The sequence below is a fragment of the Oreochromis aureus genome, linkage group 3 (genome assembly GCF_013358895.1).
Source record: "Oreochromis aureus strain Israel breed Guangdong linkage group 3, ZZ_aureus, whole genome shotgun sequence".
Taxonomy (NCBI): Eukaryota; Metazoa; Chordata; class Actinopteri; order Cichliformes; family Cichlidae; genus Oreochromis; species Oreochromis aureus.
Window position 1 is genome coordinate 115,083,005 of NC_052944.1, and position 288,358 is coordinate 115,371,362.

The 288,358-nt window shown below is 41.2% G+C and overlaps 3 long non-coding RNA genes and 3 pseudogenes across 5 annotated transcripts; 2 read left to right on the forward strand and 4 right to left on the reverse strand.

The window, feature by feature from the left end:
- LOC120435084 overlaps positions 1 to 522 on the forward strand; it is a 17,145-nt pseudogene extending 16,623 nt beyond the window's left edge.
- A 53,090-nt stretch (positions 523 to 53,612) lies between these two features.
- Positions 53,613 to 177,379, reverse strand: LOC120435089 (annotated as a pseudogene).
- Positions 85,976 to 90,653, forward strand: LOC120437918. Of its 3 annotated transcripts, XR_005611498.1 has the most exons (8): positions 85,976 to 86,033; positions 87,900 to 88,077; positions 88,176 to 88,649; positions 88,767 to 88,891; positions 89,147 to 89,282; positions 89,441 to 89,541; positions 89,733 to 89,833; positions 89,976 to 90,653. It is a non-coding gene; the product is annotated as an uncharacterized LOC120437918 (long non-coding RNA). The 3 variants fall into 3 exon arrangements; XR_005611497.1 differs by lacking the exon at positions 85,976 to 86,033 and having other exon boundaries at positions 87,546 to 88,077; positions 89,438 to 89,541; XR_005611496.1 differs by lacking the exon at positions 85,976 to 86,033 and having other exon boundaries at positions 87,547 to 88,077.
- A 77,727-nt stretch (positions 177,380 to 255,106) lies between the features above and the next one.
- LOC116328234 lies at positions 255,107 to 266,014 on the reverse strand. Its single transcript, XR_005611509.1, has 3 exons — positions 265,965 to 266,014; positions 264,113 to 264,286; positions 255,107 to 255,163 (listed from the first exon to the last, which is right to left on the reverse strand). It is a non-coding gene; the product is annotated as an uncharacterized LOC116328234 (long non-coding RNA).
- A 9,005-nt stretch (positions 266,015 to 275,019) lies between these two features.
- LOC120437929 lies at positions 275,020 to 277,422 on the reverse strand. The gene is made up of 3 exons (XR_005611511.1): positions 277,385 to 277,422; positions 275,406 to 275,654; positions 275,020 to 275,054 (listed from the first exon to the last, which is right to left on the reverse strand). It is a non-coding gene; the product is annotated as an uncharacterized LOC120437929 (long non-coding RNA).
- Positions 277,423 to 283,376: 5,954 nt separating this feature from the next.
- LOC120435092 lies at positions 283,377 to 285,110 on the reverse strand (annotated as a pseudogene).
- Positions 285,111 to 288,358: the final 3,248 nt, after the last annotated feature.

The window sequence follows — 288,358 nt, forward strand, 5'->3', positions numbered from 1 at the left end:
CCCACCCCTGGTCTAACCGGTTTTCCCCACTCGGCGACACACCCAGCGGGGGTCAAACTCTGGTAACTGGTGACTCTCTTCTCAGACGTGAAGCTAGAGACACCGGCAACCATAGTCAATTGTCTTCCAGGGGCCAGAGCAGGCGACATTGAAGGAAATTTAAAACTGCTGGCTAAAGGTAAACGTAAATACAGTAAGATCATAATTCACGTCGGCAGTAATGACACCCGGTTACGGCAATCGGAGGTCACTAAAATCAATATTGAATCGGTGTGTAACTTTGCCAAAACAATGTCGGACTCTGTAGTTTTCTCTGGTTCACTCCCCAATCAGACCAGGAGTGACATGTTTAGCCGCATGTTCTCCTTAAATTGCTGGCTGTCTGAGTGGTGTCCCAGAAACGATGTGGGCTTCATAGATAATTGGCAAACCTTCTGGAAGAAACCTGGTCTTGTTAGGAGAGACGGCATCCATCCCACTTTGGATGGAGCAACTCTCATTTCTAGAAATATGGACACATTTATTAAACCCCCCAAAATATGACTATCCAGAGTTGGGACCAGGAAGCAGAGTTGCAGTCTTACACGCCTCTCTGCAGCTTCTCTCCTCCTGCTACCCCCCCCAAAACCCATCTCCATAGAGACTGTGTCAGCTCCCAAACAGACAAAAAACAAACTAAAAACCAGCAATAAACAACTTAAACATAAAAAATCACAAAGAAAGAACAATAGAGTATCCACATCTGAACCAAAGAGTAAAACACTGTGATATAATACATCAAATATATTATATATATATATATATATATATATATATATATATATATATATATATATATATATATATATATATATATGACAGGGGATTTCTAAAAATCACCCCGCAGTTCTTCAGCTGAGACACCTGAGTTAGAAAACACAAACACTGCAGTTGTCTTTTACTCGCGAGGGCAGTCATAGAGCGCTCGTACTCAAGACTTGCACTGTATCACTGTCTGCGTTCTTTATTTATACAAGCTTGTGTGTGTGTGTGTGTGTGTGTGTGTGTGTGTGTGTGTGTGTGTATACAAAGATAACAGAGTTATTCTAAGAACTCAGAGCTGAGGTTCCCCTTTTCTAAATCTGCATGTTCTTACAGAAAAGAGGAAGCTGTTAGTTGTTTATCACACAAGAGTTCATGTCAAAAGTCACGTAGACATTTGCTTAGTGATCAATAAAAGAGCACATTTCATGTAGCTGATCACACTATAAACAATTTTCCTTTGACACAGTGAAATGTGGATTATTAAATATTAGGTCTCTCTCCTCCAAGTCTCTGTTAGTACATGACTTAATAATTGATCAACAAATCGATTTACTCTGCCTTACAGAAACCTGGTTGCAGCCGGATGATTATGTTAGTTTAAATGAATCAACACCCCCGAGTCATTCTAACTACCAGAAATCCCGAAGCACAGGCCGAGGGGGCGGTGTGGCAGCAATTTTTCACACCAGCCTATTAATTAACGAAAGACCAAGACAGACTTTTAATTAATTTGATAGCTTGATGCTTAACCTTGTCCACCCCAGCTGTAAAACTCAGAAACCAGTCTTACTTGTTATCATATATCGTCCACCTGGGCCTTACACAGAGTTTCTGTCTGATTTCTCAAACTTTTTATCAGATTTAGTGCTCAGCTCAGATAAAAAATTATTGTGGGTGATTTTAACATCCATGTAGATGCTAAAAATGACAGCCTCAACATGGCATTAAATCTGTTATTAGACTCAATTGGCTTCTCTCAAAATGTAAAAGAACCCACCCACCACTTTAAGCACACTCTAGATCTTGTTTTAACGTATGGCATAGAAACTGAACATTTAACAGTGTTTCCTGAAAACCCTCTGCTGTCTGATCATTTCCTGATAACATTTACATTGACAATAATTGATTACACAGCAGTGGAGAGTAGACTTTATCACAGTAGATGTCTTTCTGAAAGAGCTGTAACTAAGTTTAAGAATATAATCCACCCACTGTTATCATCTTCAATGCCCTGTACCAACATAGAGCAGAGCAGCTACCTGAACGCTACTCCAACAGAGGTCGATTATCTTGTTAATAATTTTACATCCTCACTTCGTATGACTCTGGATACTGTAGCTCCTGTGAAAACTAAGGTCTCAAATCAGAAGTACCTGACTCCGTGGTATATTTCTCAAACACGTAGCCTAAAGCAGATAACTCGTAAGCTGGAGAGGAAATGGCGTGTCACAAATTTAGAGGATCATCATTTAGCCTGGAGAAATAGTTTGCTGCTTTATAAGAAAGCCCTCCGCAAAGCCAGAACATCTTACTATTCGTCACTGATTAAAGAAAACAAGAACAACCCCAGGTTTCTCTTCAGCACTGTAGCCACACTGTTCCAAAAAATAGTAATGTCAAAGTATATTACTGTAATTTTTTACAGTTTTGTACTGTCTTCCTAGGATATCATTCAATTTGCAGAAGCAGACTGTGATCTTACATGTCAAAGGTAAAACAACATAACATCACTGTAAATATAGTAAAACACAATTTACTTGTTTTTTAAATATATTTTTTTGTACATATGCATATTTAGATCGTAAAAATACATCCTGTTAAGGGATTTTGTGATTTTATGATGTTTTTCCTTTATTGATACATCTTCCTTTTTAATGTTTCATTTACTCAGTTCTCCTTATATTGCTCCATTTACTCATTTACTCATATGCTCCTGTTAAGAAAGGCTTGGAAAGCACATAGTGTTCACATATCTTTATGTTTTGTCTTTGCTTCTTCTCACACACATACACATGAGCCCCGCAGTATTCGCTGACTCCTGTGAAAGTCTCTTGCAGACACCCTTGGAAACAGGACCCAACTGGCTTCTGTTTTCCTCGAGATAGACAATACACTCACACACACACACACACACACTGTGTCCCATACATGCCCAGATTGTCTGTTACAGCCTGATAAAACAGGGAATGCTACGATGTATAAATAAAGCTGACTACAAAGCCTCGGGTGAGTATCACTCGATCACTCACCCGTGCGCACGTAGTTCTCTGAACAAAACTCTGACTGTTTCTGTATTCTTTCAATGTTTAAAAATGTCTTGCCACTGACATTTAATTGGTCCTTCGAGCCGGATAGTTTATTGATATTATTGTATCATCTAACTATTCACAGACGGAGCCACCAGATCCTGACGTCGTGAGTACCTGCACTGCAACCACCGCGTTTCTAGCGAAGCGAGGAAAAGCCCAGAGTCGTACATTCGCCTACTGGCCAGTGTCTTATACAGGTCCACGACGCCAGGTTCTCGGTGACGCCGGGAAAAAGAACACAGCGCAACATTGAAGGTGAATATAAGGCAGCCAGAAACACTTTGCGTTGAATAATCGATTTTAGTTTGACACTGCTCAAAGTAAGGGAAAGGACAGACGTGTCCTATGTAATATGCTCGCTCCGTGTAAGACGAAACAACCTGCCCTGTGGGGCCCGTTTCGCAACATAAGCAAGGGTTGGTAGCCAGTATATCTCACGCTCGCCTGCGCGAAGACGGATTAACACGCCCTGGGAGGCTTAATCCGCAGCAAAACAAAAGGTTGGTAGCAACGCTCGCCTGTGTAAGACGGAGAGGCTTAATCCGCAGCATAAAAACAAAAGGTTGGTAGCCACGCTCGCCTGTGTAAGACGGATTACCATGCCCTGAGAGGCTCAATCCGCAACAAAAAAAAGGTTGGTAGCCAGAGAAGCGAGAGTGTCAAATAAAATAGGATTTTCTCTAAGCGCGCTAACTGTTTGCTGAATGTTTGTTGAGGAGTAAGTGCTTCATTGAATAGGAGCTCTAGGCTTCTGCACTACTCCTACTGTTTTCCTGTGAGTACTGGATGGTGAGAAAGAGAAAAGGTTGCGCGTCAACGCGTAAAATTAAGTCCGCCCTGAATTTAGTTCAGGGTAGAAGGCTGACTTAATAACCTCCTCTGACTCTAGTACCAGAACGTCTCACAGTGTGTGCTGGCAGTATTAATAAATAAAAGCAAAACAAGGTGTAATGTTTTAAAGCATGGAAAGAGGAATGAAGTGGAATAAACAAAAGGTTAAATTAAATTAGAGCTTAGTTAATGTATTCAAATTGATAATAGAAGGATAGCAACTGGTAAACTGGTATTAATAATGAAATATAGTTGGCAGGACGACCGTGCCTAGAATGGATAGAATGCATGAAACCAGATAACTCACACAAACACATATTAAATGAAATAGAGAGACGCACAAGATATATTAAGGTTGTGTCATTGTTCAGCCAAGGAAAGTGTGTGAAAATGTAAATGTCTCCAACTTGGGAAAAGGTGAAACTGCAGATCACCACCCTTGGTGGATACAAATAAAATATAAATAAATATTGTAATATACTATTGCTGTTATATAATGAGATAATAGCGTTAATAATGAAATAATATTAATATGAAGAGGCACCTCTGTAAGTTATGATGTGAGGTGGATAATTGCTAAAAGTAGTCTGCATCAAGCTTAAGGTTTGCTCAAACTCAGTATAATGATATATGAGATGAAGAAAATACCAAATCTAATCAAGTGCATAGAGACGCTTGACCTGCTTGAAAACCTGTCATCCTAGATGAGACATTGTTGAGATATAGAGCACACCTATACTAACAACTAAAACCCTGTATACAACAGCTAAGGCCACACAATTGTGAAGCTGATTTAAATATATGGTCACTGCTAAGCTGATGAGCAGGTTACACATTTTTTTAGAGCAGGGGCTGCATAAGAACACATCAGAGGGAGGGAAACAGAGTTATTAAAGCTCAAACATGAAGCTGTCTGTGAGCTCAGTTTTTTCCTCATGCTTCTGATTTGTCTTTGGCAGCAGCTTTTTTGCATCCTGACTCATGTGTATAAAACGTTGATACCATCAGCAACTTATTTGTTTTGTTTTGTTGGGTTGAAAAATGAATAAATCAGTTTCAGTTGTATCAGTTTGATGATGATAAGTCCAGAGCCAGCTGAGAGCTGGGGTGTCTGTTTTTTGTTTGAAATGTAATTTTGTGTTTCTCAGCAAGGAACAACTACAATTTCATTTTCCGTTTTTGAGAAAGGAGAATTTAAAATAATAGTAATAATAATAATAATAAAACAAAGAGTGATGTTTTGTTTAAGTGATGAGGACGGCTAATACTGCTAGTGCGTGATCTGCGAGCAATAAATGAAATCATCTTATTTATCTTTAAATAAACTCCAATCATGGAGACCTGAAGTCACATGCTTAGGGCACACCCTCAGGTGAAGGCAGAAAGCTACACAAACAAAAGAAGAGAAGCCATACAAAATGCGCCACAGCCACAAAACTAAGCATTCACATTTTTTCTGACTCTTTGTGAGCCTGAGTTATGACCTTGGCTCCCTGTTTTTCTGTCTCCACCAAAGGTGGGGGTGACGCTCCCGTGGCATGTGCTCTGTTCTTTTTACTATCACAAAGGAAAAAGGGAGGCCCCTACTCTCTGACCACAGTACTCTTTTCATAACTCAGCGTTATGAAATGTCATGAAACAGTGTAACTCACTCACAGTAAATCAGCAGTATAGGATAATACAAACCTATCTAATAGATCTGGTGATTTTCACATTCTTTCAATTGGGAGGTGTGATGCAAACTGAAACTAAATACTCTTTAAACAAGAAGTATGATGTGGCCTACAGCAGTATCATGATTCGCTCATTTTGTTTACAGGTATAATGTGATATAATCTCACAACTACTACAAGCACATTTGCCTTTCTTAGCACAAGCGAGTGAAGGGCAACTGTTAGAGAAATGCCTTGTTTGAGAAAAAGTTAAAATTAACCTGCCGACAAACGCAATGAAAAAACAGCTTACACTCATGAACACGTGAAGATTTTCCAGCAAGGTTAAAGCAGCAAAAAAAAATTAATATACACCTGTTGTTAAACGATGAAGTTTATCTATTACTAACAAATATACCCTCTGGGTTGCAGGACAACAATTTAACTTCTTCAAAAAGAAAATAAAGAGACTGGTATGACCAACCAGTGATTAAACAACAATGGTTAAAAGTCAAATTGTGAGATGTTTTCTGCTGATTGAACGACACATGTGATTACTGACGGAAGGAAAATTCCTTTTTGTGCTTTTAAACATGATCTTAAGAATTTAAATATCTACCTGTGTTGTCCTGTCAACTTGGTGAGTTATCAGTTGATTACATCGTGAGAGAAAAGAAAGGGGAAAAAAAAGGGGATGGCTGACACAGGGCCTGCCCGGTGTTTCTCCCCTCTCTTGGTATCACAGCCAGCACAACATAATTTTCCTGTTCATACACTTCTACTTGCTTTTGTTTCGTTTTGTTTTGTTTTGTTTTTTTCTCTTTATGTTTAATTACAGGCTGCTTTGCCGGCCCTGAAAGCCGAGGCTGACCTGGACTCCTGCTCTCCCCTCTACCACCTTCGACGTGACCCTGACCAAATGCTGCAACAGCTGGACTTATAACAACAATTTCCTGAAAATGTCAACAGGGCTGCAGGAAAGCGATCTTATGCAGCGGAGACGGAGAGCGTTAAAACCAAGGCCCGTTTCACTACACGGGGGAAAATTCCCAGACAGCTTCAGCTGACAGAGCTGTGACGAGACGCCTGCCAAGCCGAATGACAAGTAAGGCCGAGCAAAAGAATGCTGACCTTAACAATTCTGCATTAACACGGTGCAGGACAGTGATGGACCAACACGGCAGCAAAAAGGGCGTGCCAGAGACAGGAGGAGCAACTGAGGTCGAATGGACAAAACACAGAAGAAGATGCAGTTTTCACCTGCGGTGAGCATGGACACTGGAGAAAAGGACTGTCCCAATTGGGGCCAGAACCAGGACAAACTGAACTTTGAACAGCAGCAATGGTGGCAAGCGGACTGAAAAGGAGGAGGGCAGGACCCCAGGGCACGCTTCAGGCCGTGGTTTACCCAAGACACCAGAACAGGAAAGTGATGAGCACAAACACACACAAACACACACATCTACATACACTGATGAAAAGAAACACACATTGAAATGCTGATTCACTGAGAAGTGATCCACATACACGTGCACACGCTTGTGCAATGAAGACTGATGCACACACACACGCTTATGCAATGAAGAATGCTTTGCTCGCAAATGCTTATGCTGATATGCAAAATGCTGCACACAAACATCCCAATACATAATTTTTATGAGAAGCAATTGACTGCTTAAAATGTGTTTTATGTCACCCAGAGGATATTTATGTAGATTTGAGGAACAAGGTCTAAAATTGTCCGGTTATGAAAACAATGTCTGTGCGTGAGGTCTGTTTATGGCTCAAGGTCTTGATTGAATTGTCTATTGTGCTACACACTTCGTAAATGAAGTAATATCAAAAGTCTCTGAAGCACTGGGCTTCAGTATAAAACATCACTTCTCATATCTCATAGACAAATCCATAAGAGAAACAAAACTAGCAGAATGGATGACAAAACTGTTAGAAAACAAAGAAATAGTTTTGAACAATCAACTGCCAGATGTTTCTCTTCCAGTCTCTTCCAGGTTGAAACCAGGAGATTGGATCCTGATAAAAGTGCTCCAGAGGAAAAAGTGGCATTCCCCGAGGTGGGAAGGACCCTACCAACAGCCTGCAAAATTGCTGAACGACCTTCCTGGATTCATCAGAGCCACTGTAAAAAAGTGCGTGACAGCCCATAAACACTGAGACGCCAGCACCCCTGCCTGTTAGTGATCTGGGAGGTGAGAGAGGGCTGTTTGGGTAAATCCCGCCTTGTTCTTCTCGCCCCTAGTCTACTCACTCACAGGACCAGGTGTGTTCGGTCATCATGAAGACCCTACTCGTTCTGGTGGCCAGTGTCACAATTCTGTCGGGACTGCTGTCGCTGATTTCAGAAGAAGAAGGACAAGATTGACACATGACACAATACATCCAGACGACATGACACAAGATCGCAACCACCCATGGATGAACAATGCCTGGTACCGTTATGTGTGCAACTCCACAAGAGACAGAAACTATTACATCTGTTCGCACATGCCTCTTAATGCAAAACACCTGATAATGTGCATTCCACCAACTTGTCTGACACACTGAACACGCTACGTCAGCTCAGACGAGTACAGCAGCAAGATTACACACACAACACCGAGGACTGGCTCACATGGCTGCTTAGCGGGTCGTGGAAGTCATTACTTACAAAAGGACTAACATTCGTTGGAATGCTCCTTATGTTACTTTGCTTATTTTCCACATGTGTACTGCCTTGTATTCGGAGTATGATAAGCAAAATGTTTACTGTAAGATTGCAAGCTTATGTTGCATTATCTCAAAATGAACAAGCTCAAGAAGAGGTACAAGTTGAAGAAGATGATTTTTAAGCACTAAACTGTGTAAACCCACTAAAGTTGATCATGTACGTTTTCACAAAATGATACTCTAGTTGAAAATGCTTCTGCAAGTGACTAGTAGTTGAAGTACATAAATATATATGAACAACAGCAGGGAATGTTAAGGGATTTTGTGATTTTATGATGTTTTTCCTTTATTGATACATCTTCCTTTTTAATGTTTCATTTACTCAGTTCTCCTTATATTGCTCCATTTACTCATTTACTCATATGCTCCTGTTAAGAAAGGCTTGGAAAGCACATAGTGTTCACATATCTTTATGTTTTGTCTTTGCTTCTTCTCACACACATACACATGAGCCCCGCAGTATTCGCTGACTCCTGTGAAAGTCTCTTGCAGACACCCTTGGAAACAGGACCCAACTGGCTTCTGTTTTCCTCGAGATAGACAATACACTCACACACACACACACACACACTGTGTCCCATACATGCCCAGATTGTCTGTTACAGCCTGATAAAACAGGGAATGCTACGATGTATAAATAAAGCTGACTACAAAGCCTCGGGGTGAGTATCACTCGATCACTCACCCGTGCGCACGTAGTTCTCTGAACAAAACTCTGACTGTTTCTGTATTCTTTCAATGTTTAAAAATGTCTTGCCACTGACACATCCAGAAACAGCTAGTTCTCTCCCATCATGCCTTGGGACATGTGCTGCTGTTTAGATGTTCTTGTTTTATTGTTTATGGTTAGTTACTTTTAACTGTTATCTTGAATGTTGTGTTTATGCCGTGGTGCAGAGTCACTGACAGTTGTTGTTTTGTAGCGGGATGTCACTCATGTACCATGAGTGACTTCTGTTCTGCTGTTGTTGAAGGTTGAGGCACATGGAAACACAGGAAAGTGTTTAAATAAAAAACTCCTCCTACCAGCTTGGGGTTGAATAACAAGCTCAATATCTTTGAGCTGATTAGTTAAGATTCTTTTGCATGCCACAATCTAAATCAGTTCATGGCCACGCTGTGCTAATTATATATTTTTTTTAATAAATGTAGAGGTAGGAATTGCAATTAATATAAATCTCAAAGTATTCACAACATTCCTGAACAGAAATAGGCCTCTGCACCTGGGGTGAGGGTGTGGCCATGAAAACAATGTGATATGCCATTGGGTGTTGGGACACATAATAACATGACGCTAAGCATCGGCCAATGAATGTGAACTAACAACAACAAGGTCGCGGGTATGGCTGCGACCGTAAGAAAGAATCGTGCATTTTACAGTTTTGTTCTGTTCTTCTAGAATATCATTAAAGTTACGTAAGTAGACTTTGACTTCACATTTCAAATGTAAATTAACGTCAAATCACTGTAATGTAATGAAACATAATTGTCATGATTATTAAATGTATCTGTCTGTACATATGCATATTTAGATTGTTAAAATACATTCACAACTGTATCATGATTCCACAAATATCTGTCCGTTATTTGAAAGACTGAACTGTTGGATTCAAATGCAAAGCTACGGTAAAGTATATAACATGATCCCTATAAGCTTGTGTTACATCACATAAGTATTATTATCATTGCTAGCTAGGGCGATCGTGGCTCATGAGTTAGCAGTTCGCCTTGCGATCAGAAGGTTGGCGGTTCGAGCCCTGGCTCGAACACTCTCGGTCGTTGTGTTTGTGGTCAAGACACTTCACCTACCGCCTACTGGCGATGGCCAGAGGGGCCGATGGTGTGATACGGCAGCCTATCCTCTGTCAGTCTGTCCCAGAGCATGCAATCCATTATTAGTTAAACCAACAGTTAACTGTATATTTCTGGACATTTACGTATTATGATTCATATTGCCACATTCATTGACCTTGTTTATAGGTAATTTCATTGTTTGATCACGTTACAATGTTCCTAATTTGATGTCTGAAAGCACTTGGAAAAGGCAGAATCCCATGTAACATTACCGCAACAAACTCTATTTCTACTGAAAATGACCGTATTTTTACGGGACAGTTATTTTCTGTTATTTTACGGTCGTATTTTGGCGCCCCAGCTGCCAGAATATTACTGTTTTTTGGGGATGTTTTCTGTTTCTATTTATAGATGATTTCACTGTTTAATGACATTAACATGTTCCTAATTTAATGTTTAGCGGCACTTGAAACAGGCGAGATCCCATGTCAAATTAGCGCAACTAATTGTATTTTCATTACTGGAAATAACCGTATTTTTATGCGGGAGTTATTTTCTGTAATTATACGGTCGTATTTTGGTGCCCCAGCTGCCGGAATATCGCCGTTTTGTCAAGACACTTTTTCTAACAGTGCAGGCTAACAAAATGTCAGAGCTCTTTTGAGCCAACAATCCCTTTAACGTTAACTAGTAATGACTTCATGAACTTCTTCACAAATAAAATTCTTACCATTAGAGAAAAAATTACCAATAATCATCCCACAGATGTAATATCATCTACAGCTACTCTTAGTACCATTGATGTTAAGTTAGACTCTTTTTCTCCAATTGATCTTTCTGAGTTAACTTCAGTAATTACTTCCTCCAAAGAATCAACGTGTATTTTAGACCCCATTCCTACAAAACTGCTCAAAGAAGTCCTGCCATTAATTCTTCGATCTTAAATATGATCAACCTATCTCTAATAATCGGCTATGTACCACAGGCCTTCAAGCTGGCTGTAGTTAAACCTTTACTTAAAAAGCCATCCCTAGACCCAGCTGTCTTAGCTAATTATAGGCCAATCTCCAACCTTCCTTTCATATCAAACATCCTTGAAAGAGTAGTTGTCAAACAGCTAACAGATCATCTGCAGAGGAATGACTTATTTGAAGAGTTTCAGTCAGGTTTCAGAGCTCATCACAGCACAGAAACAGCTTTAGTGAAGGTTACAAATGATCTTCTTATGGCCTCTGACAGTGGACTCATCTCTGTGCTTGTCCTGCTAGACCTCAGTGCAGCGTTCGATACTGTTGACCATAATATCCTATTAGGGCGATTAGAACATGCTGTAGGTATTACAGGTACTGCACTGCAGTGGTTTGTATCATATCTATCTAATAGACTCCAATCTGTACATGTAAATGGAGAGTCCTCTTAACACTAAGGTTAGTTATGGTGTTCCACAGGGTTCGGTGCTAGGACCAATTCTGTTTACAGTATACATGCTTCCCCTAGGCAGCATCATTAGAAGACATAGCTTAAATTTTCACTGCTATCCAGATGACATGCAGCTCTATCTATCCATGAAGCCAGGTAACACACACCAATGAGTTAAACTGCAGGAATGTCTTAAAGACATAAAGACGCGGATGGCCGCTAACTTTCTGCTTCTTAATTCAGATAAAACTGAGGTTATTGTACTCGGCCCTGAAAATCTTAGAAATATGGTATCTAACCAGATTCTTACTCTGGATGGCATTACCTTGGCCTCCAGTAATGCTGTGAGGAACCTTGGAGTCATTTTTGACCAGGACATGTCCTTCAAGGCACATATTAAACAAATATGTAAGACTGCTTTCTTCCACTTGCGCAACATCTCTAAAATTAGAAATATCCTGTCTCAGAGTGACGCTGAAAAACTAATTCATGCATTTATTACTTCCAGGCATGACTACTGTAATTCATTATTATCAGGATGTCCTATATACTCCCTGAAAAGCCTTCAGCTAATCCAAAATGATGCAGCAAGAGTACTGACAGGGACTAGAAAGAGAGAGCAGATTTCTCCTGTTTTGGCTTCCCTTCATTGGCTTCCTGTTAAATCCAGAATTGAATTCAAAATCCTGCTCCTCACATACAAGGTCTTAAATAATCAGGCCCCATCTTATCTTAATGACCTTGTAGTATCATATCACCCTATTAGAGCACTTCGCTCTCACACTGCAGGCTTACTTGTTGTTCCTAGAGTATTTAAAAGTAGAATGGGAGGCAGAGCCTTCAGTTTTCAGGCCCCTCTTCTGTGGAACCAGCTTCCAGTTTGGATTCGGGAGACAGACACTATCTCTACTTTCAAGATTAGGCTTAAAAGTTTCCTTTTTGCTAACGCGTATAGTTAGGGCTGGACCAGGTGACCCTGAATCCTCCCTTAGTTATGCTGCAATAGACGTAGGCTGCCGGGGATTCCCATGATGTATTGAGTTTTTCCTTTCCAGTCAACTTTCTCACTCACTATGTGTTAATAGACCTCTCTGCATTGAATCATATCTGTTATTAACCTCTGTCTCTCTTCCACAGCATGTCTTTCATCCTATTTTCCTTCTCTCACCCCAACCGGTCACAGCAGATGGCCGCCCCTCCCTGAGCCTGGTTCTGCCCGAGGTTTCTTCCTGTTAAAAGGGAGTTTTTCCTTCCCACTGTCGCCAAAGTGCTTGCTCATAGGGGGTCATATGATTGTTGGGTTTTTCTCTTTACCTATGAATCGCCTTGAGGCGACTTTTGTTGTGATTTGGTGCTATATAAATAAAATTGAATTGAATTGAATTGAATTGAATTGAATTGAAATGAAATAATATCAGGCCGGGGACAAAGATTTTCTTGTAAAACAAACGGGGCCCTAGCAAAAAAATAAATAAAAAAATCCACTGGTTTAGACAAGGACGTTTGCAGACTGCTGTATTTGTTAATTCATTTTGTCAACTTTTACAGACTGAGCTGCTGTAACCTCCTAGTGAGAAGCTGTGAAGGTCTGTCTTCAGCTGTCACCAGATCTTCGAATCTGAGACAGCTGGATCTCAGTAACAATGACCTGCAGGATACAGGAATTAAGCGTTTATCTGTCGGACTGAAGAATCCACACTGTACACTGGAAAGTCTCAGGTCAGTTCAGTTCAGTTCAGTTCATATAGTTCCAATAACAACAGAAATAGTGATGTTCTGTGTTGTAAAGTAAAGGCCTGACAATGATAAAGAGAAAACCGCAACAGTCTGATGGCCCTCTATGACCAAGCACTTTGTCATAGTGGTAAGGAAAATCTCCCTTTTACTATTATGTCTTTAAAATAAGATGCGGTCCAATTATTCAACACCGTGTACATGAGAAGAAGATTGTTTATGTAAATTTTATTCTGTATTTAAGAGGAAGCCAACAAAAGGAGGCCAGTATACGAGAATAATGCTGTCTCTTTCTAGTCCTTGTCAGTATACTTGTTGCAACATTTTGTTTTTCAGCATTCAACTGAAGGTTTTTGAGAGAGTTATTAGCCTTATTTATTATTATTATTATTATTATTATTATTAGTTATAACCTTGTAATAATGAATTGCAATCGTCATGCCAAGAAGTAATAAATACATGAACTAGGTTTTCAGTATCACTCTGAGACAGGATATATCTAATTGTAAAGATATTGTGCAAAGGCAAGAACGCTGTCCTACATATTTTAATATGCACATTGAAGGACATGCTGGTAACAAACAAACAAACAACAACTTAAAGATTCCTCACAATGTTCCTGGAGACCAAGATGCAAAGCATCTGGTTATCCAAGCATGTTTCTAAATTTCGTAGTCTTCTGTACAATAACCTCAGGTTTATTTAAATATAGAAAATTAGAGGTCATTCAGGACTGCAGTTTAACTAATTGCTATGTGTCATTTGGCTTCATAGCAGTGTATAATTTGCACAGCAATTAAAATGTGTGCCAAGCTTTTCAATAATACTGCCCAAGCATGTACAGTGTGAATAGAACTGGTTCCAGTATAGAACACTGTGTAACTCCATAAGTAATTTTAGTGTGGTAGGAAGACTTACCATTTAACGAACGCGATAGGGTCATTTGGATATATATGATTCAAACATTTACAGCAAGTGCCTTTGATACCTACTTAATATTCTCTGTAATAAAATATTAAGGTCAGTACTACTGAATGCTGCACTGAGATCTAGCAGGACAAGTAAAGAGATGAGTCCATTGTCAGAGGTTATAAGATCATTTGTAACCTTCAATAATCCTGGTCTAACAACCTTGGAAAGAAGACAAGTAGACTTACATTTCTTGAAAACATTTCACCTCTCATCCAAGATGTTTCTTCAGTTCTTAAAGTAAATGGTGGCGCGTCCCAGGTATTTAAACCCTGGTAGGGATGTCCCTTAAGAGGGTTGTTGACCCACTATTGATGATTTGAAGCATCACATGAGCCAAGGTGTGAACAAAGACGTATGAGTAATTATCACCAGAGGTTGTGGGAAAAAACCATTGTGAAATCTGGCTCTATCACGTGACTGTGAACACCACGGGCCTACACAGCATTCGACCACAGTTAAATTGTCTTTATTTTATAGATTTTGCACACACACAATGCTTCCTCCTTAGCAACTCGACCACCAAGCTTCATGTTCGGCACCTTATGTTTCTTATGCAGCTGTCCCCTCACTCACACACAGACACATACAGTGGCTTGCAAAAGTATTCGGCCCCCTTGAAGTTTTCCACATTTTGTCACATTACAGCCACAAACATGAATGAGTTTTATTGGAATTTCACGTGAAAGACCAATACAAAGTGGTGTACACGTGAGAAGTGGAACAAAAATCATACATGATTCCAAACATTTTTTACAAATAAATAACTGCAAAGTGGGGTGTGCACTCACAACAATAGCTGAGCGTAAACGGAGTCATGTGTGGACGTATTTTACCTTTACAAACAGCCAAGACGTGGTTTGCGATACATGTGGCAAGACAGTGAGGTGTTGTGGCAACACTACTAACCTCGTCAAACACCTCAGAGTAAATCATATCACAGAATATGACGAGCTTATATTGAGGCGAACTGAAGAGGAGGAGAGGGACAGGTGCTGCTAGGGTGAGACAGACGTCTCTCATGGAGTCCTTTAGTGCTGCAAGCAGGCAAGGTGTTCAAATAGCAGACAACTTCAAGTGTTTTTTTTATTTCTATATGATTATTCTGCATCATTAAGCAATAAGAACAAGTAGTCTGATGTCCCGTAATCATTATGAAGCTCTATCTTTACATTATTATTACAATTACATAATACAATTATATATTCTATTATGAAATACAATGAAACATGAAGTTTTTGTACAGAGTATCGGTATCAGATCAGTATCGTCGATACCACCCTGAATTTTACTTGGTATCAGATCGGAAAGGGTATCAGTGGTATCGCACATCACTAGTCTGTGTCTCTGAGTTAATTTGTTTTTCTCCTACAGCTCCGGACCGCAAAAAATGCGCGTGCTCTTTGTGAGCTCGTTCCCGGCTCGTAACCAGCGCGTTCTGCCATCAAGGGCGATCATTGGTTAATGGTGATCATGTGACTGATGCAAGCCAGATCCTTTTATTTAGCAAAACTGTGATTAATAGTTAAATATTATTGTTGAGGGGCACAGACAGGACTCCGCACGCACACACACACATTTAAAAAAAAGACAATTAAAATTTTTTTTAAAAATTGCCTCAACAAAAGGGCACTTTGGGCACCCATCAGAAAAGGGGCGGGTGCTCAAGCCCCCCCCGTACGTGCCTGCTAAACATACACACCAACTATATTGTGAAGTGTTCGCAGATTGATTGTTGTTTTGTGTGTCCACAGCCTGTCAGGCTGTCTGATGAAAGAGGGAGGTTGTACTTATCTGACCTCAGCTCTAAGCTCCACCCCCTCCCATCTGAGAGTGCTGGACCTGAGCTACAATCATCCAGGAGATACAGGCAAGAAGCTGCTAAACGATCTACGCTGGAGCTTGGACACTCTCAGGTATGGAGAGAGTGTCCAATAGAGAAGGAAAAACTGGAAACAAGATATTTAATTCCAGCTTAGCACAAAGACTGGAATTAGGGGGAAACTGTTAGAATAGAATAGAATAGAATTCAACTTTATTGTCATTGCACATGCACAGGTACAGGGCAACGAAATGCAGTTTGCATCCATCCAGAAGTGCTTTAGCCGTGATATAGATATATTACAATATATATTAGCAATGATATAGATGTGTAAGTATATTACAGAATGGGTCTATTATGGTATGTTATAATGTACACGGTATGAAGTATGTTATGAATATTCTATAACTATAAGTATGTACAGGCTGTAGTGAGTACAAGCTATGTACAGGCTATGAACAGGATATAAATATGAAATAAAAAAACTATACAGAAATATGAGATATACAGTTATACAGAAATGTGAACTATGCAAGTTATAAACAGTTGTAGGATTAAAAATTATTGTATGTACAGAATGATTATTTACACAGAACTATACAGTAGTGCAGTTAAGACAAGTGAGATATGTGGATAATTCCTACAGAGGCTATATAAAGTGCTAGTGGTTGTGAGTGGTGGTTCAGTCCATGTAATTATTGTGTGTTTGAGGGTACGGTTGTCCATTGTGTGTGTGTGTAGGTGGTTGTGGGTGTGTGTATGTTCAGTCCATGAGTTTAACGTGGGTCAGATGTCAGGAGGCAGAGTTCAGGAGTCTGACAGCTGTGGGAAGAAGCTGTTCCGGTACCTGGTGGTCTTAGTCCGGAGGCTCCTGTAGCGCCTCCCAGAGGGCAGGAGGGTGAAGAGTCCATGTAATGGGTGACTGGGGTCTCTGATGATTTTCCCAGCCCTTTTCAGACACCGCTTCCTGTAGATGTCCTTTATGGCAGGAAGTGGTGCTCCGGCGATGCGCTGGGCAGTTTTCACGACCCTCTGCAACGCCTTCCGGTCCGAGGCAGAGCAGTTCCGCACCAGACTGTTATACAGTTGGTCAGGATGCTCTCGATGGTGCAGCGGTAGAAGTTCACCAGGATGTCTGAGGACAGGTGGTTCTTCCTCAGAGTCCTCAAGAAAAAAAGGCGCTGGTGAGCCTTCTTGACCAGCTTGGAGCAGTTGGTCGTCCAGATGAGATCCTCGGAGATGTGGAGTCCCAGGAACTTGAAGCTGCTCACACGCTCCACAGCCGTCCCTTTAATGTAGATGGGTGGATGTGGGTCAGCATTCCTCCTGTAGTCCACGATGAGCTCCTTGGTCTTCTCAGTGTTAAGCAGCAGGTTGTTTGTAGGCTTGCTTGAAAAAAAAAAAGAGAAAAAAAACAGGTTAAAGTAAGACTCCAAAGTGAGGAAAAACAGAGTCCATAAAACAGAAATCCATAACAGGCACAGGAAGCATGTAAAATATTATTAATAAATAATAATGATCAAAATACTAAGGAGAGGTGTTTGTTTCCTTTATTTACTCCTTTAGCAGTGGAGAGGATAAGGATGTTGTCTGCAGACTCCTCACGTTCCACTAAATTCTTCTGGTTCTCCCCCTTTGGTTCCCTTTTTGGTTCTTCATGGGGTTACCTCCTGTAGTGTCTGTGCATTACATGTGAAAAATCACAGTCAATAATGGTACAAGAAAAAGATGGACCCGTACATACAGTTGGTAAATTATTTTTGGACATGTCACCAACTTTCTAAATAAATTTATTGTGAAAAGTACTATTGACATGAAATTCTCACCAAATGTCAGGAACAACCAATCTAATCCACACATGCAAAGAGTAAATTAACTTATGTATAATAATACAAAATGACAGGGGAAAAGGATGGAACACGCTTTCTGAAATATATTTAATACTTTGTAGAAAAGCCTTTGTTACTGTATGGAGAAAGTAGTTGCATGCATTGCTCAGGTGTGATTTTAGCTCCTTCTACCAAAAAAACCTTTCAAACCTGAAGGTTCTGTGGGCCTCTTTTATGAACTCTGACTTATGACCAGTGTTGGGAAAGTTACCTTGAAAAAGTAAGTAATTATAGTTACTAGTTACTTCTTCAAAATGCAACTGTGTCACAGATTAGTAGGCAGAGGACTCACTCGCAGGACTCTGAAGTTTAGAGAGAAGGTGAGGGTTTATTCACACACCAAGTGAGAATATATACATATATACAGTGGAACAGATAACACGGGGCTCCAGAGAGTAGAGCGGGGTCCGAAGGGAAGGTCCAAGACGGGGGTACACACACGCTCCTTTTCAACTTGATCCGTAACTCACTCCAAATGTCCACTCGAAAAAGCTCACACTCACTCACACACATCCACAGAAATCCAGACGGCAGGGAAGACGGGCAGGGAGTCTAGAAGGCCTGTACACAGAGAAAAACAATGTCAGGAGGAAACTCTAGGAGATCACAAGGAACACTTTCATAGGCTAGGCTACACTGACGCTAGGTAGTGTGAAGATCCAGCGAGGAAGCAGCCTCTCTTGCCATCTTAAGTAGTCTGCCAGGATCAGTGTGAATGAGTCACAGGTGCGTGTTCAGGGCGGGTTCAGAGGTGGGAAATCAAGGTCCAGTTCCGCCCTGGTGGGAGAGGCTAAGACAAAAACTACACACAACACGACCTCTCCAGATCTTGAGAACCATGACAAACTGAGTTAGTAACTGAGTTACAAGATTCTCAAAGTAATTAATTACTTGAAAAGTAACTATTGTGTTACTTAAAAAAAAAATTTAACCCTCTGGGGTCCGGGGGATAATTGGCCATTTCTAACTACTTTTGATTTTACTGCATTATTTCACCTTTAAAAACGAACTTTGCCTTGTTTTGTATCATTCTTTTCAGCACCACTTCATGTGTCTGAATTTACATTTATGTTTTCATTTTGACATACTGTACTAACACGATTGATTGATTGCTCAAAGGTAGAGAGTGCTTTCTAGCGCTGTCCTTAAACAGTAAACGTGGCGAAATTATTGAGGAAAAATCGGCGCGTATTTATTGTTTATCATGACTCTAGTTTTACGTGGCCTATCAACACAATTTAAAAACTGGTATATATCACCTTGTTGCTTTGTTATCTTAAAGTGGTCATGATTTGCTTACCATGACTACTTTATTCTTCCTCAGTCAAACAGCAGCATTCATGCAATTGTTTTGCCCCCAAGCTCCAGGTGTTGTGCCAAAAAGTGATCATCGGGCAGAAAGTGATTGCCGTCTGCGGGAGCACGCGCAGCTGCTTAAAGCTGTAGCGCCCAGATTACTTACATAGACAGCAAATTCTGCGCAACTGATATAAGATCCATTAAGCTGAAGACAGCTTCAATCGTCTTTTTCTTGAAAAATAGTAACCACACCGCATTTTCTTGTTAGTAACGGTAACGGTGTTGTAACGATAGAAATACACACATGCGAACACAGATGGCTTCTTTCACTCCTCTTTCAAACCATCTGTCTTCTCTGTCCAAAATGTGAACATTGGTGTCCTCAAAGTCAATTGTTACTGTACATAAAGATGGCCTAGGGTATAAGAATATAGCCAACACCCTGAAACTGAGCTGCAGCATGGTGGCCAAGGCCATACAGCAGTTTAACAAGACAGGCTCCACTAAGAACAAACTTCGCCATGGTCGATCAAAGAAGTTGAGTGCACATGGTCAACGTCATATCCAGAGGTTTTCTTTTGAAAATAGATGTATGAGTGTTGCCAGCATTGCTGTAGGGGTTGAAGGCATGGAGGGTCAGCCTGTCAGTGCTCAGACCATACACCGCACACTGCATTAAATGGCTGTCTTCCAAGAAGGAATCCTCTTCTAAAGACAATGCACAACACAAGACATGGATTGCCTGTGGTCTGATGAGATCAAGACACACTTATTTGTTTTAGATGGTGTCAAGGACATGTGGCGGAAACCAGGTGAGGAGTACAAAGATAAGTGTGTCTTGCCTGCAGTCAAGCATGGTGGTGGGATGTCATTGTTTGAGGCTCCATGAGTGCTGCGCCATGAGTACCCGGGAGCCATAGCTGGACTGGCCATCGGGCATACCGGGCATTTGCCCGGTGGGCCGCTGGCGATTTTTTGTTTTTATGGGCCGATGGATTTGTTTTTTGTTTTTTTTGTTAGGAAGGGTATATATAAGGAAAGGTGTTGGATTGGCCAATTGATCATGATCGACTCTGGGCTGGACCAATTACAGCCGAGGAGGCCGGATGCACCCTCCCCCTTGTTTAGCAATCTTATAGATGAACTAAAGAAAATGGAGAACAAAAACAGGAAAGGAGGTGTTTATGAAAATATCACTAAATCTGTCATTTATTAATTTTAATATTAATTAATGATCATGTCTCACCTCTAGTGTTCTTGGTCTTAATTTAAGGTTTTTCCTATAGTGATTGACAGATCACGTGACTTTCGCGCATTGCATGCTGGGAACTCGAGGCAAAACAATCCAAGTACCGCATCAAATGCAACCATTTGCAGCACCGCAAAACGTTCATTCTCCGGTTCCAATACCTTCTTGGTTTTTCTTTGCCGCACAAAAAAGGAATGTACAAAACTACACTGTAAAATATAACTTGTTGTTTCAACTTAAAAATATGAGGTAAAGGGCTGCCTTAAAATTTTAAGTTAAGTCAAGAAATAGAGTTTGTTCTTATAACACAACCAATTGTTATCTTAATGAAAAATCACATGTTGTCTAAACTTTCGTCTTAGTTTAGTTGACTGAGATTTGTTAGTCAGTTCAACTCCTTTAATTGTCATTTTTACTTGGGAAAACCCTTTCAGCTAAATTAAAATAATCTATTGTTTAAACTCTTGTCCTAGTTCAGTTGACTTGGGTTTTTAGTTAATTCAAATACTTTAGTAGTTCTTTTAACTTAGGAATCTATTTTAGCTTAACTAACATAATCTGTTAGCTAAGTTGATTTAAGTTTATTAATTAACTGATCTCCTTAAGGTAGCTGAGTGAACTTGTAAATCAGTTTCATTTTAATTATCAGAGTTGATTGACTGGATGTAAAGAAAAATGTGTATTGAACATCTTAAGTTTTTTTTTTTTTTAGCTTTCTAACATCCATTTCAGCAAAACTACCCGTTAGGTTTATCTTAGATCTCAGGTTTAAATATCTACATTCCTTTAAATTAATTTTCTGTTGTTTACAGAAAAAAATAAAACCCACAGATTCCATTAAAGTCTATCTGATCATTTCATACAGAAAGTTTGTTTTAAGAACATGACAAGACAATTACTCATGAGCACCCAACATTCACCATTTATTGTGCCATCTTAGTCATCTGAGAAACAGAAAAATCAGTGACGTAGCTCATCAGGCTCACAATCCATCAAAACTCAAAGGCTGCTCCCTGTGAAACAATAAATTTGAACTTGGTCTTGAGCCCAGTTTGGGTGAAGATTAAATTCTGACCAATACTCTAGGAGCAGTAGTGATTCTTGTGAAGTAACAACATAAAGTCTGCATTAATGTAATGTATCAACGGGACACTTGCTATTTTAGAAAAGTTATTCTTTACATTTGCAAAATTTTTAAACTTCATTGTGCTCAGTCACACCTGTTAGCATAAAACTTGAAATATTAAAATAGTACAAAACTTTTGATAAGTGACAGTAAAGATCAGTTTATAACAACTAAGACATCAAACTCTTGTATGTGTCTTCGTTTACAATTGCAACAAATTCCACAGAACCAATATCTCTGAAAATGAGCGCATGCTTCTGAAACATTTGATAAGATGGATATTTCAGAAACATCAGTTTGAGTCTGCTCAATTGCAAAACAAAGGAAAAACTACTGACTTGCATGAGATAAGCATCTGCAAAGTCCACCATTATATTGTTGTTCACATAAGCTTCTTAAACCATGAACAAATTGTCTAATCTGGAATGTAAAGTGTAGTCATTTAGTGACATACAAAAGTGAGAATGAGAACTTGCAAGAATAAAAAAAACAAACAGTAAAATAAAACTGTCCTTAACACTAAGGCAATTGTATGCTGTGAGCATACAATTACAGTTCTGCATGGCTTTCTGCAAGAGTCTGTTTCTTAGACCATGCACTAGTGAGATGCACTGCCTTCCACCAATGTCCATTAGGATGTTCTGAATGACTTCAAAGATGTCCTTAAGTTCCTTTGGATAGTCTATGTTGAGGGCAAAAAGAAGGCCCATCAGCATGGAAATGGCACTTGAGACATTCCTCAGATTAGACAGGATTACTGCCGCCTCAAGGACAACCAACACATCGATGATGTCTTCTTCTTTCACCATCGCAATGCCAACTTTCATCCTCTTAGAAAACGTGTCTTCAATACCTGTCGGCTATAAAAGGGTTCAAAGACAAAAAAAAAAAAAATTACACAATTACAATTACACAATATCCCTTGTGCTTAATAATTCATGTCTTTCCAAAGAAGAGCCATACTGATGCTTTGGATGATGGTGATTGGCTTTGGGTAACACTTATTAGTTGTTAAAGTTTTTTCAGAATGAGATATGCACCCCATGTTACAAATCCATTTCTTGCTTTAAACAAAGACCATGTTCATAAATAACTGAGCATGTCTTCAATTGCAGAATTCAAACAAAATTTTCAATTTAAATGGTAAATGGCTCTGTATTTGTATAGCGCTTTACTAGTCCCCTAAGGACTCCAAAGCGCTTTACACATTCAGTCATTCACACATGGGTGGATGACTGAATCGTGACTCAAGAGTTGACAGTTCGCCTTATAATCGGAAGGTTGCCGGTTCGAGCCCCGGCTCCGACAGTTTCAGTCGTTGTGTCCTTGGGCAAGACACTTCACCTGTTGCCTACTGGTGGTGGTCAGAGGGCCCAGTGGTGCCAGTGTCCGCAGCCTCGCCTCCGTCAGTGCGCCCCAGGGCGGCTGTGGCTACAATGTAGCTTGCCATCACCAGTGTGTGAATTTAAATCTACTTATGCTAAATATTGGCTGTGCTCTAAACCAAATCTGGCTGAGAATACATGAAATGTGCAAACTGCAGCTACACTACAGGATCAGATTATGGCTCCATAGACAATGCTTCTTTAATCAGTTTATTGATTAAAGTTTATTTTCCCCTCTATTAACAGCATGAAAAAGAGCATATAGACATGGCTGAACAGGTTGCATAATTGGCACTGAATATCAACATCCACCTTTACCCAGCTGCCCAATGACTCTGGGCCAGTAACCTTTAATTGCTTACCCAGTCTACACAGTCTCTTTTCCAGGGTCCAGGACATTTCACCAAAGTATTGCCCCCACAGCTGTAGCCGCCACTGCAGCCCCTTAAATATCCTAATATCTCTGCCATTACAATATACAATGTCAGAAATCAAACGTAAAGCTGAAGTGAACAGTACAGCAGCGAAATGTCAAAGACCCTGGTGAAGAAATGAATAAACACAAGACACTAATAATATCAATCCTAGCTTGCCAGTTAGTTTCTCTGAAACCCAGACCAACTCCAGTGTCAAAGATCTTGTAATAATACATTTGGTGAGAGAAAAAGTACACATGTTATCATGTGGCATCTATTGTTTCATAGATGCCACATGTTTCATTTAAAATTCACTGTGGTGCTGTCATTATTAAATTTACTAAAACAAACAATGCTAACCTTCACAGTCTTGAAAGTGTGTGAGGGATCTTCCTTTAGAAAATGAGGTCCTCTGTCCTCTTCCTTTGTGTAGGGCTCTGGTCAAAGAAGTCAAAAGAAAACAAAACACTTTTAAACAGTGTTTATGAAGCATGTAGACAGCTCCAAATTCACAGCTTTTTGATGCATAATTCCATCAATATATGATTATCATTGGAGATTTTGAATCAGGCTTATCAGGACATTCAAGTAGAATATGATATCCAACCTACCACCAATATACACAGATTCTGTAAAAGTTACCACACTAAATGTCCGGTTGTGAAATATGATGACAGACTTTACTTATCAGCTTTCTTTCAATGAGTTCATCAGTTGAACTGGATAACCTAAAACTTAAACAAAGGATTAGATTTCGCAGTTGAACACTTACATCATCACCAAGCATCTTATGAGCCTAGTTAGCCCTCCTATGCCGCTCTTGATTTTGAACAGCTCCACGAACCTCTCCATAATGGTCAAGCACAGCAAAAGGAACCCTTTCAGGTCAACAGATGTAAGACAGACAAATTCTGCTTCAACCTGAGCAATAGAAGAAGAGGGGTGGAGAGTACAGGCAGAATAAAAAAAGATTCTTTGAGACCCAAATTTAAGCAAACAGTCATCTGAGGCCCATTAGAGAAAACACAAACACACAAAAGCAAACAAACAAAAAGATGCACTTTACCTGCCGTTCAGCGAACAAGGAAGTTCAGAGAACAATAAGCTCTGTCTTGAAATCTTTTAAAGTAGAATGATTGTGAAAATGACTTATGTGATGTAAAACTTTAGTAAACGTGCGATTAAAAGAACACTGAGTAAAAGGACAAGTAACAATTTCCTTATTCCTCAGATGTTTACCTTGATGAGCAATACTGGTTTAGTCCAACTGCCTCATTAAAGTTACACAATAGGCTTTTTACATTAAAGCCAGCAAGTCCATTACATACTCCCTTTTAGATCTGAAATACTGTGCACATTCTGTGTATATGTAGTGGACAGCAATTTACCCAAAAGAGCGCAAAGTTTGCAAGTCCACCTCATTTAAATGACAAAGACAGATGTGATCATCTAGACCTGTGAAAATAAATTAATGACAAACTTGCAGTTATGGATGTTATTACAACCACAAGAACCTAAACAGTCTGCTCCATTGCTTTTGTTAATGAATCATTTGTTGGTAACACGTCTGAATATTTAGTTTATGCCACCTGCATGTGATCATCAATAGTGCCATATTACTTCTTAAGAAGTACCCTGACACTACAATCTTTATATCATTTGTTCTACAGAGCTATTAAGTTACAATATAATCTGTGGTGTTTCCAGTATGACAAAATGCACAAATTGTAACTTACCATTTGACTCCACTGACAAAAATAAATCCCCAGCATCAAGTTTGGCATCACAGACCTAAAATAAGTAAAATAAAAATATATGTTATAATTATATTGTTTTCGCCATTTATTCATGTTTGCTAATTTTCTGACATATAAACAATGTTAGTTTTGTTACAATACAGAGAATGCAGTTTAATTAAAAGGTAGATTATGCAAAAAAAAAAAAAAAAAAAAACTTCTGCAGTATACCATGCCAAAAATCAGTGTCTCTGATGCCAATTATTTTATCACTACAGCTCTTTTAGTATGGAAACTCACACAATCTAGTCATACTGATCACAAGAGTTAAAAAATAAGTCAAAATAGTGAGCTGTTGTTAAGCATAAAGCATTTCAGGGTAACAAATAACTGCACAATAGAATTAAAGCAAAAAGTAAACACACTGGAGGACTATCTGATAAAAACTAATATAATGCTGGTTTGTAGACCATATTTTGTCTCAGTCCTCAGTGCACTCTTGCAGCTTAGCATGCAGCAGTTAATAACAACTTAAGTGATTACATAGGGGTAAACAGATGACAACAAGCATCGGAGTCCTGCCAAAAGTTCTTTTGAACCCAGTCAGTTATTGGAAATATTGCCAAAATGAACTTCCACCAAAATACAACAGCCTGTGAACTTGAAAGAAATTTACAAGTACAGAGACAATATGAAATAAGCTTTATTAATTAGCTGAGTTAGCTTGCTAATATCGCAACAGTGGTTGAGTGCACAACCTTAAAGCTAGCGGCACAATACTTGTGATTTGGTCAGTGCCACATTAAACCCATAAAAAAGGCCATGTGTCAGTTTATTAGCTCAAGTTTGGTCATGACATACAAGCTGGACCTTGTCCGCTAAAGCTACATTAGCTAAAGCAAACATTTCGGTAAAAGAGAAAAACACACGTCATGCCATAGATTCAAAACATGTTCCAACTTTTGTAGCTCTCTTTCCTTATAGTTATAACCAATGTTACTCACCTTGAAAGCATATTCCAAAGAAGACGATTAGAAAACGTCCAAGTAAAGTGAGCATGTCGTTAACCGCCAATTCCCCATGATGCACCTCGGTAGCAGTCACGTGAGGCAGTTTTGAATCCTGCTGTGCTCAACTTACCCACATTGTCAAGTTCACATAAGTTGCTGATTTAGCTGGACATGAGTTTTCAAGTTAGCTTTTTTTTGGTGTAATTGGGACGTTTTAACTTATAATTCTATGTTATAACAACAACTTCAGTCATCTATCGTCAAACTGATATAGAATAATATGTTGAAATAACAAACATCTAGAATTACATTTTACAGTGTAAGGAGAACAATGCCGGTCCGTACAAAGACAGACTAGACGAAAAGGCAAAGAAAAGATACGAGGAAAAAATCAAAGGAGTGAAAGGGTCAGACCCTTAGGAGCACACAGAGTGGACAAAAGACGTCAGCATGCTGCCCAACTTTCACCACACTCAGATTTATAATTATACGGTTCTTGGAGTGAGTGCATACACTCATGAAGTTTTTAGTAACTTCAGGTCACTGCAACAAGCCCAGGTACAGTTTACCGATGGATGGGTACAGGACCTTGAAATGCACCGTGTAGAACGAAAGACTGTTGTACAAACAAAGGTAAGTTTACCGGTCTCACAAATCGTCATCATAAATACTGTTACGGGTTCGAAATTGAGGATGAGAGTAAAACAATGATAGTCCAGAAAAGGCCGTTCAAACAATTGATTTTAATGAATGCACGCAGCGTGGAGAGGTGCAAACTGCAAAGCAGTTGTACATCTCTACCCAAAATACACTCTAGATTGCTTTTATAACATCAGGGTATTGTAACGCCCCTTCTTGCGTTTACAAGCACATAATTTGCATGTACAGAACATTCATGTATTTTAAGAATTAAATGCAAACACAGAGGTTCCTCCTTGTGGCATACTCTTCCGAATATAGTGATGACCTAAGGCCTTTGAGGTCACCATGGACTGGACATCCTTCCGTCACCTGTAACTAAGCAAACTCAAATACCACAAGAAGCTGAATACATTCAGGCCTTTGCTCAGCTACTATTTTACTGTAACCATATACTCAGCATATGAGTTATGATACATATATATTTAACTCAATCATTTTAAAGTAGTTATAACTGCACCTGTAATAAACATGTTAATATTTGATTAGGATAACCCCTATAATATAAATTATAACATAATGCCAGCAACTTCAATAAATGCTTGGATGAAATGATAATTAATGCAATGACAAAGATGATGGTTATATAAAATAATCCCTGTAATTCCACAATTCCCCCTTTTGACGTCTTCCAAAGACGTCACTACACTATTCCCAGGTCCACTACCTTCGCTCTGACCCTCTCTAGCCGCCCCCTGACTCAGCAAATCCGACAACAACCTCATGTCCTCTAGGTGGTCCAGCAATAAAACACCAGCTCCCACTTGAAAACACTTCATGCTTAAGTGGTCTCTGCTCCTTTTCTGGGTCCTTCTCTAGTGGAAATCTTCTCCTGTAAGGGATAGAAAACAAACAACCTTTCTCTGCTACACCTTACTAACTTACTGTGTTCATCTCAGGTTCATCTCAGGTTCACCTCCTAGGTTTGGCCTTTTACACTTTTACTAAAAAAATTTTAACCGAGCCCAAAGAGATTTTTATTTTACTCCTGTGCTTGACAGGTTAAGCGAAGTTGTTTTTTGTTTTGTTTTGAAATTTTCCCTTCTGTGTGTGTGTGTGTACATAAGTAAGAATATAATAATCAACATAAGATCCCTGGTTTGCAAATGATTTTCTGCCCCCGCTGCAGGGCAACATCATGTGGTGGTGAGTCTATGTTGGCTAGTTTAATGCAAATATGTAACAGTTGCTTCATTACATTGCCCACTCAGAGTTGCGCAGTTTCAAAGTATGTGGAGAATTCAATACACATTTCTTGGCTAATTATTTTCCCAATAAAAGTGAAATCATACATTGCATTTGATTTCACTTATATATTATCCTGTTCTGGGCTCTATCCATTATATTAACTTTATTTAATCTCCATACTCTTTATGTGTGTGAGCAACGCTTTTAGTCTTATTAAACACAACCCAAGTAAAATACACACCATCCCCCTGTCAGCCTGACTCTCCGCTAAAAAGCACACTTCAAAGTTTTCTATCTGGATTTACGCCTCTTTTGGCCTCAAGCATATACATAACATGCAAAGGTTACTGTTAATGCCCGTTAGACAAGTTTCCATTATCTACAACATTTTGTTTCACCCGGTTCACCCTCACACATTTCCTGTTCACTTATTGCATATTTATCTTTAACACCTTTTACCTCAGTAGTTGCTAAGCAGAAACAAAGCAACCTGTGGTCCACCTTTACCCTGTAAAATAAACTCATATCATGTTTGTGTCTGTAAGCATGTTTTGCATTCATTCATTACACTCCACGCCATTCCTACAAGTTAGGAGCTGTAAAGTTGAAAGCTGCATCAAGTCCAGGCCTTTGGCCTGGCCTATATTTAAATCATGTGTGTTTGTAAGCGTGCATGCAATTCACCTGCTATGTTCTCATCTTCCCTCAACATGTATCACCTGGACACTCTCACCAGTGAAGCTTGAAACCTGTTTGGACGGAACATCAACTCTAAACAAGCACAGTTATGCATTGTGTATAAAATTAACTCAACCTCATGCTAACCTACATAAGTACCTGTCTTAAGAGAGACCTCTGCACAGCTCAGACGCCAGTTGCAAGAGCTCTCTAACATTAGAATCATCAGCTGTGACTTATATAGTGTTATTTCGGTACTTTACTTCACACATTTTTGAACGTTGTTTATATGGGGAGTTCCTCTTTTTGTGTCTATATTTATTAATATGCCTTGTGCACTAAAGCTTCCTGTTTTTCAGTCTGGCTGAGCACTTGTTTGTGAGTATAAACTGGCCTCTACAAGCCTTCATTAGCAGATACACATTACAAATACTTCATATATACAGAGAAAACCCAATAATCCACATTTCACTATTTTGTTCTTTGGTTCAGATTTAGATTCTGTATTGTTCTTTATTTGTTATTATTTATATTCAGATTGTTTTTGCTAGTCTTGGTTTGTTGTTGTCTGTTTGGGAGCTGACATAGTCTCTATAAATGAACTTCTTTTGGTGGAGTAGCATCAGGAGAGAAGCTCCAGAGAGGCATCTTCCATGTTAAACACTAAAATATAACAAAAGAGATCTTCTCAACGTGTTGTATATTTTTAATATTTCCTTATTATTTTGTCATAAAATAAATCAACCAAATAACTTAAGCTGTGTGACAGCACCTTGCGTTTACGCCAGGCTGTGAACTGCCCTGAAGCTACACCCCTTTCACCCCATTTACTTTCTCAATCTTAGTTTAAACTATTCCTGACCTTCTCCTTCTCTCGTCTGATCGTCTCAAGCACGTCCTGTACCAAATTTACTTCCTCTTTTCAAGTCCCACATTTAATTACAAGCTCCAACACATTTGCCCTATATGGCTGTTCCGGACGTGTTTCCTGTCAACTTAACAGAGTTATTCTCAGAACTCAGAAAGGTCACGTAGACATTTGCTTAGTAACCCTAAAAGAGCACCTTTCATGTAGCTAATCGCATATATTAACACCCCTTTTGTGACACATCTCATGTGTTACAAACTCAAAATCCTTCACTCGAGCTTAGGAAATTAAAAGAAAAAGTTAGTCCTATCATATTAGGCATACATGCTCCGGCCCTTCAAACCTGTATTTAAGGAATGAAATCAAATTAATCATCATGTCAAATCCTTTCTTGGCTCCATCCACAGCCTGCATCCTTGAAACGTCCTAGAAACAAAAACCTGTGTGTTAACCAGAACTTCACATTTCATACTCAGTTTTTCCTCACTTATGATCCAACCTGTATTATAAAAAAAGAAAACTTAAAACAGAAAAGTTATCAGTCATGTGTCTAACCTTAGTCCAGTCTTTTGTCAGTGTCCAGTCGGTCCAACCTATGGTCTGCCTCGTCCGTCCAGTCACCATCCATTTACACACATTCACTCACATGCATTAACATCAGGTCTTGCTGACAGTGGAGACTATCTCGCAAATATTCAGTCTTCACTCTCAGCAACATCAACTCATTTATTTGTTTTACTTTGTTTTTAAGAAAATAGTTCTTTCTGCTTTTGGACTGGATTGGCTCATGGCAATCCTTTTTAGACAGAGAGTTAGCCTTCTCCTCTGCCTATTGTAATCTGGAGAAGGTCACCGAGAATTTTCAGCGCTGTTATCCACTCTTTTGCAGGCCTGCTTAGAACAAAATGAGAAAAAGAGAGCTGATTATTAGCTCATCAAAACACAAAACAAAATCACCTGACAGGTTTTTTCTAAGTGCACTGTTATAGAAACTATGGGCCCTTTTAGACATGTCCATGTTTATCAAAACTCCCTCTATTAAAAATAAAACAACAACCTCAAAAATCTTCAACAATCTGAAATTTCACCCGTTCGACACACTGAAAACCTCGCCAAAAGCTGCACCGTTTTGTACACAACAATATCCCCTTTAGGCACTTTACCATACTCAGATTCAGCCTAAGATCTTACAACAATGTGTCAACACTAATTTATAAACCTCCTAATCAAATTTGCACCTCTGAACAATCTACCCCTCCTTTAAGGCCTCAATCACACACACACAGCACAGTATTTCCTATTTCTCTTTCCTGTTTCTACAGATTAATCAAACACTTGTTTTTTCATATTTACAGTCTACAAACCCTCTTTAGTTTTACTAAGTCTTGGTCTAAAAACAATACACCCTCTTCTCACACACTTTTCAGTATACTAATTTTTGCATTTGTCAGTTTTTTGTTGTTTTTTTTTTTTTTTTTACTTCATTCACACAATCCTTTCATAATCATCTCACACACACTGCCTTTTCTCTCAGACTTCCACTTTTTCACTCATTGTCCTATTGTACCTACCCAGACTTATTATTACTTATATTACTTTGTACAACTCACACAGAATCATTAAAATCCAGTACAACATTCATACACTTATAATCACCCCATACACGCTTTCCTAACAGTCTTACAGGGAGTTTTAGAGGGAGTTTTATCAAGCGCGCAGATCTCTATCAAACATGCTTGTTTACAATCAGGAAGGGGAAGTAGACAACCCTCAGTAACTGCATCTGTCCTCTTAAAAGAGAAAGAGTTTTATATAATCTTGGTATTCTTATTTTATTCTATTGTATACATCACTCTGTTCTATTTTATTTTATGGCATTCCAGTGTTTTCTGATTTCTACTGCATAACTTTGCGCTTTTGCTTTAACCTTTGGACTTATAACTCTAACATAGGTCCACACAGGGCACCAAGCACAGAGAAAATTCAACCTCAGTGCTTCAAAATTCTCCTCAAAATTCAGAAACTGTTTCTGTCCTTTATCCATATCAACATAATTGTGAGTCCCCATTTACAACTTGTTCTTCACTTGTGTCACAACACCTCTAGTAATATCATCAGAATTACTTCAACATGGTAAACAATGATTTTTCTCTTACAATCAACTTACCATTAAAACTCAAGATCGCCGCTGACTCGATTCTCTGAAATCCTGAGTCAGTTAAACACCCTACTCATCTCACGGTGTTTTTTCTCAGACTCCCTTGTCTGAGCTCACTATTTTACCCTGGCATCTCCACCAAAATGTTATGATATCTTCATAGACCCAAAAGTAAGCATCATATTTCCCTAGTCAAAAGTCAAACCGTTACTCACAGTAATTTTTAATCTCACAGCCTTTATGTTTTAAAACTAAAAGAGGAAGGAACAACGCCCAATTTAAACTGCGCATGTTGTCACTCAACAACACACACACAGAAAATGTAACTGTATATATTATCTCAAACTGAAACAAAACCCATCTAAAAATCCTAAAACATCTTACTTGACACCCCAAAACACACATCGCTACAGACATCTTTATTAATTAAATTATCTCAAATTCAATTTCAGTTCTCAGAACCCAGGTAACGGTCTTAAGTATCAACAGTTTATGTATCCTATCTCAAAACCCTCAAAAGTCATACAGTCATGGGAAGAAATAAAACTTTACTTACATATTGTAATAAACAAGACCAGCGTCTTAAGTACATGCATCAGCAATGTCTAGCAGTCCCTATTAACTTCCTCATACTCTATTGGCCTCTCAGCTGCCTTATTTGCATTCTCACACACACACACAATCTAAAAATAATACCAGCCTGACTCTCAGACTCAGACAAGTCTCTTAATCTATTTACACAGACGTCCTATGATTACAACTGCACAGATTTTAGGCCTCTCATTTCAAAACCTACACAATTTAGACAATTTTTAAGTTAACCCTCCAAGGGACAAACTCCCTGAGTTTTTTGTCATCAATTTAACCAGTCTCGGCCCCGGGCCGTGGTCAAATATCTAAGACCCTACACAATTTAAAAGCGTCAACCAACTCAACCCCTGCCGAAAAGCTCTGTTTTGGGGACATTTCACATCCCAGGCTTCCCCGAAGTTTTAAGTTAAAAGTTACACGCCCGAAACCCGGTTTCTACTGACCAAAAAAGTGCAAACCACCGTCCCGGACGGTAAACTGACCCAGTCAGTGGCCTATTTTGGAGGTTCCCAAGTTCTCCACGAAATGCCAAGTCGGACTATCCCTATCCAAGGAAGATCCCGAGCGTCCTCAGGAAATTTGGAGCGTCACCTCCGAGAAATGCACTTCTTAGAACTGTCCACAGTTCCGTTCTATACAATTTAATTACTTTTGAAGACACCAAAAAATCATAAACCCACCATATCGGTGTCCAAGCCCGGCTTTATATTCAATTGAGACTTTAATGTCACAAACTTCACCAATTACCTATTATTCTAAATTCTCTTTATTCTTATTCCTTTGGGACTTTAACCCGGTACCTTTAGTGAGACTCTAACTCACTTTTACTCTTTTTCTTATCATTACTTCAACTTCAACTTCTCATGAGATTTTCACCAAAACCAAAACAGACCTTTACCAGTAATTTTCAGTGAGTAGACTTTCAATTTTGTCAGAACCAATTCAGCACTGTTTGGAAATAATTCAACAGGTAGTGCCTTACCTTTGAATAAGCCGGCTTATGTCCACTCACTTCGACCACTGACTCGTGTCTGCCTGTTTGAGCACCTTGGACCCTCTCGGTCTCAACCTCAAACTCTCTCTACTCAACCTCGGCCAATGCACCAAATGTTACGGGTTCGAAATTGAGGATGAGAGTAAAACAATGATAGTCCAGAAAAGGCCGTTCAAACAATTGATTTTAATGAATGCACGCAGCGTGGAGAGGTGCAAACTGCAAAGCAGTTGTACATCTCTACCCAAAATACACTCTAGATTGCTTTTATAACATCAGGGTATTGTAACGCCCCTTCTTGCGTTTACAAGCACATAATTTGCATGTACAGAACATTCATGTATTTTAAGAATTAAATGCAAACACAGAGGTTCCTTCTTGTGGCATACTCTTCCGAATATAGTGATGACCTAAGGCCTTTGAGGTCACCATGGACTGGACATCCTTCCGTCACCTGTAACTAAGCAAACTCAAATACCACAAGAAGCTGAATACATTCAGGCCTTTGCTCAGCTACTATTTTACTGTAACCATATACTCAGCATATGAGTTATGATACATATATATTTAACTCAATCATTTTAAAGTAGTTATAACTGCACCTGTAATAAACATGTTAATATTTGATTAGGATAACCCCTATAATATCAATTATAACATAATGCCAGCAACTTCAATAAATGCTTGGATGAAATGATAATTAATGCAATGACAAAGATGATGGTTATATAAAATAATCCCTGTAATTCCACAATTCACATTCATAAACCGTTTATTAATATAACCTTTGAGCTCAACGGTAATTAACTAGTAGTGGAAATAATTTCTGGTACCATTACAGAAATGTAGCAGTGACAATAATATTGTATGTTGTAATCGTACTGGGCAATTAGTGATACAAAACAACTGTTTTGTCCTGTGAATAAAAGTATATGTTTTTGTCAATGTACCGTGGTAATAACAGAAGCGAAACGCAGTATTCTGTCAGGACAATTCACTCGTGAAATTCAATTTATGCACAATAAATAAAGGAGCATAGCGCGACAATTTCTGTTCAGCGCCAGACTTGCTTGTAACCTATATCACCAATTATGTTAAGAAAAATGACATATTAACTACTACAAAACACTGACCTTTGTGGGAATGCTTGGAGCAGACTAACATGTGAGCTGGAGTGTTCTGAGACGTTATATTTGGTATATCCAGACTATCCGTCGGCTCTTACTTCGGAAACATGGCTTAAAAAATTTTCTCTTCAACGATGTAATCCGATAAAAAAAAACGCTCTCTTTACCCGTCTGCTTCCCGTGGCTGTCATACGACCGGCTATTGCAGATAATAATACAACAGCTTCTTGCCATTTTTTGTGTTTCTTTTTATCGCTGTGTAACTGAGTTCAATTGAAAGCCTGTGTGCGCTAGTACCTCTTGCCTCAAGTTCCCAGAATCCTTTGCGGTTTTACCCCTGAATGACGTCACATTTTCAATCTCTATCCTGGTGGGCCGGTCTCCAGTCAAAATGCCCGGGCCGATTTTTTGTCCCAGTCCAGCCCTGCTGGGAGCTATAGTTAATTAAAGGTACTTAAATGGCCAACCATGTCTCCAGACTTAAATCCTATTGAGTATCTGTAGGGCATCCTCCAATGGAAGGTGGAGTAGCACAAGGTCTTTAACATCCACCTGCTCCATGATGTCATCATGGAGGAGTGGAAGAGGATTGCAGTGGAAGCACCCTGTGAAACTGTAGTGAATTCCATGCCCAACAGAGTTAAGGCAGTGTTATAAAATAATGGTTGACACACAAATTATTGACACCTTGGGCACAATTTGGATATTTTCAATTAGGGATGTACTCACTTTTGTTGCCCGCGGTTTAGACATTAATGGCTGTGTGTTTACTTATTTTGAGGTGTCAGCAAATTTACGCTGTTATACACTCTGTACACTGATTGCTTTACATTGAATCAAATTGTCACATCTTCAGTGCTGTCCCATGAAAGTATCTCACAAAAGTGAGTACACCCCTCACATTTTTCTATAAAAAATTATTATATCTTATATAGATACAGTGGGGCAAAAAGTATTTAGTCAGCCAGCAATTGTGGAAGTTCTCCCACTTAAAAAGATGAGAGAAGGCTGTAATTTTCATCATAGTTATACCTCAACTATGAGAGACAAAATGAGAAAAGAAAATCCAGAAAATCACCTTGTCTGATTTGTAAAGAATTTATTTGCAAATTATGTTGGAAAAAAAAGTATTTGGTCAACAACAAAATTTCATCTCAATACTTTGTTATATACCCTTGGTTGGCAATGACAGAGGTCCAACGTTTTCTGTAAGTCTTTAATGTTTTCACCCACTGTTGCTGGTATTTTGGCCCATTCCTCCATGCAGATCTCCTCTAGAGCAGTGATGTTTTGGGGCTGTCGCTGGGCAACACAGACTTTCAACTCCCTCCAAAGATTTTCTATGGGGCTGAGATCTGGAGACTGTTTCCCATATATGGTTGGTTGTGTTAATATGCTCGGCATGTGCGAGCAGACGTAACAGTCTTTCTCTGTGGTTCTGTTAAACACATATCTGTATCAGAAATTTTTCATTCAAGGATGGATGTAGTCTTGTGTCATATCCATTAGGTGGAGGTTGTCGTGCGTCCATCTTCTCTGTCTGCCTCGTGGCTCAGCTGTTGTTGGCATCAGCTGTTGTTCTGTATGGTGAGCTTCGTAGTCAAGGTAACCGAGAGGGTCCCCCTTCCCATGTTTGCACACAGGTGCGTCACACCCTGTCACTTGGCTGCCCTAGAGTTGATCAGCGGTTAGAGGTTGAAGTGCGAGCAATTCCCTACGGGCGCCCAATCGCACTTCCCCCTCACCACTGGAGCAACCGAGTGTGGGTGAGATTTCCCTAATGTGCTTCCTCCAGCGTGTCGGGGCTTCCCAGGACCTCAACCTTTCTGCAGTGGCTCTGATGTATCCAGGAGGGTCTCTCTGCAATTTTACAGGCTGTGATCACTGCTGCCGTATTGTAGATGTTAGTGTCGGTAATCGTGGTTGTAGGTATCGTCCGTAGTGCTGCATTAACATCATCTAGCAGACCTTCTGAGGGTACTTCACGTAATCTTGGTAACCGCCACGGGGATCCAGGTTTCAAGCTTGGCCATGATCCTATTTTTCAGGTCAGTTCCTCTCGCACTCAACGATCCTTCTCCTATCGCACTTGGGGCTATGTACCCAATCTCGGGTGGGGTGATGATATCTCCCCTGACCTGGCGCCCTGACTCCTCCTTGCCGTAGCATTTATGTTGTACCTCGTCAATCTCTAGCTGTGAGAGCAGTCCTTCTTTCGAATGTTGGAACACTGAGCTACTAGTTGTTTCGCCGTCATTGTGGATAATGGGTATCGAAGAATCCATAGGTCCCTCATCCTATTCATGTAGCCCCTTCCGCCAGGGTTACTTGCATAGTAGCATTCCAACAATGCCCTGTTTTCGTCTCTTGCCCACCGATGCCCTCTTGTTCCAGTAGCCCACTTGTCATCAGGGTGCCCTGGTTCCTCAACACCTGACGCTGGCACCTGGACAGGGATAACAAATATATATATATATATATATATATATATATATATATATGTATATATATATGTATTTATATAAAATTATATATAATTATAATACATAACAAGAAGAGCGAAGAAACAGTTCCTGGATATTCCTCATTTTTTTTTATTTAATTGACCTTATTTTAACATTCAACAACTCTGCTAACAGACAAAGCACTTTTGTGAGGTAGCTTGAACAATCAAGTAATAAATAACATAAATTCTTCACTTATGGACTTTAGTGCAACACTAAATATAAAAAAAGTCTAATATAAAAACAAATAGCACGTCAACTTAAAATATCCGGCGGGCATGTAAACAATTAAAAAAAATAAAAGTGCTACAGTGTTTGCAAAGCCAGTAATGTGCTCTTAGGAACTCCACTCCTAACACTTGCAATCCTAAGTTTACATATCTCACAGTTTGCTATGGCAGTGTTTTTGTCATCAACTTTATGATACCTCCAGACCGCAGACATACTCACGCTTTCCGCTTCAAGCTGCTTCTGTCTTGTAATTTGCTGGCAGGCGTCTCTGCAACTAAGTGATGTTATGCGCATAACTATAGATGTGTTAAAAAAAAATCTGTGTATCTGTGTATATATATATGTATATGTATATGTATATATATATATGGGGTGCAAAGATACAGAAAATTCACGGTTCGGTTCGGTTCGATACTTTGGTGTCACGGTTCGATATTTTTTCGATACAAAAAAATGTTCATGCCTTTTTAATTTGTCATTTATTAAAATTATAAATATATATTTTAACTCAAAAGTACAGTTTTTAAATTTAATGTTGCTGAAACAACAAAATAATAAAAATAAATAAATCTATCAAATCGAGAAATCACTCATCTTTGGAAAAGAGAGTTTATTACAGAGAAATGACTCTTTCCAAAATAAAAGATATACTATACTATACGCTTCTTAGTTTTGTCCTTGTGATCAAGTGTGATCTTCCTGTGTTAGATCAGGCGAATCGCAATATTTTGAATGCCAAGATTACAACTGAAGAAATCACTAAATCTATTGGTTTATTAAAAAATAACAAGAGTCCAGGCCCAGATGGGTTAGGGAATGAGTTCTATAAACACTTCAAGATTAAACTTGGTCCATATCTATCTAAACTGTACAACCATGCATATAAAATGGGCACCCTACCACCAACATTGAATGAAGCAATTATTACAGTACTCCCAAAAAAAGGTAAAGTCTTGGAGGAAGTGGGATCATACAGACCTATTTCTTTACTAAACTCAGATCAAAAAATCCTGGCTAAAATACTAGCGAGTAGACTTAATACAGTAATAGATAAACTGGTACACCCAGATCAAACAGGTTTCATACCAAATAGGAGTTCTTTTAATAATCTCAGACGTTTATTTAATATAATCTATTCCCCAAGGTGCAACAGGACCTACTTGTACTTAGCTTAGATGCCGAAAAGGCATTTGATCATGTGGAGTGGTCCTATCTCTTTGCAGTTTTAGAGAAATTTCAACTGGGACAAGATTTCATTTCTTGGATAAAACTACTCTACAAGAACCCCACAGCCAGAATTCTTAGAAATCAAACATTATCAACCCAGTTTAAGCTCAGCAGAGGGACAAGACAGGGATGTGTTCTTAGTCCATTATTATTTGCGCTGGCTCTTGAACCCCTGGCACAGACAATTCGAACTCATACTGATATACATGGTTATGACACAGCATACACTTCTAATACTATATCGCTTTATGCTGACGACATTTTACTATACATAACAAAACCCCTAACTTCCTTCCAGCAATCCTCTCCGTTATTGACAAATTTAGTACCTTCGCTGGCTACAAGATCAATTGGGGAAAAAGTGAAATATTGCCCATCAAATTAGAAAACAAAGAATGGCTTACATCCCTCCCATTTAAAATAACTTATGAAAAAATTACATATTTGGGCATCACAATAACAAAAGATACAGTTCCTAATGAAAGAAATTTTTCTCCCTCTACTGGAGAAACTTAAAATAACATCCAGGATTGGAGGACACTCCCTATCTCATTGATAGGGAGAGTGAACTCAATAAGAATGGTATTTCTCCCGCAGTATTTGTATTTGGTCCAAAATATTCCAATTTTCTTGCCCAAATCTTTTTTCAAAAAGTTGGACGCCATCATTATGCCGTTTATATGGAACTATAAAACACATAGAATAAAAAAAGACCACCTATGTAAACACGGATCCCTTGGAGGACTTACACTACCCAATTTCATGCATTACTACTGGGCGTCAAATTTAAGAATAATTTCCCTTCTACTGGAAGATACAGCGCTACTCCCTCATGGCCTGCAAATGGAGCGGGAGGATTGCCTTCCTTATTGTGTTGGTGGAATATTACTCTCTCCTACTCCTTTGACAAATGCACATTATAATTCGAACCCAGTGATTCATATCACCTTACAAATCTGGAGACAAATAATTAAGCACTTTAAACTGAAAACACTATCAATGTGTACACCTGTTACAGCTAACCCTCTTTCCTTCCATCATGTGCAGACGGAGCCTTCAACGTGTGGCAGGAATTGGGAATTTGTAAACTAAAGACTTATACTTAAACGACACCTTCATGTCATTTCAACAATTAAAAGATAGATTTGGATTACCGCATAGCCACTTTTTTAGATATCTTCAATTACGAAACTATATCCGTACATATCTGCCGCAGTTTGAAAACATGCCGTCTGACTTTCTGGATAGATGCCTTAGTGATAGAAGGGGGTCTGAACAGAGAATTTCATTACTTTATAACTCAATACAGGAGATGAGTATACCCTCAACTTTCTCAATTAAAGAGGAGTGGGAAAAGGAATTTGGGATCCCCCTATCAGAAGATTTTTGGCAGGAGGTCTTACGCAACATAAACACGCCTTTTATTAATTCCCGTCACTGTTTAATTCAGTACAAAATTATACACAGATTACACTACTCAAGGGAAAGACTTCACAAAATGTACCCAGACTGCTCCCCCCTCTGTGAAAAATGCATGATATATTATGGAAATCTGTTACATAGTTTTGCACTTTGTCCAAGGCTTCAGGGTTTTTGGTGTGACATTTTTACCTACTTGTCTAATATTTTTAAGAGTAAGATTGAGCCAAATCCGATAGTAATTATCTTTGGGATCTCCAAAGAAACACAAAATTTACAACACTCTCAAAAAAGGTTTATGTCATATGCATTGATTATTGCAAAGAAACTGATCCTGCAGCTTTGGAAAGGCAACGAGATTCCTGTATTAAAGATGTGGCTTACAGAACTTACAAATACTCTTCATCTTGAAAAAATAAGATATATTATGAATGACAATGTAAAAGATTTTGAATTAATCTGGCACCCTTTACTTGCATACCTTGGGAAAATATAAACTTTTCTTTTCTGGCAGTCGGGGGATCGGGACCCATAATGGGCGGTTGTGGGTGTTTTTTTTTGTTTTTTGTTTTTTTTGTTTGTTTTGTTTTGTTTTGTTTTTTGTTGTTGTTGTTGTTGTTTAATTACCCGTTTTGTTAGTTTAGAGAAAAAAGGGGCATAAGTTTTGTTAATTTGTAACAACCATGATATTTGCTCCTAATAAAAGATATTTGAAACTTAGTTTTGTCCTTGCTAGGAATCGATGACGGCGGATTCCTCTTCACTCACATCTTTCTCCGACAGTTGCCAGTGCGAGCTGGCCTCATCAATGGTGACTGGGATTGCAGCACGGCGGCACCACAGAAAAGGGCTGCGTTTTTACCATCAGTGTCACAGTGCTGTGCCGCCTTTGCAGTTTTAAGGCCCAGGGAAATGAGCCCGCCAGTGCTGTACAGTCGCCGCGACCACTGGCGATAAGGAAAGACTGCTCTTCATAGAGTACTCACGCTCGGAGAGACGTTTTCTGGTTGACTCCAGCTCCCAGAAGAGCCTCGGGAACTATCGTGTCATCTTTACATACCTCGACAATGGTATATTATTTAACCCTCTGGGGTCACAGATGCGCCGGCGCGTCAAAATCACATGACCAATTTAAGACGACACAGCAACGAGATGCAGCGACCCAGAGTCTCCATTTCAACTTGGGTCGAAAGTTGAAAACCTATATACAAACAAACTATATACCAGTTTTTAAATTGTGCTGATAGGCCACGTAAAACCAGAGTTATGATTAAAAATACGAGCGATGTTTTTTCTTTACAAAAGAGTGGTGTTTACAACAGGAAGAACGTTAAAGGCTGCATTTTCTATGGACAGCGCTAGCAAACACTCTCCGCTTGCAAGTGAAAAAAGAAAAAGAAAAAACACCCCTTCCCTATTGGTGTTAGACTTTACCATGTCAGCCAATCAAAAAAATGATATGGCAACATGTGACATTTGGTTGTTTAGGAAGAGGGGGCAGTTTTAGGAGTGACGCCTGCGAGAGAAAGCGGGCGAGCGAAAGAAAGAGAGAGAGCAAGTTTTCATATGTGAGACATTAGTGACGTTTAGTGTGTTTGGAGGCTGTAGTTAGTGTGTTGTGTAGTTATTGTTTTGTAATGTGTGTTAGTTATACTGCTGAATGTCACAGTTGCTCCAAAAAAGCCACCACAGGCAGATTGCCATCTAAACGCTGTTTCTACCTGGAAAACTGGACTGATCCACCTCCAGTTGTCAGACCTGCAGGGTTTAGGCCTGTGGTGTTCTCCTCTGTCTTATACTGAACACATACTACATTTTTTGGACTGGCACAAATAATTTGTGTGCCTTCTTATTTGATGCAGCACACCTGATTGTTCTGTAAATAGATTTAAATGGTTATATAAAAAACGCCTGAGGCCTTGGCTGCATTTTTAGGTAAATAGTACCATATAACATTGCTGTTTTCAAATTTTTTGCATAATTTTTAGAAATGTACAATTTGTATTTGCATTTCAAGTTATGAAAATGATTCGTTAAACATGTTTGTGGTTTTTACAGTAAAAAATATAACTTTCTACTCGGAGTTTAAAAATTTTCTCTGAATTTAGATCAATTCTGCTAATACAGTATGTCAAAATGAAAAAATAACTCCTATTTCATTTATTTGAGGTGGTGCTGAAAAAATGATACCAAACAAGGCAAAATAAACTGTTTTTAAAGGTGAAATATAGAGGTAAAATCAAGAGTAGTCAAAAATCGGCAAATTATACCCTGGACCCCAAAGGGTTAATCTTTTAAAAAAATGGAGATTTCCCACATACCACCAGAGAGAGCCCAAGTACGACTAGTGGTACGCGTACCACAGTCTGAGAAAGACTGTTGTAATCAATCCAGGCAGTGCGGGTTGGTCAGCTTATTCCTGCGGTCTCGGGCAACTGCTCGGTCTGCCAGTAGCTAGTGTTTCGCTCCTCTGGTATTCCTTTCTGTGCACTCCTTTCTGTGCCCCACTCATGTATTGACCCATATGCTTGTTATGCTTAGCTGCTATGATGCCTGACAGGAGCTTCCATGTGGTACTGAGACAGGTTATTGGCCAGTAGTTGGATGGGAAGGGTGAATTAGGACCTTCTGGCCTTCGGTTAACCATTCTGAGTGTCTCTCATTGATAAGCAGCTGGTTCATCTGTGCTGCCAGATGTTCGTGGAGTGCAGTCTTCTTCAGCCAGTATTTGTGCACCATGTCAGGGCCTGGTGCTGTCCAGCTCTTCATACTGGTGAGCCGTCTCCATGTCTGCCACTTTGATGGTTACTGGACCCTGTTCAGTGAGGTTGCTGTGCCGAGCAACACGAACCGGCTCTCTGAAAAGAGCCGAACTACCCTGATCATGTTCTATTGAAGTGATTCAAGCAGGGTGCATTTATTAGAATTCAAATTTACACTTTATACAGTTTGTATTCCAATATAACTTTCTTATTCCGAGTACATTTCAGAGCCTGTAATTTTACATCTTCAGTTTTACTTGAGTAAAGAAGTTGAATCAGTACTTCAACTTTTATTATCTGTACTTAAAGACATAATGTCCGTACTTTTGAAACCTCTGTTTATTTGTTCCTGTGCAAATTGGTTGGAGTTTAGCATTTAGCTTGGATAATTCTAATTTTCTCTAAGTGAATGTTGAATGAATAGTGAATGTTATTTCTGACAAAAAGGGGACGCTCTTTCTCATAGCTGTCGGGGAAAGGATGCGGGAAAAGGAGGACCCAAAATGCAGGACTCTGCGATGCAAACAGTGCGTTTATTTACAGTGTGGTTAACAGTTGATGCACATTTTATCCCCATTGCTCCCCAAGACTCCCGTGTGTGTGTTTCCCACTCAGATGTCCGCGTTCGTGCTCCCCGCTGTCGTGTTTCTGCACACCCTGTGCGTGCTGTCCTTCCTCTCAACGTTCCTCCTGCAGGAAAACAATAGAAGCAGCCGTTAAACACTGACTCCTGCGGGCACACACAATCTGCACTTCCTAAACTAACACACACACTGACTTGGGAGTCTAACTCAATGATCCCACACCGGTGCGAGCTCCAACCCTCTCCTAAATAGCTCCGCCAGCGAGCCCTGATCAGCAGCAGGTGTGTGGCAGGGGCTTTGGGTTTGGCCAGTCCCCTAGCAGGGCCACACCTACCAGGCCTGAAGGCGCCTGTAAACAGGTGTTCGCAGAAACACTTGCATCCATACACACACACACCCACACACACTCATATCTGCAAACAGGGAGAAGAGGAACAGCACTACCAAAAATACGTATATTAAAAGATAAGTCCATAACTGCTCAGGGACCCTGAGTCACTCAGATCCAGGACCATGACAATAGCTCTGTAAAAGTTTCCAGGCAGCAGCAGAAATTCCCATGTTTGTCTTCTAATATGAGGTGCTATTAAATCATGTGTGCTTCCCCTCAAATACTAATTGTTCTTTTTAGTATTAATACATTGATCACAAATCCTTTATCAGTGTTTAAACGTATGTGTTTGAGAGCCATGTAATGTCCATGTGTGCACTCTGAAAGAGACTGTGCTGGTCTGACCCCCTCCTCCTTTCAGGGTGGAGCCTGCTGGAGTCCGATGGTTGAGACCAGGTCTGAGGAAGTGTAAGTGTGTTTTTAATGGGATTCATGATAACAAAGCAGCACACATTCAACCATCTTCATCGTTCACATCTCTGATGTCAGGAGTCATCATCAAAGTGTCAATCAATGAACAGATGATGGATCAATAACTGCAGCTGGATTGTGTTTGTTCTCTCCATCAGATTCCTGTCAACTCACAATCGACACAAACACAGTGAACACAAAGCTCCAACTGTCTGACAACAACAGGAAGGTGACACACGTTGTGGAGGTTCAGTCATATCCTGATCATCCAGACAGATTTGATGTTTATCCTCAGCTGCTGTGTAGAAATGGTCTGACTGGTCGCTGTTACTGGGAGGTCGAGTGGAGTGGCAACGTTTACATATCAGTGAGCTACAGAAGAATCAGAAGGAAAGGAGACAGTGAAGACTGTGTGTTTGGATGGAATGATCAGTCCTGGAGTCTCTACTGCTCTGATGATGGTCCTCGTTCTGTCTGGCACAATAACATACAAACATCCATCTCCTCCTCCTCCTCCTCCTCCTCCTCTGTCTCTAACAGAGCAGCAGTGTATGTGGACTGTCCTGCTGGCACTCTGTCCTTCTACAGAGTCTCCTCTGACACTCTGATCCACCTCCACACCTTCAACACCACATTCACTCCAACTCTTTATCCTGGGTTTAGATTCTGGTCTCCTGGTTCCTCAGTGTCCCTGTGCTGAGTGTAAAGAGTGTCTCCTGTTAGAGAAACACTCTGACTGTTGAACAGTTCAGTCTGTACATGTCTGTCTCTTTCACTCACAAACACGTTTTCACATTCATGGATTCAATCAGTTGATGTTTGAAACTCTTCTAAATGATTCCTTGTAAACTTCTTTCTCTTCAGTCCTTTAAAGATGGAAGTATTAATCCCCGATTCTTTTGTCCCCATGGTAGAACAGAGAAAACCGACTTATAGTGTGTTAATATATTTATATTTCTTTTTATTCAATCATCTTCGGGAAGAGAGAGACCCCTGCACAGCTCAAACGCCAGTTGCAAGAGCTCTAACATTAGAATCATAAACTGTGTCTCATATAGGTTTTATTTTGGTAATTTACACGTCTCACAGTCTCAAACATTGCTTATATGGAAAGTTCCTCTTTTCTGTGTCTTATCTATTAATATGGCTGTGCACTAAAACTTCCTGTTTTTCAGTCTGGCTGAGCACTTAGTTTGTGAGTCAAAGGTGGCCTTGCTCTACAAGCCTTCATTATTGAAGTACATAAAACAATATATTAGGAAAATAAGGATACTAAGGATATTGATTTCCTGACAGCAGCCAAACATTTGTGGACATGGATAAACTCTCTGATCCAAAAAGCAGGAAGTGACACAGCTAGAAAATGAAAGTGTGTAACAGCTGAAGTCAAATGTAATGCAGAGTTGAATCTGCACTTGGATCCATGTGTGAAAGGTCCACATGTAGGGATCACATGAGTCCTGATGTTTGTCAGTGCAGCTTGATAACTCCATCTACTGTGGGCTACATATACTGGGCTGGTAGCTCCATAGTGTTGGAAAGAAACTATTAAATGTGCAAATTTAAAATCAGAGGCTCTTCTAACACAGGAGCCATGTTGAGTTTAGATCACAGCGACCACCGGCAGTCTGAAATGGAATGAAGCCCATTGACAGCCAGCAGGTCTAAACAGGAACGCAGCCATTTGTATGCGTGGCAATGATGTGGCTGCAGCTGACACAGGATTGGTTCAAACTAAACATCATTTCACAGAGTTCACAAATAAACTCACGTTTTTATCTTTGAAGATCATCATAAAGTAGAATTGATGGTCCAGCAGACAACAGCAGGAGGTTTGAGCCCTTCTGATGCAGCAGAAACAGGATTTGGAGGAAGATGTTAATAGATTAGAAAGAATTGTACACTGTGAATCAATGCAAGTCTTTCTAGATAGACAGATCTTTAATAATCCCTCAGGTAGGTTCCTCTGGGACAGTCACAGATGGAGACACCAATTCTGACGTCCTTTGAAAGTTTTCATCACTCGTCATGTACACAGATGTTAATTCTACATATTCCTGGTACTGAACTCTAAATCAATATGAAGAAAATGCTCCTACTAATCTGCATATATGTTGATATCAAATCCTTTTCCAGCACATGGATAAATCTCTATAAATCTTTCAGTCTGATCAGAATGGGCACAGTGTTGTTATTGCAGCACTCCCTGATGTTTGAAAAGCTAAATGTCCATTTTAAAGTGCTCGTGTGTAGGATTGTGTTTCCTTCCTTTGTGCAGTTCTTACAGTAAACATGTTTGAATGTTTCCTGTTCCCCTGATGCTTCTTCCTGTTGGATAAAGTTGCTTTGAATAACATGTTCTTATAGGTTTCAATGAACTTCAAACTGTGATCCACTTACAAAACTGTCTCATTTTATTGGAACGATCCACATTTGCATCCATTCACGGTACATTTGACATCTGAACACGTTTGTACACATGATGAAAGGACAGATGGTGTTTGTGTGTCCTTCTTAAACTTAGTGTGAATGTTTCATCATGTAGAACTACTTAGTACAAAGTCTTTGGGAACATTTGGAGAACACGTTTAGGAAAGTAACATCCTGGTAGAACATTTTCTTAAAGCAAAGCAGAGCTGCAACATGACTGTGAGGATTCACAATAATAAAGTCACAATACTTTATTATTATGAAGACTAAAGTGCACCTTAATGCTGCCAATGAATACACATGTTCTTTGTGAAAGCATGAGCACAGCTGACATGCACCACACTGACCCCACTCGCCCCATTTCTTCATCCACTTCTTGCTCTTGTGCTTGAAATGAGACGCAGACGCAGCAAAAGTCAGAGGCTCTAAAATCCACAAAAAGGGGGCTTGTTAGATCAGGATATTGATGTGATCCATAGAAAACATGGATAATACACCACTTTATTTGAAGACATCTGTAGCACTGCCTCAGTTCTGGATGTTTCCACAGACTCCTCTGTGCACCTAAAGAAAAGGTCAAAGGTCAGCATATGTATATTTGTGGAGGCCGAACAAAAGCATGACACATTTGTCTGTTTCTATAAACTGGTGTCAAACACAAATATGAAGAGTTTCATTGACAGACTCCAAAATGCCCCTGCAGTGAATCAGAGGGAAATCCTACAGTGTGGCAGAGAATCTTAATGGCTCCAACATCAACACATCCACAATGTTGGATCCAGTTCTACCTCACAGAGTTACTAAGACACACCCTCTGCCAGCATTACAACAGCTCCACCTGCTTCACCTGCCTCCTCAGCCTCTGTACACCTGAAGAGAAAAGAAAGGCTCCAAAAGCTCAAATCTACAAAGGATTCATGAAGTTTCATCCAACAAGAACATGTTTGCCTTCCACAGTGTGCTGTTAGACACCACTGTACCTCTGCCATTTCAAAAGAGCAGCTTGGGAACATTTTGGCTCCAAACACTTTGTGTTTAAGTTCCTAATCTTTGTTTTCTTTGTGAACAACATCTGGAGCTTTTTGACTCATAGAAACATCATTTTGTTCTTTAGATGACAGCAGATTGGGACTGAATAATCAATCACTATCAAACCAATAAAGATGCTGATTTTACAGGAACTTTGTTGGAGAAGCTGAAAGACATGAAACTGGTGGAGATCCCAAACCAGTTGATAGTGCTGATTATTCCAAATAAAGCTGTTTTCCATTTGAGATGAGATGACTTTCTGTCCTGATATATAATAAAGATGTTGGTTGTTTTTGAGCCCCTGTATTAAAAGTAGATCCAGTTTAAAGTCAGCTTGAGTTTGATGTCTTTATGTCAAAGCTGCTCATGATGTTGAGCTGCTGATGGAATAAAAACAGGTAAAAATCTGCCTCAATATAAAAGCATGTAGTCCAGACTTAAATGTAGCCTATTGTTAGCTGAGGTCCACACACAGTGTTTGACAGTGTAAACTGTGTGAAAGGGGCTGCTGGTGGAGCTCACTAGGATGAGCAGGTGACCATGTGCCACGAGGTGGAGAGCAGCTGGCCTGGCTTTGATTCTGACCACGCCCCTTTCTCTCTCCCTCTGCTTTGCTGTCACTTATCTTCACTGCTCTGTCCAATAAAGCTGAAAAAGGCCCCAAATCAAAGAAATCTGCTGCAGCCTCTGAAATGTCTTCTGTTTCCTTCCCGACGGCTTTTTCACCGTCAGCCCATCAGACAGTCCAGCAGCATTTATGATGATGTCATGATGTTGAAGAGACTGCTATGGTGGCCTCCCATGACCCCCAGCCTCATCTACACTGAGATGCAGACATTTGAAAAGCAGACAACTGAATAATAGTCCAACACAACAGTCTGTGTACAGACACACACTGAGCTTTCATAGAGTCAAAGGAGTCAATCAAACACAGCTAGTTGAGTCATTTCTTGTGTGAGTCTAAAGTGAATCTAGTATTTGAAAGTCCACTTCCTGTATTTGTTGTTGTTGAAGACTTCTTCAGCTTCTTCTCAAGGACATCAGCTGCTTGTTTGGCAGCAGAGGCAGTTAAGAAGCTTCCTGAAAAACACTGAACAGTGAGTTCACTGTGGCATATGACAAATTCAGCTTTCTATGTGCAAATGTGTCTGTGTCAACCTTTCAAATGCTGTTGAATCCAAAACATCAGCGGCTCCTTGGCTGCTCACTTCATGCACTTCTGTCTTTGTGACAGTCCAATGACATCACAGCTGTTTCCACCCCCAGTGTCTCAGGACTGGACACCTTTAAACATGTGGAGGATCAAACAGCCGTCCAGCTAAACATACATGAAACTATCAAAGCTGACAATCATTCCAATAACATCTAATGGTACATATATATAGACACAGGACTACAAGGAAATGGCTCTCAGCATCTGGCTGTGGGAACAAATGATCCCTGTTTGTCTTCAAATTGTGTGCATTTTTTAGACGTGTGTCACATGTAGAAACACAAAATCCCACAATGACACAAAGATGTGTTTGACACAACTGTGCAGCTGTAAGTTGTTTCTAATGATTCATTGAAGCTCTTCTAACATTCTGGAGACAATCAGTCCATGAATCTGTTCAACACCACAACAATTTGACTTCAATGTGAACGTTTGCCATTAAATAACCTTCTTCATCCAGCTGACAGCATCCTTCATTCTATGATATGAACAGTTCCTCCTGTTGATGACAAACCTCTGACATGATCTGCTTGAGGAGCTTTTTCATGTGAAGCTCTCTGAGCTCAGGGCTAAGTTGCTGTGTTTCATCTTTAAGAGCTGCTGCCTCCTCGCGTTCTTCTTCTCCTAATGACACCATTTCTGCTTCAGATCTTTCACTGGGCCTAAAACAGATGAAGAGTAGATCTACTGCTGTTCACTGTTTGTGTCAATATGGAGAAATATGAAAGACAAACACAGCACATACAGAGAAATGTAGACAGAATGTGCAGCCAGTGCAGTAAATGGTCTAAATATCAGCTCTTTAGAAAATGATCCTGATGAACATGAAACTAACATCCAATGAGAAACACAGCTTCCTTGTTTCATGTCCAATAACAATAAATGAAGAGCTAATAAAGAGCTATTCTATTGTAAAATGCTGAGATGATTATTAGACAGAACCCAGCGGCTCACCAAAAGCCTGCATTGAAAATCTATATGAAAGTAATCTATGCTCATATATGGCAAAATCCTTTAAGTGTCACTGTGTTTTTCATCTGTGCTCTTGTTGGTTGGACAAGTTTGTAAATGACAAAGAGCTCAGTGGACTTTGCATCTGTAGTGGATTTTTGTATGACATGTATACCTATAAATCTAACATGATGGATTTTTGTACTTATATATCGATCTGAATAACTTTCATGTGGAGTTTTAGGCATGCAGTGGTTCTCACACACACACACACACACACACACACACACACACACACACCCACAAGTCATGCAGCACACTCATGAGGCATATCTTCACTGTCCTGTACACACACACACACTATAAACCTACACTGGAGTGTTTTATTTTTATGTTATGCATTTAACTCATATATTTGATGTAGTTAGGCCAAGTATTATTCACATTAATATCATAAGATTATCATAAAAACTATGCTATTTGCTGTACTAATGTGTGACCTTTGACCATGTTATGACCTATTGTCAGAGGGTAAAGCAAAGGGTTAACCTAGGGGTGTCACTTTGGACCGGGCGCTCAGCCAGCGCCAGGTGTGAACTCTGGCCGGCATTTGACCCTGCACCTGCTGCTCCTGGGTGCGTGGGAAAGTTACTCAGCAGCAGGAGGTGGGACTACTGGTACCTTTAAAAGGGGGCCGGGGACAGCCCTCTGGGCTTTTTTCTGCTGTCTGTCCGTGGGGTCGGTCCCTACCTGCATGCGCTTACTGCGAACACCCTAGGGGAGCTTTGCTTTTCCTTCTGTTTTGCTGAGCTACACTGTTCAATAAAACAGCTGGCATAGAACTTTGCTCCTCTCCTGTAATTTTTGTGTTTTTGACTTTAATTGAAATTGGGAAGCTGAGATCCACCTATTGCTAATTCGAAGAATTACTCTCCATTGTAGCAACTACACATCCATCAAATCCTGTTAGATGTTTGTTTTTCCTTCACAGCTTTGTGATGAAGGCTAAAGAACAGAGATATGAACTATTGCCAATATGAATCCTGATGCATGACGTGGGCACAGACCCACCAAAGCAACACTCAGCTCACCTCATTCCAGGCGCTTGTCTGCTGGAGACCATGAGCCTTGTTAGTCACACATTAGCACCGTGGTAGGAAACAGCCTCCATCATTTCATTAGATCTGAATTTGGACTGTTTCCCTCTGGATGAGAACCAAGTCTGTCAAATCTATTGATCCAACACAAACTATCAAACACATTGGCTCACAGTCAGATTGGCTTTGTATGGATGGTGTAACAGGGGCTGGGAAAGGATGCTGAAAGCTGAATATAATACAGAACAATAACAGGACATATAATCATGTAGAAACATGATCTTCAACAGGCACACTTCTATTATTCATGATCACAAAGAACTTGTGCAGCCCTGATATCAGCCCTAATATATGAGTGTGTTTGCCCAAAGATTGAAACAGCATCAACATGACAGCTGTAAGAAATCTTCTCTCAGCCTTGTTTGGCAGAAGATCCCTGCAACAAAGATTGTAGCTGAAAGATGACGTGTGTAAAGTTTGTCTTTGGGAGGGTTGAGGCTGTTTTAGACCTTTGATAGTTTCCAATCCAGTTCTGAAAGACAGAAATAAAAACAACATCATTAAGATCAGATCATGGAGCTGTGTCCTGCCTTGTTTCTAGCTTCACATTACAAGACTTTACTACAATAAAGGTGCTAACATGTATCTGTAGGAACAACATCATTGAATCTATAACAACTGGAGCCAAACCAGTGGCTCTGCTGGGATCACTGGTGAGCCAACACTTCCTTGTTGGATGCAGATTTCAGGGCTTCCTGTTGCTCCTCCGTTATAACTGTTCTCTCTTCTCAACACATGATGACACAAAGGAATCAGCAGTGAGGAAGATGATGCTGAAGCACACATTTCACACATATAACAGAGCAGTCCAGTTACACACACCTCTGCTTGACATTAGGCCTCAAACAAAGACACAAAACACTAACTTGACTCTAAATAGAAGAAACTGGCAGCTTTTTTTTCTGTTCTGTGCTTATTTATATTTGACACACATGCTTCTCTTTGTGCAAACACACATCGCACTATAAGGGTAACCTAGCACACAATGATTGGACAGCACAGTGATGATGCTGGGAGATCCTATCTGAAGCAACACAGAAACACTGAGAACTTTAAACATTGATTATATTGAGATAAGCAGCCGACCCAGTCTAGATAAAGGCGAGCAGCTGGGACCGCTGCTGCACCAAAAACAGGTTTCAGTGTTTCCATGTGTGTGTGTGTGATGTCTTTACTTATACTGGTCAATAGACTTTAGTCAACACATGATTGAAAGGTGTTACACATGAAATAAAACCAGTGTTTCATCTTTATTCCTCTGAAGCAGCTGCATTATAACCAATCTGCTCCTTTGTGGCGTTTAAAACAGCTTAAATAACTGTTGTTATATTTGTTTCTGCTCCTCTTGGACAGACGACTCTTGAAAAGACATTTTGAATTTCAATGTGACTTTAACTGGATAAATATGGGATATATAAACGTCCCCTCTGCAACAAACTGATTCCAGCTTCGACCTCATGATAGGAATGTTTTTGTGGCTCAAGATGACCTGATATCTTTCATGATGGAGACATTTGACACATGTTTCACATATTATAGACCAACAAGTTATTCATAGCAGTTTAAATACGGGGAGTCACTTTTGGGCCCAGCAGATAAAACAGAGCCAATATTTCCTTCTTTATTTAAGTGACGTGTGTCACAGATGTGACCTAGTAAAGTGTAACTGAACATTAGTAACGTTATTCTCATCGCGTGCTTTGAAGTTACCGTCAGCTAAAGTAATATACTAGCAAAAAACTATTTCCAGGCTTCCATCATACAGATGAAGCTCGTGGCAAAAGAGTAACGTTCAGAAGCCTTTTCATTATGAAATCTGTTTCTGTTCATGAGGAAATCATATTCAAACTGATTAAATAGACATTTTTCAGTAGTTAGCTGCTGTGCGCCCGTCTCAGTGTGAAGTGAACTGGAGTCTGTCTGTACTGGATCTGGATTCATCGTCGTCCCTCCAACAGTGATCCGGCTCACCAATTGGTGATAACGACCTACTGAGCCAGATAGCAGGTGCAGGAGGGCCAATCTGAGCCACAGTTATGGGGCTGATAACTGGTAATAAGGCCCATTGACGGACAGATAACATGAAGATTAAATGTCAGCTCCATCCAAAATGAGAGCTTTTTTAAAACCTCAGACTGAGGTCTTATTTTGAAAGCCAGCGTTTGTTGAAGCTGTTTCCTGGAGCAGGACCCTGAACAATTAGAAAAAGCAGATTTAAAAAAACTTCATGTCATCTTCTCACCAGCAGAGGGCCACAAATCAATGAAGAGTTCAAGGAGAAGTTAGTGACATCAGAGCTGCACGTATTGATCTGATCAATTTGGAAGTTCATGTTTCTGTGATTGGATCAGTTTTTAAAAGCAGCTGTTTTTATAGAATGGCAGAAACATGAGAGATGCTGAATGTCTTTAATATTTGATACACTGAGTACTATTGGATGTGCACTTATTCAGCCATGATGGAAACGTCCCATTAAGAAAGATAAATCAAACATTTGGATTCATTTTAATGAGCTCAGACTTGTTGAAAATGCAGAGGAGCTGGTTGTGAACTGAGCTTCAGAGAAACACAACATACTGAGATTCACTGTGAAGCTTTGAGTAGAAAAAGACAGAAAACAACATGTGGACCCTGGAATGGGAGATTCCATCTTTAAAGGACTGAAGAGGAAGAAGTTTACAAGGAATCATTTAGAAGAGTTTCAAACATCAACTGATTGAATCCATGAATGTGAAAACGTGTTTGTGAGTGAAAGAGACAGACATGTACAGACTGAACTATCTGTTCAACAGTCAGAGTGTTTCTCTAACAGGAGACACTCTTTACACCAACTCAGCACAGGAACACTGAGGAACCAGGATTGAACCAAAACCCAGGATAAAGACTTTGAGTGAATGTGGTGTTGAAGGTGTGGAGGTGGATCAGAGTGTCAGAGGAGACTCTGTAGAAGGACAGAGTGCCAGCAGGACAGTCCACATACACTGCTACTCTGTTAGAGACAGAGGAGGAGGAGGAGGAGGAGGAGGAGATGGATGTATAGCTGTTTTTGTGACAGACATAACGAAGATCTTTATCAGAGCTATATAGCCTCCAGGACTGACTATTCTCTCCAAACAAACAGTCTTTACTGTGTCCTTTCCTTCTGATTCTTCTGTAACTCACTGATATATAAACGTCTCCTCTCCACTCGACCTCCCAGTAACAGCGACCAGTCAGACCATTTCTACACAGCAGCTGAGGATGGAAATCAAATCTGTCTGGATGATCAGGATATGACTGAACCTCCTCCACACGTGTCACCATCCTGTTGTTGTCAGACAGTTGGAGGTTTGTGTTCACTGTGTTTGTGTCGATTGTGAGTTGACAGGAATCTGATGGAGAGAACAAACACAATCCAGCTGCAGTTATTGATCCATCATCTGTTCATTGATTGACACTTTGATGATGACTCCTGACATGATGAAGATGGTTGAATGTGTGCTGCTTTGTTTTCATGAATCCCATTAAAAACACACTTACACTTCCTCAGACCTGGTCTCAACCATCGGACTCCAGCAGGCTCCACCCTGAAAGGAGGAGGGGTCAGAGCAGCACAGTCAGCATGCACACATGGACATTACATGGCTCTCATACACATGAACATTCACAGTGTTCATCAAAGTGAAAGCCCGGGGAAATGAATTATCTGTGGTGTCTGTTTTTTTGTTTTTGTTACAGTTTTTGTTACAGTTTATCTCCATGATGTGAAAGGTCTGTAGGGATGTGTTTGTCCCTCATTCTGGACCTTTACAGGTCCTGGATGGAGGAAAGACAGCACAGATGAGCATCGCTAAAGACCTTATTGTCTGGCCCTGTCATGCTTCAAGACTGAGGTCAACCAGACAGTGATTGATGGAAACAGGACAGACTGGATGATGGCCATTTCTCTAGACTGCACAGGGTTATATCTTTGGATTAGTTCTGACACATTCATCAACACCATATCTCGAGTCATTGGACAAAATATCAGAGTAGAACTGACACACAACACAACGACTACACTACACACTAACTACACACTAACTACAGCCTCCAAACACGCTAAACACCACAAATCTCTAACGTACAGTGGCTTGCAAAAGTATTCGGCCCCCTTGAACTTTTCCACATTTTGTCAAATTACAGCCATAAACATGAATTAATTTTATTGGAATTCCATGTGAAAGACCAATACAAAGTGATGTACATGTGAGAAGTGGAACAAAAATCATACATAATGCCAAACCAGATTCATGTTCACACCGAACGCGATAGAGGCGGCCAGAGCGTCAGGTTTACATGTAAAGTCAAGGGAAAGAGCGCGATGACACACGATTGCGCGTCCGGCGAAAATTCGGAAGCATATTTGCGTCGCGAAAACGCCAAAACTCTTGAAACGCGCGTCAGTGTACCGCGTCTGGCGCGTTTGACTCGCGAAAAAAATCATGCGCGTCAGTTTTTGTGTTGCATTTTGTGCATACGCGTGTTTCGCCTCTTCCACTCGAGTTGGAAAAATCTGAACTCCAGCGTCAAATCGCGCCGCGACAACCAATCAGGAGCCTGGTGACGTGGCTGTAACTAGGTCAAAGGGGCAGATCCAGCCAAAGCCCTTCATTATTCAATGGAGGGAAGGCTAATCAACGCCGTAGCAAACAACCCGGAGCTGTACGACACCAGCTGCTTTGTGTACCGAGACAGGAATATAAAGGACCGAGCTTGGAGGAAGAAATGTGAAGAGATCGGGTAAGTTCATTCATTTCTCTTTTTACATTTTTCACTGACCCGGGGAAGCCGCACAAAAGCTAGCAAGACACCGCTATTTTCCCACTGATGTACAAATACCGTTCTGCTTTTATGCATGTTGTCATATAGGAATATGTTTTGTTTATTAATAAACAGCACACAGTGGTCCCGCTCATCCGTCACTGCCTCGCTTTTTTTTTTTTTTTTTTTTTTTTGCACAGTACAGCATTGCATTCTGCAGCCTGATTGACAAATCTCCTCCGTGCTGTGTCTCCTGCGCTTGTCAAATTTATCATGTTTTGTTTTTATAACCATCACATCCAATAGATAAAACAGCACAAAAACACCCATAACTATGACCCTCATTCGGAAATAGACACCTGCACCGCGAGGGAAAAAGGCGCACGAAAGTGGCAGGCAGATGAAGACAAAACACGGCATAATAATACTTTTACGTTTTAAAATCTACAAAGGTTTGTACTTTGAGAATCAACTTGTGAGAACTGTGACTAATGTTCATGTGTGTGGGGAAAAAGTGTATAAAGTGCGTGGCGAGGGGCTAGTTATTCTGATAACCCCTGCTGCAATAAATGAGGGACCACTGTATATACTTTCTCTATGATTATTGTATTCAACCTGTTAACATTTAATATTGTCTCGATAGAACCAACTGATTCTGCAGCAGAGCATCCCCTGTTGCTTCTCCTTGCTCCCCAGTCCCTGAGCTCCTGCTGCTGCACCCACAGGTATGTAATTGTAGCATCAGATGTACAGCAAGCACTGATAGCTTTTTACTCGGTGGGATTCCCTTGTGATCATCTTTACTAAATATCTACAACTAATCTGATTATATCCTGTTGTTGTTTTTTTTCAATGTTGAAATTAAAATCTAGTAGCAGCCTTCTCATTTCTTTGTGTTTTGTGCTGTTTTACAGGCCCAGAGAGGAGGACAGCTCCGAGGCAGATGAGGGACTGGTCCCGGGACGGTCCATCGGTGGTCCATCCTGGTGTCCCTGAAGAGGCCACGCCAGTCTCCAATGGAGCATTTCCTCCTCATCCTTGTTCCTGCTCTGGAGAGCAGCTGGGTCCTTTTTATTCCAGTCTCTCTGTAAATACTTATATTTTATATATTTATGTTTAATGTTTTTCTGTTTGAGAATTTTAATATTATTTCAAATAAATTTTTATAATGACTAATGTCTCAGTTCTACTACACAGCAAATGTTGGCACATGACTTGACACATGTAGAATTTATTTCATATTATACTAATGACAGAATATACTAATACAGTGGGATGCAAAAGTTTGGGCAACCTTGTTAATAGCCATTATTTTCCTGTATAAATCGTTGGTTGTTACAATAAAAAATGTCAGTTAAATATATCATACAGGAGACACACACAGTGATATTTGAGAAGTGAAAAGAAGTTTACTGGATTTACAAAAAGTGTGCAATAATTGTTTAAACAAAATCAAGCTGGTGCATAAATTTGGGCATCACAAAAAAAGAAATAGAATAAATATTTAGTGTATATCAATGTGTGTGTCTCCTATATGATATATGGGTGCCTTTGTCTGGACGTGCTTCCCATCCAGAGCTCCACAGCAGAGAGGGAAGTTCCAGCGCTCCTGGAATCCCTCTGTGATGGACCGCCAGTCTCCAGGTGAAGGCACAGCCATGAAGTCGTCCACTAGACAGTCCCAGATGGCCGTCGCTACCTGGGGGGTGATCTGGCTCACCGTGGACACACCGACTCTGAAACTGAACGCAATGGTCCTGAAGGAGTCCCCGGTGGCAAGGAACCTGGACAGAATTGTTCAAAATTAGTATTATGTGTACTGCAGTTACAAAATACATTATTCAAATTCCAAAGTACTTTTGTGATGTCAGATTTAAATTACAAAACATGAATCTTACATAAAACATTTTGTAATTATAAGGATAATTACATAATATATATTAGATATAATATAAAACAGTCAGTTGTGTTTTGTTTTAACTTTACCATATCATAATTTGATTGGTAGCAACTTTTACCCCTACAGTGAGCCAATCACTCATAATTCCTGGACATGTCAATCAGGTAGGAATGAAGTAAGACATTAATAGAAATAAAGAGTTGTATGTTGACATGTAGCCCTTTCCTTGCTTAAATCATTGTTAATATTTTTGAAAAATTAACCTGTGATAAGACACAGCTTATCAAGATAGAATATGCTAGATAGAACCATATAACTAAAGATGAACCAAACTGTTCACAATTTCATCTAGCTCTCAGATTTAAGAAAGGCTGCTGACCCCTGTTATAGAGTCTGACAGCTGCAAGGATTATATACAAGTGTTCAACCATACCAGAATTAAACCAGGTCTAAATAAAAAAAAAAAGGAGTATCACTACAAAGATTACCAACAGTGGTCCTCATACCACAGTTTGATATCAGCAAACACAGAGAGCATACATTGATAGACACCACAGCCATGCTATCAATGCAAACACTGATAACAGCATAAATCGAATTAAATCGGGACTTGATGAGACCTTTCAAGTATCACTAGAAATATTATAAACAGTCGTCTCCATACCACAGTTTGCTATCAGTAAACACCGACAACATTCACTGATAGCATACCACAGCCATGTTAGCAGTGTATAAACGGATGGTTTAGCATATATTAGCACAGGTATCAATAAAGGACTACCGTATTAAACACTTTTACTAACCTCAGGCAGATGGACAGGCGCTCTGCAGGTGGGATTGAGCGCCTGTAGTTGGTGTCTAGGCGGGCGATTCTGGGACCGACGCGGGACAGCAGGTCCTCAAACTGGGCGAGTGAAAGACGGTGATATCGCTGAAATCGGCCGTCATCCAGGCGCAGCTCCTGGAGCAAGTGGTGAAACTCACCAAACTGCTCACGCCTCTGGAGGACCTGATGGACCCAGGTACGGCGAGGACGTCCTTAACGGGCTGCTCTGCTCTCCACAATAAATAGAGAAGGGAGACTCTCTCTTCAAGCCCTAGCTCGACAGCTGCCATCTAGCAAAGATACCGTCTGGCACAACTTCCGCCCACATTCCTCTCACATTTCCGGTTCACGCGCGTCAAAATATGCAATTTTGCGAGGTGCGAATGTGCACGCGTCAAATTAGGGGCGTTTGGGGCATTTTCGCTCGCGTCTATCGCGTTCGGTGTGAACACACCGTTACTCTGGATGGCATTACCTTGGCCTCCAGTAATGCTGTGAGGAACCTTGGAGTCATTTTTGATCAGGACATGTCCTTCAACGCACATATTGAACGAATATGTAAGACTGCTTTCTTCCATTTGCGCAACATCTCTAAAGTTAGAAATATCCTGTCTCTTAGTGACGCTGAAAAACTAGTTCATGCATTTATTACTTCCAGGCTGGACTACTGTAATTCTTTATTATCAGGAAGTCCTAAAAACTCGCTGAAAAGCCTTCAGCTAATCCAAAATGCTGCAGCAAGAGTCCTGACAGGGACTAGAAAGAGCGAGCATGTTTCTCCTGTTTTGGCTTCCCTTCATTGGCTTGCGGTTAAATCCAGAATTGAATTCAAAATCCTGCTCCTCACATACAAGGTCTTAAATAATCAGGCCCCATCTTATCTTAATGACCATGTAGTACCATATCACCCTATTAGAGCACTTCGCTCTCGCTCTGCAGGCCTACTTGCTGTCCCTAGAGTATTTAAAAGTAGAATGGGAGGGAGAGCCTTTAGTTTTCAAGTCAAGTCAAATCAAGTCATCTTTATTTATATAGCACATTTAAAAGACATCATGTGTCGGCCAAAGTGCTGAACAGGGAATAATATAATGAAAGAATTAAAATAGAAAGAAAACATTTTTTAAAAAATAATTGTAAAACATGTAAAGGTATATAGCATATAATGTAAGTGCAAATATGCACATACATATACAAAACTGTACGCATTCACACACAGGCACACATATGTGAACAAGCATATATACACATACACCACCATCCAGTAAACTAAGATACCAGGTAGACAAATTAAAAAGGATATTAAAGAGATCCGAAAGCCTTGGAAAATAAGTAGGTCTTAAGATTCGATTTAAAGACTTCCAAGGATGAAGAGAATTTTATAAAGGGGGGAAGACTATTCCAGAGTCTCGGGGCGGCAATGGAGAAAGCCCTGTCACCTCTAGATTTGAGCTGTGAGCGTGGAACTGATAAAACCAACTGACTAGAGGAGCGCAGAGATCGAGTGGGTAAGTGCAAGCTAAGAAGATCTGAAATGTACCCTGGAGCCAAACCATGGAGAGCTTTAAAAACAAATAGTAAAACCTTAAAATCGATTCTATGTTTAACCAGTAGCCAATGTAGAGATGCGAGTACTGGAGTAATGTTCTCTCTCTTTCTAGTACCCGTCAGAAGCCTTGCGGCTGCATTTTGAACAAGTTGCAGGCGAGACAGGCTTGAGTGACAAATGCCTAAATAGCGAGAGTTACAATAGTCGAGGCGTGATGATATAAAAGCATGGATCACAGTTTCCAGGTCTTTGGATGACAGGATACTTTTGAGCTTAGAAATGCTCCTGAGTTGGAAAAAACTGCCACGAACGACTGAATTTATTTGTTTGTCCAGCTTGAGAGTGGAATCAAAAATGAAACCAAGATTTTTTACATGGGGATGTACATTAGCTGATAATGGACCCAAATTGTTTCTTATGAGACTAATAGAGCCCTGCTTACCGAAGATTATAATATCGGTTTTGTCATGATTTAGCTTAAGACGGCTCAGAGACATCCAACAATATATGTCGCTAAGACACTCTGAGACTTTCTGCAGTGTACTATCAGCACCTGGTTTTAGAGAGAGGCCCTCTTCTCTCAGGCCCCTCTTCTGTGGAATCAACTTCCAGTTTGGGTTCGGGAGACAGACACTATCTCTACTTTTAAGATTAGGCTTCAAACTTTCCTTTTTGCTAAAGCATATAGTTAGGGCTGGACCAGGTGACCCTGAATCCTCCTTTAGTTATGCTGCAATAGACGTAGGCTGCCGGGGATTCCCATGATGCATTGAGTTTTTCCCTTCCAGTCACCTTTCTCACTCACTATGTGTTAATAGACCTCTCTGCATCGAATCATATCTGTTATTAATCTCTGTCTCTCTTCCACAGCATGTCTTTCATCCTGTTTTCCTTCTTTCACCCCAACCGGTCGCAGCAGATGGCCGCCTCCTGAGCCTGGTTCTGCCGGAGGTTTCTTCCTGTTAAAGGGAGTTTTTCCTTCCCACTGTCGCCAAAGTGCTTGCTCATAGGGGGTCATATGATTGTTGGGTTTTTCTCTGTATCTATTATTGTGCGATCTACTGTACAATATAAAGCACCTTCAGGCGACTTTTAAGATAAGATATGATAAGATAAGATAAGATAAGATAAGATGAAACTTTATTAATCCCTCGGGTGGGTTCCTCTGGGAAATTCGGTTTCCAAAAGCACAGCACCGACAGAAGTTACAGAGCGTGAGCAGAATATTATATATATACACATATAAATACAGAGACATATATAAATAAAATATACGAAGGGGATAAATAGAATAAATAGGAATAAAAAATAAAAATAAAAATACAAGTGAATTGCACATTCCAAGTATTGAAGTCTATTGCACCGTTGACTATTTTTGTTGTGATTTGAGTCATATAAATAAAATTGAATTGAACTGAATTGAAAAAGTAAATTCACCTTTCTCACTCACTATGTGTTATTAGAATCATACTTGTTATTAATCTCTGGCTCTTTTTCACAGTATGTCTTTTGTCCTGTCTTCCTTCTCTCACTGCAACAGGTCACGGCGGATGGCCGACCCTTACTGAGCCTCTGCAGTTTGCATGTGCCTTTATAAATGTCTCTTGTTTTCTGTTTTACTTTGATAGTCTCATGTGCTACGTTAGTGTTTTCAGTTTTGCTTCACCGGCTGTCATTGTGATTGCTCCCAGCTGTGCTCCTGTGTCTTATGCCCTCATTATCCCTCTATTTCAGGCACGTGCGGGGCTGGAGGGGCTTGAGCACCCGCCCCTTTCCTGATGGGTGCCCAAAGTGCCCTTTTGTTGAGGAAACTTTTTAAAAAATTTATTTATTTATTTATTTTAATGTGTGTGTGCGTGCGGAGTCCCGTCTGTGCCAGTGCTGGTTACGATTCGGGAACGAGCTCATAAAGAGCCCATGCATTTTTAGCGGTCCGGAGCTGTAGGAGAAACACAAATTAACTCAGAGACAGACTGATGCGACAAAACCAGTAAGTAGGTGTACAGCGCACACTGTAGTCTATAGCACACGGGAGTATTAGCTTATTACGTACACGTTGGTAAGCTGTCTTGTTGCAACTGACGAACTGAAACAAATGAGCGTGCTGTGTGTGCAACAGCGCGACAAACTTTACCTGTCCTTTTATTAACTGCACAAGTAGTGCTGGTCGTAGCTGCTGGCTAACTGGGTAAGGCTGTCATGGGTCTGTAGCTCTGTCACCGTTTTAGGGAACATATTTAGTTTTAAAGCAAGTTACAGGGCTTTTCCTGCCTTTCTGGGGGGCTTATATTTCACTAAGAATGATCTAATATGCATGTCCACAATTATGGATTATTAAAAACATGCTGTATTTTAAAGAACATACATTAAGAAGCAGATTATATTAGATTAATATTTTAAATAAGACAAAATTTGGATTTTACAGCTGTAAAATTATTGTATCTCTACAGTTTAAAATAATAATAAGCTTTGCCCCTGCACAGAGTGGATAGTGAAACAAATGGAATCATCATAAATACATTATTTCATATTTATTACTTTTTTCCCCTCATTGCTTTATTCTTGTAGCTCTAGTAATAAATAATAAGGGAAGGATTCTGGATCGGCACCATGATGCCCATATTATATACAGTATTCTGAAGAAGGCCTAAATTTTCCCTGTGTGTGTGTGCATGTGTGTGTTTTATTTATATGTTTTTTTAAAAATTATTACTAATGATATAACATTGTCCAGACATCCCTGGTAAGGACATGAGGAGGAAACAGTAGGAGCTGTGTGAGGATACTAAAGGCAGTGGATCCCTCAGCAGCTGGATTACAAAGAGCACAGGTAACATTAACACATGTACCAGTTCTTGGAGAGGTATTCCAGTATAAAAATAATAATAAGCACAACTGGAATGTTTTGCTTCTATAACATTTTTCTGTCATCATTTTATTATAGACTAAGTGCAAGAGTTGTTAGGTGTGGATGGAAAGAAAAAGAGAAGCAGAGTGATTCTCAGGCAGAGCCTAGTTTATTTCTCACAGTTTTTTGTTGCCTTGTGATTCCAAGCGCATTTTGTTATGTTCTTTGCATTTTGTTATTATCTCATGACACTTGTTTAATCAGCTACCATCTCTCCTATGAACTTTTCAATGTCTACAGTCTCAGATCAACACAGCCCTGCCCTCCAGCACTATCAGCAGCAGGAGCAGCAGAAACCCCTCAACAGCAACATTGTACCCATCAGGTAAAACATAGGCTACGTTTGCTTTGCCTTGTCGCCACCTCACAACAGTGATATAGTATGATGTGATCCCATATTAGATTCCTGATGAATGTGTGTTGTTGTTATTCAGCCTGGTTCAGTGTGCCCCTTTTTAACTTTGAGCACCCGCCCCTTTAAACGTCTCTGCACGGCCCTGCTCTATTTGTTTAAGCCCTTTGTCTTGAATGTTTGTTCCTTCATCGTCTGCATATCATCCATATTTATTATGTTCAAGGTTTCACGTGTCGTGTTCCACATCTCAGGTCTTTAGTTACTTTTTACTTGTTTCTAGTTTCCTCTCTGTTTAGGTTTTGTTATTTTCATCTTTGTATTCCTGTTTTTGTTTATGGTTTTGTGCTGCCTCAATAAAGGGCACGTTTTCAGTTAAAGTCCTTGTGAGTGTCTGCATTTTGGTCCTATCTCTCTTCACTCCACACATCTGCCTCAGCAGCCATGACAGTATGATCCAGCTATACTATGGACCCAGCAGACATGGATTAGTATGAGCAGCAGCAGGCAAGGCTCTCACAGCTGGAGGAAGAGCTCAGGTGAAAGTCATGGGGTATCCCTGACTACGAGCACACTTTCCACAGGACTCATTTTGCTCACTGGATAGGGGGGTCCCTAGAAACACCATGTTTCTCCTCCTGCTACTCAGCCAGTACCCAAGCCTCAGCAACTTTAAGTGGGAATACTCAGGGTTTCCTCACACTCATTCTCTCCAGCCTTGGTGTCACTCATGGCTCCCACGCTGCCACCTGTCCCTGTTAAGGCTCAGGCGAGCCGCTCCAGCACTTTCTTGTTTTTGCTGGGGGTTCAGGAGAGGAGATTCAGCACTTACTTGTGTGCGCTAGAGGCTCAGGCAAGCCTGTCTAGCAACCTTCCTTGCCAGCTGGAGCCTCAGGAGAGCCTGTCCAGCAAACCTTCCTTGCCAGCTGGGGGCTGAAGGAGAGCCTGCCCAGCAACCTTCCCCGCCAGCTGGGGGCTCAGGAGAGCCGCTCCAGCACTCCCTCATGTCAGCTGGAGGCTCCGAAGAGTGTGTCCAGCCATCGCCTGCAGCTTCACCATCTGCTGTGTCCAATGGCAGCTCTGGAGAGTCTGTTCAGCACAGCCTGCACATCAACGTCCAGCACAGCCTGCATGTCCACATTCATCTACCCCACCACACCATCACGGCCACTTTCCAGGCCATTAACAGAGGATCTTCCCCATCATGGGTGGCCTCCTAAACTCATTCGCTGGTGCCACTGCCCCCTGAACTGATTCATCACTGCCTGACCTGCTCGGGAGCAAATGTCGCTACTGCTTCCCATGTGCTCAACTCCCGGTACTATGTTTTTCTTCATTTTCAACTCTGTTTTGCCTTTCACCTTTGCTTATGTCTTTGCCATTACAAAAATCTGTAGTGTGTGTGCATTTACAAGATAGAAGCAAACTGAATATAATACTACTGTTAATTAATCTAATCATAAGTATAGCCTTGAAAAACCCTGTAGAAAACCCCCCCAAAACAACCTTTCCCATTCATCATTTCTCAGTTTCTGATTGTCATTTCAGGATTGAATGATTTCCTGATGAGTCATCAAAAATCTCATTTTATTGTAGCTTTGATGAAACAGATTAGCATTATTAGTATCAGCCAATCTAGGGGCAGTGATAGGTCATGAATTCATTATCAATACATGGCTTACTGTTAAATGATTTATATTAAGATTCTCAATCTTTCACACAGAGCATTTCACCTGTTTATGTAGTCCATTTCCACCATCACTCGTCATCTCCCTCAGTTCAAAGTTCCAAACATATTACCTGTCCCACAGACCGGTCTAGGGTCATCCAGCTTTTCAGTCTGTCTCCCATTCTCATTTCTTATTTTGCAAATGACCAATTTTTTCTATCAGACATGATCGCCATACCTGAGAGTGTCCAGTCTCCAGCCTGGATCCTTCAGTCTAGCCGACAGCAGCTTCATTCCTGACCTCCCTGGATGATTGTAGCTCAGGTCCAGCTCTCTCAGATGGGAGGGGTTGGAACTCAGAGCTGAGGCCAGAGAAGTACAGCCTTCCTCTGTGATCATACAGCCTGACAGACTGCAGACACAAAATCTAACTGTGAACACTTAACTATAGATTTTTTTTTCACACACATTCATATTAGTTTAGGTTTATTTTTGTGGTGAAGATTGGCCTCATTTTTACAGTGACAATTACAAACAAGTATGAAAGGGATATATAAATTATAGATCTCAAATACTTATAAAATTATCAAACAAAATTACAATTATTTTTATTAAAATGCAGCCAATGCCTCTGGTGTTCATTTTTACAACTATTTACAAAAGAATCAGGTATCAAAGTGTGATTATACAAGGGTTAACCTCCTAGGCTGTAATTTATTTCAGATTTTAAATGAATACTCACCTGAGAAATTCTACTTTACAACTTGAACATTTGAGTCCTGCAGAGAGAAGCTTCACTCCTGAATCCTCCAGGTCATTGTTACTCAGGTCCAGCTCTCTTAGATTAGAAGACTGAGTGCTGAGAACTGAGGACAGAGCTTCACAGCTTCTCTCTGACAAGTTACAGCCACTTAGTCTGAAAAAATAAAAGACAATCTATAAAATACTCATGTAAAGTTTGTTTATAGCCACCCAGTCTGAAACCACAAAGTTATTGGGGATCATTTACAACTTTGAAAGTAGACAAGAGAATAAAAATGTTCCTGCACTTTTTAAAATTTAAATCTAAAAAAGACAGGACATTCAGCTCTTAGTTAGATAAGTTAGTAATGAGTAAGGGCCGACTACTGAGTTAGGGTTGTTGCTTTAATTTAGTGTATTGTATTGTGAATTTGACAAGTCATCTCCAAAGGTTGATTCTGTTCATCTGGATGTGCCGTTCTCAGTGGGAGAAATGTTTCATCACTCATCCAAGCAACTTCTTCAGTCTCAGCTGACTGCAGGTTTCCCCAGCCTTATAAAGAGTACATTTGTATAATGACTGAAACCAGCCCACTGGCCATTGATCAGTGGTATTTGATCAGTGGTTGTTGATCAATGCTCATGAGAATTTGCATAATCATGATGAAGTAACTAACCTCACAGCCAATTGTTCCTTCAGTGGGCTGGTTTCAGTCATTATGCAAATGTACTGCTGATAAGGTTGGGGAAACCTGCAGTCATCTGAGACTGAAGAAGTCACTTGGATGAGTGATGAAACGTTTCTTCCACTGAAAACACCACGCCCTTGGAGAAGACTCTCCTGAGTTTTTCAGATACACCGGCTACATAGGGAATGACAATGTTGTTGCGTTTGTCTTTCTGATCCTCCCTAGTTGGTGTCTGATGTTCTTTTCTGTGCATCTTTGCTGAGTTGATGAAAGCCCAATTAGGATAAGCGCATGTTTTGAGAGTTTCCTTTACGTGTGTGTTCCTTCTTTTCCTTTCAGGCTTAGAGGGAACATTTTCTGCCCGGTGCTGTAAGGTCCTGATCACTCCAAGTTTGTGTTCCAGAGGGTGGTGGGAGTCAAAGAGGAGGTACTGCTCCATGTGTGTGGGCTTCCGGTAAACTTCAATGTTGAGGTTGCCATTTTAGTCAATGCATACAGCGCAGTCCAGGAAAGGCAAACAGTTATTCATTGTCTTCCATGGTGAACTTGATGTTTTTATCCACAGCGTTGATGTGACCAGTGAAGGATTCCACTTCTTGTGTTTTGATTTTTACCTAGGTGTCGTCTACATATCTGTACCAGTGGCTGGGTACTCTGCCTTTAAACGAGCCAAGAGCCTTTCTTTCCACTTCCTCCATGTAAAGGTTGGCTACAATAGGTGACACCAGGGAGCCCATGGCACATCCATGTTTTTGTCTGTAGAAACCCTCATTGTATTTGAGATATGTGGTGGTAAGGCAGAGGTCTAACAGTGTGCAAAACTGATAGGGGGTAAAGTTGGTTCTGTCTTTCAAGGACTGGCACAGCGGCCAGGGAAGCAGAAGAACATCACATCAAGAAGGCCCTGAGTAAATGTGGTTATCCCAGCTGGACTATTGTCAAAGCTGGGAAGGTGCCAAAAGAAAGCTCCAGCCAATCCAGGACAGAAGGACAACCGCTGTCTAAGCAAAAACCTGTAGTGATCCCGCATGTGTCAGGAGTATCGGAGCAGTTTAGAGCCATTTTTTCTAAACACCGTGTCTCTGTGGCTTTTAAACCCCAAAACACGCTGCGCCAAATATTGGTCCACCCCCGACACAAAACGTAGTGTACGCTGTTAAGTGCCAGGAGGCATGGCAGGATTTATACATCGGGGAAACCAAACAACCTCTGGCGAAGTGGATGGCACAACACAGAAGAGCCACTTCGTCAGGCCAGGACTGTCCAGTCTATTTACAACTACAGGCCAGTGGACACTTTTTCAATGACAAGGATGTACACATCCTGGACAGGGAGGAACGCTGGTTTGAGCGCGGAGTCAAGGAGGCCGTTGACGTGAAAAGGGAAAGACCATCTCTGAATTGAGGAGTGGGTCTAAGGGTACATCTTTCACCATCTTGCAATGCTGTGATTGCAGAAATTCCCCAACTCTGTGAATGGTACTCATAGTCATTGATCAGTTGTCTTTGATCAGTGAGTTTTGGTCAGTGGTTGTTGATCAATGGTCATGAGAATTTGCATAATTAAGATTAAGGAACTGACCTCTCAGCCCATTGTTCCTTCAGTGGGCTGGTTTCAGTCATTATGCAAATGTACTGGTTATAAGACTGGGGAAACCTGCAGTCAGCTGAGACTGAAGAAGTCACTTGGATGAGTGATGAAACGTTTCTCCCACTGAAAATGCTACGTTCAAATGAACAGAATCAACTTTTGTAGATTTACTTACCTGGATGATTGAGAATGCATCAAAACGTCTGTACCTGCTTCGGAGACTCAGGTCGTTTGGAGTGGAGGGCCCACTCCTGAAGACCTTCTATGACTCTGTGGTGGCCTCAGCCATCTTTTATGGTGTGGTCTGCTGGGGGGGCAGCATCTCTGCTGGGGACAGGAAGAGACTGAACAGGCTGATCCGAAGGGCCAGCTCTGTTCTAGGATGCCCTCTGGACCCAGTGGAGGTGGTGAGTGACAGGAGAATGGTGGCTAAGCTGTCATCCCTGTTGGACAACATCTCCCACCCCATGCATGAGACTGTGACAGCACTGAGCAGCTCCTTCAGTGGGAGACTGCGGCACCCACGGTGTGGGACGGAGAGATTTCGCAGGTCTTTCCTCCCACTGCTGTCAGACTCTACAATAAAGACTTTTTTGCAGCTGATCAAACACACAAACCCACACATGTGCAATAAGACTGCTATACGTGCAATTCTTCTTCTGACGAAGTTGTGTTTTTGTATTTTCCTACTCAGTTGTATATAGTATTTGTATTTCTATTTTATTCTATTGTATATATTATTCTATTCTATTTTATTCTATTGTATATAGTATTTTATTTTATTTTATTGTATTTTATTGCATTCCAGTGTTTTCTAATTTTTGCTACATAACTTTGCACTTTTGCTGTAACAAAACAAATTTCCCACCTGTGGGACTAATAAAGGCCATCTTATCTTATCTTATCTTCCAAGGAGCTATCTTTTTGTAATCGTTTTCTGACAGTCTCCACTGCCTCCATGGTTGGTATGCAAGTGAAGAGAGACTACATCAAAAGACACCATGGTTTCATCTGGATCCAGGGTGAGTTTCTGGACCTAGTTGGTGGAGTTCTTGATGTGATGTGGAGTATTCATCACTAGAGGTGCTAGGATGATAGTGTTTCAAAATGTTGTAAGTGGCTGAGTTTATGCTGCTGAAAATGGGTCTGAGTGGGACACCTTCTTTGTGAATCTTAGGAAGTCCGTAAATGCAGGGTATGGCATCCCCTGTGTATAGGTGATGATATGTAGGGCGGTCCATGATTTTGTCCCTTTCAAGGTCTTGAAGACAAGCTATAACTTTCTTCTTGTAGCTGCTCGTGCGGTCTTGCTTTAAGGCTTCGTAGGTATTGTTGATCTTTGAGTGGTAATCCTTTGTGTTTAGAACCACAGTCCACCTTCCTATGTCAGCTGGTAATATGGTGATGTTGTGGTCTTTGGTCAGGGAAGCAACAGTCTTCTTTTCTTGTATGGTGAGGTTAGACGGAGGGACTTTGGCACTGGAGAGGATGGCTGAAACTTTCATTCTGATTTGCCCTGCTTCTGTTTGTGATAATCTATTAATCCATATGGCGGCTTTTCTGGCTGTGATAAGGTCAACTATGGGCAGCTGTTGAGGATAAATGGCAAAATTGAGTCCTTTGGCTCACTCCAGTCCACGATGTGAGTCAGTGGATGTGAGTGGGCCCACTCACAACCTGGGCTATCTGACCTCAGGAAATCATATGATAGGGTGGGGCTAGGTTTCACATTAAGCTCTTGGGGGTGACACTCCCACAGGGCTTAAATGTGGATTTCTCCACCATTTGACCCTAGAACTGAAGAAGCTACTCGGATGAGAGGTGAAATGTCTTCATGCAACTTAAAGAAATCCAGATGCTTTTTCCCTTCCAAGCTCCTTAGACTATGATGACCTGGATGACTGAGAACTTTCACAGACATCATTGAATTGTCCTTATTTTTCTTTTCATTCAAATTTATTTATTGGGAGTTACTGATTTTTACCTGTGGATCCAAAATATTCATAACGGATACATTCACAAATGTTTAAAAAACATTGACACTTTCAGGTGCTATGAAATATTAAACTTATCATATATTTGACTGTAAGAACAGCAGATCATTTCATGTAGTATGTGTGGGGAGAGGGGTTATTTTTTGTTTTGTTTTTAATATACAACAACAAAAAAACAAAGTTTTGATAATTTAAATTTTACACACATGCTTCCTTTTTAATTAAAATTGAACACTCATTAAATCAGCCATTTTTAAAGATTCATTTTAATATGCAAAACTCAAGGAATTACCTCATATTTACTCACAGAGCTTTGTTGGAGGCTTTGATCACTGGCAGCATTCTCAAAAGCGCCTCCTCTGAAGCAGAGTATTTCTTCAGGTCAAACACATCCAGATCTTTTTCTGATGACAGTAAGATGAAGACCAGAGCTGACCACTGAGCAGCAGACAGGTTATCTGTGGAGAGACGTCCTGATCTCATGTACTGTTGGAGCTCCTCCACTAGAGAACGATCATCCAGTTCATTCAGACAGTGAAACAGATTGATGCTTTTCTCTGCAGACAGATTCTCACTGAGCTTATCCTTAATGTAGAGGGCTATTTCTTTTTTGGTCTGTGAGCCATTTCCTTTCTGTGTCAGAAGGCCTTGTAAGAGAGTCTGATTGTCCTGAAGTGAAAGACCCAGGAGGAAGCGGAGGAACAAGTCCAGGTGTCCATTTGGACTCTGTAAGGCCTTGTTCACAGCACTCTGGTAGAAGTGTTTCTCTGTAGAGTCATCTCTTGTTTCAGATTTCTTGGAAGTTGTTTGTTGTTCTTCCACCAGATTGAGTCCAGAGTTGATGAAGGTCAGATGGACATGAAGAGCAGCCAGAAACTCCTGAACACTCAGATGGATGAAGCAGAACACCTTGTCCTGGTACAGTCCTCTCTCCTCTTTAAAGATCTGTGTGAACACTCCTGAGTACACTGAGGCTGCTCTGATATCGATGCCACACTCTGTCAGGTCTGATTCATAGAAGATCAGGTTTCCTTTCTGCAGCTGATCAAAAGCCAGTTTTCCCAGAGACTCAATCATCTTCCTGCTCTCTGGACTCCAGTGTGGATCTGTCTCAGCTCCTCCATCATACTTGACCTTCTTCACTTTGGCCTGAACCACCAGGAAGTGGATGTACATCTCAGTCAGGGTCTTGGGAAGCTTTCCTCCCTCTCTGGTTTTCAGCACATCCTCCAGAACTGTAGCAGTGATCCAGCAGAAGACTGGGATGTGGCACATGATGTGGAGGCTTCGTGAGGTCTTGATGTGGGAGATGATCTTGCTGGCCTGCTTCTCATCTCTGAATCTCTTCCTGAAGTACTCCTCCTTCTGTGGGTCAGTGAACCCTCTGACCTCTGTCACCATGTCAACATAATCATGAGGGATCTGATTGGCTGCTGCAGGTCGTGTGGTTATCCAGAGGCGAGCAGAGGGAAGCAGTTTTCCCCTGATGAGGTTTATCAGCAGCACATCCACTGAGGTGGACTTTCTAGGGTCAGTTAGGATTGTAGTTTTGTGGAAGTCCAGAGGAAGTCGACACTCATCCAGACCATCAAAGATGAACACAACCTGGAAGTCTTCAAAGCTGCAGATTCCTGCTTCTTTGGTTTCAGTAAAGAAGTGATGAACAAGTTCCACCAAGCTGAACTTTTCCTCCTTCAGCACATTCAGCTCTCTGAAAGTGAATCGAAATGTGAACTCAATGTCCTGGTTGGCTATATATTCAGCCCAGTCCAGGGTGTATTTCTGTGTTAAGACTGTTTTCCCAATACCAGCCACTCCCTTTGTCAGCACTGTTCTGATTGGTTGATCTCTTCCAGGTAAGGCTTTAAAGATGTCTTCTTGTCTGATTCTTGTTTCTGGTCTGTCTGGTTTCCTGGATGCTGTTTCAATCTGTCTGACCTCATGTTCATTATTGACCTCTGCAGTCCCTCCCTCTGTGATGTAGAGCTCTGTGTAGATCTGATTCAGAAGGGTTGGGTTTCCTGCTTTAGCGATGCCCTCGAACACACACTGGAACTTCTTCTTCAGTTTAGATTTAAGTTCACATTTAAATACACACTGACTCCAATCGATGTCCCTAATGGTAATTTCTAAAAGAAGCCATAGACAAAAACAATAAAAAACAATCAAGGATTTACCAATGCACATATTTCAAATTTATGTTTGTTGATTATTTGAAGCAATAGTATATTTCCCCTTTAGTCAACACCTCAAATATTTATAGAAATCCTCTTACTGCTCTGCAGACGGTCAGCCAGCTCCATCTCCTTCATTCTCCTCAGGAAGTCCACTGTGATCTTCACAAATGCCTCCCTGCTGCTCCTCTGCTCATCATCCTCCCTCTGACTCTCTAAGCATTCTGGGTAGTCTGGACTCAGAACCTTCTGGATCTTCTTCAGCTCGTTCTTCACAAAAGTGATGATGTTGTCCTCCAGCAGCTGGAACAGAATACTTTATGAATGAGCCAATCAGACTGAAATCATGGAGCCAAACATCAGATCCATGTTGGACACACTGACAATCCACTGGTCTAGAAAGAGCAGCATGGAGATGACTGTGAACAGAATAGATGTAAAAGTAGTTGTTGTACATGTACTGACCATAAATATGGAGTCCAGGTGTGTTTGATGCTGCTGGGCAGACTGACCACTGGGAACCTCTGAGCTCTCCTGGCCCACTCTGTGGAGGAACCATTAAGAATCAGTTCAAGCAGAGAAGAAGAAACCAGTAGGATACAGAAATGCTGTAGTCTTCTCTGCACCAGAGCTCATTTAAAGTGGACTAAGTAAGTTAAGTTTTAAGGAAGTTAACAGTACTTTTTTTTTAACAACCTGATCAACTCAGTTTATTTGGGTTGTCTTAAATTAGAAAAACTAAGTAAGCTGGAAATTTTGCTGCTCATTGTGGAAAGATAAAACAATATGTTCTGAGGATGCCACATCACTACCTTCTTCCTCCCTCACACAGATCAGTCCTCATGTTCATGGTTCTCACATTTTTACTGGAATATGTTGAGAAAACAAGAAAGCTTCAACTCAATAGATCATTGTTGTCAATGTTGTGATTCTTTACGTGAATTTAAATACATATCTCTTTAGGTCTAAACTGACAGTGCCAATAACACACACTCAGACACAGTAGTAAAGGGTGTTTTTAGTACTATATGTGTTAGTCTAATTTGGTTGTATCAGGTCAACATTGACCTTTTGTGTTGTAAGTTATAATGGTTGCACAGCCATTAAGGATCAAATCAGCCTCTAAATAATTTTATGGTTTTTCTCCCTCTGCTTGCTTCTTACTGTCTTTGAGGGTCGGACCAGCACTCTACACATTACATCAAACTCTTACAAGTCTAGAAAAGGAGCTGTTGGACACAAAGACATCAACAGAGTGGTAAGTATTTTGGTTTTTCAATATATTAGTAACTGTCAGTGACATTTATATTAATCAGGCTGAACTTTAATCATATTTTAGATCAATCTGTTTTACTTATTGTTTCATTTGTGCTTTGGTTTGGGGAAGTTGTTTCTTTCCTGATCTTTTGCTCTCTTCTGTTATTAGACTTGAGATATGACTGCTCTATGCAGTTGCTGATGACTCCAGTTAATTCTACAAGACATGCTGTGTAAGTAATTACAAACAACGAGAGTTTGGTCTGCATTTATTCAAAGATCATATCCCATAAACTTAGTTTAGAGGGTCCATACTGTCTCTACTGTATATAGTGAAGTCTGCAAGTTTTTGAACAGGGAAATTTGTTTTGTGCCCAAATTATTCTTCAGATAATCAGAATGTGAAGTTATTAGTTGTGTTTACATAGCCCTTTTTTAAAATGATGCTTTCATGACATTATTGTGTGTCGGGTGATGGTCAGGGTTATCCAGACTGTGGGACACTGAATGTCACCTCTCCGGTGGGGAGAGAGCCTTAGATTGTCTAAATTGGGGTCTGTTCTATAGCAAATGCAGAAAAAATGTTTTAAGAAAGCAAATAAGTTGATTTGCTAAAAAAAACATGATTGTTTGCTTGCAGGACACCAGGAGAGATGAGTCCTCCATCACAGATGGTGTGATCAGTGGTCACCTGCAGGTTCAAGCTCATTGCCTCTCCAACGCACATCCACTGCCACTGTACATAAGGGAAGTTAAAGACTTTCTTCTCTACTTACTTTTGGATAACCTAAATCCATGACAGTCATTCAGGCAGTAATGCCTAAACTGGAAACAAGCCATCCTTAAATGATTACAACATAACAAGCTTCACCGTCTACACTGCAGACCCCTCCCACGACTCCACCCAGTGCTTTCTGCAGAAGTTCTCTGCAATAGTCGGCCTCATCACTGATGGGGACGACAGGGAGTACAGAGAACTGAGCCAAGACTTTGTGGACTGTTGCCAACAGAATTACCTCCAGATCAGCACTAGAAAAACCAAGTTGCTGGTGGTAGACTTCCGCAGGCACAAACGTCCTTCACTGCAACCACTAAGCATCCAAGGTATGGACATTGAGTTTATGGACAGCTACAGGTACAGTGGCTTGCAAAAGTATTCGGCCCCCTTGAACTTTTCCACATTTTGTCACATTACAGCCACAAACATGAATCAATTTTATTGGAATTCCACATGAAAGACCAATACAAAGTGGTGTACACGTGAGAAATGGAACGAAAATCATACATGGCACTCAGTTGCCCATAGACATTGCCTGATGAGTGACTAAATAGAGTGCACCTGTGTGTAATCTAATGTCAGTACAAATACAGCTGCCCTGTGACGGCCTCTGAGGTTGTGTAAGAGAATATTGGGAGCAACAACACCATGAAGTCCAAAGAACACACGAGACAGGTCAGGGATAAAGTTATTGAGAAATTTAAAGCAGGCTTAGGCTACAAAAAGATTTCCCAAGCCTTGAACATCCCACGGAGCACTGTCCAAGCGATCATTCAGAAATGGAAAGAGTATGGCACAACTGTAAACCTACCAAGACAAGGCCGTCCACCTAAACTCACAGGCCGAGCAAGGAGAGCGCTGATCAGAAATGCAACCAAGAGGCCCATGGTGACTCTGGACGAGCTGCAGAGATCTACAGCTCAGGTGGGGGAATCTGTGCATAGGACAACTATTAGTCCTGCACTGCACAAAGTTGGCCTTTATGGAAGAGTGGCAAGAAGAAAGCCATTGTTAAAAGAAAACCATAAACTCACAGGCCAAACAAGGAGAACACACTATTAAAAGTGTAGTTGGTGACAGAAAAACGGGGTATTTTAAAACTTTACACCACCACCATTGCTGCCTCTGATTTGAAATGCATTCTGGGATACCTGGCTGCCCCAAGTCCACACAAGCAATCGATTATCTAGGATCGACCTGTCTTGACTTACTTTGCACGGCAACCAATCAAATGTTAGAGAAGCTGCAGTGGCAGCATTAACGTTAGCGGTGTCGTGGCTAACACCGCTAACTCCGGACACGAGCGTGACACTACCGGGATTCCAGCTGCTGTGAGCGGACAGGACGAGAGACAGTGGTAAGAGGAAAGGAGGGGGACTGACAGTGTTTGTGAATGACAGATGGTGTAACCCTGGGCACATCACTGTGAAAGAACAACTCTGCAGCAGAGACATTGAGCTGTTAGCCGTTAGCATGCGTCCGTACTACCTGCCCCGGGAATTCTCGCATGTTATCGTGATAACAGCGTATGTCCCCCCCTCGGCCAACGTGGATGCAGCCTGTGACTCTCTCCACTCTGTGGTCAGCAGACTGCAAACACAATCTCCGAGTGCCCTTCTCGTAATATCAGGGGACTTTAATCATGCCTCATTGGACTCCACACTGCCCACCTTCACCCAGTATGTGACATGCCCAACCAGAGACAATAAAACACTGGACTTACTGTATGCCAATGCAGAAGAGGCATACAGTTCATCACCTCTCCCTCCCCTGGGCAGATCTGATCACAACCTGGTGCACCTTGTCCCTGTGTATGAGCCCTTAGTGCGCAGGGAGCCACCAGCCACCCGCACAGTACAGAGATGGTTGGAGGAGAGTGAGGAGGCTCTTAAGGATTGTTTTGAGTTGACTGTGTGGGAGGTGATCTGTGATGACCACGGAGAGGACATTGACAGCCTTACTACATGCATTACTGACTACAGGGTGGGCCATTTATATGGATACACCGTAATAACATGGGAATGGTTGGTGATATTAAAGTCCTGTTTGTGGCACATTAGTATATGTGAGCGGGCAAACTCCTCAAGATGGGTGGTGACCATGGTGGCCATTTAGAAGTCGGCCATCTGGGATACAACTTTTGTTTTTTCAATAGGAAGAGGGCCATGTGACACATCAAACTTATTGGTAATGTCACAAGAAAAACAATGGTGTGCTTGGTTTCAACTTAACTTTATTCTTTCATGAGTTATTTACAAGTTTCTCTTTGTTCACAGCCATTGACATGTCGAAGAGGTTAACACGTGAGGAGCGAATCGAAATTGTGTTGATATCTGGTGAACGCAGTAACCGGGTCATTGCAGCAGATTTCAATGCAAGACACCCTACGAGACCACCCATCTCCCATGCTACAGTTAGCAAACTGCTTGCTAAGTTTCGTGAAACTGGTTCAGTGTTGGATTTGCCAAAATGTGGACGCAAGAAAACTGTCACTAATGAAGAAACATCAGTGGCTGTCCTAGCTTCATTCAGCAAGAGCCCACAGCGTAGCACTCGCCGCATGTCACTGGAGAGTGGCATTAGTCGAACATCCCTTCGGTGGATATTAGCTACTCACAAATGGCACCCTTACAAACTCCAGCTACTGCAGCATCTCAATGAGGATGACCCAGATCGGCGCACAGAATTTACAGAATGGGCAAAACAAAAATTGGAACAGGACCCTCAGTTCACGCAGAAGATTTTGTTCAGTGGCAAGCTTTTATGTGAATGGTGAAGTTAACAAACAAAACCACCGCTATTGGTCTGACACTAACCCATATTGGATGGATCCCTCCAAGACTGTTGGAACAAAAAAAGTGATGGTTTGGTGTGGTATATGGGGTACAACGATAGTGGGTCCATTCTTCATCAGTGGAAACCTCAAGGCCACTGGATATTTGAAATTGCTACATGATGATGTGTTTCCCTCTTTATGCACTGAAGCTGGCATTTTCCCTGAGTTTTTCCAGCAAGATGGTGCACCACCACATTATGGGTGCCAGGTCCGAGCATTCCTAGATGAACAGTTTCCTGGAAAGTGGATTGGTCATCGTGGGCCAGTTGAATGGCCCCCAAGGTCTCCCGATCTGACCCCCTTAGACTTTTATCTTTGGGGTCATCTGAAGGCAATTGTCTATGGTGTGAAGATACGAGATGTGCAGCACCTGAAACTACGGGTACTGGATGCGTGTGCAGAGTGGGAGAAGAGGGTCGCATTGACAATCCAACACAATGGGCAGCACATTGAACACATTTTATAAGTGGTCAGAAACTTGTAAATAACTCATGAAAGAATAAAGTTACGTTGAAACCAAGCACACCATTGTTTTTCTTGTGACATTACCAATAAATTTGATGTGTCACATGGCCCTCTTCCTATTGAAAGAACAAAAGTTGTATCCAAGATGGCCGACTTCTAAATGGCCACCATGGTCACCAACCATCTTGAGGAGTTTGCCCCCTCACGTATACTAATGTGCCACAAAAAGGACTTTAATATCACCAACCATTCCCATTTTATTATGGTGTATCCATATAAAAGGCCCACCCTGTATACTGTATTAACTTCTGTGTGGATAACACCGTACCTACCACGACTGTGTGGTGTTTCTCCAACAACAAACCTTGGATTACCCCAGAAATTAAAGCTATCCTCAAGCAGAAGAGGAGGGCCTTCAAATCCAAAGACAAAGAGGAGTTGAAAAGGGTGCAGAGAGAGCTGAGGGGACTGATAAGGAATGGGAAGGACAGCTACAGGCAGAAGATGGAGAACCAGCTTCAGCAAAACAACGTTGGCGAAGTCTGGAGAGGCCTAAGAACCATCTCGGGCCACAAACATCAGAACTCTCTGCCTGGGAGGGACGTGAGGTGGGCAAATGAACTGAATCTTTTCTTCAACAGATTTGATTCAGCCATGAGGCAGTCTTCAACAGTGGCTGCAAACTCACCCACCCCCACTGCTGCTGTTCCACCTCTGACATCTCAGACACTTCACACCTCCTCTACTCACCCTGCTCACTCCTCCCACCCCCAACAACAGCATTCAATACACACTCAACACAAGGCTCCAGCCTGTCTCTCTCAACCACCCAGGTTAGGAGGGAACTGAGGAGGATTAAAGCCAAGAAGGCAGCGGGCCCAGATGGCATCAGCTCACGGGTCATCAGGTCCCGCGCAGACCAACTGTGTGGGGTGATGGAGCACCTCTTCAACCTGAGCCTGAGGCTGGGAGAGTCCCACAGCTCTGGAAAACCTCCTGTGTTGTACCAGTGCCAAAGACTTCACGCCCAAGGATCTCAACAGCTACAGGCCGGTGGCTCTAACAGCCCACCTGATGAAGACCCTGGAGCGGCTGATCCTGGCTCAGCTTCGACACCTGGTGAGCTCATCACTGGACCCACTTCAGTTTGCCTACCAGCCTGGCATTGGAGCAGATGATGCCATCATTCACCTCCTACATCGTTCCCTCGCTCACCTGGAGACCGCTGGGAGCACTGTGAGAATCATGTTCTTTGATTTCTCCAGTGCCTTCAACACTATTCTTCCCACGGTCCTGAAGGACAAGCTGGAGAACTCTGGAGTGGACCATCACCTCACTACCTGGATTTTGGACTACCTCACCACCAACCGACCACAGTATGTGAGGACTCAGGGCTGTGTGTCGGACAGGGTCGTCTGCAGTACGGGGGCCCCACAGGGAACGGTTCTGGCTCCGTTCCTCTTCTTCTGTGCCCCGCTCATGTATTGACCCATGTGCCTGTTCATCTTAGCCGATATGATGCCTGACAGGAGCTTCCATGTAGTGCTGAGGCAGGTTATTGGTCGGTAGTTGGATGGGACCGGTCCTTCTTGGGGTCCTTGGGGATCAGGGACCGTCCGACCTTCGGTTAGCCATTCCGGTGTCTCTCGTTAACTAGCAGCTGGTTCATTTGTGCTGCCAGACGCTCGTGGAGTGCAGTCAGCTTCTTCAGCCAGTAGGCGTGAACCATGTCGGGCCCTGGTGCTGTCCAACTCTTCACTGGAGACCCTTTGTTGGATATCTGCCATTGTGATGGTTACTGGACCCTGTTCAGGGAGGTTGCTATGGTCTGCCCTCAGATCCACTAGCCACTGAGCATTGCCGTTATGGGTTGCGTCCTTCTCCCATATGCTCTTCCAGTATTGTTCTGTCTCCAGCCTTGGTGGTGCTGTTCTCATATTGTTCCCCTGCCACTGAGAGTACACCTTGGCTGGTTCTGTGGAGAATAGCTGGTTTATTATCCTGCCTTCTATCTCTCTGGTGTACCTCCTCAAGCGGCTGGCCAAGGCTGTGAGTCATTGCTTGGCAGTTTCCAAGGTCTCAGGTATGGACAACTTCCTGTACTTCTTAGGCACCTTCTTCATTGTGCCTTTCTGCAACTCCAATAGTTGGCTGACCTCCCTCTGTGCTACCTTGATCTTAGCCTCTAGCCTCCTTCTCCATGGAGGGTACTGCCCCTTGTACTGCTGTTCAACTTGTAGCCAAGCATCTCACTGATCACTGCTGCCGTATTGTAGATCAGCTTGTTAGTGTCGGTAATCGTGGCTGTAGGTATCGTCCGTAGTGCTGTATTAACATCATCTAGCAGACCTTCTGAGGGTACTTCACGTAATCTTGGTAACCGGCACGGGGGTCCAGGTTTCAAGCTTGGCCATGATCCTATCTTTCAGGTCAGTTCCTCTCGCACTCAACGATCCTTCTCCTATCGCACTTGGGGCTTGGTACCCAATCTCGGGTGGGGGTGATGATATCTCCCGCCTGACCTGGCGTCCTGGCTCCCCCTTGCCCTAGCATTTTTGTCGTACCTCACCAATCTCTAGTTGTGAGAGCAGTCCCTTCTGTCGAATGTTGGAACACGCCTCCGGGTGGTATATATATATATATACATGTATATATATATATATATGCCTTATTTGAGTTGTGGACAAAATGCATTCTGAGATATTTGCCTGGGCTTAGCTGCAGTAGCTAGTGAGCTGATTGTATAATTAAAATGCTGTTGCTGCATTTTCACTCCTCGCCTCCGGGTGGTATCTACACTTTGGTCCACACCTTGTTTACAGGCCTGCCGGCCGTGACATGTGACAAGAACCAACCAATCACAGACTTGGATGAAAAATTCTGATTGGCTCTTTTGGTCAATGCAGTAGATAAGAAGGAACTAAATAAAACCCTGGCGATGACTGGTACTAAAAAATTAACTCAATTTAGAGGTCAGAGAAACTAGGCAAGCGCCAGACTAATGTGATTAACCTTTAACACAAATTCAAGAAGGCAGAAACGAACTAAATCCTTAGCTATGAAAATATTCAAAAGAACTAGAAGTGAGGCACAACTCAGAATTCCTGTGTTACAATAAATGCCTCACCAGCAAGAGACTTCAGTTAAGCACAGTTTAAACAATAAACTAAAAAGGCATGTCATGAATCAAATAGTCACTATCAGATAATCAAGAGTGAATCCATGAGAGAGCCTTGGGGCTGTCGTGGATCTGGGTGGGAACCCGACACTGGGTAAAATCCAGAGCAGGAACCCGGGAAACAAGGGGGGTTTGAGATGCATTGAGTTTTTCCTTTCCAGTCACCTTTCTCACTCACTATGTGTTAATAGACCTCTCTTCACTGAATCGTACCTGTTACTAATCTTTGTCTCTCTTCCACAGCATGTCTTTATCCTGTTTTTTTCTTCTCTCACCCCAACTGGTTGCAGCAGATGGCCCCGCCCCTCCCTGAGCCTGGTTCTGCCGGAGGTTTCTTCCTGTTAAAACAGAGTTTTTCCTTCCCACTGTCCCCAAAGTGCTTGCTCATAGACGGTCATCTGATTGCTGGGTTTTTCTCTGTACCTATGAGGTGCCTTGAGGCGACTTTTGTTGTGATTTGGCGCTATATAAATAAAATTGAATTGAATTGAACCAAATATATGAACTTTGTGTCTGTACTCAGACTGCAGCAATGAATAACCCTATAATCAAAGATCATGAGTGCTGATGTTGTACGCTGATGCTTTCTTTTATTCACTTTTCTGTAGCTCACAGTTGTCACCACGTAAAAATTGAGTTTTTCACCCACTTTTGTGACTTAAAATAGAAAGTATGATGGCGAAAAGTCACACAACCCCAGTTTTTCACTGGGGCTGCACACAAGAACTGATAACGAGGCAGCATCTATAATGCTGTCATAGTTAATGTGGAGTCTGTCTATATTCAAATGGTGAAGAGCAAAGAGAAGAAAATGTGTTTCTAGCATCCAAAACGGCAGCAGCTGTTCTTGTCATCACTATTAAAATCTTTACTGTGAAAAAGCTTCATCAATTCACCTGAACAAACTCAGTCTAGAAGAAAAGAACTTCATAACGGTTTCATCTACTTCTATTAAATTACACTAATATTAAAGCTTTTCAGGGAGTTTTAGGACATCCTGATAATAATGAATTACAGTAGTCCAGCCTAGAAGTAATAAATGCATGAACTAGTTTTTCAGCGTCACTCTGAGACAGGATATTTTGAATTTTGGAGATGTTGAGCAAATTGAAGAAAGCTGTCTTACATATTTGTTTAATATGTGCATTGAAGGACATGTCTTGGTCAAAATGACTCCAAGGTTCATCACAGTGTTACTGGAGGCCAAGGTAATGCCATCCAGAGTAAGAATCTGGCTAGATAATGTAATGAAGGGTGGCTCAAGACTTTTCCACAGTACTGCACACATGCATCAGCACAGCTGGACAATGGAAGTACCAAATTTATTTTTTATACAACATCAATTATTACTAACAGCTCACCTCTCTGCAGCAGATGCCTGATGGACTTTAAAATTAATAGGGTCAACTTTAGACTCGTCACTCTGTAAGGACACAGAGCTGGGTGGAGGTCCGGTGGGTTCCTGTGAATAATGATGGAGCAGTGATGTGAGTGCTGAGCTGTGACATGGAGAAGAGTCATGGACAGTTAGAGATGGTCATCTCACCTCTGAGCTTTGGTCTGGCTCTCATGTTCCCCACACAGAGTGGTTTTAGAGGAGGGACTCCTCCTCTCTGTCCTCACACTGATCCATGCTGCTCAATTCAGCTCACACACACTTTCTACCTTCACCTGCAGAGGAAACACAAATCATTCATGTGCACATCAACTGAGAGCTGCAGAGGTCATGTCTGAGGTATTGGACTAACATCCATTTTATTGTGAAACATCAGCAGCAGGAAGTGTGTTTTCTCTGTCAAGAGAAAGAAAGCAAAGAAAGAGAGTGTAAATGTGTGTGTGTGTGTGTGTGTGTGTGTGTGTGTGTGTGTGTGTGTGTGTGAGCTCACAGTCAGTGTTTGTGCTCCTCTTTTCTCTCAGTGGCCTCAGAAATACTCGCTCTGTTTGTACATCACTTACTTTCAAATGATAAAGCTGTTAAAAGCTTTCATTGAAAATATGACTTCAAATGAAGATAAAATGAAATCATGAGGGAATTTTTACCACCTTGTCCAGCTAACACGACAAGGAGAAAGTGTGAGGTGACCTCTGGGTTGAAGTGAGTGCATCGGTGAAAAGGTTAAATATTCAAATAAATCAGCAGAACTTAAAGAGAGCAAAGAAGAAATGCGCTGGAGGAATTTTCAGTGCTTTAAGTTACAGAAACAGGTCAAACCTTTAAAGAATAAACTAACAACTGAGAGAAATGTGTTTTCTTCTCAAATGTTTTAAATGTAAGATGTAAAAAGATGTAAAAATAAAAATTTGAAAGAGAACATAAGGAACAAAGTAATCATACAACTTAAACACATACATGAGGTAAGGGCAGAGTGGGGACACCTGGGGAACAAAATTGAACGGAATACACTTACAAACTAAGGGAAGCAAAGCAATACGTAACATGAGATGGGGGACTAACACAATAAACACCAACACACCAGACATGGTGATGGAGAGTTACCCAGACAAAATGAAAGGCAGGTTGACACAAGGAAATTATTACAGCTGATCACTGAAACTAAGAAAATCTGACAATATAAATACTAGAAGAACTGAAAACCAACCAAAATAAAAAAGAAGGACCAAACACAGAAACATTGTGATCTCATGAAATCTGAGATCTCATAAAATAAAAACTCAAACCATAACCAAAAACAGGAACTAATACATGAAATTCCAAAACATTAAACAAACATGAGTTAAAACCACAAAATTCTGGGTCAAAAACCAGAATCATGCAAGAAACATTAAAATAAAGCAGAAGACCATAAAGAGACCAGAGAAGAAAAGCACAGGGAGAAGGTGTTTTAAGTTACATAAGCAGGTGCACCTTTTACAGACTCTTTCAGAACAAATAAATGATAAACTGCTTCTAACATTTTCATGAAAACATAAATTTAAAAAAAACATAGCTCTGCTCCTGTTCTGATACCAGAATTATACTCACACTAAAAGGTGGAAGAGCGTTTAACAGTCCAGCTGTGAGTTTGCTACTCTGAACTATGAAGATTTGTGGTGGAGACGATCATATGACACTAAGTTCAAGAAAGTGAAGTGAAACTTTAAGCAGGAAAGAAAAACCCAGAGATGTTTATGAAGAAGTTGGTCATAAGCAACAGTGGAAATGGAGTCTGGATTTTAGAAACACTTAGTCTGTCATTTGTAAATGCCACAAGCTTTCGAAAGTTTGCTGTGTTTAGTTTGTGTTTGTCGATGCTGCTGTCATCACAGCCATGATGTGTCAGCTCCATTTCTTTTGGACCCAAATTATGATTTTCTACCACGACGCACGTTTTTCCATTTAAATGAAGGCTCGAGACAGTGAGTGGCAGACCGGAAACGACACAGGAAGTGTCATGTGAACAGTGTGAGATTCTTTCTTACCTTTGAACATTAAACCTGTGGCATTAATTTGTACAACACTGACCTCTCACATCACTAGATATCAGGGCTATATGTGTTCCCTAAAACAGAGGTAACACCTTGACTATTTGGCGACAATTTCTGCTTATATCTCACTGTTTATTCACAGGGAAAGTATTGGGGGGGGGGGCAGTGTTTTTACCACAGTTCTGACCAGCTGATCCGGAAACGAACTTCATTATTTTGATGTTTTTCCAAATTAGTTGGTTTGTTAATGTAAAGATCACAGTTTTCAACAGATTAACATGATTCATCTACTCATTAACAGCTGCAATTGTCACAGCACAAAAAGATGGAACCATGATGTGTTACTGTGAATGTTTCAATTTCAGAGTTATCACAAGCCAACAGTATAAATGTGATCAATCAATCGTGAGAGCAGCTCTTTAAAGGGAGATTTCCAGCTGACATGTGAAGAAATGGTGTTGTGAAACCAGAAGCAGAGCAGAGATAGAGTAGGTGAAGGTGGTCAGAGGTCAGAATCCTTCATGCAATTTCACAGCCGTCTAGAAGTGCTCCCATCCCTGTGGGTTGTTTTTTTCATTTCTTTCTTGGACCTTTTACCTGTTCCAGTTTCAGGCTGAGTCTCATTATGAAACAGAGCTTTAGTTTCACAGATGTGACTCTGAAGACAGCGTTACATGTCCCTGCTTATTTTAAAACTGCTTATTTTAAAACTGCTGTTATACACCCCCTGTTAAAAAAGCCTATGCTGGACCCATCTCTCACTAGCAATTACAGACCAATCTCAAAAATACCGTTAATTGCTAAGATATTAGAGAAGGTTGTGGCTAAGCAGCTTACAGCAGTTTTAGACAAACATAATCTCTTTGACAAATTTCAGTCTGGCTTTCGTAGAGCTCATTCTACTGAAACAGCCCTTCTTAGAGTTTCCAGTGACATCCTGATGCAAAACGATGCGGGAAAGTGTTCTGTACTCCTAATGTTGGACCTCACGTCAGCCTTCAACACGTTCTCACTCCCAACTCGCCAAATGTGTGACGCATGGTCAGGCTCCCTCTGCTTCACTTATCGACGCGCAGGGTACCCCCCTCGCGTCGAGAATTGACGTGCAGGGTCCTCTCATTGAATACTATAGAGCTCCCTAAACGTTGTTTATTGACGACAAGAGATTTCCGCGGAAGAGCCTGTTGTCCGTATATTTATATATTTCCGAAATCACATTGTAGTGACGTGTACTGAACACAATATATTATATAATGTAAACAACTACCTGAGAAACAGCAGATACAGTAGATAAATTAATTATAGGCCATTACTTTTGTATCGTTTATTGCATTTATGGAGGGAGAGGTGTATGCTGGGTAATGGCACAGCTAGCGACCAGTGTTGCCAACTTAGCGACTTTGTCGCTATATTTAGCGAGTTTTCAGACCCCCTAGCGACTTTTTTTTCTATAAAAGTCGCTAAAAGACGTGAAAGCGCGTATCGCTTTTACTCTCAACAAGCAGCGGGTGCTGTAACGCAGTCAGTTCTTCTTTAATCTTTTACTCTTATGCTGTTTTGTGGATCACAAGGTTTAAAACTACTTATAAACACACACAAACACAAAGTAACTCCACCAGAGTGCCTATTTCGGTCACTTTTGCCGGTCCAAGCCCGGATAAAGTAGCAGGGTTGGATTGTGACATTAAAAAACAATAATTGCTAAAAGAAATTTAATTGTAGTTCTAAATAAACTCTAAATGCATTTAGGACGTTTTTACTCACTTTATGTCTCTTCCACGATGTTATTTTCTCTCCAACAACATAGGTTACAATTATATTAGCGTGACCAATTATGCAAATTAGGTGATGACGTCATTTGGCGACTTCTAGCGACTTTTAGGACAGCCAATAGCGATTTTCCTTACTGAGGAGTTGGCAACACTGCTAGCGACACGGTGACTTTATTCACCCGCTTCGGCTGTTATCAGTCCATACAATGGGCGTTATTAGCAGAAATCAGTCCCATAGATGTGGGCCATCCACCTGCTAGATTGTTCAGAAGGTTGTTATCATCCATCCAGATGGAGGATCAGTAACAGGAGCGTGGAAGACTCCAGAATCCACTCTGGCTGGAATCCGGTGGATACAGCAGTGTTACAGGTAAGACCATTTAAACGGACAGCATTTATAAAATGACTATTAAAAGTCAGCGAGTGTCAATAATGTTAATGTGCTTATGTTAGTAATACAGCGAGTGCTAATATAACAGCTTTAAGATGCATTTGTAGATATTATTACGTGTTTTACCGTCTTTATGGTGCTAGCTTAAAGTTACGGTGTAAACGTTAGCTTATATTGGAGTAAAGCTGTTACTGTTTAAACGATGTTAGCACAGAAATATTAGCTTCTGTCATGACTGATGAAGTTACTAGTTAATAAAGTTTCCAGTAAAGTGATTAATCGCAGCCACAGATTGACAGTAAATATCTCGATTAGCTTCAATGCATCTGTAATAAATATGTGCACGTTTCAGTGCTTCGTTTAAACTGTATGATACTTATACTGACCCAGGGTCAGTGTAAAATACAATCCTAGCTGTGTGAACAAAGCCTGGCTCCTTTAATCCTGCATGACAAACCTCAGGATGCAGGTTATTATGACTCTTTCCTGCTGGCACACCTGTCACACCTGAGAGTCAGCTAGAAGCTTACAGTGACGTGGACATCATGCAAAGACTGCCAGACTGTAATACTGTAAATGATCAGTGACTCAGGTTAACACTAAACTTTAAACAGTCCCTCTGTGTCTCTGTGTGTGCTGAACATCTGGAATCAGATTGAGTCAGGCTGCATCAGCTGAATCTGTTATTTGTAAATATCAATATTTTTTATTCAGGTGTGGGGATAATATGTAAGACTCCAGTGAAGCAATGTACCAGATTAATCCCTGGCCAAAGGTATCGTACTTAAATCAGACTACTGATCCAGCCACATCAGCCTTTTGTGAGGTCTGTTTAAAGTAGACTTAAAATGAACTGCAGGTTCCTGAGAGGTGGACTGTGAGCACAGGAACACATGTTCATACATACAGCTGCAGCAAGCTTACATTAATTTTAAATAGATGTGTTACTCTGATGTCTGTGTCTCTCTGTTAGTCCTCTGACAGACTGGTGACCTGTCCAGGTGTGCTCTACCTGTGACTACTGGGACAGGCTCTGGCTCCTGTAATAGAAATTTTCTATTATTCTCATTTAAAGTATTTAAGTGCTTATGCATATGCTTAATTGTGACACTGTTATAGACTATTCAGTGAAAGTTTCTAAAACTAGATGAACTTACTTCAGCATCAGCAGTTTGAGAAAACAACTCCCTTTACAGGTGCTGATAATGCCAAGGGCACAAAACAGCTTAACCATTGATCTGTTAGGTTTCATAGCGAGACGCGTGAAGTGTGGTACGATCAGTTTGTAACTTCCTCCCTCTGTCTTGGAGTGCATAAAGGAGTAGGAGCACCACTTCTGTGGCAGAGCTGACATGACTGAACTGTGATGTTTGATGTGTGTTGGCTCTCGTGCGCGCAGTAATAAATAGCTTGATCACAGCTCTTTCTGTGTTGCAGACTTTATTTACAAAATTCCATGATACCCCCCCCCACCCTCCCACTGTGAACCTGAATTGAATATTCAGAAGAAAATGAATGGATAGACTGACATTTGTTTAAATACTTCTAGAAATCTGAGCTGTTGGTGTGGTAATAATATTAGAGCTGGCAATCTTTCTTACTGAATCTCTACTCTGAGTCATGTTACCTGAGATTAATTCTATGTTTACCTGACAGCCTGGACAAATGTGCTGTGTGAAGGATGTAAATGAAATCAGATCTTAACTGCGTACATTTAAGGAGCCTGGTCATATTTAATTGTAATATGAACCAATGATTTTCTGATTGCTGATTCTAAGAGAGTCTTTGTGGAAATCCTGTTTGGCTTTTTGTCATTTTAATTCTCTTTTCCGTTTGCCAGAACAGTTCTCCACAGTCACTGTCCACAGGGGTCAGTGGGACCAAGCAGCACTCTGCTAATGTGTGGACTCTGACCAGCAACATCCAGCAAGACCCAGGCAGCGTTTTCTATCTCCCAGCTGGAGTTTTTTTGTTTGTCTGTGACTGGAGAGTCAGATTTTTGTTGAGCCTCACACTTGCAGAGGTAAGTCAGTTTGCAGAGATCCCTCCCACCCTGGGTTTTATGTGCTAGATTTCTTATCTGAAACAGTAACATTTCAGTGACTGCTGCTTATACCACAGGTTAATACACTCTACTGATCCCTGATGGGAGAATCATTACCTCTGGCAACAAAGAAGCCTGGTGGATGTTTGTTTACAGTCTGATGATGGGACATCATGCTGTGCATCTTCAAAGTTTGTCTCTTGCTTATTATTCATACACAGTAATGTGAAGTATGCTCATATCTAGTATAACTGGACCAACCTGGTGCTCTTCATTTATGGAGGCTGTTGAGTCTGAATGTTGGATGTTGTGTATCTCGTGTTCTCTGGGCTTTGTTGTCCTCAGTCTTTTTGCAGGATCAGGAAACAAAACCAGGAGACCTGTAAATGTTTCTTCTCCAATTGGATGATGATAAGACTGTGACACGGGATGCCACCTTTAGTCTTGTGATGAAGCAAAGCTCAGGAAGAAGTGTGATTAAATGGTACCCACATGTGTGCTGCTGAGAAGGATGTACAGGGGCACCTGCAGCCAAATCCAAGCCTCCTTAGGTTAGTTGTAGTTGCAGAATGCTATAGGACCGAGACAGCTGAGGCATCAAATGTTTGATTAAAGCGATGAAAAAGAGAAGTTTCTTCCCTGTAATTATCACTTTTTAAAATCTTTAGCAACTTCAAGTCTGTCAGCGTGCTGAGGTCACAGAAACAAGAAAAGAAGCTTCAGACTTCAGAGTGTTGTTTACAGTTTTCTGTCATCATGATCTCCCCTGAAGTTTATCACTATTATACAAGCAGTAAGTCCACAATACTGTAATGATGATTCTGACTTTGGTCACGGTTGCATAATATTTTAATAATATACAATTATTTTTTGTAATTCATATTTTTTCTGTTAATTAAAAATTTACTTTGCGAAATTTGTATTTGAGAATGCAGAATGTGACAATATATTTTTGTTCAATATTTAATTTCTTTCAGTTGCAATTGTTAAATGAAATATATATATATATATATATATTCTGATCTATGCTACTGATCTATGCTCACAGATGGTGATGGTGTGGAGAGACGGTGGTGTTTCCTCAGAAGAACTAGCAGAGTCACAAAGGACACCAGTCCATCTCACCACCTTGACTTACTGGCTGATGCTCGTCTGCACTGCACAGAGGAAATCAACTGACCGAGGTTTGTCCAGTGACGTGTTATGAAATGTATATTTGTTTTATGCTTACAGATTTGTTTTTCTTGACAGAGGCTCTGCAGAGGTTAGACAAAGCAGAGAAAATATGTGCTTTACATTTTACTGTGATTTATTGAGATATTTGTTTCCTGATGTTCAGCAGGAATGGAGAAATGGAATCAAAGGGAGAAGTTTTTGATGTTTTTGTAATGATCTAAGTAAATCTCCAGTTTCTGAGTGAGGGAGAGAGGAGTCATCATCCAGGTAAAGTGACATGGATCAGTGGATACACTTGTCTCCCCTTTAAAGGAGACACTCTTAGAGAGAGACGATCAGAGTCATCCTTAAATGTTAGTGCTTTCAAATGCATAAACATTTTTAAAGGACAAAAACGAACATCCAACTTTGACTGTAACACAAAATAAATCTTTGCATGTGTGTTTTCAAACTCTCAGATGGGCAGGATATCACTGTTGGACTGTCTAACCTGCAGGAGCAGCACTGAATGATCACCAAACATGAGCAGTTCCTGCAACATTCAGCAGCTTTGCTTTTGGTAAGTAGAGTTACCTAACTACAGTAACTTTAAAAACATGATATCCATTTCTAACGGCCTGGTTACTTCCTGTCAGTTATTTTAGAAACCATGTGGTCACCTGACCTAACACTGTTTCTTCTTCTTCCCCTTAATGTTGAAGTGTCAAACGTCAACCAGCTGGAGAGGAAACTACACCAGTGTACTGGGATGTTTCACCAACACGTGCCAGACGCTGTTCCTTCATGGTGACATCACCAGAGACGGCCCCGCCCACCTCAGGATCACCATTGATCATGATGATTATAATCGGAACTAAGACTGTAAAAATCCACGACCAGAATGTTTAGATGCTTTCTAATTATTAATGAATACTGAGAGCCTCTTTCTGTGTTTTGTCTGTTTTGGGTTGTTTTGTTTTACCTCATTTGTTACTAATAAAGTTCACCAAACTCACACAATTTACATTCTGTATGTTTCCATCTTTACCAGCCACACTCTTAACTGCATTTAGAAAATAAACCTTAGAAATCGTTGTTTTTCTCTTTTGTAATTGATGATAATTCAGTGAATATACTGCGCTGCTTCCTTTTATTGCATCACACATTGCTTTAAGTTTTTCAGTGTCCAGTTATTTTTTTACTGCTGTTTGAATTCTCTGTATGTTTGACCCTGTAGACTGTTTGATGGACTGCTTGTCTTCCTGTTTGTAACCGCCGCCTGTTTTTGACTAAAGATTTGGATTTCTGACTTTAACACAGCCTCTGCGTGTCCTCCCTTTGTGTCCTCTTCCTCTGTGAATGTGTTGCATGTGTCACAGATTCATTTATTAACAGCTTTCCCACAGTGAATCGCATCAGCATTCATTCACAGCACATTTCAAAAGGATTCAGATTAATACAGTGATCTTATAGTCAGAATTATCCTGACAGACTGCCACTGTAAATTATCTTTCATCAGGTCAATTTTAAAGCTCAGTATTTCAAAGCAGGAGTTATGAAGAATCATACTGGCATTAGGACTGTAACAATATGTACTAACAAAGTCAAAGTTTTTTAATTATGCTAGAATATTGGAAGACAATCAACTTTTAGTGTTTTCTGCATATTAATTATACTGACACAGAGACGGTGACCCTAACTGTACAGAAGCACTAAACAACTGACAATCTAACAGACATTATTGGCCTGAGCCGTCATGCACAGTGAGTCTGATCCTGTGCTGTGAGAGTCTGACAAGCATGTTTCTGGTCAGTTTGGAAGAAATAATATCACAATGTTGATCTTTTTTTCAATATTCCTTTTACAACATAAACTGTGATCAAACCTACTTGTAATACACAGCATGTAATAATACTGACAGTCCAGGGCATTGTGGTCTGTTGAGCTAGGGTTAGGGTTAACAATTCAGACATATGTAATCAATCTCTTGCTGGATATAACAAACACCTAGGAATTCATATTATAATTTGATTTTCATGAAATATTCATATTCAGTATCAGTCATTTTATATTATAACCATGTATACACCCAGGCTCATGGTGGGCCAGGGCTCTGTCCTGGGATGCTTGAGGGAAAGGTAATGTACACCCTGACCAGGTATCCAGTCTGTCAGAGTTGTTTTCAATATTTGGTTCTAAAATATGAGTGAAAACAAAAATCCAACTAGGATTCTTGCATATGATGGATGAAGTCTGTCTTTGACTGTATTGTCCAGCTGATCCATCAAACCCCTGGCAGGTGAACCTTATTCATGACATAACACAGTAACAATGTAAAAAATTAAACAGCAACAGTCTAAATTTAAAGTGCATTCTAAACTCCTCTTCAATAAATTATATGGATGTGCAGAGAGTCATTCAGGACTGTACAACGTGAACTACAGAACCCAGAGTCTTCATCATTAAATCTCTGGTTGCTTCATTTTTCTATCCTTGTTGCATTCACCATGAGTTGCATTCTCATGGTGAGGCAAAGTGCTTTATGTGTGTGTGCGTGTGTGTCATGAACAGCTATAAAATGCCTTTAATTAAAGAACAAAGCGGGGTTTGAGTTCGAGTTACGGCAGACTGTCGCTACTTCTAAATGGAACGCAGCCTTCCTACGGCGGACAGCTAATAACAGGAATCGGACGCGGTCCACCCTAGTCCACAGCAACCACCATAGCAACCGCCTAGCATGACCTTAAAAACATATTCTTTCTTCATAACTTTCAAAAACGTGAAATGATTTGTAAAGTGTTAAAGTGTTACAGCTGCAGAGAGCTATGGCGGTATCTTTGGAAGCTGTTTACATAGCTAATAATATACGATGTAACCATGGAGACAGTCAGTCACGTGAGCTAGCGGTGCACGTTTACTACAGTGAATAAGGTGATTGTGTGCACAGCGTCCACACGCTGCACAGGGTAAAGACATTACTTCAATATTGTTTTATATTTATATATATTTGCCTTCTGTTGACCATCACCTCAGGTTCACCATTACAGTTTCAGCATACAGATGTCTAAATATGAACACATTAAAAAAAAATCATGTCTCAGAAATAAGCACAGCTGTTCATGTTTGTCATTATAGTTTTATTTGTAAGAAAATTGTGAACTTCACATTGTGTATCAAGTCAAAGAACATTTGACAAGTCTGAGTCATTCCTTTGCCCTATGAGAGCTGGAATAAATATATATCCTGACAGTTACAGTTGAAACAGTAGAGACAGGTAGAAATGGGATCAGATTCATCTTTGCTTAGTCAGATACCTCCTGTGTTCAGTCCATCATATTAAAAAACAAACAATAGCACGATCCGTGTGATTTTGCATCCATTTCCAAATTGTAGTAAAGCAGCCCAGTCTCATACATAGGTAACAGAAATGTCTCTAATGTAGACGTGTACAGTGTAGTGTAAGCATTAAAAGATCATAAAGGAAACACTAACATTTATGTGAAACTAATTGTAATAAAAAATGAGCAGGTGCTTTACAGATTTATAAGAAAGAATCTGAAAACAACACTTTTTTGGTCTAAGTGGTCAAAGTAGAAAACAGAACTGATGTTCAAGAACAAACCGTAGCTGCACTGATATTACACATCTCCATTGTTGTGGTGAACAGACATGTTGCTTTTAAAACCACATGCAGTGTGTGACCATGACTGTCCACTGAGACCATGAACGCCACTTCACTGAAGCATTCTTCTTCTTCTTCTTCTTGCCATCAGAATGGAAGCAGACAGAGCACGAGCTGCTTTGATATACTGAAAGGAAAAAGCAGAACATCTGAGCTGAAACCATTAAGATAGAAACAATCGTTCAATGCAGTCTCTCAGGTAGCTTAGCCTGTTACAGTACAGTTAACACAGTGTCAGGGAACTCCAGTGTGGGAACTAGTGGCTTTAGGTTTATAGTCATTTAAATTTCATCCATTCATTCATTTAATTCAGGAGGAAGAAATGTCAGGTTGGTGCAGGCTGGCATTTGGTCCCATGCTGTCTTTAACTAAATGACTGGGTTCACTTTATGTCTGGGCTGTATGTGAGGTTATATCATGTTATTTGGGCAGGAGTACCTGTCCTCTGTTAGGCTTAGAAAGTTTCTCCAAGGGTTTCTCCATAAGCAGAGCTTCTAAGTCTTATAGCTTCTAGCACATCTGTATCTGTGCAGGCTGACAGGTTTTTGATGGCTCTTTTTACCCCACACTGGTTGTGAGTGTGTAAATAGCCCCACTAGTTCTTTTGGGTTGCAGTTAACTTGGGAGGAAGGGGGGGGGGTGTCTGCCAGGACTAGATGAATAACAATGATCTGAGATACATAAATTTCATAATGCATGCATATATCTCTATCAATTAAACCTGGTCTGAGTGCTGCCACTTTTTACATTCAGTTATTTCTCTTAGAAACGTTGGATCTAAATAATGAATGTGTTAGTTAAAGTGACACTGGTCAGTGTATCAATATCAAATACCTGATATCGAGTGTCAAACAATATCAAAGCTGTAAAAGCTGTTTACAGTCAGAATTTATAAAACTATGATTGTAAATAAATTCAAACAAGTGAGCTTTTCTCTTTGTGCTGAATATCTACACTGTGACTTCTTAGACTGTAAGCTTTACTTCAGCACAGTTGTAGAAGCCGTCACTCCAAATGTCTTTTGATAACAAGAAAAAAATACCTTGTCAGTAGACGGCCTGAAGTTCTTCTCCAAACATCTTCTGCCATCAGCTTTGTCTGCTGGTTTGAAGACAATAGACCACAAAAAGATGATTTAGTCACTTTGTCTGCATCATGCAGCTCAAATGTGTCGTGTAACGATGTTGAATAGCCGTCGTTATCCCTCTGCTGTGTCAGTAGGATTGTACTGTACAGCATCTCATTCATATGTGAGGAATGCTAATGTAACACGATAACAGACGTCTGGTCTTACATCATTAAAATATAAAGGGCAGGAGATATTTAGATATTTTTATATTTATATTTTATAGCTGACAGATATTACTAAATAGATAGAATTTACTAAATGGTTGATGTACATGAAAAATATGTCCATAATCACAAATGACCATCAGAGCCAGTAGAATTAATTCAACTAGACACTCAAAAGACGTCTGTTGCGTGATCAGAATATTGAGGGTGAGAACAAAACAACCATAGTGTAAGCGAGTTGGTCAAACAGTTGATTTTAATGAGCACACGTGCGGGGAGACCATTACTGCACACAATTAGCGTGGATCTCCACCCAAAAATACACTTCAGATTGCTTTTATACCATCAGGGTATTATAACGCCCCCTCTTGCGTTTACAAGCACATAATTTGCATCTTAAGAACATTGTTTGCCTCTTCTACAGATAATGATCTATTCTAAGAGATAAATGCAGACACAGAAGTTCCCCTTTCTGGCATCCTCTTTCCAAATATAGCGATGATCTCAGGCCTTTGAGGTCCCCATGGACTTGTCGTCCCTCTGTCACCTGTTACTAGGCAAACTCAAATGCAACAAGAAGCTGAATACATTCAGGCCTTTGCTCAGCTACTATTTTATTGTAACAATATACTCAGCATATAAGCTTTTAAGATTATAGATTTAACTCAACGATTTAAAGTGGTTCTAACTGCACCTGTAATAAACATGTTAATATTTGATTATTATAACCCCTGTAATACAAATTATAACATAATGCCAACAGCTTCAATAAATGCTTTGATGAAATGATAATTAATGCAATGATAAAGATGATGGTTATGTAAAATAATCCCTGTAATTCCACAATTCCCTCTCTTGACGTCTCTTCCAGAGACGTCACTACACCATTTTCTTGTGTCACTCCTCGAGCCACTCTGTCACCTCTAGATCCATTAATAGCATCATGGGCCCCGAAACCACCATTCCCAGGTCCACTGCCTTCGCTCTGACCCTCTCTAGCCGTCCCCTGACTCAGCAAATTAGACAACAACCTCATGTCATCTAGGTGGTCCAGTAATAAAACCCCAGCTCCCACTTGAAAACACCTTCATGCTTAAGTGGTCTCTGCTCCTCTTCTGGGTCCCTCTCTTGTGGAAATCTTCTCCTGTAAGGGATAGAAAACAAACAGCTTCTCCCTGCTACACCTCACTAATCTACTGTGTTCATCTAAGGTTCCTTTAATTATTCAAAGTTGGTTCACAATATCATGTTCTGGGCTCTATCCTTTATATAAACTTTACTTAATCTCAATACTCGTTATGTGTGTGAGCAACGCTTTTAGTTCTAATAAACACACCCAGGGTAAAATATACACCATCCCCATGTCAGCCTAAATCTCTGCTAGAAAGCACACTTCAAAATTTCTATCAGGATTTATGCCTCTTTTTGCTTCAAGCATATACATAACATGCAAAAGTTACTGTTAATGCCAGTTAGACAAGTTTCCATTATCTACAACATTTTGTTTCACCGTCTCAGTAGTTGCTAGGCAGAAACAAAGCAACATGTGTTCCACCTTTACCCTATAAAATAAATCTATGTCATGTTTGTGTCTGTAAGCATTTTTGCATTCATTCATTACACTCCACGCCATCCCTACAAGTTAAGAGCTATACAGTTAAAAGCTAAAGGAATTTCAGGCCCTTGGCCTCAAATCAATACTGTCATATGTGTTGATGAACTCTATATGTCTGTAAGCGTGCGCAGCCTTCAATGCCATCTTGCACAATAAATTGCTTGGACATAACGCCAACCAAAGCTTTTGACCTTCAGTTATTGACTTGAGCAACATTTCTTTAATAAGCACAAAATGCAATGTGTATGAAATCATTCCTGTGTATGTAATCTTCAATGCTATTCATTTGGGTCAGTAAGACTTAACATCCTCATAAAAAACTCTCCTCTACCCTAGAAATAAATCTGTTTAATATCTGTTTCTAAAGCCTACATTATAACAACTTATCCTAAAAATCAAGAAGAAATCACCCATTTACTCCTAAAATCTTCACTTATTTTCCCCAAAGCATATCTTTTATTCAAAAATGTCCCGCAATTTCCCTTTAAATTTGGTGTACAACTTCTCATTAACACCGCATTTTATCTTCTAAACCGAATTCAGTTCATTTTAATTTAAAAATAACTTTATTTAAAAATAACAATTTCTGCCTCAGTTTTACCATATCTAAATTATCAACAAAACCCCACTAGTTATAAAATCATACTAAAACCCATTTCAAATTAAACAAATTAAACCTTAAATCCCTCTCTTTTTTGACACATCTCATGTGGCAAAAAACTCTAAATGCTTCACCCAAGCTTAACAAATTAAAGGAAAAAGGTTAGTCATATCATCTCTCAGAACAGCTCAGCAATCCTCCTCTCTGCTCCGGCCCTGAAAACCTGTGCTTAAGGAATGAAATCAATTTAATCATTATGTCAAATCTTCTCAAACTCCTTGCTCCATCAAACTCTGGATCCTTGGAATTTCCTGGAAACAAAACCTATACTTTACATTTCACATTCAACACTCCCCCTTTATGATCCAAGCTGTGTTACAACAAAGAAAACTTAAAACAGAACAGTCATCAATCATGTGTTCCTTCAGTTAGTGGTAACATGAGTTATATCAAAAAATGTTTCCCTCTTAGCATTTAGCATTTTATAATGTAATAACATAATCCAACCCCAGTAAATAAAAAAAATTCCCTCCAAGCAAACATCAGCATCCCCAGAATTAAGTCTTCCACTCCTCCTGCTCATGGCAAAAGCAAAACAAAGCAAAACAAAGCATCCCCCTTTCTCTTGCTGGCATGGTAAATTGTTTGTCCACATTTATTCATCCTCTCTTTGGTCCAGTCACACACATTCACATGCATTCACACATCATATTTCCAATATTCGAGACTCCCGCACGAATAATCAGATTCTCCACATCAAGAAAATGAGATCATTCACTTGTTTTGTTTTCTCTTTTTTAGAAAATAGTTCTTTATGCTTTTGTCTGGATTGGCTCGCTGAAATCTGGAAAAGTCACCTCATATTTGTTTGTCCGGAAATTTTGTCAGCGCTGTTAGTTCACTCTCTTCCAGGCCTGCTTCAGAACAAAAATGAGAAAAAAAGAGAGCTGATTATTAGCTCATCAAAGTACAAAACAAAATCACCTGTCAGGTTTTTTCTGAGTGCACTACTACAAAAATTTTGGGCCCCTCTCAGACATGTCCATGTTTATTAAAACTCCCTCTATTAAAATAAAAACAACAACCTCAAAAATCTTAAACAATCTTAAATTTCACCCGTTCAGTGCACTGAAAACCTCGTCAAAGCTGCACCGTTTTACACACAACAATGTCTCAGGCTCAAACTCAGCCTAAGATATAAACCCATTACAACAATGTATCATCACTAAAGTATAAATTTCTTGTCCAAATCTGCACCTCTGAACTGCCTACTTTGCTTCCTTTCCTCAAGGCCTCAATCACACACACAGGAAGCTCCTCTGTCACTGCTCACTCCAGCTAACTTACATACTGAGTGACATCTCAACAAGTTAACTTGGCAAGAGAAATACATGTTTAAACCTTATCACATTATTCAATTACTTTCATTTTCTTTCTATACTAATCACTTGCTTTGATCAATCAGTGCAAGAGCACTCCTAAGTCACTCTTATAAAAACTACTTTAATCACTTCTCTTTTGTTTTTTTTTGTTTTCCATAACTCACTCCCTTGTCATACAGCTACTTTTGAGTTATTCCACAACTCTATTTTATCCAAGTGTGTTTTAAGTGTATTTTCTTCAACATTCACACTATTTTAACACTCATGAAATTAGCAAGCTGATTTAATTACATATGTTTGTGTTCTTAGCCAGGTTTTAATCACTATCTATGCATCAAGCTTCATGAGCTTATTTCTGTAAGGTTAGTGCATTTTCTGTTTGTATGTGTGATTTTTATAAATGTTTCTTCGTGATCTTTGTGATCTTGTAAATGTTTCTTTTCCAGTGTTTCAAACTCCTTTTGACGGGGTGTGTTTTCTCTCTTTGGCTCATCACTGGTCATTGTTAATGACATTTCCCCTCCGCCTGTGCCCAGCGGCATTACCTTTCAAGTCCCATCTCTTCCAGTGACTCCAAGCTCACTTAGGGACACAGGTTCAAGCAATCGTGACTGCGCCTTGCCTTAGGTTGTCCCAGGGTTTCGAGGTGGGATCTTACCCGTCATGGGCTGTCCAGCCTTCCATGCCCGCCTGATACAGGGGCCAACTGGGCAAGGGTGTTATCAGGTCTAGGGGACACACTGGTTCTGGAAATTAAAGGAGTGTAAACTGCTTTCTTTATTTCATGTGTGTATTAAACTTTCCAACAATAATTTCACATGTAACAATTCGTGTACGTACGTTTTCAATTCATTAATGTAATTGTTAGTTCATGTATTTATTTCTCTCGGTCTTTCTCCTTTCTAAAACATGTAATTAATATAATTTTATTACTTTTTCTTAAAACATGCATTCGCTTCATCTTCTTAGAATTTAACTCTGTCTATTTCTCTGGGTGCTCCCCTGACATCATCAGTCACACACACAGCAGCACAGTATTTCCTGTTTCTCTTTCCTGTTTCTACAGATTAATCAAACACTTGTTTTTTCATATTTACAGTCTACAAACCCTCTTTAGTTTTACTAAGTCTTCATCTAAAAACAATACACCCTCTTCTCACACACACACACACACACACACACACACACACACACACACACACACACACACTTTTAAATATACCAAGTTTTTTGCATTTGTCAGCTTTTGTGACATCATTCACACAATACTTTCATAATCGTCTCACACACACACTGCCTTTTTTCTCAAACTTCCACTTTTTCACTCATTCTACTATAAACCTCCCTAGTGTTATTATTTTGTATTTTATTTCGTACAAATCACACAGAATCACTCAGATCCAGTGCTCACAGCATTCAGACGGTTAAAATCCCTCAAAATACGCTTTCCTAAGAGTATTTTACAGGCATGCTTTTCAAACTCAGAAAGAGGAAGTGAAATAAGAACAATTGAAACCTCTAATCATTCTCACAGCACACGCATAACTGAAAAAGATAAAACACCACAGCCTTTATTTCTGAAAACAAGTTGCTACTGAAAGTATTATTTTAGTCTTCGGTATATACAGTGCACTCATATATATATATATATATATATATATATATATATATATATATATCTCAAAATTCAGTCTATTACTATACATCCACTACAGCAACTCAAAACTGTATTTATTTATTCATGTCCTCTAATAAACACAAATGGCGTCTTAAACACACGCATTCAACAATGTTTGCAGCAGTACTTGTGAAACCAACCGTGGTTTAACCCGTTCACAGCTTGCTAATTTGCATTTTATTGTTTTCTAGGACATTCTAGTCTCTAATTCCTCTGTTTACATATTACAGCGTCTGTCACCAGCTCACTAGCTGTATTCAGACCTCCCGTTTGACACACACAAACACACACTCCCCCTAAAAACCCACAAAAACTATCCCTAAAAGCACACACAAAAACCCTTAAGAGACCTTCCTGTATTTATTCATTTATTTATTATTATTTTAAACCCTTAAGATGTTGTGCTGTGTTTCCTCTGTGCCCGTTGCAACCTATATTAACATAAAACCAAAATGTAAAAAGTCTGTCAAATCTAACTACTTATATATTATCGGACTAAAAAAACCACTTACAATCTTCTAAAGTCCTCCTCTGCCCAACAAAAGTCAAATGACTTACACCTATATTTATCACTCAAAGTCAACAACTATACATTAGAAACACCAAATGTAACTGTGTATATTATCTCAAACTGAAACAAAACCCATCTAAAAATCCTAAAACATCTTACTTGAACACACCAAACGAGACATCACTTACAGACATATTTATTAATGAAATTATTCAGTTCAATTTCAGTTTTCAGACCCCAAATAACGGTCCTAAGTATCACAGTTTATGTATTTTATCTCAAAACCCAGCTAAAAAGTCATACAGTCATGGCAAGAAATAAAAACTTTACTTACAGTATTGTAATAAACAAACCCAGCGTCTTAACTGCAGGCATTCAGCAATGTGTAACAGTCTCTATAAACTTCCTAAAACTCTAGGGACTTTGCAGCTGCCTCATTTGCATTTTCACACACACACAGTCTTTTAATTACAATAACAACAATTATCAGGCCTGAGATTGCACAACCTACAGAATTTTGACAAATTTAAATTAACCCTCCAAGGGACAAACTCCAAGTTTTTTATTATCAATTACACAGTATCAGTTCCAAACTGTAGCTGGTCGAATCCCTAAGGTCCCTAACACAATTTAAAAGCGTCCTACGCCCAAGCTCCAAGCTTTACTACCCAAAAAAGCGCAAATACCGTTCTAAACGGTAAAGTGGTCCAACCACTAGTTATTCTGGAGTGCCCCAAGCTCCACAGTGACCAACTGACTATCCCTCGTAGAGGACGAAGGCACGCGTCCGCACCCTCGGCAAGCGTTACCTCTGGACAATGCACTTCTTAGCAGTCCAACTGCCGTTCTACAGAAATTTGTAATACTTTGAAACAACAATCAACACCTCAGAACAAGTGTATGACCGACGCAGGTCCAACCTTATAACCAATTGGGAGTATAAACCACAAAACAACCAATTACCTATTATTCTAAATTCACTTAGCAGTCCAACTGCTTTAAATTCTCTTTACTCAGTACTGTCACTTTCAACATTTCATTATCATTACTTCAACTTCAATTCTCATGAGATTTTCACCAAAATCAAAACAGACATTCACCGGCAATTTTTACTGAATAGACATTTAATTTTATCATCCAATTCAGCACACTTCGGATAAAATCAACAGGCCTGTGCCTACCTCTTTTATAAAGGCGCCTGTCCACTCAGTTCGATTGCCGGATCATGACTGCCCGTCTGACCACCTCGGACCCCGAATTTCTCCACCACACTTCCAAAATCCACTCCTCAATATCACGTCGGGGTCACCATGAACTGTCGCGTGATCAGAATATTGAGGGTGAGAACAAAACAACCATAGTGTAAGCGAGTTGGTCAAACAGTTGATTTTAATGAACACACGTGCGGGGAGACCATTACTGCACACCATTGGCGTGGATCTCCACCCAAAAATACACTTCAGATTGCTTTTATAATATCAGGGTATTATGACGCCCCCTCATGCGTTTACAAGCACATAATTTGCATCTTAAGAACATTGTTTGCCTCCTCTACAGATAATGATCTATTCTAAGAGATAAATGCAGACACAAGAGTTCCTCTTTCTGGCATCTTCTTCCAAATAAGGCGATAGTCCCAGGCCTCTGGGTCCCCATGGGCTGGTCCCCTCCTTCTTGTCACCTGTTGTTGGGTAGACTCTAGTGCTACAGGATTGCTGAATACATTCAGGCCTCTGCTCAGCTACTATTTTATTGTAACAATATACTCAGCATATAAGCTTTTAAGATTATAGATTTAACTCAACGATTTAAAGTGGTTCTAACTGCACCTGTAATAAACATGTTAATATTTGATTATTATAACACCTGTAATACAAATTATAACATAATGCCAGCAACTTCAATAAATGCTTGGATGAAATGATAATTAATGCAATGATAAAGATGATGGTTATGTAAAATAATCCCTGTAATTCCACAGTATTTAATCTTAAAGTATAAACTACTCATTATCTCCCTCCTGTTGCGACATTGCAAAGCCCATGGCGCAAAATAGCAGCAGTCTTATACAAATTCTAAGGCAGTATTGGTTTATCACAGAGATAACAAACACCATCCTACAAGCTCGCTCCTACTGTGAATCACATTTTTTTCCCTGCAGTAGGTGAGGGGCCATATATGTCTGGCAGTGCATCCCGCATAATAGCCAACGTCCGCTGGCGTTGCACTGCTAAAACGTTAACACCATGTTCTCCTAAAGTTGCCTCTTTCGCGATCTTATCTGCAAAAGCATTCCCTAATGCAACTGGATCTTTCCCCTCACATGTGTGCTACACATTTACAAACGGCAATCCTACTGGGTAAAAACTCTGCCTCCAGCAGATTTTGCAAAAGTTTGGCGTGTTCTACAGGTTTCCCTGTAGAGGCTGTCACACCTCGTCTCACCCACTGCACCACAAAGAAATGTAATGTAGCAAATGCATGCTAGCTATCAGTGTATATTGTCACATCTTATTTCTCTGCAGCTTTACACGCTTCCGTTAAAGCTAGCATCTCTGCTGCTCAAGCAAATATGAAACATGCTAGTTGTCCTGCACAGATAACTTTCTCACTATCTACTACAGTAAAACCTGTTTTAGTCTGTCCCTCTACTGTTGTAAAACTCAAACCATCAACAACCAAACCTTTCCCTCACCAAGTGGCCCATCTATTAAGTCATCCCTCGGCTTGCACTCCTCTACGTGGTCTCTACACTCATGAGAAGTGCCCTCTTCTTTCGTTGGCAAAAGGGTTTGACAGATTCAGAATTGTGCACCACTTTTTGGTTATATGTGGTTGTGAGAGTAACAGTAACATTAAAGACAAGTGTCTTGTAGGTGACGGAAATGTAATTTTAGTCTGCAGTAGTAGACATCTACCTCGTGTGGAACTAACAATGTCAAAAGGTGAAATAAACTATTTCCTGAAACATTGTACAACTTAAGCTGCTGCACATACTGATCTCACGCATGGAGGTAAAGCACAAGCAACTAGAGCTAATCTTTTAGGATAGTAAGTTACTGGCTTCACTTGTGAAAAAGTGCTGTTAGTTATTTCACAGTCACCTGGCATTTGTGCTGTTCACAGAACCACAAGTCCATCGCTGGACCTCCTCTGTGCTGTCACTTTTTGGAGCTTGGCACGCTCCCTCAGGTTCTCATGATTCAATGTTGCTGAAGATTTTAAAGGCAGAGCACGTCGTACACCTTAGTTGTCTTCCTCAACGTCAACGTCGAAACTCTTTTATCTCATTTAAGATTTCGCAGTGCAGAGTCTCCTCATGACGATCTCCTGGAAGCTCAGTAGCACAGTTCTCTGTGCTGAAGGTGATCTCCGATCTTTCTGAAGCCTCTCTCCAGGCCTCAGCTTCCATCTTATGGACGATCCCCTCAGTCACTCCTTCTCGTCATGGCACCTCACGACATCTGCAAATTAAAATAACACTCCTCTCCCCACATGGCTTCCGCCATGTGTCAACTCCCCAATGAGACATGTACAAGAATGTTGCACAGTCTCCCTAAAACAATCTCCAGGGTTTGTCCCTTGGAGCAGCTTCACTCCAACCTGTAACCCTGTGTAAAAACATCAGTCAGCAATTAAATGTTTAGCTTGTTTAACTCCCAGCTCCACCTGGAGCCTGTATCCTGGAAGACAAAGTCTTTAAATCAAACTTCACATTTTCAACCAACTATAGATCAGATAGATAGATAGATAAGAGTAATAAAGTATTCAGCATAAAAGACTAATATAATGTGCAAGTTTTCTCCAATCATTAAATCACTATTATTCTCATAATTTGTCCCAAATCATGAACCATCCCAATTAATTCCACAATTTAATCGGTGACTTTCCTTAAGCAATGTCACTCCACTCATTTTATCACTGTGAGCTCAATAGTGGCCAGCTAATGAGCCCCATATTCAACTATTCTGTAACCACTGCACATCTGTTCAACTGTCACTTGTCTGTCTGTGCTGAATCCTTTACAAGCACTCTTAAAGAAAAACAAACATTAGCCAAACACACGTTCATCCTGGTGGTCAGGTGCCGGCCATCCAGATTCCAGAGATCAAGAAGGTCATAAAGTTAACACTCTGCTGTAAAAAGAAGTAACACTGGTTTCAAACACAGTGTCACACTGTATTCACTTCTCCCTTGTAACATTCATATTTTCTCCACAACACAGTGTAATTTAATCACCAACACACAGCCTGTAACCACAGTTTTCTTCACACAAAATCTCAGTAATCCTGTGATAGAAAAACATCATTAAGTTGTGTCCTGCTATAAATCACATGATCAAATCACATGATTAACCATCTGCTGTGAAAAGAAAGGTAAATGTTAGCGCTGCGCATTTGTATACACTCTTTCTCACATTAATCTATGTGAGCAACACAAAGTAGTTAATAACAAACCCATGGTAAATTGACAGGCACAGAGAATTTTAAATTAAAAAGGTTAAATTTTCAGAGTTCACATAGTCATGTGACCCAAGTTTCCTCCTGTGGTCTCCTTCTGCTCCTGCAATAGAGACACACACAGAGATACAGCCACACCTTTGTCAGGTGGGGGTTAACTTCACACAATGGTGTTAAGTCAGTCAGTCTTGTCAGCTTTTGTCAGTCAGTCAATTTTTCCACTCATTTTTTTTTTTATTTGCTGACAGCAGAACCTCTCGTGACACAATAAGTTTCTACTGCCAGCAATGACGTCATTTCAAAAAAAAAGAAAAAAAAGAATTTAGACTGGATTACGTCGCTGAATCCTTTTTGGCAGGGACTTGTTTTCTGATTGTCCCAAATAAGTGGCTTTCTCCCAAGCCCATTTTAATTTTTGGAGAAACTCACTTTTGCAACAGTTTTCTCGACGACGAGTCGTATAGCGCTTCTGTTCTAATCGTGCATATCTGCTCAAACAGAGATCATCAACCAAAACTTTCAGTGCACCATGAAAGTAACAAAATAAAAATAAAGGAAAGCAAATAAAGGAAAGAAAGGGAAAGAAAAGGCCTTGTTTAAGTCATGACACGTTTTTCATGCCAGGGGGATAAATCGTACCAACCCAATTGGCAGGCTCAACTTAGTAACAAAAGACAAATCAACAGCCAGTTTAATCTCAAACATTCATCCAATCAGATTCTCATCACTGCTTAAAACAACACACACATCTCTCTCTCTCTCTCTCTCTCTCTCTCATAAACAGAAAGTAGCATTACAGTTGTTTCAGGCTGAGAAACACCTTCAAACACTCTTCGTGCTATCATTCATCCACACAACTATGTTATTTCTTTGTCCACTGGGCAGGTGACCTGCAGAATCACGTCTGCCCCAGCTGGATACCTTTTCACACACACCGTGACGTCAGACACACTCACAGTCACTTCTGCTTAGAGCACAATTTCACTTCATTCGTCAACGATCCACACACCACGTGCTGCCCAATAAAACTTTGCAGTGTATTTCATCCTCTTTCAAGGCAGACTTAAACACGATATGTTTTTTTTTTTTTTTTCTGTTGTGTCAGGGATGGATATGTGATTGCAACGTTTATGTTCACTTTCTTTCCTTTCTGTCTCCTCTCCTGCCTAGTCTGTTTTGGACTCAACGCTGCTCCTAATGACTCTCCATACTCAGCCTTTAGTCTCTCCTCCACCTCTGCCTCTGCTCACTCACGCTCTTCTCTGGCTCTTCTTTCTGCTAACATTCTTGCTCTTTCTAATGCTTTTCTACGGTGTTGTTCCACAACTTAGCGACTGCTAACTGCAATTCCTTCCTCTGCTTAGCTGTCCCTGTTTTACCTGCTGCACTTACAGTTATTCTTTCTACAAGCACTTTACACTGAACTTGAGGTGGCGTGAGGTGGAGAAAGGCCTGCATGGTCGGGGGAAGCGACTCCAATAGCCATGGCAGGCCGGAAAAGAGCCGTTGTAGCCGGCTTGCCACTGCGCGGCGAAGCTCTTCCGGGGGGTGTTCCAGCCACAGACCGAGAAGATTCTCCACATTATAAACGATGTCATCCTTAAGCTCCTCAGACGGATTGCAAGCCGCTGGGTCCATGCTGGCTGGTTCGTTCTGTCACGGGGTGCCGAGGCAGGCCGTGTGTAAATATAAATGGACCCAAGATGCAGACTGCTTAAGTGGTGAGTGAGCTTTATTAACCCAAGAGTGACACAAACGGAGATAAGGTGGACAAAAAACCAAAACCTAAGAGTAAACTAACCTGGGAAAAGCTAAGCAAAAACAAACCTGAAACATGAAACGACGATGCAGAGAGAACACACGAGAACATGGAGGGTAACAACGCAGACGAACCAGCAACTAACAGAGGCAGACACGAGGTTAAAATACACAGAAGGATAACGAGGGAATGAGACACAAAAGGAGGGCACAGCTGGAAGTAATCAGACCTGACGAGACAGGGGAAAAGTAAACTGAACACACTGAAAACAGACACGGACCTTCAAAGTAAAACAGGAAACACATACACGTAATGACATAACACACCAACTTAACACGGACTGGGTGACACAGGACATAGGAACATGAACCATGAAACAGAAGAGTACAAACACCCAAGATAACCAAAACCACAGAATAATAATAAACTAAAACATAAACACGGAGTCACGGACTCCGGATCATGACAACAACAATCAGCCACACTCACGCAGACCATGTCTGGCCCGCACACACACACATAGGCCTATCGCTTGCGTCTACACGCACAGCCAGCGCTCTCTGTTGAAAACTCTCAAACGCCCCATATGGCGGAGAATTCAACCGTCAGACACTCTCCAAACACCCCAAATGGCGGAAATTCCGAACACTCCTCACGACGGAGTCACCGAACCTAGGTTGTCTCCACGCCCCACACGGCGGAGAAGCCTGCGTCTCTCTCACGCGGCTAGCGCGCTCCCGTACCTGCGATCAACGCAGGGTCACGTAGCCGCTCTCTAAGGCCTTCTGTACTTACTGTTCGTGTTGTTTCCGTTCATGGGAAGAGTCTCTGTATCCCGTCAATCGCCATCCATCCCGAGGGGAGTTCAGACGCAAACTTTCCGGCCTGGTGACAAGCATCAAGGCACCGGGGCTTTCCGTCAATCATCCCAGACGTTGCGGTGGCGTCCTCTCCCTCTCCTCGCGGTGGATGCGATGTGTTAGGTTCCGGCTCCGAAGGACCAAATAAATGTTGGGTCTGTTCCCACAAACCCCGCTAATTCTAGAGACTTATTCATCATGAATGAAAACAAGACAGTCAGCGATCGATCGATTACTTGCGCAAGGGAGGCCTCCTCTGTGTCCAGCACGAAAATGACCCCAAATCCGGCCTCCTCTCGCTGCCTTTTATTGAGAGACAGTTCACACAAAACACAGCAAAGCAACACCCACATGGTTCTAAGGCATTGTATGTATATGTGTGTGAACCTTTATATGTAAGTAGGAATGTGTGTGTGTGTGTGTGTGTGTGTGAGACCTCCTGCTGACCACAGGGTCGTAAAAGCAGGAAGCTTACAACACAAGAAACAGATCTTTCAGATAGGATGTATCTACAATAAAACCTCCCCCAACACAGAGTGGTTAGAGGTGCTCAGGATCAAAGGAATGGCTTTGATAATACTGCTTGAACTAAGACTGTACAAATTTAAGAAACACAATGGCAACATTCAACAATTAGACCTAACACATGAGCAGCTCAAATCTGGCAGGTTTCCATCTTCTGTTTTTATCCTGATGTCCATGAACATGAACTCTGTCCCTGTCAAATAAATCCAGATAAAAACAGCCGGTTACATTAAATCTGATCCCGTGTTGTTCTTCTTTTGTCGTGTTTGTGATGGAGCAGCTGCTCCTGATGTGTGTGAAGATGAAACCTGGGCTCCTGCAGCTTTCTTTGCTACAGAAAGTTACATTTAAGATGTTTAATGTCACATACAATGAAGTTTAGGACTCATTTAAACCAGCATGAACTAACAGTTGTATAAGGAAAGGGAAATAAATGAGATGTGAACACCAAGAAATAAGTGAAATGATGATGAAGAATGCAGAACTATAATTTAACCAAAACTAGATCCCCCAGAAACATCCTCAGAAATCCAAACCTTGTCTCTAAGACCCAGAAGTAACACAGTCCACACTAGACTGTGGATCCACCACAGCCCTGCAGGACTGTTTGGACAATATGGTCTGGAGTGTATTCGCAGAAGGAACAGACTTGGAGGGCCACACATCTGCTGTACTCTCATACATCTGCACTGAGAGTGTAACAACAACAAAGACAAAGTGTTCCCAAAGCAGAAGCCATGGCTCAACAGTGAGGTGCAGCTCTACTGAGAGCAGTGCCTTCAGATCAGGAGACCAACAAACCTACAAAGAGGCGTCTAATCTAAAGGCATCAAAGAATCCAAACGCAGATTCAAACAGCGCATCGAGGAACACTTTAACACAAACCACTCCAGAAACATGTGGCAGGGATCAAGACACTCACTGGCTACAAGGACAATCACACACAAACAAACTCCCGCACATCACCTCACCTGACACCATGAAGCAGTTCTTCGCCCGCTTTGACCAACAAAACAGTGACACCAACACCTATCCTGCATTACAGAGAGGGACGATGCCCCCATCCAGCTGGTGCAGCATCAGGTCAGAGCCACACTGACAGAGTCTATGAGAGGAAAGCAGCTGGTGCTGACGGTGCAGCCGGTGGAGTGCTTAAAGCATGTGCAGACCAACTAGCAGAGGTTTTCACCACCATCTTCAACCTCTCACTGCTACAGTCTGTAGAAGGCAAACAGGTGGACAGAGGACGCCATCATTACAGCTCTTCACACAACCCTCACACATCTGGACAGTAGGAAACACGTACGTGAGAATGCTGTTTGTGGACTTTACCTTCAACACAGTTCAAGCCCACAAACTGGTTCATAAACTCAGCAACTTAGGACCCAGCAGCTCACTGTGCAACTGGATACTGGACTTCCTGAGCAACACACCCCAGAACGTCAGGATGGGAGCCACACCTCCTCCACCCTCACTCTGAACGTGTGTCCTCAGTCCCTCTTATACTCACTTTTCACCCATGACTGTTCTCCAGTCCACACCAGTAACACCATTATAAATGTGCTGATGACACCACCATCATAGGACTGATGGACAACAACGATGATTCAGCTACAGAGAGGAGGTTCAGCATCTGAAGCAATGGTGTGACGACAACAACCTGCATCTGAACACAGCCAAGACCAAGGACATGATAATCGACTTCAGCAGAACAAAGCCATCTGAGCACTCCACCCTCTACATTGATGGAGGAGGTAGAAAGGGTGGAGAGCTTCAAGTTCCTCGGAGTCCACATCTCGGCCGACCTTACCTGGTCCACAAACATCTCCCACCAGGTAGGGAAAGCACAACAAAGGCTGTACTTCCTCAGGAAGCAATGTCAAGCCCCAAAGCCTGCTAATTAATTTCTACCGCTCCACCATCGAGAGCCTTCTGACCTCCTGCTGCACCCTCTGCTTCAACTGCTGCACTGTGGAGGACAAGAGGAAACTGCAGCGTGTGGTGAGGGCAGCAGAGGGCAGCAGAGCGGCACTTCTCTAACCCCCCTCAGAGACATCTATACTGGCAGCCTTCAGCAGGAAGCATCATCATCAAGGACCCCTCCACCCTGGACACTCACTTTCCCACCTTCCCTCTGGTAAACTCTACAGGTCCAACAAAGACAAACAGACTCAGTAGAAGTTTCTACCTCCACCCTGATTGAAGGTTAACTGTGCTGTTAACACTCATGGACACTTGCACTAGATTTATTTCTAACCAGTATTCATTACAGTAGAATTCCTGCCTCTATTTATAGAACTGTATTCTTTTACAGCAGCAACCAGCATTCCTACCGCTTACTCAATGTGCAATCCCACCAATCACAGAGCACCTTATACTGACCTGATCCTCCTCTTTACACTGTACCTGCAGATATATCTATAGATTTGTTTCTGTATAGAACTTGTGCAGATCCTTTTGTTTCCTTCATTTATTGTGCATTACACACATTCCCTGTGTAGGTACCTCTGAAACTTGTTTTTATCTTTATTTATTATGTGTGCCTATGCCAAGAGGCACACATATTACTATTCCTCGGATTTATTATTCTTATTATTGTGTGGATGCCCTAAAGGGCTTCCACACAATTGTTTTCCTGTTTCTCTTTATTCTTTATTATGTGTGCCTATGGAAAGAGGCACACATATTACTATTCGTCGGATTTATTATTATTATTATTATTATTATTATTCTCCAGTTTCCGCCTGAAATTTTGCAGCGAATCTCGCCCCGCAGTTTTGAGACAAGCTTCATATATGTTACCTCATTTTGTGCGGCCGGATCTGGAATGGTGTGCTATGACTTTTGGTCTTTGTGAATTTTATAGTTTTTAAATATTAATATTTTAGTGAAAATTTTCCCGCCTCCTCTGCCGAACAGCTTTGACATTAGGGTTACATATGTTAGATCATTTTGTGCGGCTGGAGCTGGACTATTATGTCATGACTTTTGGTGTTCATGACTTTTATAGTTTTTTAAATATTAATATTTTAGTGCAAATTTAGGCCAATTCATCTTTTGGCGCCAAATAAACAGACTTCATTTGTGGTGTGTTGGCTCTCTCTAGTGGTATGCCGGGAGTGGTACAGCCTGTGTACCCTTATTTGGATTACCGTAATGATGACAATTTCAACGGTGCGACAGCGTCGCTGCTTTCAGGAGCCATTGGAATTTTAAGGTGCGCAAATCATTCAAAAGTTACGGTAATGCTTGGTGGAAAACTCAATATCCCACAATTCATAGCACGCCTCTACAGAGTGAACAATGGCGGCCACCACTTCGTTTTATATGTCTTTTATTCGTGTTTCTAGGTCACAAAATAAGCTTTTAAGATATTTTCAGGCGAGAATGTAGGTGTGTAAACTTCAAATATCTGCTTGTTTTATCAAGACATCCCATATTTAGCGACAGTGCTCTGACTACGTCGGTCCTGCCTGACAGCTAGCCGGCTACCTAGCTAGCTGCCGCACTTGGCTGCAAATGGATAGCGAGGGACTCTCTCTCTCCTTTCACCTCCCGGTCTCTCGCAAATGCTCGCATAGAATCGGAGTTACAGCTGGATGTGGAAAAAATAACTGAGTTGTTTGGTGGTGGAGCTACAACAGAGGGCAGCTACCCACCGTGTGTGACAGAAAGGACATGCCGCCAACGAGACATATGAGGCCGGGCAGGCGATTGCTAACGGTGGTCAATCATGGATCAGGGAAAGCGAAGGCAGGAGCGTGAGGTGAACTGAATTTCAGGTAAGAAGTTATGAACTGCACTCTATTTGGGTCAGATATAAACAGAGTTTAGGTGTAGTTTATTTAGCAGCAGTTCTCTTATGTGTTGCTGATAGCTGGCTAGCTAGCTAGCGCCGCTAGCATAGTTAGCTCGCGCCGCTAGCAACCCTTCGTGAAAAAGCACCCAGTCTTGGCTTATATTGAAGCGGGTGAAACTCGTGTCAGCACCGGTCGCTCTCTATTTGGGTCAGATATAAACCGAGTTTAGGTGTAGTTTATTTAGCAGCAGTTCTCTTATGTGTTGCTGATAGTCGGCTAGCTAGCTAGCGCCGCTAGCATAGTTAGCTCGCGCCGCTAGCAACCCTTCGTGAAAAAGCACCCAGGCTTGGCTTATATTGAGGCGGGTGAAACTCGTGTCAGCACCGGTCGCTCTCTATTTGGGTCAGATATAAACCGAGTTTAGGTGTAATTTATTTTCGTTGACCTTTTACAATCGTAATGCCACGGGTGTTTATATACAGCTGTGTGCGCACTAAGTTACTGACGTTGGACTTTATTTTATTCATTAGGGTTAGTTCATAGAGTTGCCGTGTCGCATAAACGGAATCGTCCCACATTCAGAGAAAACATTATGATTTATTCTGTCGTTACGAAGCCTCCCTGTCATTCTCTCGCGTGTTGAAACGTCAATCATGAAACTGATCAATGATCGGCTGTTCGCTCTTATTTATCGCGCTAAACAACAGCAGCACGTTTAAGCTTGATCAGCTGTTGTTAGAATTCTTTTGATTTTAATTTCTAGTATCAGCTGATGTTTGCTGGAGCATGAAGATGAAATCAGGAGATGTCCTTACTGAATCATCAGAGCTGAACTGGTGATGGAGAAACAGGTTTACACTTTAGGTGACATGAATGAGTTGAAGGAAGTTATGAGTTGTTTCTGAGAGACAAAGACCAAGCTCCTTTTTGTGTAGCTGACAGCTGGTAACTGTGCAGGGGCGGATCTAGCAAAGCTTTTGGGGGAGCTAGGGCATTAACAGAGAAAGGTGGACACAAAGATATACTTTTCTTTCTTACTCTCATATAAAATATTTAGCTTTTATTAAATAGTTATCTGAATCTCACAACCAAAGTTTGTATAATAATACACAAGATTGGCTGTAGACCATTGTTCATAATTCAGAGCACTGTGTGTAAAAAAAACAAAAACAAAAAGTGAATGCATGTGTGAAAAGTGGTCTATAATGTAATGCTTCAAAGCGTGTTCATGCAAACATTGTCGGGTCTGCCGTGGTACAATGGGACTTCTGCTCATGAACCTGTGTGCACAGCGTCTGCAAATCGGCGCTGTCTGAAGTAACTTCATCTTTACACAAAACTGTAAGCTGTCATCTGTGAAGCGTGAGCGGTGTTTGTTTTACCATAGTTCATGGTGGAGAATGGCTGCTCTTCTGAGTTTTGCTCTCTGTAGCCGTATGAATGGCAAACTACAGTGATTAGCAGCGGCATAGGCACACATAAAATTTCTTCTGAAATTTTCGCTTTCTAGTTGTGTGGATGCTTTATGCATCCACACTATTGAGTTCCTGTTTCTCTTTATTCTTTATACTTTATTATTCTAGTTGCCACTTTTTGTACGTTTTTGGCACTTAACTACTTTAACAATTTTCAGCCGATTTTCACCGTTCAAATTTTAAACTATTCTGCTATTTCTGCTAATGATGGCTATGACTTTTTTGGTATTTTATGCTATTATACTTTTTAAAATATTAAGCTTTTTTCCTTTAATTTGTCCCATTGAAATGAATGGGAAACTTCCACAATTCTGCTAAAACTTGCTTGTTTTTGAAACTTAACTACATTCTCATACTTTCGCCTAGAACAACCATTCAAACTTTAAAATGTTCACAAATTATTGGGCTATTCATTAATGATTCAGCTTTTTCATATCTGTTACCGTTTTCATCTTATCCCTCTTTAAGTTTTGAGTTTCATTTTGTGATTTTTCAGAAAATACATGCGTTGTTATGGTTGCTATGCACTTGGCTTCCAGTGTGCCACTGTAGGTTTCGCAGTCTTCTCTTCATGTCCGAACAACTTCTTGCTACTTGCTCAATTTTCACTCAACTTCCACAAATTATACATCAAAACGTAGGTATTTTTGCTGGCTTTCAGAAAATGTCACCATCATTGTTGTGAGATTTATAGAATTTTGGCAAATCTCCTCAGACCAACATTAAAGTCGGAAAACTCTCCATAGAAAGTCAATGGAGAGTTTGTTCAAAATCATCGCTTGATTTCTGTAATGACAGGCATATTCGAATCGTCATATCTCCTTAACGAAGTGAAGTTAAAACATGAGGCTTGTCCCCGTATATCTTCAGACACTCCTGACGCTCACAATTCAAGAATTTTTTTCTCACCTATTACCGTTCTGAAATGAGTTAGACTTGTTTGAGGGTAGGAAATTCGTCCTTCGCTCAGATTTCTTCAGATTTCAAACTCTGGAAATGAACCACTTTTTTCTCTCGTCATATCTTATTTTTGGATTTCCACAGAGACCTGAAAATTTCCATGACTGTTCACCAAAGCCTGCTGTCTCTTACGGTGAAAGAATGATATCGATACTCCAAATAGATTTAGAGTTAGAAAGCGTTGTTTGAGGGCAAGTCAAGGCAGTTTTCGCTTGCCTCTACTCAGTTATGGTGCATTAGAAGTCAAATATCGTCAATAATTCATATTTTAATGATAAATTGTCAACATTTTAAGATTCCCCCATCTCTTCTGAACAAAACGGTGTAAGAATGACTGTTCTAGCCCCTACGGTTAGGAAATTATGGCCATTTGTTTGAGAGGAATCCTCACTATGAGAAATAGACTGCAAAAATCCTGCCTCTCTGTGTTCTGAGTGTGTGTAAAAACGGCTGCACCTGTTTTGGCGGGAAAAAGTACACAGCCTCTCTGATTGGTGGATTCAAATTTAGCAGCTCCCAGGCTGCTTGAATGACCTAGCAAGTTGCTCCTCTCTCCCTGTGTGTGTGTGTGTGTGTGTGTGTGTGTGTGTGTGTGAGACAGAGAGAGAGAAAGAGAGGGCGAGATAGAGTTTTTATGGGAGCATCTTATTGTATGATTTAAATTCAATATATTTAGACTGGTTGACTGAATTTGATCCTGTGTGTGTCTCTCTGTGCATGTGTGTTTCCATATGTTTCCATATTTGTGATTGTGTGACTGTTACACTTTTTTTGCTGAGTTTTTTTTCATTTAACAAGTACATTTGAAGGACCCTTAGCATGTTCAGCATTTTTTCAGCTGTCCATTTTGCTTTTCCAGTTTTTCTGTTTAAGTTATTACTATTGTGCTGAATCATACTATTTCTGCTATTTTATAAGATTTGTGCTAAATATAGTATTTCTACCCAGTATAGTATTTCTGATTAATTATAGTTTTTCTACCAAATCATATTACAGTATTTTTGCTTTTTATACCATTTTTATAGCATTTTTATATTGCTTAATATAGTATTTCTGCTTTTTATAGGATTTGTGCTTAATACAGTATTTCTGCTAAATGTAGTATTTATGCTTAATCACACTATTACTATATATTTCTGCCAGCTTCCCAGCCAGCCAATCATATCTGAGGTCTGCCGTTTCTTCTGTCGTCATATCTCAGCGACGGATGTACAAAGAGCAATGAAAATCGCAGTCAAAGTACACCAAAGTCCGCTGATTCACCCAGTACAAGAATTATGCTTCTAGTCCACCTAGTTTTTGAGTTACACGACGTTTTGTAACTCCAAAAAACGGCGCTCTTTGCCTCTCACCGCGATCTAATTCTGACTGCTCATCACCCTGTTTCCCAAGAGCCCACTGTCTTTCCCAGTGGCGCAGCTGGTAATGACACAGGTCTGCAACCCAAAGGACGTGGGTTCAACTCCACCTTGGACAACATGTTTTTTGCCCTACAAATTAATATACTATCACAGACCACTAATTCATATTCATCATTTATTACAATTCTGAAAACTTTTACCAGCTTTTCTAATATGGACCTCAGATTCTTCTTAACACTCCATGGCACAAATACTCTTCCCTTTAGGCTCTGTGAATGTGTGTGTGTATCAATATTTCTCCCATTTTAAAGTATTACTCCTCCATAATTGATTTCTGTTAAATCAAAGTACTTTTACTACATCTTAGTACTTCTGCTCAATCATAGTATTTCTGCTAAATCATAGTATTTTTGCCAAATCATGGTTTTTGTGCCAAATCATCAGAATGGTGTTTATTGGCCAAGTATATGTGCAGACAAATACAAGGAATTTGGTTCCGTAGATGGTGGCTCTCGAGCACAGCAATGTAAATCTCACACACACACACACACGCACTCCACACACACACGTATCTATATATACATTACACATGCATACACATACATACACAAAGCTGTGTAAACCAACTATAAATAACTAATCTAAACGTATATACATAAAATACAGAAATGAAATGAGGTGGAATGAATACTACAGAATGTACATAAGGTGCAGTTGCAGTCTGGCAGTGGGAGCAGTGTGACAGTTCAACTGTTTACAAGGGAGATGGCGAGGGAAAGAAACTGTTCCTGTGTCGGGTGGTCCTGGTCTGCAGGCTTCTGTACCGTCTGCCAGAGGGCAGCAGATCAAAAAGTCTGTGTCCAGGGTGTGAGGGGTCTGTGATGATTTTCCCTGCCCGTTTCCTGGTTCTTGAGAGGTACAGATCCTGGATGGAGGGCAGGGGCGCCGATGATCCTTTCTGCTGCCCGTACAGTCCGCTGCAGTCTGCACCTGTCCTGTTTAGTGGCTGCACCATACCAGACTGTGATGGAGGAGCACAGGACAGACTCAATGACTGCAGTGTAGAGCTGGATCAGCAGCTCCTGTGGAAGACTGTACTTCCCCAGTTGTCTCAGGAAGTACATCCTCTGCTGGGTCTTTTTGAGGATGGAGTTGATGTTGGTCTCCCACTTCAGGTCCTGGGAGATGGTGGTACCCAGCAACTTGAAGATCTCCACAGTCGACACAGGGCTGTCTGATATGATGATGGGGGCAGAGTTGAGGGATGTCTCCTGAAGTCCACTGTCATCTCTACAGTTTTAAGAGTGTTCAGCTCCAGATTGTGCTGACTGCACCAGAGTACCAGCCGCTCAACTCATCATAACATTTGTGTTATGTTATAGTATTACTACTAAGTGGAGAAATTTCTAAAATGTTACAGTATATGTGCTGATTACAGTATTTCTGCCAAATATAGTATTTCTGATTAATTATAGTTTTTCTACCAAATCATATTACAGTATTTTTGCTTTTTATAGGATTTTTATAGGATATTTATATTGCTTAATATAGTATTTTTGCTTTTTATACGATTTGTGCTTAATACAGTATTTCTGCTAAATGTAGTATTTATGCTTAATCATACTATTTCTATATATTTTTGCCAGGTCCTCTGTGAGGACTGAGACATTCAAATGTACATATCAGGGCCTGCATGGCTTCCCAGCCAGCCAATCATATCTGAAGTCTGCCGTTTCTTCTCTCGTCATATCTCAGCGACGGATGTACAAAGAGCAATGAAAATCGCAGTCAAAGTACACCAAAGTCCGCTGATTCACCCAGTACAAGAATTATGCTTCTAGTCCACCTAGTTTTTGAGTTACATGACGTTTTATAACTCCAAAAACGGCGCTCTTTGCCTCTCACCGCGATCTAATTCTGACTGCTCATCACCCTGTTCCCCAAGGGCTCACTGTCTTTCCCAGTGGCGCAGCTGGTAATGACACAGCTCTACAACACAAAGGTCGCAGGTTCAACTCCACCTCGGACAACACGTTTTTTGCCCTACAAATTAATACACTATCACAGACCACTAATTCATATTCATCATTTATTACAATTCTCAAAACTTTTACCAGCTTTTCTAATATGGACCTCACATTCTTCTTAACACTCCATGGCACAAATACTCTTCCCTTTAGGCTCTGTGAATGTGTGTGTGTATCAATATTTCTCCCATTTTAAAGTATTACTCCTCCATAATTGATTTCTCTTAAATCAAAGTACTTTTACTACATCTTAGTACTTCTGCTCAATCATAGTATTTCTGCTAAATCATAGTATTTTTGCCAAATCATGGTTTTTGTGCCAAATCATCAGAATCGTGTTTATTGGCCAAGTATATGTGCAGACAAATACAAGGAATTTGGTTCCGGTAGATGGTGGCTCTCGAGCACAGCAATGTAAATCTCACACACACACACACACACACACACACACACACACCCACACACACACGTATCTATATATACATTACACATGCATACACATACATACACAAAGCTGTGTAAACCAACTATAAATAACTAATCTAAACGTATATACATAAAATACAGAAATGAAATGAGGTGGAATGAATACTACAGAATGTACATAAGGTGCAGTTGCAGTCTGGCAGTGGGAGCAGTGTGACAGTTCAACTGTTTAGAAGGGAGATGGTGAGGGAAAGAAACTGTTCCTGTGTCGGGTGGTCCTGGTCTGCAGGCTTCTGTACCGTCTGCCAGAGGGCAGCAGATCAAAAGTCTGTGTCCAGGGTGTGAGGGGTCTGTGATGATTTTCCTGCCCGTTTCCTGAGAGGTACAGATCCTGGATGGAGGGCAGGGGGCGCCGATGATCCTTTCTGCTGCCCGTACAGTCCGCTGCAGTCTGCACCTGTCCTGTTTAGTGGCTGCACCATACCAGACTGTGATGGAGGAGCACAGGACAGACTCAATGACTGCAGTGTAGAGCTGGATCAGCAGCTCCTGTGGAAGACTGTACTTCCCAGTTGTCTCAGGAAGTACATCCTCTGCTGGGTCTTTTTGAGGATGGAGTTGATGTTGGTCTCCCACTTCAGGTCCTGGGAGATGGTGGTACCCAGCAACTTCAAGATCTCCACAGTCGACACAGGGCTGTCTGATATGATGAGGGGGCAGAGTTGAGGGATGTCTCCTGAAGTCCACTGTCATCGCTACAGTTTTAAGAGTGTTCAGCTCCAGATTGTGCTGACTGCACCAGAGTACCAGCCGCTCAACTCATCATAACATTTGTGTTATGTTATAGTATTACTACTAAGTGGAGAAATTTCTAAAATGTTACAGTATATGTGCTGATTACAGTTTCTGTATAATAGAATTTTGGCAAATCTCCTCACACCAACACAAAGTCTGAAAACTGCATAGAAAGTCAATGGAGAGCTTGTTCAAAATCTCCACTGGATTTCTCTAATGAGAGGCATTTTCAAATCGTCATATCTCAACGCAGCAAATTTAAGACATGAGGCTTGTGCCAATATATCTTCAGACACTCCTGATGCTCACAATTCAAGAATTTCTTTCTCACCTATTACCATTTGGCCATGAATTGGGTTTGTTTGAGGGTAGGAAATTCATCTCTCGCTCAGATTTCTTCAGATTTCAAACTCTGGAAATGAACCACTTTTTCTCTCGTCATATCTTTTGATGGATTTCCACAGAGACCTGAAAATTTCCATGACTGTTCACCAAATCCTGCTGTCTCTTACGGTGAAAGAATGATATCGATACTCCAAATAGATTTAGAGTTAGAAAGCATTGTTTGAGGGCAAGTCAAGGCAGTTTTCGCTTTGCCTCTACTCAGTTATGGTGCATTAGAAGTCAAATATCTTCAATAATTCAGATTTTAATGATAAATTGTCAACACTTTAAGATCCCCCCATCTCTTCTGAACAAAACGGTGTAAGAATGACTGTTCTAGCCCCTACGGTTAGGAAATTATAGCCATTTGTTTGAGGGGAATCCTCACTATGAAAAATAGACAGCACAAATCCTGTCTCTGTGCTGCGTGTGTGTAAAAACAGGTGCACCTGTTTTGGCGGGAAAAAGTATACAGCCTCTCTGATTGGTGGATTCAAATTCAGCAGCTCCCAGGCTATTTGGCTGCTGCTGCTGCTAGTGTGTGTGTTTGTGTGTGTGTGTGTGTGTGACAGAGAGAGAGAGAAAGAGAGGGCGAGAGAGCGTTTTATGGGAGCATCTTATTGTATGATTTAAATTCAATATATTTAGACTGGTTGACTGAATTTGATGCTGTGTCTCTGTGTGCTTGTGTGTTTCCATATGTGTCCATATTTTTGATTGTGTGACTGTTATACTTTTTTTTGCTGATTTTTTTTTTCATTCAACAATTACATTTGAGGGAGCCTTAGAATGTTCAGCATTTTTTCAGCTGTTCATTTTGCTTTTCCAATTTTTCTATTTCAGTTATTACTATTGTGCTAAGTCATAGCATTTCTGCTGTGTGTGTGTGTGTATGACAGAGAGAGAGAGAGAGAGAGAGAGAGAGAGCCTTTTTATGGGTGTATCTTATTGTGTGCCTACTGGTGGTGGTCAGAGGCCCGGTGGCGCCAGTGTCCAGCAGCCTCGCCTCTGTCAGTGCGCCCCAGGGTGGCTGTGGCTACAACGTAGCTTGCCATCACCAGTGTGTGAATGGGTGAATGACTGGATATGTAAAGCGCTTTGGGGTCCTTAGGGACCATAAAAGCGCTTATATAAATCAGAGCCATTTACCATGTCCATATTTGTAATTGTGCAAGTTATTACTATTATGCTAAATTATAGTATTTCTGCTACTTTTTGGTATTTGTGCTAAATACAGTATTTCTGCTAAATCTTAGTATTATTGCTTAATCATATTATTTGAGCAAAATCATAGTATTTGAGCATATTCTTTCTGTTTGTGTCATAGCATAGTATATTTGCTGAATTACAGCATTTCTGCTATGTTGTAGTATTTGTCCTAAATCACAGTATTTGTGCAATGTTTAGGTATTTTTGTTTAAATAAAGCATCTATGTAATCTTGTACCATGGTTGCTAAAATCCTGTATTTCTGAAAAGTTATCTTGTTTCTGCTAAGTTACAATATTTATTCTAATTTCTGCTGCTAAGTTCTGCTATGTTATTGTATTTCTGCCAAGTATTATGTTTTCTTTACGTTATTGCAGTTCTGCTATGTAATTACATTTTGCTAAGTTCTTATGCTTCTGCAAAGTTATTACAATTTTTGCAAAGGTTTTACAATTTCTGCAACTTTTCAGCTTTTTCAGCTAGTTTCAGCTGACAGCTTCAGCTTTACAGCATCCACACTGCATTTTCGCAGGAAATGCAAATTTTTCTAGTTATTCTTGGGGTTTCCGTACACTTTTGCCGCTTAACTACTGCCTCAGTTTTCAGCCGATTTTCTCAGTTCAAACTTTAAAAATTCTGCTCTTTCTGCTAATGTGTGCTATGACTTTTGGTGCTCATAACTTCTATACTTTTTGAGATATTGAATTTTTTTGCAATATTTTTGCCCATTTTTGCACATTATCAGTGGGGTCACTAGTTTTCCTTGCCGGTTGAGCCGTGTTTTAGCTCAGTGAGATGAGCAGCCGTTCTCAGACTGGGAGGCCGGGTTCAAATCCCGCTTATGGCAACATTTCTTTCAGTTAACAGTTAAACCTTTTAACTCTTTTCAACACAAATTTCAGCTTTTCCACCCTTTTCAGCAAAATTTTCAGTTTTTTCACCACTTTTCAGCACAAATCCCAGCTTTTTCAGCTGTTTTCAGCAAAAAACTCTTTTCAGCAGAATTCTGAAAAGAGTTCTGCAGAACTCTTTTCAGCAGAAATTCTGCTGATTGAACTCTTTTCAGCAGAAATTTCAGAATTTTAACCTCTTTTCAGCCCAAATTCTGCTTATTCACCTCTTCTGCAAAATTTTCAGCCTTTTCACCTCTTATCAGCATAAATCTCAGCAGTTTTCAGAAAAAAACTCTTTTGAGTAGAAATTCTGCTGATTCATCTCTTTTCAGCGCAACTTGTTGCTTCTTTACCTCTTTTCTGCAGAAATTCTGCTGATTCACCTCTTTTCTGCAAAATTTTCAGCCTTTTCTCCTTTTATCAGCACAATTCTCAGCAGCTTCTGCTCATTTCAGCAGAGTTGTCCGTCTCTCCACCTCTTCTTGGTCAGAGTGAGTTTAGCTCAGTGAGATGAGCAGCTGCCTTCAGACCAGAAGGGCCAGGTTCAAATCCCGGTCATGGCAAAACCTGTTTTCAGTTTTCTCTTTTGTTCTTTTGTTCTACCTCTTTTCCGCAGAAATTCTGCTGATTTATCTCTCTTCTGCAAAATTTTCAGGCTTTTCACCTCTTCTCAGCACAAAAAATGAGCAGCTTCTGCTCATTTTAGCAGAATTGTCGGTCTCTCCTCCTCTTTTTTGAGAGAATGAGTTTAGCTCAGTGAGATGAGTAACTACCTTGAGTCCAGGAGGGCAGGTTCGAATCCTGCTCAGGGTAACATTTTTTTTTCACCACCATACAACTTTTTGCAACTTTTCATCTTTTTCAGCTTTTCAGCAGACAGCTTCAGCATTAAGGCATCCACACAGCATTTTCGCAAGAAATGCAAATTTTTCTAGTTCTTATTATTATTATTTTCCTTTTTCCGCCTGAAATTTTGCAGTGTATCTCGACCCGCAGTTTTGAGACAAGCTTCATATATGTTACCTCATTTTGTGCGGCTGGATCTGGAATGGTGTGCTATGACTTTTGGTGTTTATGAATATTATATTTTTTTAAATATTACTATTTTAGTGAAAATTTTCCCGCGCTCCTCTGCCAAACAGTTTTGACATTAGGGTTACATATGTTAGATCATTTTGTGCGGCTGGAGCTGGACTATTATGTCATGACTTTTGGTGTTTATGACTTTTATAGTTTTTTAAATATTACTATTTTAGTGCAAATTTAGGCCAATTCATCTTTTGGCGCCAAATAAACAGACTTCATTTGTGGTGTGTTGGCGCCATCTTTTGGTCCCATTGAAACAAATTTCAAACTTCATTTGTGGTGTGTTGGCTCTCTCTAGTGGTATGCCGGGAGTGGTACAGCCTGTCTACCCTTATTTGGATACCGTAATGATGACAATATCAATGGCGCGACAGCCTCGCTGCTTTCAGGAACCATTGAGGTTTTAAGGTTGCGCGAACCATTGAATAGTTACGGTAAACACAATGGCTTCTATGCTTGGTGGAAAACTCCATATCCCACAATTCATAGCACACCTCTGCCGAGTTAAACAATGGCGGCCACCACTTCGTTTTATATATGTTTTATTAGTGTTTCTAGGTCACAAAATAAACTTTTAAGATATTTTCAGGCGAGAATGTAGGTGTGTAAACTTCAAATATCTGCTTGTTTTATCAAGACATCCCATATTAGCGACAATGCTCTGACGACCTCGGTCCTGCCTGACAGCTAACCCGGCTACCTAGCTAGCTGCCGCGACTTGGCTGCAAATGGACAGCGAGGGACTCTCTCTCTCCTTTCACCTCCCGGTCTCTCGCAAATGCTCGCACAGAATCGGAGTTACAGCTGGATGTGAAAAAATAACTGAGTTGTTTGGTGGTGCTATAATGCGGAGCTACAACAGTGGGCAGCTATCCACGGTGTATGACAGAAAGGACATGCCGCGACCGCCGATCGACCGGTGTTTGCTAACGCGGAGGTCAATCGTGGATCAGGGAAAGCGAAGGCAGGAGCGTGAGGTGAACTGAATTTCAGGTAAGAAGTTATGACCTGCACTCTATTTGGGTCAGATATAAACCGAGTTTAGGTGTAGTTTATTTAGCAGCAGTTCTCTTATGTGTTGCTGATAGTCGGGCTAGCTAGCTAGCGCCACTAGCATAGTTAGCTAGCACCGCTAGCGACCCTTCGTGAAAAAGCACCCAGGCTTGGCTTATATTGAGGCGGGTGAAACTCGTGTCAGCACCCGGTCGTCGCCGACAGTATGTGTTTTAGCTGGACTTATTTTTCGTTTATATGGGCCGATGATGCTGGAAACCGAAGGCAGGAGCGTGAGGTGAACTGAATTTCAGGTAAGAAGTTATGAACTGCACTCTATTTGGGTCAGATATAAACCGAGTTTAGGTGTAATTTATTTTCATTGACCTTTTACAATCGTACTGCCACGGGAGTTTATATACAGCTGTGTGCGCACTAAGTTACTGACGTTGGACTTTATTTTATTCATTAGGGTTAGTTCATAGAGTTGCCGTGCCATTATAAACGGAATCGTCCCACATTCAGAGAAAACATTATGATTTATTCTGTCGTTACGAAGCCTCCCTGTCATTCTCTCGCGTGTTGAAACGTCAATCATGAAACTGATCAATGATCGGCTGTTCGCTCTTATTTATCGCGCTAAACAACAGCAGCACGTTTAAGCTTGATCAGCTGTTGTTAGAATTCTTTTGATTTTAATTTCTAGTATCAGCTGATGTTTGCTGGAGCATGAAGATGAAATCAGGAGATGTCCTTACTGAATCATCAGAGCTGAACTGGTGATGGAGAAACAGGTTTACACTTTAGGTGACATGAATGAGTTGAAGGAAGTTATGAGTTGTTTCTGAGAGACAAAGACCAAGCTCCTTTTTGTGTAGCTGACAGCTGGTAACTGTGCAGGGGCGGATCTAGCAAAGCTTTTACCGGGGCGGGGCAGCTAGGGCATTAACAGAGAAAGGTGGACACAAAGATATACTTTTCTTTCTTACTCTCATATAAAATATTTAGCTTTTATTAAATAGTTATCTGAATCTCACAACCAAAGTTTGTATAATAATACACAAGATTGGCTGTAGACCATTGTTCATAATTCAGAACACTGTGTAAAAATAACAAAAAACAAAAAGTGAATGCATGTGTGAAAAGTGGTCCATAACGTAATGCTTCAAAGAGTGTTCATGCAAACATTGTCGGGTCTGCCGTGGTACAATGGGACTTCTGCTCATGAACCTGTGTGCACAGCATCTGCAAATCGGGGCTGTGCAAAGTCACTTCATCTTTACCCAAAACTGTAAGCTGTCATCTGTGAGGCGCGAGCGGTGTTTGTTTTTACCATAGTTCACGGTGGAGAATGGCTGCTCTTCTGAGTTTTGCTCTCTGTAGCCGTATGAATGTCAAACTACACTGATTCGCAGCGGCATAGGCACACATAAAATTTCTTCTGAAATTTTCGCTTTCTAGTCTTCTTCTATTATCCTAAGAATCTGAATGTAAACAGATACAAGCTGCCAATGGAGAGATGCCAAACTACTCATTGTTCTGGTAACAGTGACACTAAAGATCTTCTATCTTATCCTGATAGAATTTCTATGAATTTGTGTCAAACTGTGGACTCACGGGACGAGTCTTCAGATGACGTCTCCTGCTCATCGCAAGAACTCGAGCAACTAACCATAAACGTTCATCCTCTCTGTGTCTGACTTTTAGCTTCAAAATCACTTCATTTCATTTTCTTCTTTTCTGCTTAACATAGAAAATTCCATTATGAACATTTGGCTGCATATGAATATACTTCACTTTATGAAGCATCAACCCATGCAGTTCATCTTCAGTTAGATTCACCATCAGCTCATTTTCACATCAACATCCACATAATGTCTTTTTGATTCAAACACACAGGAAAACTTTCTTCCCAGAAACAAATATATTCAGTATAATTGATTTGATTTCCATGTTAATGTTAGATTAGTGGCTCCTCCATCCTTTCCACACAGACTCTCAGTGTGGGGCCTACAGAGTTATTATCAGATTTTCTTATTCGTTGCTTTGGTTAAACTTTTACCTGATTGTATTCTAAACAGTTTCAGTCAGTTAAGCAGGATTAACTATCAGCACAATCACATATGAATTATGACTCTATTGTTAACTCTTAATGTCTTTTATCAGGATGGAGTTCTGGCACATTTCTTATCTTCCAACATTCCTGCAGCCACACACACACTAATCTCTCAAAGCTGAGTCTACACACACAACATCTACACATTTAAATCATGTCAATTATTCTCATTCAACATATTCATTAAACTTCTGATTCAGAATGAAGATGATTTACTAATAGCACTTCATATCATTGTAAACACAACAGCCTAAATGTTAAAACCTTTTTATTTCTCTCAGAGCCAATAAGAGGTGAGGGGGGGACTTCTGTCTCTCTCTGTCCCACCTCTCTCAACAAGGGCTCATTAAATTCATCCCACTTTCATCATTCATTAAAAACACATTTATGCTGACTATGTGATGTAATGCAAGAAAAGTACAGGTGAATGGATGGATGATACAATAATAAAATGTCATATAATAACTGCAGCTGTCAGCAGGCGCAGAGCAGCTGAACTAGAACAGCAGTCGTACATTTATTTACAAACCCCACGTGTACAGGGCAGGATGTGCAATGGTCCAGGGGAAAAGGGACAAAGTCCAACACTCGCTCCGCTCACTCGCCCCTCTCGTATTTGTTTTCAGCACACTCACTCTCACTCCACTCCACGCCACCAGGGAAACAGATTGGGGTCACGGACGAGTCCGAGAACCTGAGCACAAGAGAACTGCAGTGAGCATAAACAGAGTAATCACACGACAAACGGGGTTTATCGGGGCTGTACTGACGAGAGTAAGTCCATGACCCAGCAAAGAAGCCTTCTGAGCCTCAGCTTAAATAGCCCAGGAGTCCAGGTCATCAGGTAGATTCACAGCAGGTGCGTGGGCCAAGGGCGGAGCCCAGCTGAGCTCCGCCCAGGCAGACAGGTGAGAGACAGGAGAGAGAGACATATAACCATAGTATGCTAATAGCAAATTCTTTTGTCAGGTTTAAAGTGAGATCCTGCTTTAAGGGCAGCTTCATCTGCTGGTAATGACAGATGTTTCTAGTATATCAGGCTTGGCCAACATTACAGGGACTTACTTGCAGAGACCCACGAGCTCCAAACTTGGTGCTTTATGATTGGTGCAGATGCTCTAAGCTGCTATTAACCAATAAGAACCACGGGGTCAGGTGTCACTACAAGAACTTATCAGCCACCAACTTGTATATATAGAATAGAATAGAATAGAATAGAATAATCCTTTAATTGTCCCACAAGGGGAAACAGCAGCCAGAAAGACACATATACAAACAAACAAACAGTACACAGGACACAGAACAGAAACATACACAATTTTTTCTTACATATTTACATTAAGGACAATGGTTACTATAAACAGAGTACTGTACAGTTATTAAATTAAATATAAATAACTACAGATAAGAGGCAAACCAGGTTGTAGTGCAAATCGATTGATTAACTTATTGCAGTTACAGTGCTGATGTAAACATCTATGATTGTTGGGAGCAGTTCTGATTGTACAGTCTGACAGCTGCAGGGAGGAAGGACCTGCATGAAACGCTCCTTCATGCATCTAGGATGCAGCAGTCTGTCACTGAAGGAGCTCTGCAGTTCAGCAACATTTACATGCATGGGGTGGGAGACTCTGTCCATCAGAGATGTTATTTTGGCCAGAGTCCTTCTGTCTCCCACCACCTGCACTGGGTCCAGGGTGCATCCCAGAACAGAGCTGGCCTTCCTGATGAGTTTATCCAACCTCTTCCTCTCAGCTGCCGATAAACTGCTGCTCCAACATACCACACTGTAAAAAATGACAGATGCCACCACAGAGTCATAGAAGGTTTTTAAAAGCTCTCCCTGTACTCCAAATGACCTCTGCCACCTCAGCAGGTAGAGTCTGCTCTGACCCTTCCTGTAAAGAGCATCAGTGTTGTGGCTCCAGTCCAGTTTATTATTCAGGTGAACACCCAGGTACCTATAAGAGTCCACTATCTCAATGTCCACTCCCTGGATGTTCACGGTGTCAGTGTGGTGGGTCTGCGTCTCCGAAATCCACCACCAACTCCTTGGTTTTCCGGCGTTGGTCAGCAGGTGGTTCTGCTGACACCAGTCAACAAAGTCCAGAGTCCACTGTCTGTACTCTGAGTCGTCCTCACCTGTGATGAGGCCGACTATGGCAGAGTCATCAGAGAACTTCTGTAGGTGGCAGCGTGGGGAGTTGATGGAGAAGTCTGCAGTGTAGAGGGTGAAGAGGAACGGTGCCAGCACAGTTCCCTGTGGGGCCCCCGTACTGCAGACCAGCGTATCAGAGACACAGCCCTGTGACCTCACATACTGTGGACGTTCTGTGAGGTAGTCCAGTATCCACTGGGACATGTGGTGGTCCACTCCCGATAGCTCCAGCTTGTCTCTCAGAAGTCGTGGCTGGATGGTGTTAAAAGCACTGGAGAAATCAAAGAACATGATCCTCACAGTGCTTCCAGGCTTCTCCAAGCGAGTCAGAGCTCGGTGCAGGAGGTAGATGATGGCGTCCTCCACCCTGATGCCAGGCTGGTAAGCAAACTGCAGCGGATCCAATGAAGACCTCACCAGGGGGCGCAGATGGTTTAGAACCAACCTCTCGAGGGTCTTCATCAGATGCGATGTCAGGGCTACCGGCCTGTAGCTGCTGAGGTCCTTGGGATGGGAGGTCTTTGGTACCGGTACCACACAGGATGTCTTCCACAGCTGTGGTACTTTCCCCAGTGACAGGCTCAGTAAACTTTATTTATTTATTTATTTATTAAGCGTTTTTCACAGATAGACCATCACAAAGCGCTGTACATAAATAAACAATAAAATCAATAGACAATGTACACAATATAAAAGATCACATGTAAATAATGTAAAAATATAAAATATGAAGAGATCAACAAAAGGCTTGTTTAAACAGAAAGGTTTTAACTGTTTTTAAAACAATCCACAGAGTCAAGCAAACGTAACTGTAGTGGTAAATTGTTCCACAGCCTTGGTGCAACAGACTGGAAGGCTCTGTCCCTTTTGTCTTCAGTGGGTACGGGAACAACTAAGAGACTCTGAGTCTGTGAGCGGAGATGACGAGCAGAAGTGTATTTTATAAGAAGCTTGGATAAATAATCTGGGGCCTGGCCATTTAGTGCTCTGTATGTTAAAACAAGAATTTTAAAGCGAATTCTAAACTCAATTGGGAGCCAATGTAAAGAATATAAGATGGGAGTGATGTGAACACGCTTGGTAGAACGAGTTACTAGTCTGGCTGCTGCGTTTTGTATTGCCTGGAGGCGAGAGAGAGATGATTTATCCAAGCTAGTAAACAGGGAATTACAATAAACTAAGCGTGATGACACAAATGCATGAATTAGTTTTTGCAGTTCAGCTGAGGAAACCATATGTCGCAGTAGTTTAGATATGTTTCTTAAATGATAGAAACAGGAACGAGACAAAGATTTTACATGAGAGTCGAGGCCCAGAGAAGAGTCAAATATTACTCCGAGATTTGAATATTTGACTTGACAGATGGACAGAAGGAGGCAAGAACCTGACTGATTCTAGAATGTAGCTCAGGAGGAGCTATGATCATGGTCTCTGTCTTGTTAGTATTTAGGACAAGGTAGTTGCTTGAAAGCCAATCAGAAACCTGGGTTAAGCACTGGACTAGGGTGGACAGCCTATCCAGCTGGTGAGGCTTAAAAGACATATGGAGCTGAATGTCATCAGCATAAAATGATAAGACAGGTCGCTAAAAGATTGAATGATACCAGCTAAAGGAAGTATATAAAAGAAAATAGTAATGGACCTAAAACTGAACCCTGTGGGACACCACAGGTCAGGGCAGCAATGTCAGAGGTGAACCTGTCAGTCCTAACAGAAAAGGTCCTGTCTGATAAGTAGGAAGAAAACCAGTCTAGGGCAGAGCCAGATATACCAGCCCAAACCTTGAGCCTGTTAAGTAGGATTTTGTGATCGATGGTGTCAAAGGCTGCACTAAGATCAAGCAAGATGATCACAGAACAATTCCCTGCGTCAGATGCCATTAACAGATCATTATAGACTCTTAGGAGAGCAGTCTCTGTAGAGTGCTGCTTTTGAAAGCCAGACTGAAAAGGGTCAAGGATGTGTAGTTTACATAATAGAGACCTGAACTGATTTTCAACAATTTTTTCAAGTAATTTACTTAAAAATGGCAATTTTGAGATAGGTCGGTAATTACTAGTAGAGCTAGGATCAAGGTTCTGTTTTTTTAACAGAGGGGTTACCTCAGCATGTTTAAAATAAGATGGAACACAGCCTTGCCTCAGTGAACAATTGATGATGGATAGTAAAGTGGGACCAATGCTGGTGATAGACCCAGAGAGAACAGAGTGAGGTAATATATCTACAGAGCATGATGAGGATTTCATATTACCTAAAACTATAATTAAGTCATTTAGTGTGATTGGAGAAAATGAGGTAAATGATCCAAGACAGCAAGGGGTGTCTTCATAAGGGGAGGTACTTGAGGAAATTTTGGATTTCAAGTCCATTACCTTATTTACAAAGTAATTTAGGAAAGTATTACAATCATCATCAGAAAGCAACAGAGCATGCTGGGTTGGAGGAGAAACAATACTGTTGATGGTATCAAATAGAATTCTTGAATTATTGTTTTTTTTTTTTTGTTTTGTTTTTTTTATCAGGTTGAACAGATATCCTAGGATGCCACACAGTTCATCTGCGCAGCACCTCAGGAGCCTGGAGCTGATGCCATCTGGACCTGCAGCCTTCCGCACCTTGATCTTGCGAAGCTCGTTCCTCACTTGAAGTGCTGAGATAGAAAGAGTGGGTTTTGGGGGAGGGGTGTGTATGTTGGAGTCCACAGAAGCCGGGGGTGGGTGTAATGACTGGGAGCTGGGAGGTGTGAAGCTGAGAGGTGTGAAGTCCTGAGATGAAGGACAGGCAGTCCCTGAAGATGAAGGAGATTGCAGCAGGGGGGACGATGCTGTGGGAGGGGTGGGTGGTTGGTCAAACCTATTAAAATATTTATTTAGGTCATTCACCCACCCCAAGTCTCCTGCAGCCTGAGGGGTTGGTTTTTGTCCTGAGATTGTCTTCAGGCTGTTACAAACCCCTCTGATGTTGTCCTGTTGCAGCTGCTCTTCCATCTCTTCCATCTCACATTCCCCATAATAATAGATGGAATCGCTGGCCGGTACCTCCTAACTTTACTGCAATGGCCGATCCCGGCCCGAGTACCGCGTCTCTTCCTCCTCACCTCGCGGGGGACGTTAGCTTGCTCGGCGGTAGGCAGGGCAGCGGAGGCTCCGAGGGCTAACAGCTGATGCCTGCTGTAAACAATGGAAGGTCGGACCTCCACGCGCTCTCCGGACAAAGATGCCGTAAAAAATGTAATAAAGAACACCATTGTCTGAGCTCCATTGTGAGGGACAGCAGTCCACAATAGAAAAACAAAAACAATAAACACAAAAACAAAAAGAAACATATATTAAAGAGAAGAAAAGGATGGTCAGGTAGGAGCTGCTGATACTGGCTGCCAGCTCGGAGCGGCTCGGAGCGGCGCTGGAAATATAACTTTACTCATACTTGTAAAACTCTTAGAGTAGAATTCAATGGGGCAGAGTGACCTGAGCACAGGCCCACTCTGTGACACTCAGAGCTTTGTGGATATGATCTGCAGGTGCACGTACTGGGAGTACTGGACACAGTGCATGTACAGCCAGCTTGCAGCCACTTTGCCACCACTTTAGGACAATGTTTACAGTAGACTGAGCCACACTGACTTTGAGCAGTCATTGTGCTGCTGCATGGCTGATGGCACCGTCCCTGCAGCTGTCAGGGACAACAAGAACCACTCAGCTACCTCAGCCAAGCCAAGACTGTGCTGATGTTGTGACCTGAGACCAAGACACTAACCCAGGATGGTGATATGATGGTGTGAGAGTGGCTGGATGAGCCCATCCACCTTAAATATGGATCATATAAATGTCTGTAATGCAACACATGTTTTATGCAACATGAACATATTTCCCAGCTTTTTCATGTTGTGTTTCCAAGATTTCAGTTTACTGTAACTTTCATTTGTATTTCCTTCAGTCTGTTAATCTTGGAGCTGTGAGCAGCTTCTTATTACCAGGTGAGAATATGTAACAGTCTGTAGATGTGATGACACTATGGAGCGAGATCTCCTGTCTAGTGTGTACTGCACAGAAAGCTGATGCACAGAAGTCTTTGATAGGTTCTTGTGCTTAAACCTATTCGCTGGAACGTTAAAGGCAATGTAATAACACAGCAAGCAAGACACGAAGTAGGCAAAGTTCTTTGGGTTACTCATGCATGAGGGAGGCCTGCCTGGAGCCAAGTGTCGTTCCACCTACTTGACCTCCATCAGACTCTCAGCCAGGTTCCCCATAGCACTCCTTTTATTGAGGTTACTTGAATATGCATAGGGTCATTAACATATGATGTATACATACACACAAAGGGTACCTTGCCTGTGGTTTTGCAAAGTGTGTGTGTGTGTGTGTGTGTGTGTGTGTGTGTGTGTGTGTGTGTGAATTGCTGACCAAAAAGGGTCAGACAGCAGGAACAACATCCTAGGTCATAAAGAGGGTAACCTCCCACACCCAATCTATGGTTCACCTAGATAACACAGTGAAGCCATACAAAGGGCAGGAAGTTTTACCACATCAAACAGACCTTCACAAGGATGTTGCCTGTGATAAAACACTACAGCCCCCACTCAGAACCTCGAGAATCTGGGGAGGGAGAACAAAAGAATTCCTTTCAACACACAGTTAAAGTACAAATGGTAAGAATAAAATGACAAACATTTAACAATTCACTCTAACATTTCCCTCCTGTTTTGTGATTTTTATGCTCCAAATTATTCCTATGTAGTATATTCTCAGTAATGCACCTCTTGCTTAACATTTTCAGTGCAGGCGTCATTCATACACAGGCCTCTGTCATGTCATACATTTCAGTCATTTCATATTGTTGTAAAAGTACATAATTAACAAATGTATCAGAAATCATTTTAGTTAACAGTGATCTTATACATGGTAAAATGCATCCTATACATAAGCAAACAAATGAATTGTTACTTTAATAGTTAAAATAAGAAAGCAACACTTCAAAAACACTCCAGCTTGGTGGTGCTCCTCCATAAGACATGTAAAGAGCATGTCTCTCTGTAGAGTGGTTTAAGCTCTATAGGGCGTCATAATTGTCTCTTCCAGATGTTCCCATCACTGTTCATAGGACCAGAGTCCAAATGTATGTAGAATAAACAGTCAAACATACCAGGTGGTTTTATTGCTTGTCAACATGGGTCTCATCTTCAAAGCTGCAGACCTCGTCAACACTTTAGTTTTATGGCCTCTCTGCCAACCCCCATCACCTCACTTCAGGCCTCCGTCCTGTGGGGATATTTATGACTCCTCCATTGTCCATCCTCTGCAGGAAAAATCCTCTGTGGAAAGGGTGCTGGATCCAGTTATCTTACTGCTGCTATGATCCCAGCAGTCTTCAGTGTGCCATCGTATGCACAGTACAGTGACACAGCATTAGGTGATGTTCATAGGAAACTGCTATCATCACCACCATAGCTTCTGGTTCCTGTGCTTCTCACAGAATCATGATGCCATCCTTGGACTCCTTCTGCGCTGTCGATTGGAGCTTGGCACGCTCCCCTCATCCTTCAGGTGCCCATCTGTCGTCCACAATCTCTTCTGTTGGCCTCTGAAAAGCCCCTTGGCACAGCTCTCACTCCAACGCAGCTTTGTGGTCCTTGCTGTGGCTCCAAGTCTGATCTCATGATGGGCCCCAAACAGCTCGACCTTTGACCTCAACCACTGCCTGGACTGTCAGCTCTGCCTGGAATGGGTTCTTGCTTCTCACTGGGCCTCTGAAGATTTCTCAGGAGGTTCCTTTCAGCAATACTCTAACTGCTGCACCTGTATTTCCTTGCTAGGAGGAGAAACTCCTAAAGCATGTCAATCATCATCAAACCACATTCTTTAGTTCAGTGAGCTTCATCTATGGACCATCAAAGCCTCATCTGAACATAGATGCACCACTTTACATAAGTTTAATACCCGTAAATGAACTGTTAATCACACAAAAATCATAAAAACATAGTTTAGAAAACATAAAAAAGATAGTTTCATGTAACTCTATAATTCTGGACCCCTCCCCTTGACGCATGGACACTCCCATGAGTCAACTCATCAAAACCAGATTCCTGTCTAAAAGAAAAAGGTTAGCTAGATCATGTCCCAGGCAACATCAGGGCATCTCCTCTGGAGCAGCTCCGTAACCCTGCAATAAAAGACGTTAGTGTGTTTTGCATAATAAGTTTGCTTCACATCTGGCTCCGCCTGGAGCCTGCACACACACCATCATGGCCTGGAAAACAAGATCTGGAAGTAAAATCAACCTTCACACTTATAAACAATTGAATCTTTCGAGTAATAAAGCACTCAGCATCAGCAGGACAAGTATCATGTGCAGGTTTTCTCAAATCAGTAAACTACAGTTATCGGCATAATTCGCCCCAAACATGGATCATCCCATGTACTCAGTTAACATTAATGTAATCGGTGACTTCCCTTAAGCAAGGTCACTCCATGTATTTAACACTAGGAGCTCAGTAGTGGCCAGCTAATGAGCCCCATATTAAACTATTCCATAAACACTGCATCTCTTAGTTGCTTTCTCATGTTACTTGTCCGTCTCTGCTGAATCCTCTACATGCACTCTTAGGAAAACAAACATTAGCAACACACATGGATAATCCTGGTGATCAGGCACAAATTGACAGGTTCCAGAGGTGCTACAAAAAGACCATAAAGTTAGCCATCCATAGCCGTGGAAAGAAGTGACACTAGTTTCAACACCGGGAATGTCTCACATGTTATTCATATCATCAAAGTAACCTTTACATTTCCCCAACAACACAGTGTAACAGCATCACCAACTCATAACCTGTAAACACAGTTTTCTTCACACATAAACCCAGAAATCCTGTTGTAGAAAACATCAACCAGCTATCCTGGTATAAATCACATGATCAAATCACACGAAGAACTGTAATGCTGTAGAAAAGTTAGCGCTGCGCAGGTGTATACACACTTTCTCACAGTTACCTCTGTGAGCAACACAAGGTAGTGAATAACACCCCTGGTAGATGCACAGACAGAGAAAGTGGCATTTAAAAGGTTAAATCGTTATGGCCAAAGCTCACGCAACCTCAAATGTTGCTGTCCTCTTTCTGCTCCTGTAAAAAGAAACACACATAGATTCATCTGCACCTTTGTCAGGTGGGGGTTAACTTCGCACAGTGATGTCAGTCAGTCTGTCAGCTTCTGTCCGCTTTTACCAGTCAGTCAGTTTTATTTTCTCTCACTCATTCATTCATTCATTCATTCATTCTTTCTTTGCTGACAGTGGAAATTATTGTCGCATTTTCACTTCCACTTCTCAGCAAAATGACGTCATTTCAAAAAAGAAAAGAAGAACTTTTAGATCGGATTATCTCGCTGAATCCTTTTTGGGCAGGGACTCATTTTCTAATTGTCCCAGATAAGTGACTTTCTCCTGAGCCCATTTTAATGTGGAGAAACTCACTTGCAACAATTTTCTCGACGACGTGTCGTATAGCGCTTCCGTTCTAATCGTGCAGATCTGCTCAAACAGAGATTATCAATAAAACTTTCAGTGCACTGTGAAAGTATCAAAATAAAAAGGCCTCGTTAAGTCATGACACATGCTCCTCATCTCAGGAGGGTAAATCATACCATTAGCATGGTTTATCATACCATCATACTAATTGGCAGGCTCAACTTCACAACAAAAGAAAAATCATCAGCTAGATTAATTCAAAACCAACCATCAGCCGCACAACACACAACATAAGCCTCATGTCTCATTAGCTATGAATTTTAATCCCCGGGACTGTCCTTTTTTCCCCATCATCATAAACATGTGACATGTTGTCATGGATTTCATAAAAACGTTTGTTCTTATGTATTCAAAGTTTTGTATTTGGATGCAGGATTCACTCGCACATCACAACAGGAAACTCAGTGTTTTAGAGTCTCCACTCTAACAAACTCCAACACATCCCATTCACTTGTGCTAGAATTCAGTCACCTTTCCTTAATTTAAGAACCATCAACCAATTTGCATATCAGCTATTAACCCACTAAGATGACAGGACAACAGAAATGCATGTTCAAAATATTATCACAAAATAGAATTTTCCTCATACAGTAAATTACTTGTGCTGCATCAATCAGGCAGAAAGCATCTCCCAATTTACTATATTAACAACTAAATTTATTGTCTGATCACTGGTTGGTCAAACCAGAACTTTTTTTTCCACAAAAGTTAAACTGTTGTCCTGCAACCTAGAGAGTTAACTGTCAGCATTGGATAAATTCAGCATTTGATAACAAGTGTCTGTTAAATTTACACTATTTTAGCACTGATGAGAGATAACAAGCTGATTTTCATTGCATGTGTGTGTTTGTTATTAGGCAGGTTTAATCAATGTGTCTGGAGCTACATCTCCAGCAGGGCATGTTCTTAAAGCTGCCTTTCCTACACACTTCTCTGCTATTATTTGATCATCATTTTGTAACCAATGTGCTATGAGTCCACTGATCTTTGCATCACTTCTCATCACACGAAGTGACTTGGACAAGATGATAAACAGACTCACATGCTTAAGATGTTGTCTAATCTTCATGGGCTCTCTTGGGTTTGTGTTAGTAGGGTTAATGCATGTTCTGCTTGTGTGTGTGATTTTGTATATGTTTCTTTTCGCAGTGTTTCAGATTCCTTCACAATCTTCCACTTAAGCAGTCAGTTCTCTTTTCCCCAGGTTTACTAACCCAAATTTTGATTTCCACATTAAACAACAGCTTTCCTCTGTGTCCTTACTTACTCTCACTCTGTTGTCCTCTCCCACTTCAACAGTCCAGTAGCCGGCAGTTCTTCTTCAGCTTTGTCCTGTGTTCCACTGTCTCTTCTTGCCATCTTGCTCCGAAAGTGGCAAATGTCAAACTCCAACAGTCTCCTCAGTTCTCCTCAACCGTCCTTTTCACAAGCACAGTGACTTTGCAGCTTGTTGGAAACACAGTGTCATTCATCCAATCAGTCAGGATGATGGGTTTGCTTTTCTTCTCCACTGCTGTTTGTCCACACTGCTGCTGCTTGCTGGGACTCTTTGCTCAGGACTTTGCTGCTGTCTCTTTATCTGCCATGTTATTGCTCTTGGAACTGCATTCCTTGTCTTCAGGAGGAGTGAGAGCTCACTTGTGAGGATGAGGGACACATGGAGCTGTAAATAAGTTAGCCAGAAATTGGCCTGAATGTTTCCAATGATGTTAAACTATAACTTTTGTCCGACCGCTGCATATGGGAAATTGATCCGGGTCTGCTCCTCACCTGCAAGTGACACACTGAGACATTTTGATCATTATTCTCACTGCTTAACCAACACACAGAACTCTCCTTTCTTAAAAGCAGAAAATGAGATTGTAGTTGTTCTTGGCTAATAAACACAAAACCTTTTTCCTATGATTTTTCATCTACAATGTAGATTTTGTCTCTTTCCTACTTTTTTTTTTACAATAGCTGGTGACCTGCAGAATCACCGCTCTCACAATTAGAGACAATACTTTTACACAGCGCACACACACACTGTGACGTCAGGCAGATTCACACTCACTTTTTTCATCTGCATAAATAAAACATATGGCTGATGATATGTGCCATGGTGATCCATAAGTATGATCACAAGTTTATTTAATTATTTTTCAACCCAACAAAACAAATAAACAAGAACATGATGCTGATGCTATGAACACTCTACACACATGAGTCAAGATCCAGGAAAACTGCTGCGCATCTGAAAGACGAAGCTGAACTCACGGATACGCTACATACTCGAGTTATCATAGTTCTGTTTCTCTTTCTTTGATGAGTTCTCAGCCAGCTCCTGATCTGATAATGTGTAGCTTGCTCATCAGCTCAGAAGAGACCGCAACGCAACCTCACACAGTGGTTGCGTGCTTTGCCCACAGTGGCAAAGACTTGGATAGTCGCACACAGTGACTACACGCTTTATCGCACACAGTGATAAAGACTTTCAACGCAACCTCACACAGTGGTTGCGCGCTTCGCCGCACACAGTGGCAAAGACTTACATTTTCATATTCAACTCAGCTTCTCCATCATGTAGTTTTCAGCTGTTTCACACAGGGTTCAGCATACTAGTTGTTTCCATAGGTGTGCTCTATATCTCAACAATGGCTCAAAATAAGACGACAGTCTTTCAAACAGGTCAAGTGCCTCTATGCACGTAATTAGGTAAAATATTTGCCTATTTTACTTCATCTCATATGTCATTGTACTGAATTTGAGCAACCTTAAGCTTAATGCAGATTACTGTTAACAACTGGTTAAAGTAATGGTCTGGAGCACAGGCCATTGTTGATCAGGGCAATCTAAAGAATCATCTAAACATTTTGTGTCAGCAAGGGGTGGGGGAAAGCCATTCACCAGAGCATAGCTTAACTACTGCTGATGTGGGCTGGCCTTCTCCACACGCTCTTCAAGGCTGCTGTTTTCCTGAAAACTTCTAACATTTGAATCTCATCCGCGACCAGTTTACGCTCATGACAATTATGAGAATATAAATGGCTCGCGCTGCCGGGAGTGAATTCTTGCATGAATGTGTCATCTCCCTGTGAGGCAGTCTTACTTGCTCGGGAACCCATGATAACAACAACAACCGTGTCCCAGACCACGCCTGCTCCGCAGTCATTAACACAGACACACTCAACACAACAACAACAACAACAACACAAAATAGGCCTATTGTCCAGCACAGTCTGGACTCCGCGGAACTCGCCCCACTAAGACGGCGAACCAAAAAAAGTTCGAACTGCGCAACTCTGCGACTTAATGCTTTTGTACAACAACTTCACTGAGCGGTTTTGTACATCGCCCCACTAAGACGGCGAATTTTAGCCCCACTAAGCTGCCACGGACAACGCCCCCACTGAGCGGCTAAGGCGTGCAGTTATAGAGATGTACTCCAAACTTACTCGGTGTTGCTTAGCGTGTAATATCAGCCTCGAATCCGCCGATCGTCATTCATCGAGGAGGAAAGACAGACAGCTAATCCACAGGAACTTCCTGGCTGACGCCGGTCTTTCAGCGTGTCTCTCTCTCCCTCGGTGAATGTCGACTCCAGGATCCGGCTCAAGAAGGACCAATTAATGATAGGTTCTTGTGCTTAAACCTATTCGCTGGAACGTTAAAGGCAATGTAATAACACAGCAAGCAAGACACGAAGTAGGCAAAGTTCTTTGGGTTACTCATGCATGAGGGAGGCCTGCCTGGAGCCAAGTGTCGTTCCACCTACTTGACCTCCATCAGACTCTCAGCCAGGTTCCCCATAGCACTCCTTTTATTGAGGTTACTTGAATATGCATAGGGTCATTAACATATGATGTATACATACACACAAAGGGTACCTTGCCTGTGGTTTTGCAAAGTGTGTGTGTGTGTGTGTGTGTGTGTGTGTGTGTGTGTGTGTGTGTGTGTGTGAATTGCTGACCAAAAAGGGTCAGACAGCAGGAACAACATCCTAGGTCATAAAGAGGGTAACCTCCCACACCCAATCTATGGTTCACCTAGATAACACAGTGAAGCCATACAAAGGGCAGGAAGTTTTACCACATCAAACAGACCTTCACAAGGATGTTGCCTGTGATAAAACACTACAGCCCCCCACTCAGAACCTCGAGAATCTGGGGAGGGGAGAACAAAAGAATTCCTTTCAACACACAGTTAAAGTACAAATGGTAAGAATAAAAATGACAAACATTTAACAATTCACTCTAACAGTCTTCATGATCTTCATCGGTTTGTGGTACATCTGCATATGCTGTAAGTGATAAACTTATCATCTGTGAGATTACAGCTTTTAAACAAGGAATAACACAAGTAAAGAAAAGCAGAATAAAACCAGGGAAACTCCAACGCCGATCAACAATCTCTTTAGCATCTGAAGCCATGTTTAAAGAATGTACGTTATCTGGTATATAGGTGCAGCATGTGGTGTTGAATAAGACGCACAATCCTCCTTTTCTCAGCCAGGATCATGTCCAGTGCTACACGATGTTGCATTACAGCAATTCTGAGAGCATCTGTTTCTTGGTTTTGTCCCTCGCTGACCTTTCAGGATGCTTTGAGAAACAAGCCGAATCTATAGTCCAGTGTCTCTCTTCTGAGAGCATGTTTTCCAACTCCTGCCCACAGGAAGAGTGAGTTGAGTACCTTTTGTCCAGTTGTCCAGAGTTTGAATTCTTCAGGTACGTCGGTTCCCCAGATTGAGTCATGTGGTCTGACTGTTGAAGTTGAGCGTTTCTTCCTGGATGATGATGATGATGTTGTTGTTGTTGTGCACTTTACAAAAGTTATTCTGAAGTGTGGTCGGAGATCAGAATTAGTGCACTTGTTCCAGGGTGTCTCCCATAATGCTTGTGTTAATATGCTCGACATGTGCGAGAAGACGTAACAGTCTTTCTCTGTAGTTCTCTTAAACACGTATCTGTATCAGGCTTTTTTCATCTCTTTTCTCGGCTCGTGTATTGTTTTCTTCCGTCTTCCTGGGTGGATAGTGTGATGAGCAGAGCCGTTGCCAGTAGTGAGACGCCAGTTACCACCTGAGAACACGTCATGCTTGAGGTTGGTCACACCCAAATGTATCAGTGAGCCTAAAGTTGGTCAATGGCTAGAGAGAATGAGAGTGCGAGCTGAGCTCAATCAGCACTCCTCCCTCACCACAGGACTCACTGACACCGGGGGAGATTCCCCTTACACTGCATCTCTAGTGGTCTGGGCTTCAAGCTCTACTTTCTTGCAGTGGCTCTGATGTATCCAGGAGGGTCTCTCTGCAATTTTACAGGCTGTGGGTGTTGTCAATAACACTTGGTATTGGCCCTCCAAGTGGGATAAACTCCAATTTTTCCTCTGGAGCACCCGTATTAGGACCCAATCGCCTGGTTTCAACCTGCAAGAGAAAAGTCCTACGGCAGTTTATTGTTCAAAACAATATCCTTATTTTCTAATAGTTTTGCCATCCATTCTGCCAGAGTTGTTTCTCTGACGGATTTTTCTAAAGGTTCACTTTTTGCAGCTGAGATTGCATCTGCTTTTTACACTGGATAAATCTCTGGCCATTTTGAGAATACGTCTATAATCACTAGAGCGTATTTTGAGCCTTGACTTTCACTTAATTCAATAAAGTCCATATGAATGGTGTGAAATGGATGAGGTGGTGTGGGGAAATGTCCTCTTTTTGTCCTCAGATTGCCTTGTGAATTGTGTTTCTGACAGATCATGCATGTCCTCACAAATTCCATCTGCTGAAGTTTCAAAATTTAGAGTATAAAAGTGTGTGTTTATGACCTGGACCATCCCCCACCCCCCCACCCGATGATACATGGGTCACCCATGGGTCACCAATGCTGCTGTTCTGTATAGGGACTTTGGGAGTATTGGTTTTCCCTCACAAGTCATCAGATCATCTTCTAATAGTGCTCCACACTTTAACCATTTCTTCTGTTCTGTGGTTGGCGCTGCTTTCTGTTCATCTTTAAGTACATCAAGTGATATTTGCATGATGGATGTAGACATTAATGTGTCTACAGTTTTTCTTGTACGGCTAACTTAGCTGCTTGATCTGCAAAGTTATTGCCTTTAGTTATTTCTGATTTATCTTTCTGATGTGCAGCACATTTACATAATGCTAACTGTTTTGACAATATTATTACTTCTAATAGTGTCTTCAGAAGATTTCCATGTTGTACTGGGTGTCCAGTAGATGTAATCATTCCTCTGTTCTGCCAAATTTTTCAAAGTGATGTACTGCTGAAAAAACATACTGGCTGTCAGTGTATATGTTTATATCTTGGCCTGCATGCAATTCACGTTTTACTGCTTTGAGTTCTGCACTCTGAGCGGAGTGTGAGGATGTCAGCGGTTTCGCTTCCATGACTCTGTCTGCTGTGGTTACTGCATAGCCTACGCAGTTTCGTCCTAGGCTATTTTTAGACGCTGAGCCGTCTACAAAAACGTTAGTGAAACCGAAAGCTTGTGGTGTACAGTAAATGTCAGCTTGCGGCTTTGTCTCCTCATCTAGTTTTGTCATACAGCAGTGTGGATGACCTTCTTCGGGTGAGGCCAAAAGTGTGCTTGGGTTCAACTGACCACACTTCTCGATTCTAATGTGTGATTGTGACAATAAGATTCCAACATACGACAGTTGTCTCACATGTGTGAGATAGGACAAATTGGCTTGGAGTAAAATTGAAGTCACCGTGTGTGGTACTCTGATGATCAAAGTATGCCCTAAAACAATGTCAGCTGACTTTTTTACTGCCTCTGCTGCGGCTGCACAGGCCTGCACACACGAAGGTAGGCCTGACACAACAGAGTCTAATTTGCAAGCGGGCGTTGTTTTTTCTCCAAATGCCTGTGTTAAAACTGCTTTAATATAACCTGCTCCTCCATTTACATGTAAGTAAAAAGGCTATTTTCAAGTTACTGAATGCTTCGTCTGCTTTGTTTCCCCCTCTGTAGATGCAACACTACATTTTTACTTAAGGCATTTTAGGCAATTTCTATTTTTTCCAAGAATTCATACATCTGACACATCTTACATATTTCAAACTTTTAAGTTGGGATTTAAAAAAACTTTGCATTGCTTACAGCTCATAGCTCACAGCTCTAAAACTAGGCATTAGTAAACCATGTGCCTAATCATTATGTGTCACTGTGATCCCCAAGTATGATCACAAATTTGTTTTTCAAACCAACAAAACAAACAAACAAAAACAAAAAACAAATTGCCGATGGCATGAACGCTTTACACACGAGTCAGGACACCAAAAGAAAAAAGAAAAAGCTGCTGCCAGAAACAAAGCAGAAGTGTGAGGAAAAAACTGAGCTCACAGACAGCTGCATGTGTGAGCTTTAATATGCAGCTTCTGCTCTAAAAAAACAAATAAAAATAAAGAATGTGTAACTTGCTCATTAGCTTGGTAGTGTCCACATATTTAATTCAGCTTCTCAAACCTGTAGCTTTAGCTGTTGTATACAGGGTTTGGCTTATTAGTTGTTAGTATAGGTTTGCTCTATATCTCAACAAAGTCTCATCTAGGATGACAGGTTTTCAATCAGGTCAAGTGCCTCTATGCACCTGATTAGTTTAGATATTTTCCTTATTTTCTTCATCTCATATATCATTGTACTGAGTTTGAGCAAACCTTAAGCTTGAATCAGACTACTTTTAACAATTATCCACCTCACATCATAACTGACTGAGGTGCCTCTGGGCTGTGCTGTGGAACAGGGTGGTGCAGGTGGTGTTATCTACATTTGAACATTAGACAACAGTCATATGAAGACACTTGATGTTGTTAGCTAAAGACCTACAATAAGAGAAAGAGAGCAGCAGCACTAGTGCAGCAACAGCAGCTCATGTTATAAAAACACTGATCAATGATTTGACTGTAACTGCTCCAACTGTCTGTGTCAGTGATGCTGTTGGAGATGAATGTTTCAGTAACACTGAGACTGAAATGGTTTTAACACTGGTTTCCATGTTCAGATAGATTTGACCTGCTGTTAAATGTCACATATTTCTGATATATGTATAATACATAATCATGCTCTGTTACACACATTCATATGTGACTGTTACTGTATCATATTCAGTCCTCGTCTCACACTCAGGTGTTCATCGCAGTCACAGACGTGTCTGTAGTTGTTGTTGTCAGTTACTGTGTGTGTGTGTGTGTGTGTGTGTGTGTGTGTGTGTGTGTGTGCAGAGAAATCAAACATTTGGATTCATTTCAATGAGCTCAGACTTGTTGAAAATGCAGAGGAGATGGTTGTGAACTGAGCTTCAGAGAAACACAACATACTGATGTTCACTGTGAAGCTTTGAGTGGAAAAAGACAGAAAAACAACATGTGGATCCTGGAATAATGGGAGCTTCCATCTTTAAAGGACTGAAGAGGAAGAAGTTTACAAGGAATCATTTAGAACAGTTTGTTACATCCCACTTAAAGTCAAGGTTTTATCTGGGCTGAGGTGTGACGCAAAGTGAAAGGAAAACTATTAACTGCCACGAAGTTAAAATCATTTAAACACTTTATTCCACAATTAACCAATCTAACAAATTAGGCCCAATATAAAACACAGAAGTTCTATGCTTCAGGCTCTCCAGGGCAACAACAACGACAAACAAAACACCCATTTCTAACTAAAAAACAAACAAAAAACTAGGCTTACTCTATCAGAAAACAAAATACATCGCTGAGCTCTCTGTCTAGCCACAAAACATGAGGAAATGGTTGAAGAAAAAAACAGCAGAGAACCCCTAACTGCTTCCACTGTGCTTCACAATCATGTTTGTTCAGGGACACCTTCACTTAAAAAAAGAAAAACCAAAGTCATACAAGGCTATAATGGTTTACACAGTTACCATTATAACTGTGTTATAATCCCCAAGTCACTGCAGTTCACAGCCCAGGGAAGAGGGAAAGAAAAAACAAAGGTGTGGCATTTTAAGGTGGCAGTCTTTATGCAGTCGCTAACGAGCTGCAGCACACCTCAGCTGTGTTTATGAGGCAGACCTGGTTAAAAAAAAAAAAAAAAAAAAAAAAAAATGAGGCAGACCTGGAACACAGGAGGAAGAGACCGAGCTCTCTCACATGGAGAGACTGTAAAACAGTTAAAAACATCAACTGATTGAATCCATGAATCTGAAAACGTGTTTCGGACTGAAAGAGACAGACATGTACAGACTGAACTATCTGTTCAACAGTCAGAGTGTTTCTCTAACAGGAGACACTCTTTACACTCAACTCAGCACAGGGACACTGAGAAGCCAGGAGACCAGATCCTAAACCCAGGATAAAGAGTTTGAGTGAATGTGGTGTTGAAGGTGTGGAGGTGGATCAGAGTGTCAGATGAGACTCTGTAGAAGGACAGAGTGCCAGCAGGACAGTCCACATACACTGCTGCTCTGTTAGAGACAGAGGAGGAGGAGGAGGAGGAGGAGATGGATGTTTTTTTATTGTTGTGCCAGAGAGAACAAGGACCATCATCAGAGCAGATCAGACTCCAGGACTGATCATTCCCACCAAATAAGCAATCATTAAGATTTCCTTTTCTTCTGATTCTTCTGTAACTCACTGATATATGAACCCTTCCTCTCCATTCGACCTCCCAGTAACAGCGACCAGTCAGACCATTTCTACACAGCAGCTGATACCACTTATCAAATCTGTCTGGATGATCAGGATATGACTGAACCTCCTCCACACGTGTCACCTTCCTGTTGTTGTCAGACAGTTTGAGTTTTTTGTTCACTGTGTTTGTGTCGATTGTGAGTTGACAGGAATCTGATGGAGAGAACAAACACAATCCAGCTGCATCAGAGATGTGAATGAGTGATGTAACAGTTTGAAGATGGCTGAATGTGTGCTGATTTGTTTTCATGAATCCCATTAAAAACACACTTACACTTCCTCAGACCTGGTCTCAACCATCGGACTCCAGCAGGCTCCACCCTGAAAGGAGGGGGGGGGGTGTCAGACCAGCACAGTCTCTTTCAGCATGCACACATGGACATTACATGGCTGGTAAGTGTCACCTAAATACCATGACCCCTAAGTCTCTATTCACTTCCCTGCTGTCTTTCAGAAGCTTGAACCTGTGATTTTCTTGAGTTTCAGTCTTGGATTTACAAACTCCCCATTTCTACCATACTGCTACTTAACATACTACTGAATACCGGGCCTTGGTAGTTGCATACTTATAGTATTTACAATTATTGATATACTTTGCACCTCTTAGCTGCTTAAGTCTCATTATTACAGGGTCTTACACTTTGATTTGATTTATTCACTTGCGTTAACTTTGAGAATACAATGCAATCTGCTTGGTAGAGAATTTTCCTAGAACTGAAATGACTGGTCTGTTCACATTACATCGACTTGTTATGCTGCTACTACTGGTGACAGGCCCTGTTTGGAATTGTTCGATTGGTTAGTGTCATGGACCACAAAGATTATGTTTTACTTTTGGAGGCTCCTAGCCCACCTGAGGGTGACTAGCGCTCTTGGTTGCCGCAGACATATTTGTTTAAATGTTCATCTGTTTTTAGTTTTATCTTCTTTCATACGCCTTTATTTTACTTATAACTGGACTTCCAAAGATTACCCACTTGGTGTTGAACTCCTGGTATTAATAATAAGTTACCACACTGCTATATGTATATACAAACTTCATGAAGGCGAAGAAGCACCAAAGGGCCCTTACTTTAATCACCTGGAATATGAAGAGCCTTTACCCACCAATTTAAAAAAGAAGAAAAGTAGTAGTCGACGTATGGAGAGTATTTAACCCATCCACAGGAGATTTATTCAGGCCCCCAAAATGCTCTGTCAAAAACTGATTAATATCCATCATGTCTCTACCCCCCCCCAAAAAAAGTCCAAGTGTAACAGTTGGAGGCTAAACCCAAGCCTTTTGCATGATCCCAACTTTCTTCACTTGTTAAAAGATCAGATCACTTTCTATATAGTGACCTCTACGTGTCATGATGTGCTGTGTGGCAGGTAAGAAGTAGGACCCAATTGCAGGACTTCAACTAAAAGCTGCTTTAATACTAGGAAACACATTTATAAAGAAAACAAAAGATGAAGTATAATAACTAGTTTTTATTTTTTCTATAACTAGTATAAAAACAGCGGACGGATGAAGTGGGGCGGCCGAAGAGTAAACTTTTAAAAGCAAGTACTGAATATGATGTCGCTTATTTATGTGCATGTTTAATAAAGAAGAACGTTAAAACATTACTGTTGGCCACATGTCGGCAAAGTTATGAGTTATGAGCCAAAGGGACTTTAACTTGTGTTTGAACGAGCTGACGGTTCACTCGTTAAGCTGAAAGAAAGATGCTTTAATCACAGGAGTCACACATGTGTCCACTGGACCATCTGGGAACTCTTCTTGTTTAGCACTTGTAATAACACAAACACTAAATCCTCCTTCTCTTGTGCTGTTTTGTAGCAGTGTGTACACCTGAGACTGTCACCTGTCTGTCTGTCCTGCACTCTCTCTCTGTTTCTTTCTCTCTGATTGTGGAATAAAAGTATGAACATGTATTTATAAGTTACACTTGTGTTTGAATCCTGCAGCTTATCACACATTTGATTTCCATGTGTGACGACTGCAAGTGTCCAGAGTGAGGACAGACTGAGGGACCCACTGCTGCACATCATCTGTGAGGCTTTGCACCCCTGATGATCCACCAGGACAAACTCAGCAGTGTGTGAGGAAGAGGAGGAGGAAGAGCCAGCAGCAGCTGACAGATGGAGAGAATAGACAGACTGTTCCCTGTTTGTGAAGGACTGCTAGAAAAGTTTAACATCACTAATTGTCTGTCCTGAATCAGTCTTATTAGGTAATGTTCAAATAATGTTATCATCCCAGTGTTTTCAGTGTGGGAGAAAGTACTCAGGGCCTTCAAGTTACACACTATGAAAGGCAGTAACAAGTTTAATAAAAAAGTTTCGAAAAACCCAATTTGTTAGGAATAACCTAATTTGTAAGGAAAAAATGTCAGACTGCAAAGCTAACAGCTAGAGGTAAAGCCATAGACTCACGCTAGCAGAATTTGAATGTGTTTGTGTGTGTGAAATGGCTAGCGACTGTAACAGTATTACATTTAAGAAAAAAAAAAGAGAGAAACAAAACCAAAAGAAACGGTCCTAATCAATTTTATGTGTAAGAACTTATTTCAATTGTGTTCTTTGAGTTCTTTATAATGTGCAATTCTGGTGAGCTACTGTGAGTTGCTGAATGCAGCTACAGTGTTAACTCTAGAAGCTGTGTTTTTTTGTGAACACTGTCAACCTTTCAGGTTGATAAAATTATAGCTCACATAAGAGGATATGATGCTGCAGTGATTGATTTCATTGTACAATAGAGCTAGTTGAATTAAGATAAAAGTTACATTGATACTTATTGTTCATTCTGAATGTTCTAAGTGTGGCTGTCATGGTCCTGGGTCGGTGACCCAGCGCTTTAAGTTTATTATTATCCTTTTTCTAGTTTATTCTGATTTTGTATGTGTTCTTAGGGTTTGAGTTGTGTGTTTCTTTCATTCCTACCTGTGTCTCTCCTTTGTGTTCTGTTCGTGTCCCCAGTTGGTTGTGTAAAACAGTCTGTGAGTTTCCTGTTTTACTTTGTAGGTTTGTGTCTCGTTATGTCCATCAGTTCCAGCTGTGTCCCCTCCTGTCTGCCATTTCCTGATTACCTGGTGTGTGTATTTTTACTGCGTGTCTGCCTGTGCTCCTCGTCGTGTCGTCTGTGTTCATTCCCTATGTTTCTCTACGTCTCCCTGTTCTGCCGTCCTCATCTGCCATCTCTGAGTTTCTCCCGCTGACCTTATGTTCCAGGTTTGTTTGTTAGTTTCACCCAGTTTAGGTTTATGTTCAGTCCTGCCCTTACTTCTGTTATTTTCATTGTAAATAAACCTCCACTCGCATCTCCATCACCGTCTGCATCTTGGGTCCTCATTTATTCATCACACGACTGTTCCCCCAGTCGTGACAGTGGCTGTTTCACAGTGGTGTAAGTTACTGTATGGACCTGTTTATAGGTCAGGGTTTTTTTGTTGTCTGGTAAAAGGATGACTCGACAGACGAATCCAGTCTGAATCAAGCCTCCATCGAGGAGCAGCAATTCCACAGTTCCAGTTGTCTGTGAAGGTTCTCAGTCATCCAGGTCATCGTAGTCTAAGGAGCTTGGAAAGAAAAGCATCAGGACTTCTTTAGGTTGCTTTAGGTTTCACAATGAGCCCGAAACCCTGGCTGATTGTGACCCACACCCATTTTCACACCTTGGATCATGTGATTAGGTAGAGGATCATCAGGGGATCCTTTGTCCCTCCTTGGGGGGATACTCCCACGGGGTTTAAATCTGGGACTCGCCACCATTTTACCCTAGAACTCAAGAAGTTTCTCGGATGAGAGGTGAAACGTCTTCAAGCAACCTAAAGAAGCCCAGACGCTTTTCTTTCTAAGCTCCTTAGACCACAGTTCCACTTAACTGGATGCTGAGCCAACCAGAAAGTGAATGGGATTTTCTGAGGTTTTATTGAAGCCAGAGCTTCATTCCCCTTTAAAAGCTTCAGATGCTTGCAGGACTACAAACTTTCTTCCTTCACCGAACTGTGGTAGGACAAACGTAAGATAAACAGAACGGGCCCCAACGATCCATCAGTTATCAAACATTATTCATTCATACATTTGACTCAGAGAAAGCTGTATGTGCGCACTTTTATATAGTTTGTTATTTTGGGGGGAAATATTTTGTTTTCAGTACATTTGTTTGCATCTACTGTGTGTCAAATATAACAATTTGTGAACTGTTTAGCCTCATGTGGTCCCAACTTATTGGTGGTAATACCTTGGGCTCCTGCCAATCCTAGATTATCTGACACTGGCCGAGTGGGAATTTGGTCATTCTTGCTAATAAACTGTTAGTAGGGATACAAGTTACAATTTATTTACAATTTCAAAGGAAGACATCTTAAGGGTCATCAGAAACCTCCCAACTGACAAGGCCCCTGGCCTAGATGGGTTTACAATAGAATTTTACATGAACTTTGCTGAGGTGCTCGTCCTTTTACTCCTGGAAATGTTTGATAAGGCCCTGGACTCCACACCTCTCTCATGCTATTTTGCTGGAATTTCCACTCCAGCTTCCTCGTGTAATTGTCCTTAGCCTCTCCGATCTTGTCCTTCAGTAGCACCTGAACCCTTCTCAACTCCTTTGAAAGCCCTCTTCTTATCATTGAGGAGAGCTTTGATGTCCTTAGTCACCCACGGCTTGTTATTTGGGTAACAATGGACAGTCTGAGCTGGAACAATGGAGTCGGTGCAGAAAGTTATGTAGTCCTTTATACATGGACTATATAAGCCCATTAAGGACCTTGGTGTGAGGCTCAAAGAGTGTCTCGCAGTCGGTCACCTCAAAACAGCCCAATAATTCTGCTAAGGCCTCCTCTGACCACCTCCTAATGCTCGTCATGGTCACAGGTTCCCTCCTCAGAATCAGCACATAACAAGGGGTGAGATGAATCAGGTTGTGATCTGACCTTACGAGTGGGGGGAGGGAAGAGGAGCTGTATGCATCCTTGACATTAGCATACAGTAGTTCTAATATCCTTTCCACCCTGGTGGGACAGACCACATATTGTGGGAATGTTGGGAGTTTATAGTCCAAGGTGACATGGTTGAAGTCCGCCAAGTTTGCAATGATGGCACTCGGGTGCTGCATCTGTAACCGGGCTCTGGTAGAGTGGACAGTGTCACCTGCAGCAGTGGGGTTAACAGAGGGAGGAACGTAAACACCCACCAAGATTACATGGGTAAATTCCCTGGGCAAATAATACGACCTGAGTCCAACAGCACGCAGTTCAATGTCCTGGCAGCAAATCCTTTCTTTTAATTTTCTATGGGCAGGGTTACACCATCAGCTGTTAACAAGAACAGCAAGCCCCCCTCCTTTGTGCTTACCGCTTGAGGCACTTTGCCTGTCTGCCCGAATAGTCTTCCACGGATGCGTTGTCTTCAGGAATAACCTGGTGCAACCACGATTTGGTGAAACACATCAAGCTCCCGATATTCCCTCTGACTCCATGCTAGCACTGTTAGCTCATGAATTTTATTTGCTAACATCGGAACTGTCACGGCCAGGCGGATCAGCTGCACGCTGATCAGCACTCTCTATCTGTTTCTCTCTCTCTCTCTTCCTCTCTCTCTCCTCTTCTCTCTCGCCGGGGCGGAACTCACTGTGGGTTCACGCCCTCAGCCCACCCCCTCGGGAGATGAGACACCTGAGTCTCATTAAGACGATCAGCATTTAAGCCAGGAGGTGACTGCTGTTCATCGCTGGATCGTTGTCTACCACACGTTAGTGAAGTCAAGCTACAGCTAGTCAAGTTAAGAGTGTTTTCCTTTGTGCGTCATGTTTAACCCTGTCTCCCTGTCTACAGAGCTACATTTCCCAGAAGCCTCCGGGGCGAATGGAGATGACGTCAGGCGGAGGCGCGTTCAGCGGCAATCAAGTATCGGACAGCATGGAGGAAAGTGAACAGCCCATGCAACTGGGCCGCTCCAGACTGTCGTCTCATGGTTGCAGCTAAGTTAACAATTCGGCTCGAGACTCATTCTCTTGATGCTCTGATTGATTCCGGGGCAGAACAGAATTTTATTGATGCCTCGCTGGCGCTCAAATTAGGTTTTAGCACGGAGCCTCTGTCACATTCACTCTGTGGAATTACAGGGATTATTTTACATAACCATCATCTTATCATTGCATTAATTATCATTTCATCAAAGTGTTTATTGAAGCTGCTGGCATTATGTTATAATTTATATTATAGGGGTTATCATAATCAAATATTAACATGTTTATTACAGGTGCAGTTATAACTACTTTAAAATGATTGAGTTAAATATATATATATCATAACTCATATGCTGAGTATATTGTTACAGTAAAATAGTAGCTGAGCAAAGGCCTGAATGTATTCAGCTTCTTGTGGTATTTGAGTTTGCCTAGTTACAGGTGATAGAAGGATGTCCAGTCCATGGTGACCTCAAAGGCCTGAGATCATCACCATATTCGAAAGAGTATGCCACAAGGAGGAACCTCTGTGTTTGCATTTAATTCTTAAAATACATGAATGTTCTGTACATGCAAATTATGTGCTTGTAAACGCAAGAAGGGGCGTTACAATACCCTGATGTTATAAAAGCAATCTAGAGTGTATTTTGGGTAGAGATGTACAACTGTTTTGCAGTTTGCACCTCTCCACGCTGCGTGCATTAAAATCAATTGTTTGAACGACCTTTTCTGGACTATCATTGTTTTACTCTCATCCTCAATTTCGAACCCGTAACATTTGGTGCATTGGCCGAGGTTGAGGGAGAAAAGTTGGAGAATGAGACTGAGAGGGTCCAAGGTGCTCAAACAGGCAGACACGAGTCAGTGGTCGAAGTGAGTTGACATAAGCCGGCTTATTGAAAGGTAAGGCACTACCTGTTGAATTATTTCCAAACAGTGCTGAATTGGTTCTGACAAAATTGAAAGTCTACTCACTGAAAATTACTGGTAAAGGTCTGTTTTGATTTTGGTGAAAATCTCATGAGAATTGAAGTTGAAGTAATGGTAATGTAAGGTTAAGTGACAGTACTGATTAAAGGAAATGCAGTTGGACTGCGAAGATAAGAGGATTTAGAATAAAGAGAATTTAGAATAATAGGTAATTGGTGAAGTTTGTGACATTAAAGTCTCAATTGAATATAAAGCCGGGCTTGGACACCGATATGGTGGGTTTGTGATTTTTGGGGTGTCTTCAAAATAATTAAATTGTATAGAACGAGACTCTGGGAGTCTAACAAGTGCATTGCTCAGAGGTAACGCTTGCCAAGGTCAAGGACGCTTAGACCTTGTCCTCAGTTGAGGGATAGTCAGTTGGTCACTGTGGAGCTTGGGGCACTCCAGAATAACTAGTGGTTGGACCACTTTACCGTCCGGGACGGTGGTTTGCACTTTTTTGGTTAGTAGAAACCGGGTTTCGGGCGTGTAACTTTTAACTTAAAACTTCGGGGAAGCCTGGGATGTGAAATGTCCCCAAAACAGAGCTTTTCAGCAGGGGTTGAGTTGGTTGACGCTTTTAAATTGTGTAGGGTCTTAGATATTTGACCACGGCGGGCCGAGACTGGTTAAATTGATGACAAAAACTCAGGGAGTTTGTCCCTTGGAGGGTTAACTTAAAATTGTCTAAATTGTGTAGGTTTTGAAATGAGAGGCCTAAAATCTGTGCAGTTGTAATCATAGGACGTCTGTGTAAATATATTAAGAGACTTGTTTGAGTCTGTGAGTTAGGCTGGTATTATTTTTAGATTGTGTGTGTGTGTGAGAATGCAAATAAGGCAGCTGAGAGGTCAATAGAGTATGAGGAAGTTTATAGAGACTGCTAGACATTGCTGAGGGCTGTATTTAAGACGCTGGATTTGTTTATTACAATATTGTAAGTAAAGTTTTATTTCTTGCCATGACTGTATGACTTTTGCGGGGTTTTGAGATAGGATACATAAACTGTTGATACTTAAGACCGTTACCTGGGTTCTGAGAACTGAAGTTGAATTTGAGATAATTTAATTAATAAAGATGTCTGTAAGCGATGTGTGTTTTGGGGTGTCGAAGTAAGATGTTTTAGGATTTTTAGATGGGTTTTGTATCAGTTTGAGATAATATATACAGTTACATTTTCTGTGTGTGTGTTGTTGAGTGACAACATGCGCAGTTTAAATTGGGCGCTGTTCCTTCCTCTTTTTAGTTTTAAAACATAAAGGCTGTGAGATTAAAATTACTGTGTGAGTAACGGTTTGACTTTTGACTAGGGAAATAATATGCTTACTTTTGGGTCTATAAAGATATTTGACTTTAAGTGATGTTATGAGAGGTTGAGTTTATTTTTCTGTTTAAAAACACATAAGTATATGCACTTAGTACACCCACTCAATAAATTATTGTGTGACTGATGCTACAAAACTGACCTAAAGAATGGTGATGTGTGTGGAGAAGTCTTAGTTGTCCTGATGTGTGAAAGAGCGCTATTAAAATGTGTGTGAGTGAAATGAAGGCATATTGCTTTTAGATAAAGATTTAGTAGAATTACTGATTATTTGTAGACTGTGAAATTAAAAGGAAGTCTCTGCAGAAGCTGTAGAAACAGGAAACCGTGTGTGTGTTTGGGACAGGAAATGCATGCCCATAAAAGGGAAGCTCACGGTGACAAGTGTGCACCCAGAGTAGAGAGAGAGATTTAACTCTGGGCAGATGAAGCAAAAGGGAGGTTTTAAGATAAAAATGAATATAGTACTAATTATATGATTTAGTGTGCCAATACAGGTGGACTCTCTCAACTTTGCAACCTTGAGTTCAGCAGCAGAAAAGTAGATTAAAAGAATTGGGAGAAAATAAGCCAGTCTTTGGCTCGAAATTGTGCAGCTTGAGCTCTCACTTTGTCCTTGACCCCGAGAAGACACGCAAAGGACAGTCAATTTCTGATGAAGACCGATAGAACATCGTGGACGTCAAGAAGTAACGGAAGCTAAAAGACAGTGCAGGCGAAAGCAGTAACACTGACAACGACTGATGAGTCCAGCAGCATGATAGAAAGCACGAGATGCAACATGCATGCTGGTGAAGAACAGCGTGATATGTCTGCTTGAAGGCACTGACTGTCATATTTGCCAAGCTTGGAGCAATCTTGGAAGAAAAGACTGAAAAGATGGATGCAGAAGAAAACAGAGCAAATGAAAATAAGACTGAGGGAAGAGGAAATACTGAAAGATCAAAACAGAGAAGAAACAGACTGTGTTTGCTGGAGCTCTGAAGCCCGAACAGGACACTGTGAATGAAAAAGGACCAGTGAGAGATGAAGCTGGACGAGTTTGACTGCGAGAAGATAGGAGATGATTGGATTGAAATTGAACCCTGAACTCGTGATAGTTTAGGGATGTTCACCACATCACAACAAAGAGGTAAACAATACAAAAGGTAAAGATAATCAAAATAACTGACAATTATATTAATGAATAGAAAACACACATATACCAATTGTTACATGTGAGATTATTTTTGAAACGAATCAGAAGTGAGATAGTTTGAATCTAGAGCTCAGTGAAAAGATGCATAAATTAAATATGAATACATGAAAATGCAATGAATACATAAGGATGCAATGAAGAAAACAGCTTACACTGCATTTACATGACCACATAATGCAAGGAAGAACACGCTTACATACATGACATAATTGGTATTTTTGACTAGAAAAAGAGAAATGGGTCGTTTAGGCGTCCGTGATAATAATGAAAATGTTTTAGTTTTGTTATTTTCAGGAGTAAAGCAGAACCGGACCAATTCTCCACAGCAGCAGTCGGAAGAAAGTTAGAGGGTAACATCAATGGATAAGTTAAGGCAAGTTTCTGGTGGAATGGTTCACAGAATGATGTGTCCAGGAACCTGAAAAGCAAGCCCTAGCTCCTGGCTGAAGACCAGGAGGGATTTTATTTAAGGTGGGAAATCAAAAGTTTCGGTTAGTAATTCGGGGAAAAAGAAAACTGACTGTTTAACTGGAGAATTGGAAAGGTGTCTGACAGACTGCGAAGCCATAGATGCAAAATAACACATACCCATACACACACAAACAGAAAATGCATTAACCTTATAAAGACAAGCTCTTGAAGCTTAATGAACAGATATTGATTTAAAACCTGGCTAAGAACATAAGCATATGCAATGAAGATCTGCTTGCTGCTTGTATGAGTGAGAGAATGGTGTGAATGGTTAATACAATTGATGGAAAGATTTAAAATAGATGGAAAAAACAAAAGAAAAGTGTTTATAAGAGTGACTCAGGAGTGGGGGGAGGAGTGTCACATGTCCTGTTTAAAAGCCGCCAACCTCGCCATGAACCTACCAGCCAATAAAACGATCTCAGAACCGCCAGATCTGTCCTCCGTACCATCTGCTTATCATGACCTGGCGCAAGTGTTTTGTAAGGATAAGGCACGCTCCCTTCCCCCTCACCGGCCGTACGACTGTGGGATTGACCTCCTCCCAGGCGCACCACTCCCGACCAGTAGGTTGTACAGCCTGTCCCAACCTGAGCGTGAGAGCATGGAGAGATACATCAATGAATCCCTTGCCGCGGGTCTCATTCGCCCCTTGTCCTCACCTGTTGCCGCCGGTTTCTTTTTTCTCAACAAGAAAGACAAGAGTTTACGGCCCTGTATCGAATATCGTGGCCTCAACGCCATCACAGTTAAAAACAAGTATCCCCTCCCTCTGCTGAGTTCCGCTTTCGAGCTTCTCCAGGGGGCCACTATTTTCTCAACGCCTGCCATCTGGTGAGAATAAGGGAGGGGGACGAGTGGAAAACGGCTTTCAATACTCACCTGGGCCATTTCGAATATCTTGTAATGCCTTTTAGATGACATCCTCATCTTCCCCTGCTCCGTCACTGACCACCAACGCCATGTCAGGCAAGTCCTTCAGCGTCTCCTTGAGAATCGTCTCTTTGTTAAAGGGGAGAAGTGTGAGTTTCATGTCTGAACTGTTTCCTTCCTGGGCCACATCATCGACCAAAGTAACCTCAAAACTGATCCCGCAAAGGTTCAAGCCGTTGTTGACTGGCCGACCCCTTCTAACCATAAACAGCTCCAAAGCTTTCTGGGGTTTGCAAACTTCTATCGTCGCTTTATTCGCGACTACAGTAAACTTGCCCTGCCTCTGACCCGTCTCACTTCTCCCAAGGTTCCCTTCTGCTGGGATGAACTGGCTCAACAAGCATTCGCTCATCTGAAGGATCGTTTTGCCTCGGCATCCATTCTTGTCCAACCCGACCTCAACCTGCAGTTCATTGTGGAGGTGGACGCCTCGGACGCTGGAGTGGGGGCGGTGCTTTCCCAGCAGCAAGGTGGTAAGCTTCACCCCGTGCCTACTTTTCACTCCGTCTCACCTCTGCAGAGAGCAACGATGATGTGGGAGACCGAGAGCTACTAGCCATCAAGCTAGCTCTGGAGGAGTAGCGCCATTGGCTGGAGGGTGCTGCCCAGCCGTTTGTGGTCTGGACCGATCACAAGAACCTGGAGTACATTCGATCGGCAAAACGCCTCAACGCCAGGCAAGCCAGGTGGGCCCTGTTTTTTTACTAGATTCCAGTTCACAATCACTTACAGACCTGGTTCCTGTAACGTCAAGCCAGACGCCCTCTCACGTCAATTCACCGCCTCCGAAGACGCAGCTCGGGACTCTCCCATTCTACCGCCCACCTGTGTAATTGGGGTCCTGACCTGGGAGATCGAGTTGGCTATTAGAGAGGCTCAACGGACAGAACCAGACCCCGGAACAGGACCGGAACATTTCCCATTATAATAGACGGCAGACGCGGTTTGTACCTCCTCCTCTTCTCGAGCCTCTGCTGCCTCACCGTCTCCTTCCTTCTCCTCTTCTGTCCTCCACCTCTGCATCCTCAGTGTGTGTTTACCTCCAGATTTCAGCTGGTACGTCTGTGGGTCTGACCGATAAGCCAGTCGGCATCAGGGCAAATAGCTGTAGCTCTAGCTTTGGAGCCTCTAGCAGCAACAATACGTAAAGACCCTGATTTTCCAGGTATCCAAGTTCATAATAATAATAATAAATTGATGATCTATGCTGATGACTCTCTGGTCCTGATATTGCAACCAGAACACCCTCTACCTGCTCTCTTAAGAATTGTCAACCAGTTAGTAAAGTAAGCTGGTCAAAATCCAAAGCCCTTCTTCTGACAGCCTTCTGCCCCGAAACCATGTTCCAGCCAGGGAACTGAAAAATCTTGCATTGAAACTGAAAAAAAATTGATAGTGAAAAAAAATTAATTGAAACTGTAAATTTTTTGTTTTCGGTTACAATTTTTTTTTCAGTCTACTGCAAGATTTTTCAGTACATTTATTTCAGTTACAATAATTTTTTTTCAGTTTCAATATTTTTTTTGGTTTCATTTCAAGGTGGCATCGTTCTGATCCCATAAACATATCACTGTCTTACCACATGCATCGCAAACTGCATCTTCGCTGTTTGTGGAGGTAAAATACGTCCACACATGACTCCGTTTACGCTCAGCCATTGTTGTGAGCATGCAACACATTTGTACAGCCTATGAAAGGTGTAAGAGGAAGTAGTTCAATTTAGACGATCCGAATGATATAGTTTCTTTGCACTGTGTTTCTGTTAATGATAAACTACAAATTTACCCCAAAGTACTAAAATATCACTATTTTAATATGAGAATCAGTTCTAGAACATAAATTACTGGTATCGGAAAAGTCGATATTTCAATATCGATCCGCACACCACTAAGTTACAGTAACCAGTGGAGTCGGGTGATTTGGAGGTCCCAAACGTACTGTTTTACCATATGCTTTTAGTCTGAGACATATGGTCCACTGGGCTCTGCCACCAGAACAAGCACCGCCACGGTTTAGTCTTGAGAGCACTTTGTGCTCACCCCTTCCTCTGATGCCACTATAACCACCAACCTATCACCAGATATGCAAAACCATCCCATTCTCTCATTCCTGCAGGTAGTCTGGAAGAAGGTGGCTTTGCTACTAAATTTCAACTCTCCCTTCACACTGAGGCCATGGCTTAACCCTAAACTCTGTATTAATAAGTCTCCATTTCTCTGGAGGCTGTGGATCCAGAGAAAAATACTGGTGATCTACATCTGGGGATTCTAAAGCACAGTTTCAGTTGCCACAGAGTCCATTTTGGAAATATTTGCAGCTCCTATGTTTTTTTTGCTCAAAAACTATTTACTATCTCATCTACATCAAGAAAGTCTTGAGGTTGTCTCTAAATATTATTCAATGATTGCTAGAGGCATGGGTAAAGGTTTTCCTATCATTTGATCAGGTTGGAAAAATCACCTTGCTATGGTTTTTACTGATCAGGAATGGACTGTGATTCTGCAGAATAGTAAAAAGATATCTGGGAACTTACAAGATGTCTGGGAACTTACAAGACTAATCTTTTAACCTTTTTGCCAAGATTGTTCATTTTGGGGGCTCATTCCTTAACATCTTCTACCTAACGCTGCTGAGTTTGTGCTGATTGGATTGATGCTGGGGCAAAAGCTCATTATCTCCCAGTGGAGGGCTCCTTCCAGCCCACCTGTTAGTCTATGGCATAATCAGCTAGGGTCTTCTTTGGCTCTTGGCGAAGGCGGTCGCACTTTTCTCCTCTCCTCCTTCCCCTTATCTTCCCTGCTTAGCCTCTTGTGTCCTTGTCCTGTCTCGTGTATATTACTTTCCCTGAACAGTCTCTCACTGTCGTTCTCTAAAACCTAAAAGAGAATTATGGATTTGATCAACTGGTCTCTGAATGCTATTGACACCCTCTTCTCAACGAGAAGTCTGGGCTCGGGAGAGCCCGAGTGCCCTGGAGGGACTTTCCCTGCCGGATACACGATGGACGGGTGGCAGACATGGAGGATCGTGTGCCTGGCGGGACTGTCGATCAAGGACACAGAAGATATCTACCTATTCGGAACCATGACAACAGGGTTCTTGCTGATCGGAGCTGGCTTGGCCCTGGCTTATCGGAGAATTAAGAGAGCGGAACCGGCTGTTCAAACCCCCCGAAGGCTGCCCGCTGGAATTGGAATTGAAACGATGGGACGAGGCACGACTTCTCTGAACGAACGCAGCATGGTCAACAACTTGGAGATGCTTACAGCTGCCGTGAAGACTCAACATAACAGCATTGAGCGCATATTGGGATACATCAAAGAGAGGCCTGCTCAGGATGAGACCCTTGAGCGAAAGTTGGATCACATCGCAGAACGGATCACTGCAGCTGTGGGGTCTCAGAATCAAACAAATGACAACACCACGGAACAGAAGTTTGATACCATCATGGGGAGGCTCGCGGCTATCCAACAGGAGATCGAGAGACCAGTGTCGGAGTGTTAAAAGAACAGCTTTGAAATTCTCCTGAGCTGCTCGCAGAAAAGAAAAATTAACGACATCAACATGCGGACACCATGGCGCCAGCTGCAGGACCAAGGCTGGTGCCGAACAAAACCAATTCCCTGATAACGACTGTGTGTTGACTATTCCCATTCCAAGCAAGGCCACCTGGGTTGGCTGGCAGACTGTTTACTTAGCCTGATAGGGCGAAGGACACTGTCCTAGCTGAACTCTGGACACGCAGACACATACACTTACACTGAAAAGCAAGCACACTTATCCCCCCCCCCTTTCCAAATGCCTTCGATGCTTTTTTTCCTGTGGAGGAAGACGGCGGGTCTGTGTGCCGCGCTGGAATGGTAGCGCTGTGCAGGATGACTGCTGTGTTTTCCTTCGGACTACTCCTCACCCCCTACCCAACCCTGTGGCTTGTCACGTGCTACATATGTTGTACTGTGGACATTTATGTGCTGTCTGTGCAGAGGAGTTTTTTTGTTTCCTGTTGTCATGCTGTCCTCCCATAGGTGCCCAGCATGAGCAGAGGTCTCTTTTTTTCCTCTTGTACCTTTCCCATTGTTGTGTACTTTTTCAGTGTTTTTTTTTCTGTAACGCTGCCAATCTCCGACCTGTACTCCCATGTGTTGTCTATGTTGTGTGTGTAAGTCGGGGGGTCCTATTCCTCTGTGGGGCAACCTGCATATGGCCAATAAAGCATTCATTCATTCATTCATTCATTCATTCAAACTTGCTGAATTAGAACATTGCTCATACAAGCTTGTGAGCAAAGTGGAGAGTTTCCACTTGAAGTGGTAGCCATATCTCTTCAGAATAAAAGGATCAAATTAAAACTGGGACAGACATGGAGATTCTGAAGAGTACTTTCAGACAACACCGAGTTCAACAGAACAAGCCTGACTTTTGACCAAAAATGTTTTTCCTTAAAAATCCAAGACCTTGAATCAATTCCTAACAACAGTTGTACAGGGATCAAATAATCCACAGCAATGGACCAGTCAAATACTCCTGTAGCACCTTCAACAGGATACCTCAATGGATGTGGTTGAATGCCTTGTCCATGTACAAGAAACACCAGAATTTTAGCTCTTAAATTTGCATTGATACAAATGCAAATTTTGTTTTTTAAAAGATAATTTCTGATAAATTATAATTCTGCGTCATGTTTGATTGATTTTCCATTTTAATGATTTAATTCTAGTGTTCTTCAGTGGTATTATATTTATTCATTTTATTTATTTAATTTTGTTTTCCTTTAACTCCATCAATATATGATGTATTTTGGTTTTGCAAAGGACTTTTATATTCTGTCTATCAAAATGGCTACAAATGAATGATATTAACAAACAGAAAAAATCCCTATGGTTATTAATTTTACAATAGTTCTGTATACACACACTATTGTAGAATACAATACACACGTGTGTGTGTGTGTGTGTGTGTGCTGAAAGTGCCTCTGTGCTGTCTTTCACCAGATGTTTCTCCATACCTGAGAGTATCCAGTTTCCACAATGGATCTTTCAGTCCAGACATCAGCATCTTCATTCCTGAGTCTCCTGGATCATTGTACCTTAGATCCAGCTCTCGTAGATGCGAGGGGTTGGAGGTGAGAGCTGAAGCTAGAGAAATAGATCCTTCTTCTGTGATCAGACAGCCTGACAGACTGCAGAAACAGAATAACCCATTTGTGAACAATTCCCTGAAGTTTTTATTTCTTCTTCTCCTGAGAGAAGACACTGAACAATCAGAGTGCAGCAACATAAGCCTCTGACCAGTAATTATAAATGAATGGGGGAGACAACAGTTATTGTGAATAACGGAATTCAGGTATATAACTATTATTCATTATACACACACACATCTGGTAACCACTATGGGAACTTCTGCCCAATAGAGCATCTCTTCCCCAGGTACTACTTGAGTTGGCAGTTGGCAGGCACAGACAGTTGCAACATTGTTTCATTAGCATTGAACTTTTCTCATAGCCTTGATGTTTTATGTGTTTTTTGTTTGTTTGTTTGTTTTTTGAGGCCTTGCTCACAGATCACTGTGTGGCAGCACCATAGCAGGTTTATATAACCCATGTGAGGCTCTTCACTACACATGTGATCACCACACTAGTTAGGGGCAGAGACACCAGAAAACTGGAAGTTAGGATGGATTGGAGTAGGAAGTGTCACAATCAATTGTCAGAATGTATATAGTGAGTATTCATACAATATAAACTGAAAAATGATTGTGAGGAATTCAGTGATGAAGACAATGCCCAAGCGTCATCCTGTAAAAGGAACACAGGACCTATAAAATATGCTATAGCCTGGGCTGATCACATTAAATCCTGCTTTGAACTGTTCTTGACAGATTCTATGGAAAACTTAGTGGTAAACATGATCAACTTGGAGGGAAATAGATTTACAAAGACAACTGGAAGGAGGTAACCCAGAAAGAACCAAAGAATACATGAGTATTGATTTTGAGTGGTGTATAGAGATCCAAAAATGAATCTCAAAGCAATTTATGCGAAGCAGAGTCCAGTCACACAGTTTTTCCGTCATCTTCTCACTTAGAAATTTCACATGTTGTCATGGTTGATTTGCTTTGGGTCAGTGTGAAAAGCTGAAAAGCTGAAAAGAAACAACTGAAATGTGTGGTTGTAGAGATGATCTTAAGGGACATAAGATAATGTGAACAGTGTCAGAAGCAGTTGTAATTTTGTGATAATTTCCTCCCTAAAATAAAACTAAAAACACCCCTGTCACCTTTTACACAACAGGTGTTTTTTATAATAATAATGGATTGGATTTATATAGCGCTTTTCAATGCTATTATTCATTCACGCTCACATTCATACACTGGTGGAGGCAAGCTATGGTTGTAGCCACAGCTGCCCTGGGGCAGGCTGACAGAGGCGAGGCTGCCATGTCGTGCCATCGGCCCCTCTGGCCAACACCAGTAGGGTAAAGTGTCTTGCTCAAGGACACAACGACCAGGACAGAAAGGCCGGGGATCGAACCGGCGACCTTCCGGTTACAGGTGCGCTTCCCAACCCCCTGAGCCACGGCCGCCAATATTAATTATATAAAAAATGTAAAACTGGTTTCAAAACAAATGTATACGGTTACTTTGACCCAAAATAGTTTGTGAGAAACAGTATACAATGTTTCATCTGATTACTGCTTATAGTCAAAATAATCCCAAAATTATGTTTTTTAGAAATCATATTTAAAGTATAGAAGACATGAGCCATTATTCCATAAATAACAAACAGAAGTTTTAAAATTGTAATGTTCACAAAAACTTGATAAAAGAAAATGTAACAACAACTAGAGATAATATATGTATTATTATCATTTTTTATGATGAGTTGTACATTTTTTAATTTAATGTAATTTTTTACACTGGAGAAAACAAACTTGTTTAACATGAAATGACCGCAACATCTAGGCTAAGTGATGCCTAGATCACTTTCAAAAAGAAAGCTTGTAAGCCTAAACTTAAAAGTAGAAATGGTGTCCTAATTCCAAACTGGGAGGATTCTGATAGCTGAAGATTTTGCATCCATTTCTATTTTATGTACAATATTCAAACCACAAGTAAGCCTGCCGTTTGTGAGAAGCAAATGCTCTATTTAAAAACCAGGTGGATGAAGTTCACTTAATTAGCTATAGTTCCTGCTGATATGTTTTTGTTAGTAACTAAAAACAGAATACACTTGATCTGACCTCAGAACTTCAAGTATGCAGTGTGAACTCTTCATTCCAACAGACAGAAGCTTCACTCCTGAATCCTGTAGATCATTGTTACTCAGGTCCAGCTCTCTGAGACTAGAAGACTGGGAGCTGAGGACTGAAGATAGAGCTTCACAGCTTCTCTCTGAGAGGTTACAGCCACTTAGTCTGAAAAATTATGAACACAAAATCAAATAACGGTGGTGCAGAAGTGCTTCCATGATACAATGAGGATTTACTAGATTTTATAGTAATGTTGTTTAAGGATTGGCTGGATTTCTTATTATTTTACATAAAACAACTTCGAACTAGAGCAGTCTGCTATGGATTAAACTGAAATACTAAAACTATAAACAAACTGCACTACATGCAGTGATTTAATTCAGTTATTTAGCTACAACCTTTATATGTTATTTTTTTGTCAGTCAATAAAAACAGAATGTCACTTAAACTGACCTGAGAGTTTTCAGTGCACAATGTAGATTCTTCACCCCAACATACAGAAACTTCACTCCCGAATCCTGTAGGATATTATTACTCAGGTCCAATTCTCTAAGACTAGAGGACTGGGAGCTGAGAACTGAGGACAGAGTGTCACAGCTTCTCTCTGAGAGGTTACAGACACTCAGTCTGAACATTTATGAACAAAGACAAATAAAAGTGGTGTCACAATATATTTATGGTGCAGTGAAAAGCACTGAGAAGCAGCTAGTTAATTATCAAGTAAATTAAACAGAATGATTAAATAGACTCTAATATCTACTGGCTTGTGTTTAACAAATTTTAATACATTTTAAACTGATGCGTTTTAAAGTCACGTAGGCAGAAATAATAAAACAAATTTAAAAAATGGTGTTGACTGCCCCTTTTTAATATATACAATTAACTTTAAAAAAAATGTCTTTAATAACTGATAATATATATCTTAACCTTACCTGAGTCTTTCCAATCCACAATATGGATTTTTAAGTCCTATGGACAATAACTTTACTCCTGAATCCTTCAGGCCATTGTTACTCAGGTCCAGCTCTCTCAGACAAGATGACTGGGAGCTCAGAACTGAGGACATAGATTTGCAGCTTCCTTCTGTGAGGTTACAACCGCTGAGACTAAAAAATTGTAAATTCAATACAATAAACAGTGATTATTAAATTGTATTAAGGGTACACTTTGGAGTCAATGATCACAGATTAATGTTCAAGTTGAAATGGACTTACAGACTTTAAGCTACATAGTACTTTTAAAAATTGTGTTCATAGATGACATAAAACTAAAGCTAAGATATTATTTTTAATGCATGATGCTTTTTTTTAACTGTTGTGAAATTGAGTGCAGGAAGAAAGGTTGGAAATCGCATTTTCCTTGGACAGGGGTCATAAGTAAAGTGGGCTTGCAAACAGTCCGGCAAGCAGAAATAACATAAAACAAGTCAAAACAGCATGCAATGAATTGGTATTTGTTTAAATATCTTAATTAGTAAGAATATATTCACCTTACCTGAGATTATCCAGCGTACAATGTGGATGTTCAAGTCCTATGGACAGCAATTTCACTCCTGAGTCCTTCAGGTCATTGTTACTCAGATCCAGCTCTCTCAGATGAGTGGACCGGGAGCTGAGAACTAATGACAGAACTTCGCAGCTTATATCTGAGAGGTTACAGCCGCTCAGTCTGAAAAATTATGACGACAAAAAAATAATGGTAAGTAGATTGTGCAGATCAGACCATGTTGAGTGTGATGTGGATCAAGCTGAACTAAACAAAGAAAACAAGACAAGGGAATTAAAACTAAATAAAAAGCACAAGCGACAAATCTACCAGTTTAAAACACAGTAACTAGAATGAGAAAACATACTTATACACACAACAACTCAAACAACATAAATAACAAAACAAACTTGACACTGAGGGGCACAAGGGTAAGATCAAGAAAATAAAATGAGACCAAACAGATAAAAAAAATACTAAGTGGAAAACTAATGACAGAAAAAAATAATTGAGACCAAGCTTTAAACTTTACAAAATGTAAAAAAAAAAAAACAAACAAAAAAAAAGATAATATTGCTTGCACTGACCTGAGAGTTTCCAGTGTACATTGTGGACTTTCAATCCCAATAGAAAGAAGCTTTACTCCTGAATCCTGCAGGTTGTTGTTACTGAGGTCAAGCTCTCTCAGACTAGAGGAATTAGAACTCAGAACAGAGGAAAGAGCTTCACAGCTTCTCTCTGAAAGGTTACAGACACGTAGTCTGACAAAAAAAAATAAAGCTGATATCAATATACATTATTTATTCATGGTACAATGTGGAGTTACTAGATCTGTGAACATTTAATATTAGCTTATTTAAAAAAGGTTAAAATGCAGCAGTTTACAGTAACAGTAACACATGTATGATGTTGACCTTTGTTAGCGAAACTTTTTCATTAGCTATTTATGTATATTGTTTATTAAAACAACAACAAAAAAAATATTGATGCTTTTTTTTAATTGAACACAGTGCTTATTGGTTATTTTTGTAATTAAAACATAATGTGAGTTGAACTGACCTGAGCGTTTCCAATTTACAGTGTGGTCTCTCCACTGCAACAGAAAGGAGGTTAACGCCTGTATGCCTCAGGTTGTTGTTACTTAAATCCAGCTCTCTCAGACTAGATGACTGGGAGCTAAGAACTGAGGCCAGTGTTTCACAGCTTCTTTCTGAGAGGCTACAGCTACTCAGTCTTATAAAGAAAAAACAAGCAAGCAAACAAACAAAAACAAATAAGAATACAAAGGCAATTAATACTGATATCAATGTGTATTAGGTATTCTTGGTGAAGTGCAGCACATTCTCACTCCCAAAGCGTAACATTTTACGCTAGGTGACAAATCGTCAACATATTACGTTTTCAGCTACCCACCACGTTCCTAAATGACGACCTCGGAAAAATGAGGAAATATGAGAACCGTCTGGACTCAATCTACACATGTTCGCTCTTTTTCTTCAAATCGCTTAGAAACACGCTATTTAACGTCATTAAAGTCCTGGTTACGGTCAGAAATAAGGTTATGGTTAGGGTTACGGATAAGGTTAGGTTTAGGGCTGGAATACGGGGCTGGAACGTCTATTATCGCGGGAGCGTCATTGCACTGGATTTCAGCCATAACCCGCCGCGTAACATAAGAACGCCCAAGGTCTCCTTTCGCGTTCCTCAGGAACGCCGCGGGACGTGACAAAACGTCGGCATGTTATGCCTCAGGAGTGAGAACGGGCTGTGAAGTGATGTGTGAGGATGCTGGGAAGCATCTCCCTCACTAAGGTGAAGCGCACACCCACAGTGTCTGACAGGAAGTTTTGATTTTGTTATGCTTATGTTTTGAAGTCCATTAACCACTCTCTTCCTCTCCTTTGAGTTCAACTTCCCGAAGGCCTGATTCATGGAGTGCACACATAATTACTGTCTCATGATGTTCACCTCAAAGTTCTCCAATTATAACCTGGTAGTGGGTTAAACCATCAGATGAGAGCTGAGAGTGGGAGTGGGCTGAATCTTCAGTTTGATTTGATTTAGTTAGTTTGTATATTATTTAGCTGGAGTGTGTGTGTAATCAGTGTGAGATGTGTTAGAATAACTGCAGTATTTCACTGTATAGGTTTTTTGTAGCTGGACTGTGTCGGGCAGCAAGTCTTTTAAATTTTATTGGTGGTAGTATGACCGGCATCTATTTAAGGAGGGTTTTTTTGAGAGGCTGGGTGGTTCATTTTTAGATGTGTTGCTGGTTAGCATGTTAAACCTCTGTACGTGGAAAAAAATAATATATTCAGAGCTCTGAAAAACAGCTGAAGGCTGAATGGTTGTTTTTTCAGATCTGGTCCTCTTCACATTAACGTGCGACTCCTACATGAAGCCTATGAAATACAGGCTCCGGGAATTTTTTTTTTTAGGACTGGATTAACATACAAAATGTTGGCATTCAGTGCAATTTAGAGTGAAAAATTCTATGATAAAAGAAGAAATGTAGGATGTTGACTTTCATTCATTAAAATTTTGAATTGTTAAGAAAGTTTAACATGTCTGACCTGAGAGTTTCCAGTTTCCAGTTTGGACTTTCTACTCCAGCAGAAAGAAGCGTCAATCCTGAATCATTGAGGTCATTGTTACTCAGGTCCAGCTGTCTTAGTCGAGAGGACTGAGAGTTGAGAACTGAGGACAAAGCTTTACAGCTTCTTGTTGAAAGGTTATAACCACTCAGTCTGAAAAATTATGAACATGAACATGTATAATCAAAAGAAATGACTTTAAATACTTAGATATGAATTATAATTATTAGGTATGAAAAATAATTAGATATGAAAAAAGACTCTTATGCACGCTTTTTAAAAATGTCACAGTACTCTTCACGATAGTTCTCCAAGCTTCTTGAAGGACATTCCAATTTGTTATTTTGGCTGTTGACTGTCTTTTTTTCCCCATTCTCTGTCAAGATGATCCCACAATGCTTAAATAATGTTATAGTCCAGACTCTGGGAAGAGCAATGCATGACTGCTGTGTGTTTTTCCATTGAACTATAGCTTCACTGCCTTGGCAGTGCGTTTAGGATCATTGTTATGTTGTGAATCATTTTTATCAGAATACTTTATTTATCCCAGAGGAAACTATGTATGAAACAAGGCAGTTGCCAAACAGAATGTATTGCATGATGAATCAAATTCTATTAAGGCATTTCTGTGATCAAAAGTTCATCGATTTTGATCAGATTCTAAAGATCAATATAATGCAGATGACTGGATATGCTGCTCCAAACGATGACAGAGCCTCCACAGTGCTTTATGGGATTTCCAGCCATGTGTGCTTGCCACTGACATAATTTCAGGTGTGATTTCAGTGAACATTGGAACTGCATCCTGTGTCAGTTTTTTTGTTAGACTTCCAGTTCATTAACATAATTTTCAAATACTGTTCATTTACTGTACAATACATTTGCTGTAAATGGTTGTTAGCCCTGCCACTTTTTTTATTGTCAAGTTCACTCAATTTTTGCTGTACACCGTCCTGAGATATGGTAAATTCAACTAATAGCACCTTGGGAATCACCTTGTATGTCCAAAAAAGCACCCAAAGCAGAGAAAATAAAATATTGGTTGTGCTCAATGTTCTCAGTTGTCGTTGATGTTGCTCCTTCTTCTAGATGAACACTGGTTGATCTTGAGTTTGCTATGCATTTAAATATAGGTGTGGCGCTGTCACTTGGTGTTTGCTCTCTCTGCGGTAGAGTATCACTTCCTGTTCCTGCTCAAACACAGTGGTGTTTTTGAGTAGCTTATCTGCTTAGCAATTCAATTAAAAACTCTTAGATACATTCTTTTTTTCATAGTAAAATCTTCATGTGCTTCATCTGAAGCACACTTTCTGTGTACTCACTACCTAAATTATAGCCAAAGTACTCACTCATTGTGTCTTTACTGTTCCGCTAGCTTAGCTTAGCTCGTACCAACTCGCTAGCAGCATGGCCTCTTCACCTGTCTCTCCTGCACTTTCCTGCTGATTGTGTCAGACCTTTAGTTACTCCTCTGCCTCCTTTAGCAGTGATGATACTTGTAACAAATGTATCATATTTGCAGCTCTGGAGGCCAGGATTACTGAATTGTAGACTCGGATTTGCACCCTTCATTCACCCGTAGCTAGCCAGGCCCCTGTAGCTGGTGCAGCCAATGATAGCGTAGGCCCCACTAGCTGTTCCCCGGCAGACCCCAAGCAGCTTGGGAAAGAGGGTGGCTGGGTGATGGTGAGGAGGAAGCATAGTCTTAAAAAGAAGCCCCAGGTACACCACCAACCTGTTCATGTGTCTAACCATTTTTCCCCACTTGGCGACACACCAACCAGGGGTCAAACTCTGGTAGTTGGTGATTCTGTTCTCAGACATGTGAAGCTAGAGACACCAGCAACCATAGTCAATTGTCTTCCAGGGTCCAGAGCAGGCGACATTGACGGAAATTTAAAACTACTGGCTAAAGGTAAACGTAAATTCAGTAAAATCATAATTCACGTCGGCAGTAATGACACCCGGTTACGCCAATCGCAGGTCACTAAAATCAATATTGAATCGGTGTGTAACTTTGCCAAAACAATGTCGGACTCTATAGTTTTCTCTGTTCCCCTCCCAGGGGATAATTCGCAAACCTTCTGGAGGAAACCTGGTCTTGTTAGGAGAAATGGCATCCATCCCACTTTGGATGCAGCAGCTCTCATTTCTAGAAATATGGACAAATTTATTAAAACCGCAAAATGTTTGGACCAGGAAGCACAGTTGCAGTCTTACACGCCTCTCTGCAGCTTCTCCTCCTGTTACCCCCTCAAAACCCCATTTCCACTGAGACTGTGTCAGCTCCCAAACAGACAAAAAACAAACTGAAGTCCAGCAATAAGCAACTTAAACATAAAAAAAATCACAAAGAAAGAACAATACAGTATCCACATCTGAGCCAAAGAGTAAAACAATGAAATGTGGATTATTAAATATTAGATCTCTCTCCTCCACTTCTGTGTTAGTACATGACTTAATAATTGATCAACACATCGATTTACTCTGCCTTACAGAAACCTGGTTGCAGCCTGATGAGTATGTTAGTTTAAATGAATCAACACCCCCGAGTCATTCTAACTATCAGAAATCTTGAAGCACAGGCTGAGGGGGCGGTGTGGCAGCAATCTTTCACACCAGCCTATTAACCCTTTAAGGCCTACCATAGAACCAAGTCCGCCAGAGCTTACTTTATATTTTTACATGCTGTAGTGCCATTTTTGGGAGCATTTCAAGTTGCTATACATCAATAAATCTGTTATAGGCCAAATTTTAATAATATGTATGCATTAAGTCCATAGTAACTACATAAATTGCAAAAAAGTGCAATAAACTACAAAAAATTGAAAATCGTTTTTGTTTTGTTTTTTACATATATTTCTACTTGCAGAAATGTAAGAGGTTTATCCCTCAAAATACAAAAAAGTTGCAAAAAATAGTTTACAGCCACAGGAAATTTATTTTGAGTGTCTTCATAGTTTTATTTTTCAGATACACCAATTTTTATATACTGCAGAAAAAAGAAAAAACAATCCTATAATGCAAATTTGCAAAGAAAACAGCATGTGCATCAAAATAAACTATTTAAAGCAGTGCAATTTGAGTTCTAAGCATCCCAGAAACTATTCAGAAAAAAATAAAGTCAAACATGACTTAAAAACACCAGTATAGGCTTTTAAGGCCTACAAGTAAAAAACTACAGTTTCCGCGAAAATTACGTCACTTCCGGTTTCGGGCAGGTAATGACGGACATGCGATCGTTCGTGCTGACGTCTATTTCAGTGTAGGAAGTGTTGTGAACAGCTGATCGGATCGGCAAAGCGTGTTTCTGGAATATTATGTTTTTGTTCCTGAAAGCGTTTTTTATACTATTTTTGCAAAGCTATATGTGGAAGGAAACCGTGAACTAGGACAAACTGATGGCATAAGATGTAAGTACAACTCCTCCGGTTTCATATGCAAAAAAAATTATTGCGCTAGCTTACGTGGTTCCGGTTCTACAGGGATTTAAAAATAGTTACGCAAAACGGAGCGTGCCCCCTCTGACCGGCTTTAAAGGGTTAATCAACGAAAGACCAAGACAGACTTTTAATTCATTTGAAAGCCTGATGCTTAGCATTGTGCACCCCAGCTGTGAAACTCAGAAACCAGTCTTACTTGTTATCATCTATCGTCTACCTGGGCCTGACACTGAGTTTCTGTCTGATTTCTCGGACTTTTTATCTGATTTAGTGCTTAGCTCAGATAAAATAATTATTGTGGGTGTGTTGCGGGGTCCTCTCCTAAGCTTCTCCCGAATAAATGCAGGCATAGTCAGGAAGCGTTTCAGTGTGGATAGTTCATTCTGCTGGCCTCCCAGGTGCAAAAAAGATTATCCTCTTAAGCCCCAAGGGGGTTTCTGAGTTTCCTGCTCGAAAATGTAGTGCCCAAATTAAATTGATTATTTCTCTGCAATTACAAACTCTGTCCTTATAATCTTGGTATCAAAATAAAGCTAACACTTGGGAAATTTAATCAGAGGTGTAAATATTAAAGCAGATATTACTGTGTCAAAGTTACTGAGACTGGAACACAGAAAAAGTAAGTAGATTTTATTCTCGCCTAATTTTTTTTGTAATTTTTAGCATATAACCCTTTTAAAAATATGCCTCAGTTCACATTTGGTTCCAGAAATCCAGTAACCAACATATAAGCATCATCTGTGCAAAGATTTATGTTTCTAAAGTGAAACAGTGAAAAATTACAGCCCTGTCAATACATGAATATCCAGACGTTGTACAAAAATGTCCAATTTTGGCACACAATTGGACACCATGCCCGTTGATTTTTTTAGGTATTAAAGAGCAGAAAGTAATAATTTTTATTAACAGGCCTAAAAATGCTCTTTAAAAAATATATTTTGGAAGAATTAACCACACATTTACATGGTAATGGCCCTTTACTGCCGTGCGCATAGAGCGCTTAATTGGCCTCTGGCCCTTTAAACTCCGAGGGGCTGTAACTTTGGTTTCTTTTGGTCAATTTGCGTGATTGACACCTCTTTTTAATCGTTTAGCCAATAGATTCAAAGTAACGTTCACGTTCACGTCACTTCAACCAATCAGACATTGTAATGCCAAAACCCACGTGGGCCCAAATTTACTGCATGTGGCGTCTGTCCAGTCACGTGTCTGTAGGTGGGTCTAAAATGCAGGTTGTTGACGGAAAACAGCTCTGATGCAGCTAGGTAGGCATGGTAACTACTGGCAATCACGTGGTTACCGGCTACCGGCGAAAATAATGGAGGAAATCGGGACGGTAAGCCAATTTCTGTCTTAGCGCGTTTGCGCCGCTGTGTGTTTTTGTGGTCTTCTTTTGCGGCTAATTAAGTGAATTTTGGTCTGATCGTGGTGAAACTTGGTGTGTGGAGTCAGTGATAGCTCTGGGAGCTAACCAGCCTATCTTTAACCGGTTACATGAAGTCTGAAGAATTTCTGGTTCGGTTTTGTTTGTTCAGCGGACTTCTGCGCATTTACGTAACTGCTCGTTTAATCGCGGCTTGTTTTCGGTGTGTTTGGTGGTTGTAGAAATGGTTTATATGACATTTTAGCTGAGATTCTGAGGTTTCTGTGGATACCACACATGTCTGGACTTATATTTCTCAACCCGCGTTATAACCGATTAAACGTGATCTCCTCCTTTTTGCCCCCGGTACCGGGGGCGTGGGGCTTAAGAAAATAAAAAAACGAACTTAATTCAAAACAAAAATCTATATACAAAACACAAGTGGCTTAGCACGTCTGCATGGTACCCTCACTGTAACATCTCCCAGAATGCCCAGGTAGGCCCTGATAGCCTCCTTTTATACCCCATTGCCCCATCCCTTTATTATTTCTTTTCCCAACACACTCTTTTTTCCTACAATTATTTCCTACAAGCTGTATTCCTACAAAATATGTAAATATATATATATATATGTATATACTTACACGTGTGTGTGTGTGTGTGTGTGTGTGTGTGTGTGTGTGTGCGCGTATATAAAGACATTCATGGCCACGTCCAGGCAGCCTACCGTGTTTGACAATAACAAGAAAAACACAAACAAAAATACTGCGGTTCACGTGACCTTTCCAAGCGCACGCGAACCCACTATTTATACCCCGGAACACAATACCATCGGCTTGCATAACCACTCGCATAATCGGCGATCACGTACAGTCTACGCGACCGGCTTTATTAAAGGTAAGCAAAAAATAATAATTTTGGCCACCGTCTGTGCTGCTCAAAATATACCTCTCGCCCCTTTTTTGGTTTATCTGCCCATACATTTTACATTTTATACAGCATACATTTTCACTGCTATGCAGATGACACCCAGCTCTATCTGTCCATGAAGCCAGATAACACACACCAATTAGTTAAACTGCAGGAATGTCTTAAAGACATAAAGACGTGGATGGCCGCTAACTCTCTGCTTCTTAATTCAGATAAAACTGAGGTTATTGTTCTCGGCCCTGAAAATCTTAGAAATATGGTATCTAACCAGATTCTTACTCTGGATGGCATTACCTTGGACTCCAGTAACACTGTGACGAATCCTTGGAGTCATTTTTGACCAGGACATGTCCTTCAACGCATATATTAAACAAATATGTAAGACTGCTTTCTTCCATTTGCGCAAGGGGCTACTCGCTTTTCCTTTCTCTTTCGCCCCCACTTGCGCTACTGCTTTCTCTCTCTCTCTCGCTCTCTCCTGTGCTTGCTCCCGCTGCGCGCTTACGTTAACTAGGAGCCCACCTATATATTGATTACAGGGCGGCGTTTACCTGTATAAAGGGAAGCCGGGTTTTCTCGTTGGATTATTTTCCTCCCGAGCTTCTGGTGCGATACAGCGGTAGATGCTGGCTTGTTGGTTAAATTACTGAGGCGATCAGGTCGTGTGATTGCTACAGGTAGGTCTCCCCTTCGATTTCTGATTTCTCCCTAACGTCGGCAATTAGTAGTTATATTTCTGCGGCCCGCTACAGCGCGGCTGTTTTTCTTTCCTTTGCTCCAGCCGTGGTGTGGAGACACGTGAGTGCATCCGCCGTGCAGTACAGCGCCTCCAAGTTCTGGGGTAAGCCGCTTATTTTATAGCTGCTAGTTTTGTAAATTAAAGAAGATTAAGGTTAGTTTTGCCTTTTTCTTATTTGTAGGGTTTGATTGCTGCCGTGCCCTCTCGGGGACCAACCGCCTGCTTTGGTTACGTAGAGAGTCGGGCGCCTGCTCTGCTGCTGTCTTGTTTTGTTGATCTTGTTTGTTTGATTTTGTTTTGCCCTGTTTTGTTTTGTGTTGTTTTGGTTATATTACGGTTAATCTGTCGGCGGCCCGGTTTTTCCTTGTAGCTTGCCTTGCCACGCCCTCTTGGACTATCGTTCGCCCCAGCTTTTTGTGGCTGGCCGGGGCGATTCTCGGCTGTATATTGGGCTGGTTATATAAACTGGTACTGCCTCTCCCCTTTCTCCCAGCTGTGGGAAGTTGTGTGAGACCGAGCAGACCAAGGACAATCGAACCCAGCACCAGCTGTGGGCTGGTTCGCCGAGCGAAAGTATTTCTAATCAGTGCTCTGTGGTGTATATTGGGGTGTGTTGTATCACAGACCTTGGTTTTTCTTTAATTGTTTCTGTCTTTTTTTATTTAGGTTGAGAGCCTGTTTGTGTCCCATGTTTTTCACCTTTTAATGTGTATGTTCTGTATTTTTTATTGTAGTGGACGGAGGATCTATCAGCGGCTGTGGGACCGTAGGTGGTGGGTCGTTTTCCACGCTTCTTTTGTTGTACAGCACCAGGTGAAAAGACTGTAGTAGGTTTCCTTTGTGTGGTTTTGTTTTGGTCCACCGCTGCTGGTAATCCCCGGTTGTGTATATATATTTTTTCTTGTATTTTGGGACGCTGTTTTAGACATTCAGTGTGTTGTTGTTTTTTTATGTTATATAATAAATCAAACTGTTCATATTTGAACCGGCCTCACCGTGCATCCCTGAACCTGTGCGAACGTAATTGTCCTAATTACATTTGATTTTTTTCAGTTTGTATTTCCTGGGGGCTAGCCTTTCCCCCCCAGGTGGCGTTGTCAATTTCTTTCTCAATTCTTGATTACTGATTGGCAGTGCTAACTCGAAATTTTGAGTTATTTTTCTCAAAATTGTGAGTTAAGTAAAAATTTAAAGAAAAAATGTCAACATTTTGAGAAAATAAGTCAAAATTTTGAGAAAATAACTTGAAATCTCAAGTTATGGATCTGTTTTTTTGTTTTGTTTTTTTAGTGTTCGAAACTGGCTTCCATATGTCTCCCATCAGGACTTAGGAAATTGTAGTCCATATGTGGGACAGACTTTTCTGTATACTATCCCAGCCACTTAGTTTTGTGTGTCAGTGTATGCTGAGCCTATGATGTATGATCTAAGTTGGCCAGCTTACATTACACATACTAATGCTATGTGTTGATAGTCTCAGGGCACCTTTGCATAGCCTGGTACTTCTGCCATGTTGGCTGTGATAGACTCCTGATCTGGTGCTCAGGGCCTGTACAGCGTGGGCCATTTATATGGATACACCGTAATAACTTGGGAATGGTTGGTGATATTAAAGTCCTGTTTGTGGCACATTAGTATATGTGAGGGGGCAAACTCCTCAAGATGGGTGGTGACCATGGTGGCTATTTAGAAGTCGGCCATCTTGGATACAACTTTTTTTGTTTTTTTCATAGGAAGAGGGCCATGTGACACATCAACCTTATTGGTAATGTCACAAGAAAAACAATGGTGTGCTTGGTTTCAACGTAACTCATCACATATTCACTTACAGAGCTTTGTTGGAGGCTTTGACCACTGGCAGCAGCCTCAGAAGAGCCTCCTCTGATGCAGAGTATTTCTGCAGGTCAAACACATCCAGATCTTTTTCTGATGACAGTAAGATGAAGACCAGAGCTGACCACTGAGCAGGAGACAGTTTATCTGGGGAGAGACTTCCTGATCTCAGGTACTGTTGAATCTCCTCCACCAGAGAACGATCATTCAGTTCATTCAGAGAGTGGAGGAGATTGATGCTTTTCTCTGCAGATAAAGTCTCATTGAGCTTCTTCTTGATGTACTGGACTGTTTCTTGATCGGTCTGTAAGATACTTCCTGCCTGTGTCAGCAGACCTCGTAGGAGAGTCTGATTGGTCTGCAGTGAAAGACCCAGGAGGAAGCGGAGGAACAAGTCCAGGTGTCCATTTTGGCTCTGTAAGGCTTTGTCCACAGCACTCTGATGGAGATATTTTAAATTCTTTTTCTTTTTTAATGTGGGGGTTCTTGGTTCTTCCATCAGATTGCGTCCAGAGTTGATGAAGGTCAGATGGACATGAAGAGCAGCCAGAAACTCCTGAACACTCAGATGGTTGAAGCAGAACACCTTGTCCTGGTACAGTCCTCTCTCCTCTTTAAAGATCTGTGTGAACACTCCTGAGTACACTGAGGCTGCTCTGATATCGATGCCACACTCTGTCAGGTCTGATTCATAGAAGATCAGGTTTCCTTTCTGCAGCTGATCAAAAGCCAGTTTTCCCAGAGACTCAATCATCTTCCTGCTCTCTGGACTCCAGTGTGGATCTGTCTCAGCTCCTCCATCATACTTGACCTTCTTCACTTTGGCGTGAACCACCAGGAAGTGGATGTACATCTCAGTCAGGGTCTTGGGCAACTGTCCTCCCTCTCTGGTTTTCAGCACATCCTCCAGAACTGTAGCAGTGATCCAGCAGAAGACTGGGATGTGGCACATGATGTGGAGGCTTCGTGATGTCTTGATGTGGGAGATGATCCTATTGGCCTGCTCCTCATGTCTGAATCTCTTCCTGAAGTACTCCTCCTTCTGTGGGTCAGTGAACCCTCTGATCTCTGTCACCATGTCAACACACTCAGGAGGGATCTGACTGGCTGCTGCAGGTCGTGTGGTTATCCAGAGGTGAGCAGAGGGAAGCAGTTTCCCCCTGATGAGGTTTATCAGCAGCACATCCACTGAGGTGGACTTTCTAGGGTCAGTTAGGATTGTAGTTTTGTGGAAGTCCAGAGGAAGTCGACACTCATCCAGACCATCAAAGATGAACACAACCTGGAAGTCTTCAAAGCTGCAGATTCCTGCTTCTTTGGTTTCAGTAAAGAAGTGATGAACAAGTTCCACCAAGCTGAACTTTTCCTCTTTCAGCACATTCAGCTCTCTGAAAGTGAATGGAAATATGAACTGGATGTCCTGGTTGGCTTTGTCTTCAGCCCAGTCCAGGGTGTGTTTCTGTGTTAAGACTGTTTTCCCAATGCCAGCCACTCCCTTTGTCAGCACTGTTCTGATTGGTTCATCTCTTCCAGGTGAGGCTTTAAAGATGTCTTCTTGTCTGATTGTTGTTTCTGGTCTGTCTGGTTTCCTGGATGCTGTTTCAATCTGTCTGACCTCATGTTCATCATTGACCTCTGCAGTCCCTCCCTCTGTGATGTAGAGCTCTGTGTAGATCTGATTCAGAAGGGTTGGGTTTCCTGCTTAACCAATCCCCTCAAATAAACACTGGAACTTTTTTTTCAGAGTAGATTTAATTCTGTATCGACAGACAGTATGTGTAGTTTCTAAATAAAAAAAAAAAAAATAACAATGACAATAAAAATGTATAATAGATATTAAAACAATAATAATGATAATGCAAAGCAGAATATAAGATCATGGTTAGTAGATTCAGTATCCCTTTATTTATTTTCAAAGAAATCCTCTTACTGCTCTGCAGACGGTCAGCCAGCTCCCCCTGCTTCAATCTCCTGAGGAAGTGCAGTGTGATCTTCAGAAATGACTCTTTGATGGTCCTCTGCTCATCATTCTCATCTTTGAATGCCATCTCATCATTGTGCTGTTTTTCAAAACATGTTTGGTCGCCTGCACCAATGACCTTCATGATTTTCTTCAGCTCGTTCTTTACAAAAATGATGATGTTGTCCTCCAGCAACTGGAACAGAGTACTTTATGAATGACCCAATCAGATTGAAATCATGGAACCAAATATTTTGTTTGACACACTGACAATCCAGTGGTTTACAATGAGAAGCATGGCGATAACTCAATAGCAGAGTTGATCAATGGTCATCAGAATTTGCATAATTTTGCATGTCTCTGCTGTCTGTTCTTAAGGCTGTACACTGTCCTACAGTCCTAGTCAAGGCCTGTCTACCCTCTGTTCTTCCCCTCATATCTGCCATTAACCATTCTTCACTCACCTCTGGAACTGTTCCTGCCTTTTTTCAAAGTCACCCAATTTCTGAAAAAAAAAAAAAAAAACAGGCCTAGATCCCAACAACCTTAATATTTTCCTATCTCCAATCTACCATTTCTCTCAAAAATTTTATAAAAAAAATAGTTACTTCACAAGTTCATCTACACCTTACCAACAATAACCTTTACAAACAGTTCCAGTGTGGTTTCCGTCCTTCTCATAGCACTGAAACTGCTCTTATAAAAATAACAAATGGCCTTCTTATGGCAGCTGACTCCAGTCTTCTCTCCATCCTTATTCTCCTTGACCTGAGTGCACCCTTTGACACTATCTCTCACTCCATCCTTCTCATCAGATTAGCTTCTATCGGCCTTTCTCATACCACACTAGCCTGGTTCAAATCATACCTGTCTGACCACACCCAGTTCATTCGATTAAAATCCTTCATCCCTCAGCCTTTTCCTCTGTCTACTGGGGTGCCCCACGTATCTTTCCTTGGGCCCCTGCTTTTCATTATTTACCTCCTCCCACTTGGACACATTTTCCATAAATATAATATTGAGTTCCACTGTTATGTCGATGACACCCAGCTTTACCTGTCCACCAAACCCGACTTTACTCTCCCTCCACCCTCCCTCACCCTCTGCTTAGCCGAACTTAATTCATGGTTTTCCTCCAACTTTCTTAATCTCAACATCAACAAATCTGAACTTCTCCTGGTTGGCTCTAAATCATTGCTATCCAGGACCAACAGTTTTTCTGTTACGATCAATAACTCTTCGGTTTCTACCTCTCCCTATCTGAAAAGTTTGGGCGTCATTCTTGACAGTACATTATCCTTCAAATCTCACATCAATAATATCACTCGCTCAGCTTATTTCCAACTTTGCAACATTAATCGCCTCTGCCCCTTCCTTACTCCACATGCCACTGCTATTTTCATCTATAGTCTCGTTACCTCTCGGATTGATTAATGTAACTCACTCTTCTATGGCCTGCCACAAAAATCTATCAACAAGCTTCAACGTGTCCAGAACTCTGCTGCTCGTATTATTACTAGGACTCCCTCTACTCACCAGTTCACCCCTATCTTGAAGCAGTTTCACTGGCTCCCGGTTCAACTCGGCATGAATTTTAAAATACTCCTCTACACATTTAAGGCTAATTATTCTCTCTCCCCACCATATCTCTCTGACTTGGTACAGATCTCCATCCCATCCTGGTGCCTCAGATCCTCCTCTTCTCTTCTTTCTGTTCCTTCATTTCGTCTTATTACCATGGGGGACAGGGCTTTTAGTTGCTCTGCCCCTCGACTGTGGAATTCCTTACCCCTGACCTCAAAAAGGGGAAAAGAACTGATGTTTCTAAGTCCATCCTCAAAACCCATCTGTTCAAGATAGCCTACTCTGTATAACTACTGCATGCTCTTAACCCTTTAGAGCCGAGCGTAGCGCCCGCGCTACAATTTGCGTATCTATTTTTAAATCCCTGTATCACTGCAACCACGTAAGCTAGCGCAATAATTTTTTTTGCATATGACACCGGAGGAGTTGTACTTACATCTTATGCCATCAGCTTGTCCTAGGTCACGGTTTTCTTCCACATATAGCTTTGCAAAAACTGCATAAAAGGCGCTTGCAGCAACAAAAACATAATATTCCAGAAACACGCTTTGCCGATCCGATCAGCTGTTCATAACACTTCCTACGTTGGAATAGACGTCAGCGCGAACTTTCGCATGTCCGCCATTACCTGCCCGAAACCGGAAGTGACGTCATTTTCGCGGAAATGTAGTTTTTTTTACTGTCAGGGCCTCAGAGCCTATACTGGTGTTTTTAAAAGTTATCTTTGACTTTATGACTTTCTGTGTCGTTTCTGGGATGCTTAGAACTCAAATTGCACTGCTGGAAATAGTTTATTTTGATGCATATGCTGCTTTTTTGCAAATTTGCACTATAATATTTATTTTCGTTTTTCCTGCAGTATATAAAATTGGTGTATTTCAAAAGTAAAACTATGAAGACACTTCAAATAAATTTCCTGTGGTGGGAAACTAGTTTGTGCAACTTTTTTGTATTTACAGTTTTGAGGGATAAGCCTCTTAGATTTCTCTAACTAGAAATATATGTAAAAAAAACAAAAACGATTTTCAATTTTTTTGTAGTTTATTGCACTTTTTTGCAATTTATGTAATTACTATGCACTTAATGCATACATATTATTAAAATTTGGGCTGTAATGGTTGTATTGATGTACATCAACTTGAAATGCTCCCAAAATTGGCACTACAGCATCTAAAAATATAATATAAGCTCTGGCGGACTTGGTTCTATGGTAGGTCTTAAAGGGTTAAATTAATTTTTATTATTGTGTTCCTTTCCTGTTATTATGCTTGTCTTATTTGTTCTGTTAAAGTGTCCTTGATGGTTTGGAAAGGCGCTTCTAAAAAAAAATGTATTATCATTATCATTATTACTATTATTATTATTATTACACCCCAGGGTTTTTTGCTTTGCTTGCTTTCTGCTTGGAAATTATCTGTATGTACTTTCTTGCTGTTCATATGATTCAATGTATTAAACTCTGTTCTAAGAATTACAGGGAGTGCAGAATTATTAGGCAAGTTGTATTTTTGAGGAATAATTTTATTATTGAACAACAACCATGTTCTCAATGAACCCAAAAACTCATTAATATCAAAGCTGAATGTTTTTGGAAGTAGTTTTTAGTTTGTTTTAGTTTGAGCTATTTTAGGGGATATCTGTGTGTGCAGGTGACTATTACTGTACATAATTATTAGGCAACTTAACAAAAACTAATATATACCCATTTCAATTATTTATTTTACCAGTGAAACCAATATAACATCTCCACATTCACAAATATACATTTCTGACATTCAAAAACAAAACAAAAACAAATCAGCGACCAATATAGCCACCTTTCTTTGCAAGGACACTCAAAAGCCTGCCATCCATGGATTCTGTCAGTGTTTTGATCTGTTCACCATCAACATTGCGTGCAGCAGCAACCACAGCCTCCCAGACACTGTTCAGAGAAGTGTACTGTTTTCCCTCCTTGTAAATCTCACATTTGATGATGGACCACAGGTTCTCAATGGGGTTCAGATCAGGTGAACAAGGAGGCCATGTCATTAGTTTTTCTTCTTTTATACCCTTTCTTGCCAGCCACGCTGTGGAGTACTTGGACGCGTGTGATGGAGCATTGTCCTGCATGAAAATCACGTTTTTCTTGAAGGATGCAGACTTCTTCCTGTACCACTGCTTGAAGAAGGTGTCTTCCAGAAACTGGCAGTAGGACTGGGAGTTGAGCTTGACTCCATCCTCAACCCGAAAAGGCCCCACAAGCTCATCTTTGATGATACCAGCCCAAACCCGTACTCCACCTCCACCTTGCTGGCGCCTGAGTCGGACTGGAGCTCTCTGCCCTTTACCAATCCAGCCACGGGCCCATCCATCTGGCCCATCAAGACTCACTCTCATTTCATCAGTCCATAAAACCTTAGAAAAATCAGTCTTGAGATATTTCTTGGCCCAGTCTTGACGTTTCAGCTTGTGTGTCTTGTTCAGTGGTGGTCGTCTTTCAGCCTTTCTTACCTTGGCCATGTCTCTGAGTATTGCACACCTTGTGCTTTTAGGCACTCCAGTGATGTTGCAGCTCTGAAATATGGCCAAACTGGTGGCAAGTGGCATCTTGGCAGCTGCACGCTTGACTTTTCTCAGTTCATGGGCAGTTATTTTGCGCCTTGGTTTTCCACACGCTTCTTGCGACCCTGTTGACTATTTTGAATGAAACGCTTGATTGTTCGATGATCACACTTCAGAAGCTTTGCAATTTTAAGACTGCTGCATCCCTCTGCAAGATATCTCACTATTTTTGACTTTTCTGAGCCTGTCAAGTCCTTCTTTTGACCCATTTTGCCAAAGGAAAGGAAGTTGCCTAATAATTATGCACACCTGATATAGGGTGTTGATGTCATTAGACCACACCCTTCTCATTACAGAGATGCACATCACCTAATATGCTTAATTGGTAGTAGGCTTTCGAGCCTATACAGCTTGGAGTAAGACAACATGCATGAAGAGGATGATGTGGACAAAATACTCATTTGCCTAATAATTCTGCACTCCCTGTATACTCTTTTTCAGAGGATCTTTTTGAGTGCATTGATTTTAATGGGATCTAAAAAGCTGGACCTCCACATCATTGTTGGAATAATGTTATCATGATGGCTTCAAATTTTGTGACCACAAAATTTTTTTATTGAGATATTTTAATAATTTTACAGACAGTGTGGAACTCTCTACACAAAGGCGGCAGTGGAGCTTACCCATCAGTCTCATTCTTTGACTTTTTCTGATCTATATGCCAGGATTCATTCAAGTAAGATATTTACAGGTTATTTATATGTGTAATATAATGTTTATTTAATTGTATTTTGGATTACACTGTTTGGGTGATTGGATAGTCTATATTAGTCTTCACAATCCACAGCAAAAATAATAATGCGAGGGAGAGTATCATATGCTTTTACACATGTGTGTGTATTAAATGAAAGGAGTAATATCAGAAGCATTAACTGATTTTCAGAAAAGTGGAGAGTGACTTTAGTTTTTAGAACTTAAAATAATAACCAGCATTTGAATCTTTTTTTGTTTGTTTGTTTGTTTTTCTTGCCTGTCCCGTTTGGTTCTTTTGCCATCAGAATTATTGTCTAAAGGCGAAGAAAGATGCCCAACGGATTTACTTTACCAAATGGACCATCCCAGCCTTGCCGTAATGGTCTATTTGATTCACCTTTTATTGTTTATTTTATTTTCACTTGCTGAATACGGGACAGACTTGACTGGGGGAAAGAAAGGGGAGAAAGAAAGAGGGAAAGAAAAACAGCTGAGAAGAGGAACGGGGGAAAAGGGCAAAAAACAACAGAATAAGCAGACAAAAAAATACATATATCGATCACCTGTTGAGAAAGAAAAAAGAAAACAAGCAGAAGAAAACGAGAATAATAGAATAAACAACATCATTGCGATGATCTTTGTGAATATAACAGTAAATACTAAATATTAAACATTATTGTGCAGCACGTAAGATCGACAGCGCACAGTGTGCTTTGAGGTAGGAGCTCAAAAGGGTGTAGTTTGTGTGTGTGATCACCCGTGTGTACACCTGTGAGCATGAACGCGCTTGTTTTTAAAAGGTTCCTTCATGTAATGATCTGCTAGAGGGTGTGGGGGGCCACTGCCCCGTCCTCCAGGGCATGACGCAGGTATGGAGGAGATCAAGACTCCAGACATCCAGAGGCCCCCAGAACACAAGAGACCAAGGAAGACCAACAGAGGGGCAGCCGCGCCACTATCCCAGAAGAGCTGAGGAGAGTCCCAGATGAGGGGTCACTCAGCAGCCACGGAGCAGAAGCCAGGGGGGGTTGCAGTGACGTGCCCGTGAGCTCCGCCGGCAGCCAGCTGTGCCTGAGTGACCGAGCCCCAGGCCGGGAGGCCGAGGGCACCCCACCCCCGAAGTGGCCCGAGCGAGCTTGAATCATTTTTGATGCTCTGAGTTTTATGAGTAAAAGTGAAAACTCTGCAGCAAAGGATATAAACTGCAGTGTAAACACTTCATTCCCTCAATCCCATTTAAACTGTCTCTTAAAAACAAGCCTTTGGTGTCTAGACAACTGAAAATCCACTTTAACAAAGAAGAAGTGATGCTCGTGCTCATGTTTTCTTCCATCAGTCATGTTGTGCTGTATGTTGGAGGAAATTAGAGGAGGCGACACTAACTCAAGGGTTCATGTTGGCGAAAGCTCACCTCTCTGCAGCAGAGGGTTTGGGTCCTTTGAAATCAATGGTCCGCTCTAGAGACCAGTCACTCTTTAGTGACACACAGCTGGGTTCAGGTACAGCAGGTCTTCCATGGATCCTGTTAGAAGAAGAAAAATGTGTTTTTCATTTGCAACCAGAGAAGCTGACGGAGACTTAGAATACCTTCATCATCCCAAAGAGAAACTGGTTTGATGGCTGAGCATGAGCAGAAGGAAACTCCACACTAGTGTTGGCAGTGTAAAAACAGAGTGCCACCCAGAGGTAAACACAGTTGTTTACACTGTGCAGGCCTATTGATGGTCATACTGTGAGCAGCAAGAGTTTAAATGTACGTGTTGGATATGTTTTATAGAATTCCTTGCTCAGTGACTTCCTTTGAGATGCAGTTTAGAGATCAGGAAACAACATCAAACAGTTCATTTAAATCAGACACCAAACTGACATCAAAGAGTTCATGTTACTAACAGCTCACCTCTCTGCAGCAGAGGGTTTGGGTCCTTTGAAATCAATGGGGCGCTCTAGAGACCAGTGACTCTTTAAGGACACACAGCTGGGTTTCTGTTTGAGTATCTGAGGGATACTAAAACAAAAATTTCAAATCTTCAATGTAGGCCTCACTACATAGAAATAGATTATATATAATGTATGCCTTTTTTTCTTGTTTTTATTACAATCATGTTAACTTACAATTTTTGAGATGTCTGTCTTTGTTCAAATTTATTAATGACATCATTAACTCGGCCACTCTTTAAGGAAACACAGCTGGGTGGAGGTCCAGGTGGGTTCCTGTGAATAATGATGGAGCAGTGATGTGAGTGCTGAGCTGTGACATGGAGAAGAGTCATGGACAGTTAGAGATGGTCATCTCACCTCTGAGCTTTGGTCTGGCTCTCATGTTCCCCACACAGAGTGCTTTTAGAGGGAGGGACTCCCTCCTCTCTGTCCTCACACTGATCCATGCTGCTCAATTCAGCTCACACACACTTTCTACCTTCACCTGCAGAGGAAACACAAATCATTCATGTGCACATGAATGATATATTGAACCAGGACCCCAATAAATAAAGTCTGGATTGGCTTTCTCTTTAAAATCTCCAATTTTATGAGTATTCATTAATAGGCACTGCAGAGTTTAGATGGAGCCAGTGGGTGAGGGCACTCACACAGTTCTAAGTGTCTCTCCCTCTGCAGGCACAGTATTGTATCAGCTATAGTCATTGATGCAGCTCCCAAAATGACTGGTTTTAGTTTAGTGGCCTGCAGTGTAGACCCCAGTTATGTGTTACGTTTAAAAGGCTGGAGTAAACTTTAAGAGCTACTTATAAGATGTAAACTAGTACTAAAATTTTTACCTTTAATGTTTCAAAAGGTGTTAGTATGGGAATGTTTACAAATTAGACTTTTTTCCAATTAATTTTAAAAGAGCAGAAGCAAAACAGAAGCAGAATCAAATTCAATTGAATTATACTTATACTTGTTATTTAATGCAAATTTTGTTCTGATCTTTGAGGGGAGAAAGGCTGAGAAGAGAACAGGCACATCCAGGCCTGGAAAATATGTTTGTGATTAGATTTTTATTTATTCATTTATTTATTTATTTATTTTCCTGAGCTCATAAAGCTCCAAACTCCCCATATCAGTAAGAAATCTAGTGTAGAAGTGGTTCAGGAGCATGATCAGAGGCTGTTCTATGGAGTCATGGCCCTGACCCCAGAACCTACTTCTCTAACCCTGCCCTGCAGCTGAGCCACAAACCACAACACACCCAATAAGCTGTGTGGAAATTCTTCTGATCTTTAATGTGATCTGTAGTGTATTAATGAGGATGTGAGGGACAGCTCCACTATAAGTCCATCCTACAGGACTACTGCAGACTGACAGCAACTCTTAGAGGAACTAGCAGCAGCCACTGCTCACATTCCAGTCTGTTGACTAATTTTCTGATGAGAATCAAACAGCAACAGGAGTGGATTAAAGGATCCATCAAGGATCCCCCATACCCCATCTCCATAGAGACTGTGTCAGCTCCCAAATAGACAAAAAACAAACTAAAAACCAGCAATAAACAACTTAAAGAAAAAACAATACAGTATCCACATTTGAACCTAAGAGTAAAACAGTGAAATGTGGCTTATTAAAAATTAGGTCTCTCTCTTCCAAGTCTCTGTTAGTACATGACTTAATAATTGATCAACAAATGGATTTACTTTGCCTTACAAAAACCTGGTTGCAGCCGGATGATTATGTTAGTTTAAATGAATCAACACCCCCGAGTCAGCGAAGAAGCGTTCTCAGCAGCCGCCTTAAGAAGTGAGCGTGGTGATGAGGTGATTGCTTGCAGGTGTCAGAGCAAGGGGCTGGAGTCGTCATGACTCCCCCCAGGTAGAGCGCAACGCGCCAGAGGAGAGAGAGAGACGCAACACAACAAAAAACACCTGTAGCCATTAGGGATGGGTATCGTTTAGGTTTTATCCGATACCGGTGCCAAATCGGTACTTTGGAAACGGTGCCGGTGCTTAAACGGTGCTCGAACCAGTGTTTAAAGAATGGAGAACACAAACTTCGTCCAAAAGCCTCTCATGTTTTGATTTTTAGCGGTCTCTTTTTTTCTCCAAAATGATAAGAACCGTAACAACATATAAACATCATCTGTGCAAAGATTTATGTTTCTAAAGTGAAACAGTGAAAAATTACAGCGCTGTCAATACATGAATATCCAGACATCGTACAAAAATATCCAATTCTTGCACACAATTAGACACCACGCTAGTTGATTTTTTTTAGGTATTTAAGAGCAGTCATTAATTAATTTTATTAACATGCCTAAAAATGCTTTTTTTTTAAATGCGTTTTTGAAGAATTAACCACACATTTACATGGTAATGGGCCTTTTCTGCCATGGAGCGCTTAATTGGCCTCTGGCCCTTTAAACTCTGAGGGGCTGTAACTTTGGTTTCTTTTGGTCAATTTGCATGATTGACCCCTCTTTTTAATTGTTTGAGCCAATAGAGTCACAGTAATGATAAGATAAGATAAGATAACCTTTATTAGTCCAACACGTGGGAAATTTGTTTTGTCACAGCAGGAAGTGGACAGTGCAAAAGTTATGAAGCAAACATTAGAATAAAATAAAATAAGAATAAATACAGTACACAACTGTACAGAATAGAATAAAATAAAATACTATATACAGTAGAATAAAATAGAATAAAATATACAATAAGATAAAAATAGAATACAAATGCTATATACAACTGAGTAAAAATACAACGATGCCAGAAAAGATTATTGCACATTAGTGTTATTGCACATTTGTGGATGTGTGTGTTTGATCAGTTGAAGTCTTTGTTGTGGAGTCTGACAGCAGTGAGGAGGAAAGACCTGCGAAATCTCTCCGTCCCACACCGTGGGTGCCGCAGTCTCCCACTGAAGGAGCTGCTCAGTGCCTTCACAGTCTCATGCATGGGGTGGGAGATGTTGTCCAACAGGGATGACAGCTTAGCCGCCATTCTCCTGTCACTCACCACCTCCACTGGGTCCAGAGGGCATCCTAGAACAGAGCTGGCCCTTCAGATCAGCCTGTTCAGTCTCTTCCTGTCCCCAGCAGAGATGCTGCTGCCCCAGCAGACCACACCGTAAAAGATGGCTGAGGCCACCACAGAGTCATAGAAGGTCTTCAGGAGTGGGCCCTCTACTCCAAACGACCCGAGTCTCCGCAGCAGGTACAGCCTGCTCTGCCCTTTCCTGTAGAGGGCGTCTGAGTTATGAGTCCAGTGCAGTTTGCTGTTCAGATGAACACCAAGGTACCTGTAGCTGTCCACAGCCTCAATGTCCATACCTTGGATGTTCAGTGGTTGCAGTGGAGGATGCTTGTGCCTGCGGAAGTCTACTACCAGCTCCTTGGTTTTACTGGCATTGATCTGGAGGTAGTTCAGCTGGCACCAGTCCACAAAGTCTTGAGTCAGTCCTCTGTACTCCTTGTCGTCCCCATCAGTGATGAGGCCGACTATTGCAGAGTCATCAGAGAACTTCTGCAGGAAGCACTGGGTGGAGTTGTGGGAGAAGTCTGCAGTGTAGATGGTGAAGAGGAACGGAGCCAGAACCGTTCCCTGTGGGGCCCCCGTACTGCAGACGACCCTGTCCGACACACAGCCCTGAGTCCTCACATACTGTGGTCGGTCGGTGAGGTAGTCCAAAATCCAGGTAGTGAGGTCATGATCCACTCCTGAGTTCTCCAGCTTGTACTTCAGAACCGAGGGAAGAATGCCACGTTCACGTTACGTCAACCAATCAGACGTTGTAATGCCAAAACCCACGTGGGCCCAAATTTACTGCATGTGACGTCTGTCCAGTCACGTGTCTATAGGTGGGTCTAAAATGGAGGTTGTTGACGGAAAACGACTCTGATGCAGCTAGGTAGGCGTGGTAACTGCTGATAATCACATGGCTACCGACTACCGGCGAAAATAATGGAGGAAATCTGGACGGTAAGCCAATTTCTGTTTTAGCGCATTTGCGCCGCTGTGTGTTTTTGTGGTCTTCTTTTGCGGCTCACTCAGTGAATTTTGGTCAGAGCGTGGTGAAACTTGGTGTTTGGAATTGGTGATAGCTCTGGAAGATAACCAGCTTTTCTTTAGCCGGTTACATGAAGTCTGGAGAATTTCTGGTTCGCCTTGTTTGTTTAGCGGACTTGTGCGCATTTACATAACTGCTCGTTTAATCATGGCTTATTTTCGTTGACTTTGGTGGTTGTAGAAATGGTTTATATGACATTTTAGCTGAGATTCAGAGGTTTCTGTTGATACCACACGTCTGGACTTATATTTCGCACCCTGTGTTATAACCAATTAAACGTGATCTCCTCCTTTTTGCTCGCGGTACCGGGGGCGTGGGGCTCAAAGCACTTGTTGCAGGCTGCTGAGTTTGCATCTTTTGCTGTGAAGTACAGCCAGACTTTTGACCGCTTCGCCTTGGGCATTTTTAATCTGTAGCTCTGCTCTAAAAGAACGTACGTACCTGGGCCCGCCTACTATCCTTGTAAAGGTAAAATGATTGGCTAGAATCCAAAGCGTATGACATCTCAAGAAAAAAAAAGCACCGAAATAAAGCACCGAAATGTGCGCTGCTTTTCGGTCTGGTTACTACCGTTTATGTCAGAACCGGTGCCGAAACCGGTACCCATCCCTAGTAGCCATACAGAGTCAGCCGAGAAGGGACCTGGACCATGACATGTATTCACTGTTTTCAATAAAAGGAGGCAAGCGGAGGCCCAAGTCGGAGTCATTTTGCGGTTGCATTCAGAGTACTTTTTTGAGAAATCGACCGAGGCTTCCCTTGCGCAAGTAAAATCGATTGATTGCTGATTGTCTTGCTTCCTTGTTGTCATTAACGGGAATACGTTTCTAAACCAGCGGGGCCTGTGGAAGCACAGACCCAACAGAAATAGTTTGCTGCTTTATAAGAAAGCCCTCCGCAAAGCCAGAACATCTTACTATTCGTCACTGATTGAAGAAAATAAGAACAACCCCAGGTTTCTCTTCAGCACTGTAGCCAGGCTGACAAAAAGTCAGAGCTCTATTGAGCCAACCATCCCTTTAACGTTAACTAGTAATGACTTCATGAACTTCTTCACAAATAAAATTTTTATCATTAGAGAAAACAATTACCAATAATCATCCCACAGATGTAATATTATCTACAGCTACTTTTAGTACCATTGATGTTAAGTTAGACTCTTTTTCTCCAATTGATCTTTCTGAGTTAACTTCAATAATTACTTCCTCCAAACCATCAACGTGTCTTTTAGACCCCATTCCTACTAAACTGCTCAAAGAAGTCCTGCCATTAATTAATTCTTCAATCTTAAATATGATCAACCTATCTCTAATAATCGACTATGTACCACAGGCCTTCAAGCTGGCTGTAGTTAAACCTTTACGCAAATCTTTAGACCCAGCTGTCTTAGCTAATTATAGGCCAATCTCCAACCTTCCTTTCATTTCAAAAATCCTTGAAAGAGTAGTTGTCAAACAGCTAACAGATCATCTGCAGAGGAATGGTTTATTTGAAGAGTTTCAGTCAGGTTTCAGAGCTCAGCACAGCACAGAAACAGCTTTAGTGAAGGTTACAAATGATCTTCTTATGGCCTCTGACAGTGGACTCATCTCTGTGCTTGTCCTGCTAGACATCAGTGCAGCGTTCGATACTGCTGACCATAATATCCTATTAGAGCGATTAGAACATGCTGTAGGTATTACAGGAACTGGGCTGCAGTGGTTTGTATCATATCTATCTAATAGACTCCAATTTGTGCATGTAAATGGAGAGTCCTCTTCACACACTAAGGTCAATTATGGTGTTCCACAGGGTTCAGTGCTAGGACCAATTCTGTTTACATTATACATGCTTCCCTTAGGCAGCATCATTAGAAGACATAGCATAAATTTTCACTGCTATGCAGATGACACGCAGCTCTATCTATCCATGAAGCCAGGTAACACACACCAATGAGTTAAACTGCAGGAATGTCTTAAAGACATAAAGACCTGGATGGTCGCTAACTTTCTGCTTCTTAATTCAGATAAAACTGAGGTTATTGTACTCGGCCCTGAAAATCTTAGAAATATGGTATCTAACCAGATTCTTACTCTGGATGGCATTACCTTGGCCTCCAGTAATGCTGTGAGGAACCTTGGAGTCATTTTTGACCAGGACATGTCCTTCAACGCACATATTAAACAAATATGTAAGACTGCTTTCTTCCATTTGCGCAGCATCTCTAAAATTAGAAATATCCTGTCTCAGAGTGACGCTGAAAAACTAGTTCATGCATTTATTACTTCCAGGCTGGACTACTGTAATTCTTTATTATCAGGATGTCCAAAAAACTCACTGAAAAGCCTTCAGCTAATCCAAAATGCTGCAGCAAGAGTCCTGACAGGGACTAAAAAGAGAGAGCAGTTTTATCCTGTTTTGACTTCTGTGGGCTCAAATTGTGGTCATAAATATTTTGTACTTCAAATAATGTGTAAAATAATGTGTATGTGTAAAAAGAATTTGTGTGTGTGTAAAAACGATTTGTATGTGTAAAAAGAATTTGTGTGTGCGTAAAAAAGATTTGTATGTGGACTAAGCCAAAAAAATACATGTGAAACTCTGTAAGTTACAAGTACGGATTTTGACCCTATTTTTCTTCCTTTCATCTGATTGGTCAATGGCATGTCAATCACAAATTTAACTATCCAATCAGAGAACAGATGGGTTTGGCTGTCAGAGGGGCGCTTTTTTGAACTGCAGGTAAGTAAGTAAGTGTTAAGTAAGAGTGTTTCTTCTCAGCTGAGTAACAAAGGACCGGAGTGATCAATTGAGGATCTCAACAACTGCAACTGTTACTTAATGTTCCCTCTAATGTTTCCTGTGTCTGAGCAAACACACAAACACCCTGAGCGGTCCCTTGGACCACTGTGAGCAACAGCAAACGTGTGCACTGTGGTCACGCCAGCATCGAATCCATCCATGTTACATGGTTTAACAAAATAATCAAATTACAGCATTTACATTTATGTTAGACTACTTTTAATTAACTGCTTAAGCCCACTTACAATGAAATTAAAATAAATCTTGTTCATGACCAGTGTAGTATGTTAACACTATTGGAAGTAAAAATAACTTGAACTCCAATTTTGAAAACAAAACTTTCTTCTTCTTTTTTTTGTTTTTGTTTTGTTTTTTAATTAAGCTCTGACTTGTATTATAAGTATGAGTCTGTGGTCTGGGAGAGAGTCCTGTAACTCCCTGTCTGTAAAATACAGTATGCAATGACCATTGTTGGGCAATTAATTATTTAGTTACTTCTTCAAAAAAGTAACTGAGTTATGCAAACAACAAAGTTTTTTTGCAGCTATTTACCTAAAAATGCAGCCAAGGCGTTTTTAGGTAATTTACAGAACAATCAGGTGTTCTACATCACTGTTTTGTACACTTTAACACAATTTAATCCCCACATTTGTGAAAGGAAAACAAAACACTTTTTTGAAAAGTCTGTAACAAAACCATCAAGTCTGATAAAGGTTATTTAAATGCTGCAATAGAAGAATGGATTGGAATAAACAAAATACATATCCTAACCTTAATTACTGGGGGAGAATAATGAATGATGCTCATAGTGAGTAAAAAGTAAACTGAGTGCATTTTTTGGACAGAGATTCACTTTTAATGTGTATGTATAATATAATACAGATACATAAAAAATACACTCCCAAAACAGAATAAATTATTACAAATAAATTATTACAAAACATTAATAAAAAACTATAAAAATGGAGGCAACTTTACTTGTGGTAGAATGTATACAATGTATGAAAAAATCTTTACTGCAGATACTAATTTTACTAATTTAATAATACTAATTTTGTGTTGTAAGATTTATGAGTTTCATGTTTTCATAGTGGTACTTGGGAGAGCTTGACATTTTTATCAGGCGGTACACACTGTAAAAAGTTTGAGAAACACTGATAAGGTAAGTGTATGTGTGCTTTTGGAAAACATTTAAAGCTGATGTACAGAATCTTTGAAACAAGCTAGCTTAAAACATTTTTAGAATATAAACAGAGCACTCTGCTTCTCTTTACAGCTCCTCACTCCACCAGGGGACTGTTTGGCACTTTCCGCAAATGTGATGTACATACTGCGGCAGTCATATAGACAACTGGACGGTCCAAAGGTTTGCCTACCTATTACTGGCTCAGGTTTTAGTAAAGTTGTGGCTGAACCACATAAAAATATATCATTAATTTTAATCTCCCCAATCAATTATAATGTTATGTTGGAATGTTGTTAAAGAGGGTCAAAAATGTTTCAACCCAGTTTGTTTTGCAGATTCTGTATAGCAGCTATAATATAGGGAGGACACAACTTCCAGAATGTGTGAGTAAAATTCGTTTTTTGTTTTTTTTCCTTTGTCAGTTTAACAGTTTCTGTTTTGCCTGTCACTATTCCCTGTCTGTTTTCTTACCTGGTTCTTCCTGACCTTGTACTTTCTTTTTTTTTTTTTTTTTTTTTTTGCCTGTCCCGTTTGGCTCTTTTGCCATCAGAATTATTGTCTAAAGGCAAAGAAAGATGCCCAACGGATTTACTTTACCAAACTGACCATCCCAGCCTTGCCGTAATGGTCCATTTGATTCACCTTTTATTGTTTATTTTATTTTCATTTGCTGAATACGGGACAGACTTTACTGGGAGAAAGAAAAGGGGAGAAAGAAACAGGGAAAGAAAAACAGCTGAGGAGAGGAACGGGGAAAAAAGGGCAAAAAACAAAAACCAACAGAGCAAGCAGACAAAAAAATACATATATCGATCACCTGGATCACCTGTTGAAAAAGAAAAAAAACAAGCAGAAGAAAACGAGAGTAATAGGATAAACATCATCACAATGATCTATGGGAATATGGCAGTAAATATTAAATGTTAAACATTATTGTGCAGCAAGTAAGATTGACAGCGCACAGTGTGCTTTGAAGTAGGAGCCAAAAAGGGTGTGGTTTGTGTGTGATCACACGTGTGTACACCTGTGAGCATGGACGCGCTTGTTTTTTTTTAAAAGGTTCCTTCATGTAATGATCTGCTAGAGGGTGTGGGGGGCCACTGCCCCATCCTCCAGGGCATGAAGCAAGTATGGAGGAGATCGAAACTCCAGACATCCAGAGGCCCCCAGAACACAAGAGACCAAGGAAGACCAACAGAGGGGCAGCCGCGCCACTATCCCCGATAGAGCTGAGGAGAGTCCCAGATGAGGCGTCACTCAGCAGCCGTGGAGCAGAAGCCAGGGGGGTTGCAGTGACGCGCCCGTGGGCTCCGCCGGCAGCCAGCTGTGCCTGAGTGACCGAGCCCTAGGCCGAGAGGCCGAGGGCACTCCACCTCCGAAGTGGCCCGAGCGAGCCCCAGGCTCCAGGCCCCGATAAGCAGCCGCCAAGGAGTGAGCCGGTGTGTACCTGGGCGCCCATCCCTAGACACAAAGAATCACCAACGCACTGATGTCTGAGGGCGTCTGCCACCGGCAGGGGAAGTGGTGGGGGGAGATAGGCCTCCAAACCTTGGAGGGCCTGAGATGTTCCCAGAGAGGTGGCGTCTGATACCCAACCTGACATATAGACACAGACATACAGGCACACACAGATACAAACATCCATTCCCACCCTCATGCTCTCATAAGCAATTACTCCACACTCAACCAACGTGGAGACAGACATAAAGAGACGCTGTACACACAATCACTCTCCCCAAGCGTACTCTAAGCCCCGGGTCTAGGTACCCTTGCCCCTGGAGGAGGAAATTGCACCCAGACCCAGGTGGTGTTACCTTTTTCCCTGAGGTGGGGAGAAGCAGACCGCCCCGACTCCGCAGCGGCAGGGAGGCCCCACATACCAGACCCCAGTCGGACGGCCCACTCCTCCTCCTGCCCCCCCCCGCTCCAACAGGCCGCAGAGAACGGGGGTGTGAGAAGACTCCAAACCTTCCTCCACCCGCTCATATGTAGTGTTGGTGTATGTTTGTTCTAAGGTGCATTTAAAACCCAGGAGGGCATGGAGCTACCTGCCAGAGCAGCAGGTAAGCGCATAGCCCCTCCTGCTAGCCCTCAATGTCTACGTGTAGTTAAAATTGAGAGGTGGGCAACGAGGCCAGGGGTGAGGTGTACACCCTGATGGTGATTTGGATTCCATATAGCGTGCCCACCCCCAAGATCCTATATGTATATGTAATGAGAGTGTGAGTAATGTGAATGTCTAAGTTGTGGGATAAAATTGAGGTAGAGGCAGCCAGAAGGGGACAGAGGGGGGGGATGCCTCCTCTGCACCCTGGTGACACACCCCCACCCCAAGGCCCTGCATGTGTGGGTGATTGTGGTGGAGCGGGAAGAGGGAGGCAGCTGGAGATGGGGAGGGAAGGAAGGGAGGGGCAAGTGACCCCTCCCTGGGGCCAGCTCCCCCGCTGACCCCAGTAGGCACCCCCATGCTCCACAACCCGCCAGAGAAAGGGGGCCCAGGCACATCCGGACCGGGGCCCAGTGCAGCAGCGCAGCCCGGCCCCACAGAGCCCGGGACAGTCCACCTGACCCCACCACAGAGAAAACTGTACCCACCCCATCATCCACTCATCTTCCAGACTACACAAGACAAAAGACGTCCAGGCTGAGATCTTCGTCCACCTCTCCTGTATCTCCCCCTCCTGCAGAGAGTTCCTGAAGAGAGGAGAGCTCCTGCGAGGTGTAACAACCTCCCCCACCAGTTGAAGAGCCCCCAAGGTGGCTCGATGCACTGTGACACCCTGCGCCAGACCCGGGCCCTCATACACCCACCCGCCCACAACCCCGGCAACACACCAACCAGGACCCAAGCCCCGAGGCCCGGCTAGGGTCCCAGCCCAGAGACAGAGCGCCCCCAGAACCTCACGCCCGTCCCCGGACCCACCCAGGGGCAGCCAGGCTACCAGGTCAGTAACCCACGTCCGTCAGCACAGACCCTCCTCTAGCTCGCTGCTGCACGCAGCCACGAGGAAAGCGTCACCTAAGAGCCAACAGAGCCCCAATTGGCCATGACCGCTACCCCGGTTGAGCCCACCCCCCACCCCCCCACCCCGGAAGATGCTCCGGGGAACCCCCGACGCCCTAAGCCTGTCCCTACCCCCACACCAATCACAACAGTGAAGGCGGGACCAAACTATGACCCCCCACCCCCACTAGGTGATGGAGCTGATCAAAGGAGCCCAGAGCAATTGATCTGATGTGGTGGCAGAGGCTGTATCAAGACTAATGTAATCTAATAGATAATTTCTATATTGGTTAGAATTAAGATTATTTTTATTTTTCCAGTTCATGAGGACTGTTTTCTTGGCTATGCATAGGGCAGTGAAAACCATATGGGCTATATTCTTTTCTGTAGTGACATTATCTAAGCTGCCCAACAAACACACTAAAGGGGAAGTTGGAATGTTACATTTCAGACACTTTGATAAGTCTTCACATATCTCGCGCCAAAACTTCTGAACTGGTGGACAGAACCAAAGTGCGTGGATATAATTGTCCGGTGAATTGGTTTGGCAGTGTGAGCAGTTGTTGGTAGACATAAAGCCCATCTTGAACATCCGATGACCTGTATAGTGCACTCTATGTAGTATTTTGTATTGAATTAATTGAAGACTGGGGTTTCTAATTAGATGAAAGGTTTTTAAGCAGATCTGAGACCAGAAGTTTTGGTCTAAGTTAACTGATAAATCCGCTTCCCATTTTGCAATAGGAAGTGATATTGATTCATCTGTTTTAGAAAGCATTCTGTATATTTTGGACAGTAATTTGGGGGTTTTAAGAGTAAGAAATTGAACCACACTTGGTGGTGTTTGTAGTTCAACTTGGCCCGGTTTAAATCTCTTTTTTACTATGGATTTAATTTGTTGATACTCTAAAAAACTTTTCTTGTTGATCCCATATTGTGTAACTAGACTGTCAAATGAAATAAATTCTGTTCCTTCTAGCATATGTTCTAAATATTTGATTCCTTTACCACTCCAATCTGGAAAGTTTATCATATTATTGTTTTGTAATATGTCAGGATTGTTCCAAATGGGTGTACGTTTGCATGGGATTAATGAAGACTCTGTCAACTTCAGAAACTCCCACCATGCTGTTAGAGAAGAGCTGATGTTGACGTTTTTGAAGCATTCATGTCTTTGGATGTTTGAGCTGATAAATGGTAGATCTGAAAACTCTAGATTATTGCAAAGTGCTTGCTCTACATCTAGCCAAGGTTCATCTAAGAGGCTATGTTTTTGCCATCCTGAGATAAACTGAAGCCTGTTGGCTAAGAAGTAGTGCTGAAAGTTAGGTAGTTCTAATCCTCCTTTATCCTTGGTCTTTTGTAATGTTTTTAAGCTTATACGTGGTGGCTTATTTTTCCAAAGGAATTTGGACATATATGAATCTAGAGATCTGAACCAATCTTGTGGCGGTTTAGTTGAGATCATTGAGAATAAATAATTTATTTTTGGTAATACCATCATTTTTATAGCGGCAACCCTTCCCATGAGTGATATGGGTAGACATTTCCACCTAGTTAGATCACCTTCTACTTTCTTTAAAAGTGGGATATGGTTTAATTTAGTTAGATCTGCAAGCTTGGGAGAAACATTAATACCTAAATATTTTATATTTCCCAATCGCAGTGGAGAAGAGGAGGAATTATGGAAGGAGCAATTAATCGGAAGGACTGTAGATTTTGACCAGTTAATTGAGTAATCTGAAATTTTTGAAAACGAGTTTATCAATTCAATCACCCCAGAGATATTGGTTTGTGAGTTTTGGAGAAAAAGTAACACATCATCCGCATAAAGGCTGATTTTATGTTCCACATTCTTGCATTTTATGCCCTTAATTACTGAATTCTGTCTAATTGCTGCTGCTAGTGGTTCAATAAAAATCGCAAAAAGTGAAGGGGAGAGTGGGCATCCCTGCCTGGTGCCCCTCAGGAGACAGAAGCTGGAGGATGTCTGGTCATTCGTTCTGACACACGCTGTTGGGGAATTATATAATATTTTTAACCAGTTGATGAAACAAGATCCAACACCAAATTTGTTTAAAGTTGTAAATAGAAATTTCCAGTTAACTCTGTCAAATGCTTTTTCTGCATCTAAAGAAAATATTGTAGTTTCAAGGTTTTTACTGTATGAGTAGTCTATCAAATTAAGTAATCTACGTGTATTTGTTGATGAGTGCCTACCTTTTATGAAACCAGTTTGGTCAGGATGAATTAAGAGGGGGGTTATTTTCTCTAGTCTCTTCGAGAGAGCTTTGCAGATAATTTTGAGGTCTACATTTATAAGGGATATTGGACGATAGCTTGAGGGATATACAGGGTCTTTGCCTGGTTTTAGCAGGAGATTAATGTTTGCAGAATTCATATTTGATGGAAGTCTGCCATTTTCTTTGATTTCCAACAACGTTCTGTAAAAACTGGTGTTAGAATCGTCCAGAATTCTTTGTAGAATTCTGCAGGAAAGCCATCTGGGCCTGGAGCCTTATTATTGGGCATACTTATCAGGGCTTCCTGGAGTTCACCTGATGTCAGTGGCGAATCCAGTGCAATTGCTTGAGAGTCTGATAATTTTGGGAGAGTTATGTTGTCTAAAAACTGATCAATTTCCTTTTTAGATGGGTTTATTTGTGGTGAATACAACGTTTTATAGAAATCCCTGAAAATGTTGTTTATTTGTTTTGGTTCATATACTGTGTTCCCAGATGAATCTTGAACAGCACATATAGTTGTTTTTCTTTATTTATTTTTAGCTGGTTTGCTAGAAATTGACCGGATTTATTACTATGTTCATAATTTTGTAAGCGTAGTCTTTGTACTAAGAATTTTTTTTTTTATCAATTATCTCATTTAATTCTAGTTTTGTTTTGCGTATTTTGTTCAATGTTTCCTGATCTTGGTGGGACGCGTAGGCTTCTTCTAGTGATTTGTTGGTTTTTCTAATTCCTGAATATTTCTGTTTTCTTTTTTCTTTTTATGTGATGAGAAAGAAATTATTTTACCTCTCATCACAGCTTTCCTGCTTCCCATAAAACAGAAGCTGATGTTCGGGAGTGTCATTAAAGTCTAAATATGAAGTCCACTCTTTTTTAAAATATTTAATAAAGTCTTCATCTTTAAGCAGTGATGTATTAAATCTCCAGTTTTTACTTGGCGTAGTATTATTCTTGTGCATTAGTGTTAAAGATACAGGAGCATGATCGCTGACCGCTATAGGGTGAATCTCAGTGTCTGAAATGTCACTCAGCAGTGAGCTGCTGACCAAAAAATAATCCAGACGAGAGTAGGAGTGATGCACATGTGAGAAAAAAGAATATTCCTTACTGGTGGGGTGAAGGGAGCGCCATGCATCGCAAAGACCAAAGTCGCTCATATACTATTTGATTATATTTGTGGACTGCCAATTACGCTGAGTTCCTGCTGTATTGAGCCTATCCATTTCTTCATTTAGTCCAAGGTTGAGGTCGCCTCCAAGAACAAGTGTGCCATCTAAGTGTTCAGAGAGTGCACTGAAAAAACTGTGAAAGAATGAGGGATCATCAACATTTGGACCATATACACTTACAATGCATACACTGTTCCAAAAAATAGTAATGTCAAAGTATTTTACTGTGTATGTTACAGTTTTGTACTGTCTTCCTAGGATATCATTCAATTTACATAAGCAGACTGTGATCTTACATGTCAAAGGTAAAATAACATAACAATAAATGTGTTTTAAATATAGTAAAACACAATTTACTTGTTTTTAAATATATTTTTTTGTACATATGCATATTTAGACCGTAAAAATACATCCAGAAACAGCTAGTTCTCTCCCATCATGCCTTGGGACATGTGCTGCTGTTTAGATGTTCTTGTTTTATTGTTTATGGTTAGTTACTTTTAACTGTTATCTTGAATGTTGTGTTTACGCCGTGGTGCAGAGTCACTGACAGTTGTTGTCTTGCAGCGGGATGTCACTCATATACCATGAGTGACTTCTGTTCTGCTGTTGTTGAACATTGAGGCACATGGAAACACCAGAAAAGTGTTTAAATAAAGAGCTCCCCCTACCAGCTTGCGGTTGAATAACAAGCTCAATCTCTCTCTTTGAGCTTCTTAGTTAAGATTCCTTTGCATGCCACAATGTGCTAATTATATTATTTCAAAAGTAAATGTGTAGAGGTAGGAATTGCGATTAATATAACTCTCAAAGTATTCACAACATTCCTGGACAGAAATAGGCCACTGCACCTGGGGTGAGGGTGTGGCCATGAAAACAATGTGATATGCCATTGGATGTTGGGACACATAATAACATGACGCTAAGCATCGGCCAATGAATGTGAACTAACAACAACAAGGTCGCGGGTATGGCTGCGAACGTAGGAAAAAATAGTGCATTTTACAGTTCTGTTCTGTTCTTCTAGAATATCATTAAAGTTACGTAAGTAGACCTTGACTTCACATTTCAAATGTAAATTAACGTTAAATCACTGTAATGTAATGAAACATAATTGTCGTGATTACTAAATGTATCTATCTGTACATATGCATATTTAGATTTTTAAAAGTACATTCACAAATGTATCATGATTCCACAAATATCTGTCCGTTATTTGAAAGATTGAACTGTTGGATTCAAATGTAATGCTACGGTAAAGTATATAACATGATCCCTATAAGCTTGTGTTACATCACATAAGTATTATTATCACTGCTAGTTAGGGCGATCGTGGCTCAGGAGTTGGCCGTTCGCCTTGTGATCAGAAGGTTGCCGGTCCGAGCCCCAGCTCGGACACTCTCCGTCGTTGTGTGGTTAAGACTCTTCACCTACTGGCGATGGCCAGAGGGGCCGATGGTGCGATACGGCAGCCTCTCCTCTGTCAGTCTGTCCCAGAGCATGCAATCCATTATTAGTTAAACCAACTGTTAACTGTATATTTCTGGAAATTTACGTATTATGATTCATATTGCCACATTCATTGACCTTGTTTATAGGTAATTTCATTGTTTGATCACGTTACAATGTTCCTAATTTCATGTCTAAAAGCACTTGGAAAAGGCAGAATCCCATGTAACATTAGCGCAACAAACTCTATTTTCACTACTGAAAATGACCGTATTTTTACGGGACAGTTTTTCTGTTATTTTACGGTCGTATTTTGGCGCCCCAGCTGCCGGAATATTACCGTTTTTTTTTAGATGTTTTCTGTTTCTATTTATAGATGATTTCACTGTTTAATGACATTAACATGTTCCTAATTTAATGTTTAGCGGCACTTGAAAAAGGCCAGATCCCATGTCAAATTAGCGCAACTAATTGTATTTTCATTATTGGAAATAACCGTATTTTTATGCGGAAGATTACCGTTGTTTTACGATGTTTTTTTTAACAGTGTAGCTTTTTATCAAGTATAGATAGTTTAATGATTAAGAATCTGCCCTCTGGATCTATAACTGTATCGAGTACTGTGAAATTAATATTTTTATGTATTAAAATTGCTACTCCCCTTTGTCTAGAATTATAACAAGCTGAGAACACATTAGGAAACTCAGGTGTTTTAAGTTCATTCGAACCTCTAAGAGGTCTGTGGGTCTCTTGTAAAAGGACAACATCTGCCTGTAGTTTTTTGAGTTGGTTAAATATTTTTAACCTCTTTTCTCTGGAGCCAGCTCCATTTACATTCCATGTAACGAACCTTAGTACACCCATAGATGTCTGTGTATAACTAGGGGTGTACGCTGTGTGTGTCGCTTAGACAGGTGGAGACAATACATGACTTGTTCATAAATAAAGAGAGGGAGAGAGAGAAAAAATGTGTGGCGAGATGCTCCCTGAGTCTGACTATGTGTGTGCATATTTACTAATATGAGTACGCTTGGCTTAAGTGTGTGTATCCTATACTTCTGTGTGCGCTGTCTGACTGATGTAAATGTGCTGCCGTTGAGCGCATGACTGTGCGTGATCGTGCTGTGCGTATGTGTCGAAATAAAGGATGTTGTTTGTGGATGAGCAGGTGATCGAAGCAGTGAAAGAAATAAAGAAAGAAAACAAGGACAAGGGTGAGCAGCATAAAAACAAGAGGGGGGAAAAGAGAAAAAAATGAGAAGAAAAACCCCCGGAAACATTCCAATCAAACCGTTGACGGAGAGTGTTTGTGATTCTAGCACCTGACGCTAACTGGCTTCACACAATTTGAAGGATTGTTTTGAGTTTGAATTATATTATTTGGGTAACAAATGTTTTAAAGCAATGCAGTCTGTATATAGCAGTTGAACTGTTTACGTTTATTTTTTATTTTTTTTCATAAATTGTGTACACAAGAACAAGAATACCTTAAGCCAGTGGTTCCCAAACTTTTTTTGCTAGGTCCCTATTTGTTTTACAAGAAAAATGTTCGCCCCCCGCGCGTGCACGTGCGCACACACACGCACAAACACATCCTCCAACCACACACACCCATATTTTGCTCCATTGCGGTTTATTTCATACCTCAAACATTTAGTAAACAATTAAGCAAATACAAGTAATCTGCAATAAATTACAGGTAGTAAGAAAATAAACTACTAACTCTGTTACGCTACATCTGCACATACACGGGTATTTTTGAAAAGGCTGCTGTTTCGTCCACACGTAAATGGCGTTTGGAATCACCGAAAACTGAGATTTTTTTAAAACTCCTTTTTTGCGTTTACGTGTGGACGAGGATTACAGAGTTCGTCACGCAACGTCAAAGGTATGTGCCTCTTTTCACGTCACGCTGTGCGCCACGTTATTGTTTACATGAGATGAATTGCAGAATGACAGATAGAGACAAAATACTGTTACTGTTAATCTGACTATCTGCAGGTTTTACACGCTTACATACACACGCAGTTACTGTCCCTCTATTTAGAAAGGCAAAGACGTCATGGTGTAATTATTTTACATGTAGTTGTTTTTTTTCCTGTGTAATAACATTCAACATTGCTATCAATACATTTTTCAAAAAATGCCTCTATGTGCAAAATGGGTTTAAAAACATAAACAACTGTAGGATACTATTTGTCCGTGATTTGAAGAGCCCAGCGATGCAGGGAAAACCAATTATGCAGGGGAGATGTACCTTGGCACTTGTGCAGGTGAAACCAAAGGGAAGATATGCTTCACCATATTTTCTAGTCGTTGGCATAGAATGAAGTTGGTTTGGAAACATATTCAGCTTTGCTTCATCTCCTGCTTTGCGTTTGTGTGGGCGCACCGTGCTAGCAGTGTCCAAGCGTTTTCTTTTGTTTCCCCCCCTTTTCATCCCGGCCCCCCCTGCTATGGCTCTGGGGCCCCACACGTTGGGAAGGTCTGCCTTAAGCCTTTAAGACCTACCATAGAACCAAGACCGCCAGAGCTTATCTTTAGATTTTTAAATGCTGTAGTGCCATTTTGGGGAGCATTTCAAGTTGTTATACATCAATACAACTGTTATAGCCCAAATTTTAATAATACGTATGCATTAAGTCCATAGTAACTACATAAATTGCAAAAAAGTGCAATAAACTGCAAAAAAAATTGAAATTTTTTTTTTTTACATATATTTCTTATAGAAATTTAAGAGGTTCATCCCTCAAAACTTTAAATACAAAAAAGTTGCAAAAAATAGTTTACAACAACAGGAAATTTACCTTGAGTGTCTTCATAGTTTTATTTTTGAGATACGCCAATTTTTATATACTGCTGAAAACACAAAAATCAATCCTATAAAACAAATTTGCAAAGAAAACAGCATGTGCATCAAAATAAACTATTTAAAGCAGTGCAATTTGAGTTCTAAGCACCCCAGAAACTATTCAGAAAAGCATAAAGTCAAACATTTTTAAAAACACCAGTAAAGGCTTATAAGGCCTACAAGTAAAAACTAAATTTTTTGAAAATCACATCACTTCCGGTTTCAGGAGGTAATGGCGGACATGCGATAGTTCGCGCTGATGTCTATTTCAATGTAGGAAGTGTTATGAACAGCTGATCGGATCGGCAAAGCGTGTTTATGGAATATTATGTTTTTGTTCCTGCAAGTGCTTTTTATGCAACTTTTGCAAAGCTATATGTGAAAGGAAACCGTGACCTAGGACAAGCTGGTGGCGCAAAATGTAAGTACAACTCCTCCGGTTTCATATGCAAAAAAAAAAATTATTGCGCTAGCTTACGTGGTTCGGTTCTACAGGGATTTAAAAATAGTTACATAAAAAACAGAGCATGCCCGCTCCGACCGGCTTTAAAGGGGTAATATATTTAGCTCAACTGGCTGACATTTTCATATTATTCTTGTGATTTCTTATTGGCATGGTTTATGTAATGCAGGCCAGGTGACCCAGGTTTAAAAAGGATGGCGAGCCAATGAACAGCTAGGAGAAGGAATCCTTCTGCATTGAAGCTTCCACTTCCACTGGTCTGGTAGGAAGTTATCAAAGACAACGCTCTGTCCCCCTCTCTGAACTCATTTTTCAAAAAGATGAGGAGCTAATTAATCAATTTGGTCAACAATATCTCTCAAACAACAGTGATGGGGAAATATCATCTGAAGTCGTTGATGCGATCTGCCAAAACTGTCTTGTCAGGACGCAAGCTGAGAATGGTTTTGTCGAATCCCTATCCATCAACACAGCAGTGCTTCCTGAGAAATACTCAGAAGATTCCCATGGACTTCCTGTTATTTCTACCATTTTTACCAATAAAAACCTGCGGCCGGTGCATTCGCTGGAAAAGCTTACTGGAGAGAGCTGCTCCTCTTGTTAACATTCGGACATCATGTCCACTTCCACTCTTTGCAGTCTTGAGCCCGATACCAGCAACACCAAAGACATCCTTGTACTGACAGATCATTTCACCAAATTTGCCCTTGCCATTTTAACACCAAACCGAAAGGCAAAAACTGTGGCTAAATGTCTTTGGGAAAACATCATTGCCTATTATGGAATTCCAGAAAGACACACAGATCAAGGGCCAGACTTTGAGTCGAAATTTATAAAGGAGTCATGTACCCTGTTAGGTGTCACACAACACCGTGCCATCCAAGAGGAAACCCAGTAGAGAGGTTTAATCACACTCTACTAGCAGTGTTGGGAACTCTTGAACCCAAACAGAAATCCAAATGGAAAGAGTTTGTAAAACCACTCGTACATGCATAAAACTGTACCAAAAATGAAGTCACTGGATACAGTCCATATGAACTCATGTTTGGACGTTGTCCTCGTCTCCCCATTTACCTCGCTTTTAATCTTCCTGTACGTGCGAAAGAACATCAGCCACATTCACAGTATGTACAAGACTTAGCAGAAAAAAGCTAGGTTGAAAGAAAGTTATCTTCAAAGAATGCTGTGAAAAACGCTGCGAGGAACAAGACTCTATTTGACCAATGTATTATGACATCCAAGCTGGAAGTTGGAAGTAGAGTGTTGGTGAGGAACACGAGACCTAGAGGTAAACACAAACTTGGTGACAAATGAGAACCAGATGTCTTTGTAGTGCTGAAATGTGCCAAAGATCTCCCTGTCTACACAGTAAAACCAGTATGCATTGACGACCCAACTCGCACATTGCACAGAGATCTCCTCCTTCCATGTGGGTTTCTCCCTTCAACAGAGACAGGAACATAAGGTGAGACTATTCCAATCACAACCCCTTTAACTCGTCAACAGACCAAGAAACAGCAGGAATCTCCTGAGTACTTTGTTGAAGAGCATGAATTGGAACTGACTTTTGTCCAGCTTGCCCCACTCCCAATGGAGTTTAAGGTGGAGAAGTCTCTCAAACCCCTAAAGTCTTTTCCCAGTGGTGAGGAGGAAAAACTTACTCCAGCACCTACACCTGCAATGGAATCAGCTGGGGAAGCTCTGTTAGGTTTTCAGAGTGAAAAAACCTTGGAGTCTGATGCTGATGAGGCATCTGGAAAAGATCTGCTTGAAATCTTTCCTGAACCTATTCTTGAAACCATATCTACAGACTTGCCCAATCCTGAAGTCTCTGACAACTTAACGGCCGAGCCTATTCCTGTGACATTACCAACTCTTAGCTCAGATTCGGTTATTGAGTCCCTCTAAGGTGGTAAACTCATCACAGATCACCACCTAGGCGACCTCAGTATGGCAATCCATTCATATCAGCCGTTCAGTCTCTGTCTTTGTGCACCTTACCTGGGTTGGTTGATTGAACCGCTGGAGCAGGAGTGATATTTTAAGTTTTCCTTTTCTTTCCTTATTATTTTCTTGGTTTTGTTTAAATACATGGTATCTGCAAAAGCATTTTGTCTTGTGTGTATTTAATTACTGACCTCAGCTCAGGTAGCCATTCCTAAATCTTCTGATTAACAATAGCCCAATATTCCGCTTAATACCTGAGGTGTATTAATTCATCAGCATTTCATCAGTGTTACACATGGTCATATTTACACTTCGTCTATGAACAAAATGGCTGATACTGAAATAAACACTATTTCTTATTTACAGGAGGCTTTTCAAATTTTCTGTTTTTAATAAGCGAACACAACAGTTTCCCTTCATGTTTGTTCCATCTGCAGGTTTCTGATGTTGAGAGTAAAATCACTTCTCTGAGCGCCACCAGATCCAAGAAGGTCAGTGTGTGAGGAAATGATGTAAAGGTTACATTAATGTGTGCTCACTCACAGGAATGAAAATTGGCCTAGGAATAAATAAAAAGTTATTGGTTTCTGAGCATTTTTAACCGTCTTTGGGGTTTTTTTCAGTTGTGGCCATATTTGGACAAGTAGGTAGACTGCTAATTTATCAAATAATCCTAGAATTTCACTCACCAGAACTTGACCTCAGCGTTCTTGGATGGTCTGTTAGTACATTGACCTCACAACAGTCATATTATTGGTCACATGATGTAATTAAAAATGCTCTAAAAGCCCCCAACAGCACAAACGCGGTGCAGAGGTCCAGTTCAGATGAAGCTAGCAAACAGCTAGCCATCTGTGTCATCATATACCTGTCAAACAAAGAGGCCACGCCCCCAATAATACTAATTTTAAGCCTGAATACAATTTAAATGGGTGAGCTACAGCACACTGTAAACATGTCTCGTAGTGTCAGTTCAGCAGATTTTATTTTGAAACTCTTCTGTTGAAGTGTTGAGTTTGTTGAAGCTGTTTCCTGAAGCAGGAACCTGAACAATTGGAAAATGCAGATTTAAAAACACTTCATGTCATCTGGGTTCATTAAACTGACATCATGCAGTTCATCTTCTCACCAGCAGAGGGACACAAATCACCTTCAGTAAAGAGTTTAAGGAGACGTTAGTGACATCAGAGCTGTACGTATTGATCTGATCAATATGGAAGTTCTTTAGATCAGTTTTTAAAAGCAGCTGTTTTTATAGAATGACAGAAACAAGAGAGATGCTGAATGTCTTTAATATTTGATTCACTGAGTACTATTGGACGTCCACTTATTCTGCCATGATGGAAACATCCCATTAAGAAAGAGAAATCAAACATTTGGATTCACTTTAATGAGCTCAGACTTGTTGACAATGCAGAGGAGCTGGTTGTGAACTGAGCTTCAGAGAAACACAACATACTGAGATTCACTGTGAAGCTTTGAGTGGAAAAAGACAGAAAACAACATGTGGATCCTGGAATAATGGGAGCTTCCATCTTTAAAGGACTGAAGAGGAAGAAGTTTACAAGGAATCATTTAGAAGAGTTTCAAACATCAACTGATTGAATCCATAAATCTGAAAACGTGTTTGTGAGTGAAAGAGACAGACATGTACAGACTGAACTATCTGTTCAACAGTCAGAGTGTTTCTCTAACAGGAGGACACTCTTTACACTCCACTCAGCACAGGGACACTGAGGAACCAGGAGACCAGACCGTAAACCCAGGATAAAGAGTTTGAGTGAATGTGGTGTTGAAGGTGTGGAGGTGGATCAGAGTGTCAGAGGAGACTCTGTAGAAGGACAGAGTGCCAGCAGGACAGTCCACATACACTGCTGCTCTGTTAGAGACAGAGGAGGAGGAGGAGGAGGAGGAGGAGATGGATGTTTGTCTGTTATTGTGACAGACAGAACGAGGACCATCATCAGAGCAGATCAGACTCCAGGACTGGTCATTGCATCCAAACACGCAGTCACCACTTCCTCCTTTCCTTCCAATTCTTCTGTAACTCACTGATATATAAATGCTTCCTCTCCACTCGACTTCCCAGTAACAGCGACCAGTCAGACCATTTCTACACAGCAGCTGAAGCCAGTGATCAAATCTGTCTGGATGATCAGGATATGACTGAACCTCCTCCACACTTGTCACCTTGCTGTTGTTGTCAGACAGTTGGAGGTTTGTGTTCACTGTGTTTGTGTCGATTGTGAGTTGACAGGAATCTGATGGAGAGAACAAACACAATCCAGCTGCAGTTATTGATCCATCATCTGTTCACTGACACTTTGATGATGACTCCTGACATCAGAGATGTGAATGAGTGCTGTGACAGTTTGAAGATGGTTGAATGTGTGCTGCTTTGTTTTCATGAATCCCATTAAAAACACACTTACACTTCCTCAGACCTGGTCTCAACCATCGGACTCCAGCAGGCTCCACCCTGAAAGGAGGAGGGGGGTCAGAGCAGCACAGTCAGCATGCACACATGGACATTACATGGCTCTCATACACACACTGGTAGACACTGGTAAAGGAACAGTCCAACATTTTTACAAATACAATTTAATCAGTATGTGGATCAAACTCCTGCTGATTGGGACTGATCCTGGATCTGTCCAGCTTGGTAAAATGGCGCAGCCACGCCCAGATGCCTTCCTGACCACTCCGCACAGACTATGCACCTTTATACATGTTTGCTTATGTATTGCTTTGTTATATATTCAAGAAATCTTTTATTTTTATAGTTTATGACAGGAGATCACTTCTCAACATCGCTAGCAAGTTTGCACATATAATCTTGGACACTTTTAAACCCGACCCATCCTGGCCGACTGAGATACTATGTGACGCAGACAACAACAATGGGCAGGAAGCTCACCCGAGGCAAAGAACAAAGAAGCGCCGGGGGAAATGCACTGGTGTTCAGAAAAGACTGAGGCAGCAGGCGCACTGCCCACGACTGCCCAGTATCCTGCTGGATAACATACAATCGTTGGAAAACAAGCTAGATGATATGAGGGCAAGAGTCACTTTCCAATGAGACATGAGGGACTGGAACATTCTGTGCTTGACTGAGACATGGCTGACCCCCACCGTGCCGGACCGTGCCGGACCGTGCCGTAACTCTGTTGGATTCATTTTCTGTGCTCCGTGCGGACAGAACGGCAGAGTCTAAAAACCAAAGGTGGAGTATTGTGTCTGTTGGTAAACAGAAAGTCGTGCGACAACAGGACCATTTCTACTCTCTCCAGCGGCTGCTCGCCACATCTGGAATACATGAGTATTAAGTGTCTTCCATTTAACCTGCCTTTCAAGTTTACCTTGGTAATCACCACTGTGGCAATTACCACTACATCCCACCCCAAGCAGACACAGGTATGGCTCTGTCTGAACTACATGATGTGCTGAGTGCGCTTCAAAACAAGGATCCAGGCTCAGCCCTCATTGTAGCAGGAGATTTTATTAAAGCAAACCTCGGACAAGTCGTGCGAACTTTTACCAACATGTCACGTGTTCGACGAGGGGAGATAGAATTTTGGACCTTTGCTACACGCCATACAAGCAGGGCTACAAAGCTATTTCACATCGAGATCGATCTGCCCTGCAGTGAACACCAGCACTGCCACATACAACGCCGGTCTTGCCACTGGTGCCTACAAAGCTGCTTCACATGGCGTGCGGCGTGTGGTAAGGAATGAAAAACGCTGGTATCGGGAGCACATGGAGTCTTGCTTCTGTCAGGCCGACACACGGAGCATGTGGCATGGACTACGCACAATCATGGATTACAAAGCCAGGGATACTGCATTGATCAATGCTGACTCAGCTTTCACCAACGAGCTGAATGAGTTCTACGCCTGCTTCGAGGTTAGCCAGGCAGCTTATTTAGAGTTTAGTTGAGTTTGGTTTGTCATTATTATCATTCATGAGTTTTTATATTCTGTTTCTTGTCTGTCATGTGTTTCAGGGCTGTGTATTGTGAAGCTTGTGTTGTCGTGTCTCTGTCTCCATGTTTCCTGTTTTATTTTGAAAGAGTCTGGTGTGTTCTTGTTCATTGATACTTTCCCCGTAGCCTCGTTAGGTTCATGTGTGCCAGCTGTTTCCCCATGTGTTCCCCTAATCACCTCCTGTATATGTAAGTCCTCTGTTTTGGGTTTTTCATTGTTAGGTTGTCTGTTAATCTCGCCATAGTCTGTCATAGTGTTTCATAGTATGCCATAGTGTTCACAGTTTATTCATAGTTTTTTCATAATGTTCATAGTGTTTCATGCTTTTATTTAATCTCGCTTAGATTATTGTAACAGTCTTTTTTTTTATTTGAGCAAAGGACTGTCTCCAGTTTATGGAGCCCATAAAGAGAGGGGGATGGGAAAAAAATAAGATGAACTTTTGCAAATGTTTTGCGAGATCTCGCAAAAGTTCATCTTAATTTTTTTTTCTCCCATGTCCCTTGCGGGCTCCGCACTCAGTTAGTCCAGAATGCTGCTGCAAGGCTTTTAACTAAGACACGAAAAAAGAGAACATTACACCAGTGTTCTGTTCATTACACTGGCTTCCAGTACATTTTAGAATTCATTTTAAAACCTTGGTACTGACTTTTAAAGCTTTGAATTGTGATGCCCCTGCCTACATTTCTGATCTTTTAGAATCCCACCCTCCCTCTCGCAACCTGAGATCATCTAATCAAAGGCTGTTGGTAGTCCCATGAACTCGTTTTATAACCAGAGGAGATAGATCTTTAAAGCGGTGGCCCCAGGTTGTGGAATGCTCTCCTCCATCATTACGTTGCCTTGATTGTATTTATTCTTTTCAAAAGCAAGTTAAGACTCATTTATTTAGATTGGCTTTTAATTAGATTTGTGCTGTATGTTTGATTATTAATGTATTTTATGGTTTCATCCTGTGAAAAGTGCTATATAAATAAATTGATTTGATTTCATAGTTTTCATATCTACTGCTGACATTAAACCAAATAAAGGCTTTGTTTTGTGTTCAACTGCAACTCTGCTTCTGGGTCCTGTTTTCAACACATCGGCGTACCCCACTATGACAAGTATGAGAGAGTATCTCTCTGTCCTCTCTGTGAAAGAGCATAGTCCCTCCTTCACTGCTAGCAAACAGAAAGCTAACAACACTATGCTAAATGTATTGCTTTGGATGATTAGCAACAAAGCCAACAAAAACAGAGATCACTGTCAGTGACATCTGTAGGCTTTACTTGAAGTTTTCTCAGTGTTTAAGTTACTATATAAGGCAGGGGCGGATCTAGAGAAATTTTCTTAGGGTGGCATGAGGGTGGCAAAGAAATCAAATGGGGTGGCAAAATCAAAGCCTTTTCCCCCCCAAACACATATGCAGGTGGTTACATATGGTTAAAATGATTCAAATGCAGTAAATATACACGTTTTTCATATAAATATAGTCTATAACTTAATTATCGTCTGTAGCCCACATAATTACACACTTTAGTTACATAAAACATGTGAGTTTTGATCTTATGTACTGTATAGCCTGTATAATAAATAAATATGTAGCCCAATAAGTATAAAATACAGAAAGCTACACAACATGAGGCGGTTCATTTACAAACACAAGTCTAACTTAAGTTTCACACTATTTTTTGTTAGAAAACAATCACATTGTTACAGCTTAAACTACACAAAATGTCAGAAATCTGCACTGTCATGAAAAAATGTAAACCAAATTTTTCATGATTTGTTGGATTAACCCACTGAGGTCTGAAATACAACCGTCCATTTTTGACTCCTTTTGAGTTTACGTTTGTATTTCACCCTCAAATTGTTTCATTTTATTTTTTCCCCTTGCCTTGTTTGATATCGTTCTTTTCAGCTCAACTGAATTTAGTTGTTTTTTCACTGACATACTGCATTAGTGTTACTGATCTGAAATCACACAAAGAACTTAAAATCCTAGTAGTATTTTTTTACTGTAAAAAAAAACACAGGCATGTTGAGCAAATTTTTATAACTTGAAATGCAAATATAAAATGTACATTTTGTAAACATATACAACCATTTATCTAAAAATGCAGCCAATACACCTGCTGTTTTTTTCATTTTGTACAACCATTTAAAAATATTACTAAAATTAAAATGAGAGAACAATCAGGTGTCGCAATAAGATGCCCCACAAATAGGGTTGCCAACCGTCCCTTAAAAAACGGAATCGTCCCGTATTTAGAAACAAAAGTACACGTCCCGTATTGAGCTAATAAGGGACGCACTTTGTCCCGTAATACAGTGAGAATCAAAAGTAGTCTATAAATGTTAATGGAATTAACGCTTTGTTTTAAAACATAATTCCCAGCCCCTCTCCTGCTCTGTGACCAATGAGCTGACAGCACACTTATGACAGTATAACAATTCAGATTACCGCTTATCTCATTGGTCGAGGAAAGGTCGCTTGCGGAGAAAATACCGGAAGACAACAGATGACCACAACAAGAAGCATGGCCAACAGGGAAACAAACGCCGACACTGCGGTGCAAGTCTCGGACGACAGTACACCTAAAGCTGGACATACACTGTGCGATTTTTTCAGTCGCGTTTTTCAGCTTCTGCTCAAACTGCACGATTGACTCGTAGGGGTTATAAGTTCGTAGGTCACGATGCAGGGTCTCACACTATACTGCCCGATGCTCTGATGCGACCTGAGTGCTCACACTGTGCCTCCATAAAATGAAGGTTATAACAGAAAATCTGTCGCTCACTCTCCCGCTCTGTCTTTCACTCACACAGACACGCACACCACCACCATCAACTTTGCTAAATTGCTAATGAAAAACATTGATCAGGCAGCTGTGATTGAGCAGCAATGTCCATCCAACTATTTTCACGGTTGTTGTGGTCGTGATAATTTTGTGAGGCCACATCGAAAAGGCTTGGATGAGCTTTCCAAAGTTCTACAAGTTGTGCCTCCATCGCTTGTGTCCAGATCACACACTGCACAGCCGTGCTGCTCCGTCTTTTTCACCGATGTTTACGTGTTTGCGCGTGAGCAGTGTGAGCGGCTGCGGTGACACCCTCACGAGCGATTGATGATCGGGGCTGGTCGTGAGGTGTTAATCGCTTCTCGTTACCCCACGTATACTATACGATGCACGACGCACGATGAAGGCCAAAATCGGGCCAATCACCAAAACAGTCGCACGACTCAAAAATCGGCTCAAAATGTGCCAAAAATCGCACAGTGTAAGCCCAGCATTAGACCAGCAATGTTTGTTCCCCTCTGAGAAAGAAAAAAAAGGCTGCAAAAGTACAGGGAGGAATGGGAAAAGGAAAACACCTGGCTGGAAAAGTGCACGATAACACCTATAAAGCGCACTGCACTGTGTGCCGGTGCACTTTTTCCATAGGCATGCTTCTAATGGTGGGCACATGAAGAACATGAGGGGCGTGAAAGCTCGGGGAACCCTTAACCATTTTTTTGTCCACCAGGCCACGGCAGAAGCAGATATGGTATGTAAACACTGGTTTGATTGTTTTTTAAACCCTCTGGTTAAGGTTAATATGGGCATGTGCAGTGAATATCAGCGCTATGTGGCCAGAAGTGTGATAATATAATTTATTTTGTGCAATAAACAACTGAAAGGATAGATGATTACAACAAATAGATGACTAATACATAAAAGTAATACATAGATGAATAATGATGATGAGTTATGATGCGTAATCATGGGAACAAGCGGGTTTACAAACGGCAGCAGCTGATTAGCATTAGAAAAGCTGAAATAATACCTCAACTGAAGCCAAACGTACTAAATGCACTAAATGTGCACTGTTACAAGAATGTTTTTCGTTCTATTTTTTTCTATTAATTTATATAATTTTAAGTTAAGCAGGACAGAGTTCTTTTAAAGAAAGATTTACTTATATTCTCAAAAGGTAAGCATGACAGTCTTCTGTTTAAGAAAGAGACCTGTTTTATTGTGTTAATGTTGTCATTTTGAGCTAAAAATAAATGGCTAAATGATCATTTGTTTCCCATGTGGTCATATCACAAAGAATAAGCATCTACTTAAATCAAATTCAAGCCAAATGGTTAAAAAAATAATTTCACACACACAAAAAAAGAGCTAAAAAATTCACCACACTGGGAAGGGTGAAGACAACTGGGTCGCCCGGCCCTGGCCACGAGGTGTCCCTTATTTATTTTTCAGGGAGTTGGCAACCCTACCCACAAATGATGAGTGCCAGTAAAAAAAAAGTTTGTCCACCAAAAGACAGAGGAGAACAGCACAGGGATAAACCTGCAGGCCTGACAACAGGAGGTGTATCACTCTGCTGGTTTTCTACTTAGTGACAGTGTTTACGTTGCAAATGTGCCTCTGTGACATTCATTAGTGCCCTCACTGACACACAAAACAAAACGACTACACAACAGAACAACTACACAAGACAACACAACACACTAAGTATACACTCCACACTAAACGTCACAAATCTCCCACATCTAAAAACTCTCTCTCTCTCTCGCTCTGTCTCACTGCCGTTACCGTCACTCCCAAAACTCTCCCCTCTTTCTAAACAACCAAATCCCACATGTTGACGTTTTTGAAAATTGGTCGACATGGTGCATTTTTCCAACGACAGGAAAGAGGTGGCTTTTTTTTCCTTTCTTTACTGTTTTCGCGCTTTCGTTAGAAAACGCTTAAAACACACACACACAAAAACGTGACGACAGTAGGCTATTTAGAAAAAAGCATGGCTTATATATATTATCATAACTTGTCAGCTTAAAATAGTCATGTGATTTGGAGGTGCAGCGTGTCCGTGGACCACAGAGGGTTAATAACACTCACCTTCCTTCCATTTCCAGAGTGTAACATCCAACCACCTGTGTAAAATCCAAAATCCCCATGGTGTTGTTCAAAATGTGCTCTGGCACAATCATAAACATCACTTGCTGCTGAAAACAAGAAAAAAGCCGGCCCTGCTATGGGCTGAACCATTTGTTAATGGTGGAGGGGGGGAACACTATGCAATATATTCAGTTTGAGCTTTTATATTCACTGTTGACTGTAACTACGCTCAAACTGTTAATGCTATCTTATTTTAATAAACAACACTGTCATATGCAAAACTGGGGTGGCACTTGGGGTGGCAAGGGATCATTTTAGGGTGGCACTTGCCACCCCATGCCACCCTTCTAGATCCGCCCCTGTCCCAAGGTAACTTTTTCAATAACAGATTTTAATGCTCTCGTTGGCACCGTTTGCAGTTAATGCTAAAACTGCTGAATTAGGATTAGCCTCTAATGCTGCTTCCCTTGCTTTTTAGCCAGATGAGCAAGTAATGGTAAGTAGGACGTTTGCTCCAGTTAGGATGTGTTTTTCTTTTTGGCCAAAATGTAGTCTGACACACTCTGCATTCATGGCCAAATAAAAATAAATGTGTAATGTCTTGATGCATGCTCAATCATTTAGTTAAAGAAATAGAAAAAAGTTGAATCTGTTCATCTGGGCGTAACGTTTTCAGCTTCCACGTCTGCAAGTTCGTTGTCACGAATTGCTGTTTCTGTAGCAATGATCAGTTCCACTAGTGGAATTTGTCCTGACATCACAGCAAAGTTCATCTCTTTTGCAAGGAGATGAACTTTGACTGTATGTTATCAGCACCCCCGAAAAGGTGAAAATAGCTGCCTTCTTTCAGTCACATACATCAATCTGCCCACTGCCATTCTTTCCATGACTTTCCCTAGATGAGAAGTTAGAGTTACAGGCCTATAACCTGTGGCCTTACTGGGGTCTTTCCTTCGTTTTGAGAGTTGGAAGAAAAGCAGCAGAGCATTTAGTCGTTCATCCTCTAACTGCTTCATGATGATGTAACACACCGGATACTTCCCAGGGGAAGTCAATTTTTATGCACTTATGAGGTGCTTTGAAGTCACACATTGGAAACTGAAGATTAGAACTATCCTATTCACTATTTAACTTATCACATTTATGATTAGAGTAGGTGGACAGTGACCTTTTTTATGGAAAAACAGTCACATGACCCATTAAATGCCACTTTTTATGTGCAATAAAGGCCTGAAACAGAAATCACTGCTTAAGAGAGAAAGTTGATAACCACTTTCATGATACCTGTTATTTTGTAAGTGGAGTTTCAGGTTTTTATTCAGTCAGCTAACACAAAGAAAGACTGACTGTTGCTGAACTTTGTTTATAGTACACCTCTCTGATGTAGTTTAAAGACCTATTTGTATAATATGGTAATCGTCTACATAACCAGTTGTTACACTCCTTCTTATTCATTGTTTTTCTTTACTTTCATGAACATTTACACTATAGATTCTCACTGAAGGCATCAAAACTATAAATGAACGCAAAACATGTTTTATATTTGAGATTATTTAAAATATCCACCCTTTGCTTTGATTAATGTTTTGCACATTCTCTCTTCTGAGGTCGTCACCTGAAATGGTTTTCCAACAATCTGGAAGGAGTTCCTAGCAGTTCGCGTGCTACGTACTGCGTGTACTATAAGTACGAGAAGTGCAGACGTGAGAGGGTCGTGAAATAGGACGGTCTAGCCTTCGACGCGCTGCTCAGGTTGCCTAGCAACCATGATACTAACGGCGAGAAACATTTCAAATCAAATCAAATCAAATCACCTTTATTGTCACGTCACATGTGCAGGTACACTGGTACAGTACATGCGAGTGAAATTCTTGTGTGCAAGCTTCACAAGCAACAGAGTTGTGCAAAATACAATAACGTGCAACAAGCAAAATATAAAAATGGTTAATCTAAAAAGTAATAAATATATGTACCATATATAAAGGTATATACATTACTGAATGTGTGTACTAAATATGTTTTTCACGTGTGTGTGTGTGTGTGTGTGTGTGAGTGTGTATATACATGTTTTACAAATGAAATAGAGTAAACAATAAAATAAGATATATAAAATATAAAATATACAGAGGTAGGTATGTGCAAAACAGTGGCATTAATGTACAGTATGGAGTGCATAATGTTGAAGTTCCAGTAGTGAGGGTGAGGTGTCTATGACGTGTTCAGCAGTCTGATGGCCTGGTGGAAAAAGCTGTCTCTCAGTCTGCTGGTACGGGACCGGATGCTGCAGAACCTCCTTCCTGATGGAAGTAGTCTGAAGAGTTTATGGCTGGGGTGACTGGAGTCCTTGATGATCCTCCCACTTTCCTCAGGCACCGCTTCCTGTAGATGTCTTGGAGGAGGGAAGCTCACCTCCAATTATCCGTTCAGCACACCGCACTACTCTCTGGAGAGCTTTGCGGTTGTAAGCGGTGGTGTTGCCATACCAGGTGGTGATGCATCCAGTGAGGATGCTCTCAATGGCACAGCGATAGAAGGTCCTGAGGATGCGGGGCTCATGCCGAATCTTTTCAGTCTCCTGAGAAAGAAGAGGCGCTGCTGCGCCTTCTTCACTGTCTTGTTTATGTGTACTGACCACGTAAGATCCTCAGCCAGATGTACACCAAGGAAGCGGAAGCTGCTCACTCTCTCCACAGCGGCGCCGTTGATGGTGATGGGGGTGTGTACTCCTCTGCACCTCCGGAAGTCCACTATCAGCTCCTTTGTCTTTGCGACGTTGAGGGTGAGATGGTTGTCTTGACACCAGTGGGTCAGGGCGCTGACCTCCTCCCTGTAGGCTGTCTCATCACCGTTGGTGATAAGACCCACCACTGTAGTGTCGTCCGCAAACTTAATACAGGATTGTTTGACAGAAATGAAGGAGACAAAATGTTGTTTTGTTCATTCACTTTTTTATGACATCACTTTGATTAGTTGAGTATGCTGATATCACAGGACTGTAAAACATGATAGTTGGGCTTCATTTCTGTACTGAACAGTCATTTTAAGATTAGCTAGTAAATAACAATTAGCTAACGTTGTTCATGAGACTAAATTCATCCCATTTTGGTAATGTAAATATAATATGGCCAATATTATATTTATTGTCAGATTATTATGAGATATATACATACATATATATATACATACATATGTATATAAATATATATATATATATATATACATATATATATCAGGCCAGGCCACAAACATCAGAACTCTCTGCCTGGGAGGGATGTGAGGTGGGCAAATGAACTGAATCATTTCTTCAACAGATTTGATTCAGCCATAAGGCAGTCTCCAACATCGGCTGCAGACTCACCCACCCCCACTGCTGCTGTTCCACCTCTGACACCTCAGACACTTCACACCTCCTCTATTCACCCTGCTCACCCCTCCCCACCCCCAACAACAGCATCCAATACACACTCAACACAAGGCTCCAGCCTGTCTCTCTCAACCACCCAGGTTAGGAGGGAACTGAGGAGGATTAATGGCAAGAAGGCAGCGGGTCCAGATGGCATCAGCTCGAGGGTCGTCAGGTCCTGCGCGGACCAACTGTGTGGTGTGATGGAGCACCTCTTCAACCTGAGCCTGAGGCTGGGAGAGTCCCACAGCTCTGGAAAACCTCCTGTGTTGTACCAGTGCCAAAGACTTCACGCCCAAGGACCTCAACAGCTACAGGCCGGTGGCTCTGACATCCCACCTGATGAAGACCCTGGAGCGGTTGGTCCTGGCTCAGCTTTGGCGCCTTGTGAGCTCATCACTGGACCCACTTCAGTTTGCCTACCAGCCAGGCATTGGAGCGGATGATGCCGTCATTCACCTCCTACATCGTTCCCTCTCTCACCTGGAGACCGCTGGGAGCACTGTGAGAATCATGTTCTTTGATTTCTCCAGTGCCTTCAACACTATTCTTCCCTCGGTTCTGAAGGACAAGCTGGAGAACTCTGGAGTGGACCATCACCTCACTACCTGGATTTTGGACTACCTCACCGACCGACCACAGTATGTGAGGACTCAGGGCTGTGTGTCGGACAGGGTCGTCTGCAGTACGGGGGCCCCACAGGGAACGGTTCTGGCTCTGTTCCTCTTCACCATCTACACTGCAGACTTCTCCCACAACTCCACCCAGTGCTTCCTGCAGAAGTTCTCTGATGACTCTGCAATAGTCGGCCTCATCACTGATGGGGACGACAAGGAGTACAGAGGACTGACTCAGGACTTTGTGGACTGGTGCCAGCTGAACTACCTCCAGATCAACGCCAGTAAAACCAAGGAGCTGGTGGTAGACTTCCGCAGGCACAAACATCCTCCACTGCAACCACTGAACATCCAAGGTATGGACATCGAGGCTGTGGACAGCTACAGGTACCTTGGTGTTCATCTGAACAGCAAACTGGACTGGACTCATAACTCAGATGCCCTCTACAGGAAAGGGCAGAGCAGGCTGTACCTGCTGCGGAGACTCAGGTCGTTTGGAGTAGAGGGCCCACTCCTGAAGACCTTCTATGACTCTGTGGTGGCCTCAGCCATCTTTTTTATGGTGTGGTCTGCTGGGCGGCAGCATCTCTGCTGGGGACAGGAAGAGACTGAACAGGCTGATCCGAAGGGCCAGCTCTGTTCTAGGATGCCCTCTGGACCCAGTGGAGGTGGTGAGTGACAGGAGAATGGTGGCTAAGCTGTCATCCCTGTTGGACAACATCTCCCACCCCATGCATGAGACTGTGACAGCACTGAGCAGCTCCTTCAGTGGGAGACTGCGACACCCACGGTGTGGGACGGAGAGATTTCGCAGGTCTTTCCTCCCCACTGCTGTCAGACTCCACAATAAAGACTTCAACTGATCAAACACACACATCCACACATGTGCAATAACACTAATGTGCAATAATCTTTTCTGGCATCGTTGTATTTTTACTCAGTTGTATATAGCATTTGTATTCTATTTTTATCTTATTGTATATTTTATTTTATTCTATTCTGTACAGTTGTGTACTGCATTTATTCTTATCTTATTTTATTCTAATTTTTCCTTCACAACTTTTGCACTGTCCACTTCCTGCTGTGTTGTTTTTTGTTCATTGAATATGTTGGCATTATTACATTTGGTTGTTATATATATGTATAAAAAGAAAATGTACGAGCTGTGAAAACTGTTTCCGATAAAATGAAGAGTAGACTGATATATCAAATGTTCCTTTATTGGGTGAGAAAATCAGACCATGTCATAACTGCTGTAGGAGCCATATGATTTGCTCTTTTTTGACGAAGTGGGTTGGTTTAAATGGACTCACTGTATTGGTGCACGGGTGTGGGGCGTGTCTCATTGGTGTGGTAGATGATAAATGTGGTTGCACTCACCTGTTCACCGCACCTGATGTTGATGAGCAGAAAGGTAGGGTGAGCATGAGGCAAAACCTTCTGTTGACCGCAGCTTGAGTTATTTTTATGTATTTTGTCTGTAACTTGATGGTTTAGGTATATTTGTGCACTGGTTGATGCCATAGGCCAAGTTGTGATTTGGCATTGTAATTAGTGCAGTTATTTGTGAGTTGCAGTTACTTGTTTGTGCATTTGTTTAATAGTTAATCGCATGTGCTGATTTGTATATTGGACAGTTGCATGTGGAATAAAAGGAGCAAATGTTACAGAAGCGTATTGTATGCGTTTATTGTTGGCGTCATCTGTGTCCTCATGTTTAGCCTAGCCTACATGGCCGTTGGTTGAAGGAGCCGCAACAACTGCTTTAAGTCACACAGAATAGATATCAGAGCCTTAAACAGGCTGACTTCTGCTAAATGGGTCAAACTGGGCAGAAAGTCTACAAACACGTAACATCCTTATAGAATATGATGTAACACTATAGATCAACTTACCTCAGAATATATAAAGCATATAAACAATTACAGCAATATGATGCAACAAACACAGCAGTGCTACTAATCCAAAATACTCAAAGCTTCATAGAACTGAAACAAACATTTATTTTTAGCTCCATTCTGCTGCTGATACATACTTTAGGTTTCTGAATATTAAACTTGTTGCTGCCTTTCATAGTGTGTAACTTGAAGGCCCTGAGTACTTTCTCCCACACTGAAAACACTGGAATGATAACATTATTTGAACATTACCTAATAAGACTGATTCAGGACAGACAATTAGTTATGTTAAACTTTCCTAGCAGTCCTTCACAAACAGGGAACAGTCTGTCTATTCTCTCCATCTGTCAGCTGCTGCTGGCTCTTCCTCCTCCTCTTCCTCACACACTGCTGAGTTTGTCCTGGTGGATCATCAGGGGTGCAAAGCCTCACAGATGATGTGCAGCAGTGGGTCCCTCAGTCTGTCCTCACTCTGGACACTTGCAGTCGTCACACATGGAAATCAAATGTGTGATAAGCTGCAGGATTCAAACACAAGTGTAACTTATAAATACATGTTCATACTTTTATTCCACAATCAGAGAGAAAGAAACAGAGAGAGAGTGCAGGACAGACAGGTGACAGTCTCAGGTGTATACACTGCTACAAAACAGCACAAGAGAAGGAGGATTTAGTGTTTGTGTTATTACGAGTGCTAAACAAGAAGAGTTCCCAGATGGTCCAGTGGACACATGTGTGACTCCTGGATTAAAGCATCTTTCTTTCAGCTTAACGAGTGAACCGTCAGCTCGTTCAAACACACGTTAAAGTCCCGTTTGGCTCGACACCACCGAACAGAGGCAGCAATATAACATAGCTAACATTAACAGTGCAGTGAATCCTGCTTGTGCCGTCATATTCAGGACTGCAAACCGAGCAGCATCACTGACTTTCAGCTTGTTGTGTTTGTGGATATATGACTGACTTTAATTATCCATAAAATCATCACATTCTCTGTAAGATTAAGGTCGACTATGGAACAGTGTATATTTTAAAGGCTTTCAAACCAAGTTAACGCTGAAAGTACAAACATCACTAATGTCACATAACTTTGCCGACATGTGGCCAACAGTAATGTTTTAATGTTCTTCATTATTAAACATTCGCACATAAATAAGTGACATAATATTCAGTACTTACTTTTGACAGTTCACTCTTCGGCCGCTCTGCTTCAGCCGTCTGCCGTATTTTCCGGCAAAATTTATCCACAGCCACCACCGCGCTATGAAGTCTGGGATATATGGGACCACGAAGTGTACACCGGACCACGCTTGAAATTTGACGACGCATTTGGAGACCGCATTTAGCACTTCAGATTGGTACAGCCGTCGTTGCGTCGCTGTGACGTAATAGTTTTCAAAATGCAATCCAAGAATCCTTGTGTGTTTTTATAAGTAGCCCTTGATGATTTGCTTACGTAGTGTGTTTTATGTATGTATGTTTGCTAATGTGTCATATCAGTTCACTTATCAATCAAGCACTACATGATTAGTTGAAAATTTTCAATGTTACTATATGATGTGCCTCAAAAGAACAACAATAATTTAAAAAACTTTGTCTTTAAAAAATGTATTTTTTAAACACATTTTTTGAGGGTGACACTGATTATTATTATTGCCTTATAGCAAAAAGTTCCTGTGTTCAGTCTCACCACCTGGCAGGAACCTTTCTGAGTTTTCATGTTCTCCGTGTGTTTGCGTAGGTTCTCTCTGGGTACTCTGGATTCTTTCCACAGTCCAAAGATATGCGGTTAGGTTAACTGGAGATTCTAAATTGTCTCTATGTGTTAGCCCTGTGACAGACTGCGACCTGTCCAGGATGTACCCTGTCTCTCTATGGTAGCTGGGATAGCTGAAAGCATCACTTGATCTGACCTGATAATTGTAGAGTTTAGACACTTAAGCATCTCCACTCCTGAATCATTGAGGCTGTTGTTACTGAGGTCCAGCTCTCTCAGACTAGAGGATTGGGAGCTGAGAACTGATGACAGATCTTCACAGCTTCTCTCTGAGATTTTACAGCCACTCAGTCTGAAAAATTATGACCAGAGAGACAAATAACATTGGTGTTAAAGTAAATTCATGGTGTTAGGAGTTACTAGTCAGGAGTTACTAGATTTGGCAATATGCATTTTTTTTCTGGCTTCACTCTTCACTTGATTATTTAACGTTAGCAAATAAAAATTCCAGCCAAGTCAGAAATGTGTTAGAAATGTTATAATAAAAAATGTAACACATTAAAAACATAACTAAAGCTAAATTTCTTAGTGATTATTTTTCAAAATCATAGGAAAACAATTACATAACCTTTGTTCTGACCTGAGAGTTTCTAGTTTACAATGTGGACTCTTCACTCCAACAGATAGAAGCTTCACTCCTGAATCATGTAGGTTGTTGTTACTCAGGTCCAGCTCTCTCAGACTAGATGACTGGGAGCTGAGAACTGTGGACAGAGCTTCACAGCTGCTCTCTGACAAGTTACATTGACTGATTCTGAAAAGGAAACAATAGGAAGTAAGAGGATGTTATTTCTTGTTCTGAGAGATATCAGTGGACTTATTATTAGAGATGGTGCCAGGTGGGGTTGATCGGCACAGCTTCAACTAATTTGCTAATCATTCCCTAATGACGCACACGCCAAGGAGAACTGGCAGTCACTCTAGGCTATAGACTTAAACCAAAGAAAGACAAGTTTGCATCTGTCACGGTCCTGGGTCATGCGACCTAGTGTTTTACGTTTCATTGTACAGTATATTGTTATCCATTCATGTTTTAGTTTCATTTTAACAGATCTAGTTAATTTCTATTATGCCTAGGTTGCTGTTTTTGTTCATTGTTTAGTAGATTCCCCCTGTGTCTTCGCAGTTTTGGTCTCCCTTTCCCTCCATGTTGTCATTTCTGCTGTTTATTTTGAAAGTCTTGTTTCCAAGACTTCTCTAGGTTCAGTTCCCGTGTGGGGTAATTATAGTTATTCTAGTCAGATGTTTCCCCATGTGTCTCCACTTTCTCTGATCACCTCATTTGTGTATTTAAGTCTTTTGTCTCTTACTGTTCATTGTGAGGTCATCTGCTTATATTCACCCATGTTAGTCAAAGTCGTAGTTAAAATCATAATCAAAGTTATAGGCTTCTATTAGTTGTCTGGTTTAGTTTCTCTTTATTTATGAGGTTCATGTTTATGTAGTCATCGTCTTGTTTTTGGTTTTGATTCTAATATAGGCTCGCCCTTGGTTTAAGGCTCTGTACCGTCTCCTGCTGGCCTTGACAGCATGACACTGTGCTATGCCATGCTGGGCAAATTATGAATGCACAGCACCCATTCCTAACTGGATCTGTCTGGACTCAGTAACACATGGCATGACTGGTTGCAGGAACCACTGTCTGCAAGGACTACCAGAACACACAGGTAGCAAGCTATCACAACAGTGGCAAACAGCTTACAGAGCTTTGTTGGAGGCTTTAACCACTGGCAGCAGCCTCAGAAGAGCCTCCTCTGAAGCAGAATATTTCTTCAGGTCAAACACATCCAGATCTTTTTCTGATGACAGTAAGATGAAGACCAGAGCTGACCAGTGAGCAGGAGACAGTTTATCTGTGGAGAGACTTCCTGATCTCAGGGACTGTTGGATCTCCTCCACTAGAGAATGATCATTCAGTTCATTCAGACAGTGGAACAGATTGATGCTTTTCTCTGCAGACACACTCTCACTGAGCTGCTTCTTGATGTGCTGGACTGTTTCCTGATTGGTCTGTGAGCTACTTCCTCTCTGTCTTAGCAGGCCTCGTAGGAGAGTCTGATTGGTCTGCAATGAAAGACCCAGGAGGAAGCGGAGGAACAAGTCCAGGTGTCCATTTGGACTCTGCAAGGCCTTGTTCACAGCACTCTGGTGGAGAGATTGTAGTTTTGGCTTGCTTATTAATTTAGACCACAAGGAGGTTGTTTGTTGTTCTTCCAGCAGATTGAGTCCAGAGTTGATGAAGGTCAGATGGGCATGAAGAGCAGCCAGAAACTCCTGAACACTTAGATGGATGAAGCAGAACACCTTGTCCTGGTACAGTTGTTTCTCCTCTTTAAAGATCTGTGTGAACACTCCTGAGTACACTGAGGCTGCTCTGATATCGATGCCACACTCTGTCAGGTCTGATTCATAGAAGATCAGGTTTCCTTTCTGCAGCTGATCAAAAGCCAGTTTTCCCAGAGACTCAATCATCTTCCTGCTGTCTGGACTCCAGTGTGGATCTGTTGCACGTCCTCCATCATACTTGACATTCTTCACTTTGGCCTGAACCACCAGGAAGTGGATGTACATCTCAGTCAGGGTCTTGGGCAGCTGTCCTCCCCCTCTGGTTTCCAGCACATCCTCCAGAACTGTAGCAGTGATCCAGCAGAAGACTGGGATGTGGCACATGATGTGGAGGCTTCGTGATGTCTTGATGTGGGAGATGATCCTGCTGGCCTGCTGCTCATCTCTGAATCTCTTCCTGAAGTACTCCTCCTTCTGTGGGTCAGTGAACCCTCTGACCTCTGTCACCATGCCAACACAGTCAGGAGGGATCTGATCGGCTGCTGCAGGTCGTGTGGTTATCCAGAGGCGAGCAGAGGGAAGCAGTTTCCCCCTGATGAGGTTTATCAGCAGCACATCCACTGAGGTGGACTTTCTAGGGTCAGTTAGGATTGTAGTTTTGTGGAAGTCCAGAGGAAGTCGACACTCATCCAGACCATCAAAGATGAACACAACCTGGAAGTCTTCAAAGCTGCAGATTCCTGCTTCTTTGGTTTCAGCAAAGAAGTGATGAACAAGTCCCACCAAGCTGAACTTTTCCTCTTTCAGCACATTCAGCTCTCTGAAAGTGAATGGAAATATGAACTGGATGTGCTGGTTGGCTTTGTCTTCAGCCCAGTCCAGGGTGTGTTTCTGTGTTAAGACTGTTTTCCCAATGCCAGCCACTCCCTTTGTCAGCACTGTTCTGATTGGTTCATCTCTTCCAGGTGAAGCTTTAAAGATGTCTTCTTGTCTGATTGTTGTTTCTGGTCTGTCTGGTTTCCTGGATGCTGTTTCAATCTGTCTGACCTCATGTTCATCATTGACCTCTGCAGTCCCTCCCTCTGTGATGTAGAGCTCTGTGTAGATCTGATTCAGAAGGGTTGGGTTTCCTGCTTTAGGGATCCCGTCAAACACACAATGGAACTTCTTTTTCAGCTTAGACTTGAGATTTTGCTGGTACACAGCATCTTCAACTTCTGAATGAGGAAAAAAAAAAAAAAGCAGAATATCATTTGGAAGTGGAATTAAGCAGTTCATTTCCAAAACAATGAATCTTTAAAACATGCTAATTAATCTCTTAAACATTAGTGTTTCTTCCATCCAACATCTCAAATCTTGATAGAACTCCTCTTACTCCTCTGCAGACGGTCAGCAAGGTCCTCCTCCACTGATTTCAGGAAGTGCAGTGTGATCTTCACAAATGCCTCTCTGATGCTCCTCCTCTGCTCATCCTCCTTCTTCTGACTCTAAGAATTGTGGGTATTCTGGACTCAGATCCTTCTGGATCTTCTTCAGCTCGGTCTTCACAAAAGTGATGATGTCGTCCTCCAGCAGCTGGAACATAATACTTTATGAATGAGCCAATCAGACTGAAATCATGGAGCCAAACATCAGATCCATGTTGGACACACTGACAATCCACTGGTCTACAAAGAGCAGCATGGAGATGACTGTGAACAGAATAGATATATTGTACATGTTGATGTACATGTACAGACCTTAAATATGGAGTCCAGGTGTGTTTGATGCTGCTGGGCAGACTGACCACTGGGAACCTCTGAGCTCTGCTGGTCCACTCTGTAGAGGAATCATGAAGAGTTAGTTCAAGCACAGAGTCGTGGTTCAATTATATTTTGACAAAAGCAGTGATTTTGATGACTCTGTATAGTTGTAAATGTTGACTAATCCAGCTGATCACAGTGAAAATCAAAAGCTCAGCTCAGTGTTGTGCCTTGAGTATCAGTGTTTTGCTGAGCATCAGTTTGAAAACTGATACTTTACAAACATAACCTCAAGAACATGATGGAACACCTTTGACATACTGACAACTACAGTCAGAATCATTGGAAGGGAAAGCTGTTATACATGAGAATGTCACCTAAGTCAAAGCCAAAATCAGATGTTAACAAATCACCTTCAGGCGATATAACTGTAAAAAACATGCAGCTTACAATAACCCCTCTGAGATGCCATTAGTTCCTCCATGTCAACAACTTTTGGGGAAACAAATGAATCTGGCTAACAGACTTCAACATCTGCTCTTTTAGACTTTAGAGCTGCTAACTAGCTCGGACTCAAAAAACAAACAAACAAAAAAACTGGACTTCAGGGAGCACAAACAGTTCCACATCCCTCTCATTAGAAATTGACAATGGGTGGAATCTGTCTCCACCTCTAGCTTTCTGGAACCCACATACCCAGGTTTCATCAGACAAGGATAATATTAAGTGGGTCAGACAAAATGGATGATTCAACACCTGAGCATCTGCTCTTGGTCAGAAGTAGAGTTGGTGCTGTATGAGATTATTCCTCCCTGTCAGGAGTTAGCCCATGTAGACAGCAGCCCTGTCCTGCTGCCAGTCTTCCAGCGCTGGACAGATCCTCCTGCCTACTTCGGGTGGGTATAAGCATTCAGAGGTGTTGGGAGGGGGGTGAGTGTGTGTGGGGGTGAGTGTGTGTGTGTGTGTGTGTGTCCTGTGTTCAACTCGGGAGAGTGTCCTTTCACCCGGTTAAGCAAAAGTCAAGAGTCCTCCAACTGACGCAGGTGAATTGAAGGATAGGAGCAGATAGTCAAAAACACTGTTCTCTAATCAGGGAGAATTGTTGTTCTGGCCAGTCTTGGCCTTGGGTAGCCGCATTAGGGAGATGGTTGTTTGGGTTTGAACTTACTAGACAAGGATATAGAAGCCAAGTAGGAAAGATAAGGGAAGAGAGGGTGAAAGATGCCTCCTCCACCGCCAAGAGCCGAGAAAGAGGGGTGATATGGTACTATAAGGTCATTAAGATAAGATGGGCCTGATTATTTAAGACCTTGTATGTGAGGAGCAGGATTTTGAATTCAGTTCTGGATTTAACAGGAAGCCAATGAAGGGAAGCCAACATAAGAGAAATCTGCTCTCTCTTTCTAGGCCCTGTCAGTACTCTTGTTGCAGTATTTTGGATCAAGTGAAACTTTTTCCTCTTAACAACGTTAATATCATTTTAATTGCATCCTGTTAGTTAAAGTTACAGTAGTCCAGCCTAGAAGTAAAAATGCATGAAGTAGTTTATTAGTGTCTCTTACACAGGATTCTTCTATTTGGAGGAAGTAATTACTGAAGTTAACTTGGAAACTTTAATTGGGAAAAAAAGATTTTCAGTAAGATTGATATTTATTCAAAGTAGTTGTACATAACATTATGTCTGTGAGAGAGATAGAGGGAGGGAGCTCTCACTTTATACAAAGCCAAAAGCCTCTGATTTCCTTTTTAAACTAAAACCTGTATTGTGCACAACTATAACAAACTCTGAAATATGAAAACAAAAAGAAGATGCACATTCTCTGTCATATGGACCTGCATAAATAAACTTTCTGAATCCTTTATCATCCACAACTACCTTTTTAATGTGACGTTGTTGTCCCTGGCTCTCTTTCTCTCTCTCTCCCTCCCGCTCTGTTCCTGTGCTACTGAGTGTAACTAACGACCCTCCCCCCTCTGCCCAGCGCAAAACACAAGGCTCGTGTGCGGAGTGAAGCGGAAAAAAGTGCGAGAGAGAGAGAGGGTGAGAGAAAGAGAGAGAGAGAGAGAGAGAGAGAAAACCACGGCTCACAATAAGGAGCCGGCTCGCGTCATTCACGTCAAAGATCCGGCTCTAAGAGCCGTTTCGTTCGCGACCGACACATCACTAATATGAGTACCAATAATTTTAAGTTATTCAGGCAGCTAATTGGGGAAAGAGTAGTATGCCATAACTTATGAGATGAAATCTCAATCGATCCAATCATGCTAGTATTGATCCGATACCAATACTAGTGTTTGGTATTGATACTATTGATATTTGGATCGATCCGCCCACCTTTAATATTCAGTCAATTCAACACGTTTGAAGAACATTTTCAAACATTTCAGCTGATCCATGATTCAAAGAGGATCAGCTGAGTTTGCAGAGAACTGCACAAACACTGATTTACTGGTAATGAGAAGCTTCCTCCATCCAGTAAGTCAGTCAGAGCTGCTGACCATCAATCCATAGCTCTGCTGCTGCTCTCATTTCTGAACCCTGGTCACACACACTAAAAGCAGGACAGCACATATCTTTTAATAACGTCTTGATGCATTCTCAATCATCCAGGAAAGTAAATCTCCAAAAGTTGATTCTGTTCATCTGGACGTAGGGTTTTGTGGGAGAAAAATGCTACATCCAGATGAACAGAATCAACTTTTGGAGATCTTTTAATAACCTTTTTTCACTCGGGTTTTTAAGAGCTCTTAGCATAAGCTTAGCATTAGCATGCTGTGTGGCTAGCTTAGCGTTAGAGCTCTGGCAGGTGTCTCGTGTGTAAATATTAATCACATTTACAGTAAAGGAGGTAAAGGCAAGAAAAACACTGCAGCTGAGCTGTGACGTCCTCACGTACGCTGCGTCCTCTGTGAACTCTGAGTGAACTCACAAAATACAAACTATAAATACACAAACATGAACGTAGCTCAGAGTGGCGGACACACTCGGCCTCGTTGGTCCAGCTGTGAGTCCGTTACCGTGAACTATGGAGCAGCAGATTTGTGCTGGAACTAAGCTGCACACAGCTGATGTGACATCTGAATGAGGAAGTGATTGACAGAAGGTGCTTCAGCCTCAGCAGCGGAAGAGTCAGAGGGAAACTGAGCCAAAGCTGCCAGCTGGTCATACACCATGTGAGGAACTCAGGGAGAGGCTTATTTAAGGCAACAGGAATTTATTTTGGTACACAGCATTTCATTGTCTGTGGGAGCTGCTGCGGGAGGGTCATCAGGATGGTTCATCGGCTACTCTATTGGGCAGAGCTACATGTCTCACACCTGAGCCTGATTTCACTACTAATCATGGGGGTCTATTTAAGCCAGCACGACCAGCTACTCATTGCCAGTTTGTTCAGTCACCCACTGTGGTAACCAGGCTCCATCTGTGCTCCACTCTTCCTTTGTGTTAAATTGCATGATTAACTCTGTTTCCTTGTGCTCAGGTCCTGGTGCCATCACGTTCTGGATTCACTGCTCACCTTCATCGTTGCCATTCACCATTAAGGAAACCATCTATTAGTCGCTTTGCCTGCCTTTACCTCCGGCTCCTGCATTACCTCTGTGTTTCCTTGTGTTTTTGCCCAATCACCTCTGTAAATAAAGTATTGTATATAGTTCACATTCAGTGTATTGAGTCCGCTTTTGGGTCCTGCCCTCATGTGAACTCTGGTTCATGACACACATGGCAGCTTCATTGAAACAATCTATTGTGATCAATTCGGCTCAGTTTTCTGTCTCTGTGCAGATTTGGAGGCTTTATGTCTGAGCTGTCAGTATCATCATCTGTGAGTTTAAAGAGTTTTAATGCTGTGATTTCAATGTTTACTCAAATCTCAGAGTCTGGAATGAATCAAAGTTGCACTTACTCAGCTTCTTCCCATGAACGTCTTCACTCTGCAGCTCTCTGATGTCTGGACCAGGTCTATGTAGAAACAGAGAAAATCCTCTGATTCTTCTCCGTCATCAGTCCTCTGTGTCTGCAGGCTGCGTCACATTAAACACTTCACACCAGCAAAAAGAGTCTGAAGCTGCGTCTTACAGCACAAAGGCCAGCTGCCGCACCCAGCTATGACTTTAATATGATAAAGTCATAGCAGTGGCTAATGTGTGGAGGTTTTCTGCTCCCACCCTGAACAAACCTGAGAAAAAACAATGTGATACAACACCCACACTGTACACAGCAGTCTGCAAATAATTTTGATCCAGACCATGGGTGCTGCCACACCCTGATATGCCTTTAGATTAATCATCAACCCTCAAAGTTGTGAACAAAACGTCAAAACTGTCCTGAAACTTTTCACTGACGCGTCACTCTCTAACCAATTAAAGTGAAATGTCAGTGAAAATGCATCTAGCAGTGTGTTAGTTTAATGAGTAAATGTTTTAATGCGCTATAGAAAAAATACAACAAAACACGATGCTTGGATTTACTCAGGTGGTATCATGATCTGATGATAATGTTTTTGTGTTATTTTACACATTGTACAATTGTGCTTTCCCAGGATTTGGTGACATTATAAAACTTGAGACTCAAGTCAATAAATAAATAATCCTGGAGTCAAGGTTCATGGTTACTTTAGTTATGCCTGTAGGTAAATTTGCTTTAGAGAAAAAATGATACTACAGAAACAAAGGTGAGCCCTTGTTTGAGAGTTCAGGCAGTAAGTGTTCAGGATGTGAACAAACTAAACACTGACTGTTTCTGCCTTTTGATTTTCTGTATTTCCGTGTGTTTGCACATTTCAGTGACTCACTGCATGCATTTCCCAGCAGAGTGGAAAGAAATGAGGGCTGGCTCCAGACTTTTGCACAGTACTGTAGGTTACCAACATCCCCTTAACTCAGTCAGAGTGCACAGGAAAACCTGCTCAGCACAATCTGACACGTCAAACTCTTTCACATGTATGAATGTGATGAAAGATCAGATGCATGTGCTGCTGCTGTTTCTCCACTGAGTTCATCTGTGACCTGAGAGGCTGGGCTGCAGTTAGTGAGCTAGACACAGATGATGACCAGGGTTATGTCCACAAAATGTCCTTCTGAATGACAAATCTCTCTGTCACCGGCTCTGATCTTTGCTGATACATCTGTAAAAACAAGAGGTGAAGAAGTCCACCATCAGAAGAACAAATGAAACCTGAAGACAAACTTTTGTGCGTCCTACCAAACAAAGTCATCACGGGAAGGGAGAACTGTGTGCACACTGGGGTTTTATCCATGTTTGTTAGCATGCAGTGTAGGGTTATAGAGCTCTATCTGCTAACCACGCCTGTGTGTCTGCTTCTGATTCACAGACTTATAGAAAGAAATCTGTGAGCTCAGGAATTTAACAGCTACCACAACAGGGAGTGACGATCACGAGCTGCCAGCTCCTGAGCAGCTTCTGTCTTTGGTCTGGTTGGTCTACATCCCCATCCTTGAGTTTAGGAGCTTTTCCTCCAACAGTATCGTCCTCCTTTAAATGCAGTCTGGCCCTGTTCAGGCCGCTCTCCCATGTTGGGCCAAGTGTGGAACGGGATTAACGAGGAATCCCAGAAACAGGAAAGCTACCACACATTAGTGGTGACGACGTGCAAAGCAGTTGCTGATACAGTGTTGTATTCCATGTGAACAGCACACAGCCATAAATCAGCACATCTTCTACCTTTACACAATAATCAGGCTGTATTAGCAGAACAAAGAAAAGCTGTGGATGCTCCTCAAACTGCATCAATACATAAGATGTCAGAGCTGCAGCTTCACTCAACAACTTGTTATAACCAGAATGTTGACACGAGTGATCAAATGTGTGTGTGTGTGCTCTCAGAGCTGCTGTTTAAACTGGAACTTATTCCTTCTCCTGATTGGTGCTCAGTCTGTGAGCAATTTCCACAACAATGAAATACAGTCAGACTGAGATCCACCACAACTCACAGCTCATCTTTACTACAATCATGTTTATCAGTCCCATCAGGAAACGTTTGGCATCCAATAAGATCCACTTAGAGGGAATGTTTCCACTCAGTGTTCTTCCAAAGCTGTGGACACACTGCCACAGACAATTACATAATGTTCCTTTAGCTTGTGAACACTTTCCACAGTTATCAGGTATATTTGATTCTATGTATTCATCCCACCACTGTCACATATATCCTCATTAACCATCTGAGCTGTGTTCATAAATCACTTTCTGATGTTTCACTTTCACAATCTTCCTTACAGGCTGTCGTCTCCTTGACTCTTCTGATGAGTAAAACGTCAGTGTGTGATCAAACTTTGAGACCTTTACTGAAACCATCTGAGTTTAGGGTTTCTTAGAGTAGAAAGAAGGTTTGGAAAGAACATATTCTGGTTCACAGTCATGAAACTTCTGAGCTCAGCAGGTTCTTCAGTTCGGAACTGGTTTCTGGCTCCAGGAGTCCATCTTCTAGAGCAGCCTGCAGTTTAGTTTGCAGGTTCCTCTTCTCCTCCTCAATATCCGACTCGTGTTGTTGGTCCAGCGTCGCTTGTTCGGTGCTCATTTATCTCCTTGCTCGTGTCTTCTTTGGCCTCCACAGCAGCATCAAATCCTGCAGACGATCCTGGTTTCATGGAGCTCACAGCTGCCTGATTTCCTCTCTGGTTTGTTGGATTTACAGGTTTCAGCGCATTAGTGAATCGAGCCTCAACGGTTCTGTCATGGTGAAGCTTTTAGATTCTGTGATGATCAGCAGCAGAGCAGTGAGAGATGCATCTTCCTCCATGGCTAATTCTGTGCTCTGAACCATTTGTACGGTCAGTTGCTTGTTTTAAAATCCATACTATGATTTAGAAAAGTTGTCCAAAGGCAAAACGTTTTCTCAGACTGTAACCAGATCAATAAAGTGTAAGAAAGTCAGTGAAGGAAGCACAGAGGAGGGTTTCTGCCTGATTTATTTCTTTATTCATGTTCAGGACACATGTTTAAATTAATGCACAGAAACATAAAATCAGTATTTCTGAGAAAGTATTTGCAGCAGAACCAATTACCTCTTAAATCTTCTATTCCTTTCTCACAGTTTTGAGATCAGTTTCAAAAACATGAAAGTTTCAGTATGACTTTATCAATTATCCAACTCAGTACATCCCATCTATGTGAGCACGTTTTACCTGCTTTAACTGATCTTTATTGATTCAATGTTAAAACTTTATTTTTTGAAACTATTAAAGGTTTTAACACCAGAAGATTTTGGCTTATTCTGGTAACTTCAGGGTTAACACTGAGTTTTCTGTACTAGAAAGCTGGTTCACAATCTGCAGCTGTGAGAATAAAAACCCAAACTGTGAGCAGCAGATTATGTTCATTGTGTTCATGTTACTGAGTCTGCCTCACTGCCACAAACACAAAACACACACCTGAATACTGGTACAGCGCATTCTGGTGTGCAAGCTTCACAAGCAGAGTTTCACAAAAGTACAATATAACATAAGAACAAGCAAAATAAAAGAATGGGTAAATCTGAGGATTATAACAATAAATATATGTACAAATATAAGAGTGCATGCACATTATTGAATATGTATAGTAAATATTTATATCTACATCTGTGGATAGATAGATAGATAGATAGATAGATAGATAGATAGATAGATAGATAGATAGATAGATAGATCACAGAAATGCAAAAAATAAAAACGTAGAAAAGAAAACAGCAGATTTTTAGTCACAGAAGTGAAGAAAATGCTGTTTTCATTTTCCTTCCAGCATTAGAAGAGTGTGACATGAAACAGACACATGTACCTGTGCATGGACACACGATTCCCATCTTTCTCATGCAAAAACTCACCTATAAAAGTTGTAAACAGGCAGAGAAGAATCAAAGCCATCACAGCTTTCCTGCACATGTTTGTGTTCTCAGCAGTGATGCTGCTCAGAGCTGCTTCGTCCTCGTGGGTTTGGCTGATGTGAGCGCTCACAGCAGCAGGACTACAGGGGTGCAGACCTTTATACACTTCGTGTTGACAGCAGTCATGTGCTCACGTTGCACACATGCAGCTGCGTGCATGTGTTGGTGAAGACTGGCAATCTTGTTGGGTATCCAGTTACAGAAACAACACATTAACAAGGGAAGTTTGAGTTACTTTCCCTAGTAACTAGTTACTTTGAAAGTAACGAGTAACTTGAAGTAACTGAGTTACTTTGGAGGGAAGTAACTAGTAATGTAACTAAGTTACTAATTTAAAGTAACTTACCCAACACTGCTTATCACACATCAGACAATGATTTATTATGTTGGACATTTTGAGACAACGTTGATGTGTGTGAAGTATTAATGATGTTCAATATGAAGACGAGGAGAATGTGAGGAAGAATCGTGTTTCATTAAATCAGTGTTTAAAGGACGCTTTGAGTTTTCATACTGTTTCACGCTCAGAGTAAACTTTAATAGAAAAACAGAGTTCACAGGCACAAAGGTCATCAAAGGTCATCATCTGTCTGTCAGAGACAGGATCCTATATTACTGCTTACAGAGCAGCTGATGGAGGAAGAATCAGAGAGTAAAGTTGTGTCTGAGCTTCCATAATCAACACTGATGCTCATCAGAGGAACAAAGACTCTGTGAACAACTGTGCTCTCCCCACACAGCTCTGACACACCCTCATGACAGCTGATTGGTCAGTAGGTGGGCTGGTCACACCTGCTGATCACTCACCTGTTCCAGACCAGACCTGCCCACAGATATAGATGAGAAAATATGAACTATGGATGATTATGAGCTGAGTGCAAAATCCAGGCAGGAGTGACGAGCAAAGAGTTTCCACAGCCTGAGTCAATAAGTGTGTTATTGTAAGAGGTTAGCAGTGATGGGGGTGAGGGGGCGTGGTTTAGCTCTTTGGTCTTGTGGTGGTGGAGAGGGTGGAGCAGAAGAAAGTGAATCTGTGCACAGCTGTGCTTCATCCACACATGAGCTGAGATCAGGAGTGTGTGTGTGTGTTGTAGCATCTAATACTTTCCTCACTCAGGGACATGAAAACACTTTATCTGCAGCCTTTGTGATGCTGTTGATATTCTGTCTGCATTAACCCTAGAACACTATCGCCGGGTGATTTACACCCAAGCAAATACATTTACATGATTTCTCTCTCCTGCAGCTGTTTGCGAGTCGAGGAGCCTGTGCCTTCACCAGGGAAGTCTCAAATTTCCCAGGAATGGGTGGACCAAAGACCAGCTTTCCAGAGTCATTATTTTGTTTCAGCAGGGTTTTTTTTCATTTTGTTAGACATGGCACAGTTGAAAGTAAAAGAACACCACTGTAATTTGTCATGTGTTGTCATATTTTGATATATTTGATTACTTTTTATTGGTTATATTATATCAGGTAAAAATCACCCAGCATTAGTGATTGTGTTACTATTTATAGCGATAGTGTTCTAGGGTTAAAATGAAACAGCATCAAATCAGAGACTTTGTTGTTTGTAACTAAACACATAATTATTCCCCCTCCTGTCATTGAAGCTGCTGCTGCTGCTTTTAGAAACAAATTAGAGTTGGAGGAATTATGGGAAAGCTGTTACCTGAACAGTTGGTCGCACAGGTGCAACCAAATATTTTTTTTTAAGTTGCACCATTGAAAAATTTTGTCGCGTTTGCGACCAAATTGGTCGCACTCTAGAGCCCTGCCTTACAGTACCTACATTCACCAGCAGAGCTTTGATGGTGCTACTCTCCTCGACCACTAGATGTCTCCACACTCTGTGCTGACTCCAATGAATGATCAGAGCTGCTGAGCCTGTTTGCAGACCGAGGAGGAGCTCCTGGTGATCCGTGTGGGACTAAAAAGCTCTGATAACATCCATCCAGCAGCTGATAACAGGGACATTTGGTGCCATGTCAGAGCTGCACAGTCAATCATCAGTTTGGCTCTTTAGTTTGAAGAGTTCAAAGCAGCAGCAGAGAATCTAAAGTGTGTCACACAGCACCAAGTTTCCTTTGGTCACATATGAAATGTGAGTCAGAGCTTCAGCTACACAACAACAACACACACAGCAGCTGATTGTAACATGAGCTCATCTGAAAGCCACCAAGAAGAATCCAGTGATTTGAAAGTTGCTGCTTTGGATTGTTAGTTTGATCTGAATCAGAATCCAGTGTTTGATGGAAATCTCCTCCTGAAACAATGAACCAGGTTAAAATACTTTAAATCAGTGCAGATGTATAATGTAAAGTACAGTGGGTTGGTCTCGACGTCACTGAAGCGCTTCTTGACAGCTGCCAGTAAGGTTGCTTTCATTGTCTTGACGCCGTGGCCCTCGTCTGTTTCTCTGTTTAGAAGTCTCACTAGCACTGTCACAGCTGGGATGACATCAGAGGCTAGTGCGTCGTAGCTGCTCACTTTTTTAGTTAGTTCCTCAAAGGGGGCGAGGATGGCAACAGTCGTCTCCATAAGAGCCCATTGGTGAGCGGTGAGATAGTCAGGGAGTTCATGCTCGGACACATACACCCCCAGCACTCGCTTTGGCTCAATGAGGGACTGGAGCAAGTAATACGTGCTGTTCCAGCGCATCTGTACGTCCTGCTGCAATCTCTTTGTTGGCTGGTTGAGTTGTCCCTGAATGTCCTCGAGGCGGGAGTAGGCTAAGGCGGAATGTTTAAAATGTCCAACTATTTTCCGTCCCACTGCTATAGCATCAGCTATGCTTCTCTGTGCTAATAAGCGTGGCTAAATAAGCGTGGGTAAACTCTTTGTACTCGTTGTCGTGTTGGGATTTTAGGTGCTTGATTAAATTGCTTGTGTTAAATGCGCTACCTTTTGAGCCTCCTCTGGATAATTTCGCTGAGCATTATATGCAGTCCGCCTTTGTTTTCGCGTCTTCGTTCACTTTGAAATAGTTCCACACGGCTGAGATGTTTCGCCTCGCCTTCTCCCAGCTCCGAGCTGCAGCCGGGGCCTGGGGGCAGGCACTCGGTGCCTGTGATTAACCCCTTACATGCCGCTCAAACATAGACAAGTCTCAGACCATGGTATCGGTCCCTGGTATCGGGGGAGTTTTAACGAGTACGAGTACTTTAGAAAATGTGGTATCGAGCCCGATACCAGATACTGTTATCGGTATCGGTGCATCCCTAGTAATCATTGTGGCAAGCGGGCTGTTGACAGAAACAATGATGGACTCTTTGAAGCATGTCGGAATCTCGGCTTTGGCCAGGGAGAGGTTGAAGATCTCCGTGAACACCAGTGCTAGCTGGTCAGCGCAGGCTCTCAGGACCTGACAAGGGATTGCATCTGATCCTGCTGCCCTCCTCGTGTTCACTTTCCTAAAAGCTTTTGTCATGGGATGCTCTGTCATGAAGAAAGCTTTGTCTTCACTGGTGCTCTCTGCATGTAGCTGTTTGTTGTTTTATTTGCTGCAGTGTCGAAGCGAGCATAAAATGTGTTCAGCCAGTGAAGCGTTGACATTCCTCATTTAAGAAGCTGGTTGTTTATAGTCCATTATTGTCCCCAATCCCTTCCACAGACTCCTAGAGTCGCACTGTTGTAGCTGTGACTCTAGTTTTTCCCCGTAGCTCGTCTTTGTCTTTGTATCCATGCTGCGCACGTTATAAGACACAGCTTTGTATTGGTCCATATTACTGGAGATGAGCCCTTCATTGTAGGCAGCAGTGCGTGGTCTCAGCATCGTGGAAGTTTTTATCCACCCACGGCTTCTGATTCGGAAATGTTTGGATGATAGTTCTTTCCACTGTATTATCCGCTAATTTCCCGATAAAATCCACAACTGCTTCCATAAACATGTAGATGTCATCAGAGCTGCGCTGAAACATGTCCCAGTCTGCGTCATCCAGTGCGGTCTGCATTGTTATTGAATGGTCATCCAGTGTGCGACCACCCTCCTGATTGGTCCTTCCTGCTTTAGCCTTTGTTTGTAAACAGGCATTAGGAAAATGGCAGGGCGGTCCAATTTTTCAAATGCCGGCAGAGACTGTGCTTTGTAGCATTTCTTGAACGGGGTGTAGCAGTGGTCTAATGCCCTAGTGCCCCTGGTGGGGCAGGTGATGTGCTGGTGAAGGTTATGAAATGTGCGTTGGAGGTTTACTCTGTTAAAATCTCTCATAATAATAAGCACAACGTCCTGGTGAAGTGCTTGTTTTGTGTGAGAGCCTCATGTAGCTCACATAAGGCAGTGTCCAAGTCCACGTAAGGCGGAATACAAACAATGCAGGCAGTGACTGTAGTGAATTCCCAAGGAATATAGAAAGGGCGACTTTTAATAATCAAAAATTCCAGATTGGGTGAGCAAGAGTATGTGAGTGGAGAAATGCTGAAATCCTCACGCTGTTGCACCATCTGTTGTTCACCATCAAACACACTCCACCACCTCTTTTCTTCCCTGATCCATTATTCTGTCCATGCAGTAAACCGAAAAGAGCATCCAGCACAGCAGCTGACCTCACCGGGGCCATTGTTATCACACAGATTACAATTATTTGTCCAAGAAGAGCTATTTAACTTTAGGTCTTCTATTTGTGTTTCAGTAAAAACTTTTTCCATCCATGTAGCCCAGGAAAACTGCAGCTGCTACAGTTTGTGCTTATTGATCACTAGCAGATATTTCTGCTAACGTAATGTGATGTTTCACATTAAATATAACATAATATACATGATTTTTTATAAAACGTAGGCTTTTTTCATGTTTCTGATATGGTGAATCTCTATTTGTTCACTTCACCATCTACTAGAAACACACAGGAGTAGCCATCATTGGCTAATCCTGAAAAGTGTTGTATGGTTCCTTTTCAGCCTCTCTTTAAATGCTTTCATGAGTCTGTCTTTTTGTTGTTGTCATGTTACACTGTCCAGCAGCTGAATTCATGTGATCTCACATTAGTATCTGTAGAGCAGCCAATAGAAAAGTTGCCCTCTATGAAAAAAACAAAATCAAAAATCAAACAAAGCTGTGGTTGGTCAAAGTTCCGTGTCACTGGTTAGATTCTCTAAAAGCTAATCAGAGCTCAGGTGGGGTACAGTGGACTCCAAATTTACCAAAAGAGGCAGTCAAGAGAGCAGGCGTGAAACAGCAGCAGTAGGTTTATTTCTGTGTTCACACTGAAGAAATCAGGAAGAGGAAGCTCTGATGTCTTTAAGGGCGAAGGGGTGAGGTGCAATTGTTCAATTTTTATCAGACACCATGAGTGTCTGAAACCCGGGGTGGGGGTTATAGTATAGAACCCCCCCCCGGAGGTTTCTATACTAGAAAGTGAAAACAGGGTTTAGTGAAATCATCAGAAGCATAATAATAAATAAATATGTAGCCCAATAAGTATAAAATCCAGAAAGCCACACAACATGGGGTGGCTGCTTAACAAACACAAGTCTAACTTAAGTTTCACTCTTTTTTGGTAGAAAAAATGAAATTGTTACTTAAATTTACCCAAAATGTCAGAAATCTGCACTGTCATGAACAAAAATTTAGACCTAATTTTTCATGATTTGTTGGGTTAGCCCTCGTAGGTCCAAAATATAACAGTATTTCACCTTCAAATTGTTTAATTATTTTTTTCCTGCCTTGCTTGGTGTCATTCTTTTCAGCTCAACCTCACATGTCTGAATTTACAGTTGCTTTTTCTTTGGCTTACTGTAGTAACACAACTGATCTGAAGTCACACAAAAAAAGCAACGGGTGGCAATGAGTGAGTCTGTCTGTGACTCACTCATTGCCTCTCTTCCTCCTTCCATCTCCTCATCTGATCTATCACTGTCCATCTGAGAACAAGGCACAATTTGCTATTGCATGAATCTATTATTCAATTATCCACACTTAACAACTCTCACACCTAATAAAGTAATGTTAGAAAATGTTATAGAACCAAAATATTGTGTGTATTATTGTTTTTATGCTTGAGTAATCATTTCAAAAATCTATACACATAAAACTTCTGTAAAGCCCTGTAGCTGAAATATGTTCCCTAAAACGGTGGACAGAGCCACAGAACCCTGACACCCAGTGAGCTAGCAGCTATGACCAGCACATGTGTGCAGGTAATAAAAGAACAGGTAATGTTTGTTGCTCTGTTGCACACACAGCATGCTCATTTAGTTTTCAGATTCAGAGCTGATGGAGATCTGAGTGACACTGTGTTGATCATCACAGAGCTGCTTTATTTTTCTTCAAATAAATAATAATGAAGGAATCACATATATGAAACACAGTGTTCCTGTTGTGTGTCTCTTCTGTGTGGGTAAACAGCCTCCGGCCTCAGTTTATTTCAGGTTCTCTAGTTTTTCAGTTGAGCTGAACTTTACTTCCTGTTCACTTTGTTCCTTCCTTAAACAGTTGACTAGTTAAAATTAGAAATGCAGAAAGTTCTCAGTTCTCTTATTTTTCCTTCCTTGCAGCTGAACTCTGAGAGCTGATTAATGCTTGAGTGTGATGAACCTGCACCTTATGATAATATTACTGTATATGAATGAATCTGTCCTCCTGTTGCAGGTGTGGATATGCTGCTGCTGTCTGTGCTCACAGTTTCTGTAGGTGAGTCCAAGGAAGATTAAAGATCTAAAAACTATCTAAATTCTTTCATCTGTATTAAAATAATCAGCGCTGCTGCTTTACCAGGTGTAACAATTAAGTTTAACATCCAAGCATCCATGAAAACAGAGTTTATTACATTTAATGGAGTTAGAAGTTAGCAGGAAGTTAGCTCGCTAGTTTCAGCTCTGCTATCACTTCCAACATAATTGAAGACAGAAGTGGCTAATTATCTGATGCCGTCTCCAGACCAGTATTAGACATAACCTGAGAGGTTGATGGCTCCGTGTCAAAGCACTGGCTAAGAAATTTGGACGGCTCAGGCCTTAACTTAACGAACAAGTTATCAATCGCTCTTTTTGTATTTTCTCATTATCCACAGCTATATCTGCTTCTATCGGGCCTAGCACACACGTAGGCCTGCAGGAATATGTGGACCACAGTCAATCAGAAAGGTCCTGCCCTTGACTATCTCTGATTGGTTTACACCACGATATGGGCACAATGTGTGTCTGTTGTTCATGACACAGAGACTTTCGGAATTGTGGAGACTTCTGTTTTTTTTTTTACTCAAACGATCTAAGATTTTTTTTTATCAAATTGTTCGTACTTCAAAGCCCTGTGTCAAACTCCAGTCCTCAAGGGCTGATGTCCTGAAACTTTTACATACGTCCCCGCTGCAACACACTTAAAAAAATGAGTAGCTTGTTGACTCTATAGAACTTAACAGCATGTTGAGGTGGCAGTTCAGCCATTTGATTCTTCAGCAGGCAGTCAAGTTTTATACAGTCTTGCTAATGACCTACTCATTATAACCTACTCGTTATTTAGGTGTGAAACAGCTAATGATATGAACAGAGCTAGCCAACTAGTGCTGCTATTAGAATGACCACAACAAGGAGTCAATTGCAAAAAGTCATCGCTTTGTAATTAATTAATCCCAATTAATTACATTTAATTGCAGAGGAATATTTGCCCCAAAAGCACAAATGTTTTATTTTTATTTTTATTTTTTTTTTAAATAGGTTTTAGTGGGCGACAGAATAAATAATAGACATGGACACAAATATTGTTTACCCCCACACTTTTTTTATTTCTGGGGGGGAAAAGCATTTAAACTACATTTCAATTCAAAACTGAGAAAAAAACAATATCCCCAGCCAAAACTGGGCAGTCTTAAAAATAAAGTGTAAGTACATTTTCAGAATGGTATTGTCTTTAAATAATAATATAAATTTTCTACATAAAGTGCAGTTTTTCTTCTTAATAAAATAAGGCAGCAACATGAAAGGTTATTTGACCAGCTTCACCTTTAAACTCTGAGTAACATTAGCCAAGATTATTTTTAAAACAGTGTGATCATTTTAGTGCAAAAACTAACAAACCCATTGCACTCACGATATCTCCATGCTTATTTACTGTCTGTCTCTTTCAGCCAGTTATTTAGACAAACTAGCCTGTTCAAATTTTCAGAGCTCAGGGCAGCTCTCGTTTTGTTACTATGTGACCTGCAGGTGAGAACAGTCTCTCAGATGGGACAGAAGTGGCAGGACTAATCAGACACTTGCGGGCCAGGACAGACAGCTGCGGGTGGGTCTCGACTGGACCATCACTGCAGCGGTAGTCTGTCTGGCTGCTGGTGGATTTTGCTCTGTACAAACTCAGGGCCCTGTTACACAGGGCGTCCTTATCTGAATCACAGAGGAGCAAGCTCTTTGTCTTTGCTGGCTCCTTTGTGGTGGCATTATTACACTGTTCCTGCAGCAGGACCTCAAGGCTGCTCCAAACCTCTTCTCGCTCTTTCCTTGATAGACACTTTAAATCCTTAAAGTGTGGGTCTAGCACTGTAGCTATCTGGAGCCACTGATGGTTGAGTGTAGCTACACGTTGGGATGTGCAAAGCTGGTAGAGACATACCCTAAAAGACTGGCAGCTGTAATTGCAGCAAAGGTGGTTCTACAAAGTATTGACTCAGGGGGCTGAATAATTACGCACACCCCAGTTTTCAGTTATTTATTTGTAAAAAATGTTTGGAATCATGTATGATTTTCGTTCCACTTCTCACGTGTACACCACTTTGTATTGGTCTTTCATGTGGAATTCCAATAAAATTGATTCATGTTTGTGGCTGTAATGTGACAAAATGTGGGAAAGTTCACAATACTTTTGCAAGCCACTGTATTTTGAGTCATCATCGGAACATGAGACCTACCTCCAAGTAGCTCAGTCACTAACCTGTAGTAGACAGTTCAAGAAAGTCATTTTTAATCTACACAATAACTGTCAACTAAAGAGCTTTTTGAAGAAAGAGTAACAATAAGTTAAAACAGTTTTATTTACCTGCATGGTTTAAGGACAGTTGCCAGCTTTTGGAGTTTTACCACTTGCTACTGGTGTATTTCCTCCATACTAGTGGGGCTATCTGTAATGCATCTAATTTTGCTTGTTTTTCAGTGTCATAAAGCTGTTGAATATTACTTGAAATAGTCTTTTGGCACAGCAGTTGGAAAGTTGGATCACCTGACGCTAACTTCAGCACATTTTGTCCGATGTTGACTTACTTATTTAGGTCCTGAAGCCAGTCCAGGTTTGGGATGCCAAACTGGGACTACTAGCGCTAACAGCTCCGGCAGTTTCTGTGCTCACTGCAAAGTGTTTTGCATTTACATGGTACCGTAACGTTGAAGTGCTTCGGTGGTATGCAAACTCATTTTTGCACAGATTGAACAAAACCATGCTATAATCAAGGCTTCCATTGTTGCTTCCATGTTTAGTGGGTAAAAATCCCTAAACTTCACATTTTAAAAGACGTCTACTAACAGTTTCTGAAAGGTACAGAGCTGTATTTCACAATATTACAAAATAAGACATTTGTAGTGAAAACAAAATGAAAAAAATACTCTATGCTGTATAGCCTAAAGAGCTTGGAAGCTGCAGCTTTTTTTGCACTATCCTACTGTATATCCTGTATACTAGTATACAGGATATACAGTAGGATATACAGTATTACTGTATACTAGTATTCTTATTGTATATATTGTATGTCTTATTCCTCTGTTCCTCTGTCTCTCTTGCTGCATTGAGCATGTGTATGACAAAAGAATTTCCCTCAGGTTAAATAAAGTTCTTATCTTATTTTGTCTTATATGCTATATAAATATAAATATAAATAAATATAAATATAAATTTTCATTGAACTCTCATGCTGAATTGAGTTAATATGGCAAACTGTACTGCAAAACTAAATTTTTAAATAATATTTAACTAAATATTAAATATTTAAATATTTAAATATTTAGTCAGAGTTAAATATTTAACTATTTAACTTAATTTTTTAATATATAATTACAGAACAATTTGGAAACCAAACCATATGGAATTTTGCACTACCTGGACAGGGCAGTGTAAATGACCATGGCAGACCCGATCTCATTTGAAAGTTTTCCAGCATCTTTACTAACACACGGTTGCTGAAACAGAACACTCAACGGCTGCAGCTCTCCCACTGCCAGCTGTACACATCACCAAAAATGACAAAAAAAAAAAAAAAACACAGGAAAGAACAGCTTTTTATGCTGGCGAGGCGTGATTGCAGGTGCTGCGCAGATGCGTCCATCTCGCCTGCAGCAGCATCACAGACCACGACCCGCCACAGGCAGTCTACTGATAATTAGGTTTTTGAAGTCAGGACATGATCCCTAATAGACACCAGTGGAAACAATTAATGGTTCATCTACATGCAACCCTGATACTGAGTGCAATGGTGTGTGTGTGTGTGTGTGTGTGTGTGTGTGTGTCCTCCAGTGTTTCTGAATGTCAGTCCAAACCGTCCTCAGTTCTTCTCAGGAGAGTCTGTGACTCTGACCTGTGAGGGGGTTCACAGCCCTGATGGTTGGACCCTGAAGAGAAGAAATTACAAAGAAATAAAGAGCTGTGGTGAAGACTTTGGCCAGTTTGATGGTTCCTCATGCATCATCTCAGATCTGAAAGCGATGTCATCCAACAATAACATGTTTGCCTTCCACAGTGTGCTGTTAGACACCACTGTACCTCTGCCATTTCAAAAAGAGCAGCTTGGGAACATTTTGGCTCCAAACACTTTGTGTTTAATTCCTAATCTTTGTTTTCTTTGTGAAGCCGACAACATCTGGAGCTTTTTGACTCATAGAAACATCATTTTGTTCTTTAGATGACAGCATAATGCTGTCCATTATTGTGAACGCTGAAGGAGATGTGCTCCATAGTCAAACTTATATTTCCTTAACTTACGTCCTATGTTCTGTTTAATCCCTTTGATGGAAAATTGGTTAAACCGTTGCTCAACTTATGTCTGAATGACGGCAGATAATTCTGATGAAACTGACCCCGTAAGCACTTTGCAGCTGAGTCGAGGGCTCGTGGAAATAAGGTCAAGGAGGTGTCCGGCGTGAGTGCGGCCTGACATTCCATTTGGGACAGCTGACAGACACATTAGTGCAACTCAGAGTGTGAGCAGCAGCTCCTGTATACTGAACATAAGAAAAGTAATGTGTAATGCTTCTTTTTTTAAAAGCCAAGATTCCAGGGCTCGTGCTTATATGGTTCAAAAACAGGTTAGTTTAGCGATCGTGTAACTGTGTCCTTGACCTTTTTACCGGTTTGAGGAGTTGGTTCCCTGGTCCAGATATTTGGGACGGTTCAAATGCCGAGGCTCCAAATGCAAACAAAAGGATATTTTCCACGTTATTTCTTAAATGTGCATAAATGGGATGTCCGATAAAAGTAATAAACGATAAATGTAAATCAGTTTTTTTTAACTGTGCAGACCCACTCCACTGAAAGCGATAAAAAAACGTTCATGACTTTAAAGAGATTATGAACAAAATGCAATACATTTTGGTTTTTGCTACATTAACAACTTTTCCAACTCTGATTTCCTGCAGGACCCACACGGACATCAGTTCAGACTGAAATCCAGTTCAGACGACACACGCAACATGTTCAAGCTTGCACGGAGGCCTTTCAGTAAAAATAAGGAGATGGTTAAGGCGAGAGATTGCTATTCTGTCTTTTACATCGGTACAAAGGGAGGACTAAATGCCAAAAAGGAGAAAAGTTTTTTAAAAAATGACGCTTTAAAACAGTTCGAGTATCTTTGTGTTTACGGGGAGAAGGGAATAACTGCGGCCGAGGCTCTGAAAAGAGACGGTCGTCACCGATGACCTGGGCTACTTTGAGCTGGTTAACATCGACGACGAACGTAAGACCGAGTGCACAGACATAATCGATTGTCTGGACAATAAGAAATTCCAGATATGTTTTCCACAGGGAGCAGATACGGATGTAGCCATCACAGGGCAGCAGAAACCTCCACACGCATCAAATAATGCAAAGCGCAGCGGTGGAATGACATCAGTCTTAGATGTAGCACAGCAGAATGGATTGAGTCTAAAAACGGCGATCAAAGAAACGGGCAGCAGCATTGACCGTAAGGAGGTTTACGATCTACTTTGTCAGCAGTATCCGCGTCTGAAACGATGGATGGAGAGTAGATTCCCCAAAAATTCTTTCCAGGAAGCACTGAAGTACAGGAAGGAGTGCTTTGGAAAGAGCCGACAGTCTTTTACTGAAATTCGCAGCGTTATGTTGCTGCTCGAATTGAGCGAGTCAGTTTGTCTCATATCCGGTTCCTTCATAAAGCTAGGCACAGGCTTTGTGCTATTTGACAACTTCGTCTTGACCAACGCCCGCTTATTCGACTACTGGGTTAAATCAAACACACCTAACTGGCGTGAATTTGTAAACATTACCGTGGTCTTTAACTTTGAAGACCAAGAGTCAGACAGCAACAACCTCAGCGCTAAGGTGTTCGTCGGCGACGATAAGTTAGATTATGTCATACTTAAGCTGGAAACAGAGAAAGTGCCGCCGGGGCTCCTTAAGAGATTTGGGCCTGTACCTTCAGACGGCGAGGCCTGTGTCGTCGGACACCCAGGAGGAGGAGTGAAAAAAATGAGTCCTACGTGGGTCGTGGAGAAAGAGAGGCGAGAGAATAATGACAATTTAGAAGACTGCGAGGAATTTTGCAGTCTTTGTGAAATCAATCAGCAGATCAAAAACGACCCGTATGAAAATATCTACGTCACCCACAACACTCTCATGTACCACGGCTCTTCTGGCTCCCCGGTTTTCGATGCAGAGGGACGAGTGTTTGGTTTGCACAGTGGAGGGTTTTTCTACGGGTTTCCAAACCTTAACGAGAGTGTGATTGAGTACGCCTTTCCTCTGCTCACTATATTTGAAAACTTTGTGGATAATCTGAAGAAAGATGGGTATGAGGAGGTGTTGGAAAGAGTTGAGGAGGAAGCAAAGGGAAATCCTCACCTAGAAAACATTATAGCCTCTGTTGTGGGGTCAAAGCAAGGCGCACCGGACGCGTTGTTGCAGGAAGTTGAGAGTAAAACAGATTCTGAGGAGATCGGTGATGGCTGTGTAGAGACAGAATGATCGCAGTAGTTTGTTTGCCTGTTTTGTACAGATGAACTCTTATTTTACAAATTCTTAGTTTTTCACTCGTTATCATTATATCGACAAGGGGTATGGGGCTCTTGAAAACCGTTTTTGGAAAAAGCAAGGACAATTTGTGTTTCCTTTTTAATTTTATCGTAGTTTTTCTTTTAGTTTTGACAGACTCGATACGTTTAACTTTGTCATAATTTTTTTTCTTTTATGAGCCTTTAAGATTAGTTGAGTGGTCGCATGATTTTTCATTGCTCAACTAGTGTATTGAAATCAGTTTTTCTACTTTTTGTGTGTGTGTATGTGACCTCACTGTAGATGCTGAAGACGTTGTAATTCTTAACGCTTGTTACGTATGTATTTAAGTAAAGTTTGGGATTTATTAAAGGCTGTTTGGATACAGCTTCTGTTTTGAGGCTGCGAGCTTTTTATTTATTTCACATCCCCAAAACCCGATTTTTAAAGATATGTTCTTGCGATGTATTTTTATTTTCTGAAGTATTATACCCAGTCTCATTTCTTCAAGCCACGCCCTCTAATACTCATGTTGTCTCTGCGTGTCTACCTCTTCACGGAGATCACAACCTTGGCCCCCCTGTCAGTTTTGGCCGGCGGTCATTGGTTCCTTCCAATAATATGATGCGAGACTGGCACTTTATTAAAGAAGGCACGTATTAACAGCACAAACACTACAAACAAAATGGCTTCCTTTTATACTCTACCTACTCGGGTGAGCATCCGGACTAGCCCGAGGGTTATCTAATCAACATGAGAAAATTAACATACAATAACATTAGAGCACATAACAAGGATATACATATTTCCAAAACGTACTATAAACAAATCAATAACATATGCTTCAACCATTACTATGTAACCACACTCCCCTAACCCGGCACACTGGTCTGCTCTTAAGCAGGTGATTAAGCTGCTTCCACATCCTGCAAGAAGCAACCGGGACAGGTGACTACTTTTACAAATTCTCTTTTCACATATGTTTAGGTTACCGACAAATGATTAAATGTAAGCAGCTCTACCTTTGACTCTTTTCTGACACAGGTAGGATGGACCTTAAACAAGCTGACAAGCTGTCATTTTAATCCTACCTAATAAAGAATTCATAAGAACTAGCGCGTTGTTTTTATTATATTATTTTTAATGTTGGATGCCCACTTATTTAGCCATAATGGGAACACCCCATTAAGAAAGAGAAATCAAACATTTGGATTCATTTTAACCTCCTAGGACCTGGCGTCCACATATGTGGACATCACATTTTGGGTTATTTAGACCGAAATACTAAATCTTGCTCTACAAGGGCCTGATATCCACTTACGAGGACATTATACTGCAACTGTTCTATCGAAATTTTAAATGAATATCTCATATGTGGCTCTCATTTTTCTTAGAAACATAAATTAGGTTAAAAACAAATCTGGTAATTCATTGTTTTTACATTCAACAGGTCCCAATATGCCCAAATATCAAAGAGAAATTAAAAATGCATGCCATGGAAGAGTTCGGGTCTTAATAGGTTAATGAGCTCAGACTTGTTGAAAATGCAGAGGAGCTGGTTGTGAACTGAGCTTCAGAGAAACACAACATACTGAGACTCACTGTGAAGCTTTGAGTGGAAAAAGACAGACAAACAACATGTGGATCCTGGAATAATGGGAGCTTCCATCTTTAAAGGACTGAAGAGGAAGAAGTTTACAAGGAATCATTTAGAAGAGTTTCAAACATCAACTAATTGAATCCATGAATCTGAAAACGTGTTTGTGAGTGAAAGAGACAGACATGTACAGACTGAACTATCTGTTCAACAGTCAGAGTGTTTCTCTAACAGGAGACACTCTTTACACTCCACTCAGCACAGGGACACTGAGGCACCAGTCCCTAACCAAAACCCAGGATAAAGAGTTTGAGTGAATGTGGTGTTGAAGGTGTGGAGGTGGATCAGAGTGTCAGAGGAGACTCTGTAGAAGGACAGAGTGCCAGCAGGACAGTCCACATACACTGCTGCTCTGTTAGAGACAGAGGAGGAGGAGGAGGAGGAGGAGGAGATCCATGTTTGTCTGTTATTGTGAAGGACATAACGAGGACCACCATCAGAGCAGCTCAGACTCCAGGACTGATCATTGTGTCCACACATACAGTCTTCACTTCCTCCTTTCCTTCTGATTCTTCTGTAACTCACTGATATATAAACGTCTCCTCTCCACTCGACCTCCCAGTAACAGCGACCAGTCAGACCATTTCTACACAGCAGCTGATGATAAACATCAAATCTGTCTGGATGATCAGGATATGACTGAACCTCCTCCACATGTGTCACCTTCCTGTTGTTGTCAGACAGCTGGAGGTTTGTGTGTACTGTGTTTGTGTCGATTGTGAGTTGACAGGAATCTGATGGAGAGAACAAACACAATCCAGCTGCAGTTATTGATCCATCATCTGTTCATTGATTGACACTTTGATGATGACTCCTGACATGATGAAGATGGTTGAATGTGTGCTGCTTTGTTTTCATGAATCCCATTAAAACCACACTTACACTTCCTCAGACCTGGTCTCAACCATCGGACTCCAGCAGGCTCCACCCTGAAAGGAGGAGGGGTCAGAGCAGCACAGTCAGCATGCACACATGGACATTACATGGCTCTCATACACACACTGTTACACACTGAGCTCAAAGCTCGGCTCCACTGTTTTAGGCATTCAAATAAAAAGAAATCTACATTTATTTATAAGCACATTTAAAAACAACACAGGTTGAGCCAAAGTGCTGCACAGAGTAGAGATAAAATAGGAAACATACACAGTAATTACTATAAAAGACTTGTCATAATTGAAAGCTACAGAGTACAAATGTGTTTCCAACCAGGTTTTAAAAATGTCGAGTGTTGGTGAAGACCTGATGTGAAGGGCGACTGTTCCAGATTCGGGTGCAGCAATCGATAAAGCTTACCTCTGTTTTTACATCTAGATCTGGGGAGAGTCAGAAGCAATTTATCTGCAGACCTAAGGGCTCGACTTGGATTATTTCTTTTAATAAAGAGAGATCAGATGGAGCTAATCCATTCAGAGATTTAAAGACAAACTACAAAATCTTGAAGTCGATTCTACGATGTACTGGTAACCAGTGTAAAGGAGGCAGGATTGGGGAGATATGATCAAATTTGCGAGTGCCTGTCAGGAGTCAGGCCGCCGCATTCTGAAGACGCCAGATTAGGGCCTGCTTAATACCAAAAAAAGACTATTGCAGTAGTCAAGCCTAGAAGAGATAAATGCATGTATCACTCTCTCAAAGTCGGCGGTTGACGGCACTGAACTTTTCCAGTGGGCCAAGGTCAACATTAAGGGAAGAACAGGGGTCAGAGGGGCCCAATAGTATGATCTCCGTTTTTTGATCATTGATATACAAAAAACTGAACGCAAACCATTATTTAATGTCATCAAGACAGCCAAGTAAAACTTCTGCCGAGTTCTTTTTAAGGGGGAAAATAGATTTTAGGACCATCAGCGTAAGAATGGAACAAGATTCCATGTTTTCTAAAAATAGAAGCTAGCGGGAGCATATACAGGGAAAAAAGTATTGGGCCAAGGACAGACCCTTGTGGGACCCCACAGGTAAGTGGTGTGGATGTGGAAGATGAACCATCAAACCTGACAGAAGAGCTCCTATCAGTTAGGTACGATCTGAACCATTTAAGTGCAGTACCCTTAATGCCCACACAATTTTCCAATCTTGATAGCAGAATTCTGTGATCCACTGTATGAAATGCGACATTTAAATCTAAAAGCACTAAAATGACGGGATTACCAGAAGTCAAAGATCATTAAGAACTTTTATGAGCAGTTTCAGTGCTATATAACGCTTTAAACCAGACTGAAATGATTCCAAGATGGCATTAGTCTCCAGAAAGGCCTAAAGCTGGAGAAAGGCAACTTTTCTAAAATTTTACACAAGAAATAAAGTTTAGATATTAGTCTAAAATTTGAAAGAACGGTTGCATCAAAGTTAGTTTTTGAGAAGTGGGTGGACAATAGCACGTTTAAGATCAAGTGGAACAGTTCCAGTTTCCCTTGTGATATAACGATGTGACAGTTAAAGCTAAATAAATGTTCAGTTGTGCCCTCACCTCTGTTTTTTTTAACTGTAAATAAACCTCGACTCGCATCTCCATCACCATCTGCATCTTGGGTGCTTATTTATTCTACCACACGACTGCTGCCCAAGCCGTAACAGTGGTAGCTAACGCTAATACCCTTTTCTCTTGCATTATAACGATGTGAGGAGTTAATGCTAAGAGGGCTGCCATTAGTGGCTAAGGGTAAGTTGAAGTGAATAAGCATTGGCAGCTAATGAGAATAACATATTTTCTTGCTTTATATAAATGTGAGCAGTTAATGCTAAGTAGGCTGCCATTAGCGGCTAATGCTAACTTGACATGACTTAGCATCATCGGATAATGCTAACACTATTTTCTCTTACTTTCTAACAATAAGTGTAGCTCATGCTAATACTCTTTTGCCTTGGGTTACGCCGACATGAGGAGTTAATGCTAAGTAGGCTGCAATTAGCGGCGAATGCTAATTTGAGGTTAATAAACATCAGTAGCTAACGCTAATACCAGTAGGCTGCCATTATTAGCTAATGCTAATTTGAGGTGAATTACCATTATCCGCTAATACTAACAGAGTTTTCTCTTGGTTTATAACAATGGGAGCAGCTAATGCTAACACTAGTTCCCCTTGCTTCATAACAATGTGAGCAACTAATGCTAAGTAGGTCGATGTTATCAGCTAATGCTAATTTGATATGAAATACCCTTTCCCGTTAATTTTAAGCGCTATACAAATACAGGCTATTTACCATTTAATACTGTTTTCCCTTCTGTTTTAAAATGTGAGTAGCTAATGCTAATATTCTTTTCCCTTATGTTATAACGATGTAAGTACTTAATGCTAAGTAGGCCGCCATTAGTGGCTAAATCTGATTGTACGTGAATAAGCATTAGCAGCGAATGCTCATACCGTTTTCTTTTGCTTTATAACAATGTGAGCAGCTAGTGCTAAGTAGGATGCCATTATTACCTAATGCTAATTTGAGTTTAGCTAGCATTATCCGACAATGCTAACACTGTTTTCCCTTAAATTTTAACAATGTGAGTAGCTAATGCTAATGCTAAAGAGTAGCTAATGCTACTCTTTTACCCTGCATTATAACAACGTGAGGAGTTAATGCTATGTAGGCTGCTATACAGCGAATGCTAATTTAAGGCTTAAATCCATTAGCAGCTAATGCCAATACAGTTTTCCCTTGCTTTCTAACAAGGTGAGCAGCTTAGCTCAGTAGGTTCTTTGCTCCACTCTGGATTTGTGTGACCATGATGTATTCTGACAAACTCTACATTCATAGCTGAATCAACAATAAGTTTGTTCTCAAGTACATATTTTTCTGTTATTTTTCTCAAACAACAGAACGAGAATGAAATATTGACTTTAACACGGCCCATTAGCAGCATTAGCTTATAAGTTTCCAGTATTTAAGCTGCCATTTCCAAATGTAAGCTGCTCCTGTCTGCCTCTTTGTCACACCACAGACTGAAATGATTTGCAGCCTTGTTTCATCCTTCTGTCAGTGTCACTGACTGTCACTGTGACTATGTACATACAGCATGGGAAACATACACATGGCTGACACTTTATTAGGTACACAGTGGCCACTATCTCAGGTTCACTACACCTGTGACCTAATAAAGTGTATCTAAAGTTACATAATGCTGTCTTTGTCCAAATATTTATGGACCTAACTGTAGGTCTACTTTTAATGAAACTCTCAACATGACTTAGTTAGTTTGTTAGTTTAAATGAATCAACACCCCCGAGTCATTCTAACTACCAGAAACCTCGAAGCACAGGCCGAGGGGGCGGTGTGGCAGCAATTTTTCACACCAGCCTATTAATTAACCAAAGACCAAGACAGACTTTTAATTCATTTGAAAGCCTGATGCTTAGCCTCGTCCACCCCAGCTGTAAAGCCCAGAAACCAGTCTTACTTGTTATCATCTATCGTCCACCTGGGCCTTACACAGAGTTTCTCTCTGATTTCTCAGACTTTTTATCTGATTTAGTGCTCAGCTCAGATAAAATAATTATTGTGGGTGATTTTAACATCCATGTAGATGCTAAAAATGACAGCCTCAACATGGCATTTCATCTGTTATTAGACTCAATTGGCTTCTCTCAAAATGTAAAAGAAACCACCCACCACTTTAATCACACTCTAGATCTTGTTTTAACATATGGCATAGAAACTGAACATTTAACAGTGTTTCCTGAAAACCCTCTGCTGTCTGATCATTTCCTGATAACATTTGCACTTACAATAAATGATTACACAGCAGTGGAGAGCAGTGTTGGTCAAGTTACTTGAAAAAGGTAATCAGTAACTAATTACTAATTAGTTCCCCAAAAAGTAATCCTGTTACTTTATTGGTTACTTATTTTCAAAAGTAGTTCATTACTTAGTTACTTAGTTACTTTTTAAAAACACGATTTACAATCGAGATTTACAGTCAAACAGCTAACAGATCATCTGCAGAGGAATGGCTTATTTGAAGAGTTTCAGTCAGGTTTCAGAGCTCATCACAGCACAGAAACAGCTTTAGTGAAGGTTACAAATGATCTTCTTATGGCCTCTGACAGTGGACTCATCTCTGTGCTTGTCCTGCTAGACCTTAGTGCAGCGTTCGATACTGTTGACCATAATATCCTATTAGAGCGATTAGAACATGCTGTAGGTATTACAGGTACTGCACTGCAGTGGTTTGTATCATATCTATCTAATAGACTCCAATTTGTACATGTAAATGGAGAGTCCTCTTCACACACTAAGGTCAATTATGGTGTTCCACAGGGCTCAGTGCTAGGACCAATTCTGTTTACATTATACATCCTTCCACTAGGCAATATCATTAGAAGACATAGCATAAATTTTCACTGCTATGCAGATGACACGCAGCTCTATCTATCCATGAAGCCAGATAACACACACCAATTAGTTAAACTGCAGGAATGTCTTAAAGACATAAAGACCTGGATGACCGCTAACTTTCTGCTTCTTAATTCAGATCAAACTGAGGTTATTGTACTCGGCCCTGAAAATCTTAGAAATATGGTATCTAAGCAGATTCTTACTCTGGATGGCATTACCTTGGCCTCCAGTAATGCTGTGAGGAACCTTGGAGTCATTTTTGACCAGGACATGTCCTTCAACGCACATATTAAACAAATATGTAAGACTGCTTTCTTCCATTTGTGCAACATCTCTAAAGTTAGAAATATCCTGTCTCAGAGTGACGCTGAAAAACTAGTTCATGCATTTATTACTTCCAGGCTGGACTACTGTAATTCTTTATTATCAGGATGTCCTAAAACTCGCTGAAAAGTCTTCAGCTGATCCAAAATGCTGCAGCAAGAGTCCTGACAGGGACTAGAAAGAGAGAGCATATTTCTCCTGTTTTGGCTTCCTTCATTGGCTTCCTGTTAAATCCAGAATTGAATTCAAAATCCTGCTCCTCACATACAAGGTCTTAAATAATCAGGCCCCATCTTATCTTAATGACCTTGTAGTACCATATCACCCTATTAGAGCACTTCGCTCTCGCTCTGCAGGCTTACTTGCTGTTCCTAGAGTATTTAAAAGTAGAATGGGAGGCAGAGCCTTCAGTTTTCAGGCCCCTCTTCTGTGGAACCAGCTTCCAGTTTGGATTCGGGAGACAGACACTATCTCTACTTTCAAGATTAGGCTTAAAACTTTCCTTTTTGCTAAAGCATATAGTTAGGGCTGGACCAGGTGACCCTGAATCCTCCCTTAGTTATGCTGCAATAGACGTAGGCTGCCGGGGATTTCTATGATGCATTGAGTTTTACCTTTCCAGTCAACTTTCTCACTCACTATGTGTTAATAGACCTCTCTGCATCAAATCATATCTGTTAATAATCTCTGTCTCTCTTCCACAGCATGTCTTTCATCCTGTTTTCCTTCTTTCACCCCAACCGATCGCAGCAGATGGCCCCGCCCCTCCCTGAGCCTGGTTCTGCTGGAGGTTTCTTCCTGTCAAAAGGGAGTTTTTCCTTCCCACTGTCACCAAAGTGCTTGCTCATAGGGGGCCATATGATTGTTGGGCTTTTCTCTGTATCTACCGTACAATATAAAGCGCCTTGAGGCGACTTTTGTTGTGATTTGGCGCTATATAAATAAAATTGAATTGAACTGACTTATCAGTTATCATTAATGTTCCTGCAAACAGACTGCTTGGAGACCCCCTACATAAATATCCATGTACTATCGAGCTAGACTAGTGTGTCTGTCCCTGAAAATATTCCTGCATGTGTGATTGTTCATGTCTCATCTGCAGGAAAGAAACAGGAAGTGAGTGAAGGACACAGGAAATAGCTCTTCCTCCTCCATCAGACATTCTCTCCATACCTGAGAGTGTCCAGTCTCCAGCCTGGATCCTTCAGTCCAGCTGACAGCAGCTTCATTCCTGAGTCTCCTGGATGATTGTAGCTCAGGTCCAGCTCTCTTAGATGGGAGGGGTTGGAGCTCAGAGCTGAGGCCAGAGAAGTACAGCCTTCCTCTGTGATCAGACAGCCTGACAGACTGCAGACACACAAAACAACAATCGATCTGTCAACAATCATTTTCTCTTTGTCACATACAATAACATCTATCCATTTACATCCATCCAATGAAACTTTATTTATAAGGGGCAATTCCCAACAACAGTCATCTCAAGCTGTTTAACAATGTAAGGTAACAGCCTACAATATCAGAGAGAAAGCCTCAACCATCAGACAATCCACTGCGAGCAGCACTTGGTGATGGTGGGAAGAAAGAACTCCCTTTGACACAAAGATCCTCCCAGTGAAAACCGGCTCCAGGAGGAGCATCTACTGGTTGCAGGGCGAGGGGAAAGAGAAGAGATGATCTCAGAGAGACAAGAACAAAACACAAACTGAGGAGAGAGAAGACAAAAGTTAAGGACATGCAGTAGTGACATATAAAAGCATCAGGAGTGAAAAGAGGGGAGTGGAGAAGAAAGCAGAGCATCATGGGAAGTCCACCAACAGCCTGAGCCTACAGCAGCATAACTAAGGGATGGCTCAGGGTCATCTGATCCAGCTCTAACTATAAGCTTTACCAAACAAGAAAGTTTGAAGCTGATCTTAAAAGTAGAGAGGGTGTCTGTCTCCTGAACTCAAACTGGGAGCTGCTTCCACACTAAGTCCAACATAGCCAGGCTGAGTCGTTAGATTAGTCCAAAATAAAGTCAGAAAGTCATTATTTGTGTAACATTTTAGTGGAAATGTAGAAAAACTATTCAAGAGTTATTTCTAAATCTGATATTAAACAGTTTATGTGGTGAAAAAAGCTGTAAAGAAAAAACAATAGAATCAATAAAAGCCTCTTTAGAGGGTCACCAGTTTAAATCTCAGACATTTAAACTGGTGATTCTCCTTCTCTGCTCCATTTCCTTTCTAGACTTCCTGTTCCTAGGAGGGATTTGATTGGCCGAATGTCCTTTTAGCCTTTCTTTAGTTCTTTGGTGCTAATCAAGGAGGAAAACACACGATTCATGTGACGTGACATAAGGAGCATTCTGATTGGTTGTGATTGACAAACTATGGTGCTGTTTGCAAGCTTAGCTTTGCAAAGCAAAGAAGAACTCTTAAATAGGGATGAGATGCTCCACAGTGACGTTTCCACACTTCTGAAGTGCAGATGTTTGGAAACGCTGCTCCAACGCGTGGTTCAAACACTCAGATCACGTGACCTCAGCTGCCATAGGTGGCACACCTGCTGCTTCCAGGCATTGCCAGGCTCTGGAATTCCCATTTTTGATTGGCTGGTCTTTTGGACTGGGCCTTGTAATGACTGAATGATGCTTTTATAGCACTGCTTCAGTTTATTCCACACACATTCAGTCCTATCAGCAGAGAGAGCCACACACTGACTGTAACATCATTAGAAGATCTCAGTAAAAACACCACTTCTGCTTCAAGGACTAAATCAAACAGGCACCAGTTTTCAGCTCTGTCTGCGCTCTACTACTACTTTTTTCTACTTTCAACAGAAAATAGGATTTACTGCATTCAGGGATATCATCCTCACTGTCAGCCGTTACTCACACACGGTGTATAGAAATAAAGAAAATATTGATATTGATGCCATGATTAAAAGAGCAGTTACGTAAATGCACAAAAGTCCGCTAAACAAACAAAACCGAACCAGGAATTCTCCAGACCTTATGTAACCAGCTAAAGAAAGGCTAGTTTGCTTCCAGAGCTATCACCAATTCCAAACACCAAGTTTCACCGCACTCCGACTAAAATTCACTGAAAGAGCCGCAAAAGAAGACCACAAAAACACACAGCGGTGCAAATGCGCTAAGACAGAAACTGGCTTGTCATCCCAATTTCCTCCGTTATTTTACACGATAGCATCGTGATTATCAGCAGCTACCACGGCTAACTATGGTTTGGGCTTGCAACTTCTGATTGGTTTAAGTGACATGAACGTGGCATTGTTACTGTGATCCTATTGGACCAAACGATTAAAAAGAGTCAATCATCTACATTGGCCAAAAGAAACCAAAGTTACAACCCCTTACAGTTTAAAGGGCCAGAGGCCAATTAAGCGCTCCATGAACGGCAGAAAAATCCCATGTGATTGTGTGGTATGGGCAGAACTTTATGCCATCACAAACTCAAATTGAATAAGTTAAATCTGAATGTGAATTGCTTAATTTGAATAAAAGCTTTTAAAACTGAATTTGAATGAATTTGAAATTTGCTGTGTAAGATATAAATAAAGCTAAAATACCATACCACACCATCTTTATTTATAAAGCACTTTAACATAAAACCAGGGTGTACAAAGTGCATCATTAAACACTCTTAAAAGGGCAGATTCGGTACTATGTAAAGCTTTAAAACCAGATTGGAAAATTTCTAAAATACAATGTTCACTAAAAAGCACATTGATTGCTTGTAAGCTACCTTTTCAAGAATTTTTGAGATAAAATGCAGTTTGGAAATAGGTCCATAATATCAGGATCAAGAGCAGGTTTCTTGAGTAGAGGCTGAATCACTGCAGGTTTAAGATTCATAGGTACAACACCAGGGGACAGACTACTAATTTTTTACAATGGATTGGAAAAATGGTGCTATGGTGAGGAAAACCTCTTTGAAAAATCACGGAGGGAGAGCATCATAAGGGGTACCTTAGGGCTTCAGGTGAAAAACCAACTCCTGCAGGCAGAGCAGAGAAACTGGCTCAAACCTGTCAAACACAGCAGAGCTAAGGACGGGGATAGAAGGGTTGAGAATGGGAAATCTGCGCTTTCACAGATAGGACTTTATCAATAAAGACGTGTAGGAAGTTTTCACAAATTTCCTGAGAGGACTCGACACCGACAGTCTGAAATGGAGCCCTGCTGATGTAGACACTCTTCTGGTCTCACACTGACTTCCTGCTGAAGCTAACGTGGCTAACACTAGCATCACTGCATGTACCCCCACTCTTCTCACAGCCACATACAACTCTGATGCCTAGACTTTTCACTGATTGGCTCATGTTAGTGTGGCAGGATGAATGTTATCCCTCGGTCCAACCCACTTTCAGCCTGGCGCATTAGGGGGCGCTAGTATAAATAGTGGCCATTTGAGTGTCCCTGGATCGCTTACCTGTGATCTCCTTTTTGGTCACCTGACTTCCCTTTGGTGTTGCCGAGATTATTTGCGGGTTACACTTCTGAAGCCTCCATCGCGGCTGGTAGGTGTTTACTCATTGTAGGTGTACATTACCTTAATTGGTGGTGAACGGCTATTGTTTGTAGGTCGTAGCTGTAGAAGCCTCCTCTGAGCCATTCTGCTCATGTTTTATGACGCGGCTTACTCGGTACGTAATCAACTTTTGTTACGATCTCTGCCTTTTATTATTCTTTTATAGTAATTACTTATTGTGCTTTGCAGGAAGTGTGGGCCTTAGTTTTACGCCACGCTACGCGAACTGAAGTGCTGCTGCTTTGCTTTGCTGTGCTTTTACCGTCTGTTCCCGTTGCGAGATTTCTTTCCTTGCTGCTGCCAGCTTTTACAGTGGACGTCGGCGTGGACAACGGCCATATGCATGCCGGTTATCGGAGTCAGCTGGCGTGCATATTGATTTACCATTAACTTGTAGTCGTGTAGACGGCAAGTTGGAGCAATACGGCGATTCCGTTTGCTCCATATTTTACAGTTTTATCCAGATTGTATGTTGTTTTTCTGTTGTTTTGATTTGCAGTTTGGATTTTTGTTACGCCACTGGTGGGAGGCCCTTTTTCTAGCTGTAGATCACCAGTGTGGTCCTGCAGTTGGGTTATCCCCCAGCGCTACACATTAGTTTGTTGTGATATATTAAAATTTTCTTTGTTTCTTTTATTCAGATGCGGAGCGCCGACGTGGAGGAGACTAGGGTGCCTTGGTGGTGGGATCCTTTGCGTGTACACACCTGCCTTGTTTAGTTTATTAGTGTGAGTGTGTGATAGTGTGCTGCACTTGTGTCTTGGTGTGTTTTCTTTTTTTTAGTTTGTGTGTGGCATCCCTGCCCCTCCACTGGTAAGCCTCAGCTCTGAATACCTTTTTAAGCATATTTGTACATGAATATTTATGATTGTGCTTTTATATGGTGTTTTAAATAATTATTAATAAATTGTCAATTTGTTTATCATTGAACCTCGTCTTTGTACTGAGTATAGCGAACCTAAGTGCCTTTTTGGTGATTTAGTGTTACTTCCAGTATTCTCTGGGTGAAATTCCCAGGGTGGCGTTGTCTTTTTAAAACTGTGAAGAGTATTTACTTTATTTCCACCTCGTGCTGCCACATTAGCTTATAAAAATATGAAGTCCCAGCAGTACTAGCTGTTTTATATACTGTTTTTCATAAGCACTGTTAGGGAGTAACAGAATACATGTAACGCTGTTACGTATTTAAAATATAAAATATGAGTAACTGAATTCCGTTACAGTTACCATTTTAAAAGAGGGTATTAAGAATACAGTTAGTTTGTTGAAATAAAGGGATTACACGGTGTTGTTTTCCTGTTTCTTATGTTAGGCTATGCCCCCTCTCTATTTTTGGTAATTCCACTCTGGTGGAAACCCAAACAAAACACGCATTAAGAAGCTCTAATGCCTGTGTCTCAATCTCGCGGCCCATTTCACTTCTCCTTGCGGCCCACATTAATGACGTGAGGACATATTTTTAAAAATTATTATTCAAAAAATTATTTAATGTGAAGGCAATAGGCAGAGTGTTACATATAGCCCTAAAGAATGTAACCTCATGGGCAGTGTAGTCCGTGCTGCAGGGAGAATGGACTGCCATACCCGTTATGTGTCTGTGAGCGAGGGAGGGAGAAAAAGGAGAGTGGAAAGGTACAAGTTGTCACCGAGCAGAAATGGGAGCTGGAAGCATGTAAATATAATAAAAACCACTGCAGCCAAGAAGAGTGCCTGACGAGCCCAGTTGTAAGTAATAGTGATGGTAAATTTGATTCTTTTTACTGAATCGAGTTTTAATGAGTCACTCACCAAAGTGAATCGGGTTTTTTGAGTCACTGAGTCAGTTGACCAGAGAGTGCAAAAAATGTACATTTTCACTCAAACTTAATTTGTTTCTCTTTTAATGTATATCCTACTGCTAAGATGAGTGATTCTTAAAACAACTATTTCATATAGCAAAAAAGAGCAAAAGAATTTCTAAAGGGAACATTTCTTTTGTTTATTTTTATTTTATTAGTATTTTCCTTACATGTGTCAAATATATATTTTCTCATCTAAATGTCCACTGAGCTGTGTGCCAGGGGGGGCGGTAGTGCGCCTTTAACATTGGTTGCCAACCAAGAAGAAGAAGAAGTAGCTGCGAGCCAGGAGGGAGGGGTGAGTGAGTGAGTGATTCGTTCGCTCTATGATTCAGCACAGGAGGGAGGGGTGAGCGAGTCATGAGTGATTCGCTCGCTCTATGATTCAGCACAGGAGGGAGGGGGTGAGTAGCTCAAATGTGCTGTTAGCATGTTAGCAGAGCGATGCTACTGTGAACCGAGGAGCTATTGTCTTGATGTGAGCTTCTACTCAGGGTTTTTTCTTCCAGTTCAGAGCAGAAATGTTTTTGTTAAGATACTGGATGTTGTGTTTTTCTTCACAATTTGAATTATAAGCTAGATATATTTCTACTAATGAAATTAGTTTGCTAACAGCAACAGGGATGAGTCAGTGAGTCAGTTGCGCTTGTGAATCATGATTCACGAGTCAGTAAAGTGATTCTCGAGTATTGAACGATTCGTTCATGATTCGCGCATCACTAGTAAGTAAGCTATTAAGACTCGACTGTACACTGTGTTCGTGTTTTCCTCTGAAACAATAAGTTTTGTTGGAGCAGCCTTTCAACGCCTCTCTCTGTCTCTCGCTAGCAAAGTTGACCCAGACAACAAAGTAAAGCTAGTTTTCCGCTACGAGCCTGACATGAACACGACGTATTAGCCAGAGGTCCCTTTACTACGGTTCGGAGCCGCAGACCTGTTTTATATAGGCACGGAATAGTTTTCTATACGAGATCGCTGCAAAAAGTGCAGCCTTACCTAATGTGCACCCTACTATTACTTATTTTATGTTAAAATTTAAACATCTCGTTAGTATTGGTATGGTGAGTAGGCTTCAGTAATAGTAATAAATCACACGGCAATAGTATATTCATGTAGCGTATTTTCACCACTATAAGGCGCACATAAAAGTCTTAGATTTTCTTCAAAAATCGCGCCCTATAGTGCAGTGTTCCTTGTGTGTTGTTGTTGTTGTAAGGAGGACGTAGTAGAGAACACCATGAGAATACTAAAGGGAGAAGTGTGGGCGTTGATTGTATATAAAAGAACAGGTATGTGCGTTATGCAAAACATCGATGTTTTAATAACCCTGAAAATGGCAAAGAGACACACTTATGAAGCACAGTTTAAACTGAAGGCCATCAGCTACGCGGAGGAACATGGAATTTGAGCAGCCATGAGAGAATTTAAGATTAATGGATCGATGGTTCGCAAGTGGAGGAAGCTGGAAAACGAGCTCTGACAGGTCAAGAAGACACAGCTGAGTTTCCGCGGACATAAGGCGAGGTGGCCCGAGTTGGAGGAAAGTATCGAGCAGTGGATCATCGAGCAAAGAACGAGTGGGAGAAGTGTTTCTACGGCCACCCTTCGACTAAAAGCAGTAACGCTAGCAGAAGAAATGAAAATTGAACATTTCCAAGGAGGTCCGTCTCGGTGCTTTCGTTAGTGATGTGACTGGGCTGGATGTGTTTGTTGGCGATGTGTTTGCTGCTTTCAACATCCTGGTGAGTCACACTGTGGAGAAGAAGGAGATCAGCACGGTAGCGATACGCACAACAGGGCACGAAAAGTCTTCTTTTACTGTTGTGCTTGGCTGCCATGCTAATGGACAGAAACTTCTGCCTATGGTGATTTTTAAGAGGAAGACTTTGTCTAAAGAGAAGTTTCCAGCAGGAGTCATCGTTAAGGCAAATGAAAAGGGCAGGATGAGGAAATGATGAAAGAGTGGCTGAGGGAGGTGTATGTAAGGAGACCAGGTGGTTTTTTCGATGCATCACCATCACTGTTGATCTGTGACTCTATGCGTGCCCATCTCACAGCCGATGTGAAAAAATAAGTGAAGCAAATGAACTCTAAGCTTGCTGTCATTCCAGGAGGCCTGACAAAGAAACTCCAACCTTTGGACATCGGTGTGAACCGGCCGTTCAAAGTAAGGCTGCGAGCGGCGTGGGAGCGATGGATGACCGATGGAGACCAGTTTCACTAAGAGTGGAAAGCAGCACCAGGCGAGTTACGTCACAATTTGCGAATGGATCGTAGATGCTTGGGCTAACATGTCTGCTGGCACTGTTGTTCGAGCTTTCACAAAAGCCGGCATCATTTCCGAGGAGCCGCATGGCACGGAAAGTGACTCTGACAGTGAAAAAAGTGAACCTGGCATGTTTGATGGAGATTTAGCGCAGCTGTTCAATTCAGAAACAGATGATGAGGACTTCGATGGGTTTGATTGATGACGATTACCAGTAATAAAAATGTGAATACCAAACTCAGTTTTGCTCACGCTCTATTTTTAAATATGCATACGCGCCCTATAATCAGGTGTGCCTTATATGTTTGTTAAATACAGTAATGGCACACATAACTGAGACTGCGCCTTTTAGTACGGTGCGTCTTATGGTCGTGAAAATACTGTAGTTGTAAAAAGCATGATAACATATTAAGTAATCCAAAGTATTCTGTTACATTACTCTGACAAAGTAACGTAACAGAATACATTACAAAATAGATTTTGGGGCATGTATTCTGTAATCTGTAGTGGAATACATTTTAAAAGTAACCTTCCCAACACCGGGAAGATGCCATGAATGATGAGTGTGAAAATACATTATCATCCACAATGAAAACCAGCCGCAGCTTGTTGCTGCAGTTAGCTGGTTTGCTATTTAGCTTGGAGTTAACTCAGTAGAACATAGAATGGTAAACTGTCTAAACCAGGGGTGTCAAACCTATGGCCCATCGGCCAAATTCGGTCCCTGACGTAATTTCTTATGTCAGTTAATAAAGAATTTTCAGGCTTGCTGATATTCCATCCCAGCAGGGCTGGGACTTTATTCTGATGGACACATCATGTGGCCAATCACATTAAGAGACAGACTGGGATCATGCCACTATTTAAAGAAGGTTATGGGGGTAAATGTTCAGAAGAAAGCAAGTGTTACAGGGAAGGTACACGCAGACACAGGTTTAAATGCAAGGGTGTCACGAAAAAGTGAAAACATAAAATGAGCAGCATCTGGCTGAACTTCAGTGATATTGGAGACGGCAAAGGTGAGTGCAGAATTTAAAAATTAGAAGCTGGATAAAGTGATACCCATTTTCCATTGTGAAGGACGAAAGGTTTCAAACTTGTCCAGGCCTTAAGCGTCTGTTCTCTTCTTAGTGGTAGTAAATGCATAAAATATAGACTAATGAAAACACTGAATTAAAATTGCTTCCTTTAAAAACACCAAGCTTACAGTTCAGTTTTGAATACTACATATATAAAGTATATATAACAAAGTGCCTTTGAATGGCAGGGATGCAGAAATGTCTGTAGCACAAAGCCACGGCTCACGGTCTGAATGAGTGTCGCGTGAATGTACATTTGAATAAATTTATAATTTAAATTTCTAATTATGATCTTCAGCACCCAACACCGTGAGTATGTACATATTGTCAGGTGTGAGAATATTTGTGTTATATGCTGTGGATTCAACTCTGCAAACTTATCAGTATTTTCATCATCAAATATCAACTTAGACAGCAACAAAACAGAAAGCAGTTCCCAGGAGCTACTTCTTGTTTTAGAATCTTTCAACATAAGAGTATGTTGCACATCAGAACACCTCCAAATCTCCTCTTATTAAAGGATTACCTTATTATTAATTTGCTAATACTGTCAGTTGATTTAAAAAAATACTTGATCTCACCTGAGAGTTTCCAGTTTCCAGTGTGGATTCTTCAGTCCGTCAGACAGAAACTTTACGCCTGAATCCTGCAGGTTATTGTTACTCAGGTCCAGCTCTATCAGATTAGAGGACAGAGGGCTGAGACCTGAGGACAGAGCTTCACAACTTCTCTCTGACAGGTTACAGATACTCAGTCTGAAAAATAACAGAAAAAACAATTTAAAAAACTACTTTTGATCAAGTGTAATAAGAATAAGAATAAGAACAACTTTATTTATCCCGAGGGAAATTCTTTTGTCATGTACATGCTCAAAGCAGCAGGAGAGACAGAGGAACAAATGAAATAGATATAAGATATACAATATATACAATAAGAATAGTGTACAGTAATATACAGTAGGATAGTGCAAGACATAGTATCGGATAACTCTAACAAAGTAATATACATAACTATATCCTGGTGAATAAATAACTTAACTATCAGTGCAGGCGGTTCTAGAAAGTGACACAGTATTGTGCAATAGAATAAAGGGAGTAGCAGCATATGATGGGGGGATGAAAAAAAATATTCAATAAGTACTCTTGGGTAATATTGCATGGTCTGGGAGGGAACAGAATAACATAGGTAATAGTCTCAGGAGGAGGAGAGACTCGAGGCGGCCGCCGGTCTGAGTGTCAGGTGAACTGAACTTCAGGTAAGAAGTTATGACCTGCAGTCTGTCTGGGTCAGATATAAACCAAGTTTAGGTGGACTTTATTTTCGTTGTGCTGACTTTTTACAGACAGATACAATAACTCGTACTGCGTACTGGCTAGCATGACGGAGTTTATATACTGCTGGATGGGTGCTATGGTGTTACTGATGTTGAACTTTATTATTATTATTATTATATTATTTTATTTTGTTGAAACTCGCAGATTCTTTCACGGACTGCTGCCGCACACCTGCACCAGGTCAAACATCCGCCTGCTATACAGGTGAAAATAGAGCAACAGGACCGCTGAGTCTTTGATTTTATTTATTTTCTGCTGTGTTTCACTTGCATTTATTTGAAAGACTGACTGTAAACACAAAAAATATTTTATTTTATGTGCTTGAATGTGCAGAAAATAGCTTTAAATGTTAAACAAATTTCTTTCAGTCAGAGAGTGTTGCATATAATTTAATTTTTGCTTGATGCATAAAGTTAAAGCTATTAAAACTAATAAAATAAGTTTAAAAAAGAGACTTTTCCATTTGATTACATTTTGTATGATGGATTATGCAGAAAAAGTAGAATTGGGCTGAAATATCTATTGCTTTATTACCTATTCAGGTTGTAAATCGTGTTTTTAAAAAGTAACAAAGTAACTAAGTAATTAATTACATTTGAAAATAAGTAATCAGCAAAGTAACGGGATTACTTTTATGGGGAAGTAATCAGTAATTAGTTACTGATTACTTTTTTCAAGTCCAACACTGCTAACACTGCTAACGAGCAATATGCGGAGACAATCAGAGAGAGAAGTGAAGAGAGAACAGAGCAGTAAAAGAACTCTGGATAGTTCAATGTGCTTTTGGTAACAACAAAATTGTGTCAATTTTTTATTTTTTTTGTAATCGTTTCAGAAGAGTTCATGAAGGCCAGGTCTGGATGGAACTTTGATAACAGTTGCACCCAGAGAAATTTCAGAAATGCCGACATGTATTCAGTATTGAACAAAGTGAGTACTGATGATCACTGAATAGTTTTATACATTTTTCAGACGCCAGCACCCATTACGGTGGTTTTGGGGGTTATTTTGTTAGTTGCTTTAGGTAATCACACCTGCTTTTTGTTAACGAGCATATAAATACAAATGCACTTAAACTAAAGTTAACACATTTACTCACAGAGCTTTGTTGGAGGCTTTGACCACTGGCAGCAGCCTCAGAAGAGCCTCCTCTGAAGCAGAGTATTTCTTCAGGTCAAACACATCGAGATCTTTTTCTGATGACAGTAAGATGAAGACCAGAGCTGACCACTGAGCAGGAGACAGTTTATCTGTGGAGAGACGTCCTGATCTCAGGGACTGTTGGATCTCCTCCACTAGAGAACGATCATTCAGTTCATTCAGACAGTGGAACAGATTGATGCTTTTCTCTGCAGACAGATTCTCACTAAGCTTCTCCTTGATGTACTGGACTGTGACCTGATTGGTCTGTGAGCTACTTCCTGTCTGTGTCAGCAGACCTCGTAGGAGAGTCTGATTGGTCTGCAGTGAAAGACCCAGGAGGAAGCGGAGCAACAAGTCCAGGTGTCCATTTGGACTCTGTAAGGCCTTGTTCACAGCACTCTGGTAGAAGTGCTTCTCTACAGATTTTACATCTTCTTGTGGTTCTTTTTTTCGACACAATATAGACCATATGGACCTTGGTTGTTGTTGTTCCAGCAGATTGAGTCCAGAGTTGATGAAGGTCAGATGGACATGAAGAGCAGCCAGAAACTCCTGAACACTCAGATGGATGAAGCAGAACACCTTGTCCTGGTACAGTCCTCTCTCCTCTTTAAAGATCTGTGTGAACACTCCTGAGTACACTGAGGCTGCTCTGATATCGATGCCACACTCTGTCAGGTCTGATTCATAGAAGATCAGGTTTCCTTTCTGCAGCTGATCAAAAGCCAGTTTTCCCAGGGACTCAATCATCTTCCTGCTCTCTGGACTCCAGTGTGGATCTGTCTCAGCTCCTCCATCATACTTGACCTTCTTCACTTTGGCCTGAACCACCAGGAAGTGGATGTACATCTCAGTCAGGGTCTTGGGCAGCTGTCCTCCTCTCTGGTTTCCAGCACATCCTCCAGAACTGTAGCAGTGATCCAGCAGAAGACTGGGATGTGGCACATGATGTGGAGGCTTCGTGATGTCTTGATGTGGGAGATGATCCTGCTGGCCTGCTCCTCATCTCTGAATCTCTTCCTGAAGTACTCCTCCTTCTGTGGGTCAGTGAACCCTCTGACCTCTGTCACCTTGCCAACACAGTCAGGAGGGATCTGATTGACTGCTGCAGGTCGTGTGGTTATCCAGAGGCGAGCAGAGGGAAGCAGTTTCCCCCTGATGAGGTTTATCAGCAGCACATCCACTGAGGTGGACTTTCTAGGATCAGTCAGGATTGTAGTTTTGTGGAAGTCCAGAGGAAGTCGACACTCATCCAGACCATCAAAGATGAACACAACCTGAAGTCTTCAAAGCTGCAGATTCCTGCTTCTTTGGTTTCAGTAAAGAAGTGATGAACAAGTTCCACCAAGCTGAACTTTTCCTCTTTCAGCACATTCAGCTCTCTGAAAGTGAATGGAAATATGAACTGGATGTCCTGGTTGGCTTTGTCTTCAGCCCAGTCCAGGGTGTATTTCTGTGTTAAGACTGTTTTCCCAATGCCAGCCACTCCCTTTGTCAGCACTGTTCTGATTGGTTCATCTCTTCCAGGTGAGGCTTTAAAGAGGTCTTCTTGTCTGATGGTTGTTTCTGGTCTGTCTGGTTTCCTGGATGCTGTTTCAATCTGTCTGACCTCATGTTCATCATTGACCTCTGCAGTCCCTCCCTCTGTGATGTAGAGCTCTGTGTAGATCTGATTCAGAAGGGTTGGGTTTCCTGCTTTAGCGATCCCCTCAAACACACACTGGAACTTCTTCTTCAGAGCAGATTTAACGTTACAATGACAAACTGCTGCTGGAAGTTCTGAATAATAATAATAAAAGTACAACTTCAACAATCATATTTTACAAAATGCTGATAACAATTTCTGACCCACTGAGAAATGACTGAACACACTGGTGTCACAAGTGTCTCATTTATCTAACAGCTTAAATCTTTAGATAAATCCTCTTACTGCTCTGCAGACGGTCAGCCAGCTCCTCCTGCTTCATTCTCCTCAGGAAGTCCACTGTGATCTTCACAAATGCCTTTCTGCTGCTCCTCGGCTCATCATCCTCCCTCTGAAACTCCAAGCACTGGGGCTTACTTGGATTCAGAGCCTTCTGGATCTTCTTCAGCTCAGTCTTCACAAAAGTGATGATGTTGTCCTCCAGCAGCTGGAACAGAATACTTTCTGAATGACCCACCACTCTGAACTTCAGTCTACACAACATCCACCTCTTTATGATCAAGCGGCATATCATCCACGATCTCTTCATCAATTACAAGTTTGACTTTATCTGATTAACTGAGACATTCTCCACAACTCCATGATCCCAAAATGTTGATTCTGTTCATATGAATGCAGTGATTTCAGTGGGAGAAACATTTCACTGGTGTTCAGAGCTGAACTACCAACGGGTTGAGAATCGAAGCCAGTAACCTGGAGATGTTTCAGGTCACTGAGTTATTCATACAGACAGCTGGTCTTAAAGGTTCACTCTGTTTACACATACAGATCAGTATTTAAGGTTTGACTCTCATCATCCACTGGAGCACAAACTGGGCGTCATCAGGACGCTACAACACAGAACAAACACCATCCCCACAGACACAGCAGCCAGGGAAGCAGAAGAACATCACATCAAGAAGGTCCTGAGTAAATGTGAACGCTGGTTTGAGGGTGGAGTCAAGGAGGCCATTTATGTGAAAAGGGAAAGACCATCTCTGAATGGAGGAGGGGCCTAAGAGTACATCTGTCACCATCTTACAATGCTGTGATTGCAGCCATTCCCCAACTCTCTGTGAATTGGACTGATGGTCTTTGATCAGTGGTTGTTGATCAATGGTCTTGACAATATGCGTACCAATGATCAATGAACTGACCTGTCTGCTCCTGCCTTCAGTCGTTTTCATCTATCTTTCAGATTTTTTTTTGTGCGCAACGCAGATTTTCTGTGAGCAGAGACCGTGCCAGCAGTGCGCAATTGCGCAGTGCGCAGCTTAGATGGAACATTGGCCACCAGCAGATGGAGCTGTCTTAAACAAATCCACTTGGATAGTTAGCTGTAGATGATTTTCTCAGTATGAATGTAGGATTTTGAGTTATTCTTTAGATTTATTTAAACTCTTATATTGTGCACAAGTCTTGAACGACCCATAATTTCTCTGTACTTTTCATAAGAGCAGCCAGACTTTCAGCTGGTTTTTCTTTTTTAAGAGCTCTGCAGGCTTCATGAAGGTGTGTCAAAGTTGTTCTTTGGCTGCTTATTAAATCATTTTCAGTCCTCGTACAGGAACATTCTTCAAGCTAAATCCAAGTGTGTTAGACCAGAGTTAACTTGATAGATATGCGTGGGTGTGTAACTCTTAGAAGCTGTTTGGCTGCTTTTTATGGGGGCTGGGTCTTTGGAAAGTGAGTAAACAACAGTTTTTGTAACACACCCTAAACTGCACACTTTAACAAACAACATGAGATTTTAACAGTAATGTAAAAATCTAAAAATCCTGTGATTCATTGTTATTAAGCACAAAAACATCTATGGCCCCGTTTCCATTAGTAGCTGCTCAGATCGACTCACCACAGGTCGCCACGACTGGACTGGATCGACTGGTTTCCGTTACGGTTGAGGACCACCTAATGTGGTCGTCTCAATACAGCCGAGTGTCAACTCACATCATTAGTAAGTGCTAATGCTGCTAATTTCCATCATATTTGTAATTTATATCTCAAAGTTATTAAAGAAACAGTTATTCAGCTTCATTCCCACTGATCTCAACTACAAACTGTTTCACTTTGGTTTTTGTTTAAAGCTTCAATGTTTAAAACGTTTCCCTGTGATCACATTTGCTCCGTCTGATTTCAAAGTTTGTTTCTTTTGGTCATTTAGTCCACAGAGTCCTTGGTGTTCTGAAAGGGACCTATAAATAAATGTATTATTATTCATATTAATAATAAAGTAGTTGTTGTACATGTACAGACCATAAATATGGAGTCCAGCTGTGTTTGATGCTGCTGGGCAGACTGACCTCTGGGAACCTTTGAGCTCTGCTGGTCCACTCTGTGGAGGAACCATCAAGAGTTAGATGACATTGTACCAACACACACACACACACACACAAATGCACATGACAACTTTGATTGTTGAAAGTTTGAATTTAGCCTCTACAAGCTGTGTTCGGTCACTTTTGCTGCTTCCCTTATTGCATCTGCATTTGCAGTTTCTCTGTCAGAGATCAAAATGATCAGTAATTCAAATTATACTCCAGATTCCTTCCACTGTTATCCTGATCACTGACACTTCTTTGATGTGTTTTTTCACTCTGGAAAAAACACAAAAAGCTGATTGTAAGGTTAATAAAAAGTCCAAATCTATCAGGAGGTTAACAACAGGTTGTTAAACTCACAGCTGAACTCTGAACATCACACTGCTGGAATAAAAACTACTTCCTGTTGAACTGCTGCCTGCTGTATTTCAGCCTTAATTAATAATGAATGAATAGATTGCAGGAATCTACAGTCACAGAAATACTAAACAGGGAGAAGGACAAATTCCAGAGCAGGTAAATATAAGAAAATAAGATGGATGTAATTTGTCGATATGAGACATATTTACTAAGCAAGGCAAATGATCCTAATGCTGCAGTCACAGTGTGAGTGAGCCGAAACCCAAGAACCCTCATGTTCTCTAGTCTTTATGCAGAACCAACTGGTGCTATTGTTCAGGGTGGCTGTAGCTCAGGAGGTACAGCAGGTCAGAGAGCAGGTCTCTACTACTGGGAAGGTTGGTGCTTCAATCCCTGTCTGCTCCAGATTGGATGTCAAATATGCCTGAAATATGCCCGAGTTGTTCGCTGATGCATCCATCGGAGTATCAATGTGTGTGAATGCTAGAAAGTGCTCACACAGAAAAAAGTGCTGCGTGAATGAGGGAAGTTGGATAAAATATACAACTTATAAAATATAGTTGGATATCAGATATATTCAGATTTCCCAAAAAGTTGATTCTGTTCATCTGGAAGTTTTCAGTGGCAGAAATGTTTAATCATCATCAGCTGACTGCAGGTTTTCAACCTTATAAACAGCATATTTGCACAATGGCTGAAACCACTGAATGAACAATGGGCTGTGAGGTCAGTTCATTGATGTTTATAAGATTGGGGAAACCTGCAGTTTCAAACAAATCAGACACAAATATTTCAGATTTAGCTCTACGCAGTATTTTTGGAGTTTACTCCTTTGTCCTTGCAGCGCTGCCATGAACACCACTGTGGTTCAGTGTTGTCCTGTTGGAGATCTCATTAACAGCAGCCAGTATGATCCAGGCTTTAGCTGCTGGGTCTCTTTGGCTACATTCACACTGCACGAGAAAGGGCATCAAATCTGACTTTGTTGACCCTATGTGACCCATATCCCATCATGGTATGACAGTGTGAATGGCACAAATCCGATATTTTCAAATCCGACCTGGGTCACTTTCGTATGTGGTACTGAATCTGATACATATCTGATGTTTTAGAAAGTGACTTCTGTTTGAACGGTCATGTCGCATTAAATTCGTCTGTTACGTCATTGACACAAGACAGACGCCAATTATCAGCGCCGGAGAAGACATCGCCAACGCTTCCTGGCCATCGAGTGTAGATGTTAGTGAAATTGTTGGGAAGACAGCGTTGGAGAAACGTGAACATTTTATTTGTATAATCTGCAGATTCTGGCAGAAATCTTTGAAGCAATGCTCCTCTCTAAAACAGCAATAAGGATCATTATTAGGCCATATGTAAATAACAAAATAACTTTATAACTTAAAGCAAAATTGGGAAACATACTTGTGTGACGTCTTCTTTTGCGCATGCGGGCCGCTTTGAGGGTTCACACTAGAGCGTGTTTGCTGTAACTATTTATTTGTAGTGTGAACAAGCAGACAAATAAATCGGATTTGATCAAAAAATCGGAACTGAGCATTAAGACCTGCAGTGTGAACATAGACTGACTGACCTCTCAGACTGTTTAACAGATCAGACACAAAGATATGAGAATCACAGACAGAGCAGCTCTGTTCTGGTTCCTGTGGCTTCTAGTTTAGTTCCTCTTGTTTCCATATTTGCTCCGCCTCACCGGTCAGTTACATCGGTGTCAAGTCTGAGTCTCTGTCTTTGTCTCATGTTTCCTTTGTTTTTCATTTGACAGTCCTTTGTCTTGTGTTCAGTGTGTTCAGTTTTCCTCCTCCCTGTCTCGTGTGTGATTACTCCCAGCTGTGTTCCCTTCCTGTGTCTCATCCCCATCTTTTGTGTATTTGAGCCCTGTGTTTCCTCTGACTGTTGTCATATCAAGTCTTTAATATTTGTGGATTCAGGTATCCTGAACCCATCTTTGGACATTTGTAAGTAGATATTTTAAAACTCGATCAAAGACTCCTGATGTGGATGTTTGGAGAAGGAAAACAGGGACAAAGAGGTCTCTGACCTCGTTGGTCCAGGTTCAGAACTGAAGAGTGGAGGGTGATGTTTGAACCGGTCACTCCGGATGGAGATGTGACTGTGATGGTTCTCCTTCATCCAGCTGTTACAAACATCTGGGCTCACAGGACAAGCCTTTGTCTAATAAAGCAGCTGCTCTCTGAACATTTTTCTGAAGAGGAGCTGCACAAACCTTTGTTTGCTTTCTAGAGCAGCGTATCATCCTCACAGAGCACAGCTGACAAGCTTGTTTCTGTTAGCTTAGCCACCAGGCTAAAGTCAAACTGCTAATAATAATAATAAAAATGTATACTTTATAGATCCCCGTGGGGAAACTACTTGTTTTTCTCAGCATTTGACATATTCACTCAGTGAAGCAGTGGGCAACCACTAAGCAGGCGCCCGGGGAGCAGTGTGTAGGGATGGTACCTTGCTCAGGGGTACCTGGATTCAAACCCCCGACCTTCTGATCATGGGGCGACCACTCTACCTACTGAGCTATCCCTGCCCATCAGCAGACGTTTCTATCATAATTTAGACCCCTTGCGAGGTCTGAATTTACACTTGTGGTTAAAATAAATAGTTAAAAACAGCCAATTGTGTCCAAATGTTTCCTAAAAACAGACAAACTGACAGTTACACCTGAGCCTATGTGTCCTTTGAGACACTGCTCTCCTACAGAGATGCATTTCAAAGTAAACTTTATTGTCATCTCCGCTACATACAGTCCAGTATATAGAGAGATGAGACGATGAGGCTCCAGTTACAGCAGTGCAAGTAAACAAACAATAAATATAAGAAGAGTAAGACAATAAATAAACACTTTAGGACCAGGGGTAAAGGGATCAGTAACAATTTAAAATTTATCTTTTACAGTTTGATGATTTAAAGTCTCACACACAACCCGTCGAAAGGGGAGGGGCCGGCTGCTTCCAAATAGAGCACATTTCATTCATAATGTTGTAAATCCAAGCCCATTATGTATTCATGATTTGAAATACACCCTAGACCAAGTGAATCTGTGAACTAAGGTGTAGGTCTATTAGGTTATGTTGTGGTGATCCTCGGGTTGGGGGATGGGTGTTCATACTGGAGTGCAAAATTAAAACCATTGGAAGATGGACAAGAAAAGTTCAAAGACATGAGGTTATCAGTTTAGAAAAAAGAGAAAACAAGAGGAGGAGAAACGAGCCAAAGATACAGGTAAGCAGATGTGTCATTGGATAAGGAAATAATGTGGGTTACAGTTGCTCCAAGAAGAAATGGTAAAAATAGTGACAGTAACAGACTAAACTCCAAACAATACATTATGTTACAGATTTTAATATTAATTAGTCAGTGTCAATTGTTGATTTGTCCTATTCTCATTGTATGACGAATTAAGATGGCTGTTTGGTAGCTGTTTGCATACTATGCATACTGTCTCTCTCTTCATATGTGTGTGTGTGTGTGTATGTGTATGTGTGTGTGTGTGTGTGTGTGTGGGGGGGGGGGGACGCCAGGAGAGATTAATAAAGTTTGATTTAATCTAATCTAATCTAATAACTTTAATCTTAGCCAAACCAATTTACTCACGAACAAAGTTTATTTTGCGACCCAGATAGAGTAATATTAAAACTAATTAGCTGCAGTAGCAGTAGCCATTGTTGGAAACTGGAATTGGCTGAGCCAATCTGGGATATGGTTTTTCAATTTTGTTGTCCGGGTGGAAAAACGGGAGAAATTGGGGAGAATGGTGGCTTCAGGAGCTTTTCGGGAGGGGCACTGAAATTCGGGATTCTCCCGGAAGAATCGGGCTGGTTGGCTTGTATGGCCTAGCATAGCCTGTAACGTTATTATGACGGACACATTTTATGAGTGAACTTGACTTTAAGTGACTTACAGGTTTCTTTGTAAAATACTTTCTTATATCCAGGTTCTTCCTTTTTGCTGCCATCCTCCTCTCCTCCTTGCAGGTCCTCGCAGCGCAGGCTTCCCGCTGCTAAAACTAAACAGAGCTCCCTGAAAGGCACAGCCAATCACATTGGCCATATTTGTCACATGAGGCAGGACTCCAGTAGAGAACGTAATTTAACTCTTTCTGCACCGCTGGGCGAATGAGACGTTGACAGATCATTTTTTCTTTCTATCGGCTTTGTTTTTCTTTACTCGAAGAGATCAAATTATTGGTGGGGACAATTCAATAATCGCTGGATATTGATGGGGACATGTCCCTTCCGTCCATGCCAAATCTATGCCCTTGCCTACAAAGATGCATTTTAGAAACCAGGAAACATCAAAGTCACTTAAATCAAAGAGTTCATGTTAGTAACAGCTCACCTCTCTGCAGCAGACACAGGTTGGACTTTGAAATTATAGGGCTCATCTTTAGACGCGTCACTCTGTAAGGACACAGAGCTGGGTGCAGGTCCAGGTGGGTTCCTGTGAATAATGATGGAGCAGTGATGTGAGTGCTGAGCTGTGACATGGAGAAGAGTCATGGACAGTTAGAGATGGTCATCTCACCTCTGAGCTTTGGTCTGGCTCTCATGTTCCCCACACAGAGTGCTTATAGAGGGAGGGACTCCCTCCTCTCTGTCCTCACACTGATCCATGCTGCTCAATTCAGCTCACACACACTTTCTACCTTCACCTGCAGAGGAAACACAAATCATTCATGTGCACATCAACTGAAATCCTCCTTTCCATCATGTGTGCTGTCCAAATATCAGCTGCTTCTTTCCTGCTTCATCTCAGTGTCAGCTGAGAGAATGACAAACATGACTGGTCTAAGGAGCTTGGAAAGAAAAGCATCTGGACTTCTTTGAGTTGCTTGAAGACGTTTCACCTCTCATCCGAGAAGCTTCTTCAGTTCTAAGGGTCAATGAGCATTGACCCTTAGATCTAAAAACCGAAGCTATGCCACCACCCCTACCAGTAAGCCTTGGTGAGCTAAAAACGACACAGTCTGATGGAAGAAGTTCGGTAAAAGGGATAAACTCACCAGGACGAATCCAGGTTTCAATCAGGAATTAAGCATCAATTCCATTAGTGGAGAGGAAGTCATTTAAGAACTTTAAAGTAGACCCTGAGGCGAACGCGACAGCCACTCCTTCTACCGCGTTTCCTGTAGCGTTTCTTGTGTAGATTAGATTGTGTAGATAGGTCCAGTTGGGGTGGGGTGGCGTTGCCCAGGTTCCAGCAAGGATCAGCCCGAGAGGAATGGGAGAGTCTTAGATTCAAAAGTGTTTGCCTGTCGTATGTAATCAGCGCACAGCCATTAGATGAGCATACAACTAAAATGATAAAAAATACAATGCCAAGGTCCATAAAAGAGTGTAGAGGGGGTAAAAAGCAGCGAAACAGATACAGCCGAGGACAGCAAGGACCACATACACCGGCGCCATCTGGCTACCTATACTAGCACAGGTAGAAATAACACTGCAGAGTGTGAAAAATAACCTAAAAAATAAACAGACTCTGTCAAGAATATTTATTAATATGTTTAGTTTATCTTTAAAAACTTTTCTGCTCCTCAAATCCTTTGTTCAAGTTCAATCTAAGGAGCTTGGAAAGAAAAGCGTCTTCTTTAAGTGCCTTGAAGAAACTTAAAGAAGACGATCTGTAAGCTCATGAAAATTCATTTTGTTGTTTTTTGTCAGAGCAGAAACATCTCTAGCAGGAAAAAAGACCCCAGCAGGATGTCTCTGTTTGGGAAATATTCCGGTATTCAATTGTGTTGAGTCTTTGAAGATGAGGAGCCAAACACAGACAGTGGATACAGAAGGACTGTTTATTCAGGGCTTTAATACAACTGAACTAATGCTTCACATCCTGTTTAGAGACGATCGACCAACAGGCTCAGTCCTCACTCATCACACAAACTTCAGTCACACTGGGATCAACAGAGGAGACGGCTCTGTTCACCATCACAGTTCAGCAACAATAATCAGACCTTTTCCCTGCCCGTCTTGGTGAGGATCACATGTTTTGGGACACTGACACACACAATATATTCTGCTTTAACTCGTCTCTCTTGTTTAGATTGGTTATTGTGTTTTTACCCTTTATTCTTGTCAGTGTCAAACATGAGAGTAAACTGTTTTGTGCCAAACAAACAAAGCTGACAGATATATGTGCAAGTAAAGCTGTTTTTAATTATGTTCACTGTTTTCAGCCAAGGAAGCAAACTTTCTTGGAAGTTTACCAAACTAGTAAAACCAGTAACTGCACTCAGCAGAGTTTCAGTTTGTAGCACAGTTGATCTTTGTGAAGCATCAACAGTAACAACAGGTTATTAAACACAGCTGTATGAACACTAACACACATCAGTTTGATCTACAGATGAATTCAGATCATACATCAGGTTTACATCATGTAAAATAAACGTCTCACTCCATGAGCTCCATCAGTCTGTGTAACTCCTCATCATCATTTCTGAGAGCCTGAACACTTCCTCATGTCTGACTGTGTCAGTGAGTGTGTGTTTGTGTGTGTTCCAACATTAACCAGTTAACCAGGTTATGATCAGCTCCTTGTGTTTTTAAATCTATTCTTATGTGTTTCATGAATAACTCAGACTCAGGCAGAGTAATGAACTACCTATGGAGCACGGACCGAGGTGAAGTCTCTGCTCTTATCCATGAAGCAGAATTCACAAAGTAATGTGTTTTTCTTTTGAACACTTCATTGGTGTTTAACTTGAAACAGATTAAAAAGTGTTCGATTGTGCACTTCACACAGTCCTGAGTCACAGAGGTTTAAATGTGTTTGAGGCTGAGAGACTTTACTCCTGCATTAACATCAAGTATATTTAGGATTTGAGAAGGAGTGAAAACCTGAAATATTGATGCTGAGGGTGCGAATCTGTATTCTCTTCTTCTGTTTGCAGTAACTCTGAACTCGATGTGATGGAGAACATCAGGTCCAAAATCTCAGAAACAAACAGTCAAACTGTTGAAGGAGGAAACAAAGCAAACTTACAGTTTCTTCAAATAGAGACACCAACAATAAGCTCCACTCCACAGCTGAGGTTGTCACAATGTAAAACTGTCTCGTCCTCTTTTATTCTTGCCCTAAACTCTCTTTGGGTGTGTGTTTCTGTCTCCGCCCATAGGAATGCATTGAGAACATTGAAACAGCACAGACAGGAAGAAAGGAAAAGCACACACTCAGACAGAAACAACACTGCAGAGTGTGAAAAACTGCAGAAAGAATAAGCAGACTCTCTAAAGAATATTTATTAATGTATTGAACACATCTTAAAAGCTTTTGTGCTTCTCCAAACCTTTGTTCAAGATCAGTATTAAACACTATTTATTGTTCTTCCCTCAGATCATTGAGGAGACTCAACTACAAACGCGAAACTCGAAAACTCAAATGAGAACTAAAATCAAACAAACAAAAAGGACTCAACTTATTCCTGTGTGTAGAATAAAAACAGAATGAAGTCATAGGGTTTTAGATACTTGATGAATTTATTGCACAGTTACATTCTGGGATCTTCTGGCATGAGAGCTCTCTCTCTGTCTTTGTGTTTCAGCCTCGACACAAAGGGACTCACTGAAACTTCATATTAGCTCAAGCAGCCTTTGTCTGATCTGTGCTGTGTGCTTGTAGGTTTAGGTCTGCTCAGTATAACTCAGCATGTTTTCCTTAAAAGTGGCTGCTAACAGACACGTAGAAGCTTCAGCCTCTGCCTTATTTCCAAATGCTCGATTCACCCAGTCAACAGCAGGATTTAACAAAATAAGACGTCCTTCAGAGTTTCATTTTAAAGTGCTGTCAATTAAATATGACATCTGAAGGAATTTCATCAAATTAAATAATAATATATTATTAAATAATAATAATATTGTTACAGCCCGATTATAGCTATATTTTAACTCTGATCTAACTATTTATAATATTTTAATGCAATTCGCAAACTGACTTCAGTACATTAATGTTCAGAAATGTTAACAATGCAAAACATCTGTGACAACACATAGAACCAGTTCAACCTGTTTAATTACTCAATTTCCTGAATTATCACCTATTAAATGAACGTTGACTAATTTTCTGTGCTGCATAAGAGTGCATCAGAGGAAAACATGGGACTGAGAATATTACACTGATTCAATTAATTTAATACTCTGTCTGTGTACAAACTGATCTTTGTGCCTCACTTCAAACTGGATTTAACTGCAGCTTCTTGTCTTTCAGTTTGTGCATTCACTTCAAAAATATGAAGAGTCAGATTGAGTGTGAGTCAAAGTTCACATTTTGACGTCCACTGTTGGGGTTGTTACTCAATAAAAGTAATCTATTACACATTAATCATTACTTTTCCTCAAAGTAATGCAGTACGTTACTTAGTTACTCTCTGCAGTAAGTAATTATTCCTGTTCTGATCTATCAGCTCTATCAGTTTCTGTGATGCCTCAGTCATCAGCTGTCAGCAGAGGAATGTTTACCTGACACTTCCTCATATCTGAGTGTCACAGTGTGTGTCTGTGTGTGAGCATTAGCCAGGTTATTAAAGTTCTATTCTATTGTATTCTATTCTATTTTATATCTCTATTCAAACATTCAAGACACAATTAACAAACACTTATCATTATTATTATTTAATAAACAATAATTTCAGAACCAGACAATAAAAACTAACCAAAGTAATGTCCCTTACATGAGCTTCTGTTATAAAGTTTGAGGTAGAACTGTTTGATTTTTTTGACATTAAATGACATTACAGTGTTTAATTTAAAATTAATTGAAAATACTTCATTACAACCAAACAGAATGTAACACTTTAGCGATTTAATTAACTTTGATATAAATTCATGATTATGTGCAATCAAAAACATGAAGAGATTATCTAAATGCATTTTAAGCAAGATTAATTTGTATTAGTCAGCAGAGCCAAATTCAGAACAACAGACTCAAATAACAAGAACCAAACCTTCATTCAGGCTAAAAACAGTCTTTTTATTTTTATTTTTTATTTTATTTTTTGCCTGTCCCATTTGGTTCTTTTGCCATCAGAATTATTGTCTAAAGGCAAAGAAAGATGCCCAACGGATTTACTTTACCAAATCGACCAACCCCTGCTAAATACGGGACAGACTTTACTGGGGGAAAGAAAGGGGAAAAAGAAAAAGGGAAAGAAAAACAGCGAGGAAGAGGGACGGGGATAAAGGGCAAAAAACAAAGACCAACAGAATAAGCAGACAAAAAATACATATATCGATCACCTGGATCACCTGTTGAGAAAGAAAAAAGAAAACAAGCAGAAGAAAACGAGAGTAATAAACAACATCACAATGATATATGGGAATATGACAGTAAATACTAAATGTTAAACATTATTGTGCAGCACGTAAGATCGACAGCGCACAGTGTGCTTTGAGGTAAGAGCCAAAAAGGGTGTAGTTTGTGTGTGTGATCACCCGTGTGTACACCTGTGAGCATGGACGCGCTTGTTTTTAAAAGGTTCCTTCATGTAATGATCTGCTAGAGGGTGTGGGGGGCCACAGCCCCGTCCTCCAGGACATGAAGCAGGTATGGAGGAGATCCAGACTCCAGACATCCAGAGGCCCTCAGAACACAAGAGACCAAGGAAGACCAACAGAGGGGCAGCTGCGCCACTATCCCAGATAAAACCCAGGCTAAAAACAGTATTAATAGAAATTAAGTTCAATGTGTTGAACAAAGATCCAAAGACACGGGACCTCAAGTGGGGCAACACATGACCAACTAACAATGACTAAAAGCTTCAAACACTAGAAGACTCAGAGTCAGATGCACAGATTAAGAGTATCACATACAGCATGAATAGAAGAGCCTTTGCAGCAACACAATAATCCTGAAAATAAGAATGAATCAAAGTGATCATCACAACAAAGGCGTGGAAAAATCTGGCAAGTCTAAACGTTATGCTTGAGCCAAGTCACAGCCTCCATATACATGTATTATTGACACAGGTGGGCTTTTAAAAGACATGCTGAAAATGTTCATCATCATGATCAACATTGCTTAACTGAGCTGGAGCTGCTTTGCTTATTGTTTTTTCCACATCACTTCAGTTGACTTCATTGGAACAAACAGATTTTATCTGCTCATGCTGGCTGTTTCCAGTTAAAGGGGAGAACAGAGTCCCATCACTGAAGACTGATCAATTTCTGCTCATAGTTTTAAGTTTAGTATGAATTTATTAGCTATAAAACTGTCCCAGTTTCATTGAGAGCTGAGGATGAACCAACAGATTACCATCTGTGTGCTTAACTGGTGACAGATTAAAGATAAGAGATCTCTGTGTGTGTTGATGTGTTAACTTTAAAAATATGCCGTCTGACTGCTCAGACTGAGTCAGAGTAAAGTTCACATGCTGACGTGTGGAGACATGAAACCTTGTTGTAGCTGCAGGTGTGAACACACTGATCCCAGATCAGCTCTGCTGCATTTGTAACATGAACATTTCTGCTGCAAAGCTTCAAATGTTCTGCATGTTTCTCTGTTTCCAGTCTATAGATCCAGTCACACTTTCTACCTTCACCTGTGCAGTAAAGACTGAGAGCAGAGCTGAAACCAACCGTCCAATCAGTGAGCAGCATCAACACCTGAGCTTCATTCAGACTCTGATATTGAAGATGTTGTTGGTACAAAGTTCATCTGGTGCTCACATGAATCCTGTGATGAAAGATTTATTTCACTGAATGTTTCTTCAAAGCTCATTTCAACCTGTTGAAGTCATGAATGAAAGTGCAGACTGAGAGTGGATCACATGATGTTTAAGGTGTGTCATGTGACATGTTCAGTATTGTCACACATGTCTAGATTGTCCCTGATATCATAACTGCTCAAACACTGATGATTATATTTGAAGGATTATTACTGATGGCAGCAAAGTTTGAATGGAGCTCTCTGTCTGTGCTGATTTGTCGCCCTCTGGAGGTCAAAACACAAACTGCATGATGTCACTGTAACCACCACAGTGACAGGAAGTGTTTTTAAATGATGAAACATGTCAGTGATGCTGATAGTGTGTTCATCACAGACGTTCAGGCTTCATGTTGACATGAATCAAAGTGAAAGCAGAGAAACTGGAATGAATCAGGTGTTGTAGAAGATGGAGAAACAGGGTGGAGAGGGGATGCTGCTCCTTCTTTGAGATCAAACATGTCATGTTGTTCACGTGCTGTCAGCGTGACGCAAAGAAACCATGGAAACAAAGTGTGAGTGAAATCAGTCCAAAGTAACAGAGTGAAGAGCAGCAGATGAAGCACAGAGGACACACAAAGGAAGGAAAGAAGGAAACAAGGTCCATCTGTGTCCTTTCAAACAAACAAGCATCAACGTCCAGGACTGAAACATGACTCCACATATTTATACACATATTTATTTAATGAGAATAAAACAAGAATATTTATAACACATCAACAATAATCAGGCCTGGGATCCTCCTGGTTACAAACAGGGTCCAGGACTGGGACTCTCAGGTGGATCCTGCAGGGTCTGGTTCAGGAAAAGGTGGAGACCAACAGAAACAGTTTTAGTAGAAAGGTCTGATTTCATTTATTTGAAGAGATCAGAGCATTATTCTGATTATTAAGCTTCAGTCAAATATACTAATGCGCACGGCGCTGTGACACTTAATGATCTGTTATTGTACATTTGTCACATGTGTGTATTTGTTGTTGTATTGTTGCTGCCATGATGCATCACATGGGACCATCACACTACCACCACCATATGTGACTGTTGCTATGAGGCTCCTTTTCATTGATGCTGTGTTAGTTTCAGATGTAACAGGACTCAAAGCTGTCAGAAAGCTTTTGTCTCATCAGTCCACAGAGTCTTTCCCAAACAGGATCATCAACATGTTGTTGGACAATGTGAGACCATCCTTTGTGTTCTTCTTGGTCTGCAGTGGTTTTCTCCTTGGACTCCTCCATGGATTCTCTTTCTTATTGTTCAGTAATGAGCTTAACTGAGGCCTGCAGCTCTTTCATGTTGTTCTGGGCTCTTTGTGAGCTCCTGGATGTCGATGTGCTCTTGGAGTCATGTTGGTGCCACTGGCTCCTGGGAAGGTTCCCACTGTTCCACACTTTCAGCATTTGTGTCTAATGGCTCTCAGCGTGGTTCAACAGAGTCCCAAAGCCTTAGAAATGGCTTTCCGACTTAATCAATGACATCATCATTTATTTACTTGTGTTATCTTTGTCTAACATGAACATTTGTGTGATAAAAACAGGAAGAAATGACTGAGTGAAAAGACTTTTTCACACCACTGTGTGTGATCGTTGCCCCTGGGAGAGTTCACTTATCTGCAATGAGAGGTGTGATCAACACGAGTGCACGAGTGTCACATGACTCACAGCTGTGCATGCAGTGGCAAAAGGCTGAGTGTGTGCCATCAGTCTGTACTCAGTCCTCACTCTGAGCCTCTTCCTGCTGCTTCATGAGAGCAGAGCTGAACTTCCTGCTGTGGGAGAGACGAGGAGGATCCTGGTGCAAGAAGCACAAATGATGCAGTTTGTTTCCTGTTTACACTCAAAGTGACTAAAACCAGATTTATGAAAGTGTCATTTCTCTGAGTCCCACTGATGGAAACATCAGCTTGTATGAACTGTTCAGTCTGATGGATCCTCTGAAGTGTGTCAGTGAGCTGTTGGAGTAAAGCTTAGTCAGACTTGGACCTGGTTGGTAGTCGTCATAGATCTGGACCACGGCTGGCTTCAGGTCGTCCACTGGGAGCTCCTGGATGATCTCTGTGGTTGATGGTGTGTCCTTTGATAACTGGACGAGACAGAAACAATCGCAGACACAGTTTGTACCAAAGATCATCATCTGGTGTCCCCACTGTGGACGTCTCTGACATCCTCTAAGGACACCAGAACAGGATCTTCCTTTGGTTCAACACGACTCACCAGGAGGCCACGTTTGAGCTGTGAGGAGATGACATCATCACAGTGGTCACATGACGTGTTGGTAGAGTCTAATGACTCACACTCTGGGGAACATCCAGGACCACCATGTTTGTAGTTTTCTCCTTCCCACTGTAGCTGTGTTTGAACAGTGTGTGCACACATGCTCTTCATCACCCACAGTGACTCCACGCTGGTACAGACTCTCCTCTAACCTGTCACATACTTACAGGGATGGATTTCCACAGTCAGTCTGGCTCTGGCAGATCCACCTGTGGGCTCCACCTCTGTGTGGACTTTCACACTGAGAGTGGGGACATCAGCAGGTGTTGGCATGTTGTAGGTGCACAAATCTGGGAAACAACCAATCACAGCTCAGTGCAGCCTGCTGTCACTTTTCTACACCGTGACACTTTTATATTTATATCTCTATATTTATCTATTTATCTTAATATTTATCATCAATATCTGTGTTTCTCATTTTCTATCAGTGCTTGATGTTTGTTGTGTGTTTGCTGCTCCGACAGCTCAGTTTCCCTCTGGGATGAAGAAAGTTTCTCTGATTCTCATGTAGACACAAAGTCACTTTATTGATTTTTAATTTAGTGTAAACAGAATTGTACTGTGTGCAGTTCTTACTGTCAGCTCTGATGTTGTCTATGAAAACACATTTATTACATGTGAAAATGCTTCTTTAGCGTTTCATAAGTACAAAGAAACAAAGAAAGCCTGTTTGACACCAACCAGGACCTGGTCACATGATGCTGTCACTGAGCTGCACTGAAGCACATGCAGCTTCACCTCCAGCCTGGATTTTCCTGACACGTCCTGCAGCGCCTCCTCCTGGTGGAGCAGTTTGTTGCCCTGATCAAATGTCAGCTGACTGCTGGAGCCTGAACTGTCCCTGTGCTCCAACCTTCAGGACTGAACACCAGAGTGGAGCAGAGAGCCTGAAGAGCCTCCACTGTGTCCTACAGGATGGATTCATGTTGGCATGAAGTTCAAACTGCCTGTGTCACTTCAACACACTCTCACAGAAGAGTTTCTAAGCTTCACTTCCTGGTTAAATAAAGGTTAAACAGGTTAAATATGTTTAACAGAGATGATCTCAGAGAAACAAAGTAGAGAAATCACAGGTAGAAACTTACAGACTGCAGCTGAGCTGTTATTTACAGGCTGTTACGTGTAGTTGGTGCACAGAAGGCTGTTCTGTTAAAACAACACATTTTAGACCAAAGTCAATTTCATCTTGTAAATAAAGAATAAAAACATCCTGCCTGCTAAAACAAGTCTGCATATCTGAGAGAAAAGCAACAACATGAAAGCTTCAGGATTATTTCTTCTGATTTGGTCCAAGACTGTAGATGAACTCAAAGATGAGCTTCATGCTGTTCGGGTGGTGTCGTACCTGAGTGGAGGAGAAGCCTCCGTCATAGTTCTGCTGCCCAGTCAGCCAGCTGATAATACCAGAGGCATATCCCAGATCCTCAGCAGTCGGGGAGGCGCTGAGTTTGGCCAACAGCACATAAGAGCTGATCTCCACTGACAGGGAGGCTGATGTTTCTGCTGCTGTCTGAGACCAGCAGAGGAAACCTCCTACAAACAGAATAACAGGCACAGTGATGCTAATAAAGCCTGAATGATGTCCTGCTAAAGGATGACTCACCTTCCCTCACTGCAACTGTGCTGCAGAAGGTGAGCACGGGTCTCCACGTCTCCTGCAGGGTGAACACAGAGGCCAGCAGAGCTGTAGCTGCTGCTCAGGTCACTGAGAGACTCCTGAGACAAGCCAGGCTCTGGATCATCACAGGATCCTTTAAAAGATCACAACAAACAACTTTAATGGACAAACAGAAATCTTCTTTCATTAAACCCAGTGTGAGAACAAAATGAGGCAGAGTTCCTGATTCAGTGACTCAAACATCAGAGTGATAATAGAAAGCTGTGGGAATGATTCAATTATAAAAACATATGACGATGTCTCAGCCTTCAAAGAGGAACCAGATTTCATGTGAACACTTCACCTTTTCATTAATGAATGAAGCATACTGCAGTACTTTAGGAAGAACTACACCAATTCAGAATGTGTGGAGTACAGTTAAGAACATGAATGCAGAAACAACAGCAGCTGTCGTAAAGTAAATTCAAACTCCTTCAATAAATGCAGCTTGAGTTGGAAACAATGGAGAATGATCCATGCTGAGCTGAACGTGGGCTGTATATACATGCGTGTGATTCTGTGTTGTCTGTGAGCAGAGAAAACAAAGCACTTTTTAATCTCCCACAATGAGTGAAATATAAATGTAGTTTACATAATACCTATTACACAGTTACAATAATAATGATACTGTTTGCTTCAACAACAACTCCTCTCGACACACATTAACAGGTCAGGCAATAAACTCATAACCACAAAGGTCCTGACAGGTAATAAACCTGTTATTACTTACAGTGGCTTCATAAACGCACTGATGGAAATGTCCAGTGTATCATGATCCAGCCAGTCCTGTTACTGCAATTAACTTCTTCACCAGAAAGTGTCACCATCAGGCTTCAAAAGCAGTTTCCAATATTATTAGTATTAATGAGCTACAGGTAGTGTGGATGGAAAAATGTAGAGATGCTGGGCAAACAATCTGATCAAATCCACAGTGGGAATAATTGAAGTGATGACGGCAGATGTGAGAGAACAAAAATGAATCATATTGAAATGTTAAATCAGGAAAATCCTGGAGAGGAGGATAGTTCTAATATTCAGTTTGTAATGTTTGAATTCAAAGCAGCTCTTAAATGCATAAAAATGACTTCACCTGGGAAGGATCAGGTGTGTTACATCATGATGAAGCAGTTAGAGGATGCTCTGCTGCTCTTCTATAATAGAATATATCAGGAAGCTGGAAAGAACTGTGAAAGCAGGGAAAGACCCCACTAAGACCACAGGTTATAGGCCTACAGCTCTAACATCTCATCCAGGGAAAGTCATGGAAAGAGTGACAGTGGACAGACTGGTGTATGTGACTGAAAGAAGGCAGCTGTTTGCACCATCTCAGCAGGGGGAGGAACACCATGGACCCAGCAGTCAGTTAGAGTCAGAGATAAGGAACGCTCAGTGCATTAGGAGATGAGGTGTGGTTTGTATTAGCCAACTTAAATGATGGAAATGAATGAGCTGTTCCTGGTTAATATTCTGTGTTTGCTCACAGTATTACAGACCCAGGCCTAATCTGTCATCTGTTAACACGTCCAACATCTCCTCATTCATTGGTGGATAATCCACTAACATGTTTTAATGCACAAGGTCATGTTCTGTGTGGAAATAAAATAAATGAAACCAGACGAGGTCATTTCTGGAGAAGTTGTGGTGGGATTGTTGCTCCTGCCGGACTCAGTCTGTGGCTCGCTGCTGCTGATACAAAGTTGGAGGTAAACAGGTCGGCTAAAAAAGCTGAAGGGAGATGGCTCATAAACAAGTGACTGCCACTTTATTAGCTCACAGGTGTGCTGTACCTGAGACAGTGGCCACTGTGTACCTAATAAAGTGTCAGCCATGGTAAATGTGTTTCCAAGAGGAGAAAAGCAGCTGGCAGCAAAGGCAGGGAGGTGTCCTTTCCACCTAAACAGGAGAGGAATATAAAGATGATGAAGCTCACAGTTTGAATCAGTCGTATTTCATTTAATACAGTGATGTACTGATCTAGGATCAGTCCAATCATCAGCAGCTTGATCCACGTATGGATTGAAGTGTATCTGTGAAAATGTTGGACTGTTCCTTTATCAGTGTGTAACAGTGTGTGTATGAGAGCCATGTAATGTCCATGTGTGCATGCTGACTGTGCTGCTCTGACCCCTCCTCCTTTCAGGGTGGAGCCTGCTGGAGTCCGATGGTTGAGACCAGGTCTGAGGAAGTGTAAGTGTGTTTTTAATGGGATTCATGAAAACAAAGCAGCACACATTCAACCATCTTCATCATGTCAGGAGTCATCATCAAAGTGTCAATCAATGAACAGATGATGGATCAATAACTGCAGCTGGATTGTGTTTGTTCTCTCCATCAGATTCCTGTCAACTCACAATCGACACAAACACAGTGAACACAAAGCTCCAACTGTCTGACAACAACAGGAAGGTGACACGTGTGGAGGAGGTTTATTAGATTCCCCCTCGTGTCTTTGCCCTCTGTCTTCTTGTTTTCCCTCCTTGTGTTTTATTCCATGTTTCCCGTCATGTCTGTGCTCTCCCTCGTGCTCCTCCGTGTTCTCTCTCCCCCTCCAGTCTGCGTCTCTGTGTACTTCCTGTTTTACTTTGATAGTCTCCCATCAGTGTAGCTCATGTTGTGTCTCGTTCTGATTATTGGTGTCAGCTGTGTTCCCCGTGTGCTCCCTTGTTATCTTTCTGTGTATTTATGTTGGCATCTTCCTCAGTTCTGTACTCCCTCATGGTTGTGCACCTTTGCATTTGGGTTCTCTCCTGCCTGCACACAGCCAGTTTATAGAAGTCCTAACTTAAGTCATATCTAAACAAAAGGCACTTACACTAAAAGAGACATAGATCTGTTTAACTTACCATAAAATAACAAAAGAAGGTACGACCTACCTCATCACCTTAGGATGTGTATGTATATGCCAGAGCACTCTGGAATGCTCACAGAGTCTTTGCAGACCACTAAAGATCACACATCTTATCACTACACTATCGATTATACACCTCTAAGAATATATTATGTATATTATATATTTCTAAGCATAAATGACAATCCACAATATAAACCTAACACTGGTGACTCAAATGTGAAGGTTAGACCGTCCCGTTTCACAGCTGCTCACTTCGGGCTTTTTTGGTCTTTGAAGGACATGGCCCACGTAGACCACCAAGGCCGGGTCCTCCGAAGGATGCGGTCTAATTGGGACACAGTTTATGAATACACTCAAGGTAAGAAGGACATATGGAGTGAGATGCAGCTGAACCTAATTAGACATGATGAGACAGGGAGAAAGCAAGACAGAATACAAATGGAAAACACGTGTTAATAAATGTGCAATTACTAAGAGTTGCT